General features: G+C 39.2%; 2 protein-coding genes across 6 annotated transcripts; one reads left to right on the forward strand and one right to left on the reverse strand.

The window, feature by feature from the left end:
- Positions 1–5103: 5103 nt before the first annotated feature.
- Positions 5104–239330, reverse strand: SBF2 (SET binding factor 2). 4 transcript variants are annotated; one of them, XM_041464626.1, is made up of 42 exons: positions 239197–239330; positions 192725–192810; positions 138372–138509; positions 125699–125812; positions 124017–124127; positions 121618–121723; positions 104188–104320; positions 103088–103196; positions 102247–102360; positions 101384–101461; positions 99582–99695; positions 98924–99052; positions 98088–98186; positions 95626–95830; positions 93302–93411; positions 91647–91796; positions 70172–70240; positions 54747–54917; positions 53614–53870; positions 52210–52382; positions 51878–51951; positions 51311–51506; positions 50510–50637; positions 48136–48311; positions 47084–47229; positions 43126–43324; positions 41354–41550; positions 37283–37420; positions 36253–36348; positions 32844–32915; positions 30227–30411; positions 28251–28427; positions 25278–25379; positions 23948–24133; positions 17342–17468; positions 16354–16481; positions 15601–15834; positions 11311–11415; positions 10075–10268; positions 9490–9577; positions 7962–8093; positions 5104–7692 (listed from the first exon to the last, which is right to left on the reverse strand). In XM_041464626.1, the coding sequence occupies exons 1-42, from the start codon at positions 239249–239251 to the stop codon at positions 7594–7596; spliced, it is 5700 nt and encodes a 1899-aa protein (XP_041320560.1). In that variant the 5' UTR covers positions 239252–239330; the 3' UTR covers positions 5104–7593. The 4 variants fall into 4 exon arrangements, with proteins under 4 accessions (XP_041320560.1, XP_041320559.1, XP_041320561.1 ...); XM_041464625.1 differs by having other exon boundaries at positions 192725–192813; positions 239197–239323; XM_041464627.1 differs by lacking the exon at positions 36253–36348 and having other exon boundaries at positions 192725–192813; positions 239197–239323.
- Positions 239331–245169: 5839 nt separating this feature from the next.
- On the forward strand, positions 245170–248099 carry ADM (adrenomedullin). Of its 2 annotated transcripts, none has more exons than XM_041464635.1 (4): positions 245170–245322; positions 245904–246017; positions 246297–246437; positions 246935–248099. In XM_041464635.1, exons 2-4 carry the CDS (start codon positions 245920–245922, stop codon positions 247236–247238), a joined length of 543 nt encoding a protein of 180 aa, XP_041320569.1. In that variant the 5' UTR covers positions 245170–245322; positions 245904–245919; the 3' UTR covers positions 247239–248099. The 2 variants fall into 2 exon arrangements, with proteins under 2 accessions (XP_041320569.1, XP_041320570.1); XM_041464636.1 differs by having other exon boundaries at positions 245201–245322; positions 245907–246017.
- The last annotated feature ends 29960 nt before the right edge of the window (positions 248100–278059 follow it).

Here is a 278059-nt window from a genome sequence, read left to right on the forward strand (position 1 = left end):
ATATTAACTGTCCTCTTTTTCAAGGGCTCTGTCACTGTTTCTTGTTGAAGTGCACAGTGCCACTGGGCTTTTGTCTTTAAAAAGAACAGCTTTACCTAAAGCAGCAGAAGATCAGATTTGTTTTAACCACATATTAGCAATCCAAAAATTAAGTGTTTGTGTTACCAAGTTCCTTTAAGAGCAGCAAAGGTAAGAGTCCTAAGTAGCATTTCTTTCCTCAAGTATTTATTAGCACTGATATTTGAGCCCACTTTTACTGCCATATCATATATTTTTCTTTTTCCCTATGCAGATGAAATGGAACAGGCATGTTTGCTATGTGGTTCCTGGTTGAAAAAGCATTCAGTGGATGTACCAAGGGAGACTTTGTTTTTGGAGTGGTGTTGGTGTTTCAAACTGCTAGGAATTCTGTCCTACAGAAAATAACAATATTGATTACATAATATCTCAAAATAACATTAGCAATAATTAGCAATGGGACACAGCAATATAGTAGCAATCTTCAGGCAGCTCAGCTACACTGCAGAAAGCCAAGAAAATTTATAAACAATTTGGTTTGGTTAAAGCAATAAACAGAAGGCAAAGGCAGCCATATTTTACTGTGTGGACAAAATCCTGTATTATAGGTTATTCCACATTTGAGAGTACCCACACAGCAGATAAGTGTGTTACATCATGGAAAGAATGGCCCAGATTTGGAAATTCAAGAACAGACCTGACAGTGTATCCTTTGTACCCTCTCCAGCAGCTGATAATAATTTGGCCCAGTGGGCTCTTGATAAACAAAGCTGTGATGTTCTCCTGGAAAGACACTGATAGCAACATTAGCAATGGTATTTCCAAAGACCAGAGTTCAGCATTCTTGATGCTGGCTTCGCGTTGACCTCTTTCCTCAGCGCTGTTAAATCTAATTGCAAAGAGTGATAATCACATGTCAGATGCTGAGGGCGTTTGAAATCCAGGCTCAGATCCAGTGTTATCCCTCATGGCAGCCCAGCAGAGCATACTCAGCTCCCCAAAATTCCAAAATACACATGAACAACTTGAACTAGCCACTGGTTTCAGAGCACTTAGAGAAACAAATACCTTTTCCCTTTTGGCTTGCAGCGTATCAGAGCACCTGCAAGTATTCAAGGCAACGAGCTAACATGGATCGTCTTTGCTTCTCCAAAATTTCTCAGCTAAATTTAGACCTGATCAGACAAGTAAAGGTCAAAAACAAACCAGAGAGTGAGACAAGTTTGGAGAGGGATTTTGGGGAACAGATAAAGCAGGAGCAAAGGAGATGGGAAGCCTTCCTGTGCTGTGAAGGTGTGGCTGGATGGGATCCACTTCCAGGGCTGCTCACCTGCAGCTCTTCCCATTTGCACTGGGAGCTTTCCCCCACCCACTGTGTCCCAGGCAGGGCCTTTTTCCTGTCCCTGCCCTGATCCTCTGTCTACCAGGACATGCACTGAGCTGCTCCCATCTGCTGTTTTCCTCTCTGCTGTACCCTGGCATCAGCTCCTTGCTTTGCCAGGCACCAGCAACCAGCCAGGGCTCGCTTTTCCTGCGCCCTTCTCCACTTCCTGACGTGCAGTTTTCATCATCTCAGCTCACCATGGCTCGGTGAGAAGAGTTTTATCTGAAATCCCAGCTTCTAATGTGAGAGCAGTAATACAGTCACTTGTAATCTGGAGTGTCACTGGAGGCCTCATCACACTCTCATGTAACTCAAACTGATAATGAAAACTAAAAGAAATTGCTGGGCTGCAATCCCAATGTAAACTGAAGGAATTCTGTCTGTCTGGGTTGCACATACATATTTTTCAAATAAAGTTATCAGTTTTCTTGAGATACTATCATGAAATAAGGAAAGCCCTCCTTATCTCAAGTATTGTATGAATTTAATTTAAAAGAATTAAATATGCATAATGTTTCACTGTGAAATGGGGAGCAGGTCTGAGGAAGGATAAAGTGGGGAAGTTGCACAGAACCCTGTTTCCAGGAAATACCTGAACACCAAAAGGCAACAGGCATGCAGTGACCTAGACCAGGGGAGAAGTATTTTTCAATGGAGGCCTTTCAGACAACAGCTAAAAGAATTTAGTGGCAGTCCATAGCAAGTTGCTGGGGTATGCATAACCTTAGTGACAGCAACATTTAGCTCTGATAGCAAAGACAGAAAATCTGCTTGCATGACAAAAACCTGTGTGCAGTAGTCTTTGAAGTAAAGCACATTCAGCACCACAGGAAATATCTAAGTGCTTGGGTTTTGTTGCTAGGCTGAGAAACTTGTCACACCTGCCACTGTGTGGTCAGCTGTGTGTCTTTAATGACTGAAATAATAACTGAAAAAACCAGCTTATCTGAAAAAATTATTTTGCTCTCCAGAAATTTGTGTCACTGAAGAAACAAAGTCTCAAAGGCCTATGCATGAGGAAGGGCATGCAAAATGTAGATTTCTGGTTAAAACCAGATGTCTGATTGCTGTAGCAACAGAATGACATTTTCTGAGAGTGTCAGAAGACCTAGAGCCTGCCCTGCCACTGCCACACACATCACACGCTCGGTGGTCAGTGACACCATCCCTCACACCAAAAGCAGCTCCCCAGCTTATTCCTGGCTCTGGCTCATTAGCACTTGATGGGATATTTTCCAGCTTTTCATACTCATACCAGAAAAAGACTTTCTGCAAGCTTTCATTTCAGTCAGGGGTCCAAAGTGGAAGAAATCAAGTTAATTTTGACTTAAATTTTGACTGGTTTCTGGTAGGAAAACAGTCTTAAAGATGAAGAAAACTAGTTGTTTTAAGTAGAAAAATAGGAGAGATTTTTGAACTTAATTTTGCTTTGAAGCAAATACATGATTTACCCTAATTCAGGAAGCACTGAAAATGAGAGCTCTTTGAAAATTAAAAAGAATAAAAAAAGAATCTTACCAGCATCCCAGAGTAACAGGCTGCTCAACTTTATCAAAAATCAATGGCTATTCCAGGACCAGCCCTTCAACAGTATTTTGTTTAAATTCCAAATCATTTGACCACATGACATACCACAAAGATTTAAATGCTTTATACTGAATAGTCAAAGTATTTTTGATTGAAAACTTAGTGTAAGCACTTGCTTCAACTACTGCATCAAAATATTTAATGAGAGGGATAATGTGAACACAGCAGAAGTAAAACTAAGTTTTAACTATTGTGATGGCTCAAAAGCAATGCAACACAAGCAAAGCCTGTGCATGCAATTAATTAAACTTGAGAGCGTTCTACTTGCACTATTGCTCATTATATTGAGCTTCTCTCATAATTACATGCAATTTTATGATATTATCAGTTTGAATTCACTGGAGGTCTTGACATGAACAGGGATGTTGCACCTTGTATAACTCTTGGACAGTTAACAGAATTCAGATGGACACTACGGAGTTTTGGAGCTCCTGTTTGGTGACAGGTTTGGGTTCCAAGAATTCTGAGTTGAACAGTGAGAGAAATTAATTAAACAACACAATATTCATTGATACTTGCTGAATATACACTGATAAACAAGGCATCCATAAATAAAATAAATAAAGACTATGCCTCATGTTTTTCTAGGTGAGCAAGGGGGCAAGAAGGAGCACTATTTAATACCTGAAAGAACTGCTACCTTTGTATCTCCTTACAGGACAGTACTTGTGGTGCTTTTAGCCTAATTATTAACATCCCCTGCTATTGCCTGTTTTACAGATAAAAGTATCAGCTCTCTGTGAGTCTCCCAAAAGAAAAACACATCCTCACCAAAGAACAGACAATGGAAAAACTGAAAACAGGCTAAAATTATCAACATTTCCTATTCTAAGTGGGCAGATTCTGACTTCTAAGCAAAATTTGAAGAGGGAGGAGGAATCTTGAAGTGTACGATGCAAGCTGAGACTGGACAAAATGTAATTTCCCACTGGAGGTTGACTGGTAAGTGAAGAGAGGAAACAATACTGAACTTGCAGCATCCATACTGACAGTCAATTAATGAAAAACTGGATGTGGAAAAACGCAAAGACGAAAATTTCCTAAACAAGAATGTGGATGCCACCACTGCCCTTGGCTTGCACAGTAGCCAAAATCGGGGAAGAAACGGATCAAATACAGACAAACCCCAAAAAGTAGGTGCAACAGTGATGCTCAGCATAACTGGGGAACGGGTGGATTAATTCCAGTTTTCTGACTCTCCAAAGCAACCACAGGATAATCATGAACAGACAAAATATTTGGATGATCACAAATATGAAAAATGAGAAATGTGGTACAGCCACTTCAATATTCTCCAAGAATATTACAGGATGAAAAGGCAAAATGACAGTATTTGGACAAGATCACTGCATTTTTGTTATGTCTGAAATTCACAAAGTATCAGATACAAATAATGTGTGTGGGATGTGACACAAAATTTTGAACATTTGTTCTTGGGTCTGTTAGCTGTTTGTGTACCATTACATAACCAGTGACCCACATGTGTGGCATGCTAAGTATTTTATTTTTTAGTGTAGTAATTCTAAGGCTCCATCAAAAGAAAGGGCTTTTATAGTAAACACTTGTTAGATAGGAAAGAGAAATCACTGATAAAAGACCCCAGTAACAACCCTTCAAAGCCTAAACTTGCCTCCTTCCTCCACCTACACCGTGGATGTTTTGTTACTGAACACGAGAAGGACAAACAATCCTCTCCCCTTCTGTACGACCTGTAATGTTGCAATTCTCTTTTCTACAGTAGGAATGTTGATACACAGAGGAGGAATAGTGATGTGACACAGCAGAGGGAGCACGTCTGCTCATCCCCAACTCCTGGGTGGATTTTTCTAGAAAATGTTCAAATATGAAGTTGAATCCCTTTGTACACAGCATTTTTCCCAAACAAATCCTCGGTTCCTAATTCTCTGCTGCTGCTGCTACAGCTCAAACACAGTGGCAAACCCCGTAGCTTAAGCTATGCTGACTTGTCCACATTTTCTCCAAGTCTCTGTTGGAATCTTCATTTTGCAGAGGAGAGGCCTCCAGGGACACGGCAAACTTTGTGTCCTCACACCGAGAGCCTTTTCTACCGTTCCCTTGTACATTCCTCACACAGACACCGCAAACACCACGTCTCGCATTTCAGCTTTTATTTGGGTATTTTTAAGTTAAGTTGCTCAAGTCCATTTTCCATCAATACAGACACTAAAAACCGAGATCAACATTTAAGGCAACATTAGCATCCGTGCCAAGCTCAATACGCAAACCACGTCCCCAAAGCACCGCAGCACCCCGGCCCTGCCACGGCTCCTCCCTGTCACACCTTCCCTTCCCACTTGGACTCTGCTGTCCCACGCCACACTCAGCAATTCCATTTACAAGCACAGTCTCAAGTAAGACCTTGCCTTTTTTTTTTTTATAGTTTCTTTTTTAGGAACTAGATCATTTTTGCATAAGGTGATATGAGTGAGACACATCTCAGGGTGAAATAATGCAGTTGACTTATGCTGGCGATACCATACAGAAAGTTTTTTTTAAAAAATATATTTAACATCAGTATTCAATGACTTTAGTATGAACATTACGTGTATTTAGCCTTCCTTTTGGTAAAGGCTATACATTGAGACTTGTTAGAATGATAATTTTGCTTTAAATTCTGATTTCTTTAGTGTTACTGTTGACAAGTGTTTGAGTTAGGGATGCCCAAGTGCAACTTTTAGGTAAGAATATTTACAAGTATACAAAAGACCACATAGCTTTGAATACACCCACTATTCTTAATACAGAGGAAATAAGGATTTGTCTTGTGCCCTTGTGGAATATTTCAACTGGTGGGTCTTGCTTTTTTTTCTCTCTCTTTTACAGTAAAAGGAAAGTTTTTACTTTTCCTTAAGGAGTGTATTTATTACAAGATGGTTAGCATACATATATCACATAACATACAAGCATTAAAATTGACCAGTTACAAAATAAGCAGTGGTATGTATATCCTCATGTAACCTAAGAACAGGATCAGTATTTTACAAAGTACATATAAAAGTACTTCATATACAAAGAAAAATACAAATGTGCAAACACCATTGTCACAGGTGGAAATTTGTCAATTGAAAAATGCTAGAAAAATCCTTCATATTTTTGTTTTGAAATTGCAATTGCATTAAAAACAGTTGCATTTCCTATTGTGTGTGGTGAGAAATCTGTGTTCCTTTCTGACAAAATACATTAGTTATAAAAAAACCCACAAAGTTTAATAACTGAAAAATCTTGTAAGTATAGTCAGTTTGGTTAGCCTGACATTAAATTACAAGCAGAATGTCTGGAAAAATGAGAAAATAGTGAATCATATTTACAGACCTTTTGTAATATTAGTGTGCTATTTAACATATTAACATTTCAAAGTAGAAACAATGGCTTAATTACCTACATATTCTACTCAAAGTCCTCATTATTTGTAGACTGTAAAATTTCAACTAATTTGGGGCTATTAAAAATGTTTTGCCAGGATTTTAAGCAGAACAAACACAAGTTCATCAAAAGTAAAAATCTATAAACAGTCTCCCAATTAATGTGCAAAAAAAGTTTAAAAAGTATCAAATCACGACACCTCAAACTTCATTATGTACATAGCTAATATCTGTAAATGCTGTTAACTAGCTAGTTTTGTTTTGTTCTGCTACAAATAACTTACCTCTGTCCTGCAAAATGTCTGCATTGTAAAGATTTCAGTGCAAGTGCTTGCTTCATTGTTTAGTGCATTATCATGTTCGTTATTTTTTATTTTACAGTGAGCAGAACAGCATATAAATTAACACATACAACTCACACACAAGAGATCCTTCATCTACTGAATTCCTAGCTTGTTGTTTTCCATTGCTCCAGGGTAGTGTCACCCAGTTTGCTTTCGTTTATCCCATTGGAACTGCAAACAGAATCTAAAATAAAAGTGCTATGATCTTCAGGTAATCCCTAGATTTTGAAATTCCATAACAACATTGCAGAAGCACTCAGCAGAGCATGAGATTAGAGAATGACCTGCACACTGAGAAGACACTTGAAAGTCTGGCATCAGGCAATTTTACTTTTTTGGTCTTTAAAAATATTGACTGTCTATAAACATTGGCAACCTGGTGTGTATGTCACTGGACTCACAAGCTTCACTTGTTTATCTGTTTTTAGGAATTGTAGACATGCTCCCTCTTATTTATGACTAGCTTGGAAATAAGACCATTCTGCTTAAAAATCTACATAAAGTGGAAATACGCTTCTTGTTGAAAGGGAAAATTTCTGTACTTTCCTTTGGACAGGTTTCCTAACAGAACAGCTCTGAAATGAGAAAACCGGGATCAGATGCTAGTGCAAATACAGCCCACTTTTCTAGCTAGGAATTGTACTGAAGAAAGAGGAAATTCAGGATAAATGGATTATTATTTTTTTCAAGTCCTCCCTGCAGAAAAAAAATAGCAGTTACAGTGGTTATAATTATTAAACAGAAAAGAACTTATTATGAACTTTAATGGCTGAAATGTAAGGAAGGCGAGTTGTGTGTCAGTAACGTTCCAGAACTCAGTTTCTTCCAGGATGAGGTGCTTTAAATGGGACTTTATCATGGAACATTTTTCTCCTTTCTATGCATCCGAAATGCAGCTCTGGATCCTGTCCATCCATTGTTGAGCACTCTGTGCATCTTGGGCACAGAAGTTATACACACGTTTGTTTGTCTTCAGCTGCAAAGGAAAAACAAGGACACAGATGTCAGCATATGGAAAAGAAAACCTGCAGACTTTAAAGTGCAATACTCAAGTGGGTGTGAATGTAACATTTTTGAACTATTGCTGCTGAGAGTGATGCCAGCTACGTAATTTTTTTTTATGTTGAGATGGCACAACAGCTCTTTCCTAGCTCACACCTTCCGGCAGGACTGGAAGCAGGAGCTTAAACACACCAAGGGAAGGAGGTTTCACATAAAGATCAAGTAAAAACCAGATATACTTACATCAAAAAATGCCTTTTCACTGGCATGTTTTGGAGCTCCAATGGTTGGAGAAGCAGGAATCACAGTTTCCACTTCTGCAAGGTCTATGTGTCCCTTACAGCTCGTATCCTCCCCAGAGTCGTAGTATCGCAGCTGGAACAGAGAGAAAAGAAAACCCAGACTTGCTTTTAGATGGACCTTTCAGATCAATTCCCTTTTCCTGGTACAGCCTGGGGGCATTGACTGCTAAGGGTGGGACCCACAAAGATTACTAGGAGCTGAGGAGGCGGGGGAAGAGTATTTTGTCCGCAGAGCTCCAGAGCAGAGAAGCAAATAGTCATGGATTGCTCTTGGCAGAGGGCACGTGAGGCAGGAAAGCAGAACCATTTCTTCACTGGTCATTACATAAAACCAACACAAAAAGTTTACTTCACTGAGGCATTGACAGAACCCTTATTCTCTGTATTTCAAGAATTTAAAGTGATCAGCATAAATTTAAGTGTAATTTTAGGTAATTATAAACCACACAGAAAGCTCACATTTTCCTATACTGCACATAGAGGCTGAGTGAAATCTGTGCTTTTTTTTTGTCCTTGCAAAGATACTTTGATATGGATATTAATCACTCTGTAAAGTGAGTTCCAACATGCAAACAAGTTCCAAACAAAGCCCCCACAACAAAACCCCAATGAATTCCCATAAGCCAATGCAAAATAGCAACAGAAACTTTCACAGCAAAAGTCAAACAACAGAATTCCAGCTAGGATTGACCTGTATTACTCCTGCATCTATCATACTCAGAAGGTTATTTGGTTATACAAAAAATGTAAAAATTTCCTTTTCTCCTGCAAAATGAACCTTTTCTCCTATATATAAGATATATAGGATACATTAGGAAGAATAATTATAAACAGCACATTTGTTGGTATTTACCACACTGATCTCAAAGTACTCAGTTAGCATTTCAAAAGATGCCTGTCTTTATCTATATTACATGTTTTTAAGTGTATGGACTACAATAAATTAAATTTTTTTTAAACAAAAGCATACATGAGTCTGAGAAGTTATAACCACCACTTTGTGGAAGATTGGGCTCAGAATATTTTACTGCAGAATTCCAGCATACATTGTACATTGGATAAAAAGTTTAGACCAACAGATGTCTATCTTTGGTGCTTCTTTTTGTACAATGATTAGGTAGACACTAATGAATAATTTTGCTCCTAAATTTACAGGACTCTGACTAATCTAAAATACTCCTATATATTTTTAAAATACAATAATACATTTTTATAAAATACTCCTATGTGTTTCTTTCTAAAAGATAAAAGGCATAATACCAAAATCCCTCTGTCCACTCAGAATTCTGTATCAGCTACAAGACACACAAGACAAACATTGATAGGTCATGAATGATGTAGGACACATCACATCTGAAAATCATCATTACTAATATTCTTTGTAAGGCCAATCTATACAAACCCAGTCAATAAAAAAAAAGGAGCAACATAATAATATAATAGAAATCCATTATCTAAAGAAGTTTTACCTGGTGTTTTGTCACATCCAGCACAAACCAGCGAGGTTTCCAACCTTTTAGCAAAGCTCCTCTTTTGTACAGCGTACCTTCAAAAGATCTGGGAGGGACAGAAAACACAGTGGCATGTGATCCCATGGTATGGATACTGCTGAAGAAATAAAAGCCCCAAAATGATACATATTAAACACTTACTACATATATATGAAACACTTATTTTCCTGCAGGAAAACTAGCAAGATTTAAACCAATAGTTTAGCTATTGGTAACTGTGACACACAGATTAAACACTCTTTTAGTACTTTGGATGCATCAAATGTACAACTACAATTTGCTTGTGCATCTAATGAAAGGGAAGGGTGAAGGATGCTGGTAGGAGATAGAGGCCCACATACTGAGACAACTAAATGTAACCAAATCCAAAAAGGATTAAGGTTGCCACAAAATGTTCTGTGCACTTGAAAGTTTGATTTCTTCCTAAGGCAGAGACTTTTACCAATCTAATAAAATATTACTAACTACTGTCTGATTATTCAATGATATTCAGATATACTATCTGATTATTTTCACTAACTACTGTCTGATTGTTCAGTTTACCTGTTTTCATCATTCTTTGATGTGAAATGATTGTACAGCGTGGTTGTTCTTCTGTCTATTCCATTGGAGGGAGAGATGCTTGAACTCTGCTCCTCACCCAGCCCACTGTCAGGTATTTCCAACAAAGACCTCTTCTGATAGGAATGCAGATTAGGTGACATCATCCCTGAGGAGCCAGAAGGATGTCTCCGGAGCTGAAACAGAGGGAAATGGAAGAAAAAAGGTAATGGAATGTGTCTTGCATTGTGAGATGGTCTCAGTGCTGTACTGATAATAAATACATGGTACAACATGTAAGTTGGGAACTACTGTGAGGCCAAAATAAAATCTTCCTAATGCAAGTCAGTGCTGCCTCAGAGAAGCCAGAGGGATGGCAATTCCCTGCATTTCTTGGGCAGAAGGGTTCACAAGGTGTGAGAAATCAGTATTTCAGAAAAGCTTCATATATTCCAGTGACATAATACTGAACAGTGTTTGCTTTGCTTTCTCAGAAGCATCTAAAACTGAACTGACATTTGGATACAATTTCCCTGATTTCAAAGGGAAGGAAGGGGGGAAAGGAAAAACTATGGTTTCCAAGAGCTACTTTATAGATCCATATCATTTCAGTAGAATCTCAACAACCTGGAACAAGAGGGATCCTGTATTTGGTCCTAGTCTAAATGACAACACTCTGCAAATACACTCTTGAACTGGTAACTCGGTGTGCTCCCAAAAAGCAGTATCTAGCTTTATTCCTGGTGCACACAGAGAGCAAAGGAGCAGCCTTTGACTTAGAAAGCATCTATACTGTCAGCTCTTCTTGTTACCACACTCAGGAATTGGAAACACAAGCATGAATATTCCTTATCTCTACTTAACTCCATTTAGCCATGGAAATGTCTTTACTCATCTCTGAGAATCCATGATATCCTTTTGGATACTTTCAGGAATTGAGCTTTTTTAGTACTTCAATAATCTTTAAATGTATAAATCATACATTTGTGCATTAATAAAATGCTCATTTTATCTGTATGCCCTGAACTACTTTAGAAAATCAACTAGATAAGCAGCACCAGTAAAAATACATTTTCCAACATGAAGAAATAAAAAGCCAATATCATGGGTTAGAACAACATATTCAGTTTTTCAAAAGCAGTATTTTACTCCAAGAAATACAGTGATTTTGTCAGTGCCTCAGGTAGCCTATATGGCAGGAATGGAATTTTTCCACTGGACAAGCTCTTTTCTACTTACATTGTCTTGTCTGGTGTCATCCTTGAGATTCATTTTGACCCTTTCCCACAAAAGCTGCCACCTCTCTGGGCTCTGATTTAATTTACTTTCCAACCTTTCGATTTCCTGAAAAGAGTAACAAGGGTTTCCTTAAGAATAAACATTTCCAACTGATCACTCCCTGGCCATCATTTTTATACAGCCATTCTCCAGTCAGTGTTTTCAGCCAGTGAAGTTCAAACCCCTCTGTCACACGAGCTGTAAACTGAGAGCCATCAGAATCAGGAGTCAAAGGCACCCAAGGACAGCATCAGCCACATTTTGTTCTTCCTGCATGTCCCAGGTAGGAGGAGCCACCAGGCTTTCAGTTCTCCCCCTGTTCCCCTGAACACACAAAATTCGACACCCACTGCCATAACAGAAACACAACACTGATAAGGACAGGCTGTATTTTATGAAAATATTTACAAAGAACAAATTCTGTGCTGCGACACCAACACTGTACACTGCCAATATTAACATTTACCCTGGTTTATAAAATGTGATACAAAGCTGTAATAAAAGAAGGAAATGAAACAGAAAGATTTATTCAATCTGGATGCCAAACTGTAACAACATGTTCTTGTTGTGGAACTTGGGAATATGACCTATGTTGATAACCTCCAGTTAGGGTTATTTCCTGTTAATAAGACAGTGCAAAGTTAAGTAAGAAGAGGCAATTTTATGGGTTTATGTTTACTTGTGAACACTCATTCATACATTCGTCAAGACTTTGAAGTGTGGTCCATATTCCTTGCCATGCTTCCTTTCTCCATTTTTACTTTCAACAGCTATATTGTTATGAATATTTTTTATTAATTAAATAAAATTAAAACCTCTATTTTGCAAATTCAATTAAGAATTAATGATGGAATAAAAATTTGCCATAGGATATAGGCTTCTCATGCTATATAGAAGCCAACTAAACACCTAACACATTTATTTTTGAAGTAGAGACAGTAAGTCTCTACTTACTTCTGCTATACTTAATAATTCAAGTAGATTTCATAATATTGTCCAATTCCTATTGATCTTTTGATTGAAATTTTTTTCAGTAAATTGCTATTATTTGAAAGACAGAAAATTATTATACTTTTAAAGTAAGAAAATACTTTGATAAGGAAATTAACTTCTGAACTAAATTTTGAACTCTTAGGTGAAAATAAAAAGCCAGCATTTGACAATGTAACAGGAACAAAATATTTCTACAAACTTTTCCTTGCTGAAGATAAATTAGAAAACCCCAAAGTGAAACTAAATATAAGAAATGTGGCTTAACAGCAAGAATCAAATGAGAAGCTTTAAATACTGAAGGTATTTAAATAATAAGTAAATACTGAAAGTCACATATGCTCTCCTTCTGCTAAGAAATAAAACCAGAATACTTTTGTTTGGAGTATCTTCAGGTATATAAAAAAATAAGGGATGATGAACACAAGCCAGACTGAAGCCTTCTCTAGATGACTTGTTTGTCTTTGAAAGAGCCGAATGGAAAACACTTCTGGAGGCATAAAACTGAATCAATTTACCAGACACTTTTTAAAGTAAAATCCTTTCCAAATTGCTGTAAAGGATATAAGCTCTTTATTGCCCTAAGTTAGGCAGTTTAATCTGATCATTCTCTTTCTGCCCTACTCTTGACTTCTGAGTACGAGTCCTTCTCTGTAGAATCTGGAAGTAACTGAAACTTGTTACTTAGCAACTGGGTCACATTCCTTCTTTTTTGGCTCCATAGTGAGTAGTGCTTCCAGAACTTAAAATGAAAAACTTTCACAAAAAACTTTCAACAATCTCCTGTATATAACTTGAAAAGTTAGGACTAAATTCTCCTTTAACAGACCACATGTAAAAAAACATATATGGCAATAAATCACTGAGATTTACTCTTGCCTCTTCAGTTTTAAATTTTATGGAAAGCAGCAGATTTTTTTTTTTCCTTTCCATGTGTGGAATGGATTCCGAGTAGATGCATTTCCTTGAAAGAAAAAAATATCTTAAAACTGATCTCTCTGGTTGATCTGCTGTTGTCCAGGCTTACAAGAGCAGAAATATATATATATAAAAAGAAAGGTTATAACAAATTAAATTATGAGATGATCCATTTCCTGCAATTAATAAGCAGCAATTAGCATTACTGTGCCTTCCAGAAGATCTGCTAAATAACCAGCTTTGGAATATTTGAATGGTAGAGAGAAGAGTTACATCTGCAGCAACTCCAGAACTGTGGATGCTGATCCTTTGCACCCACAGTATGTCTGTGAATGCACACAGGTTCATTTCTCACAATTCTGACAAATACCAGGATCTGATCCACTCTTAAAAGAAGAGCACCACATTCTACCCTGAAAATTCTGAATTAAGGCACTCAATGACTTCTCTGTTTCAGCTTTACATCCTGAAGTGCACTATCTAGTTTTCAATTGAAAAATATCTGTAGAACAAACAAATTTGGGCTTATCATTATAAACTAAGCAAGACTCAATCTTCCCCAGTAATTTACGATGCTAAATATGGTCTCAGTTGAAACATTTTTTGGATACCAACACATTCTCAGTGGATTTATGATTAAAGGAGGCCTTTCTCCTATATCAGCAATAGCCCTAAATTAACAACTTGTTTTAAAAGAACATTCACTTTGCTTTTTAAACTTAGAAGAATATTTTTGTAACCTTTATACAACCTCTCCAAAATTTTCCAAATGTTCTCTCCATTGCTATCTTTTATTACTATAATCTAATTCACAAATAGCATTTAAACTCTATAAAACCTGACCCACATTTCTTTAGCCTATAATGTGGCTAATTTCCCTGTTACATGGCAGTTTCTCACAGTTGTGGACATGGATAGTCTGGCACCTACCCCGGGAAGAAAAGCAGGAGAACATTGTTGTGTTCCTGATGTGCTCCTGGCCTCGGTTACCTGACACAAAACTCTCTGTGCTTTGCTGAACAACCCCCAAATGTTCCCTGCTGGCAGGCTGCTCTTCCTTTGCCTCTGGGAAGTTAGAAGCTCTGAGAAGCTCTGACTCTCTTATTCTGAGTCAAGGGGGGGTTTATGTCTCTTTCTTTGTTATTTTTTTTACCAGGCATTGTTCCTGAGTTCCATCAATCAGATTTGGAAGGAGCAGACCAAAAGGAATTCCAGGAATGTGCCAGAATAAAGCTAACTCTCTATCGAAATCTTCAAGGACTCACATCCATTCAGAAGCTTCCTGCTTTAAGACTTGCTAAAAATCATCTTTGAATCAGGAGCACTGGGGGCCTAGAGCATACCCTGATTTTCCAAGCATTGCAATAGTGGGATCCATAATCCCAGCTTTAATTTAAGGTAAAGTTTGCAAAGAGTTTTCAAAATAAAACACTGCACACAGGGATGTGTGTCTGGACACGCAAGTGGCTCAAAACAATGGAAGTGAAGAGTGCCCTTGTCATTTTCCTGCACTGTCAATTATGATGATAACCAAATGTTAGGCTGTTAATTAATTATAATCAACAAGCATCTTCATCTTTAAGAGAAGACAGATGTTAAATCACTCTAAATAACTACAACAATGATGATAATGGGATAATTTTTCATCTTCTAATGAAGGACAAAAACTGAGCAGCCTAAGTGAGCCCAAACAGGAAAAAGCCAAAATCAAGCATCTATTTCAAGTACCAAAATATTTTGAAGAAATCTAAATTTATCAGTTTGCTTCTAGTAAACACGAATAAACTAAGAGCAATCATGGCAAGCTTTTTTGAGAAATGTGGGCCAAGATGTTCAGTTTATGTTTGTGTATATGCTTCCCAATTGTTAAAATCAACAAGTGTCAGATTGTATTTTCTGATTTGTCCAAGAATCTGGGTCATTATTTTACCACACACCTACTTTAAAATGAGGAAAAAAGAGGTCAAGAAAGCAAGATTCACCATTTGCCCAAATGAAAATAGCTGCTCCTGCATTTCCTATGAAAGGCAACCTAAATTTTATTCATTCTTTGAAACAGACAGTGAAAAAATGAATCCAGGAGTAGCTGTTGGCTACAGTTAAAGAACACTCCCAGGGAAGGCTGCATTCAGAACAACATCAGCTTTGCAGGAAGTCTGGTTGATTCCCAGAACCTCCACCACATCTCCAGACCAACCAGTCAGTCTTACTAAAGACCTGTTTTGACATCTATCATGATCCTTCAAGAACAGTACATCTGTACGGCCATAACTTCAATAAAAAGTAAAAATTAATTTCATGAGCCTAAGAGAACTCACTGCTCTGTGCAACACAAGTACTCACATTTAAAAGGCTGGTGATGGCATCAGGCTGTATTTTTTTTACATCATCATAACATGGCCACACTATTTTCCTCTTAGTCTGAGAGACTGAACCATCTGCTTGGTCATTTTCTTCTGAAACACTGCATTTCGCAGGTACCATGCTCCAGTCATAGGAAGGACCTGTAGCCAAAATCTCTTCTACGTAATAATCCCACTTTTTGAGGCTGGACATATTTACATTTGGCTTCAGTGCCTATTTGAAACAAAGTGTTAGTATAATGACATAAAGGAAGCCTTTGAATTTAAGATTTACAACACAATACCTGTATTTTCCAGATTATTCTAAATTGAATTCTACAATGGTGAGTGTACTGTGAATTTTCTAGAATTATTCAAGCCCAGTCTAGGGGACAGGCATGGTCATGTAAGACAGAGATGAAGATAATATGATTCAATCAGATTGTTGTGAAATGTATCCCATTATGACTCCAAACTCAGTTCCCCTTTAAAGACAATTTTAATAATGATTCATATAATTTAATGACATCAAACAGGGAACCTCATTTAGTTCACCAGGATGCAAGAACACATATTCCAGAACTTGGCCCTTTAAATTACACTTCCATGCCTTTCAGATACTGCTCCAATCAATCAGGTAAGGTCAATTTTGTCCACCAAATACTTCATTCAGTTCTGAACAATTAAGATATCAGAATGCACTCAAGGAATCACTCAGAATAACAAACCACCTCTATTTTAAGAAAAATCATACCTCGTTTTCAGCAGGGGCATAGAGGTAATTGAAGAAAATAGGGCTCCTTTTGTGCATCTTTTCAATACATTCCCAAATACAAATTCCTTTCTTGGCATGTTTATCTCCTTTATCTTCAAACAATGTCCCTGGGGAAAAGAGGAGCAGCAAAAAGACAGCTTTGGGATAATGCTCAACAAATGCTAAAGCACAGTCTAAAGGAATTCCACAGATTGAAGGTATAGCACACTCTACTATCAAATGCCACTGCAAGAGGAAATAAATAAAGAAGTTAAATAATAGACTTTTTTTTTTTTTTAATAAAATGGTTGCTGAAGCCTAATCTGCCCCACAGCTACAACAGTTTTAAAGAAAGCATTACAATTGATCATATGCCATGAGAAGCAGCCCACAAAGCAGAGAAATTTGGAGCATGTTTGAGTGGACAAGTCCCAAGTACAGCCTCAGCTGGGGTTATGCATCCCAGTAAGATGGCTCTGAGGGCAGCTAAGGCCTTGGAACCAGTCAGGTTGCACGTGACAGATGGAGTAAAACAGAAAATATAAAAGGAGAAACACTGAGGATAATGCAAGAGGAAGAAGTGGGACGTAATCGATAGAAAGGCTTTTCTTTCTTGAAACTTTGTGCACGCTCTGATGGACTCACAGAGACTTTGTTTCTGTTAAAAGAAGGTATTTAGTAGGGAAAGTGGAACTATGTGGGAAAATTGCTAAAAACCCTGAGGTATGGCACTAATTTCTTCTACTTTCTCTTAGGGCCATCAGAGGCATGGCTCAGGAATCACTGATGCAGGAAATACTACATGTTCTTCACCTCCTTTTTCCTTTCTACACCTTAAATGTAATTCCATGACATGGAAATTCATTATGTGGTCACCACACAGCTACTGGACCATCTTAACCCAGGGAAATCTTTGTAGACCAAATATTGAGGAGAAAAATATCAACAACTACACAAGCAGTATGCAAGACACAAAGATCACACATACCATGTTCTAGTCTCTCATAATCTGAATCCAGAAGAAATGTTTTAAATCGATTTGATATGTGATGAAAAGCCAGAAACTTCAGATAATATTGATTGAACTCAAACTCTGTCGGGTATTGGTTATGAATCTAAAAAATAAAATTTAAAAAATAAAAGGAAAAAAGTGGATATTGAGGATAATACAAATAGATATGTAAGAAATAATAAAGTGAAATGACAGCAAAACAATTTCCCCATGAATGCTGAAAACAAATTGCAAGTGTCACAAAAATCCTTCTAACATTTTGTCCTAGAATGTTTTTTGGCTAAATAAATTCGTGTATTATCTATGCTGCAAGAACATTTCAGAGCAGATAGAGTGAACTGTGTAATAGCAGTATCATACTCTGCACAAGTGATTCCATGATTCTTCCAGGAAATCCAACTGGATATAAATCTTCTATGATAATTCTTGAGAGACCACATAACTTCACAGGTAAAGATGCTATTCCTGGATGTGGCTGGAATTCAAACTTTAACTGAAAGGTTTCACACTGGATTTCTGGCTATTGCTCAGAACCCCACAAAGCAGAAAAGTACAGAGACAATGCTGAAAATGATATTTATTCCACGTACCACTCATGAAACAGCCAATTACTCAAGTACTTACTAGTCTACATATATTTCCTCCTTTTCAAAATATGACCAAAAATATTAGAGTATGGAAAAAAACCCACACTGAGGAGGTGTCTTGCCATTATTCTTTTAAAACAGTAAAAACCATGTCATTCCTTAAATTGTTACTCTCATTAGGCTGTGGGTCTGTCTGATTCAGTGAATGACTCCAACATGAGTGAGGAGTATATTTATTTAAGAAAACTATATTAAATTATCAGAGTACAGCACTGTGAAATTGCTGGTTCTTCACAGCAGCTTCTCTTTAACATTATCATAAAGAGCCTGATGTAAGATTTTAAGCACAAAGTTTAACATGCAGGGCAAAATATTAGCATTAGTTACTGATATTTATACTTGATATCCATATAAAATGAAAGATTCTAAAAATCTTGATAAGATAGTGCTTGGAGAAATTAGATGTGTTAATTTAAAATTTACTCTTCAAGTAAGTTTATGACTCATGTTCTTTATTTTCAGAATAAACACAGCAGTTAATTGAAAATTCCTAATTGCAGTGGAAATAAGTACAGCATGCAACTGAAAAAGAAACTGCTGAGTGAATTTCACATTCAAAGTAAGTCCCACTGTTCTCTGTCTAGCTCCACATCAAACCTCTAACATACCTTTTGTTCTGCAAACTACCCCTGCCTTGTCTTTTGCATTCCCACCACTCATTCTTCTGTTCCATATTTTCTCTCAAATCTCTTATCAGTTTCTCTCAACCTGTCAATTACTCCATGGGGTTTTTTCAGAAATGATGGGAACTGTTACTAACATTACTTGAAGCTCCTTACATTTATATTTCCACATAGACCAGTTAGATAAAGGGGGAAATAAGTGTTTAGCAAGGAGAGGTTTTCTACTGAACATACAACAGTGACAGGAAAACCCCTTGAAAGGACCCACAAACACCACACAGCGTTTCAGCCACAGAATTTGCTGTTATTGTATCTCACTATTATCGTGGGGCTGGGCATTTTAAATGCTCAGATAGTTTAAGACATGTCAGTTCAATATACCCACTCTTATTTAATCCCCATTTTTCCCCTGATACAAATACTATATTCCTGCACTGATTTGTAAGAATAAAAGAAGTAAGAATAAGCAATTTTTTTTCTATGATAAATTCAGGACTTCAATTTTATAGGCAAATTAAATATTTAGCTCTATTTATAAAAAAGAGATCTTTTTCCATATCATGTTTAGTACATATTTTCTCCTTGTGTTCAGAGAAGGTTTTTTTAATATACTGTAAGAAGGAGAGGCAACATTCTGCTATTCGACATGAAATATATACAGGGTCTTAACTTCTACTTACGGTCCAACAATTATTTTAATACATGTAAGAGTTACAAGAACAAGCTGCTGATAAAATCCTGTCATGCCTTTAAATATTGTGGGCGACTCCATTTCTGAGATTTCTGGATGCAGAAATATTGTAATAACGGTAAGTTATTATAATTTCCTTTTAAAGAGAAAACATCTATAAAACATTTCTCTGATCGAGGTAAACAACGTAGTAATTGTTGTTGTCTAAATCTCCATAATACATGAACATTTAAAACCTGATTAAACCTGTACGTGTTTCTAATATCATGATTAGAGAAACTCAGCATTTTGGAGTTGTTTTTAAAATTACCATGTTCCCACTGAAGTAACTCCTAAATGAATTTAATAATCTTATAGACCTATCAGCTTTCCTTAGTTTTCTAATACATTTTTGGTTTTTTAAATCAAATTTTTACTTAGCATGAATGAGGAATACAGCACTCCAAAGGTCCTGTGCTGGTAAGGACTACGAGGTTTTCCTGCAAACCCTGGAATAACTGAGCACACCTCCCATGGGAGCAGCACTCACCTCCTCTCACACAGGGTGCTGTGACAGAGTTCTTCACTGGGCTTAAAAGAAGTCAGCTCTAGAAAATCATCCTGTTTTAATTATAGTTAATAAATTACCAAACAGATTCAGAAGAAAAATAAGAAAAGCTTCCTCACTGACATCACTTGCATAAACTGCGTCTCCTTAGAAGCAGGGAAAGTATCTGCCAGATGCTGCTATTGTGAAAGACTGATTTTGCATTAATAATTCAGCTGACACCTGGAGATATTGGCATAAACAATGACTTTTTATAAGATGATGCAGTTCTAATTTAGGAATCACTGCTTCATTTGTTTTCTCTGTATCTTTAGTTTAACCCCTGATATTTAATGCATGTACTGGCTCTGTGGTAATCTTACTGCACCCAGTATATGGACTTTCTAAAGATTAAAAGTACTTTGAAAGGACCAAATGTTTGCTTCCAGTGAATGGGTAATTTTAAAAAACTCACCATAATATATTACACTACAGGGTTAAGTTGCAATCTAATTGGATTCTGTAGTTGTGTAACAATTTGCACAGAAACCAATAAAAATTCACAAAAATTTTCAAGTACAGATATTGAGAAAACTTATTTTTTTATGGTAAATTCATATGAAATTTCAACCAATAATTTGACTTCAAAATCAATTTCCCTGGAAATTACAATCACACTGTTAGAATTTGGTAACTCAATAGCATGAGTTAGAAGAGTTATTGTGAGTTAGAAGGATAATCTAGTTCCAGAAAAGCTACTCAGAATTGCATTCTCCATGGGACTGTAGGTAATTTAGCTTACAGTCTGTATTATTATCGATATTAGACTGATTGTGCTTCCCATTCCCTGTCTTGGATGAAGATAACACTGGGTAAAATATTTATAACCCCTTCACAGCCTTATCCTTCCTCAGAAGAAGTCACTGTCTCCTTCAGACGGACAAGCTGAACTGCTTCTAATGATCTTTTCTACCAAATTTCCCCATTGTTTTGGCTGGAAAAGCAGGCAGGCTGCCAAGAAGCCCTGAGCTAAGGGACTGGAGGTGCTGTCTCCACCAGAGCAGCAGTGAGCAGCTCCTGGCAGGCAGCAGGAGGTACCAGTCCTGCTGGCACAGCTGCACCCTGGGCACACAGCTCAAACTCAAACAGAAAATGCTCTTCTCCCTGCAAAATTAATCTGCTAATAACCTGTGTATGTCATAAGACAGAGGCAGATACCTGCTGAGTGACTGTGATAATTCACTTGGGGGGAATTTTGGAAGGAATTCGAGAGCTCTGAGTTGTTTTTGATGATGCAGTTTATTTTTTTTATCTTCTACACAGGCAGGAAGGGTGAATTTGGCTCACATTGTTACAGCATGGTTCAGAAGGTCCCAAGACCCTCAGTTACAAGACCTTTTAAGGAGTTATTGACCAATAAAATACTGCCAGAAGGACATTCATGTTTTTGACCCAATCAATAAATATTTCATCTTACAGACCCATGCTACAGTGTAAGCTTTCTTAGCCAATCATAACACACAAACCTACAATGTGTTCATCTTATAAAACCTACTGCATTCTAAACTCCTTGTTTACCTCTGTAACTACTTTTATATTTTCTATATCTTAAACTCATGTATCTTTGTTTTAAACTATAAATCCACATTCTCACTTCTAGCAGCTAAGTTTAGAAGCCTTTTCCAAGGTCTCAGATCAAATCCTGTGTTTAATTCTAAGCTTTGGCTTCCAGGCTCAAAGTTCTGAGAGCTCCTTGCATTCTGGATTCCAACAAGTGGCAGGCACTGAAGCTGCTCCCTGAGGTGAATGACAAAGGTGATGTTCCTGTATCTCCTTGACATGTTCACATGTGTGCAGCTTGAGGCTAAACTGCACCTGACAGTTGTCAACAGCAGGGATTTGTCCCACTTTGCATTTCATTCTAACTTTTAAAGGTGGGATGACTATAATCCACTATTCCATGCCCTTAGAACTGCAGATTTCATTAAACATAACTTAAAGAAAAACCATGAAGAAAACATGGTCCATTCTATTTCACGACAATAACCCCAAATCCTTGAATTTAATTTTTAACTTTCTTCTTGATAACCCATTTGTTTCCAACACCTGTGTCATTTCTGAATCACTTGAGAAGGAAATACTGCACGGGCATGTGAGGATAATTTCCTTGTAATAACAACTTTCTAAGATTTATTACAGTAAAACTGAAGCAAAGTGTTTCCAGGGGCACAAACAGGATGCAGGCTATGTCTACATTAGCAAGAAATCAGAAGGAACCCAGAGGAGACAAACAGACCTCAGCAGCTGCTGCTGAGGTCCCTGCAGCCATACCACACATCTGTGGTTTTACCTGGACTGCATTTAGTCCAGCTGAGTGGATGATTCCACTTTACACTGATGACCCCAATGGCTAGGTGAAAAAATCACTGGTGCAAGTTCAAATTCTTCCCAAAAAAATTTAGTGCACATGCACCAGAACAGCATCAAAAAATGGCAAGGGGAGATGCTGGGAGGATTCCAACTCCAAATTTACACTACTGCTTAAAATCAGAGGTAGGGTTACTCCATTCTACTATGGATGGTGTTATCCAATCAGCCAATTTAAGCTTAGAGCAGACACCTGAAAGCAGAGAGAACACAGCACCATGACCAAGACAAATTATTAATTAACAGAACTGAATGAACCACCAGGCAGATGGGTTTCAGTATCAGAGCACATGGCAATTTTGTTCTGCTGTACTCATTGAAACCAAGAATATGTGTTTTTTATTACTGCAGAAAAGGACCAATAACCCTATTGTAAGAAAAAGTGTGACACTTGGGCAGATCCACTTATTTGAACAAAAAATGCAGTACTGATTCTCTTTAGAGAAATCTCCCAATTTCTATAAAAAAATAACCTTACGACTACAACCACTGGGAAATGGATGAAACAGATGACAAATATTTCTAAAGTTTTCATAAGGGGAATGCTGTAGGAATTAATGCACATTCCAATAATATGATTTATTAACTCCTGAGACAGCAATAATGATGGTTGTTTGTGTTTACCACTGGGACACAAACAAAGCTGGGGATATTTTCCATAACACATTTTTCACTCCTCTTCTTCTATGCTCATTCATTATCAATCTCACACAGATATATCTGAAGATTTCTTTCCATTGGTTTAGCAAATTATTTAATCAGTGGAGTTTTCTTCAGGTACCAGAGCAGGACCTACTCACAGACTCCTCTTTCATGCAAGTATTCACTATGAATGTGTGTTGCCAGTAAAAAGGCTGGTGCCTTAACAGTTAATTTTCTGTGATACACAGTCATCCATACATTTTAACACAGGTTAATAATGTCAAGGAAACTTTCAGCTTTTTCAGTGAGAAAAATCAGAGAAGTGGGAAAAGAAGGACATATGTACAAGAGAAACTATGCAAGAACCCCTCTTAAGTTTGCATACACAGAATCTCTGCAAAGAATTTACATTTAGTGCTTTGAGATGAAGACAAGGACAGACTTCAGAATTAACCCAAAATGAATATAATCTTCTTAACCTAATTTCCTCCTACACAACACAATTGTTGGTGTTCATCTTCTTCTGAACATGTACTAGACATAAAAATCAGAACATCTCAGAATGCCTGGTTTGTAGCTGTCATTGTTTCCAGAACTGGTGCAGTACAAGGCCTCTTCAAGGCTCATCATCAGGCACAAGGAATTAAAAACTGTCTAGTCAAGGTGCTAGAAATCAGTCCCTTCTTCCTTCTGAATAAAGGACTCTAAAAGCCACTCATAGCTTAAAAACCTTCTAATAGAAACCTCTACATAAACAACCTCAATAGAGAAGTACTCCCATCCCTCTGAGTGTCTGCTTTGGGTCAGTCTCCTCTATGTATGCCAAAAGAGAGTAACTCCAGTGCTATCTGCCCTCTAGACAACCATTCCAGCTCTTCCTGGGGTGAAATCCATCCACTTTATTAACACCTAGGGAATGATGTTACTAATCTTCTCCCAAACCTGTACCTATAACACTTGAAATACTGGAATACACACATTTCTTCATGAAACCTTCTTGTAAATGGCAGTTAGAGACTGGCTCACCTGATGCACACAGTCTAAGAACTGTAAGAAAACAGGAGCAAATCCACTGCCCTGGCAGTTGAGGGTGAGATTGCTGCGCTGGCTGAATTTATGGCCAAAGGAGAGCCACTCCTTCTCCACCAGCATTCGGAAGCCTTCCAGGGTCCTGTAGAAGGGGTCACTGAGTAACTGCACCAGAGACACCACCTGGATCACAGGACAGGATATTCTGTGTTACACAACTTAGGAGAAACCTTAATGTAAGCATTCAGTAATCTGTTCCCTGTTCAAGAAAACAAAAGCTTTCGTATAAACTTAATGACAAGTGTTTTATCACACACATTTTTATGAAACAAGCCAAATAATATTCCATATGAAAAAGCTCCAATTACATTGACACTTTATGGTATCTGTAGAAGTAGAACCTAAGCACCTACAGACTTGGGAGGTGATTATGATGCTTACTACATTTAAATTATGTTTAAAATAAAACCCCTTTTATAATAAACATTTAAAAGATAGTATCTACTACCTCAGCAGAAAAAGCATTAAAGAATTGGTCCTCAGGGTGACTTCAGAGATTTGTCCCAGCCAACTGCAGTCTGTTTTTATACACAGCATCTCAGGAGACTTTAAAATGCAGCACAGCCTTCTTGCACTTCCAGCTATGTATATCCCCTCTCTACTCTTCATCGTTTGTCAATGATTCCAGTAATTGTGGTCACACTCTTTTGTGTGCTTGTTTACCTGGTATTACGATGCTGGCTGCACATGAAGGTTTTATTTACTAGAATTATGGATATCTGTGTTTCTCTTCTGAATTATGAAGCAGCAGCATGGACACAATGCATCTATTAAATCAGGCAGCAGGTCTTGATTCACCTAATTTATAGTTTGGGATGATCTGCCCTTGCAGCAGGTGTTACAGGCACTCTGGCACAAATTCAGTTTTCTCCCTGTGTGGTCTCCTAACATTACTTATGGAAATTGAATGGAATATAAATTTCTCCTGTGTTTAAAATATAGTGTTTAAAATGATAAATGAACAGTTGTGGCAACTTCTAGCTTTCATTCTTACACATGGTTAGGTGCAGGAATGCAGATCTTACATCTAAGCCTTAGAACTGTTAAGACCATCAGGACCTTTGGAATTAATTCAATTTAAGGAACCATGTCATGAAATAAATTGCAAATGAATGCAGGGATTCATGCATTCTGGTTTCTTTTCTTCTGCCACAACACAAATTTATTAATGTCATACCAAATTATCTGTCATCTGTGTAAAAAAGTATTGCCTGGTGTTTTTTATTAATATTGAACGAACTATTTCAAGGTTTTTATAGCAGCTTACTTGAGCAGTTATATCCCAGCCATCTTCCAAACAAACCATAACAGAAGAACCATTTTCCAGGAGTTCAGAGATGATCACCCCCAGTTGCATTATCCTGTGAAGCTATAAAATATTATGAATGAGTAACACACTCTAGATACATCTTTAGACAATATAAATAAATAGAATATTTTCATATTTAAAAATACATTCCTGGATCCACATACAGCACAAAGAAATACATTGGTGCAACTGATTAGGCAACAATTAAATGTACCAGTCTAAGGATTTCCATCTGCACTACAATAAAACTAAGGGAAGTTTTGAAGATAGGAACTTAAAGTATTAAAGCCAATGAGTAGTGTAATAAACTAGCTGTCATAAAAAGGAGAATGGGAACAACACAGTTGACAGATTTACTGGAGAGAAATTCCATCCTGAGCTTAACACTAAAATAATTTCCTGTGAAATGCTAAGATTCCATAAAGTCACTAAGTACTTTGATGGGAGAATCCACGCAGGATATTTACAAGGTAATATTACTAATATTCAGTACCACAGAAGTTGGAAACTAACAAACTGAATAATAATAACAACAACAGAGGGACAGTTTAGATAGTTGGCAGACAGGCTAAAATATATGAAAAGAGGACACTTTAACGATTTGCACTTTAATACTCATTACACAATGATGCTAAAATAAGCAGGTTAAAGAAGTTCAGGTGAATCTGGGCAATTTTATCTTACTATGAGACTTCACATCATTATTACTAAAAAGAAAAATCTGTATGATGATTTTACCATTTTGTATACTATGACAGCACTCTTGGTAAACAACATAATAGGTAATATATAAACAATTCAGTTTTTTACAGCAGAGTGAAACTGTTCTTTGTGCAGCACTGAATACAATCCAACCAACAGAAGCAATGGGAAAGATGAAAGTCTGAAAGAAGGAAGAAAACAGTACAAGGAAACAAACAAAAGATGGTAAGAATCATCTAAGATCATTTATGCAAGGAAAGAAAGTAAGTTCAGAAAGTACACAAGGCACAGGAAAGTGAGAAAAAATTAAACTGAAAAATATAAGAGGAAGAAAGATCAACCAAACAACAGTTAAACCCTAGAAAATTCATCCTTATTCATGGCAGTCCGCTTTCTTCCTCTTAAAAATCTAATGAATATTGCTATGGAAATTGTGACAGAAAAACCTGGACTCCTCTGAGCATTCACATAGCCATTATTTAGAAAAAAACCCCAACCCAAACAGACTAATTTTCCTGCAATTTTTATAAGTAAAGACTGAAAAGAGAACCACTTTTAAAACCAAGCATGTTTATTCTTCTATGCTTTCTTAGGCAATTGAATAGAAGAAAGGCTGTTTCTTCCATCTTTAATGAGGAAACTGATATGCAATCTGGTTTTACAGATTCATTGTTAAAAATGCAAAGCACTGTTTTTTTAATTAGTGTTCAGAACACAGGGCAGTGTTCAATTTTCTTCTATGTATTCACGCTCTTATAAAGAGATAGTCCATACAGTGTTAAAATCTGTAATTTAATCAGTTAAACTTCTATTGCCCAGAAGAGGAAAGCATAATACAATGAAAACATTTCTGAGATGACAGATCTATGTTCTTTCATGGAAATAGTAGAAAATGTGCCAAATCAGTCATAAATTAACTTTATCAGTCATAAATTAGCTTTATCACATAAGTCAGATATGACATGATTTAAACCACAGAAATGTGGTTTAAATATAATAAAGCTAGTGTGTGACATGATGTCCTAGCCCTCAGCAGAGTGATGTACTCAAAGCAAGGAATGATCCTCTGAAATATGCCAAAAGAGAGAATTGCAGTGCTATCTGCCCTGCATCCCTGGGCTGCTGCAGGGGACAAGTTTATTTCATTAATTCAATGATGAAATGACATTAGATTCATTTATCTACACTTATGAACTTGCTCAAGCACTCTGTGATGGAAAATGTTCACATGATGAGAAAGTCAGGTGTTTTCCATGCTCTCCCAGCTTTTCCTCTTCCTGAAAACCTTCCTGTCCAGCCCCAGCCATGAGCAGCTCCTGCTCTCACCCCAGGGAAGAAGCTGAGCCCTCCTTGCAGCACATTTCCACCAGGAGTGCAGTTCCTGAGGTGTCATAACTGACAAGTTACTCACAAGTATTTCCTCCTTAAGAAATCAGCATAATTCTATTCTGCTTTCTGTGATTAATTGCACTTGAGAAAAGTATATTCTGCAGGGGTTTCCAAACATAACAAGCAGCTGTTAAAAACCATTCACTGTAATTAAAGTGGTTTTAGATTTACAAAGAGCTGGCTTTCCCACATCCTTCTTAATTTGAATCTTGCAAAGTTTGCTCCAGTCTTGCCTTTGTTTGGTTAAATAACAAATAAATAAATAAATAAATAATTTATGTAAAGGAATATGAGATAGGGAAATAAAGGTACAGATTCAGAGAGAAGAGAGTAACACACATAGAATCCTCTCTTCCCCACAAACACTTTCCCATATCCCACAACAGATATTTGCTTCTTCTTTAACTTGTGCCTATCAAAATCCAGGGTGGGCACACATAAGAAGAGTCAAATATTTGTTTTAAAATAAAAAAGCTCATTTATTGTCCCACACTTTCTTTTTCTGATTTTTAAAATATATAAAATAAGAAAAATAATTTAAAACCAAGACCATGAATTTATATAGACAGAAAACCCAGTCACCTCTCCTTGAGTGTGTGTTCCATGTCATAAAACATAAATTTTGTTATAAAAATGCCTCCCATATTTGTAAATATTATGATGGCATTAAAATAATAGTAATGCCTGTGGAATGCCAGAACAGAGAGCATGCAAAGTGCTTACAACGAGCAAAGAACAGCTGGTTAGAACACAATAGTCCTCTGTCACAAGAGCTTGGAATTTATTTTGTGTGAGCAGTACTGCATATAGATTATCAGAAGTACCTGTCAGATCAATTACCTGTGGGAACCACTCTGACTCCCCAAGAGCTTTGAGGAATGTTGCCTCAGAGTCAGTAGGAATAGTGCTGGGAACACAAGCTCTCATCAGCTTCTTAAAGCTCGCCTTTGTCTGCCGGATGTCACTGAATTCAACAGGAACAAATTCACAATTCAAAGCAAAATCTAGTTTGAACCCCTGTATGGAAAGGACAACAGCAGATGTAATTTAAAAGGGAAGCATATTTTTCACTGACAGTCTCCTTAAATCCCAAAGTCTTGCCTGCTTTATTGCTAAGTAATTAATTCCTCATGAAAAATTGGTGTAGTTAAACACCTGCCCAGGATAATAAAAAATATAATAAAATCCTTGCAAAATGTACCACAAGAAAGTACCCAACTATAACCATAACAGCAGAATGCACTGCACAGCAGCCATATTTTCAATAATAATTAGAATTATTCTAGCAGTAATAGTAATGAAAACCCAAAGCTGAGTGGCAATCTGCTCAGTTCCTTATACACAACATAGTGTACTTCCTTTAACATTTTTAAAGCTGAGCAACAATAAACAAATAAAAATGAAAATATCTGTATGGATGACATATGAAGAGTGCAGGACACATTTTGGGAGTTCAATAAAGCAGAAAAAAGTAACCCCCACACCCAAAAAGAAGCCCCATGAGTGCAAACCAGCTGAGTCATCTAAACCATCACTGGGCATTGAGGGGGTTGTTTGGCTGAAGTACCTTGTTCAGCACAGAGCAGCAGCTGGATGGTTTTCCTAGCAGAATTCCTCATGTTTTATTTAACTGACTGCATTTAGCAATAAGAGAGGAGGACTGAATTAAAAGAACAAGTTAGCTGACTGAAAAACCCCCACCAAAACCCAATGGATTATGATGAAAAGGATAATATGGAGAACATTATTAGGAAAAACAATTCTCATGTATGAAGCATCACTGAAGATGTTCATGCCAAACTTTTTGAGTTTTCTTCAGAAATTGGTTTAATTGAATTAAACTTGGCCTGCAAATAATCTTCATTAAGCTCCTTCACAGAATGCCAATTGAAAATGTAGGAAAGTGAAAGCCTGGTTTTAATTCTGTTTATGTTTTGCATGGTTCAAAAATAAATTCAATAACTCAACAATGGCAAGTTGTAATAACGCATGACAAAAGCAACTGAGGAAAGTAGCACCGTTTCTTTAAAATGCTGTATATTTCTGTTTGCCTCATCAATTTATGTGATGTGATATTTAACAGAATAAAGCAGTAGTTTCTGCTACACAGCTGTAGATGCATGAGTGAACTCTTAACTTATCATTCATTAAGAAATCAAACAAATAGAAACAGTTATTTTTAGTGGAATATAGTAATTTAATTCTATGTAATTGATGCATTAATCTGGTACAGCATGTTTCCTCCACCTCCTGATAGAACATAACTTCAGAAAAAAATGGATAGTGATGTGTTTTCCTACTACCAGTAATGGGTTTTGGACCTTTTGTATTTCAAAAAATACATTAATGTTTTATGTATGTTCACATTTCAAATAAGAAAATATGAAAAAAATGGTTTCTTAATCTTTGAATGCAGAGATTAAAAAAAAATTCTGAAAACATTTTCAGAAAACAAGTAAGACCACTAAGAATTAGAGGATACCTGTTTTTCAAACAACTGCATCTAAAATATTAAAATCTATGAAATAATATGTACAAAACTGTAGACATCATGGTCCTCTCCAGGTAATCAAATCAGGAGTTCTGGGCTGGCCTTATTCTCATCAATTTGGCTTTATGTGAGTTTAGTGCTGCCCACAGTCATGAAGGTTTCCTTCTCTGTTAATTGCTTTCCCAGCTAACAACATTTTTGTTTCCTTCATTACATATTTCCATCTTATCTTGAATACCATTTACTGTTTGTAACAACATGAGAATAATTAAACTCAACTAAATTAAAACTACATCACACATGAAAAAAATTAAACCGTCATTACCCGTAACTGAGATTTTTCTCCAAATATGTAGAGGGCTGCTTGTCTTCTCAGCAGCTGACTTTGCAGAAAGGAGCTGCTGCTGTAGGGAGGGGGGTTATCCTTCCCTGCAAGCCTTGCACCAACATCAACGAATGGAGTCTGGGTGTTGATAAATCGGTTGCTTGAACGAAGACTCGCCCATACACCTTCATAAGGATGAAGAATAGGTAAAAAACATTTTGTGTGAGGCACTGGAGATCATAATTACTGAGACATATGCTTAAACATGTCACATGCATCCCTCACAGGACATAATTAACAGCATGAACTGGAAAGAAAGAGATTTGTAACAAAAATTGTCAAAACCATCCTACTGCATTGTTTAACCTCAGACTCTCATCTGACTCTGCTTTCTACTGTAGAGAAAAGAGTTGCTGTGATATCAGTGACACAATTTGCAAACACCAATGTCTGTGTAAGTGCATGGAAATGAACTTCCTATAGGGACAGAAACCAGGAAAGTGCAGAAATCCCAAAGCTGGCAACAACATGAAGTGCAGTGGGATGTGGAAGCAGCGATCCTTGGATGGTGTGGCATCCACACTCTCTGAACAGAGAGACATAATTCTCTCTCTCAGGGCTTTTTCCTGGAGAAACACAGAGAGAAGAAAACTATTCTTATCCCTACTTGCTGCTCCTGTTGTTTCTGCACATGTAGAATGTGTTAAGAAGGTCGTTTACCTGAAGGGAGTTCTTAATTGGATTCTGGTGAAGGTTGTTTATATTAATTGGCCTATTGGGTCAAAGCTGTGTCCTGGCAGCCTCAAGCCAGTCACAGGTTTTTCTTTAGTATGTAATTCAGTATAGTGTAGTATGCATCTCTTTAATATAGCATAGTATAATGTAATCTAATATAGTTTTAATAAAGCAATTGTTCAGCATTCTGAAGCAGCAGAGTCAGAGCCAATCATTCCATGCTCGGGGGTCGCCTGTTTTACTGTAGAATGGCATCACAGCAACAGCCCAGCAGCACTGAGTCTGCAGTGTCCACAGCTCCACTGGCACTGCCAGGGAGAGGAATTCTGCAGCACACAGCCATGCTCTCATCTCATGCTTGATTTTAACATAAGGAAGTAGTGATTTTTAATCTGATTTTTAAAATCAGATTGCCAAGTGCTGTTTAGTGCTAGAAGAAAAGACAAGCAGTAAATATTTTTCTGTTTCTTGTACCTCAATTAATAACCAGGATATTGTGGGATTGTTTTTGTGTGTGCAATGTGAGGCATGTGAAAGGTATTGGATTCTCAGAGTATGAATAGCACTACTTGAAAATCAAATCCCTTAAAGTACACTAAATTTGGCGTCCAAATGGCAGTGTGAAATTCCTTATCCCAATATGCAGTAAATCAGATTATCAGAAGAGACTCTTGTCCATAAATCTGTGAAGCAAGATATCCAAAAGAGGCACCAGAAATACCTCACAGTACTAGAAATTTAGATACCATAGGACCAACACCCAGCCCTCTTCAGGAAAATCCAACAATGTGCATAGTTAACATTTCTTGCACAGAAGAAAAAAGATGCAGATAACAATAAATCCCACTGAGATAGCTCAACCAGCAAAATAATTTTACTCTTATTTTTTTAGAAGCAGAATTGTGTTTCTATTAAAAAATAATTCTGTACAGTAACTCTCAACAGGGACTTGTCTGTACAGCTTAGCTTGTCTGCCTGTCTGGCTGCTAGTCTGAGATGTGAGGAGATGAACTGCAGCAACTCGGAGTGGCTGGCAAGGAGTTCTGGGCAGTAACACCTCTCAAAAGCTCCCACTTCACAGCCAGCCACTTCTATAAACACCTCAAGCACTAAAGGAGTGTGTTTAGTACAAACTTTTATTCCATGTCTCAGCTACCACACATGAAATAATAGAGACTTTAGCAAGCAGAAATCACAGCAAATACTTAATAAGAGGAAGAAGTTCTCATTCATTTGGTATGAAAGATTTCCAACACAAACTGCTGTCCCCAAAGATGAAGAGTACAAAAATACACAGTGACGCTCTGGAGCATTTCACAAATGCATTCATCATCAGCACTTGTGGCACATCAAAAACAACAAAACTGGCTACAAATACATGCAGATGAACATGTTTGCCAGCATGGACAGCAGTGATTAAAAGGCACAATTGTGTTTCTACTGTACTTTTGCCTACTACTTTATTTTTGTTAGCAGTATCTTATGTATTACTGTATTATGACTTTCTGATTTGACAGTAATCCATTTCCCCCTGTTCATTAACATTAATAACTATGGAAAGAAATTCATTGACTAGATAAGTGTTTCTTAGCTATTTTCTGAAAGCAGTAGGAATACCAAACTCTTTTCCAGAACTGATTTTTAGCTGTTTAAAATTTTCACGCAGAAAATTTTCTACATATCACTCTGGGGTTACATCACAGTCACTGTGCATACATTCAATGGGCAAAAAACCTCCAAACACAAAAAATCCACAAGACTGAGCTAAAATTTTGTTAATGCAGGAACAAGGCTTTCTGTCAGTATCACTTTAGAATGAATTAAGACATAGTAGCAGAAGATGGTAGAAAGGAATGGGCTTTCAGGACACAGAATACAGTACCTTGGTGGACTCTTTCCTTAGTTGCTGGTTTGGAATTGGAATGAGTGAAACATTTATCCCTGTGCCCAAGCACTGGCAGATAACAGTTAAGACAGAAGGAGGAGGAATGGAATGCACATTGCAGCGAAACACATTGCAGGAGAGAAGAAAAGGGTTACTTATTAATTTCCAAAGATCTGGTATATATTGCATTTCTTTATAGTACATGATTTATCAGACAGCACGAATCTCAGGCATCACAAGACAAAACATCAATCAAGCCACAAAACCAATATAAAATGGGAAGGAGGCAGCCATTTATCAAACAGGAATAATTTCCATTGTCATTGCAATAGCTTCAGACATGTTGCAAAGCCACCATGTGTTTCCATAATTATAATACCAAAGGAAATGTAATTAAATCATTCTGTTGAATAATTTATTGAAAGTTTCTATCCAGCTGAAAGTCAGTTTAATTAAAAATCCCAACATTAATGCTTGTTATAAAAAGATGGTTTAGTCTAGAGACATTAAGTGTAGAATTCGATGGACCTCAAAATTAAAGCAGAAGGCAAGATATTAGTTCTGTCCACCCACAAACATCTTTAAAAGCCTGTGTACAAGTATAGAATTTAGAAAACGTAATATCTACCACAGAAAGAGATCTTCTCTCTCCTTGCAAAAATCATCTTTTTCTGTGGGAGCCTTATGTGTTTATCAGTGCATTTATCTTTGGCTCAAAACCCACATCAACATAACTGAGTCCTTTTAATACAAATATTCTATTAAATCATACTCAAAATGGTAATGTTTCCTGATTTGGAAGTAATTCTCTGAGCTGGGTCTGTATTTTTTAATTATAAATATCCTAGTATTTCTCCAATAGTGGCAAAACATACTGAGGAAACTTCTTATTCTGCTAAATTACACAGCAATGCCAGGTAAGAAGTCCTGCTCTGCAGAACCACATTATACTTACAAAGGAAGGAAGAGGAAAAGCTATGGCTTTTGAGTGAACTTACAATTCTCATGAAAAGTATCGACCAAGAAAAGGTCAAAGAATGAAAATATATTATGAAACATAAGTATTTGACCAAATATTTCAGATCAAAACCAACTTGACTGAGCTTTGGGCAGATGCTTCGTGACAATGTTCCAGATACAGTAAAAAATCATACTTGACACAGACACAAATATTCAGAACAACTGATGAGTGTTCAGAACAATAATGGTTTAAAAAAATTAGAAATACTGTTCATGCACTGGAACATTTATTCTAACTTATATTTTAAGATTATATGTATTACAAATACATTGTCTGGCACAAAAAAATAGAAAATGTAATTTTTTACTGGTGTATCATAGCTGAACCTGGTTTTTGAGCTTTGGTATGTGTGATAATAAACACAAGGAAAGGAAAGAGTGGTCCAGAATCCAAACCACAAAACCACTGCTATTGTATTTTGCACAGTGTATAATCCATAGCTGCTTGCTGCTTCACATGTGAAATGCATCTAGCTGAGACAAAGCAGTGAGGAACTTTGTGATAATGGATTTGAGAACAATTTTAGAGATTTTATATACTCTGTGTATTTTTAAATTTCTTCTAAAAGAATTGTATCTGCTAATCTAGTAAAACCCCTAGTGTTTACTTCTCTCCAGGGAGATATTCCCTTTCTCTGTTCCCTCTTCCCCTGTCAACTTCTCACCTTCCCTAGGGCTCCCACTGTACTTGTCAAACATTCTCATGTTTCAGCCAAGTCCTCCTGTGTCCTGCTGAGCTGTGAGCAGACACCTTTCAGATACACAGGGCAGGTGTGGCAGAGATCCAGCAAGACACAAGATAACTTCCCTGCCCTCCTCCTGATTACTGCTGAAATTCAGCCAAGGGACTCCAACGTCCAATAAAACAACATGTCTGTGACCTAACACTGCCTTCAGGCTCCTTTTTTCTTCTTTGAGTAGCAACAAACTCATCCCATCACACTTAGCACCAACTCTAATCCTAGAAACCAGCAGCAGTTATTTCAGTAACCCCTTTATCTTCAAAGGACAACTTCCACCCAGCAACCAGAGAGCTTTCCCTGACTTATCTGCCGCCCCTTCCCTGCCCTCAGCAGCACCGGGCTGTTGGTGTTTTTGTGCTGCAGGGCTCAGCCAGGCTGGGCACAGCCCCACTCACCCAACAGCCACAGCCTCCAGTCCCTGCTGCCCTCCTCACCCACATCACCAGCTGTGTCCAGCTACAGCACAGGAGCAGCACAGTGGGCACAGAACACAAACAAAACTCTCACATAAGAAGTATGCATTGACTATGATTCATGAAAATGCACACAATTCCTATGATTGATGAAAATTCCCCAGTCTTTGGTGATCCCCGTGTCCTCTCCTGCCCTTCCTCTCTTCCCTTCTGCCACAATTCTCTCAACACTTCCCTACACATCCCTGAACATTTTCCTTTCTCCCTCCCTCTCTGTTATTCCTTCCTTTATTTCCATAATCCCATCCCATCTCTTCTGAAAGTTTTTCTCTATAAAACATTTTTATCCTTCCTCATATGAACTGTAGGTTTTGCATCCCACAAGTAGATTTAGGTTGCAATGGACTTCAGCAGGTGAATGTAAACCTAATTAACTTCAGATGCTAAAAGTATCTAATGAGAAGAAAACCAGCATTTAGATGCTTAGAAATATCTGTCAAAGGAGCCCTCATGGCTGAAAGGTAATGCATCAAATATAAAATGCTCTCCTTTATGGAACAGATTAATCCCTATTTTAGTAAACCTATATTTAAGAAATTTGGTGCACTAATTTATGCACATGTTGCACATTAAAAAAAAAAATCACAACTTCATCAAACTAGAAGTGTAGAAGTAGATGGAATCCCTCTAACAGAAAGAAATGTTCTTGTAGAAATGGCACTGATGAGCCCCTGTATCTAGGAATAACTATTTCCAAAAAATGCACTGTATCTCCCTCCCTACTACACCTAGCCACATAACTCCCTACTACTTAGAGTAAAATTATTCACAGATTTCTTGTAACATTATGAAGCATCAGCAAAGCTTCAGACATATCTTGGAATGATTTGTAAGTGCAGATTCTAGAGTCTATAAAATTCTTATATAAAAATATGCATTTTCAGGCCATACATAGACAAAAATATGGATGAATCCCAAATTATTCAGAAACATAATCCCTATCTGAGTGCTTAATTTTTCACTAATTGCAACATGAAACCAACTTTATTTCAGTGGTAAGTAAAGGATTTGAACAGAAATTAGATAATGTTGTAGACTGAGGCCAATCTAATTTCTGTTTTGTTGTTTCACAGAGCAACAAATCAATAAAGAGTACAATTATTTTTATTTCACTAACAGTTTTCATCATTTATTACTTCAAATAATAGACTTTGAGCTAGTCTTACTAACCTCCTCGAGCAAAGCTATTGGATAGATTTACATCCAAATGTCCTGGCACTACCTGCTTAAACACAGTGGACATTCTTGAAGCCCTCGTTTCAGTGCCTAAAGTCAGCCAAAAAAAGAATAGAAGATTAAAAAAGCTACAGTGTTAACCAGACTAATACTTAATATGACTGATAAAATGCCCTTTTTCACCCAATACAGCTAATTCTTGCCAATTTTGTACTTTAGATTTAGTTTTTAACACAAATGTGTACATTGGCAACAGTATGGAGGTGTTAGATACAGCTAAGCAATCAACATATTTTACAATAAATGAAGCAAGGCACACACACTTGGATGGTGTTACTTTACAAGAAAAGCCACTGTTTGGCAGTATTAGGTCAATTACAACTGAGTAAGACAAGACAGACACAATTTCAAGTCACACAGTCCTTCCTGACATGTTGGGGTTACCCTCACCTAAACCTCACCATTTTTCATCATAAAATAACTGAAAAAAACCATGGATTAATTTCTTCATGGCTCCACCTAGGCATAACTCAAATAGGGTGTTTTGAAAGATTTTTCACTGCAAAAAAGAGCTCTATTTGGGAATTACATAAGTAGAAACCTACTATGAATAGGTAAAACTTAAAGAGGCCTCTATGCCTTCCATTGCTGCTGCAGCTAAACAATGTCATCTGTTCTGATCTTGCAACCTCACACTTCCTCATTATACAAAACAGCAGATTTTGTCTTATTATATAAAACAGAGCAAATTTTGCATCCTTTTAAATCTGGTAGTCTTTTATTCAAAATGCAGTTTATTAGTTATAAAAGACTTTACTGCCAGATTAATATTGAAAAGTATTTCAGGAAAGATTATAAACATCCTTTACACAGAAACATATTCATTGAAACTAAGAGTGAACAGGCTACCTGGAAAGCCTAACAATAAAGAAACAACAGAATTCATATGGAACACTGAACTATCACTAAATCAGAGAAAAGTCTCAGCTTAGCCAGAGAAAAGCACTGTACAAAGGAGTTTTACCTGGAGACAGAGCAATGGTTGGGCTGACAGTGAGGGTATTGCCGCCATTCCTTTTGCAGTGGACGGATATCACATTCAGCAAGGCTTGAAGGTATTTCTCCTGCTCTATACTGCTTGAAGATTCTAGAGAACTGGGGGCTAGAGTCACAACAAGAATGGAATGCATTAAGAAAGAAAAATACAATTTGTAAATACACAGAATAAAAGGCTTACTGTGTAAAGCAGAGCATTGAAAATGTCTTAGTTTGTCTGTCAAAGGTTCAAAAAGCCTCTCCTTTGATGACAAGCTGTTCATCACCTGGCTGCACAGCAGGATCCAGCAATGTCCTCTTGCATTCCACACAAAGCTGAACTTCTGAAACTTTCACCTCATGGTCACTACTTAAACCATTCATCACTAGCCATAACATCAGCACAAACTGAGTGAAGATCATGCAGCTTTCCCTTCAGTCTCCAAATGAAAAGTAACATTTCTAAGTTTGTGCTGCTTGTCAGCAAAATGTGCAGAGAACAGACAGAACTGTTTCTTTAACAAAAGTAAGTTAAAACCATACTCAATCAGCTCTTCCTGATTCCAGAAAAGGAAGGTTACTTACCTGTACTTGGAGGTTCCTTAGGATACAGTGCCCATTTAAAAAGTTCAGAAATCATTAACAAAACTCAGAACCAAGGGAAAAAACCCTCAAAAATAAGACAAACAAATAATCCAAATCACTGTGGGATCCCAACCATGAAGTCCACCCATTGTGTCCAGGTGCAAGGACCTAAGGAGAGGAGTCCTGGGCCATGATGACAAAATAGTGTTCAATATCAATGAATCAGTTTATATTTTTTCAAATGCCAAACAAAATTGTTGGAATTACAGTTTATTGCAGCCATCTTTGGACTTACTATAGGGCAAAAGTTTCATAGCTGCTTAAACCAGGATTTGGTATCTTTCTCACAAGAGCCAACATTTAGAAGAAGAGACAGAGTCAAGGAATTTGATTGAGCACATCGTGACAAAACACAACACTAATTTGTAAACGGTCTTCTCCAATGATGATCCAATCAGATTCTATGCTGGAGACTAATAGACAGTAAGCTAATTAGCTAGAGGTGGCAAAAGAAATTTCAAGATAGAAATAAGTATCTGAATTGAAAGTACAATTAGGAAGTAATGATGTTTCCTGCAGGATACATCATGCTGTTTCTTTCTGGCCAAGTGGAAAAAGCCTGAGCAGGAACATTATTTTCTCTTCTATTCCTAAGCAGGATTTACACATCTTGAAATCTACTGGAATGATCTCTGGGTCCCCTAGCCCTAGAAATAATATTATAAAAAGTCAATTTAGGTCTTAACAATTTAGTTAAACTAAAAGCTGTCTAAATGACAGGATAATGTCTATAACACTTGCACAGGTTTATTTTGTGAAGAGTATTGTGTGTGTTTTAGAAAAAAAGCTTGACTTACATCAAAGTCTGTCATTGGACCAAGCAGAAATCAGAATTCAAGACTGAGGGCAAAAATGCCCTTGTGATGGTTTAGAGATGGAAAATGTGCCCCTTCATCCTCACCACAGCTCATCCCATCACAGCAGCATACAGAGGTGACTCAAAGCATTGCCCCTACCAGCACAGGTGAACTGGGATTTCCATGAAATCACCACCTTTCATGTGCTGTATCCCATGTGAAGGTCACCACAGAAACATGGATTTAACAAAAAATGGGGGATGGGGATCCCAGTAGCAATTTTATCCCATTTAATTTTTTTTTGTCTCAGGAAAGAAATGCATTGCTTAGTCCTGCAATGCTAATGTGTGCTTCATATGCCTGGTCACAGGTTGCTCCATCTTTATCTTACAAGTCCTAATACAATGAGTAATTCAGCCTGAACCAAGATAACTGTTCTCTTGGATAGTGTTACTACATCCAAGAAACCTAAATGTCCTTTCCATAGGGTGGCTGACCAATAAATGCTAATTTAGGTGTAGAATGTCATATTTAGAACTACAGTGCTCTGCAACACAATTTCCAGAGAGGTCAAAGTAATTCAGAAACCAACTTGCAGGTTTCAAAGGAACATTTCAAAAGACCCATATACTCTCCATCTCCTATCTGAACATCTGTTAATAATCTTTTCTTTGGACAGACGTTAGAAAATACAACTCTGTTGCACATGCAGTTTGGTTCCACACAGAAATTAAGTACGGTGCATAATTTCTCTAAAAATATGTTCTGTTCTTCTTATATAACACACTGACCTCCAACTATGCTCTGAAAACTTGCGTAATACCCCACGTAACAGGAAGTCACAAAAATGTTCACTAAGTTCCAGCAGGCTCTCATTGTTTCTCTGTATCAACCCAGAACTGAGCAACAAAAACCTACTCCTATTTAGGAAAGAATGAATTTGTCAATTTGAATTTAACTTCAGATTCTCTTTGTCCGCTTAGGTTGCTTCACAATGCATTTTCCATTATAGACATTTCTTTACTGCACACAGCTCCTGCTGAGGCAGCCGTGTACAACCACCTTTGTTGGTCACTTCTGCTTCAACAAGCTTCAGCTCCATTAAAAGTAAGATAAACACCCTAGAAATAGTCTCCATTTTCCTTCCTGAGGGATGTCTCCATTTTCTTCACACTTTAAAAGAAGCAGTAACTCCAGAAGCAGGTATCTGTCAGACACAGTTATTGTCAATCCATTTATCTACTCCATAATATTCTGGTGGGCATATGGCAACAGCAATATAAAAGTCTATATATAGCCTTTTATATAAAATTAAGAAAAGGAACCATCAGAAAACTTCTACAGAAAACATCAAAGTGTTTGTCTTTACATAATTTTGAGATTAGTCCTGCAGATTTTTTTTCAATTTATTCTCTATTTGCACCAGGTTAAAATGCCTCATCTGTACTTCAGCCAAGACAATCAGTATTAAATCAGTTGAAGACTAATATTTGAATTGACATGCCTGGGATTCACACCATAAGGATGTGGAAAAACTGGTGCAGCCATTAGCTTTGGCAGCTGCTGTGTCAACTATTGGTAGTACTTCATTGATTCATTTCATTAATCCTTTCAACAAAAACACATTATATAAATTTCAGTTCATTGCCTTCACTGCTCATCACTCCAACTAAAAAAAGCTCCCACAAAACACTGCAGAGATACATTCAATAAATGTTGCAGCAATAAATATTCAGCAGATAATTAGTGATTCACAAATTAGCCTTAATAGTCAGTCCAGACACTAACTCTAATATCTTAGAAATAATGAGATTTTAACGGTGCATTTGATACACAAAAAAACCCCTCATTATGTCTGATAAAATTGCTCTTAAACATAAGAAAAACATGATTTTCATAAAGGTATTCTGTGAAGGAAAAATTATGGAGGGCTATGTAAAAAATATTTAAATAATGATCTTCAAATTACTTTTATGGCACTTGTACATAAGTGTACAGTATCCTTCTTATAGGTTTTGGAAAATTCTATAGAACACACTTGAATAGAGTCAAAACTTTTAGTTGCATTTTAGCCATTACTGGGGAGAAGTGCAAATATAAACAGGACATAAGAATCTCTTTGATACCTTAACAAGTTTCTGGTACTCCAATTCGACCTCACGTTTCCTTTTCCTCCAACAAGAAAAATTATGGCCTAATTCTGGAATAATTTCTAAACAACTATCAGTTTGATTAAAGAAAATACTGACTCATTCTTGGCATAAAGTTAACTCTGAAAAAGCTATTGGCATGAGATGGAAATCCAGGCAATCACAAGTATCCTAAACACTGCCTGTGAACGATGGAAGTCAATGAATGTTATTTCCAAAATTAATGTTACCCTAATTTTACACTCTTCTGAAAAACTAAGTATTCTGATAAATCTTGTGTTGGTCCAGTCTCTGCCCAAATGCTTCATTCACATTTTTTGACCTGCTTTCGTACCATTCAGGATTTTGACACACAGTAACTAATAACATGAGATAACCACTTATACCCTGAGACTTCTGATTCAACCCAATCACTGCTTTTCCTCTGGCAAAATTCCTTCTCCAGAGAGCCTGGTGGCACCAACTCACCCGTGGGATGTGTGTTCTGGGATTTGAAGAGGCCCACCACGCTTTTTCCATGGAAGCCCCCAGCCCTGAGGAGCAGAGTGCTGTTTTTGGTGTTCTTCCAGCACACCACGGGCAGGCGGTTGTGGCGGTAGCAGCGAGCCACTCTCTGCAGGCTGCTGTCCTGCACAGACTGAGGGACCACCAGCAGCCCAGGATAGCTGCATTGGCAGCAAAAGGGAAAAAAAAAAAAAGATTAAACTATTAAAATTGCTTTCAAAACGCTCAGCAATGCAAAAACAAATTCCTTCAATTACAAGCTGAAAACACTTCTTAATGAAATACACCTTAACTGATAGAATGACTTTTATTTTTAAAGTAATTTTTAGTCCAAGCCTAGCAGATATATTAATTTAAGCAAACTGAATTTTAAATATAAAGTGATTTATGAAAAAATTGTAATACTCTCATCACTAATCACTTTCCATTTAAGGTACGTGTTATTTGGTTGTATTTTTCTTCTTAGCACATCTCTTATCTATCTCTAGAATGAAGCCATATTTTTAAGCATGACAGAAAACAGATTTTTGAGGTACACAAATGATGCAGTAGTTCCATTTTGACAATTGTATATGAAATACGAGAATTGAAAGGAAAGAATGTTAGATTGCCTAAAGTATCACAATGAAAACAATAGTCTTTCGTTTATGGAAAAATATATTTAAATTTTACAGTTGGAGTCCTTGGAACAGAGTGCTTGACACTGCATTTTTGTGCTCTGTTAAAACATTGCAGTGCACTGAGAGATTAGAAAATTCACTGATATAGTACCTTTAAAGATGGAAAACACAGTAAGATGGCAGTTTTGTTCATGTTAGTGAAAGAAGGATTCAAGCAATATGAAATATGATTTTCTATCGCCTCCAAAAAATCAAAAATCAACTTAAGTGCCAATTTCATGTGTTATGAAGAAACTAAGATGAGGAACAAGAAACATCTGCTGCTTACTAAATAACTTATATTCCCTCTACAATATACACTATTTCTGCAAATTCAGTTCTTGGACATCTATTCAACTGCCCCCAGGCAAAATAAATGTACATGGTATTTACAGTCTACACAGCAACCACAGTAATACAGCAGTAGGTAAGTATTTATATCCTCAGATTTGTAATTCTTTCAGATACTAATTATATTTTCAAAAAAAGCCTAGAGAGTATTAAAACCTCATGGTTTTAGGGGAGAAAAGGGTTGTCTGCATAATGTTCAAAGCATAATGAAAATGGACAGATTTCAGACCTTCATCTGCATTGATTCTAACTAGACAAGTTAGAAAACAAGAAAGGATCTAGTATTTTCCTTCTGTGCCCTTCTTCCTGGCCATTCCATTGTCCATAATGAAAGCAATGACCAGCCTAAACTGGCTCTAGAGAATGCAAATGTCTTCTGATATGACTCATGCAGATAGGCTTTTGTATTAAAAGGAATTTTTGTGGGCAGCGTCAGCAAACTACATCAGCTTTCACAATAAAAAGAAAGGACTTAGTAACACTGATGTGCTAAAAAACAGCATGTGACTTTCAGCACATGACAAACTTTTAAAGCAAATACTTTCATGAAGTGAACTCTAACACATACTTTTTAATTTGAAGAAAATAGTCATTTATATTTATAATAGCTTCTGAAGCTTGCTTTTTTATTCAGGAACAGCAGAGATGCTAAATGCAAACACATTAATGCAGATATACATACATGTGTCTCTAGTTTCAGCTACTTCAGTGAACTGACAAACTCACCTCCTGCAAAGGGAGTACATCCTGTTCAGTGCAGTTATTCTCAAGTATTCTGTTTTGGAGCGAGAGGAGTTGGTGCTGATGGTGCCCAGCCCCAAGCGCTGGTAGTCCCTGAAGCAGGCTCTTTCCACTAATTGCTCCATGGTTGATTTTTCTGATGCTTTCAGGGTACCACTGGTGTGCAGCTCGCTGTCATCTGAAACTAAAGGCAATAATCTTGCTGGGGAGGCCAGCAGTTCCAGCAAACACTGCTACTTTCTTCCAAACAAGTTTGTGCTGCTCCCAGTGATGAATGGCAAGGTCCAGGACATGCAAACCACAGCTTACTGAATTTATAAACACTAAACCAGTATTTTAGTCAGCAAACCTGATTATAGCACCAAATTACCTATGCTTGTGACTGGCATGACTAACATCTCTCTAGCTAAAATCCTGGAAAAAGTTATCTCATATATTCATTTGAACTGGACTGAAGACAGATAATTTCTTTACCAATTTACAAATTCTTTACAGATTCATTACACATTCAAGATAAAAATGAACTACACAATTTTTTAAAAGCTATCTTCAGAAGAGGTAACAATCTTTTTAAGGCTTTAAATGTTTCAGTGTTGTAATTTCACAAGAGATGACTGTTGGGTTCTGAATGTCTCAGTTTCAGTGTCAGGCAGCAGCTTTCTTCAGCCGAGCATATCAGCTGCCCTCTCCAAAGCAGAAAAAACTTCAACCGTGAGAGATAAAAAACTATGTCACAAGTTCAAACTACTCTGAAATTCAAGTCAAGCAAGGTCTTTGTACACAACCTGCCACCTGCCTATTAGTGACACTTTCAACCATTTCCAAATACTTCTGAGAGCAGATTTACTGCTCACAGCATGTATCAGTTACTTGCTACCACCTCAAGCATTGAAATATGTGCATATGAGACCTATTTCTTCATGGATGAGGCACTGAAAAGTATATGAGGATTTAAACTTAAAACAGGACTTCATAAAACTGGAATTTAAACTTATTTAGAAAATAAAAATTATGCAATAATTAACATTTTACTGGCAGTAGACAACATTCAGTATTTACAGAAGTAGTACCTCTATGATTTTTTTTTCTGTGCATCTTTTGCATAAAAGCTAAATGAAAAATTTTCTTTGCCCTTTCAGCGAAAAAAAATTCTTTATTTGATCTAAATAATAAAGTTGAACACTCTGGATGTCTCCACTTTTTCCTCTTTTTTAATATTTTTCATGGTAAAAAGAAGTCACACAACAGCTGAAGTATGAAGTGCACTAATGAGAAACAAATTTAAATGAGCTTTAGAAATAATTCTTTTGGGTCATACAAAATCTTGGTATTTAACAGTTTTGAATGGAAAGCTATAACTGACTCAAGATCAGGGTGCATTTTGTGAAGTAGTTTTTCCTAAATGGATTTTTCTCCCATGAAGGCAGGTATATTGGTGATCAGACTTTGCAAAACAATCTCCTGTGCATAAAAAACTAAACATAAGAGCTCCTATTCATGTGCTTGAGCTGAAGAGGGAGATGAAGATATTTTGCTGCCTCAAGTTTAACATGATTTATTTGATTTTGAAAAACTAAGGAATAATCCCTCTGTTTTACTGTTCTTGAGATATGACTGTTTTCAAAAGAAGGTTTTATTGAACACACCCATATGACCAGTATAAGAAAAAGCATTTACTAATGATTGAGATATTCTAAACTCTGAAAACAAAGAGATGAGGAGGAATTTGAGGGAAATCAGATGTTCATTGGCAACAACTCATAACTACAGTACTGTGCCCAGTTTTCAAAGTCACAGTGCAAGTTATATGTGGAGTACCTAAAGAAGCCTGAGAAGAGAGCAGTGAAGAGGATCAGAAGTCCATCAAGACTAATAAACAAAGAACTGAAAGAACTGCATAGATTTAACATTGAGAAGACAACAGAAAAATACTACAATAGATCACAAATACATTATGTATTGCAATCAGAATGAGAGGAATCATCTCTTCTATCTGTATATAGTGGCAGAGTAAGAAATGAAGCGTTTAAATTGCAGCAAGAAGATGTTTAGTCCTGAATCTCAGAAAATTGCTTGTTTTCTCCAGCATAAAGGATGGTTTCAGTATTGGTAAGAGCTTCCTAGAGTTGTGGAACCTTCACCTTTGAAAGCTTTTAAGAAGAAGTCAGGCAAACACCTATGGGGAAGAGATGAAGTTGATCTTGCCTTGGGGCAGAGAGTTGGACTATTTGATCTCATGAAGTTCCTTCCAGCCCTATCTTTAACATTTCCAAGACAATGCATCACCTGCTGTAGACAGTTCATTGTTGGCAGAGCTGCATAGTTTCCTATACTTCAGTTTTTGAGACTTGCAAACAAGTCAAAAACAAAGCCAAAGCCACAGCAGTCAACAGAAAAGGAATTGCAGTGATTACTGCCTGTGCTCTCTGCACTCTGTCTGGAGCAGAGCCACTGCTGCTGACAGCTCCCTGTCCCTGATGTGCCAGTGCTGCATGGAGAGAACAGCAAACTCAGCCTTTGGTCACCTGAACACCTTCCCAGCCAAGACACCTGGAAAGCAGCAGGTCTAGAGACTCACAAGTTATAATTTTAGATGGTTTTTTTTAGGGAAGGAAAAAAGTGACTGTCACTAATCTTATACAGCACCTGTGTTCATGGAAGAGTATTGTTGTTTTGTGTATCAGCAATGCAAAAACTCTGCAAACTTCTTCTTCATCAAGAGATTGTGAATACACAGGTATGACTGTGCTTGGTGTCTCTGCGTGAATGACACAAAATCACCCCAAAATCACCCAGGTCCAGCCTGCAGAATTATTTCTGACCCAAAGAACATGTAACATCAGAGCACATGCTAACTCAGCACTTCAGGAAGATGCTGGAAATTCAATTAAGAATTCAAGAATGTAACTTTTCAGCACTCCAAAGACGCTCTGTGTTTTCCAAAGCTTTCTTTTTGTCTATTTCTCATCACTTTATCTGGAATAAAAGAAGAGAAACAGTATTTTTAAGCTTGCCTGGAATGGCCTTCTTCCATTTCAGAGAGAACAGAGGCTTCATTCCTGCTTTAGACAACTCATACATCTGTTCCTAAGTCACATGAGCTGCCTTGCTCAGTGACCAAATATTCAAAAGGAAAATTCGGCTTGTTTGATGTTTGGAAGAAATTATCAGTGTTTGAAGAACACTTCATTATCTGAGATGCCTATGTTTTTTTTTAAAGAAAGAATGCTTTGACAAAACAACACCTGTTTATGTACAGGAGAATCTGGTTCCCTCTAGTGGTTTATTATAAATTAGCAGTGGTCCAGATAAGGATATAGAGGCAGATAAGGATATACAGACAGCAGCATATGGGAGGAAAAGAGGCTTTTTTGGGGAAAGCCAAACTCCACACCATCAGACAAACTGCACAAAGTGCCCAAACCTCTTTCTACCTTCTACCCCAAAATAATTTCAACCAAAAATATGGGAAGTCGTATTTTCAGCAGTAATTAGCTCTACTGCTGTCAGAAATCATTTGTCAGTTCCACATCCACAAAAGTCTCCAATTTGCTCATTCTTGCACCTCACCAGTTACAGCTTCCTCATCACAGACTAGGTGCAGATGTCAGCTGTCGAGAGAGAAATGGAAGCTGCAGCATGCTTCTGTGCTGTTTCATCTCCATTAGCATGATGTAAAAATGATCTAAAAGATACCATATCTAAATAGTTTGATAATTAAAAAACAATCTAGTACTTTGCTGTACCACTGAATTAAGCCAACTTCCTCTTCTCATTGCAAAAGAGAACACTCACTAAATGCACAGATTTAAAACCCTTCTCTTTCCTGTCTAGGAAAACCCTTCCATTTCTTGTTGAAGGCATTTCTCATTCAGTACACCAGAATGGAAGCACAACAGGACAGATTTATTAACCAACATGGACAAAGAAGTCACACTCTCACCAGAGACATCATCCTCTTCATTCCAGCCAGGCCGGCTCCCTCTCTCCTCCACTATCGTTCCTGTTTTCTTCTTCAGTAAGTACTGGCGCCCAATTGTCATCTTCCCAGCACGTTTTGCTCCCTTCACAATGCTTTTGGAGAAGGTACTGTAAATCCAAAACAATAAAAGCATTTGGAAAGATTCATCTGATTCTGCCTGATAGCATTTACAGATTTCTAGAAGGAACGCAAATAAAATGGATTTAATAGTTTTTCACTTAATACAACAACTATAAACTTCAGAAAAATTGCTTCCTGTGTTAATTTTTAAACAGAAATTGTATTACTTAAAGATAAATTTGTGTCCTTTTTTTCTACTGGTAATAAATATCATCATTAAAGAGGTCATCTTTCTGTAGATTTTTTATTTTGCTAGTAATGTGATAAACCTAGAAAGTTGCCAAAGTAAAGGCAGGAAAGATAGAAATTACATTTGAGTTTTAGGATTTCATGACTAGCTTGGGATTCTATTTCCTGTGTCAACAATGCACTAAACAACAGAGAATCACAGGAGCTACCACTCTGGAATAGACTAATGATGCAGCTGCTCCAGTAAAAATTTATGTGTAACAAAATTCGGAAGAGGACCCAAAGCTCAAACTCTAAATTAAAAACCAGTAGGGCAAATGCACAGGGTAAAATTAATCTGAATTCACACCAGGCTTTAAGTGGCTAGGCTGCTAATTATAAAGTAATACACAATTAATCTTCTTTCCATGTTGAGGTTGCATAGCTCAAGATGCTACTTCTATTTTGTGTGTTTCAAAATGCAATAAGGTGCTCCTTCAAATCTACTGCAGCCAGAAGTGTAGATAAATAATATAATTCCTATCCCAAATAAACATCTGTATCCTACTAATCTAGCTCTTACTCAGGAAATACAAAGAGATGCAAAATAGCAATCACTTATTTTGACATGATCTCCACTTTTGCAGAGCTTTCAGGTTGTTCAGTGCATTTGGACAATACAAGACAAGAACATCAGTAAGAAAAGAAAAGAAGAAAGGTTGTACCGGAATGAAGTGTTCTTTTCTTTCTGTTTTGGGAGAATTATCTGCGGTGCTGTTTGCCCAGCTGCAAAGGCAAAAGTGCTGAAGATGGACTGAGGGTAACGGAACTTCATCAACTGCTTCTTAAATATTTCCACCACTTCAGGACTGACTTCTTCATCAAATGCTACTTTAATTAACTGTGTATTAAAGACATGACATGTTAGAAACTGGAAAACAATCTGAGAATTTCAGAAATTGAAAGATTCTAAAATACAGCAGCAAAATTCCCACACTTTCACGGTATTATGCCCTTCAGAAAATACAGATGTATGTACATATGCCTCATTTATTTTGAAGGCTTTCATATGTTTCAAGAATTTTTTATTTCCTATTTTAAATTTATGTCCTAATACTAAGGTATCTTCACTAGGCAGCATCTGGAATTCTCATAAGATCAAATACAAAATATTTTGGTAAATCCAAGTCATAGTGCTGGCACTAAGACATCTACAGCAGTTCAAATTCTGGTCACATGGGACAGCTTAGCTGGGAAATAGTCTGCCAGCTCTGCCCCTACACTGGGAACTGAGGTTGGTAATGCACTTCAAAGACTCAGCAATTTCAGCATTCGTATGTCACAACCATTATGTTTCTATTACTAAGATGTTCCGATTTTGGCCTCACCTCGCAAAGTATAGAAAACTGCTAGTAACAAAAAGGTGATAGTGCAATCTGCTCCTTAAAAAGGAAATAACCTTGTGCTATTCAATACTGATCCATTCACTTGACTAAAAATGTTTTTTTGAAAGGTTCTGGGGAAAAAAAAAACCTCCCATCCAATCATCCTCTGCTGAAAGCAAGTCAACAATTCGGGGAAAACAAATAAGAGACAGAAAATACGGAATCCATAAAAAGGCCCAGAAGAACTCTAAGAATGTGGAGAAAGCAAACAAAGAAATATCCTAGAGCTCTATTTCTGAGCACATACCTAGACACCTTTTAAATTCCTTTGCTTGCCATCTAGGAGGTGGATTTCATCCTTGCTTTTCCAATTTCACTTGTTTTGTAAATACTTTCCAAATGACTAATGGCTCTGTTGTTCTAGGACCTCCTTGAAAGGAGCTCTTCAGTCTTTTGGGGTTACACAGATCTGAAGTTTTAAAGATACCAAACAGCATAGCTGCACACAAACCCATCTGAAAATCATAATTAATAAACAAAGGGGAGGGGCTATTTCATCCTGTGTTGAACCCTGGCTGTTACATAGGGGACAGGGAATAAACTGTTTGTGGCTTGTTTTTGTTCTCAGAACCTAATACAAAACTATGCTAAACAAAAGCAAAGATGATGTTTGACCTGAATCCAGCTCTGAAAACACTGAGCTGTGTCTGTATTTATCACATCATTGAAGCATGCTAAGTATTCTGTTAAAAAGACTTCTGGAAAATAGAAGTCCTCTCAAAAGCCCACAAGAACAACTTTTTTTTGTTTGTTTTACTCATTTGCATTCCTAATTTTTTGTTTTTGAAGAGCATACTGAAGGATGATTAGCTAAATGATGTTCATTATCGTAAGGAATTAGTAAAATGCTGTTTTGTTGTGGTTTCAAACGTTGAAGTTATTGTTCTCAATGAAAATACGCTTCTGCAGTCAGTCAACCCAGAAAAATATTTCATATCTTAAGCACTGCAGTCTACTTTCAGTCCATGATACAGAATTCTTTGCTTGCAGCTTTTGATCTCTCAGGGTTTGACCACAGTTAAGATCCAAACCAAGAAGGAAGACTCAGGAAAGACTTCAGGATTCCTAATTTTTACCAGTCCATCTCTATCAATTGCCCTGCCATACATACATTTGTTGAACACACTGATGGGGATCCTACAGAAAATTCCAAGATCTGTGTGTCATACAGAAGCTCATTGGTTCTATCCTAAAGATTCCTGGAAGTGCAGCTTCCATGTGCAACATGCCATGACTTTCTGCCAGTCTTTCTGTCTGGATTTTAACAGAAAACTGGTGAAGTGACAAACCTTGAGAAGAAAGCAACACTCAGAGCTTTTCCATATTGATTCCATGTAGCTGGAGGAGAGAGGAAGCAGGTTCTCACTAGCATTCCCAGGCCTCTACTTACATGCAGGGATTCTGGACCAAAACCAGCCCTATTCTGGTTCCAAAATAGGTGAGGAAAGCAGTTAAAGAAATCCAATGTGAAAATAGCAACCCTCTGTAAATACCACGAGGGCCAAGAAATGCCAGGGTTTCTATGAGTTCTGCCTTGTCTATTGACCTTACAGGGCAGAGAACCAGACTCCTCACTAACACCAGGGCAAACTGCTGCTTGTAAATATTTTGAGCTGCCTGCAGCCACATAAATTTTCACAAAACTTCCTTTTACCTGAAATGTGGCTGAACTGATCTGCAGCCCTTCCTGCATGCTCTGCTGCAGCTGGTTCTGGATACTGATCTTCTTCTCCTTGGTCATGGAGGCGATAGGAAAGCTCCGGATCACGGTCTGCTCCCCAACTGAGGATACAACACACAGACACTTGTCAGATCACACAACCTCTGCACACACAACCTCTGCTCACACTGGAATAAACAAGGGTGAATAAGTACAAAGTAACATGAACATGATGGTACAGGATTAATTTCAGGCAAAATACCAGAAAAGTTAGCAAATTCCTAAAGCTGATTTTCTACTCTGAATTTCTACTCTATTTCAGCCGTGATGATTAGGAAAATATTCTCCTTCCTTCTGAGTCTACATAATGGAAATGCATCCCCAAAACCTATGTTGGTAGGGAACAAAGAAACAATTTCAAGTTTATTCATATTTCATAATGCAATATATAACTTATAAACAGAAATTATATACTTTGATATCTTTACATATGACCACGAACTTTCCCCAATACATTTATTCTTCTGAATGACAATCTGCTTAGAAATAGCACATGTTAAACTATGAAAAAATATCATTCAGAAGAGCTGAAATATTAAGAAAATACTGTTATTTCCAAGCAATAATTTTAGGTAGAACACCAACTCATGAATATTTTTCCTTTCACTTGCTTCCAGTGTCTGAAAAAAAACTGTTTAATGATGGTGATGCTTGAATAGGTGGACAGGCCAGCTCAAAACCCTGCCTATCTGAAGGACCACAATTACCTGTTGGTTACTGTTTGGATTTTCTTACCCAGTTGATCATGAGGAGTGCCTTTAAATATAATTCTGTAAGTGGTAAGGAACAAAGCTCCTTCAGCAGGGAGGATATGAGGACCTCCAAGCAGTCCTCCTGTGGCTTCCTCTCTGCCATCAGGATCCAGCAGCACACGGAGACCTTCACAAACAAATTCTTCTCCTGGCAGTAAAGTTGGCCGTAGAATTTTGGGCTGATGCAAATAAATGGAAGTGTAAATGAGTGTTATACTTCAGGCTAGTAATAATATTTGGTTTTAAAAGCTTAAAAACAAAATTATTATGACACTTAGTCCAAATAAGGGAGATAGAGCTTGGACTCAAGGAGGAGAAATGGGTCACAAAAAGCAGTGGGCATGCAACAGCTTGTTTATGATCAGAAGTCTGGCTCTACTGGTTTCATATTTCATGAGACCAAAGCCAAGCACTTTATTTATCACTGGTGGAAATTTTCTTTTAACGTTTTGATATTTCCTCATAACATTATGAGAGGAAAAAAAAAAGATGACTAGATTTAATGATTCTAATACTTGTGAAGAATACAAACATGTTTCATAACACTTGCCTTCTGTATTGGTGGAAGCCTCCTACTCTCACGATGGACAGCCTCCAGAGTCTCTATGTGCATTGCTACAATGCCTGAAAAGCAGGAACACCATAAATGAAGTCTCACACAATGGGAAAGAGAAAGCTGCCCTGAAAATAAAACTCTGATAATTCTGAAATTCTCAAATTTTGGCACCAAGGAAATAATTATCTGACATTCAACAGCAATTACAGTCTGGAAAAGAAATCTAACACTCTAACTTATCTGAAGGTAACTCAAATTAGAAAATGCATTTGTTTAATTAGGAAAAGAAAAAAGACTATAAAGCACCTCTTTGTAACAATTCCTACCTGGTATCATGCAGTGCAGACCCTTGATGTGATCCTGTGTGACCCCACTTTCTGTGCAAACCTTGTCAATAAACCTGGTGATGAAGCGCACGACTGCGTTTGCAACATCATTGTTCTCTGAGTCCTCAAACCCACTCTCAGTGTCATAACTCTCTGCAACACTGCCTGCAATGCTAAAGGCAGAAATAAAAGCAGTAACAAGCATGAACAATTCAGCTGGTGATGCACATGTGACACTGGAACAGACACTGACAAGCTGTGGGGGTTTTTCCTAGCTGCAATTTGCAAACTGTGCTAAAAGCATATGGTGGTACCACAATCACATTGAACTTTCATTGTCAAAACTTCATGAATGATGACATTGGACAATTTTCTCTCCATGAGTCCAGCGCAGATAGGCCCAGAAGAGAAAAAACAGCTTTTTGGAAGTGAGCTCTATGTCTTCCCTTCATAAAGTCAAGTAAAGTATTTGCAACCCATGGCAAGCAAATATCCAGTTATATACAGAAAATAATTAATTGTATATTTAGGTTGCAGAGCAAAGCAATCAAAAGCTAAAAAGATCATAAGGAAATTTTTTTGTGCATTAGATAAGCAAGAAGTCAGTGGGAGATGTACTTTGAATGCCTAAAAATGCCTCCCATAATAACATTAGGGGCCAAATTCATAGATTGCACAACACAAGCAGTCTACTGAGCACATCCTAATGCCTGAGATTAGAGGTGTGTAGTCAGCAGAAATTACTAACTCCATGGGGAGCTTCATCCTGATAGTCTTTTACTTGGTGCCAATGTACTCACATAGTGTTCTATAATTTTATCAAGTGAGAATTTGTACAGAGAGGTGATAATGAAGACAATAAACAAAGAGGGAGGAAGGCTTGTTATGAAATGTCCTGGATTTGCATGCTAGGGAATGAATGGAACTGGTGTTATACTCCTACTGCTTCCTTAGTAATTTAACCTTTGCCTTTGTGGTTTAGCCCTCTAGCTTTTTGTGACCTCACTGCCTTTCCTCCTTTGCAGCTGTTGCACAGAAATGATGATTTTATAGATGCTATACAAATGCTTTCTTGATTTTAGGTTCATACAGTGTTTTTTTCAAGTTATATAAAAACTAACAGAGCGGGTTTGGGGCTGCTGTTTTCTTTCTCACCAAACCTCATGTTTGTCTTCAACATCTGCATTACAAGATTAAAAATTCTTACTGGGACAATACAATGTTTCTTTAAATGGAATCACTCCAGACAAAATTCTGCTATTTGGGAGGAATCATGTTAGATTTCTACTCAACAACTGAACTTGAAAGGAAGTGAAGATGCTGAAACAATCTGGTATTTAGAGCACAGCCATTGTGCAAGCTGTGGCCCATCCTGCTGGATGAGCCCTGGCCTTGGGTACCCACCTGTTTGTGACAATGCTGTTGCTTCCACTCTCCCAGTCCCCAGTGGCTGATGTCCTCAGCAGCTTGTTCTTACTTGTATCCAGTGGTACCAGCAGGTAGACCATGAGGTTGGCAAAATGAATGGCCTGGCTGAAAACTGTGCTTTCCTCATTCTGGACCAGCTCCTGCTGTGTCTGTTTATTAAGGGTTGGCCATAACCTCAGCTGCTCAGCAGCCAGGTCCATTGCTGTCTTCTCCTGGTCTGCAGGAGGTTTGTCCTAGAAGACACAGAGAAAGAAATATAAAGACATAGAAGAAAAGAGAAAGCTACAACTGAAAAAAACAATGCTTGGCCAAAGCTTTATTTGTTAAATTGCTAATTAAATTTCTTCAGATATTTAAATTATATATTCATTTAAAAATAAAGAGCAAATAATTACCCTTAACAGGAGAGTTATGATTATGGGAACTGAGCTTTGAGAGCAGTTTACTGAAATGCACCAGCAGCACAACGTGGGCAGATCTAAATAACATCATTACTTTTAAGGTCTTTTTTATGCCATCCACTCTTCCATGTTTCTTTGGAGAGGTGATTTTAACTGATTTTAACACAGCTGTTCTCCTCAGCTTATCCATTTAGCTCAAATAAGAACAAGCATAAATCAGATTGAGAAATAACACGCAGCTCATGGCTCGATGCTGGCAATATCCTCCAAATTCCTAGGATGTTCAGGTGAGGGAAGCTTGTATATAAATAGCTTCCAGACCAGCTGAAACATTCATGTTTTTGTATGTTGGAGTCCAATTCTAGCATTAGCTTAAAGCAAACTAGGTAGATGGCACACAGTCAAAGTAGAATAAAGGAATCTGGCAGCTGATATTAGTGACCTAAATCCTGATGTTAAATTAATGAATGACTAGGCATCTTGCAAAAGCTTTTTCCACACTAAGTTGAGCTAACATTAAATTATAATGCTTTGCAGGTAAGTGTAAATTTCTATTATTTCTCATGTTATTGTATACTGTGTAATACAGGAGAAAATGAAAGAAAAACACATAAAATTGGAAAAGCCATAACTTAACTCTCTGTAACCCAGGAGACAATTAATATGTGAATAAAAATATTACTTTAATATTTTAATAGAGTCCTCTACCTTTTGTTTCAACTGCACTGCATGGCTGTCATCTTTGGCTGTAAGGTAGAGGGAGCGAACTTGATTTTGCACGTTGCTATAGAAGGTTGTTTCCCAAAACTGCTGGTTAGTCCAGATAGGATGATCTTGTACACAGGTGTAAGCAAACTGACTAACCCCAGGTGCTAATTTCTGAAAGCAAAAATATGCAAAGTTGACAAATCAGTCCTATTATTCAATTTCTTTTAAAGGCTATGACTTCAGAACTGACACACACATATGTGTATATATATGATTAGTAGTACAGACTGAAATATGAAATATATCAACTTTTGTACTGCAATATAGGCTAGAGAAATGATCTCCAGTTTTGTGCCATTCAAGAAATTAACACACAGGGAGGTTGTATACAAGTCTAATGCCAGTGCCAGGCATGGTCTTCTTGATTCAGAGTAGAAAAATGAGAATTGAGGTAAGAATTCTGTGATAACAGTACAGTACACATATGTAATATAAAACATCTTCCTTGCCAACAAACCACAGTATTTTCAATAACCTAGGTGTACAACATAGAAATCAGTATTCAAACAGATGAAAATTATTTCTCATTTTATTTAGAGCCGTAGTAATGAAAATTAAAGTAACAGTAAGTGTCAGCTGAGTCCTTCCAATAAATAGCATTTGTTGCAACAGCAGAAGATTAGATAAATCGTTATCTTCAGTGTTATTTACTGAACTGAATGACCACAATCCAGTTCCTGAAAGAGTGCTAATTTGGGTATGTTCTTTGAAGTCACAAGGGTCTGGATCACTGTAAAGTCTCAAACAAACCCAGAATTGTTACAGCATTAGTCATTATGAATGAACCATTTTTTTCAAGTACATCTATTTATTTAGGTTGCACTAGTCTCCCAGGGAATTGTTTAATATTCTTCATAACCACATACAAAGGAAGGAAATTTATTTCAATGACCCAAATAATGAAGAATTAAATCCTTCACCATATGTTCTTACTTTTGGAAAAAATAAAGCCACAAAGCAATGTTGTATACTGCATGTAGCAAAGAAGCAGGTAATCTAAATTTGTGCTTATTTCTGCAGCAGACCTGAAGAATGAAGTACATTACTGGGCGCCTCATCTAATCTCTATCACTCACAATACTACCCATCACCTGAAACACACAGTATCTGGAACTTAGATTTTACTGCAGTGGTTATGTTCTGAAGCACTTTCCTGGAGAGCATAAATACTACTCCATTTAATATTTGTAATTGTAGAATTGCACAGAACAGCCAGTACTTACAATATTTCCCCAGCTGGCACTTGGGCATTCAAGTGGAAGGGTAGGAAATTACAACCAAAAATGTTGCAGTCTGGTTTACAGATTTCCGGTTTTGCAATTCTTCAAACTGTGTTTTCCTCACTGGGCTCCTCCAAGTACAGCATGAACTGAAAGTCCTGATCATGTGCCATGTACTTATTCCCTATCAAAGGTTCTTGAAAATTCTATAGCTGAGGAAATTCTGTGTGATATGCTAAGAGAATTTACCCCACTGAAGTGCCTTCTCATGCTTAGCCATCTAAAAGTGAGCAGTATAATTCTGATTTTATCATGCAGAATTTCATTGGAATTTCTTGGTAACCTGTTAAGAAATCTATATCTACTCAAATAATGTTCAATGTGACTTTGTTTATTTAATGCAGACTGAGAGAGCAGATATCTGGTTTGCTTAACAGATGCCCAAGTTTCAATTGTGGTGCAGCTTATGGCAGATGACAGGAAATGATAACTGATCTCCCATGCCTGATCCAGCTGCTAAATCCCAGAAAAGGTCAGCACAGTGTCCTACTCATCTTTGTAGGAACTGCTCGACATTCCCTTGAAAAAACCTAATCATACACAAGACACACCACAGGGCCCACAGATTGATCTGGCCCAATCATTGACCTACCTCAAAATCCAGATGCACAAAACCTGTGTTACAGAGGAACAGGGATGATGGGTAAATCATGGAATAAAAATATGGACAACATAGCTTGAAAGCAAAGGTTAGTGCTAAAGCCATATAATGACTTTGAGTTATTATTTGTTTTTCCACTGGGCCTGAATTCCCAGTCACAAAAGGTCTGCAGAAAGGGAGTATGAATGTCAAGAAGAGGGGGAAAGAAAAAGGGGAAAGGACAGAAAAGAAAAGAAAAAGGGGAAGGAAAACCAAAGAGAAAGGAAAAAAAGTCTGTTCAAGCCTAGCTAGTTGGTAGGGTTAACTCATGTCAGTTTGTGCAGTAAATGCACAAAAAGGAGTGAGTTGGCTATCAGCATCTTCAGTTGCCTTTGACAACTCAACCCACACCAGGTAATTGGGTAAACTGGGTAGAAAAGGGGCGATCTTTGACACAAACTCAAAAGGAAGTTTAAGCTCCTAAAAGTGGGTCTAAAGAAATAAAAATGAGATAAATTATTTTCACATGGGGACAAACATGACAGGAAAGCTGAGGGGCTTTTAGATGCTCTTCCTATGCTCGTAATTTAAAATCATGAACAGCCGTGTACAAAACATAATTTTTAAACAATGGAGATTTATGTTCATATATAACAACATAAATCAACACTGACAATAACTCCTAGACCAAATAAAAAAGTTTGTTTACAAAAGCATGAAAGAAAACACATCAAAAAAAGCTCAGTGATCATAAATATTATACTTCTCATCACCCGCATGTGTTGAAACAAATGGCAAAACCTGATAGTGGCCAGAGCACAGCATCAAAATCAGGACTTGCAGTTCCTGGCTCTGCCAGTTATTGTGGGCAAAATCACTTTGGATTCTCTGCTTGTTTGGGTTACTTTGTTTGTAAAAAAAACAGTAACAATACCAACCTCAAGAAGCACACTGCTGTTCCTGTGCAGCCTCAACCCATGGACTAAAAATACTCTTGGGACAAACATAAGCATTCCATGAAGTTTGCAGTGTCTATATTCTCTATGCTGAGAGTGCTTAGTCAGCCCATTTCCCTACAATGGAAACTCACCTAACACATCAAAAGAGCCCCAGTGTTCACTGCTGCACTCAAAAGAATTTGCTCAGAATTTCTCCAGTTTAAGCAGAACAGTAGTTTGGTGTTTTCCATCATGAAATACTACATATATAAAACATATCTTCACCCAGGACAGCTAAACTACACTGATATTTGTGCTCTCTCTCTGTCCCAGTAACTCATTCCTGCCAGACAGAATTGAATGCAGGAGGCAGCAAAAGAATTTCCTACTTATAAGGGAGGATTTAGGGACTGACAGCTTAAAAGAGACCCCAGAAGAAAATAATAAAAATAGTTCTGAACGGATGAAGTCCTTATTCCAAAGCTGTCAGTATGACAGAAAGAGCATTGAGGTGTAAATTGTAACAACCAACAGAAAATCAGTTAACTTCTGCAAAGGACACTGAGTCCTTTAAACGGATTAATGAAACTTAAGAACACCCAAACGCTCCCTTCCCAAATTCTGTATGAAACAAACCTTACCCCTATCAAAATAATTAATTACATACTCAGTTTGTGAGAAAACAAGGTAGGTTTGGGACTTGCTATGTAAGACTATACAGGCAACTTCCTGAATTCAGGAATTATCTTGCCATTATTTCCACCTTACTGAGAGGTACTGGATAACACCTGCCTGGAATTTTTCCCTGTTTCCCTACACTGGAAACTCCTGATTGTGAAAATGATATTTGCAACTCAGTAAGAAATATGCACCAGTTCCAAGACTCCCAAACTTGCTGTGGGGTCCAGGCCCTCAAAGAATGTCTCTGTAACACTAAATTATCTAGACTGCTTGTTTCTGATAAAGAAAAGCATGTGTTGTGCTGGTCACACAGCAGTTACTACCCTTTACACCACAAAAGCTTAAAGAAGGAAGATTATTATAGCAAAGCAGAGGATCAACTATTGATTGTGAAGTTGAAAAGGGATTTTCAAACCAAAAAGAATAAAGTCCCAAGTACGAATACACCTAACTGCTCTTTCCTCACAGGATTTTGCTGCATGTCTCTCAGTTATGGAAATGAAGGGGTAAACTCAACAGTACACCTTTAGTGTTAGTTTTAGTGTTAGTTTTTTAGAGAAATCCAGTTTACTACAGAAATAAAGCGTATTTCTGTCTCCAACTGACAGCCTGAGTTATTGGTTAGGATATATTTGCTGAGAAAATGAAGCAGAACAAGTGAGAAGGAGGATGCTGCTGAAGGCAAGGAGCAGCCTCCTCCTCAGCTCCTCGAGGCATCACTGGCTGTGGGTCATCATCTGACCCCTCTGAGGAAGCTACTGCAGCACCTTTGCATGCCAAAGCTCCTCCTCTCCTCTGCTGGTTACAGTTATCCCTGGAATCTGTAGGCTTAGAGATCATCAGGACACAGTGGCACTGCTAACTTAAAGAGCTGCTCCCTGTCCCTGTCCCTGCTTAGACAAACATCCAGTCAGGCAGCACCTGCAGCACACCAGGAGCAGGTACCAGTTAGTGCAGCCACCCCTGCCCAAGTGATGCAAACCAAACTCTGCATGTACCAGCCATTCTACCAGCCAGCGCTGCAGGCACATCCATGCTGCGCCCACACAGATCCTGCTAAACCCAAAAAACTTCCAAAGCTGTCCCGTCCCCCAGGATCAACCTCACTGACTGACCTTGAAGATCATCCAGCTCCAACACCCCTGCCAAGAGAGGGACACTTCCACCATCCCAGGTGCCTCCGAGCCCCATCCAACCTGGCCCTGGACACTCCCAGGGATGGGGCATCCACAGCTTCTCTGGACAACCTTCCCTCACTTCTCATCACCCTTGCAATTAACAATTTATTCTTATGATTTATTCTAAATCTACCCTCTTTCACTTTAAAGCCATTACACACACATACTCCAACAGGGATAATTGTATATGAATATGTTTTCGAATCTGACTGTGTGCTGCACGGACAACATCGGTCAAAAAATTCAATTCAATGGATGGCTTTCCTATTTGGTCTAAAATATAAAACTATACCCACACATATTATGCACACAAATGTGAGGAAATGTCATAAAAGCATGAAGGAAGAACTGCAAAGCTTCTGTTGATTTCTATTTTACTGCTTTAGAAAAAAATGGTGAAATATTAAAATTATCTTCTTCTCCAACCTGAAAATCTTGGCAATAAAAAAGAAAACAATTTGTCCCCTTTCCTGCCACCAAGCCAGACTCAAGATTGACTTCTATTTTAAAATAAAATGAGCAGTAAAGTGGTCCATTACATTGTTTATCTACTATTATTTTACCATGAAAAATAAAAGGAAGGTAAATTTACTCATAATTCAGCGCTACCAAATCACAGCCAGGTACACTAAACCAGCAGAGGGCAATAGAATTCTAGAATTTTGCAAAAATGGGATGTAATTCTGGATGGAGGTTTATTTACTGTATACATTTTCTGGCAAAAGTCATTTAAACATCTAATTACTCATGATCTCTAATCCTAGATTCCTGAAGGTCATGTGCAATTTACTAGACATTACTTAAAGCCATGTACAATACCTCAGATTTCTACACAGATTTATCAAGATGGATAGATGCTAATACACAGTTCTCTGTAAAATTAAATAATACACATAATAACATACTTCTTCTCCAAAGAGATAAAAAGAGATTTAAATAGTTCTGTTATACAAAGAAAGAAAGGAAACTAAAATCAGCTAGAACGACGTATGTTCAGACCCCACAAAAAAGAGAGAAAGACATTTTCATACCAGAACTTCACAGTTCTAAAGAAGGTTAAACTCCACAAAGTAGATAAGAAAATAGTTTGATTTTTCTCTCTCTATACATCACAATGAAGTTTTGGTGGGTTAAATCCATTAGTTAAGATACAGATTTTACAAATTCTCAGTTGAAGTGTTGAATCCACCTGAAGAGTTTTTCAAGCTTTGACACAGTTATTTTGAAAATCTAAAACATCACTGAATCCCTTTGAATCAGGTGGTTCAGCCATGAGTGTGCACCTGTGAGTGCCCTGGAACGGTGGCATTGGCTCTACCCACAAAAATAACCCACAGCAACAAAGTCGTTATCCAGGTCTGTGCTCAGAAATAAATAAACCCTGTAAATCTCACAAGTTCACGGCTTTTATCTATATTCAAATAATGGCACTTAGAATTATTGGTGATCTGATAGGTAACTTAAAGCCTGGCTAAACAGAACATCTAAGTAATCCCCCAAGGGGGTAGTAAAATAACTACTTTAAGTTCTTCTGTCACTTCATTCTTTAATTACTATTTCCCTTCTTCTATGGGAGCTTTCTCTGTCTTCACTGGTCAAATTATTTCTGAATTTCTCTCAATATGCAGCATTTCCTTATCTGAAGAAACTATCAAAACAACAGTCCTCAAGAACAGGATGAGCAAATTTGAAAGATGTAATGGTACAATACAGAATATAAATTGCAAATTCGTAACATTTTAACACTAGTAGATCTCATCTTGGCAATACAAATTTTATACATATACTACATGGTTCAGGTGAAAGAAAGAGGATGGGCAAAAATCAGCAACCACAACATTATGAAGAATTCTGAAAGTAAGGAAAACTGAACTTGCACTCTGAGCTAAGCCATTTGAGAGATCAAACAAAATCCAGTTTGACCAACAAAGAAAATTATTGTGGAGGTGCTGAATGGAAGTGCCTTACAGAGCAGGATATTGTCAGAACAGTTCTGCCTAAGGTGAGTTTTGGCACTTGCAGTGCAGGAGGAAGAGGGAAGCCACACACCTGCCCTGTGAATTCTTACTGGCACCGTGTTATGAACTCATGACAATGAGCTGATGTGGTATTCACAAGTTCAGAGAGCTGTGATCAATCAGAGGAAGTCAAGAAGAGCATCCTAACAAGAATTCCAACTGTAGGTATTGTCATGAAGGTAGAGAAGCAGCAAATGGAAAAAAATGCAGGGATATGGATGAAAACAAGAATAGGAGATATGAACCCCAATTATGGGCTTAAATCACTTGGCTGGGTAAGGAAGAAAAGCGTTTGTGACATCTCAATTCTTTGGTCACACTCAGTTTAAATTGTTAATGAGCTATCTAGGATGGCAACTGAGACATTCACAAAGAAGCAGGCAATACTCACAAATGTATCAGCCATTTCCCTCCCTTACCATCTGTAAGCACTTGCTCTCTCATGGAAACATAAAATAACGCTGCTCAAATCAGATAATAATGCTACAATGAAACGGAACTCAATGAAGGAAATTGTGCTTTCATGCAGAAAGTTCCGTTCTACTGGGATAAGGACGTGGTGATGAGGAGGCAAAGCCGAACTTACACATATGGAAAACGCATGGGGGACTCTGTTACTTCATTTACATTCCTTCGCATTAAGCTCACAAGCTTTACTAGATTTTAATTAAGCCACCAGAAATTCTTTCATGGTGAAAATTCTAAGTGAATCAGAATTTCTGTAACACTGTAATCCCGCCCTAGAAGGAACAACGTAAAGAGATGGGCAACAGCGAAATTAAAATTCTTAAGCCAGAGTTATGTATCATTTCTAGAAAACAAGCTAAAGGGAAATCAGTTACAAATTATGTGATCCAATATAGAGGAAATGCAACAGAAATATTTTTCCGTATTCTATGCAATAGTGAGTCAGTTCCTCAGTAACACAAATTTACTACAAAATTTATCATTACGTCCATTTTAATTGGGGGAAATTTCCTGTTTTCTCTTCCCAACCAAATACTTCCTCCCACAAACCACTAAGGAAAGGAACTAGAGATTGCTAAACTATGTTTTCCATTATGTTACCATTCTCGGAAAGCCAGCTTCTTCAACAGAGTAAAGTTACCTCATTAATTGATTTCCTAAATTCCTTGTAAAGACACGTGTTAAAAACATTCTTCCCTTAGTCTCTCCATGCTAACCTGTTGTATTATACTTTCTTGTTTAATTTCTTTTTCCCCCACCTAAAAATAGTTTTGGAAGTGAGATATTCTGTACTGCAAAGACATAAAATGTATTCTACAGGCATGTATTATGTGCCCATTCAGAGGCAAAGTGCACAAGTTAAAATCTTAAGGATCAGAGATGACATTTGGGTGCCTGTGTTTGTAAGGAATACTGCAAAAGCACTCAATCATAACTAACAAGAATCCTCAGATTCCTGTCTTAACATGAGAAGTATGTTTGCTTTTACAAAAATAATTTACTGAACTATAATATTTATATGAAAATAACTTTTAATGGATGTCATAAAATCTTTTGACTGCAGGAGTGTTTGGAAATATTGACAGAACTTTGACCATTGCCTTAAAAATGCTCTTCCATGACCCCACTCATATTCATAAGCACCTGCCAAGTAACCACATTATTCTCTCTCAAAAGTCAATAAAACCCTGCTTTTAGGTCATGTCTATTAAAACTTCAGCCCTACCGGTGCACAGAATCACCAACAGTAATGATTACTATTATGAATAATGATGACTGTCATGAATCATAAGCAATAATGATGACTCCACAGCTTCCTTCCAATGCTTCAAACTGTCTGGTTTCAAGTATTATTACTTCTTTCAAATACATGCTGTAAGCTCTTGAGGGTATCTTAATTTTTCTGTTCTTTTGTACAAAAGCAACACAATTAAGGCTCCTGGATTTTCCAGGAATGCAAATAATGCTCATATAGACACTTGATGATGTTGTAAATGTTCCTTTGTGGTTCAGCTTCTTCTCTATTATCCATTACATGATACAGCCATGCTTTTTTTAAGCATGGCAACTTATATGTGTTTTTATATTAAAGGGATTAGCATTCTGAGAATGGATAAATAAAATAATTTTAGTACTAAAAATAATGTTACTTAATACTATTTCAGTCACAAAAACATTTCCATAGACTAAGATAGTATCAGAACTGGCAGGATAGAGATACAAAAAAGAAAATTAATGGAAGCAGACAAAACTCCTTGCCAAGACAATAAAGGAAGTCTTTCACGATGGGAGTTTCCTAAATTAAAGCCAGCAATTCAAGAGTGAAGAATTTTAAAGTAGAAGTGACTTTAATCCAAGCACACCAGAGTAGGACAGAAAGTTTTAGAAGGAAGTATAATAACTAGGTGCAAGAATGAAAATATTTTAGTGTAGAAAGCTAACACTTTACAGAAAGTCTTCCTAGCTTTCCAGGAGGCTAAAAGTATGTTGCTGATTATGAGAATTACTTGGGACAATCACAGTTGTGCAGAAATTAAAGTTAAAAATCAAAAGTCATGTTAAGTGTAAAAAACCCAACTAATTTTGCTTTTTTAAAATTAACTGCATCATCCAATAGCTTTATGCAATTCCCTGGTATTTACACAAATTCTAAAATAAACACTAATATAATATTGTCATTAAGTAACAGAGATAATGTTAGTACCAAATTATTCCACTGTTTTCCACAGTAGGTGGACCAATATTCCACTGATTCCAGCTGACACTAACTGTAAAATCTGCCTGACAAAGATATAAAAATGCAATCAACTCTTCACCCATCATCACTGATTTTCCACATCGCCCTTTCATGGGGTATCTTCACAGCTGCTGCTACACAACAAAGAGCACAATTCAAATTATGAAGCTTCTGTTACATAATTAACCTTGAATTGGGTCTTTCTTAGAAGGGGGAGTTCATGATAATGATTAGAATATTATAAACTATTCTGAATTTCACTAGTATTGCCTCCAATCTTCAGAGAAACCCTTCATCCATGAAACTGGGAATCCCTCCTACACCCAACAAGCTCTGGAGTTGAGCACTCATTTATTCAGGCATTTCAAGGAGTAAAGACTTTCTTCCACTGAGTATCTGCCATAACTGTTACTGAAACTTGGTAATCCATTTCAGCTAGGAAAGTACACACTCAAGGTGCTTTCATTTTACTGTTGTGCTATGCAAAACACCACATATAATTCACTATGGAAGACATTCAAATTATTTCTATCGGTGCATTAACATGAAATACTTCCAGTTTCACATTTTTTTATTCATTCAATTCTTTCTTAACTCACAATTTTGTATTGTCCTGGAAGATTATAAAAAAAGCCCTCGGACTAAAATCCTTTTCTTCGAAAAAATGCTGCCAGGATAATTCTTAAGATGACCTGAACAAATGTTCTGTATGATATTCAAAGATTTTAAGTTAAATTATTAACACCAAATGTTCTTTTAAAAACTCTGAAAAAAGTCTAATACTTTATGTAATTCTCTTTCATTCTCAACAAAGTACAGGAACATGGAGTACAAATGAAAATTGGGCAGCCATGCAGATGAACAACCCAATGATGCCATATCCTAAGGATTTCAGCCAGCCCCAATCTGCAAAGCTGCAGACTCATTTCTCTCATTCCATTTCAAGCTCTACAAAAAAATTCACATCAGTATCCAACAGAAATTTTATTTGAAATTTTGTGGCTTGGAAGCATTAAAAAAAAAATCAATTAAAAAAATCAGTTTTTCCCTCTCTCTCTCCCAAGAATTACATAATTTAGTCACATAAAAATTCAAAAGCAGTCTCCAGTGCATCTTGCTAAAAGACAAATGTCAATTTGAATGTAATACATCCGAACTGTAAGAAATTTTGTTGCATTTGGGTTATTTTTTGCCTAAACCACATCAGCACTCTCCAAGCATAGAGCACACCATTAAAAACAACTAAGAAATTTAAACTAATTTCTAATTTTCTAATTAGTGCGTGATTCTGAAAAAATAATACTGCTCTGAATACTGCTATTTAAAGAAATGCTTGTCTATAAATATGGAATCCCATTAATAATACCTACACAGAGAAAACTTTACTCTTAGACTAGTGTATTTTTATTATGACATTTCCTTTATTTAAACACTTTTGAATGCCAAACAACAGAAAATTTTCAAGTGTTACTGTGGACTGTGCAATGCGGCAGAAAGGTATGGGAACACAGATGATCATACCCAGTTTTTACACAACATTTTAGCTGTAAAATTTTGAAAAAGATCCCTGAGGGGTAGAAAATGTTACTATAATCTGCACAATCAGGTTGAGAGGGGAACCCAACATTCAGTGGGTGAGAGATGCAAGAGGGACTGAGCAGAGTGCCAGAGATCAGCTGAGCTGCCAGCGAGGGCAGACGGAGAGGTGGCCCCTGCCTGGGGCAGCACTGGGGACCTTGGGGTGGCAGCTCTGCTGCTGTGTCATTGTCACTGTCATTGTCCAGGACAGGCTGGAACTGGAGCCTGCCAGAAAGGCAGCGTGGGGCTCACCACATCCTGCCAGCCTGGCAGGGAGCCTGGGACAAACAGGGCACCCAAAGCCTGGGGATGGGACAATGCTGGTTGTGCAAGCACCAAACTGCTCCTCCATGAGTTAATGCAAGGAAAACATGATTAAAATAGATCCCTTTCCTCTCCTCCTCTCTTCCCCCACGTGGAACAAGACTTCTTTTCCACAGCACCAAGGAATACTACATTTCCACTTTATACACAGAAGAAGTGAGCAAATACCAAATAAGCATGGGTCATTGGTACCATGAAAACATGGAAAAATTCTTTTATCTTCACGTATAAATACATTTTATTTATATTGTTTCAATTTTAAACAGAATTCCAACGGTATTACTAATGGTAAACTAAAACCTTTTTCTAACCCAGAAGCAAAAATTTGTTTGTTTTTGTGACATTAAGAGTACACACCAAAGTCCACTGTCACTGATGAGTCACATTTTGCTAACAGCTTGTGTCCAATATTTAAAAATTTTAAAAAGCATTGGGACTATTTTTTCTAGAAAAATTCAATTATTACTCCAGGCCACAAATATGCAACCAGTGCTGACTTCCTGTCTATGACTTTAATCCCATCAGCTCTGACTTAGAGTGTGATCAAATCCTGCCTGATCAAGTTTCACAATAGATCACTCACCAGACTTCAGGGAGAATTCTGAAATTTCACCAGACATCCCAAGAGCTCCTAGCACGCTGTACACAGCGTGATGTTTCTTGTAATTTTAATTGGATCTGTGTAGAAATAACCTAGACTAGGTTTTAAATAAACAAAGGCATTAAGACAAGATGGGTTACATCATGCCAGCTTGCTCCCTTCTTGAAATTTTCTGCCGTTTTACCAAAAATATTTAAAAATCCCTGAAGGCTAATGCATGACACAACCCTTCCAGAATATTACCAACAACACCTCCAACTCTTAAGTTGTGTTACTGCTCAGTTTCTTGGCTTATTTGCTGGACTCAAACAAAACCACGTCCTTCTCATGATTTATACACCTCAAACACTTGGTGACTGCACTGTGTTCAGTAAAACACAGTGAAGTTATTTAGGAAGAACAGGTAATTGTTTCATTTGTGCTCTGCTTTGTCTTGGATAAACAAAATGAAACCTAACATTTCATGAACACAACAGTAGTTCCATAAAGGAACTGTGAAGTAGTGTAACTTCTTTATGCTGCTTCATTGGAAGCAATAGGAATGACACTAACAATGAAATGCTGCAACATGAAATCCCATCACAATTTCCCATCAAAATCCTACAGCAACCATAGGTGGTAAAATATCAGACTGGACTGAACTCTGAAGACTCGTAGAACTCTACCATCTTTTAGATTTACTAGTTTTGTCACTGATAACTTGATTTGGAGCACTGCCTGTGCAATGACATGGATGTGCAATGCACAAGGACAAATGGAACCCTCTGCCCCTGTCAGATGCACAATTCCTCCCTATTCCTGGCTACTAGGAACATTGTCCAGTCTCAAAAGGGGTGGGTGAAATGAGATTTAACAGGCTGCTGGCATTAAACATGGTATTCTGAGAACAGAAACACCAAGAAAACAACTGCACCCGGCCAAGCACCGCTTCATCCTTGGGAAACCTCAACACAATCATGTGGCACAGGCCATATAATAATGCGATTATAACTATAAATTATAATTAGAACTATAAATGATAATTCTTCATGTTGAAGCACAGGCTCAAGCCAGGTACAACATATTCACTCCAGTCTATGACACAATTTTGAAAACCTCTGTAGAAGCTGAAAGACCCTCTAAAAAGTATAAATTTTTACTCAAAAATAATCAGTTTACTAAAAAGTGTAAGTTTTACTCAAACTGAACCTTAAACTGTTAATCTGACTTTTAACTAATCACTGCAAAGTTCGTGTAATAATCTTATGTTCCGAACAGCGTGTCAGTTTGTGTTTAGTATGAACAGTTGTATGCCAAAATAAGTACTTTTGCCAAAGAATTGTATCTAATGGGACATACCAAAGGGGACCATCACTGAACCTGAGGATTAGATCTGGGAAAAACAAAATTCTTTTTCTATTATGCATTAACAGCTGGCTTTTGCAAGTTAATAGTCAGGTTATTTTAATTTTTAATTCAGGTCAAGCACATTAAAAAACTCATCATGCTTCTTCCATCAAGGGACTCACAGTTTCCTGAGAGTATTTTTAGAGTTAAATAGTCCAGGCTATTAAAAAAAGATTTCAGAGAACTTTCTGTGAGAGAAATGGTGTGAGATCTTGGTACCTCTACCAAAAAATACAAGTGTGTAGATGAAATTACTTAAATATATTTTACATTTTTGCTCTGCTTGATGGTGAAATCCAAACTTGTTTAAGCTTTTTTCAAAACTCCTGATACTACATTAAAAAGTATCTTTTTATTGTCTTTCTTCTTTTTTTTTTTTTTTTTTGCCTACTTGATCAAACTTTACCAAGGTAGGAATCTAACCAAACTGCACCAATACCCCAAAATACTCCCTGTACCTCTCAAGGAAAAGAGCTATGTGGACTCTCTTGGCTATGCTTATAAGCAAAACTAAAAACCAGAAAATAAAAGAAAGCAGAAGTTTCTTAAAAATGTAGAATTCATGCAGTAAATAAGTAAGAGTAAAATAGGGAAGAGGGAAATTTCTATAGCTCATTATCTCTTCCCTCAAATTAAGTATTTGTGGCAGCAGCAAATGTGAAACAATTCTGCTACTGAAGGACTCAAAACAGAGGGAACAGAGAAAGATAAACTTGGATCTAAAGATGGGAGAAAATCAATTTGCTGAGATTGAAAAATTTAACATCTCACACCATGCTACTTTACATAAGAGAATGAAAATGCTCTGTACACTCTTCCCTAAAAGCAGTTGTGGGGTATTATGTTCAGCTATAAACTAAAACACATTTAAAAAAATTTTTTTTTACAGTTCAAATAATTAGAAGAGGAAAAACCCTGCTACTTCATGCTCCATACACATTGTTAAATACTAGTTTAAACAAGAAATGTCAGGAAATCTTCTACACATTTAAGTTTGACAAAATGGCTCTTGCCTTCAACAGATGATTCTGGATTCTATGATTGCTAAAGTTTGAGATTTTTTTATTCTAAAAACAACACGACAGAATCTTTTTCTAGTTTAAAAAACCCAGAAATTTATTACAATATATAATTTAAACTAAAAACTACTGACTGAAGGTGGAAGGTTGCATTTTTCAACTGCTATATTATTAATGTGTAGATAAGCTGTCAAAGCAATTACTGTTTTGCAATATCACAGTGTACCAATTACCAATGACCAAGCATTTATTTCCCAAACTGGGTTATATAACAACATTCACATTAAACAAAGTTTATTTAATACTGTAAGCCAGTCCACATTCTGAACTTATCTCCTCAGGTATGTGTATCCTAAAAAGCAGGACTGGAGCTACCCAGAATTGGTGAAAACACTACTGTACTGGGACATTGAAAAAAGTACAGTCATACTACAAGACTTCTCCTTCTGAAATAATTACTTACAAAATGTGCATTGTTTACATTTTTGTATTTACTTTCAAACTGTATTTTGCCACGATCAATCATTACGTACTTTCCCCCAAAAAAGAAACCAAAACAAGAAATTGAAAACAAATACACAGTTAAAACAACCCAGTCACGATATCCCACAAAATTAACAACTACACAGACTGAAAACTTCACTTGTACTTTTGGCCAAGTACTTTATTGGCCAACTGTACTACAGTGACCATTGTATTATATTGGCCAGTGCATGTTTAACATGCCAAATTAAACACAGCAGTACTGCAATAAACAGTTTCTACAGAGTACCATCAGAAATTATCCTTTTCTATTATTTTAGTGACTAAATATAATTCAACGATAATTCTCTAACCCATCCTATAGCCTGCATTTAGTTCTGGGTGTATGTCTCATAATCTTAACGACCCAACATTAATAAGTGTCCTTCTGGAGTAATGTCCATACCAGTCTATTTGATGATTTCCATTGACATTAATAAATTTTAGAATTAATCTTCCTGCCTGTCACGTATCTCCTGTTATCTCTTTTTCCATTTTAACAATGTATGTGATGTAAAAAAAATACAAAATAGCAGTGGTTGCAATAGAAACTCACCCTATAGAAGGCAGTTGTCAGGGGCAGCAATGCTGCAGCAATGCTGTATTCTTCTGAAGATGAACAATCCTGCAAGAAAAAACAAAGAAGAAAGTAAGCAAAACCATTTTATGCACTGTAATTTCATTTCTGCCTTATTGAGTCCCTCTGGCATCCTTCTGACACACAAGGTAATCTTCAATAATTCAATATCATGTAAAAACAACACATATTTATGAGTATGTGAGTATAAAGATATACACTATATACAGATCTATCTCTATATCTATCTATCTTCTCATGATTTCTCCTACAGAAGTAATGCTGTGATTCTTCCCACTTTAGAAATTTATTAGCCAATTTCTCATTCATATGTCTGACATACAAATTCACTGACCTAGTTTATAAATAATAAGGAAAGTTTTCCTCATTTAGGAAACAATAAAAAGGTAGCTTGCTTCCATTTGGGTCAAGAGCAAACCTGACTAAAATGGAAGTGATGTGATGACCAAAGAATGCCCTTTCAAAACGTCTACGTGAAGGAAGTGACATTTATGCAATATGAAATAATCACCTCCACAGTCTCTACAAAAGTTTGGCACAAGGTTAACTTTAAAAGAAGATGAAAACCTATTCTCTTCAAGTCTCTGAATGCCTCATTTAACAGTCAAGTGTGTCATTCATGTCTCTCTAGGCAGAGAAGGGTATGCCAAAGTAAATCAACTAGTAATTGTGCTGATGAAAGTTGTGATTTTATTACGGAAGTCTTTTAAAAGAAAGCAGAATTGGAATGTAACTTGATATTTAAAAAACAAACTACTTGAATTTTTATTACCATTAAAAAAAAAAAAAGAACAAAAAATACCCAACAACAGTTAAAAATTATACTTTTTCAGGAGTTTTTTCAGCAGCTCTTTTTGCCACCACTAAAGAGCACAATAATGCACATAATTGTACTAGACAAATGCATCACCATTGTGCCCCTGGATGATCAATGGACAACCAACATTTCCAGCTGAACACTTCATTTTAAAATTTTTAATATCTTTGTTACATTGGGCACCCTGCAACTCAAACCACTCCTATTAACTGTAACAACTGACCAAATGCCAAAATTGAAATATCTCAAGTGTTCCCCTTTCCCCTGCCAGACTTTACATTTAAAGCTTCAACATATCAGAGTTATCTAAAACAGAGCAAGTAGCAAAAACTTGGCACCAGCCAATTGTGATAGCAGAAATATGAAATCTGCATTACAAAACCAACAATGTTATGGATTATTAGGATGTTATTTGTATCCATCTCATTTTTTGTTCTTAAATGGCTGCAGAGTGACTGTGGATTGCAGGTTTAAAACAACAGACCAAAAAAACTCATCACAAGACAATTTTGCTTCTCATCATTGTAAAGTCTATTTCAACCTTTGTGATTTCTCAATCATTTTTAACAAATCCTTCCTCTTCTATTACTTTAATCAAGCTCACCTAAATGGAACAGCAATGTCCATTATAGTTAAATTCAGCAGCATTTAGAAAATGCTTACACATAAATTCTGAAAAGGGACACAACAAGTTCACAGTTGTGAAGGTTTATTTCTGCACAGAGGGTTCCAATGTGTCTAACTCTGCACAAATGCAAGAATGCTAACTGTGCATGGACAACACGAGTTTGGCAAGTGCTCACACTTCATAACACACTTCCAACCTGGTAGAGGAAAACTAACAAAAATGGACACTGAAAAACTCAATAAATGTTTCAATGATGCCTCTCGGTATTGCAATATGTATACAGCAAACCCAAATTAGTTTGTAAGATCTCAGAGCACAAGGTTAAAGGACAGAGCCTCAGCTGCTTTCAATTTTCCATTTCTGCATTATTCCCTATTGTTATCCACATCCTTAATCCCCATTTGGAAGTTAGCATACATATTTTTAGTTCAATATATGATAAATATTCTTAGTACTTTTTCACTTAACAAGAACACTTCCCACTTAAAATTTGACTTTCCAATCTTTAGAAATGTGCAACAGCTTTCAAAGAAATACATATCTTATTTCTGTACATGATTATTTATAACCAGGTATAAAATAATCCATCCTCAATTTCAGGTTACCTACTTAATCCCTTAGCTCAAATTATTTGAAAGAGTTCGGGCTTTTATCCAAAATATACATAAAAATATCTTTATAAAAACTGAGCAATGTATTTTCACCTAGAGAGCATTCAATACTCCAAGAGCTAACATATGTCTCAAAGATATATATCATCACCGTATAAACAACACATTAGATTATTTTTTCCATTCCTTCCTTCAAGTATGAAATTCTCCACATATTCCATGTCAGCAGTACATGGACTTGTAGTGTGGTAGTATTATCTCTATATATGTTTTTTTTCTTCTTCTGTATATGACAAGGAATACAAAATTATCTGAATTAGGAATAAATTACAACACTGTTGTTTTAAGATGAGTGAAACTAATTAATTGTTTACTTGCATTGTAGCTGCAAGTAAATGCCATAGTTAAAAGAGATGTTGCATTGAAATCTCAGCTTCTGAATTTTACAGCCAAACCAAAGCACTGGAAATGTCATATGTGTGCTGTAGGCAATTAATTTAGACCCCTGAAACAATGCAATCCAGCTGCCTTATATATAATATCTTTACCAATTGTGAAAAATACTGCTGCTACAGAAGTAGACAAAAATCAAATACCATAAAATAATCAAAGCTTTTCCACCTAATTTGCACAAAATGAAGCTGAAACACATCTGGGGAACAAAAATTATTTTCAGCAAATTAATCATCAAAAAACCAATGTCATTTGACAGTGAAATACAGACTTCCACCATGACATATGCAGAGTACTGCTTTGAATGCATGCCTAATTGAGTGAAAACCTGGCACATTATTCTGGCCATACTGATCCTATATCCAGACAGTTGCTGAACTCTGTAGCAGATTGGATAGGTTACAGGAATTCATGTACACTTAAAATAGCTTTGCTACACTGAATTGACAAGTGAATAATAAAAGGAGAATGCTTTTCCTTACATCACTTACTTTGACATATGAATTACTTTTATACTCCAGTCAGTTTAAATATGCAGCAAAACTTTGGTGGTTCCATATTGCCATTAGATTGCAGAGCTGAGAGCCTGGAAGTTACAGATTTTGGCTGCCTGGCTGGACACGTGGGGCTGATATGGGGGAGCACTGATGGCTTTTGGAATCTGGTAGGTGGCTTAGGCTTCTGGTGCTGGAGGAGAGAGTCAACTCTGCTCCTCACTCTTGACTTCAGAACAGGTACTGCCTGGAACACTTGCTTGGAAAACAAGGTATTGTACATCACGAGGAATTGTACACCATCATGAACGGTACACCACCACGAATTGTACATCATCAGGAACTGTACATCATCAGGAATTGTACACCATCATGAACTGTGCACCATCATGAAGCTGAGATGCCCTCTGCAGTGTGGTCCTAGTGATGAACAGCTGGGAAAAGTCACCCCAGGAAAAGACCTTCCCTGATCTGCTCCTGGACATGCAGGCTCAAGAATGAGGAATTGTACACCATCATGAACTGTACACCACCACGAATTGGACATCATCGGGAACTGTACATCATCACGAACTGTATATGATCAGGAACTGTACATCATCAGGAATTGCACATCATTGTGAACTGTACATCATCAGGAACTGTACATCATCAGGAACTGTACACCATCATGAACTGTGCACCATCATGAAGCTGAGATGCCCTCTGCAGTGTGGTCCTAGTGATGAACAGCTGGGAAAAGTCACCCCAGGAAAAGACCTTCCCTGATCTGCTCCTGGACATGCAGGCTCAAGAAGGCTGTTAAGTCCCCTCTGATATCCCACAAGAGCAAGCCCAAGCCAGTGAAGCACCACGACAGTGCAGGAAAATGACATCTCTTCTTGCATTAAACAGCAACTTACACTTAGGGATTTCCGCTTTCTCTTAGTCACATGGTAAAAATTTAGAATATATGTACAGAACATCGAGTTATCATTTAAGATGGAATTTTCTTAAATTCATCTTGATAGTCTCTCTCATTAACTGCTACCTGATACAGTGTCTTCCTGCATTAAAACCCATTCTGCTTTAGGCACTAAGCTTTTCAAACAGACACCACATTTTTAATAATCTACAGAAATCTGAGTATGCCAAAAACTTGGGATCCAATTTTGCCTTACAATCAGGAACACCACAAATACATGGAATTCCCCACAGGCCTGACTATCACGTGAAATCACTGTAGCACGCAGTGAATGAAACTAAGAAGCTGAATATGGCAGCACTTGATCCACACCTTTTTGGCAGCACAGGAGGATGCGTGCATGCTCTGTTAAAAATGCTGCTCAACACTGCACTTTCCCTCTTGAGAATAACTGAAGTCAATTTTCAGGCATACGGAGAGCATTCATCACCCTGCAGGACTAAGCTCAAAATGAATCCAAAAAAAAAAAAAAAGCCAGAAACTTTAGGGTCAGATGTGTTTTTAAAGCACTAACCCAAGAACTGTTATATCAGCATACGTAACTATGTGCAGAACATCAGCTACAAATTACAGGTGAAACATTAGTTACAAATTCAACAGATCACTTCACTGGTGTCAAGTTTTAATCCCAATTCTTATAGATGTATTAGGTGGGCAGGGTTTTACTAAATCACAGAATTTTTATTATTGATGCAGTTTATATTTTGGAAACATGAACTATCAATCCTAATGCACAAGCTACTACTTTTGTCTAAAGCAGGAAGAGAATTCAACAGCCCAGCTTAGAAAAAATGTTTTGTTTGCTAAAAGGAATACAGATTCATCAGGTAGAACTGCAGTGTTAAGTCATAACTATACCTTAATATTAATGAGGTTATTTTTCATTTTTATTAGAAGAACTGCATAGATTTTACTCATTCATACACAAATACAATATTAATGCAATTGAACTATTACAATTGAGTTTTCATCAAAGAAAGCCTGTTTTATGTAAATTGATGTTACCATCAATGTCCTTTATATTCAATCTTTGCAGAATCAAAAATGCAAGTAAATAAACGGACAATTTAACAATATCTGATTATACCCAATATAATTATACGCCGTCTTGAAAAACCACAGTCCTACTTGGAATTTCCAAAACAACTTCAAAAAGTATTCAACTTACAAGTTTCAACTTCACAGATAAAGCCATACTTAAAATTACAATGTTTGTTGAAATAAATGCCAATATGACAATAATCACTTACATTACCTTTACTAGCATCACATAATTAACTTCACAAGAAAGTTTAAATCTTATTAGTAGAATCATAAGCAAAATTGCTTTTTTTCAGGGAAAATTCACGTGCATTTACTTTCTTGCTAATGTTCATATAGAGCTTTGTCTAGTGAAGTTACCACCAATGCCAGCTGCTGCTTTGCTTTACAGTGGGATCAAACTTTTCCTTTTTTTTTTTTTTTTTTGTTGACAAAGGTGAAATCAAACCTTATTGGACCAGCTACATTTTATTAAGTGTAACTCTTCTGGGACCTGAGAAACAGGATGAAAAGTAGACATACTGAGAAAGTCCACAGAGCTAACTACCTACTGCCTTATCTTTTGACAGCTATAAGAACAAACTCAAAACTTGGGAGATACTGCCTTACAAAATTCTCATTATTTTTAAAACTTCTTGTCTATATTCTTGATAAGAATATAAAGAGCTTTTCAAAAGTATTAATTTGCAAAAACCAACTCTGCCTTCATAAATGACCCTAATACGTTTTATGTGTCGCTCATTAACACAAGATTTTAATTTTGTTTTTTTTTTCTGCGTAAACACTGCTGCAGGGATTGACAGTTAATAAAACCAAGACAAGGACACTCTTATTGTCTGTGGTTTCCAGGTTTAAAATTGATCAGATCTCCGGGCTTTTAATGAGCAGCTTCTCATACTGCTGCCTGGGCTGACAGCAATAATTGAACACAAAGTCCAGAGCAAAGACTTGACCCGTGCTCTGAATTTTGCCACATGGAACAGTCTCTTCACCCTCTATGGCCAGCACAGAGTGATGCCAGTGCAGAAGACAAAGGAACAGCACCCAGCCCAGGAGAATCCTCACTGATTGGCTTTGACTTTGTGCTCTTTCTGCCTGACCAGGAGCCTTTGCAATGACCATTTAATTAAGGAACCTATCCTGTCAGCAACAGGATGTAAGATATTGTAGAGCTGCCATTCTAGGCAAGAGATCCAGTTTTATTTTAGAGGTATTTTACTTCCTGAGGAACTTCATGTTTGTCTTCACCTGGCCCTGAATCATCAGAAGTTTGCCTGCCTTTGAAGCATAGTGGTATAAGGAACAGGATTCAATCAAGGCAGCTCAGATGCAATTACACAAGCACACAGTGCTCAATGATTTTTAAGTTTCCTTTTGCTTTACTCCACATATTCACAAGCTAGCAAATGCAACAGATTTTCTCTGTGCAGCCCCATCCCACTCCTGATCTCACAGCAAGTGAAAACAAGAAACAACATTTCACTCAAAGAAGAGCTGTCGAGCCCCCCCAGCCCCCACGCTTTCTCAATAAACACATTTCCGTCTAGGCTTGAGGTTAGTCATTTCCTCCTCCTCTTTACAAATTACATCTAGGAGATCAGGAACCTCAATTTTTATGTGCATAAATTACACATTTGTCACTGTCATTTTCTGTACCCTAGAAGCCTAAAAACATGTAACTTTTTTTGCAAGATACTGATAAAAACAAGAATGCCATCCCTCGCGTCTCAGCACATCTGAGTTTCTTTAACAGAAATGCCATGCATGTTTCTGAATACTGTCATGAGGCCCATGGCAATAAAGTTCAACATACTCAGGCTGTAATCTTCTCCCAAGGAAATGGTTGGGATGCCAAGATGCCTTTTGACTTTTATTTCACAGCAGGGCTTCATTCACAGTGACTCTGTCCAAACCTTAAACTACACCAGCTGTGATACAAGGTCCTGCACAGCAATTTGTAAAAAGTTTTGACAAACAACACTCAAATGATAGAATATATTGCAATTCATGATAAAAAAGTGATCAATATCCATTAACTGCTCAGCTGGAGGGAGTGATTAATTGATAATATATCTAGGAACTGCAGCGTACTCCTGGAGCCTTGGTAGACCAAAACACTTCTGCAGCCACTGCAAAACATTAACATAGGATACTCTGCAAACTGCTGTACAGACAGCCTGTTTACTTGAGTTAGGGAACAACAGAGAAATGCTTAAGACATCAAAAGAACTATTAAAATAGATGCCATATTACAGTACAGTCCAGTTACATATTAACAAATCAGTTCACAAGTACACAGGACACATCCTTACTCCCAGCAGCATCTCCTCTCCTAAATTTTAAAGGAGACTTTCAAATACATATACTTTCATAAACTTTCAAATATGCACAAAAACATTCACCTTGCTTAACTTTTACTGTTCTTTTCTACGTTTCATGTGATTTTCCAATTTCACATACTTTTAATAAAAATGCATCACATCATTAGAGCACATTCTATACAATTTTTACAACTTAACAGGAATGAACTCCTAAAATAAAATTAATCAGATTTATAAGGGTATGTAAAGCGATTCACTGAAAAACCAGTTTTTCACTTTAGAAGAAAAACATTTGGATAGAAATGGAATTTTACATCCATCTTCTGTCATGTAATGAAACGACGCTCAGTTCAGAGCAGATACCAAAAGATTTTGGGTCTAGTTCACCACGGAGAAACTGAACAGTGTCTGATGAAATGTAACTTGGAAGTAGGGCTCACTGAAAATTTTCCACTGAATAGCACGTGATAGCAAAATAATTTTTTATTTATGCTAAGAACCCTCAATGACATCATCTTAGGAAAGAGAACTTCCAATCCTCAAGGCTCTCCCCTTGGGAGACTCAGTCTCTTGCCGACTGATTTTCTGGGGAACCAGAAATAAAACCTTTGACACGAATTCAAAGAAGGCAAGGAACAGGTTTGGGGGAGCTACAGGCTGGACAGTAGGGAGCAAGTCCTCATAGAGAGCATTTCCAGACACAGGAAGAACACAAAAGTGATTTAGAACGCAAAAAACCAACTGACTAAGGAAAACAGCATCACTGTCATCAATGAAATACCAACCTCTGTATCTGAGGAAAGAGCAGCTTGTCTTTTGCAGGCTCCTTTGGTACCCTTGGGGCACAAGCTGGGAGAGAAAGTCTGGAGGAAAGAGTGGGAAACTGACTGCACTGTCAGGCTCAAGCTTTAGCAGGCAGGTGGTTCTGAATCCTGTTTTCAGGGCCTGATACTGCGGTGAATGTTTTCATTAACAACACGGAAAATGGCGTGAAATGCATCCTCATCACATCTCTGACTGACATCAAATTTGGGAGAGGTAAATACGCTGGAGAGCAGGACTGCTGCTGACTGGCATCACAGCCTGGCAGACACAGACTGAAAGAGCCTCCTGAGCCTCCCAAAGAGAAAGTTCTGTACAAGGGACAGGGTAACTCCATGTGGAAACATGAACTACACACAGACAGCACCGGGAGCCATATGCTGTCCTAGACATGTCAAACCAAGTCTAAAATCCTATAGAGTTATAGCAGGGGAAAAATAACAAAACAATTAGAAAGTTTATGGATCTGAACCAAGAGAATATCAGGATAGAACACAACTGAAAGAATCCCAAAAAACCTAAATAAATACATAAAGAGAAAAGAGCGTGCTCAACCAGCACAGAAAGAAATTACTGGCAAGAAAGCTGATGCCAATTTTATGTATCTCTACCTATGTCCAATGCATCCACAGGGTTCTGGCAGGTGAACCCAAGCCCAAGTTTGCCAGGCTGTAGCACTGCCCCTGGCAGAGGCATTTTCCACCAACTGCCCAAAATGGGGTCTCTTCAATACCTATTTGACATCTTATTACAGGACAGCTTTGGGCTTTTTAAGCCAACCTTGATATTACTGAACAGCTTTCCTACACTTTTGGCAGGGGCACCAGATGGTCTGTGCACAGCTGCACCAAAGGACAACACGACCGACACTGACCAGCTGCTCCTAGAAGAAGTTTTCTTGGATCAGCTTTGTTGGTGCAGCCCCATTTCTGGATCCATGAAACAAGTGTCAGCTGCTGGAAGAGGATATTTCTGGGATGACCTGCAATGGCTGCAGAATTTCAAGTATGACAAGCGGTGTTTTGTGGGTTTTTCTGAGGAAATTGTGATTAAAAGGTTCTGAATCTCGAATTCAGCCAGCGAGGGCTTTTCCACGCTCAGGCACAGATGACGCACTGTGTTAGCTGTGCTGGTGAACTTGACAGAACCTAAAATCCCTCGCTGCCAACTCCACTGCCAGACCTCTCTGCTCCTTAATAGGCTGGAATGTAAATCTTCAGTTATGTTTCAAAGAGTAGTGCAGTTTTAACAGCATTAATGAAAGCCGTTGTAGAAGTCGCTTAATCCAAAAACCAACCTTGAAACAACAACCAGAATTAGGCACACTGCACATCATGAAAAAAATCATGTTACTAGAGCAGTCAGAAATATCCCATTTAGCTGGAGAAAAAAAATTCCAGTGATAAAGTAATTTCAAGGATAAGCAGTTCATAGAAAATAATACTTGAAGCAAATTTGGGAAACTGAAAGACATATGTTGTGCATGATTCAGTAGCATGTAGAGCAGTGCCCACCTTGATTAACACATCAAATCTGTGTGATCAAGGAAGAATGTTGCTACAAAGCCTGAAAAGCCCAAGAGATTCTGAGATTTCAAGCCTGCTTGATTTAGTAAAGTGCTTCCTCCAAGACAGCATCCATCAACAGAATATTCTAATACAAATATTTAAACTATGAAAAAGGAAAACACAGAAAATACAGTATTTTCATTTCACTTAATATTAAGTACTTTAAACTTTCTGATTGTACTTTTCAGTGCACTGACAGCAGCCACCTCTTTCATATAGATACAGATTTTGTTTGAAATCTTACACTTTTTAGTGGTTCAATGCACAGGAGATGTGGGAACTGTTTATTATGAAATATTTATTAAAAATTAATTTCTTGATAATTAATGAAATGTTTGCTTTTCTAAGAATCCAAGTGAAAATAAGCATGAAGCATTTTTAGTAAGAGATAAAGACAATGGAAGAAACAGTAAACCAATTTTAAATTTGTAGAACTCCCCTCAAAATCCTTCCGTCTTAAAGCTTGCTGAATCGATACTTTTCTCTAGGATTTTTAAATGGCTTCAGGAAATAAGAACTTTGGTTACAAAAGTGAAAAAGTAAACTCCCAAAACATGCTAGCTGGTCATCTAGCTGAAGAGGCATGTTTGGATGTCCTTAAAAAAATTCCTGTTCTCTGTAAGAACTGTTTGGCAGGGCAAACACAACCAGAGGAAAGAAGACATCCTTGAGCTTGCTGTGTGGACCAAAGAAGCAGAAGTGTACTAGCACTGCCTTCCAGCAAAATTCTTTCTTTGGTACAAATTCTAGGAAATCTTGGTATGATCCCTGTCTGTTCCACAGCCTTCTAAACCACAGCTAGTAGCAACATCCAGCTAACTAGCCACAGAGAAAGCCTTCTTTGCCAGATTTTGGATTGCCAGCTAATCCATTTTAAAACCCTGACAAATCTTCTCCTAGGCTATCTGATCTTCCTTCCAGAAGGTTTTGTTCCAAACACCTGTTTTGTTCTTATTTCACTGACATTTCAAGAAAAAAGTGCAGAAAGGGTAGTTCTGCCATGTAATCACAGAACATGGCAAGAAGTTTAATAAAACTTCTGTACCTTGGGGTACAATGAAATACTGGTGAAGTTCTAAGTCCCAGCTATAGTCATACTGCTTGAAATTCTTTCCTCACAATTCATATTTGGAGCTTTCAGAAGGATGTGCCAGATTGCAATGGCTGGATAAAAAAGAACGGGTAGTGAAAACAAAAACTGAGAAGTTCAAGTATTAGCAATGGCTTTGGCATCCTGAAACCAGCATGACTCCAGTTCCAGAGAACACACAAGCAAATCACCAAATGAGTGCAGAACACAATTCTGAAGATCAACAGATAATTTTTGGACAGCATGGCATTATTTAGTGCACATGCTCAATGAAACACACTGTATCAGCAAGAACTATCAGCCATGTACAATAAATGTGATGACTCAAATGATAAGTATTTCTTATCTGTGTCTCTTCCTAACAAGTAATATGAGTAGATGGCCTGATGCATTTGACCATCTTCTCATTCCTTTTATCTTATGTGCAGTTCTAAGTAGCAAAGAAATCCCCAAGCTTCCAGGAAGCTTCACTATCACAGCTGACATGAATCCCACAGTATCCCTTTCCTTTTCTTTCAGTACCACACTCGTGTTGATGGCAACTTTTTGTCCAAGTTCCTTACGCTGCTAAAGTTTTAGATCTTGTTCTTTCCTGTTTTTCAAGGATACTTAGGAGTGTAGCTTTTGGTTCAATCCTGTGAGACATCTTGCCAGGTGCTGCTAGTCAACAACTTATTAAAAATTTCAAATACTCTTACTTACCACCCTTCTCCTTCTTCAGATCTTCTCTTATGCACAGAAACTAAAATAATGCATTTTCTAAATGAATACACAGCGTGAGAGCTGGGTGCATCAGCATGATGCTGCTGGGTCATCTGCTGGAGCCCATTTGTGCAATGAGACGTGACTGTGATGATGCAGCCAAAATTCACCACCGCTTTAACAACAACAGAGGTGCTACATTCCTGATTTTGATGAAAATCTCTACAAAATACCTTATCATTAAACGGGTTGGAATAATTAATTATGATCTGCTGGACTGATTTTAAATTCATCAGTTCTGACGCCTACTGTTTTCATGCGCAGGTTGTACCTTGAATTTGGAAATGAGAATATTACAAACTGTATTATAATGCAGACAAGGAAAAACATGAAGTTTCTACAGAAGAAGTGCTGAAAATCATGGCACTCCCATAATCTGAGTTGATTTTAAGTACATTATTATTATTACTACAGTTAGAGTAATAAGATATTTCATTCCATATACCTGAGAGACATAGAGAATGTTAGATGCCAATTGTATGGAATTTCCTTACATATAACAAAGGATTTGTATTCTCTAAAGTGATGTTTAACCAATTAACATTCCAAGTAAAGATTTTACAAGGTGTTCAACTGACTAAAGGACTTAATTTAATCAAAAGAAGCTGGTTTTGTCCTCAAAAGTCAAATAATCTGTATAGAAAATCAAATCCATTTGTTTATTTACAAACATTGTAGGACTTTAGACTGCTAAACATGCACTTCCAATTCCAATTCTTAGCTCCCAAGTGGAGTTTTGGACTTCAGAGTTCAAGAATTAGGGGAGAGGTGGGGAAAGGGGGTTATGGGATTTGTTTGTTTAGCTACAGACATTAGGTAAAGTAATTTTTAAATACTTTGCTGGATCACTAGATACCAAAGCCTGCCCCCATGACTGAGTACAGGGAGGGAATTACTAAAAATAAGCCTCATTAAAGCATGTTTACATGGCATTTTCCATGAATGCTAAAAGCCAATTAATTTAAGTCATAATTCTGGGCTGTGATATTGAAAAAGAGTGTCAACAGCTGCAAGAATTTTTTACAACATATGCAGATTGTCAAATGTTCTTCTGTTTACACCTTTATTTTGTGTTCTTGTTCTAGAATGGCACATACTTTTAATGTAACAGCAGAGGAGGCAGATCTTATACTGTAAAGAAACTGATCCTTATGCTTTTTTCCTCAGAAATCATTCTAATGTCACACAGTTCACTACTGTTTGTTTGTCATATTAATGCATTTGTCAAAGTTTACACGAAATACTGACAAACCCCAGAACTGGCCTGTGTTTTATGGTATTTATCTCAGCACCACACTTCAGTTTTTGAATGCAAGCTGCTGAGATCTCTTTGGTTTAAACCAAAGGTTATGCAAACATGACAGCAGCCAAACGATTAGAAGGCTTTGGGTATTCCATTTTCTGTCTGCTTCAGAAATGACCGCGTGTGAAAAATAATGAGGCTCTTACAGCCACCCATTAGGAATTTTTATGCAAATTCCTGTAAAATCAAGCACTTAGAAGCTTCATAAAATTCCCTACAGAAACAACAAAGCAGTTGTCCATCTGGCATGTTTCTCCTGGTGGCCAAGGCAGCACACCTTGCAGAAACGTCTCACTGCAGCTTCTCTGCCTGGGCTTACCAGGTTCTTGAAGGGTGAAGTGCAGGGGAAGGAGGAGCAGACACCACAATACACAGGAATTCCTTTTCCTAAAAATAGACTGTGCACATGTGGTACAGTCACTGCATGGGTACAGCAAATCAATACCATGCAATATTCTGCCACTTACTGCACACACTGAATGGCACTCAGAGCAGATGAAGAGCATGTACACATAATTAACAGTGTTTTATACACATATCTATAGGGAATGATGGACCTGTACTGCAATACACTTTATAAACCTACCTAACATCTTAGCTAAAACAAAAACTTCATGTGCTACTTCCTTATTTTTATAAATATAAAACCTGTAAAAACAGAAGTTTTTACTGATTTCACATAGCTTGTTATATTAGCAAAGTGCCTATTCTTTCCAACATGAAAGACTTTTGGTTTTGGGTATGTTCTTTACCACCTTCCACCAGCTAACCTCTTTCCCAGCCAGGCTGGAGAACAACTCCACAGCAGCACAACACAATTCCTAAGCCAGACTTGTTTTATTTACAGCAGTGAGCAGCAGTACAAACACATGTCTGCTTTTCATCACGACGACCAAAAATATTCAGAACATGGAGTTATTAGGAACACTTGGCAACCACAAGGCCACAATTAACAGTAATGATCACTTCAGAGCAGTCAGAGCTTACCATGCCAACACTCCAAGGAGCTGCATGGTTTCAGTGAGGTACCCGGGTGTGAGCAAACACAGGCGAGCACATCCTGCACCAGCAGCAAATGTGACAGGGTTGAACAGAAGGCCAGCAACAAGGAGACATCCATGAAGAGTAAAGCTTGAGTAAAGCCTGCTCCAGCTGCCCAACAGCACAGAAACCCCTCTGGGATGGATGGGTTTGTACCACCCTCCTCACCTGTGCCAGGGAAATTCCCCTGTGAGCCCCAAAGCTGCATCCTGCCAGAGCAGCTGCAGGGGCCACTGCTCATGTGCAGTTCTGCTTGTTCTTGTATTAAACCCAACACCCCCCTATCATTTGATATTTTGATATAATATTAAGCAAAGACTCTGAAAACAAGGCTGGCCCTGCTCTGGTATGCCTGTGCACATGTGTGCACACATCGAGGGCAGGAGGAAGTGCGTGAACACGTGTTGTGGGCAGAAGCCTGGAGGGAAGGGAGGGAAGTTGAAGGCAGATGCAGGAGCGGACAGCACGCCATGGGACTCTCATTTCTGCTAATCCCTCTCTTTTCCTTTCCTTAAGTAACAGTCTTGTGCAATAGCTGTGCAGGGCAGGTCCATGCAGAAGTCAGGATTAACAGAAGCAGGGTCTCGGAAGTCTGCAGGAAACAGCAATTTAGGAATTTCCCTGCCACACACGAGCTCATTCCTGAACAGCACTGCTGGCACAGCCCCAGTGTGAAAAGCAGCCATGGTTTTCTGCTGCCTGGTCATCAAAAACCCATCCTTGCTAAAACCACAGAGGCAGTTTAACAGAGCTGGAGACAACATCCCTGGGGCATGGGCACACATGCAGAATCAGCCAGACCTCGCTGGGCACACCACTGCACTCATTAATGTCCCCAAGGATGCCACAAGGAATTACCTGGACACTGTCACACAGGGAGAGTCCTGGCCCAAGGAATGGTTGCTGCCATGCCAGAGGGGACACCTCCCTTGACACCTGCAGTGTAGGGAATGCTGACTGTCCCTCCAGCAGGGGTAGGGAAGCTGGCAGTGCCATGACAGCAGCACACACACCCCACTCCATGACACAGAAACAGGCAGCCCTGCAAAGAAAGCAACTCTGCTTTCTGGGTTTGACAAAGAGATACCCTCGACTGCAACCTCCCAGGACTCTGCAGCCATCCTGTGATGAGTATAACAAACAGTATGCTCCTCAGCAAAGGAAAAATGAAAACTGATCAACAACACAATCTTTTACAGAGTGCTTCCATTTTTCTTTTTTTTCTTCCTAGAGAAATTATGTAAGAACTATTGAGTTCAATGTCAGTGCAAAGATATTCTGGTACTGTGCAATCTCTTGGGAAAAAGACATTATCAGAAAGATTCAGGAATAGCAACTTCTTTTACTAAGTCCAGAATTTTATAGGTGGACCCCTTAAAAAGTCAGCAGGATGATAATGCTGTAATTTCTACTTTTTGGAAATCACGTATCAGAGAAACCATATGATGTGACCAAAAAATCCCTACCAAAATTAGGTTCACCACAACACAGAATTAAATCTGGAAGCTTGAAGCTCAAGCCTTAAACACTGGAATCTCCTTTTTCCCTCACTTAAATAATACCATTACTATGTCTAACATGATGAGAAAGTTCAAACAGAAAGTTCAAACTGGTAATAACTGATTAATTAGTAGAATTAAGTGTGAAACTGTTAAATTCTCATGATTTCTCTTCATGTCTGACCTTCTATGATTTAAAATACCTTTAAATATTTTTAAATAATGCTGTTTTTCAAACATGAATTCCAAGACTCTGCTTCCAGGAATGCAAGTCAAACTGAGAAACAAAAGACAGGTCACGAAATAAAAATCCAAAAGGAGAGAAATCTACTGTAATCCTCCAAAATAAAGATGTTTAGCAACATAGTTTTCAACATAAAATATGAGAAATGCTATCTCATGTAACCTTCACATTGCCAAGAATTTGAATCATATGACACACACACCGAGCTGATTTTCTCTCAGGAATAATAAAATCTTTCTTGTTATTGGACAGTATTTGCAAACCTCTGAATTCTGAGAACTGACTGATAGGTTTGCAAACTTTATCTGGTGGCAAAATACAATACAAAAGTTACTTGCCTTGGAAAAATAAATTTAATATTATTTATAGAATGCCACTGGTTTTAGTTTTGCTCATCAAAGTTTCTTTCACAACCGACTTCATAGCAAGTGCTACAAAGAGGCCCTTATTACACTTAAGTGATAGAGAAGAATCACAGGCAAAGTTCTAGAGGCGAAATAAATCAGTATTATCTTCCATCTGCTTCTGGCCAACGTTGGAGAACAGATGATGGCCCAGATGTGCCTTTGCTGTAACTTAATACAGGTTACATCTTTAATTTTTTTCTGGCTGCTACTAAGTTGTGTTTCATAATCTACACTACAAGTATACTTCTAGAATATTCAGTATAGTCCATTTGAAAGATAAACACCGGGTTGTTGCCACTATGGAAAGCTACAGTGATCCATCAGAAACGACCTAAAGCACTAAAACAATGACTAATTAGTTCACAATTAAAGATATTCTCCCGGTTACAGCGGTACAACACGTGTCTACTGACACAGATGTGACACTGGAGCAGGCCCTAAGCCAGCACTGGTGACTGTGCAACTGTCACATTAAATCACATCACAAGAAGACCTCACTCCTTCCCTGCAGCTTAAGACCAGAATTTTGAGTATTTACGTATTTATCAGTTTTATGCACAATTTTTCCACTCAAACCACATTTAGATTAAGAATCCAGATGTCTGGGGCAGATGTGTTTTCCAATTTGACTCACATTTGCCAAACAAAAGCATTAATATGCAGTTAGGCAATATTACTGACCAACATCTTAGAGAGGCAGTGTTGTACTGCAGCATCTTGGAGCTCTTCCTTTGAAACAAAATGTTTTATCTGTTCCAACAAAGGTGTCTCACAGTCCTGCATTAACTGAAAGGAAACTTTCCCCAGAAATAAATTTTCTTAGGAAGACTTATTGTTACTGTTAAATATTTTATGCAAATTGCTTTGAATGTCTTTTTAATATGAAAATTGTTTCAGGTTACCAAATACCATCCCCACAGTGTATTCAGGACTCTTCTTGCTTTTACTACCATTTAATTTATTTTAAATTAAGTGCAACTACATTTCAAAATACAGTGTTCACTTGTTGCTGCCAGAGGAAAGCTAGAGAGACAAATGAAATTCTGGACAAGTTATGACTGCAATAAATGAAGGGAGAAATATGCAAATTGAGCCTTGAGATGCTTTCTGCCACAAATTCTGAGCAAGTATTAAAAGTACAATGTGTTGTTGGAAACATAATTACATAGAAGTGTTTCCCTGCTAAAAAAAAGGCTTTTTAGTTGCAAAAAAAAGTTAAGTATTTATTCCTGAGATGTCAGCAAATGTTATTATAGAAAATTAAAACAGAAAGAAAAATGCTTGAAATAGCAATTTATGTGGAACTGCAAATTTTTCTGAGGTAACCACAGCAGAGGAAAACAAGTATGACTGAAATAGTGTTTAGAGCTATAATTTCACATTTTTGTCTGCAATAGTATCTGTTTGAATAAACTGAATTGTCAATCAATAATATATTAAACTTTCACAACACTGCAGGTGTTTTTTAACAGCTGTTTAGTCATGTAACATATGGAACAGAACAGAATGCTCCTGCTCCTCCATCAAAGGTATTCATCACTCTGGTATGACAGGCTGATTTAAACGTTTGCCACAGTAGATGATTTGTCAGGGGAAAAAGTCTTACTCAGGGCATGACAACAAAGTTTTCAGCAAGTGGTCAGTGACAGCTCCTAGCAGAGAGAAAATAAAGTAACTGGGGATTTAATTGGCCTCATCAGAAGATGTCTGCTTTAATCCATAACCATTACAATCTCTATGTAGTTTTGATTTTCCTTCTACTAAACTCTATCAGAAATACTTCTCTCATTTCTATTTTAGCAGCAGTAATTGTCAATACTTCTCAGACACAGAAGAGCACATTTAACACTTGAGTACTGACTTGCTGCATCATACCTCACTTTAACTTTATTTGAAAGGCTCTTACAGTCCACCATAGGTGCTAAAGAAAAAAAGGCATATGAACACAAAACTCTAAAGTAGTATTCCACAAATCATAAGCCTATTAAAATCTGCAGGTTCTACCTGTTATCAGCTGAAAGAACAACAGTTTAAAACAATGCTCCTGTTGGACTGAGAGAACTCAAGCTGACAACCACCAGAGATGTGGCAAATCCAAGTTTTGCCATCTCTAGAGAAATTGGTAAAATATCACCCTCACTTCCTCCCAGGTGCCAAATGGCTAGATCAGATCCTTGGGGAAATACAGCCTATGGAACTGCTCACTAAAATCAAACAGCCATTGACTTGAAGCAATAGTAGGAGTTTTTATTCCAGTTCCTTAATCTCTGAAGTCCTCTGGTAGCAGACATACATGAGACCAGGAAAAATACACATGGTGGGATTACCACAAGCACTTTGTTAACACACTTCTCTTCATGCACAGAACAAGTATACAAAAGCTCTGAAAAAGTATTTGACCTTTATTTTTGTGGACTCTAGTAAAAACCAGAAAATAGACTCTATTAAATTAAAAACCCTGCCACTAGACAATCAGAAAAATCTTGACTAGCAATGGAGGGCTCTGCATTAGACTTGCAGAGTGCAATCTTCCTGATTTTGTAACACCTGGCACTTCACAGCAAGACAAAGAATTCAGTCCAAAAGACTTCCCAGAAATTGCCAACCTGCATCTCTTGAAATTGTTCATTTTTCGTGTTTTTTTAACAGACGCTGCTTAAATCACTTGGTCCTACGACCTGCAGCTAACAGAATTCACGAGTCTACAGCAAAATGTTGACTTGCTGAGTTTGCAACAATTCCCCTTATCATCAACACAGGTTTGTTGGCTGGAGAGCATCAGATTGCCACCTGGATGAGCAGGTGAGACTGGAGTGTCCCAGGGCAAGCCATGGGACTGGAGCTGGCTGCACACAGGTCCCCACTCACCCAGTGTGCCCAGCAGGGAGCCAGGGCTCTGCCACCCTGCCAGGGCATTCCCTTCCCCTCCTCTCAGCTGGTGGATCACCCTCTCCATGCTCCAGCCTCAGCAGGATTTCAGTTTGCATCCTGCAGAAGCCAATGGGAATGTGCAACATCATTAACAGAAAATCCTGGCGGTAAGACTGAGGCAGTTTCTACAATTCCAGCAGTTCAGTGAGGTCTGAAAGCCCTACTGCAACCTAACTCTGCCCAAAAACCCCATCAATAATTAATGTGGTATTTCCCTAAAGCTTCACTACATCTCCAGTTAAGACCACGTTTCTTAAATTAGATTTTTGTGTCTTTTAACAGACACTGCTTAAATTACTTATGACCTGCAGCTAACAGAATTCATGTGTCTACAGCTAAATGCTGACTGTGTCCCACTGCAGCAAGGGCAAACTCATTTAAGCTCTTGATAATGTGCTTTTTTCTTGAATTGATACAGGGAAGCTCCAAAATGTCACAATTTACAAATTGTTTCAAATAACACACGAGCAAAGTGCACAGACAAATTATAAATCATGTTTTTATCTTAATAAATAACTTCTTATGTCATAAAAGTAGATGTGAAAAATACTTGCTTACAACTCACTGCCCAGTGTCAGGAGTTCAGATGTTTCCATGTTGGCCATGCTTACTTCTGAGAAACAAAAACTTTCATTTCATGTTTTCAAAGATATGAAAACACTGTTGGGGGGAGGCATAAAAACTGTTCCTCCTTATTTGATCACTTTCCCTTGTATGATTTGAATTATATTTGCTAGTTTTATTGGAGAAAAATAAGCCTAATTTTTATTGAAGAAAAACAAGCCTATTTAAATTTCAGTAACTCTTCAGACACATTCATTTCCTTGAACTTGAGCTCCTTCTTAGACCTTCAAATCACCGAGGTGGGAAAAAAGCTTTTCTTCCAGAGCAAAATTGGCTTTTACTATTTTATTAAAAGGGGATGTCAGTATTTTTTTCCTCAGAAAAGCAAATTTCATTTGATTCTGCTATCATTTTTCTGAGATACAGAAATTAAGAAGATTTGTATTTTGTTCCTATTGTTTAAAAACATCTGGATGTTTTTTTAATCAAGGAATGATCGAAAAAGTGCAAGCAAAACCTGTGACACATCTAGACAATTCTGCTTTCTGGTTTGAACGAAAATTTCTAATTCTGGAATACACAGCAGGTGCAATATTCCATTAGTCATGATTTTGGACAGAGAAATAGAGTTTCACAGATAAATTTAATTCTTCTTCCAACTCTAAGGCTAAATTTAGGGCTTGGAAAAGGTGAAGAACTGTGTCAAAAAGCAGATTCTATGTGCTGTGCAATTTTAACCAGTCAGCTTCAGTTTTCATCTGGTAACTGCAGGTAATTTTGCTTTTAAGACCACGGCTCAGACAAAGATGAACTTCTTTCACAACAGAAGAAAAATACCTTACTCTGAACAAACAAGAAATGTAACAGAAAGCAAAACTCGCATTTGAAGGTGACCTGAGGTAGCATTTGCTCAGTCAATGTTAATTTATTTCTACACTTCAGTGAAAGTGGCATTTAGCACTCACCTTTTAAAAAATGTGGGTCAACCTTTTATAAATTGTTGCAGAATAATTTCAGTGGGTTTTAGGTTAGAGGAGAGTGGGATTAAAATACTAAGGCCTCCATCAAGTCCTTAATTTGATACAATAACTTAGGGTCAACAAAAGAAAAATTACAATCAAATGTGATCACATTACAAATTAATAAAAATACTACTACATTCTCAGACAAGAAACATGTAAGAAAACATGTAAGTCTATAAAATATTTCAGATGATGAACTGAGAACAAGTGAAGGTAAAACAGACCAAATATTGAAATGAAAGTCAAAAGAAGTCACCCACATATTTTGCTTTCATAGGCAGCTGCCACTATATGTTGATGTTCATTCAGCACATAATAATTTGTCAGTAGAATTAACTTTGGAGATGAACTGCAAACACTTGCAGTGAGTTTCTGACAAACTGTGACAAGCAGAACTGCCACCATGAGCCACAGAAGCAGAAAGTATGCTTTCTTAAACTCTGTTTAAACAAGGAAGACAGACTTCTGTGATTTTTAAGTGAGCAGTGGTTGATACACATTTTAGGAACTCTGGGTTGAAAATGACCTGGAAAAGGCAAGACCCACTCATTTAAAAAACCACTTCAAGTTAAATCATTTCAGTATCTACCAAAACTAAATTGTATTATTAATAATGGGAACAGTTTTCTTTCTCCCTGTCATATCAGGCAGATCTGTACAGACCTGAGTGCTTTATTCTTTCAACAACAAAGTATCTTCAATCCACCATCAAGTAGTATCTGCTACTTCACCACAGGACACGGTCAAGTAATTTAATTATTTTGCTTCTCCACAACCCTCTAAGGAATTTTGCTTATCCTAATCCTAAACAAGAGAAAGACAATCAAGGCCAAAGCCCTGCCATACTGTACCTGCAAAGCACAGTTCATCATTCTCACAATGTAGTCAAACTGCTGGTGGTCCAGGATTGCTCGGTTTTCCTTGACGTGCTGGCCCAGCTCCTGGGTCAGGCAGTGCCGAGCTGCCTTGCCCTTCAGGGCTCTCAGGGCTGCAGGCAGGGTCTGCAGAGAACAACATCTCACTCTATGGAAATGGAATGCAATGGCACTACTCATACTGAATAGCATTCATTTTTTATTAAGAAACTGCACTAGAGAACAACTCTAGAAATGATCCATTAGCTTGACTATCAAACTTTCACATAATGGGTGATTCAGCCTGAGTTACCAAGTACTAAATTTTTCCCTTCTTTTTCCCAAATGCATTAAACAGCATTTCTCACCTACATCTGTAAATAGAAATCCTTTATTGTGGACAGGCTGGATGTGAAATCAGAAATGGATTATTGTAGATGAAAACTAGTGCTCTGCCCTGTACAGGCAGGCCAGGACTGGAGTTTGGCTATCAAGTCTGAGCAACATGCTTTGGGATAAGCAAGGAATGACAAATGGGTTTAGAAGTGGCATAGCTCTCATAGCAGTGAGGCCACTAGATTGTCATGCAGTTTATCCTACACTGCATGACACCAGAATATTTTTACCAAAGTTTTAAAGATGCAGCAAATGCAACAACAGTGATTACCAGCTGTGGCCCTTTAGGCTGGAGGTAACAGGTAAGAAAAGGCAGACTATTGGCTAAGGAAAAATTTAACATATAGAGGGACAAAAAACCCACTGCATTTCCCAAGTGCCTGGAAGTTGAATGAGGTTAAAAACTACTGTGCTCTGCTTGGATGAAAACTCTTTTTTTAAAGAGTTATACACTTGACTAGGACTTTTCCCATGTGCATTTTGACACCATAATTAATTCAAGCAAAGCTCATTTTCTATCTTGATCTGCACAGCGTCAGAGATGTACAGGTGATACTTTCCCTGAGAAATCAAAAAAAAACCTTAAAATAACTCTACAGTCATTTTCATATGTAGAATTAGATTTGATTGTAAGTTTGAGTGATTGTTCTACAATCAATAACAGAACACTCTATGGACAGAATCTACAAAACCTGGCAACTTCTTAATGAAGAGAAAATAAAAATGTCAAGGATAACAACTCACTAGCACATTTCAGTGAAGGCAGACATGCCAAATATTTATATTCATCTCTGAGTTCTATCAAATTACTGGTTTTTAAAACCAGCAAAAATTGACTGCACTGAAAATTTCCAAAGAGCATTGGCTGTTAAACACCAAAGCACAGATGTATGCCTTTTTTTTTTTTGCATTCCTTCTAATTAATGCTGCTAGACCAATATACACCACCTCTTTAAAAAAAAAAAACAAGTTATGTAGACAATGCTACTTATACCAGTAATAAATTTTGCAAAAAGGGTTTTCAACTCACCCACGTAGGATTAGAAACAGGTTTTCAAATGCATTAGCCTCATATTACACACAATATTGTATTTAGATGATGGTTTTTATTGCTCAGTTCATTCATTTAAATGGCCAAAATAATCCTTAGCATTTGTAACAAGACTTCAAAATGTACTTTGTGATTAGGCCAGTCTCCATTTGCTCATTAACAGAACAGAGAGTAATTTGGGAGAATTAAAATTTCATTTTATTACCTTTTCAGTCTCCAGAAATTTGTTTTCAAAAATGAACGAGATGCAGTTTCTAACAACTTCCAGCCTTTGAGCACTGTTGAAAACTGTGTTTCCTTTTTCCATTATGGAAACTAACAAAGAAAAAGAAGAATATACATCTGTGAAATGTCTGCAAGAACCACAAAGAATACCACAAATTTCTTTAAAAAATAATTACTGTGTCCTCCCTTTTATTCTGTTAAGTAAATGCCATTTGTAGGCAGATGGGAACACAAGATCCCAAATCTCTGGTTTTCCTATTCCATCTGAAAAGGAGAGTGCTCTAAATTGTAACTGGATTAGTTGATTCTTTTAACTGTTTGGTCTTGGTTTTCTCATTCAGGCACAAAGAGATTATAACCTCTAACATACTGATGAAATACATAAACAAACATAAATTAATAATAAATGTGTGTGTTCTGCAGTGAGTTACATAGCCTTGCATATTTTGTAGCAGTAGATAACTATTTTTAGATGGCCATGACAAGAATTCTGCAACATGGAATAAAACCTGACAAACCTGTTCTCTTATCTAGATTTCAAATTGTTGAGATCTTATTTTCTTAACGTGCTGTTTCGCCCTGATTTTTCAACAAAATTCAGAAAGCAAGAACTAACATTCTCTTTTTCTCTATAATATCAAATAAATAGTATCTAAATTCAGGATATGCCTTTCTAGTAGATAATAATGAGCTACTTATCTCCAAGGATTCTGAGATACAGTTTAGCAGGGAGTGTAAGTGTAAAAGCTGTTCTTCAGAAAAAAAAACAGCAAACCCCTTGCTTTGACACAGAAATTAACTTACTAAAAAAACCCTTCTCTAGCAACTAGCCTTTTGAAGAAACACAACAGGACACAACCACATATCCTTGAAATTTTCTCTAAGTACCAGATTCAATGATACAGTCAACAGCAAAGGCAGGTGAAGAGAGTTCATCATCTTCTTGCATAAACTCAAAGAGAAACAGGCCTGGGCAGGACCTCAAGGGGCCATCTAGTTCACCCTGCTGTCCCTAGACAGGATCAACTCTATTTATGTTATTTCTCATGTTTGTCTAATATGTTCCCAATGTTCTGTGATAAGAGAGACTCCATGGCTGCACAAGAAATCCACTCAACTGCCTCACCATCCTCATTTTACCATGTCTTGCTGACAAATAACTCTATTTTTGTGCTGCAATTAAACCCATTATTTCTTATCATTACAGATTATTCCCCTTCTTTTTCTCACTGTCTCTTGTATAATTGAAGCCTGCTATTATGTGTCCCCTCAGTCTCCTAGCTTTCAGTCTAAACAACTCCCCATCTTTCCTTGTAGGTCACATTCTCTGGACCACTGGTCATTCCTGTTGCTTTCTTATGGACTCCCTCCAACAGAACCAAAAATGGAGACAGTCTTCCAGTGTCCAAACATGGACAAACATCCAGCTGAGGTCTTACTGAGCACAATGAAAAGATTTCTCCATGGGGTTCACTGACTGCACTCCTGTTTATACATCCTACTAAGATGTTTGGCTTTTTTGCAGTAGCTTGATATAGTTGGGTCATGTTTGCCCTACAGTCATTAAAGTTCCCAAATTAATTTCTGAAGAGCTGCTGCCTAGTCAGGCGAGCCTGCCTATGCAATGCCATACCTTATTTGAAGAAAAGCAGTAGAGAAGGATTCAACGGAATCTTGTGGATAGATATCTAATTTTTAAAGATGGATTTGAATTCTTAGCCCATCCTTCAAAAGTTTTGCAAGCTCTTCATGGGGAAGTTTACTAACCATACTGGTTTATGCCACCATTCACATCGATGAGTATGACTACGAGTAATAAAACTTTCTGGCATTAAAATTAAAATGGCAGGTCTACAATGTCCACATCTGTTCTTTATGCTTAAATATAGGTATATTTCTTTTGAGACAGATGCTAGCTTTGCTCTTTGCCTTTTTCCAGTAATTTACATGTCTTTCACTGGGTATCAAAGGAGGAACTCAAAAAAGGTTCAAAGCTTGGTTCAGCCAGTGCTACAAGTGACCTATGGTGATATTTAGCAGACCTGGCTGAGTACAATATCTAGTTTAACTGTTCAACTCAATATCTAGTTTAATTGCTCCACTCAAAAATCTAATTCAGATCAAATCCACTTTTGTTGTTATCCTGACTTTCTGGACATCTGACTTCTTAGTAAAGGCAGATAAAAAAGGGCTTTCAAAACTGCAAAGGCAAACACTGGAGCCTACGCACCAGAGTTTGCTACAATCACTAAAAACACAGCATTAACACAAAATTGGGAGCAACACGTTGCAGAACGAACATACCCACAGGGGGACCTGCTGGAACCACGCACTTCTTGTCCCCACGGGTGGCAGGGGGGGCTCCCTGGCTCCTGGCCAGCCCCTCCTGGAGCAGCTGGTGCACGCGGCCCTCGTTGATGCGCGGGAAGGGCAGGACGTGCACGCGCAGGTGAGAGCCCTCCGTGGGCCGCGGCACCTTCTGGAACGCCATGTGGGGATTGGGGTTCTCCTGCAGGGCAAGAGCAAAAGGGCACACACCAAATCAATCAGGCAGTGTCACCATCTGCCTCGTGGAATTTTGCTGTTGTTTGGAGAATCTCCCATACCATGAAGTCAAAATATCTTAACCCGAAGGATTAAGTCAAATATTTAATGCAGATGATTAATAAAATGTTTCGTATTCATATCGCCCTTGACTCATTAACTTTAATATTTCCCACATTCTTAAAGGCTTTTATAAAATTATTTTTGTCAATGTGCAAAATTCAAAACAAGTGCAAAAGAAAATTCCTGCTTAACTTAGGCTGATTTGATGCAAACTAATTAATTAAGGACTTGAATATAAACTGGTGTGACAGTCAAGCTCTTCATTAGAGACACTATCTACCACCATGCACAGGATCACAGCTCACATTTCCAGGGCTGCAGTAATCAAACAAAATGGGTTATTTTCATCTCTTCATTCATTTATTCTGGGGTTACCATTAATCACATCTGAATTTGCTGCTGTCCAATTTGACTCTATGCTGTTACTCATTACTGGCTACATACCACTGCCAAAGAGTGCTATCCATCAATGAGGGCTCTCTTGTAAATGCACAATAAGTTTGGAAGAAAACTTGTAAACAGGAGCTTAATACTCTTGTTTACAGGAGCAAAAGGCAACAAGGAGATCAAGTGCATCAACTTGAGAAACAGCAGACAAAACAGAACAGCTACTTAGCCACATGCATTCTCTGCAAAGGAAAATTTTATGGAACAAGCCAAAAATTCAGGGGCATGAGAGCAGCAGATGCCAGGGGAAGCAAGGAAGACAAAGGGAACACAGAGTCATGAGGGGGTAACAGAAGGAAGAGGGCAGAACACTCCAGAAAAGGAGAGTAACTGCTCCAAAATCCATTCCAGTGAGAGGAGGAATTCAGAGGAAATACACAGGAAAAGATACTTTTATCTTGGACATCACAAATGTCATGTCAGATGTACATGCTATTGGGATATTAAAAGTCTTATCCTTGGATTGCCCGCCTGTGCCAGCAAGACTCGTGCAAACATTATCTCTCCCTAAGAGAGACCTTGTCTCTCCCTGGTATCTAAACTGTCACAGCTACAATATTGTGATCATTAAAACTGTGAAACTAGATGTCAAAATACATCAAGCAGTCTGTTTAAAATCAGGCAGCTCTAGGCACAGCTTAAGCAGTGTTACTCATCACCTTTATTTAACCAAAGACAGGTGCATGCACAGCTCCCACAAATCTGACTTCTCAATGCACAAAGTCATAGATTTAGTGAATATCATCAGTGTGTGCTCCTGTGAAGTCACTGACTTAGTGGTAGTGAAGGAGCAGGTCAGTCACAATGATATAAATAAATCTCATCATCAGAAAAGACACACAGGACAGAAAAGAAACCCCAGAGCTTAGCAGCATTTGGTAATTCTTGTGGGTTTTTTTCTCCAGAACTGTAGATGTAAACCACAGTTCCGGGGAAGTGGGATGTAGAAAAGAAAAGGTGACAAAGGTGTCAGCTGATGGTGTAACAGGTAATGCTCTGTGGAGTCTGAATAACCACAGAAGTGTGAGGGGGAGGGAGATCAGTCTATGCCAAAAAAGCCCACAAACCTCAAAGCAAACAAAAAAATCTAAAACCTACAAACAAAAAAACCCCATCCCAGAACCAGATAATGGAATGGTAAGAGACTTTATAAAAGCATTAGGTAAGATAAACATGATATGAAGGCAAAAATTAAACTGGAAATGGAATTGTACAAGAAACAGGCTGTAAAAAATGAAATAATGCCTGCTGAGCATGCAAACCAGGCTGACTGGGTCAGGAAAGAAATGCTGAAAGTACACATTATGCCACATTGTATGACATATTTGTATTATATATATTATATAATACACATTATAAATGTATAATTTTCATATGGAAAACTGTTAAGAGGCAAGAAAAGAGATGTATTTGGCATAGATGGGTTGTAGCAGGGAAAACAGCAGTTTATAGACCTTATGTGAATACACACTAAAAATAGATAAGTAGTTGTACCTATATTTAAATCAATATTAGCATTAATAAACCAATGGTATTATATTGAATTTCCTTTGCATGTACAAATTTAATGATCTTTGAATTTTGCCATAATGCAGATGATGACTTCCACAAGCAGTCACTTCCATTTTCTGGACACTGGATCCATGTGAGAAATCAGACTTGTCAATGTTACCCTCTCAACTCTCCAGATGCAGCAGGTACAGTCAACTTACATTTTTGAAGAGCTGTTCTGCAAGTTCTCTAACATGCTTTATCATTTTTGGTGGATTGCCCTCTTCAGCTTTAATTCTTTCAACTTCAAAGGCCACCAACTTTTTTTAAAAGAAGAAAGAATAAAAATGTTGGTAATTCAACAAAAAAATTATTTCCTATTTAAGTTATGAAATGTTAATCTGAAATTGAAACCAAAGAAAGAAAGCTGAACACTGAAGAATGTGTGAGGCCACGTTGCTCTGGAACATGAGACATTTTCAGTTCCATGTACAGCATTTGTTACCAGACAAAGTCCTACATACCTAAACCAATTCTTGCACATTTCTACACCTCAATCCAAATTTCTTATAGGTACTACTACTACAACACAGAATTAATATCACACTCTATTTTTACTCTAGATTCAACTCAAAACTAACACAGTAAAATGACAGCATTGCTTTTTAAAATAATTTTTTTTTTGTCTCAGTTTACATTGTTGGGTATTATTTAATGTAATATTTCTCTATGAGGTTGTTAACATTTCAGAGAATATAATTAAATTATTGAAAATAATTCTGTACTAGCACATGCAATGTATTATGAAGCTACAGATCTGACAACAGGAACAGCATTACCTAAGTTTATACAATTATTTAATTTCATACATATGAGGAGGCATAATTTTATGGAAGTTATGTAGAAATATCTCCTTAGCAGAAAATAAGAGTTGAGATGATTAGTATAAACTTGATATAATAAACATTGGGGATTCAGAAGCATTCCAGTAGTTTTTCCCATGCTGAAATATCACAGTAAATTGCAATTTACTTGGGAATACAGAAACAGTTTTCACCTCATCAAAAAGATCACAGGTTCTGAAGGGAGGACCCCTCTCTGACACAAAGCCAGCAAATGCCATTCCATTGAGGACTTTGGTCAGAAAGTCATTCTCAATTAAGCCTCGCTGGCCCAAGAAGGCTGCCTGCAACAAAGGCAGAAAAAAATTTCACCTTTTTTAATCAGCACCAAACTTGCAATTACAAGCAACTGTTACATATTAGTTAAACATTTTCACCAGCCTATCAGCTTATACTAGTAAGTGGTACTTTCTAATTAAATTTTTTACTATACACAGTATCTTTTTATACCCAAATTCAGAACTGGAAATTTGATGCACACATTTTTCAAATCTCACAGGTAATAAAAGAGAAAACTAGTACCTTCAAGCAATGTGTTGTTACATAAGGAGGTTTTCAAAATTCCACAGTAATTCCTCAAATGTTTATTTGTATTAAATTTCAATGTTAACTTTGTTGTACATTTCTGTCCTGTCCCTGCAATTAGTCCCACTAAAACACACTGATACTGTGCTATGCCAAAACGATGTGCTTATCACATGGAGATAATTTTATTTACATTTTTAAACTTCATCACTTGTTCAAAAGGCAGGCTTGTGGGAACAACATGGCACAAAGGAACGCCATAAACACACAGAACTGCTCCTCCTTTACCTTGTGGAAGTGAATGACAGGTTCAGCATGAATTCTGATCAGCTGAAGACACGACCTGTATCCTTGGAAGAGCTGTGCAAAGAGCCTGAGGAAGATTGCTCGCACTTCTTTGTCCTGCAAGCAGTAATTGAATATACTGTCAGAATGTCCTAGTATCCTGAATTTTTCCAAACTTTGTAGGAATCCATATGAGAAATGCCTACAGCTCCATGAGTGCAGCAGTGCAGCACATGAAGCAGAGATGTTTGTACAGGGGTAAGGTTGTCTCACAGCATGGCTGGGGCAGGCAGGGACCTTAAAGGCCACCAGGTTGCCCTGCCCTGTCCCCAGCTGGCCATGGCAGATGGTGTGCACAGCCACCCTTCAGCCCTGCTGGTCTCTGCTGTGCTGCAGCACAGGCTCTGGGCAAAGCCGGGGGGCTGAGGGATGGTCATGTCCTGAACCACACAAATGAGTTGCCATGAGAGAAACCTGATGTGAAATAAAGGAAAAAGGCTATTTTAGCCTGGCTTCATTCCCTAAAATAAGTGTGGCTTTGAAGCACTATGCAGGCAGTGTCTTCTGGGTGGGCAGGTGCAGCAGGGAAGAACAGGAGCCTGAGGTGGCACAGCTGCTGCTGCTGCTCCTGGAGGAGCCAGGCTTGGAGCATCCCACCCCAGCCTGCAGCTGTGCCAGGCTGCTCCAGGTCAGCCCAGCCACCTGTCTGGGACTCTTCCAACTCACATCTTCACCTGCCAACTTTCTGCCACCAAAACAAGCCAGAGTTACTTAAAAAAAGTTTAAAATAGTAGGGCTTTAAAGTCCTGGATTATTTATTTAAGAGAGTGCTTACACACACACCACCAGATTAATGGAAATGATGTGAACAACTGGGGCAGTGACATCTCTACCTGGCCCAGATGCCACTAAAGACTGACATCAAATCCTGGGCCACCCTATTATTTTATCCTAGCAGGCATCTCAAAAAATCTGATGTCCCAAAAATTCCTTTATTACCTCAGGTTTTATGGTGTTATGTTACAAACTCTAATTTTAAATATTACACACAATATTTACTATCAGATAACCAGCTGATCAGTTAAGTAACAGGCAAATTATGTAAATTACAGCCTGAATTTATTTTCAAAGAGAAAAGAAATATATAAGATTATATAAAGCTGGAATATATTATTGGAGTATTTTACTAGATGGCTGTTTATTCTGCACTGGAACATGATCCATGTTGCTCTATTTTTAACTTAAATTTTGTATGGCTCACTTTACTGACAGATATGCTCATTTTCTGCTGCCCTCTAGGATTTTAACAGGGTACATTTGTACCCTGACTTTTTTGACTACTTGAAACATGGTCATTTTTTTCAGATTTAACAAAATTCTTATTTTGATACAAAATTATATAAATTTGAAACTTCCCTAATCAAAGGGAGATCTTAGCTGAATTCTTCCACTAGTTTAGATAAAGTCTGGATGACATTCCCCATCTTCACCAATGAAAAATCTCAATCTTAAAGCCAGAAATAAGTACAACAAATATATTGTACCACCTAAGAATTTCACATTTTCAAGATTATCTACCCCAAAAGCCCCAGTGTGTGTTCTTAAATTGAACTGGCTTTTGGATTTTATAAAACTTCTGACCCATCAGAATGTTATCAGAGGAGAAAATGTATTTCTTAGCTCCACCAGTAATACTATAAATATGTGGAAAAGCAAACACAAATTCTTAAAAGAAAGCTAGTCTAAAATTGCAACAGTTTTCCACTTATGAAAGTCAGACACAGAAAATAACACAGAAATCTTACCAGCATTTTGGAGTGTGATAAAGCTGTTCGTGGGGGAGGGAATGCATAATCTGCTGTTTCCAAATCAGGATGCAAAACCTAGAGAATTTTGAAAACATAATCTTTTTTCCTTCATTTTGCTGAGAAAAAGATTTTTTTCTTTCCTTTCTCAAATTCACTGACATTGAGTACCTCAAGTAACAAATTGTATTAAATTGTCAAGACTGTATGGAAATAAAGATGGAATTAACTTCTCAGCTTCAGGTTTCTATATGGGAGTTAGTTATCAAAAACTCCTACCACAGTCCATGAAAATGATCAATACCATTACGGATTCTAGAGACAATTCAGCTGAAACAGATTAACAGACTAAAAATTTTTCTGTTGAAGACAAGATTTGCTCAGAAGCCTCCAAATAAGGTGATTTCTATTTTATTACAATGATAGCAAAAAGACAAACTGAAGTACTTTTTATGGCTAATACAGAATTCACCATTCCTAAATTCTGAAACAGGGGCATCACACAAATAAATTTTAAAGGGTGATTAATTTGCTAAATTTCAAGAAAACGTACAGTTGAAAGGAATTTATAAACACAGAAAGGCAGCAGAAATGAGTAGTAATAATGCTGCTCAAATACTCTTATTAAAAATCATTACAAAGGAAAAATGTCTACCTCTTGAACAATGAAAAGACATTTTAGATTTCCATTACTGATGGTATTAACTTGAACTAAAGAGAATTAACTCTTCTAAAAACAGGAATGATGCATGAAACATTCTATTAAATCTCATTTCCAGTGTGCTTGAAAGCTTAATATTGAAATTTTTCCTTCTTTACAAAAAGGTGAGAGGCTGAAAAGTGGGGATTTTATCTAAACCTACCAGAGAAAGTGCCATTTGAGTCTGGTGTAGCAGTGGTTCTGGCAGCTGGGACAGATGAATACATTCAGGAATTTTAATTGTGCCCCCATCCAGGTCTGCTATGATTACATCTAACTGTAATGGACAAATAGTAAAAGTACATACAGTGAGCATAGCTTAAAAAAACACAACAGTTCAAATTTCTGCACAGTGATCTGCACATAAGTTTAAAAAACCAAATTAAAACAGTACCAGCTTTAATGTATAGAATGTTTTTGATAGAGGAAATACTCCAAATACTTTCTATTACTTAATCGAGCCCTGAAAAATGAAATTAAACCAAAGAAAATGAAATTAGGCTAAACTTTCAAAAGTGACTTTTGTTTCTGGATGTTCCAGGTCTGTGTTCAGAGACACGAGATATCTAATAGGCTGTTTGCAAAGGAACACAGTGAGGGCAACTAGAACTAAAATTTCATGTTTCAAAGCACCTTTTGCAACACTGGTTCAGCTCCTCCAAACACATACTTTAAAAGGGTAAAATAAAACAATTGAGAATACTTGAAAATCCTAAGTGAATTGCTCAAACTCAGGACAAACAGATGACAAAGCCAGAAATGGATCCATTCCTTCTCCTCCTACACTGGAATCAAATAATTTCCCTCTAATTCACAGTCTTGATGTATTCACAAAAAAAAAGCTTTTTCTCTTTTTTCTTGCCCCGGACTGTCTTGTCCTGCTTTCTTACAGGAATATTTTGAAGATATGTGAATTATCCACACAAACAGCTGCCAAGCACCCAGGAGGGCTCTGAGCTGAGCAGCAGGGCAGGCTCTGGGCTGGGAGGGGCAGCGACACTCACCAGCTCGTGGATGTCATTGCGAAAGACGGAGTGCACCCCAATGATGAAAGGCGTCGGGGAGCTGAGAACCTCCAGCAGCTGGGCGGGAAGAATTGGGATATAGGGATAACTGTGAAAAGAATAAATTAAATAGAATAAAAGCTTCTGAGTATCCTTTCAAAAAAGCCAACTTTTTTCTTTAAAAAAAAAAATCTTCCTGTTAATCAGGGACACTAAAGTTATAAACAATACATTCATTTTAAAAACATGATTCGTTTGTGGCCATATACCTACACTTCAGCTTTTTGCAAAATATCATTTTATAAGAAGTCTCTAAAGGAAATATTTTGTTTTCATGTTGAAATGACAACTAAACAGCACTATTTCAGGCATTGTTTACTTGGTTTGACAATTTAAAGAACTCTGTGTTCATCAAAACAACATCAAGAGCTGGATCTAAATTGATCAATGAATTTCTACACCTAATAAAAGTTTACACTCATTATTAGTTAAACATTAAGAAACATATTCCCAAACTCAATTTCCAGTTCTTCCTTCTTATTGTATATTATAATGAAACCAATCTCTGAAATATTTTAAATAAAACAAGCTATTAAAATACAAGCATAGTTTGAAACAGATGAGTCAGAATTAGATGTATTCTTCCTAAAAAAATTGCCTGACATTAAGTTTTCCATTTCAAAATTCTGGATCCACCTGTGGCATTTTAGAGAGGATCAGTTTGTTGACTTAAATTCATTCTCTGGTGGACATTCGTCAGTGACTTAAAACTGATACACACTAATGTAGCTGCTACCTTTGAGCCACAGAATCTTCTGGGTTGTGAGTAGGGTTTCTACCCTACATTTGCAGGTGGAATTTCTCCCTTTATTGTTTTCACTGCCACAATGCAACCAGATTTTTATTAATGATGTGTACACACCAGGATTTGCATCAATAATAGGTTTGCTTATTTTACTAACTATAGCACAACTCCTTTTGTTTGGGACAAATGAAAAATAAAAGTAATTTGTTTTTGTAATAAATTGTATTTGTAATAAAAGTTACAGAATGAGTTATAAAATTATTTAATGAGTTCAAAGAATCCAAACTTAACTCACCTGTATTTGAGGGGAAACATCAAAGACTCCAGAGCCCTACAGGCATCACTGAGCCTTTGAAAACTTGCTGAGTGAAAGAGAACTTTATTTTCTGTAAGCACGGCACAGAATAAGCTGAGTACATTTTGGATTCCTGAAAAAAATAAAATAATAAGAAAGAACTGTAAAAACATCCCAAAAATTTCAAAATTACATTAAAATGTACCATTTTCTGGAGGGATTTTCAAAAAGCATATGACAAACATATAAATTGCCAAGCTCCAAGTTTTTCTACCTTTTATTTGACTAGTGCAGCTTCTGTTTTTCAGTTTGCTATAATACTATCTGAATGTATTTCTACATTTCAGATACACTGTACTACATCTCCCTTTCAACACCACTTGCAAGGATGTCCACATCTCAGCACAAATCCCAGCAATGCTTAATAATGGCTTCAAACAGTATTATGTGCATCTTCTTCATGGCCTTCTGTGTATCCAGCACTCAATTCTGGTCACTGATCCAGGCTTAACTTCTAAATCTCTTTGTAACTCCAAGTAGGGGGAAAAAAAATAAAATCATACTGCCAAGTTCCAAAGAAAATGAAAAGATTCCTAGTGAATACATTCATACCTTATCCATTCTAGGAGTCAAGAGGTTAAAAGAGGGCAGTAAGAGAGTATTCATCATTAGAAAGATACTTTCTAATGTAAGGAAGATCTGAATGTTTTAAGAAGTCCCACTAGATTTAGGGTAAGACTCATGAATCAGATGATGGGATGCTTTTGGAGTTTTTTTAAGACAGTGTAATTTACCTAAGAGACAAAGCCATGTGCTTTCAGGGAAAACCAAAAATATATTTCCTTTAGAAAAAAAGTTCCATCCTGAGAAGCAGACATGCTTGACACATGTGAGATATGCTGAAATTTATGAAATTTCCTGAAATATGCTGGAATGTATGATGTTTCCCTGAGGACATGGCTTGTGTTATCAGTAAGACAGCCTGTATTACCTTCCCAAAGCTACTGCTTATCTAGCAATAATGTCCCCAAAAAGAAGTGTGACTTTGGAGAGCCACTATATTCACATGACAATTAACACTTCGGTTTTTTACGTAATTTTTTTGTTACATGTTTTTACAAATTTTTTTCTTCCATAATGTATGCAGATTTTCTTGGCTGGAGTAAAACTCAGTTCATAAACACAGTGGGACAAAGATTTGGAGAGGGTTGTTTAGGAAAAGAAGAATTCATTCTTAGGACAAAAAAGTCAAACCACAAAATAACAGCTTGTGCTTCCAAACTCCATTCTCCAAGAGTCCTCCAGAACTCACACAACCAAAGGCAGAGGCTTGAGAGGACTGAGGATAGAGGGCTTTGCTACAAGGCTCGGTGAATTACTGCTGCAAATGTTTGGTATTATTGTCAGTGGCATAATTAATACTGTGCTGGGAGAAAACAAACTGCTTTGTAACACACAAGGTAAGGATGATGATGAAAAGTCCAATTTGTTCCCTCATGTGAATGAAACAGCAGTGAATGGTTAGAAGGGAACTGGAAATTGTCCTTTGAACACAAGGTTAGAAACTGCTGCCTGCTTGAAAAAAATCTCAGTAAAAAGTTAGAAAGTCAAACCACCCCTTTTATGCAAAACCACCATTGTTCCTTTCCCAGAAATTTTTTAAAAATATTTTGGAATATACTTTTTGTTTTAAACTAAGTTTTTGTTTTCAGCTGGACTTCTCACTCCCTTTCATTCCACACCAAACATCTTAAGACATGTAGGAATACTCTTTTTTTTTTAAACATCTGACAATTTTTTCCAACAATCAGAGAGAAAGATTCTCAAACAGTGCCCTAAAAACCTATAACGTTCTGCCAGGTATTACTGAGAAAAATAATACCAATTACCTCACAAATATTCAAAACATTTGGTACAATGAGATGCTCTAAAAGAGCCCTTCCTGTCATCAAAATACTTCCAATATAATTGAAAATTTTTGAAAGGTATGGTTTTCAGTCTGCACATCTTAAAACCCAAACCTGAGTTCTGAAAGGTGAGAGTTCTAAAATATTTTCTGGATGTCATTGACTTCAAACTTTGATTTGGAAAGAATTTGAACATTCATTTACTGATGTAGAAGACTCAATTGAAAAGCTGCAAAAAAAAAAATCCAGCCTTTTTAGCTGTATGATATTATTATGCTGTGAATTATGATGATTCAAGAGTCTAGAAGGAGTATTTTAATTCTAACACCTTTGAAAGTCATAAAACTTATCCAGTATCAGCATTTTCAATTTCAAATCTCTTCTGAATACAGGCTCCCTCATCAGACACCAAAACAATACTCAATTCTCCAGAGTACATAATAACTGAACACTTCTGCAAAAATTTTACTAACAAAAAGCATAAATGAAGGGGAAATCAGAATTTTTCTTATGTATAAAGAGGACACCTGCAAGTACTTCACAGTATTTGAACACAGTGGTTGTAGATCAGTGTCTTTCCTAGGGACTAGTAAAATGATACACTTTTGTATAAATAATAAAGGCAATCTTCATGTTCCTGCATAGTGTTAAAGTGTATATCTGTCTGATTATTATCTGCTTTTACCACTGCAAGAAATGGATTTTGTCAGCATCTTTTACAGAAGGTTCTGGATGTCAGTCAATGGAACACAAAGTTTATTTAAATTACTCAGCAGTGATGGTATGGTTTGTGAGGCTTTCAAAGTTTCACTAGGGAAATTAAGTCTGGTTTTGCTGCATTTTAGTGGCCACAGATAAAAGCTTCAGTTTGTACTCCACAAAGACATTTGTCAGTGCATCTTAATCAGCACCACTATAAGTTGATATTTAAATGACTGCTTTCAGCAACTATTCCCCACAGCTTAACTTGATGCCCCATAGCAGAACACAAACTGCAAACATGTTTTCACTGCATTCTGGGAGTTGGTCTCCCAGATGTTCACTACACTCTAACTGGCCATGGAAGGTGAATTTGCAATGTTTACTGTGATATGAATGCACCTGATGTAGCCCCAGCTGTGCTGAGCTAGAGAAAAACACTGCTTTACTTGCAGAACCTATGGAAGAGACCAAACTTGAGAGCATCTAACACACTTGGGTAATAAAGCCCAGGCTAACCGCTTCCACCGACTGAAAAGCTTGTAGAGCCCACACAGCTTCTTTGTACCAGTGTTTTCCTTCTCTTTCCCTCTTTCTTTCCTTCCTTCTTTCTCTAAATGCTCTGTATGCAATACAGAAGAACATAAAATACATTACATAAATAAAATTAAGTGCGCAATACAGACAGCTCATCTGGAACTTTCTTATTTTCAAGACGACAGCCACTAACTCAATACAAAATTATTGCTCCACATGTACTTTGAAATGCATCTTTTCAGGAATATCAGCAGTAAAATGACTGTGAGGAAAACTTGTGTCTGATAGAATCAAACAACTTATAAACAGTAGGACTTTTGATTACTTTCCTTTTCTAAACCATTGAAGCCATTGATTAAATCGTTTGAGGAAGCCACCAAGGTGTTGTTCCAAGCCTTCCCAGTTGTTTACTGAAAACAAACCATTCCAAAGCACAGCCTGAGCCCAGTTTCCTCGTGCTGCAGGACACAATCGAGGCTGGCTGTAACCTTGAACCCTCTGCTGCTCTGCAGACTCCGCACTACATCCGATGCTCATTTGTCAGGGCATAAATAGACAACATGAAAAACAACAAACAAGTTGATTTTTACAGATTACTCCTTTGCAGTCTACAGACAGACATCCTGTAAAATATTATACATACGCTGGAAAATTTTGAATGGAGGCTTCCTGACCTTCACTGTTTTCAAGTATTTAAAGAATCTGTAATTTGTACTAAATTATCTGACATCCTACATCAACAAATGTATCATTCTGCCTGCTTCCTGTTGTTCTAGAATTTAAGTACTTATTTAAGCATGATTAAAAAAAACCCACCAAACACAAAGTCTACTTGACAAGTTACTGTCTTCTCTATTGCATGAAATCCAAGTATTACCACTTACTTCTTCAGACTTTTGTAAAGAGTTATAAACATGGATTCAGAAACTCAACTAATTGAATACATTATTATGCCAATATGCCATTCTTGAATTACTGGACACAAGAAAAAGCTTAATAGACAAAATAATCCATAACTTAGCCAGACTAATCCAGGAAATGGGTCAACAAAGACTGAAAAGCCTTTCTGAAAGGCCACTGGAGACTGCATAGTACAAGTTCTGTGCCAGGCAGCGTCAAGCTCTAAAGATAACTAGGAAAAGAGTAGAGAAAAACAAAACTCTTTTCATATTTATTTTTAGATGTGGCTGCATAACTCTGCTAATGACCAAAATACAAGCTTAACTAGTAAATAAGAGGCAACAACTGTACTCAATACTCACATAGGTAATCCGTGCCAAATTGCATTGATTTGTCCACCCAAAAATCACACAGTATCTGCAATCAGCCACACAGAGCGCAACCCAAATGACTGCTGTGTCACCCGGCTCAGGATCAGCCTGCATCTCAGAAAGCATGCAGGTCTGCTGTCAGAGCAGGACTGTACACTCCATGGCTGAACCCCAGCCAAGCTGCCTCACAAGTGGGGAGCAATCTGGCTGTGCCAGCAGAGAGCTTTGGGAGGGTTAATTTATCCTGCTTTTGGCTGGGAAACAGAGGACATGAGTCAGATGAGAACCCCAAGAGATTCACTTATTTGGGCTTTGTCAGACTCAGGAGGAAGAGAAGCAATCCCTACAGCATGGAGCCTTCAGCTGAGACTCGCTCAAAGAATCAGCATTTCATGAATTCACCCCCAATTCTGAACCCACAGGAGGAAACATGGGTGAGACATGCACTACTGAAGCCAACCTCCATTTTTAGAGATGCATTTCTGATTTGGGAACTGAACTAAAGGCAATTCAGAATCTGAACCATGAATTCTGCATGTTCTTTGTAGGAAGGGTGCAATGAAGGCTTCCCTATAAACCAGAGTCTGGGGAGGGTGGGAAGAGGAAACGGGGACCGTACAGAGACATTCTGGTATAAACACCACAAAAGCCAACTGATCATTAAAAGCTATCAAAAAGACTGTGAAAATGAGGAGATATATATAAAAAAGATGTCTTCAGCTGGTGGATAAATATTCCTCCAGCTATCACTCCCCCAAAGTTCAACAGTACCCACTCTGTGCTGTCTACACTGAGCCAAGCAGATGGTTGTTCTCCAAACCCTACATCGCACAGGCACAAAGAAACAGGGATTAAGCACAGCATATGATCTGCCCAGAAAACAGTCAGTCTCTCTGTCATTTGCATGTTGATATCACTCCATTATTGCCAATTTCCTTAAATCCCTCTGCAGACCTACTTAAAGAAGCAGCAAAAGCCCTTTGGCTTTCTTGAGCCTCCAAATACAACTCTGCCAATACACTGAGTGAACATGATCACTAATTTTTTATTTTCCAGAGACAATGATGAAGCTAAATACAATTTTTAACAGAAGATTTAGATAATAAGGTTTTCATCCCTGAAAAAAGTGCATGGAATACCATTTCTTATATGTATTTTAAATCTTTACATACCCAAAGGGAGATTGATAAGCTCAAGATGAATATGACTGTGTTAAGTGAATTTTCTTGACAAAGCAGAAAAGACATAGGAAGGTAAACCAGACAAATAACCCTTTAATATACAGAAAGTATTCACATGGCAGGAAGGTAAATGCCAATTTCATGTGAAGGCAGTAAGCTGAATTACACAAATATACAAACATAACCTGCATTACCAGTTAGAAGTTTGCTACTGACTGTATGTCTGGCCCATATAAACAGGTTATGTTTGAGAGATAACAAAAAAATAGCTAGAAAAAATAAAAAAAATAGCTACAAAAAATAGACTTATTTAAGGGGAAGAATCTTCACAGAAATCAGATATAAGACTAACATTTCTTCTTGGAGGGAGGGTGGGAAGCACTATTTCTAAATATTGAATTGTTAACTGAATTGTTAAATATCAAATTAAACCAGAAGGTTTTGTTCTCTTACTGTGTCTCCATATGCATGCAAATGTTAAGATTTGAGTAATAGTCTATTCTGCTGAAATATGGTTTAATTTCTTGTCTGATTTCACATCTCATCTTCTGCTTACTTAGTTATCTAGGAAGGCAATTAAAATAGGATGTTATTTGTTTTGGATATTAATCCCATAAATATCAATTATTCCAAAATCATAAATAAAGGTAAACAGTAATCCTGTATAATTACTAGTAATCCGTGTACTAATTGTTAATTACCTGGATAATTACTAATATCAGGATACAGAATTTCTGTGTAACCCTCACAGGTCCACACTAACAGAAACTCAATGAAATTCTGTAAAAGAATTTTGAGTGGACTGGGATAATGAATACCCACTAATGAAAGGAAATGCTGCCCAATTTCCATGACTAGAGGTGGGAGAATGCTACCGAAAGATTCCCACATTTCCAGAAATTTTTACAGGGGAACTTCTTTCACTTCATTCTTTGGAACTGCCCTTTCAAGAATGATGATTTCATTGTTTGAACCAAATATTTTGTGAAACCTTTTTTCCCACATACATCAAAAGATGTGTCATAAAAATAAGCACATGCTATAAAAATTATTTACAGCAGTTTGATACAGCCAAAATTATCTCTTTGCATCCTGATAGCAAATCTAAAATTGAGATTTGAGAAATCATTTGCAACTGCTGCTGTATTTAAGTAATCAAAACCAGAGCAGTTTACCATCCCTCCAAATTGATTCATAGATGGTAGTAAATAAAGGAGGATTCTGTTCAGCCACCAACAGGCACTTTTAAAATTCAGAAGGAGCATTAGAACTTTTTGAGAAACCTGATTTGTTTCTAAGATTTTATAATTTCGTCTGGATTCACTTAAAGCAGAAGAAGTGTTCTTTAACAAATCAATTCAGAGTGAGGGTAATACCAGTAGGATCCTTAGAAAGTAAATATCTAAGAATGAGAAGAGTATTGTCTTTCTTGAACTGTACACAGGAAAAATGGTCAAGGATACACAAGGAACTGCAAACATACCTGTTTCCTGTCTAAGGACTACAAAGTCTTTCTCAAGGAACATTACTACAGAGGCATTATATGAACATAACCAAATAAATGCAAAGCCAACAAGAACAGATGTGGCTCATCAGGATATTCTGTAAGAGCAATCTTCTGTAAGAGCAACCAGGATATTCTGTAAGAGCAATCTTCTATTTGTCCTTTTATACCAGCATAAAAGGACAAATATTCAACTGAAGAAACTGTGAAACAGTGTAACCATTAAAATTTTTAAAAATAACTTTATTTTTTCTAAAGATCATGCTTGGATTATCTTCAAAACATTTCCAAAATTTTCAAAATTCTTTGTCAAATTCTCTGAGATTTCCCTGATCTCCTGACACAGTGATACTTCAGCCCAAAATGCAACTCAAGAGCAAAACTTTAAATGTGAATTTATAAGACTGAATATATGGAAGCAAATGTCTACAGAACTGTTTTTCTTTTCCTGTCACCACAAGTATTAACACCGAAGTTTGGAAATTGCAGTTTTGCAAGTTCTTATGATTTGACAGCTACCAAGCTTGCTTTGGAATAGTGAGAAAAGTTCTGCCTGCACTGAGACCAGCAAAAATAGAAAGAAAAGCCATCTGTTCCTAGGAGAATCCCTTTCAGTATTTTCTATAAGCAGAGACAAGCTTCTTTCGCATCTTTTTGAACTTTGTCTATTTATTGACATTTGCTTGCTGGAGCTTACATTTTGCTCATCTCTGAAAAACAGTAATTTGTTTACACTCTTCTGCAATGTGTTTTCTGAAACAAAAGTGAAGTCCTGCTGTGAACAGAAATGAACTCTCTTCTCAAATGTCTCAAAACAAATTTTCACCTAATAGTTTAAATAAATTTCATTGAATTGTTATACAGCAAACTGTAGTCTGTAATTTTTTTCTCTTATTTGAAATGTTTTCTTTTAAAAAAAGCTCATTAACTACAGCACTTTATCAAATACACAGCTTCAAGTTGATTTACTTATGCCAGATAACTTTTCTTACTCAGATTTATAATTTGCTTAAAATATACTACTGCACAGTCTGTCTCAGTAAAAGAGTAATACAAGTTCAGAGTGGATATAAGTGAGCATTTTATGTCGTGTGCTTTGCTGTGCTGAAAAACAAGGAACACTGCAAGAAATATTGATTATAAGAACTACAGTGCCTCCAACTCATTTCAGACTCCTGCCACCACAGCAGCAGCATCTCAGGGGGTGCTGACCAAGCTCCCAGGGCATCCCCACATGTCAAAGAGACAGAACCAGAGCAGGATGAACTGAAGGAATGGTTTGGCATTTCCTAGAATCTCTGGCTCTCCCTGGCAGGGATGCTGCTGCTGCTGCTTCCCTTGCACCTGCAGCAAAGCTCACAGGAGTGAGGGAGCTCACGCTGGCAGAGGGATGGGTCTGTTCCCACTGCAGCCCTTGGCCACCAGGATTTAACCACAGCATCCAACCACAACCTGAGACTGCTGACACAGAACAGATGGGACCCTCCCCCCTTCCACCTTCCAAATATTTTCTGTTAACTTGGTGAGCTGAAACTGCTCAGCACAGCTGAGTCAAGCACCGCTTTAGCAAAGGAGGTGGGGCAGCACTGTGCAACTGGAAGTGGAGGTTCCAGACAGGATCATCTGCTTGGCTGCTGGGGAAATGAAGCCTCAGACTGTCCACAAAGTGCCTTTACTGGAAACTACAGAAGAGTCCCTGTATAAAAGAGTCTGTATAAAAGTCTGTATAAGAGTCTGTATAAAATTCACTATGACAATGTCCCTTTATTTCCAACAGCATCTAAAAGAACACTTTCCTTTTGTTCTGCTCTTGCAGCAGTAAGGCCCCATTAGCAGTAAATGCCACATCAAATCCCTTCATAATCTATTTGTTCTTTGATGGACTACACAAATCTACTTGGAAAGCTTGAATGGTAAATTCTCTCTGGCTGGGTTATGGAGCTAATTGCAGCTCACCAGCCAGTGGGATTTAAACTGAAACTAGAACATGAGCCAACAGCATCCACTCATGTGATACCAGGTCCATAGGCTGGAGAGTATACAATTTATTAAGATCAAACACTGATTAGAAGTGTATACACTTAAATAAAGCAGTCCTCATTTAACATGCTTTAGTATGTTAAACATTTAATATGTTTTTAGCATTTTACACATGCTGATAAAGACTGACAAACGTTACATATGTTCCCATCACAGGATACATGATGTTTCATGGAAAGGAAAGAAATTGAATGAGTTGGGTGAGAAGTTTGTAAACAACCTGACAGTAAAAAAAGTTCTGGTTCATATCACTGAAATCTCATAAAGATAAGATGTGGAAAGGGCACCACATTGACCCTTAGTGCATTTCACTGTTATAGGTATTAATGTACTGAAAATGCCTGCATTTGGACTCTTCATATGCTCTGCAGATTACATCTCTCATTGCTTTGCTGCCCTACATAATGAAATATTAAAATATCCTTGCTGTGTGTCAAAGACACCAGGATTTTCTTAGTCAACAAGTATAAGCCAGCTCACGTGCTGACTGTGCAGTGACCCTTTCATAATGTCTCCCAGCCATACAAATACACATATATATTCATCAGGAATGTCTTTTCCCGTTTATACAGTAATTTGGTATTGTCATCTCTTGGCATAAAATACATTACATGAGAGGCTGAACATTTTATCTCCCCTAAACCAGAATTAAAATAATGAGAAGTTATTTCATTACAGAAAACATTACTCAAAGTGTCAACAAATGAAGCCAAAAGCAAAAATTCTGGGTATTTTAATATGTCCTGGATTTAGAATATATGGGACTGAAGGGTCTATAAACAGTGAAAGAGTCCAGCCTTTTCCCATCACGGCTATATCAGACAACCCCAAACTGATCAAGCTTCATCTTAAATACTGATAATGCTTTGTACTACTATTCCCAACAGGAGGTGTTTCAGGATGTTTCTTGTCCTACAGTTAGAAATTACCTTTTAACTTCCAACCTTAAATAACTCATGACCTTTTCGTATGAGCCTGTTCTTGGTGCCCACCTGTTTCTCTTAACTTGTGACTTCTCCCTGAACAATACTGACATAAAAATCAGCAAATGGTAAATACATATGGTCTATGATACAGAGTAAGCTAAAAAGAGTACAGCAGAAAACCCAAACACTGCTCAAAAAGCAGCTTCTAGAAGTCAGTATGAGCTATAACATGACCAACAATTTAAATACTCATTTCAGACTCTACCTTCTTTTGGGATTTATGTTTTCTAAAGGAAGCTACACTTTTTAAGCAGTAGGGCTACTTCTTTCATTCGAAATAAAAATGTAAAGCTAGCATGTCCTACAAATATTGTGAGCTTAAAAATTAGCTACCACAAAAATAAACTCATTTGAGGCACACCTAAATTCAGTTTTTCTCCTTTTGATTTGACAGGTTATTATCTAATTATCACAGTAAAGTTATACTGTCTGTGTTACTCTATAGGCTGGACACTTTCACATAGCCCCAGTAGCTCACATCATAATTTCTGAGACAGGGTGTTGGGAAGCAATAAAACATTGGAAAGATAATTAACAGATGAAGTCATTTTCAGTGCAGAATGCAGAAATTGATCAGTGTTCATATTTTAATGTCAAGAAAATAATACAATTTTAAAATCTTGTTCTCTTCCCCAGAACCAAATTGTACCAGGAAGTTGTGGTGCATGATTTCCTCTCTGGTAGGACTTATAAAGCTTGATTTTTAGCACCAAAGGGAACAAAACTTCCTGTGAAGAACTAACACCAAAGTGCCAGCTCAAGACTTTTCGAAGGTAAGCACTGAAAATTGAAGAACCACCAGGTGCCAGGGATCAGCATCTCCCTGAGAAGGCAAAGAGAAGGCAAAGCATGGAGCAAGGGGGAAGGGGCAGTGCCCTGACCAACATGTCCCCAGAGAGGTGAGTTGGGTGGGGCTGGTGACAGCCAGCCAGAAGCTCAGACAGCCAGACAGGGGCACAGAGATGAGGAGGCACAGTCAGGGAGCCAGGCTGGCATGGGTGAGGCCAGGGACAGTGGCCAGGTCAGGCTAAAGCCAGTGACAGTGGCCAGGTCAGTGTGGGGGCCAGGGACAGCGGCCAGGTCAGGATAAGGCCAGTGACAGTGGCCAGGTCAGTGTGGGGGCCAGGGACAGCGGCCAGGCCAGGGTGAGGACGGGCCAGGAGCAGGGCAGAAGGAGCAGCCCAGGGGACAGGATCCCCTCCGAGAGGGCACAACAATCATGGCTTGCCTGGGGACGTGGGCTGAGTTTAAGGACAACAGCCAAGCCAAGAGGCCAAGCAGCCCCTCCTTTTGCCATGTCTCACAGAGCTCTTCCCCCACAGCTGAGCCAAAGCTGTGCAGCTGTGCCCAGCTGTGCTGCCCCCAGCACAGCCCAGCCCTGCCAGGAGGGCCCTGGGGCTGCCCAGTGCCATGACATCAGCTCCAAAGGAAATGGGACTTGTAAGAACCAAGGACAGAGCCTGCTCAACTCCCAGCCTATGCACAGATTTCTTCTGAGAGCAGAACATCTGCGTTACGATACTGGCACAACTACAGAACCATCCTAAAAATGTGGTTTTCATGAGTTAGCCAAAGCTGTAAAGTGCAAGCTTGTCAGCTTAAAATCCCTTGGAACATACAAATATCTACTTCCAAACAGAGTTGGAGCAGCACATCTCAATTAAAAATAATTAAAATAATGCTGCTGCAATTAAGATCTTGTCCAAACAAATTTTTGAACATAACTACAGTATATTCATGATATTAAAAAAACAACCCAAATCTCCACCATTCTTCATTAATTTTTAGCAAATCTGAAAAATAGAAATTATATAATTTGTTTTACTTCTGCACACTTGAATACACAAGTCCAAAAAATTCTAAACAGGTATGACAAATAATATACAATCCAATCGTTAAGTGTTGACTGGATTTATCACCATGTAACAGTAAAAGGGTTTGGCTCCATGACTGTTTAAACCAACAAAACTCATCTCTGTCACTCCATGGACACATGGAAAATAATTCACTTCCTCCTGCTTGCTTCTTGTTGTTTAATTATTTAATTTTAAGCAGCTCTCTGTGGTATCAGAGAAATATCTGCTCTGATGCAAAAGAAGGGCAAGAACATGCAAGCAGGGCAAAAGGACAGAGAACACTCTGAACTCCTGAGTCCCAAGTCACAGTGTTGAAATTTGGAATTGAATAGTCACATTAAGAAAATACATCAATGCTGGAGCGGAGCATTTAAAGTGCTTGTACTGAAGTACTTCCCTGCTTAGCAACCTCCCCATCACCACAAACATCTGCCCTAGTATTTATATTTTGTGCAACTGTAACAATATTTAGAAGTTTAATCAATCAATCACTTTTGAGATCTGGAATTAAAGATATTTAATGACACTGCAGTTTTCAATTATACTATATTATTTTTGAGTACTGTTTTTTAGAGGCTCCATATACTTCTAATGGTTCACACACAATTTCTAGTTTAAAATCTTTTAAGACACATAAAAAGGCTGAAGGATAATGATGTTTAACACTTTCAGTTACATCATGGCTTCGACAAATCAAAGACAAGTTTGCCAAGCAAACTTCCACCCACCATGACCATTCATGTTTGTGTCATTCCACTTTTTTAATCTCTACTCTACACAGCCCTGGATTCCAAAGCATCCTTGCTTTGTGTCTTTGTCCAGAAGATTCAAAGCAGAATTTACTTCAAAGTATCATTTTCACCACTTAAAAAATTACTTTCTTTTGAAAACAAAGTCTGCATGATTTTACTGAAAATACTTGAGTGGTGAATTTAAGATAGGAGGAAAACAAGCACAGGCAAACAAAGCAGAACAGGCGAAATAAGGACATAGGAAAACAGACCTGATATGAGACTAAACAGGAAGGAAAGGAAGGAAAACTCTTTCGTCTCTGATTAAGTATTTGGAAAGGAGAAAAAATTTTCAGGAAAAAAAGTTTTCATAATTTCTGCTCAGCTTAGCAGTGTGATTCATGCTACCAGGCCTTGAAATGTACAAAAATGAAAAGTGATGGCTAAACCTTAGGTTTTTGTTTTGCTCCTTAGGTCACCAATTTTTTTGTCCTGACTTCTTCTGGAAAAAAAGCTGCCTCTTGGGGAGATGGAGGTGGGAGGTGTATGTCTCAGACTCAAAGGACTGAATGCATCCCTGCTGAATACCCACATGGAGAAGGCAAGTAGGGTTGGAGTCTGGAGAAAAGAGCTTAAGGCAGAAACTTAGGAATGTACAGTTAATGCAGTGAGACAGGAGAGAAATATAACCTAAATATAACTTAAATATAACCTAAATCTCCTTTGAGCCTGAAGAAAGCTACTACATTTTGAAGCTTCTATAGATACCATTGAAGCTTATATATATATACATACATATATATAAGCTATATATATATAGATCTGTAACAGACAACAAGAAATAGAAGAGCACTGAAAGTCTTCTTGCTACCACACATTATTTCCAAAAGTAACTTTATGATTGCTATTTTTCTACCTAATCCTTTATTGATTGAATAATTTCTAGTGATCCAGCTACAGGCCTGGTTTTTGTCACACTATTCCTATATATTAGGCTTTTTAAAACAAAAAAAGAAGGTATGATTTAAAATGTCAAAGACTGCTGTTCCTTATTACTAAGCTTAAAACCTTTGGGGATATTTTTCCCAACTGTAGTTTAACGCCTAAGCACAAATAAGGTCTGTTTCCAGATATGCTGTGCACTTGGTAATACAGGGAGGGTCATCTGCTGACATGCTGTTATCCTGCCAAGCAGAAAAAGCTTGATGAGGCTACTATTGCACAATATTTCTCAAAATAAATGTTGAAATTACTTTTGTATCTATTCATAGTGATACACGTTGTCTTGTTGCCCACCTTCCTCCAAGAAAGAGCTATTTTTAAAAAGGTGATTTATGCAGTGCACAAATATTTTTCTAGCTACTCTTCAATTTTCTATTAATAATTGAGATAGGATGAAGTGCCTTGTGCCAGCAGAGAAATAACTGAACGTGTCGTTATTGGACAAAGGCTCTGGTCAATATTTGTGTCCTGAGACTGGATGGGACAACAGCTGCCACTGAAGTACTGAAAATAAAAGTATTAGAAAGCTTTAGCCCAGGTTGTAGAGACAAATACACATTAAGCTCCTGTTCCAACCAGGCAAGAGAAACAAAGCAAGAGTGACTATTGTTCCAAGAAGCACAAAAACTTCTGACAAGTTCAGCTGTGATCTCCAGGAGAAAGAATTAGGCTTTATCTTAGGAAAATAAACTTTCTCAAAGGGATGAGCCAGTAGGTTCTACCACACTCTTCTGGATTCGCTGCCTTTAACTCTTCATAAGACTACATGAAAGGTGAGAATAAATGAGAATTTATTTAAAACAGTCTGTTGATATTTCCTGGTTCTCCTTTTGCAGTTAACAACCATTGCAAACAGGCACGTGTAGCTGTATTAACAACTCTTTAGTAAATCCAGACAGAAACTTGGAATTAACAAGCCTTGGCACTAAGAACATGATGACAGCCCACCACCTACATGGGAATGGAATTTTGTGCTGTTCTGGAAAGTGAGGTAGACTATGAAAACACAAACATTTTCTAATCTGTGTCCTTTGAGACACAAGACAATTCTACCATTGTGCTGCATCCCCAGATGCTTAGATACATCAGCTGGAAACTGAGGCACACATGGGAAAAAATCCCAAACAACCCCCCCCCAAAACACAAAGAAACAAAAAAAAAATCAGTGGTCAGAAATAGGAGGTGGGAAATGCAGCCCTTTATAAAGTGTTCAAGTACTTGCTTTAAAAAAATCTACCTGTCAACTTAATTGCACATTCCTTAACTAACACCAGGCCCCTTCCCAGGCAGCTGTACCACTCTTGCCACACCAAAAACTAGGGAGACACAACAAGAGGGCCCACACAAGGCCATTAGACCAACTATTCCTCATTGTTCTTATAGTCTTGTAATAGACAAAGTTCTGCTGCAACAGAAAAGAAGGGAGACAACTCTTCTTTTTGCCCATGAGCTTGCATGATCCCCTTCAGGGAAACAGGATGTAAGCCTATAAACTTCTCGTGACAAGATCTGCCAAGTTTTATAACCATGCACTTTCTTCAGTCTTTCCCTTCTTCAGGCCAGTTGAGGCATCACTAACTAGAAAACTGAGCACCGAGTTTTCCTTCCTTATCTCCCTTTCTCTCCCCCTCCTTCTGCAGATCTTCATATCCTTATGTGCCCTGGAAAGGACATCTGGTGAACACGGGCTTACTGACTCACACTTCTTACAAGGCACTGAAAAGCAAGAAATACAGAATCTCCAAACATTTACTGCAAGTCAGGAGGACAAAATAAGGCAGAAGAGCAGCAAAACCACAGAAACAGACAGGAAAAAGGCTAATGGACTGTGGGGAAAGGAGGATGAGATGGTAGAGGAAGAGTAAATTGGGGGTATAGCTATTGAAAAGTGTAAGGGAGCTAATAAGAAATGACAAAAATTCAAAATATAAAGGTAAAGGATTTTTGACTGCTAGCACAACAATCTAGTCCTGGTTAAACTCCAAACTCTTCAGTACTCTGCTACAGTAGATTTAGGAATTTACATGACATCCATCTGTATATATTAACCCTCCAATAACATGTGGTTAACAATATTAAATTAAACCGAATGTGTTGGAAAGAAATGCTAAATTCTCGTATGAAAGTTTTATTATTCCTTTCTATACACAACAAGAGGAATTTAAAAAACTTGCCCTGCAAAATATACTCTCAGTAAGACAAGAGAAAAAGACTGGCCTCAGTTTTCTCTTCCATATATTTACATTCCCATTCCATCTTCATGGCTTCCCTCTATAAATCTGATGCATGCAATGACTTTTCAGATTTGTCCTCATTGTTTTCCTCAGCCTGGTCCTGTGACAAAACACTCCAATCCCAATTTTCCACAGAAAAGCCAGGTGCCACAAGACAGGGTAACTACCTAAGAACTAACTGAAAGCCTCACTTTCTTTGACATTTCCTAAACTGTGCATTTATAGCAACCTTCACTAGAACGGATTAAAAAACTGCCTCAAATTAGTTATCACATACAGTGTACTTACAGAACAACACACCACAACACACCACATGGTGCAACCTGCTGCACTTATGGTACCTCACACCACATTTTATGTCTTCAGAAAAGGGGAAAAAATGTTAGGTCTGTCCACATTCAAAATAATGCCTGCAATCTGATCAGAGCAATCCTAATGAATCTTGACATAACAAGCCAAGTAAAACCTCAGGACTGTGATGAAGTTAAGTGGCACCTATATACCATGTTTGCCACAATTTTTCTTTTACTTGAACTACTATTTTAAAAAACTAATATCTTCCTTTTGGAATAATATTCTTTTTGGAAGAATACAATTAAATCATCCTAGTAGGAGGTGACATTGAGCTCATCAGATCTGATACTGCTTTCTGTGACATAAGCTTAGTGTTGCTCACTATTGTTTTTCTGGTTTTCCATCCATTTTTACTGCCTGTTTGAGAGAAGAATGGATGACAACACATATCCTGAGGCCATTTGGTTGCTCGAGAGTAAAACTGAGATTCACAGGTTCAGAAAAGATTATTAATTGTGCCATTATCCAGTGCTGCTACAAGTTTATGATTCAAAGTCACTTCACAAACCAATGGAATGAAGACTAGAAGTGTCAGGATTTAATGGCAGACAAGACCAGTACTGAGGTACCCAGGGAACAGAGATGCAACACTGTAATTGTAATGAGCAAGAAAACATTCGGTGAGGGTTGTGTTGGAGCATCTTCTTGAAAGATTGGGAGTAACAGATAACAACGGCATTATAGGAACTTTTTGGTCACACCAGCTTTATTACAAACCTCCCTGGTTTTCTCTGGAGTTTGTACAGTATCCTAGGGGAGTGGAGCAGGGAATCTTTTTACAGGAATGTTTTTGTGACTACATAGGGGCCACACTCACTTCTGCCCCCAGGAACTTACAGATACCACATGGTGGGATTGGACTAGATGAGCTTTAAAGGTTCCTTCCAACCCAAACAATTCCATGATTCTCTAATGCTGGAGATAACTTACCACAGTCAGGCTGCACAAAAAGGTGCTCTGAATGTCTGATTAGGGGGTAAAAGCACAGTCAGTCATTCTTTCATTTGAAAGAAATTAATATTTACCATGCAGTTTTCTTGGCACATGATTAGAATTGAATTAGAACAGAAAATACCTCATTTTATAATTTAGAAAAATAGATTTTTTTCAAAGCAGGTCTAGACATACCCAGTTGCTGAAAGAGAAGAGCCACACTGGTGCCTGTAACAGGAAGGCTATCATGTAGAGGAGTCTGTATCAGCTGTCGGTCTCCAGCTCCCAAAGAAAACAACTTCTGTAGAAAAAAATTTTTAAATTGTAATTTATATAGAATGAACAAGCTGTCATCATACAGGTAAGTGATTCGTACTGCAAAAATTATTTGTTTTGTACACAGAAATTTAAAGTCAAATAGAGATCTGAAATATAATTTGGGGACAGTGATATGTCTGCTTGAATGTACAGCATGATAGTGTCTCCCTTGCATTTACACTGACTTAGTGAAATAGTTGAGGCTTTGAAGGCAGTTAATAGAGCATTTCTATTAATACAATAAAAACATTTCTATTAATACAATAAAAAACCTCCCAGGAACAAAAAAGGTTTCAAATCCATTTAAATCAGAAAAATGTGCAGTATTACTAACTGAATTTCTTTGCTGTCTCCCATCCCCAGGCATGTATTAAGTATGAACATGCTCGTGACATGTGGGTACTGAAGAGGGCACTTCTGCCATTCCTGTGCCCCTGCTCTGCACAATAAAGTACAATTACAGCTTCAGTTACCTTTCCAGCACAAGAAGCCTCCCTGGAGGGAGGCAGGAAGTGGGAGTGAAAGGAGTGCACTTGAGTCTCACATCCCAAACAGCTCTGCAATTGCAAAACACCCTCACTTTGCTGTGAGCAAATCCACATGGCACTCAGGCAGTGAGTGATGCCAAGCAGCTCCCTCTAAGCAGACTCCCATGGGCTGGGGGGCATTTCTGTGTGCAAATCCTCACTCTGTATGGCAGCAAAGGTGGGGAATGCAGGAAGGCAGCAAGCTCTGGCTGCTGCACAGCAGGTATTTAAAAATCTCCCCAGTAAACCCAAACAAGTGCCTGAGCTGTAGCAGAGATGCTCTGCCCCAGCTCTGCAGCAGCAGCAGCGGGTGCAGGTCAGTGACCCATTTCACAGCTGACTGTTTCTGGAAAGAAATGCTGCAAGAGTGTTCCCACTCTAAGAGATATAATTCACTATAATTCACCTTCAGCCCTGCAAGCATAAGGCTTAAGAAAGAAAAGACAAACACTGAATTTCTGATTTAAATGACAGTTTGACAGTAGCAAACTTAAGTTGGAAATGAGTGAGCATTTTATTTGAAGAGAGAAAGCAGAAGGAAGAACAACCAGAGCAGCATGACTTTTCCTTCCTCTTCCAGCAGAGCAAACAGAGAAAAGCTGCATTTATGGACAGGGAGAAAAAAGAGAGGATTGAAGCACAGCCAGAAGCTCAAGTGGATCACCAAAACCAAATACAAGAGGCTCAAATACCACTGGAAAAGAGGGTTTCTGATGAGGAGATAAAATCTCATTACTCCCCTTCAAAACCAAAAACAAGGATAGAAAAACCAGAGACGTGGCAGCCTGGAGAGCAGCAAGGCAGAGCTTGACTGAGCTGACAGGACACCCTGACACTAAGGGAAGTCCCACAGCAGCCTGGGCTATGGCAAAACCAGAACAGAATTAGGAACTTGTAGCATTTCAAGAGGGTTAAAAATCTAGGTTGAGTGGGAAGCTGTGTGTGTAATTGACTTTAAAATGTTGCCACCTGCACATGTAGTTTTCTGGTACGTTTCATAGTAAGGACCATAATTTCCCATCAGTGCCACAGCATAAAGTAACAACCATACACAGGAGACTCAATTGGCTTACCAAGACCCCACAAATGTATAGGAATAATTTATAAAAAGTAAATCAAGAAACAAACCTGACTTTTCTGCTCACAGAAAGCACAAGTGAAAAGCAGAAAGAAGTCTGATTGCTAGAAAACTTTATTTTAATTTTTGAATGCATGGGCCATTTGCAATATTTAATTCCTCAGAGGAAACCCCCCATTTGAGTTACTTTTTACCATTTAAAAAACAAATTATGAAAACAGAAATTTAAATGAGTTATCAAAGAAATGACTAGTGGAATCCTGAACTCCATCAAAGAAAAAACATGCATAAATGAACTGATATGAAGCTTATGTTAGAAAATGGTAAAGAAAAAAAAGTCTTAAAAAATTTCTGTAACAAGCAAAAATATTCCTGAACACGTTATTATTTAAAAACTAAACTTATACAAACTGCTTAATTTGTTAATGTGCCCTGTAAAAGCCAACTCAGTGACAAAATTAACCCTTTGACCTTATCCTGGAATGGAATTTTTGCTGTCTTTAGAAGACAGGCCACAGGGAAAGCACTCACAGGCCACAGGGAAAGCACTCAGCTGAACTATGATCTTTTTTTCTTCAAAAATATCTCAAGAATTTATTTTTTGTTTTCTTCATAAATTAAATTAACTGGAAAAATACCCTTTCCCCCCCTAGCCCCCCCTCCCCATTTACCTGAGACCCTCCAGAAGCAGGGACAAGGCATGAGCAGAGATTTGCAATGAGAGTCTCCAGTGACACATTCAGGCTGTCCACATACACGGTGTAGATCAAGCCAAGGCAAGCCTAGAAAGGTTGACAAAATATATCAGACTGCAATACAGGTCAAATTATTCAAAGATCTACGTATATCATCTTTAAAAAAATAGTTATTAGTAGTTACTAGTGCAGTGAAGTACCCTCCAAGCAAAGTAATAAAAGAGGCAATAACTCATATTATAAAATTAGCTTGGCTACTTGCAAGGGATGTATGTTTTTTTTTTTTAAACAAAATTCTAGGTATAATGTTTTTGCTTTGTTTGTTATATAAGAAGTGCTTTATTATAAGCTACTGTTAGAAGTTATAAAAATCAACACAGTTTCATCTGTTCTTTGAACTCTAAAGGACTTGAACCTGACTGGTTTCCAGGGTAGAACACTGATTAATCAATGAGCTTCAGAGGCTCATTTTAAGAACAGTCTCAATCACTAACAATTCCATATGTTTTTTAACTTACATTCTTTATCTTGTTATATCAATGTAAATATATTTTATATTAATGGTATATTAATATGTCAGCATGTTTTATTAATGGATCAAATTTTGATTGAGAAATCACAGATACAGCTTTAGCGTTTTTACTAATAATTTAATCCAGATCAATGTAACATTCTAAGAAGCCTTTGGACAAAAGGAAATAACTCCTCCGCAGCATCTTTTGCCTTTTAACTGCTGTAACTTTGATAAATCAGCAAATATTTTAGTAGTTCTCTTCTTAGAAATAATTCCAACAGTAACTTTTCATATCACACATAGTTAAACAGTGAAACTTTGTGTTGTGGACTGTAAAATATGAATGTTAAGAAAGTGAACTAATTATAGAAAAATCCACAGAAACAACACCTCTGGTTCAGGATGTCATTTAACCATTACTCACATTGAATGAGGAAAGCATTTTGTAGAACTATTTCTACAGCCTGCCCTATTCTTACCCACTGTGCTTTGCACTTGCCATGGGCCACTATGAGAGACAAAATCCTGGGCTACAAGGACTTTAATCTCACATGGTGCAGTCATCCTCAATGTCTAAGGACAACTGCTGAGTGATTTCCTCCCCTCATCTGTAAACTGAACTTTATTTGTTTCTGTTAATATGTATTAGCTTAGGAGAAATTTAAGCTTTTCATTTATCTCAAATAAGTCATATTTCACCAGCTGAAAGTAATCCAAGGTCCTAAATCTTGGTCATGCATCTTAATTTGGTCTGGAAGAGGCTCAGACATTTTGCTTTATGTATGGAGGAGAACTAGATTTTCCCTTTTAATTTACCATTATATAGTTAGTCAAATATTGTCTGGTTTTGTCCTAATAACTTCTTTCATTAGAGAGTACACTGAGGCCAGAAAAATCTCTACCACTCCTTCTGTGTAGTTTTAAAACTGCTTGGAGGGTAAAAAGGCACTACTTGAACCTACAGGGGCTATTTACTGTCACAGATGTTGAATTTTATTAAGTTCAATCTAAAGCTACTTTTGCTTTTAAATTCCCAAATCAATCCTGAGTGAGATATTTTAGATCAAAAGAACAGTCATTGTTACTCATTTAAAATCAGATTTTTCTGCTGATACATTGTAAATAGCAATTGCAAGTTCTTTACCCTGAAAATTTCGGGATAATCTAGTCTGGACACCAGCACCAGACTTTTAGGAGCAAATACTTCTGCAGGCTGAATTAAACCAGACTCCTCTTCACCTTCAATTTCTTTCGTTCCCTTGAAAACAGAAACACTTCAATTAATAAGCAGGAAGAAAACTCAAACCAAAATGTTAGCATTTTTACCAAAAGTTAACATTTCTCAGAGCTTCAGAAAAGCACTGCATTGTTTGAAACTGGTAACAAAATCAAGTAACAGGAGCACACTCCAATGGCTGCCTCAACTCCCTCAAGGTTCTAGATGTAATTCAGTTCATTAAAACTCACCCTGGGAAGTCAAGCACCAAAGTACCTAAATAAAGTTCTCTTAAGACAGCAGTTTAACAGGACACTGTTCCACGTTAAATACTCCCTGTGGCACATTTTAGACAGTGAAGTGCATCACAGAACAGGATCCTTCCACATCACAGTGTTAGCTGATCTACAATCTCTCCAAATACAGAGATCACGCATTTCACAAAAGAATGGTTGTCCTCCTCATATTAATATAATTCAATTTCTTACAGAATTCCCACTATCATTACAGCTGAAATTATCTGTAATGTCATCTCCAGCCTGACCTAGTGTATTTGGAATTTAAAGAAATTTCTTCACCAGAAGACTGGTTCAGATATCTCAAAAAAATCCCTCACACTTAGGAACCACTAAGGTTATTTAAAAAAAAAAAAAAGAGAGAACAGCACAGTGCAGATAAACTTGCAGTTGCTCATGATATTGTGCAAGTGGCTATAACCTTCTTGCCAGAAATTATTCAATCACAAATAGTTTATTATTATTCATAGCCAAAACTGAAGATGTCACTAAATATTTTCATTTCTAAAATTCCATACATTCTTTGACAAATTAAGTTTTCAGATGACAGAATGCCCTTGCTTTCCAATTTCTGGATGTAATTCTCTCCAACCCCGTACCACCCACCAAATTTCTTTTATTTGTTCCTCTGACCAAGCATTCTTCCAAGCAAAAATCACTCTATTATATTAATTAGGAACACGAGAAAAATTATGTCCATTTTCTTATGATAACATGAAGTATCTGCCTTCTATTTCTGTCACATTACTACTCATCATTTCAGTTCCTTAAAAAAAAATTCCAACATTTCTCCTAAATGGACAAAATCTGATAAAAATGCTCTTAAATGCCAGGAATGCTGCAAGTTCATGAGCTTTATTTCACAACTTCAATTCAGAATGTAGTTTCTTTAGGAAAATGCTAACCCACGATTTAGAATTCAAGATAAAATTATATAAGAATTTGTACTTGGGTTTTAATGAGAATACCTTGGTTAATGCAGTATAACACTTTCATACCAAAATAAAACTGGTTGGTTCAACAGTACATATACACACAAGGGCAAACACTTGGCTTTGTACATTGAACTTTACTTAAATGGCAAGCAATGCATTTGCATTGTATGTGCTTAGCTGAGTCTGCACCTCATTTCTAAGATAAAATTGTGATTCACAAATTTCACAAATAGAGAAACACAATAACTCAACATCCCACACAGGTTCATTCATTTTCATCCATTTTAATGCTGACAGGGAGAGCTTTTACAGGAATTACAGTTCCCTCCCTCTGCCCCCCAAAATCCCCACATTTTTTAATTATCAGCAGAAGTTTACTGTATCAACCATTCCAAAGACCAAGTATGAGTTCTAGGCATAAAGACAACAGTTTCTGGATATCTGACAAATGGTGGGCTCTGACATTAGGAAATATGAAATTAAAACACATTCCACATTCCTAAAAGCAAGGGAACATGGAAGCTCCTCCATATTCACATGGTGCTAAGATAATGAAACCTCAGGGTACTCAGGCAGGGAGGAGCTTTCCACGCAAGACCTTTCTCATAAAATCCACACAACTTCAGACCAAGTCTTGAATTAATTAATAATTAGATTTAAAGCTTTCGGGGCACGACAGCAGCACAATACTGATTGATAAAGCATTTATACTCTCAAACCACTCTCCTACTCCATAAAAGATTTACAGAAAAATGCAATGTGACTGCTGTGTTTCTTCCCCAGCTCAACATTCTGACAGGCACACAGGCACATTATTAGGAGTCACTAGACTAAGTAGATAATCATTTCAAACACATGACTTTTAACCTACTTTTCAAGCAAAGTATTAACAGCATAAGTATTCTGTACCAAAAGTAATTACAGAGCACTAAAGCCACAAATGTGATTGTATTTACACTTCTGGTCACACACACACACATTTTATCTTTCTTTATCCCTTTTTCCATCTAAGAAAAAAAAATATTGTCTAATAAAAAATAACAAAATGAAAGAGTTTGTTATGTTGGGGGCTTTTTACAATAACTTTTTATTTTATATATGCAGCATTTAGTTTACAAGTTAACTAAGAATAAATGGATGGTATGGAAAACCTTGCTAAGGATACATAGATTGAAAGATTAATTTAAATTACAGAATCACAGAGCCACAGAATCATTTGGGTTGGAAAAGACCTCTGAGATCACTGAGTTCAGTCTCTGAGTGAACACCACCCTGCCAATTAGACCACAGCACTGAGTGCCATGTCCAGCTTCTTCTGGAGCACCTCCAGGGATAGGGACAGCACCACCTCCCTGGGCAGCCCATTCCAGCATCTGGTCATCCTTTCTCTGAAGAAATTCCTGCTGATGTCCAACCCGAACCTCCCCTTGAGTCCTCTCATCCTGTCACTCATTGCCTGAGAGAAGGGACTGGTCCCCACCTGGCTACAGCCCCCTGCCACGGAGTCATAGAGAGTGCTGAAGTCCCCTCTGAGCCTCCTTCTCCCCAGGCTAAACACCCCCAGCTCCCCCAGCAGCTCCTCATCACACCTGTGCTCCAGACCCTTCCCCAGCTCTGTTGCCCTTCCCTGAATTTGCCTTGGTTAATTAATACTGAAAAAGATTCCTTTTTTTTTTTTTTCCCATCCATTTTTCTCTTTTTATTTATTTGAAATAAGCAAACTTTGAGAACAGCTGAATTTAGAAAATTGTACCACTAGAGAGCAAACCAGTGTTCCAGATCCTTAACAACCCATTTAGTTTAACAGGTGATAAACATCTAAAATCTAATCCAGAAACACCTGTGCCTTGAGAAGGCAAATGAATAATTTTTCTTTTTTACCATCCAATTAATAAAGTCCTGAAAAAGACTTTTCCATAGGCTACAGAGTAGGTAACAGAGACTGATCTAACTGAATCACAGAACTGCATGAGCTGCAGTTATAGATGATTTCACCATGCTTAAAATATTCAGTCCTTTGTATTTAGACATGTCCAAAGCCCATCAGGGTCCTGTTCCCTGCCTGTCACACCCAGAATCCTCTTTTCTTCTGCACCCTGACTTGGTTTCTAAAGTTATAAGAAGAATATAATCTGTAAACTATGGCTCACTTATGTTGTTAGAGAAGTTTTCCCCAGAAATTTCCTGGGTGTTGCAAACCATCACAAAAACTTACATGCAACATGACACTATTGAATGTTAACATTTTTATCACATGAGATCAAAAAAATGTATAGGAAAAATTAAGAGAACCAATTTTAAAACCAAAAATAGTATTAAATCCTTGAAAAATTAAAATGCAATTATTTCTTGTATAGGTAGAACATGGTTGAAAATATATCATAAGTTTGAACAGAAAAATCTTACCTGGTTTTACAACAAAATGTTTGATTTATTTACTTGCTCTCTTTTTTCCGTCTCTCTTTTTCTGCATTAATAATATTTGCTAAACAAGCTTGGAAAATGGCGAAACTTCTTTTGAACGTCACAGGATGCAATTTCATTTTGCTTACCTTGGCTGCAATAGCTATAAAGTGGTCTCTTAAAAGACTGGCCAAAGTGTGTGTGTGTGTGTTCAGTACACTTAAAGCACACCAATACATATATTTAAACTCAAGTGTTTTCATCTATTCTAACAAATGTGCACGCACACATCTACACTAAAATATATGTGTGTGTGTGTGTATATATTTTTTAATATATATATATACACACACACACACAACTCCCAGAATGACACAATAATCAGTTTCACAGGATCTTACAAAAATGAGAGCACAGAACTAGAGAACGCACCTGTTGGCCTTTCTTCTTTTATAGGAAAAGCAGCCACTGAGCATTATGACCTCAAGTGATGGGGTAAATTAAAATACGCAATAACCAACCAGTTGAACTAACAGCATCACTCCATAGTTTATGAATAACAATAAAAGCAGCTGAATTAATAAATGCATCAAACCAGCTTTGAACCCTGACTGATGACCAACAGTTAGAAAAATTAACTGTAATCACCACTGTTCATCATCACTCTGCTATTTATTTGTTTCCTTGTTTTCTGAAAACAACTTGTTCCTTGGATTAGCCAAGGGATGTACATGGCATCAAGCCCAAATCAGACAAATTCAGCCTTATTATTTAAACATTTTTTAATGAGGAAGGTAACTGACAACTGCAGTGACCAGCAGATCAGGCATGATGTCCCAGATCCTAGAAAAAGGTTTAGTACCTTCTCAATCATTGTAGTTAAAATTGAACACTTGTGGGGTTTATACACATTAAGTAAGGTATTGCTTTGTTTAATCAGTGTCTTTTTGCTCTAAAAATCCCTCCACATCTATAAAAAAGTGTAAAGCTGAGCAGTGTAAAGTGAAAAAGTGTAAAGTTTGCAGCATTTTATCAAGTAATGAGATAAGAGTTTGAAAGCTTGGTATTAGGAAAAAAAGTATTAAACAAAAGGTAATTATGATAATAAAATATTGCATATTTCCCTCAAATAAATTGGAGTCAATCAAGAGCAAAATACTTGCTCTACAGTGAAATGTATATTAAATACATTAAATATAATAAATATTAAATAAATAACTCCATCATGCATGTAACAAGAAAATAGGTGCTCACAGCCATGAATTATTTTCATTTCATGTACATTTATGTCCAAGTTAGAATATTTGTGGGTTACCTGATGTCTGGTCAAGGCTGACCTTACACTCCAAGTTTTCTATCAAGTGGCAATGGACTGTGGAACATCTCTCTGCTTCCCACTCACTTCCATGAAATTCCACTTCCTGTAAGCCACATCTGGCTGACACTGGATGGGTTTCAATGTTGCATGGGGTAAATCAGGAAAAAAACAGATATTCTCATGCAAGTCTCAACTTCTGCTTAAAAAATTCTGTTAAAACTTCTAGAAGAAAAAGGAGACTGATTTTGTGCTACTTCAGTGAAAAACCGTAACTCATTTAAAGGCAACAGATGTGGCAGCCAAAAAAGAAAAAAAGCTTTAAAAAACAACTTTACTCATATTAACCTTATCTTCTTTTATTAAACAGAGATATTAACTGCCATGATCTAGCCTTCAAACTTTAAGGCTTCCTCTTGAACTTTTATAAACCTGATTTTGCCATAACAATCGCATTATTTTAAGATGTCAATTCTGCTTCTAAATATTGACATTTAACTTAAAGATAACCATCTAGCCAAAATCAACATTAGGAACCAAAGTCAATTATGAAAGATCAAAAGGACCTACCAATATGGTAAAAAAAAAATTTCCCTACTACAGAGTGCAGCATTATCATTTTCTCCATCAACATGCAACTGCATTACAGCACACATGAACCACAGTCACCCTTCTCCTATCTTTTCACCCTAGTCCCTCAGAATCTGGAATGCTGGCTCTGATTCATCTTAAGCAGAGAAAAATTAGCTTTATCCTCATGTCAGAGGGAGGAAAATCAATTTAAACAGAGGTACTAATAGAAAAGTTAGAAAACACGAGGCCTTAGATGTAGCTGTGCTGTTCTGAGGGTGGAAGCTGGCAGGCATTATTTGAAACTCAGAGGAAATCAAATGTGAGCAGAAACTGAAGTTAGAGTTGTGCTTTAACAATTTGTTCACCCTTAGAAAGAGAACGAATTTCTCTCATTCCAAAACTTGCACTCCAGTTCTTCATTATGTCAAAAACCAGTTTGCCCTATGCAAAATTTTGCATTGAAATGATGCCAAATTGACCAAGCCTGTTGTTTTTCTACTAACTGCCCAGCAAAGATTTAGAGACCGTGTTCAATTTCTTATTTTAGGAAAAAAAAATTATTTGGAGTTTACTTTAGTAATCTTATGCCAATTACTCATTTGGGACAGATCCCTTTCTCCTTATGTGACTTGGTCTCTGTTTGTCTTATTTGCAGCCAAATACACGCTTAGCTGCTTTATTAACAATCAAAGGCCAAAAAACATTCAGCATCAATTAATTTTATTTACTTGCCAGAGTATATAAATGCATGTATCCAATAAATTCTAACACATGTAGGAAAGTTAAAATAAACTAAGCTGCCTGCTGCCAGAAGTCAAATCTGCAGCCTGTCTGCAATCTGCAGTAGTGAGCTAAAACCACAGGTGAACAGATCTGCTTTGTGGCTTGCCTGTGTGCACAGAACCATACACTGCAGCTAAACCTATACTGGAAAAAATTAAACCAGCATAAAAGCCATTATCTTGATTTAATTATTTCAAAATGGGGATAATGCAATGTAGTAATGCACAGTAAGGAGCCTATCAACTAAACAAAGATAAGGATCAAAGACAGAAAATGAATGAAGATCATAAACTTATCAAATAGAGTAATCTCGAGGTTTTATGACAGGTCAGCTGGTTCCCTCCCTATGTACTACTGACACTTCAGAGTACAAATGTGATAGGAAAGAGTTTGCAATGCACCTTCCAGCATTACACACAACTGACACCACCAAAATCTGTTAGATGTTTACCATTTAATACCCTCACTTTGAAAACCTCCAGAAGGCGCTGATATGGATTGTCACATAAAAACATTGAAAGCACTTTGGAACCAAAGTAACCTCACATCCACACTTTGCACATTTCAGTGCAGCTTTCCAGCCAAAGTGTCTCTCAAATAGGATGTGCAAGCTCCAGAGGATCTGGGAAGTCCAAGATGATGCCACTGAGTTGCCCTGCTGGAATACCAGTAATCAATAGCATTAAGCAACTGCTTTTACTGTGTTAACTTTTCCCCTGAGGAATGGCAAAGAACTGCAATACCAGGTCCTTAGCAAGAACTATGCAGAAGCAAACATCATTTCAGAGCTTCAAGTTTACTAAACCTTTCTGAACTTTCCAAAAGGCAGCTAACCTGATCCATGAATTCACATAGCTCAAAACTAAGGTGAGAAAACTGCAGACACCTATGAAACACATGCAGAACAAAAGGCAAACCTCAAATCTAAGAATGCTGTCATTCATATCCTATTTTAATTCACTATAATGTTTTTGAAAAAGAATATAGAACAGCATATGTAGGCATACACCAAGGCAACATTTTACAGACACAGATTGTTTTGGTTAATTAAAACAGTTAATCCCTTTGAATTGCATATGGGGAAATGCATTGAAAAGACCTCCAGTGAATTGCTGAATTAGTATTATACTACTGTTTGAAAGTCAGCTGAATCTGATCTCTACTGACAAAGAAATGCCTCTGCTTAAAAGATAGCATCTCCTTGTCCTGTGAGCTGAACTTGGGGCCTCTGTTCAACAACACAGGAGTTAAGAGGACAAGGTGACCTTTACCCAACACAAGTTTTTGTACCCTGCAAAAGCATGAGTTCAGCTTGGGGATGTGTGTGCAAATGCACGAGGCAGGGGATGAACAGGGCAGGAGAAATTATTGCCAGAGTTATTAAGATGGAAATATGATTTCCTCTGTACAACTGTTCTCATCTTAACTTTAAATTCTGGTCTAAAGAGGACCTTAAATGTATAAAAGGACATTAAAATACAAATCTGTTTCTTATATAGACAATTATCTGCAATCTGGCCTTTACACCAGACTAGAAAGGAAATAAGGCATCACTTAAATCTCTATACAATGTCACAACAGCCATTTTTCAGTAGATTCAGAAAGATGATGATGCAACATACTAAACATTGCTTTTAAAATTGGGAGGTTTTTTTACACAAAATGTGCTTTGGGGCATTGACTATATGCAGAAACTTTCAGAATAAAATCAGCATTTGGGATACTAACAAAAAATGATTAAACTTCATTTTAGGAAGAACATGCTCATTTACTGTCCAAGGGAGGGGTCAGATTTCCCACACAAAGCAGGTACAACTGAACTGAGTGTTCTCAGCCTCTGGTAGAACCCAAACATCAGTGACTCATTGAGCAGCGTATGCCTGAGCACAGCAGGATCACCAACTCTTCAGTTGAAAAATCCTAACTTTTTGAAGCACAATCATTTTGTTGGCAGTTTTTCCCTTGACTCAGGAAATATCTGTGAATGTTGTGAATCTGCCATTTTATGGTTTGGGATTTTTACAAGTTCTTTTTCCTCCTTTTGCAGGGGAGGGCAGAGAGAGGAAGAGAATGTGAATGGCAGGAAACAGGAGAGCTGTGAATTATTACTTATGTCCATTTTCCAGAGCAATATATTTAATCCTACATTTCTGATTGCAATGTTTTAACACACACACTCTTGAGACAACACACAAGCATGAGACAATCTTGTAATAAGATTGTTATAAACAAATGTTTGGGGTGTTGTGCTGACCTCACTGAGCAGATTTTCTGTAATGCAAGAAATGCAGTTGCACAGGCTCAATTGCAGGCATAAATCATCCTCTAATTTGTTGATGGTGGGGTTGGGAAGAGAGGGCAAATTTCTTTCCAAGTGCAAAGCAATGTACAAATTGACCATTATGTTCCTAAATTATCTGAGTCAACATTTTTTAAGAAAGATTCTATCAGTGGTGCTCTTCCAAACATTGTTAATATAAATTCTAACTGTGTAACTGGTAAGAAGCACAACTGAGGTCACTAGAAGTATCTGCTGAGTCAAAAGTATTAAATCAAGTCCTTGTCTGCTAAGTGGTAACATGCAGAAATTGCTGTTAGAAATAAGAACCTCATTTTAGCAAACTGTGTACACCACACAGAACTAAACATGTTAATGCATGCATGTATATGTATACAAATATACATTTTTTTAATGATCAATAAAGTTACAAACATAGAGACATCGAGTTTTATGGGTGAATGTTAGTTATGATCCTTCTGAACACCCTTTGGCTGCTCAACAGCTTCTGGCTTCAGCTGCCAGAAAAATAAATTAAGTAGACTTTTTTTTTTTGGTTGATAGAACAAGGTTTTTCCAAATCATTGACATTTCAAATTTCAAACCTATGAGGTTTCAAGTCCACAGAAGCAATCAAAATACAGCAATGGGACATCACACACCTCCACATCCTCCCAGTCCCCCTAAAAAAACCAACCAACTTGGAAGGCACTTCGAGAGGAAGGGAAATAGGGATGTTTTGACTCATTCTCCTCCTCCTAATTGCTGCAGGCACATGGAAGTGAATGAGGCACCCAGCTCTGTTTGCTAGAGTATCTAAATAGCACCTTAAGCCAGACAGAAATGTGGATACAGCCAAGCACGTGCTGGAAACACAAGAAGCTGGAAGAACCAAGGACCAGAGCACTATCCCAGATTTGTTTACACTCATGTAGGAACTTGAGGTGGGAGAGAAACCTTGCACATAGATCTGCTCTGCAACATGTTCAGGATGCCTCTAAATGACAGCAGCTTTATCACTGTTAATTGAACTGCCTCTAGAAGTGTCTACCCACAATCCAATTTATTTTGCTCTTAAGGTCAAACTTTCTAATGCGTCATTTTAAACCCAGATGAAGAACATATCCTTATTTAGCTTTAGCAAATGTTACTGGCACAAATAAGTGAGACTAGCATCCTAAACCAGAACAACTCATGAAGGACTCCATGGCAAAGCTGTGTCACCGAAAATCACACAGCACCAAGCGAGTTCCATTCCCCTGTTTAATGGAGTGTGTTCTCTCACTTGTGCCTACAGATATGGAGTATTAATCGGCTAAAGTTAACAACAATCTTTTTTTATATTATCACCTTTTTCAGAGCTGATTGCTAATCAAATTGACCAGCACCCATGCAGGTAATGAATTCTGGGTCAGTCAGAACTGCAACAATGCAAAGGAAGATTCATAGATGCCACCAAAGAAAACAGCATTCTATTTTCTGTCCAGGAGTAAGAAGTTGAAAATAGGCCATCAGCTGATTGATTACTACAGCCTGCGCTTTCCTCTGGAAAACTTGTTATGGCATGCAACTGCCAAGAGACTACACTGAATCCAGGACTCTCAGGGATAGCAGGGAGGATACTTTTTTCCTGCAGACTGTGTAGTTTGCACAGCTGCTATATGAATCTTGCACCCTGGGTTATCGTGGTATCACTTATGTATTCCATGTGAGTACAAACTCCTTACACTTCTGGTAGCATTTATTTGCAAATTATCCTGTAACAAACAACTGAAGCAGGGATGGAGGGAAACAAAACAACAGAAGTCTTCTTGACTGGAGTCTGCCCTTGAGTCTTCTCAGACTCAACTGTGTCTAAAGGGTTTGCATTATTATGCAGAAGGTTCCAAAAAGGTTTGATGGTTCTCTTGGAGCATTCACAGGCTGAGAAATGAGTTTGTTTTCAATTCCCAGTTTAATTAACCACAGAAACTTCCAAGTGGTTGATTCCATTTTCTTTTTCTTTTTTGCGATGATTCTGCCAAGCCAAACATCTCATCTGCTGCTCTGGCTGAATTCTGACCAGCCTCATGTATCACCAAGGCTTACCTGGAGAAGGCTACTGGGAAAGAAGCGGTTTTGTGGGTTTTTTTGAAATTTAATCTTCCTTTTGCCTCAGTAAGTTATATCAGTCAGTTAAGGAAAAACTGAACTGTATTTATCTGTGCAAAGTACCGTCTAGATTTCATTTCAAGTCCTGGGCACAATGTTTCATAGATTATTTCATTAAGCATGCATCTGAATGGTTAAATCAATATTACTGTCATAGCCCAATGCTCTGAGCTTAGGTTTCATTACAGATTGTACACGTGCTGGATTCTTGTCTAATGACCATGAAACAGGGCACGTTCAATTATTCTCTTTGGGTTTCAGAAAGAAACAGGAAGTTTTGCTATAAACAATGCAGTCATAGAATAAATTTCACCACAGCAAGTTCATCTGAAAAATATGCATTCTTTACAACACAGCCAGGAATGGCATTATGAGAACCAACATCCTGCTGCACTCAGTTTTTTATTGTTTTTTACTTTGGGTTAATTTGTATTAATACTTAGGCAATATAAGAAAAAAAAAGTTTTAGTTAATACTGGATGTTTGGTGATGAGCATTACTTCAGAGATGTGGATAGGGAATCAAAAGCAGCTGCTAGAAACCACAGGATAAATAATAAGTTTGCTACATTTAGTTTATGTTATGAAATACATAGAGTGGAGGAAGAGTCAGCCATTGTAAATTTTTATCAGCTGGGAAAGAATTACTATAGAATATTTCACTCTCTACTTATAAAATAAGGGAAATATGACAGACATTACATTTTTAAGAGGAATGTGTCAGCTGATCTACACTAAAGCTTAAGCCTAAAACACATCTAATATTGGGGTACATTTCTGTTTTCAAATCCTTGTAGAAGTCCACAAAAACATTCAACTAAACTGTAGCACTAATGAGAATAATTATTATTCTCTGGCTTCCAACTGTGCCCAGAAAAAACACACCATTATTATTATTACTACAACACGTCTTTCAATTATTCTACAAACAGGGTAATCTTTCAACTCTGGTATTAAATGAACATAGTGCTCTAGGATTATTAAAAACATTTTCTTAAAATAATCAATAATGATACAGTCCTTCACTAAAAGAACAAGAAATTACTTTACTCAGCTATTTATTTAATCTTAGCTAATTCCATTATACCTAGTGCCAAGATTTCACTTATTTCTTTAATTTTCATGTAGGAAAGAAGATATTTCAAAACATAACAAAGGCAGTCTGCAATTACATATTGGATTAGATTTTCCCTAGGTTCTAGACTCCAAAGATTTCAAGTAATAAGTCACAGCAGATATTCTGTGAAGTACTTTACATCAAATGGGAAACAAAATGTCTATTTTTGAAAGATAGAGGTTGCCAAAAAATAATTAATTACATGTTTAAAAATAAACAGTGCCAAGTAGCTGACACCTCAAATCTGACCAAACTAAAAACTGAATAATTATTCCATCAGATTTTAAAATCTTGCCAATAAATGCCCTTACAGAAATATGGATGCACAGTCCAGCATCCTTGTGCACATCTGTTCTGATGGAGCAGGCCAGCAGAGGGAGCAGAAGTTAACAAACCTTTTCCTAGAACAAGGCTGAGACTCATCCATGCTATGTCAAACATGAAAGGAAATGAAAGGAACACGATACTGCTTATCCCATTTGAAAAGGAAAATGTGGGGGGGGGGGGGGGGGGAAATTCTGGCATGGTTTTGGCTGGGTTTTTTTCGTTTCAAAGCAGATGAAAACTCCAAACACACAAAAAAAGTGCCTCAAGCTCACCTTTCTCAAAAATACAAGGATTTCTGTAGGAAAGAAAAATGCACCCTTAGCAGGAACAGCAAAATATTTTCTCAAGTTGCTCTCGGTGACACTGATCCATTGTTCGTAGGCACTTCTTCCTGCATTTCTGTTTGCTGCTGTAAATCTCTTACCTGCAGGTTGATCTCTGCTTCATAGAAAGTCAGGCAGGAGCAGTAGTGCCTCTCTGAGTCGATGTCAGTCAAAACCACCACGAAGAACGTTGGCTGTTTCCTCTCCTTGGAGAGCTGCCATCCTCCAGGCTGGCAAAACTGAGGGAGCAAAGGAACAGACACAGGTAAGCAGTGACACCAGTTGTTTTCAGAAATATGAAAATATTTCAGCCTTATCAAGGATGGTTTTGTTTAAAGTGAACATATGCAGGGCTGCAAATTTTGAAGAAAATGGGGAAAACCCAATATGTCTTGGACTTGGTAAGACTGAGATAAATTTAGCTCTATAAACATCAAGGGAGAGAATAAACACTATAAAAAGAAAATGTATTCCTTTAAGTACAGTCAGCATTCAAGAGCATCTTTGCGGTGTTGAACAGGAAATAACGAGAATAAATTGACACATGAAGCAGATTTCATTTGGATTAAAGGTTAGAATCTGAAGTTAAAATTCTTGTGTCTTAAAACATCTCTACATTTTTAATTTCTTCACTTATTTCACCAATAATTTATCTAATCAAGCACAGATATATATTACTTGCATCAACTTGCAAAATTTTTCAATACTCACTCCTAAAAAGAATATTACAGAACAATATTTTTCACCTATTTATTGATTACTTCTGTATACTTCATTGTAGACATTTGAAATTTTACACGCGCAAGCAGTACAAACAGAGAACTGCAGCTCAACAGCAAAGTGGAAACTGTTAGGTTTTTTTCCCTTTTTAAATGAATACTCTCTAATGCAAGAGTGTGGTGAAATTCAGGGATCAGTTTGCTGAAGATACCTGAGATGGCCTTTATGGAATACTGTACCCCTCCTTTCTTTTACTGAAGGCTAAAGTCACATCCACTAAAAAATCACAAGTACGTTTCTAATAGCAAAATTATAAACCTAGAATCTAGACAAAAAAGCAATAACCCCTTATGTATTAGAGTAATAACAATAATAAAAACCCACAATAAATTCCTAGAATTGTTAAACAATGCAGATACCAAAGGAACCAAACAGATAGGTCAAAACCTCAAGTTTCCAGAATTGCTTCATTCCTCTAGACAGATGTTAAAGACTGAAAGAGCATGAAGAATAAGTTGTAAACAAACATTTTCTACAGATTCATCTTTAGAACCTCTACCATAAAACCTGGGTAGTCTTAGGTGAACCCCAGTTAAAACTCTGCCTCTGATATACAGTTTCTTTTATGATCCTGGGAAAATCTTCAAAACCAAAGTTTTCTCATGTTACATTCTTCAAATTCTAGATAGTCAGCTTAACACTTGTGAGTCTGTATCCTTAGAAGTGCTAAGCGCTCCCTTCTACATCTGAGAATAACTGCTCTGAACATCAAAAAGTACTCTGTGAAAAGACATCCTAGTCATTCCAAGTTAAGCATCTAGTATTAGTCCATGATTTTGATAACACTGGCCTAATCTCCTTTTGTTTTTCATCCCATGTCAGTTAAAAATAAGAAGATACTGCTATTAATCTTGCAGGACTGCTATAAAGATAACGTAATATGGCAAATATATACAGACATTATAACAAAAACACCATTAAAAAGTTTGACAATAAAAATCATTAAGAGTTCTCCATGAATTGCAGAGTTTGATGGGTGTCTGTGTAACACATGAAGGCTGGAATCCAAAGTTCAACAAGATAATGCCCAAAACTGTGAATTACTCTCTGCTCAACAAATATGAGCCAAAATGCAAAGAATGCAGCAAGAGCCTAATAATAAATTAAACCTTTCCATGATATGCCATTAAAACCAAATTATTCTTACAGGGTAGGTCAAATTAAGGCTGTTCATGCAGCTCAGGCTTCTTAAGGTCCAAAACACTCAAATTTACAACCTCAACACTCCTTCAGATCTGCCAAGTCTCCCAGTTATCACAGGAGCTCCTTGCTGGTGCCACTGCCTTTCAGCTTTACAGGTGATGCCCCACCTCACACCTGGAAACAACAATCTCAGATTTTTGAGAGTCTGGAATTCCTGGACAAAGCCCTACTCTGCGCATTCCAAACCCTACCTTACTAAAGGCACAGAAGTGCTTTGGTATTGTTTGAAAACAATTCTTTTTATTGGGAAAATGCATTATTAGCAGATCTGCTGCATAAAACCTATTCCAACATCTGCCCTGTAAACTGGTAAATGCAAAGGGAAACCCTACAGCTAAACTTTGAACTACCAGAGGAGACTTTGGATCTGGGCATGCTGCTGTCAATAGCAACCTCTCAATCTATTAATGTCTAAAACCTACTCATGTCACAGGTAAGAATTCTCCTCAATTTCCAAGTGATCTTGTGCACAAAATGATGCCTCAGGCTTTAGCTTTTATGTTTTTCAGGTTCTGTATACTTTGGTGTGTAGTTCCTATTAGGGGATGGTAATCTCTCTTCACAGAGCAGGGAGACGAAACAATTCCTTCTCTAGCTGGGGACCAAGGACAAATGATTCAAATTTCAGACCCAAGAGCATAAACAACAGTGGACTGAAGAGAGAAAAACAAGAAGGATGAGACTTCATGAGCAGAAGCTATAATTGGACAACTAACTCCAATATACAAATGGAGCAGAACTTACAAAAGTGACAGACCCCATGACAGTTTGTCCTTTTTCTGACTATTTTGGGTTTATCTTAGATGTAGCCCTGGCTGGGCTCTTGTGCTGCCCAAGGTGTGTCCATTGAGGCCTTCTAATAAATACCTACTTTATTCTTTAACTCCATCTAGCCTCTGTCCTAGGTCAGCCTTCGTCAGGCATCAAAACATGTTTTCTAGATTTAACTATTTCACTAGAAAACAACAATTAGTGATTGCTGAGGAAAACAGCTGAAGTAGAGTACATCCACTGGCTACACAGAGAGTCCGTGTTTTCGAATAAACTAGAAGGAATTTATAAATAAAGAGATTGAGGATAAAGACAACAGGCTCCCCCAAGAGATTAAACAATGACTGTTTCTCAGTTTCCTTAAAAGAAGGTAATAAATATTAGCGCAATATTTGAAATGCAAGCAACATTGAGAAGAACTTTCCAAACCAGTATAAATACAAGTTACCCTCCAGGATGATTACCAGCACTCTCTGGCTACTAAGAATAGGAAAATATTTCCTTACCAAACCAGATGCTTTACCAAAACAGACAAAAGCATCACTGTGAATATAAGTCAAAGGTCATGTGGCTCCTCCAGTAAACAAGAAAAACCCCAACAGTTTAAGAACCAACACGCTCCCATATTGTTTCACTTATTTGCCAGAATTCTTGGAAGCAGACTACAACTTCTATCAAAGGCAGTGAAAATAAGAATGAAGCAGAATGTCCACCTTACAATTTATACGAATGAGCCCCTAATGCTGGGTGAGTGCTTCCAACACACTCCATGTTAGAACTGATTGCCTTCTAAAATTTGCTGCAGATATGCAGAAATTGCACTGAAGAATATGCAACACATCTTATACTGCAGGTGCTGAAATTACACTTTAGGCATTGTCTAAAACTGCAGGTGCCCACTGAAGCAAAGAACTTTCTCTTAATAATTCCCACAAATGTTTTCAGACTAAACAAGAAACCAGACAGATTTAAAAATGACGCATGGTGTTTCAAACCAGTGTAACTGGGTTTGTTACCTTCAAAAAATTTTTATGTCATCACCACAAGCCTTCTTGCTGAAGTCTAGACATGATTAATCAGTTTAAAAGTGACATCTCTTTATTCTGATTTTTATAAGCTAAACATATCATCCTTGCTTGATTCATAGATTTGTTCCCTCGCTCTAACCTAGAGCCACAGCTGTACTGCTACTGCCTGCCTTGTCCCTCTCTATTAATATAAATAATTTGCATAAATCAGCATATCCCCTACAGCTTTGGTGTCCAGAATCCTAGGACATCCTGAATGGAAAGGGACAGGTCATGGAGCAGATCCTCCTGAGTGCCCTAACTTGAAAAAGGACATTGAGATGCTGGACTTTATCCAAAGATGGGCTTGAACACCCAGTGGTTCGAGGTCATGACAACTTCCCCAAGGAGCACTTAAAAGTCTGTTGAAAAATTGAAGAAAAAAATGTTGAAATTGTCACAATTTCTATTAAAGCACTGGAGGAATTAGAATTCCTAGGAAGAAGACTTGTTGGTTACTGTGAATATGAAGATTAAATATCATGATAATGAACAGTAATGATAAAGTGCTCAAGTTTCACTGAAGAAAAATTTCAGTCCTTGGAATCCTTACCATGGCAAAACTATAATATCCATATCTCAGAAATCAGATCAGAAATGACCCAGCTGCTGAACTGCACATTAGAAATTCATCATTTTCTTCTGGCCTTGCAGCCCGAGCACAACCAAGTCCACAACAAAAACTCAAACCAATATTCTAGCTGGGTCTGTGCAGCCACAGACTGCTCCCTCTGCACTTTACATTGTTTGCTGTATCAGTGAGCTGGTCAGCTTTCCATCAGAAATCCACCACCTCCGATAGCATGATTGAGGGAGAAAGGGAAAAAAGCTTGCTCAGAAAGTTTTACAACATGAAACATCCTTTGCAAGTCATCCTTTGAAAGCACTTTGTGAATGGTTTACACAGAACAGTAGACAAGCTCTGTGACAGAATCCTGCACTTGAATAATTATATTTAAGATATTTTCTCTGCTCTATTTTTTTCTTCAAAATATCTTTGTGCACTTTTTCCTCATCAAATAAAATCCAAAGCTATCTAGGATGCATATAAAATGGAAAACACTTGAACTCCATTGACAAAACTTGAATTAAAAGATCCCAAAATGATTTTAAAATTTAAAACATCTGACAGCGATATCCACTCTCCTTTCTAATTCAACTCTTTCACCAAACATTGAATTCTCCCTTGAATCACTCTGGGCACAAAGATTAATTTTATTAAGCCTGCTTCTGTAGGCTCTTACTATTCAAGTAACTGTGCTTTGTTTTTAACATGTATCATCATCATCTTTCCTGCAAACCTCCCTAAAAATAAAGAACCATGTTCTGGACATTATGTGAAGGAAGTTTGTTCCATCTGGACTTGCATGACCTAGCACCAGCTGCTGAGTATTTCACCATTTCTTCGTTCACTTATGTACGGAATTTTGGCAAAGGGAATTTTCTCTCTCAGATGCATACCTCTACTTAAAACAAAACAATTACAATGCTCACTGGCATGATAAAAAAAGCAATGTTATGAAGCTGTAAATATGAAGAAACGCCTGGAGCTTTTGGATAACTCTGGATGTAAACAGAACACAAAATATAGACTGAATTTTGTAACAGCTTCCTGCCTTTCAATATCTTGTATCCAAGAAACCATGTATTTATCCTTATCCTGGTCTAAAATAAAACCAGGGCACTTAAAACACAGTCCAAATTATTTCCAGGTAAAAGCCCATTTGCAGTGTTGCAGAATATTCTGGTGATCAACCGTAAACAATTAAACTCACTCACAAACAAAACAATAGTTTTTAATCCTAAAGCTCTAAAGGAATAGAAAATAAAGGCCTTTTTAAAATTTCTACCTTGGAATGAACTGAAATGCAGCATTCTGCAAGAGGAACCTTTACATAACCACCTTGAGGCACCTGTGACCTGTGCTGCCTGTGAATTATATATATTACAGGTGAGTAATCCTTCCCCCTCTGCCCAGGTGCTGGGGACATTTCCACCTCAGCTCCTCACTCAAACCCTTAAAGCCACGTAAAAACAGACACTAAGAAACATTTCCCTTCAGAGGGAAGATCCACAACCACATTATTGAGCTTCCCAAGGCTGAAAGATCTCTCAGTGGCACTAATCCTAGACAAGGGACAGACCAGGAATTCTCCCATTGGAGCTGCACATTAAAGCGATCCTCAATAAGCAGCTGCTCAAGCTTGTCACTTGCAGCAAAGTTCCACAAGGCCAGAAAACTTAAAATATGCAGGAACATCTCAATTAGAACCAATCAATTCATCCTCCTAAGTCAAAGACAGAGCAGTCTTTTTCTGAAATTCATCAAGGTTAACCTCCCCCATACACCAGCAAATAAATAATTCTGGGTGCACATCTACACATGCACTTGGGAAAAAACATCAGTTTCAAGTTCATTGCTTTGCCTTTTTAAAACCTTGTAACATTGTGTAATTTTAAACACCTTTCCTGAATGAGCTGCTATAATGAAAACTCAAATGTGTAAAAATCATTTGTGCAGCAACTGTACTCCTGTTTTATCTTCTGAAAAAATAAAACAAACTGAACTGGCTTTTAGAAAGAAAACTACACCCACTGGGAAAACAGTTCCTTCTTGTGTTTTCAGAACACTTAGTATTGCCATGCCAGTGGCTTATTTAAAACAACAACAACAAAAAGCTGTCAAATACTCTTCTGACCATTTCTGAACAAAACCAGGCTAGTCTACAGAAATGGTGATTTGTGAGTAAGTACTGCAAGCTAAAGCCTTTATTTCAGAAATAGTACAGGACTAATAATGGCATTGAATGGGTTTTCTTCACAAAACAAACTTCCAACATCTCCATTCTATTGACGTTTAGTAAGAATGTGGAATTGGCAGGCTTGTGCAAATATTTTTTTATTTTTTTAACCTATTTAAACAGTGGTCCATCCTGTTGTTTTCAGCCAAGTGTTATCACAATAATCTTATGGAAATTAAAAAATTCTGAGAACCTTGGACCCAGAATCTTTTCTTACCACACCCACCCAGAGTAAAACCCAACACTGCTTTGAGCTATCTCAGGTGAAGTGAGCAAGACAGCTGTGGACAACAACCAGGAATTCTCAGACGCACATCAGCATGGCAACCCAAATATCCATACATTTGGTGTTTAAAGCACATACTTTACACCAGAGAATTTCAGGTACTTTTTTTTTTTAGAAAAACCATACATTTTAAACTTCATCAAACAGTTAAGAAGTCATAAATTTAAACTTGGGTCTTGCACCTGAAATTCAGGAACACAGGGTCTGCTTTCAGAATTCTTTTTACAAAGCTATCCTGGCTGGTCAGCAGTAACTGCTGCCCATGGTACCACAGGTCAAAGGAATAAGAGAAGTATGGAAATTAATTGTTCAACATGAAAGCAGAAAAGACAATTACAACACAAAAATAAATCTGAGTAAGACATGACTTTAGCAATTGATACTTCAGTCACAGGTTAGTGAATACAGAACAATACAGTTCTAGTGTGCAATGTGTTTGTCATAGACAAAAAGACAGTGTGGAAGGAGGATTTCTGATATTTAGAATACTTAAAGGACGACTATAAAAGGATAACACTATCAAAGAAACTGATTCCTTGTATTCAATGCTTGTGTTTTAATTTTCATCACAAAGTAGATAAAGAAGCATCTGTGTCCCTCTTAACCTTTTCAACAACTGTTTCTCAGAAGTGGTTTTGAAAATGCATTGTGACATTATACTAATAGTTAATTCATTCGGGAAGGGTTTTTTGCTTGCTTTTTTGTTTTGGGGCTTGGTTTTATTCCTATTTTTAATGACCCCTGACATTTTATAAGATCAGTAGTCATCTGAGATAGACAAGCCTAGAAATACAGTTTTTATTTACAAACATAATTGAGCATTTTATGCACAATTATCAGTGAAGCACGAAATATTAACCTTGCCTACTGCACTCTTTTTGCTCCTTTCTCTCTCTCCTTCCTTCTTTCTTGTTCTCTTTTGGCAGTAGTAGCACAGTGTTACAACAGCAGCCATAAACATTCCCCAGTCTTCAGTGATTCCCAACTCATTTACTAGATAAAGAGTAACCTAGCTTTAAAATACATACAGCATGTGCAATTATTGCATTGGTTGAATGTCCAAAAAATAAATATATAGCAAGGTAATGAACATATATCACTCAACAATTACAACTGGCACCCAGTAAGCAATTTACACGGACATAAATTTTGCTTTATGTTAATGATTAATACTACTCCAGGTCAATGTTCTATAAAATACTACCATAATACACAAAGTCCTCATTATCTCATTTTTATCACTCACACCTGCACAATCAGACATTAAACCACCCTGATAATACCATGCTACAGTCTGGAGATAGTCTGTTGCTCTCTAGCAATCATAAAAAAGCACAAGCAGCTTTGTGCTAATATATGATAAGATTTTTGTATCCATCATCTTAAAACTCCTTAGAACAATATGCCAGAGATGGATTCAAGTTTCAACACTCAGAAAAAGCACGTGGGAGTTGGGGGCAGTGTGTGTAAGCACACGGCGCTGCTGTGTACACTGGAAAGAACACGGATGCGACCTGAGAGAGACCCAACCACCGAAAGGCGTGGGACTGCTGCAGCAAAATGGACTTAGGAGATTTAAAAGAGAGGCCAACAGCCTCAAGATGACAGAATACAGAACAGGAAGTCTTGAAACAGGCAAATTAATTCAATGTCAGAATTTGCTCTGAAAACAGCAGAAATTCAACTGGAACAAATACTTGTGGAGGAAACCACAAAAAGGGTAATACATACCTAAAACTCCCTAAAAAAAAGTGCTCAGCACAAAGTGATAACCAATTTCTTTTTGAAATATATCCCTTCATGACACAACTGGGGAAGTTTAAAAGGTTTGGCACTGGCCTAGGCCAGCAGGAGCCCTGTAGCCATGTCAGGGGTGGAAGGTCTGAAGGGAGGACACTCCTAAAACCTCCACCTTGTCACATGCAGCCATTCCCAGCAGCACCACACCTGACACTGTTCCATCAACCTCAGATCCACAGAGATGCAAAGGACACACAGAACTACAGCAGCTCCCTGCACCAAAAGCTTGACTCAGCCAGGAGAAGTTAAATTAAAAATAAACAAAGGAAACTATAGAAAGGGCAGTACATTGCTGGTCTGTTAATTTTGGGAATTTAACAATACTTCTTACATGAGTCATATTATTGTTTCCCACTTAAGGTCACAATTGATTTCCCCTTTTGCAGGTGTGAGATTCTACAAGGAAACAGAAGAGTACATACATAAACACAGAAAAATTAAATGTGACTCAAAATCTCACAAAGAAACATCTTATATAAGTGAAAGACCAGGCTGGGAGCTAAAATTAAAAAATACCAAACAACTGGATTGCAATATGAACATATTCCACCAATGCAGTTCTGTACACTGGTTGCTACTACTGAATTCTGCATTTCCACAGTGCTAATGAAGAAGAATATGGAATGTATTTCCTGTCAGCATTCTCACCAGGAACACAGTAAAATATGTAGCATGAAAAGACCGCTGAAAAGTTTGGTGCTTTCCACTGAGTTTCAGTTTCCTGTGCAGAGAACTGGGATCAACAACATGAGACATACTCATCCTCTCTTCCCACAACACTGGGGTCTCTATTATTATTGTCCCATAAGCAGTGGGCATTAGTGCTGGCCTGCACTACAGGATATCTCTCAGGGCTGTGGTAGGAGAGCGTGCCTGCCAAAAACCCCAGTGTAAACAAAAAGCCTTTGTGCCACTGCAGATGCTTCCATGTGCACAGCTGGCATGCCAGGAAACAGCTACTTGGAGCAAGAGACTATTTCCTCCAGGTAGGCTTGCTGAATTTAGCAGTTTCTGCACTCTGAGATTCCAAAACTCATCAGAATGAAGCTTGAGAGAGGTTTGGCACTGAGGAAGTTTGTGCTTCTAAGTCCCTATCTATTCATGGCAGCCACTTTTCCTCCCTTCTGGCAGCTCTCCAGAGCACTCCACGTTTGGACAACATGCTAAACTGGAGCTTTGCACAATCACCACAAAACTGCAGCTTGCATGTGCTCTGATCTCCACTATATGGCAATTAAAACTGAGCATCACAAGTTTTTATGGGGGAACAGATTTCTGTCGCAAGAAGTTACTGGAACAGCAACAACAAAAAATTAGTAGAGAGAATGTGAGCACCTCTGATAAAAGCCAGTATTTTCAAGCAAGGCTCAAGCAACTTGCATGCAGCAGAAAAGGACTGAGGAGTTCTTCACCACTAAACTCAGTATTCCAAAAGGAGGAATTTCCAGAGGCCCAGACACCAAAGGCATAATTTTTACGCTTTAAGAGGGTAAAAAGGAATGTCCATAGGAAATTACTGACTAGTACAGCACAACAGTCAATTCACGCAAATTAGCAGAAGTAATTTAAAGCTGCATCAGAGCCAAAATCAAGACACAAACAGAATGATGACTGATATGTTTCTGTAAAAAACAAGGCATTAAAATGGTTTTTCAGGGTAGGGTAATAGCAATACAATACAGCTACTAAATACAATCATAATCACATAAGTATACCTGGATTTCTTTCTTTCTTAAAAATTATTTGATGCTTTGTAGCAATTATGTTTTAAAAATACATTCCATAGATTAAAGACAAGCCTGCTGAGGGACTGGAAAAGATAACCCATCTTTGTTACCAGAGACACACATCAGTGAAGACACCTCTACTGAAGAGGCATTATCTAATACCCAGCCCTGCTCCCAGCTAAAAAGCCTCATCCTGTCCCATGTGTCCTAACTGGGCAGGCACAGACCTGCCAAAAAAATCACTTTGGAACATGGTGTAGAGAATACAAAGAAAGTTTTCCAAGTAAGACAAAAAAAAAAGCCCCAACACTTGTGCTGGAAAACAAGTGTCATACCATGAGTTTAAAAGAGCCCAGCTTTTGGAGTTCACTGCAGAGAGTTGAGAAACACATTCTGCAGTGGTTATTTGTAGATAAGGTGTTTGCTAGTAAGAGGATTTCAGATAAGGGTTCAGAATTCATTATCATAAAAATTCAAATCTCAAAATAAGATCTCATACTCTAGTCAGTGAAGGGTATGGAAAATAGAGTCAGGTTATCAGGGTAATCATTATGCTCTCCTCAGCTGGAGTTGGAGTCCTTCAAGTAAAATTGAACAGCTTTTGGAAGAAAATATTTTGTCCATGTGTGTCAGCACAAGTCAGTTCAGACCCGTGAGGGACTTGGGAATCTGTACATGAAACCTCTTGTTCTGAAACCTTCAGGGGCTGAACGTGCTCGTAACACTTGAAGCTTTCCATCATTATACAGCTATAATCAGATCTCATACTTCAGAGCTTCAACCACTCAAGCATGGAGATTTAGACAGCATTTCCACCTGGATACCTAATTGGACATCCGAGTTTTTGCAAGAGAGCCAGTGGCAGCCATCCAGCACTTCATGGGGCTGGCAGGTACTTGCAGAGAAGTCTGGCTGGCCTGTCTTGCTTATGTGACTATAAACTGCATGCCAAATCAAGGGCTGAGATGGAATTTTCTACCAAATCAAGCTGAGAGGGATTCAGGGATTTATTTTACTTGTTTGTTTTCCTTTGCAGCATATGGCACGTTAGCATCATCAGTGTAATCAATTCCCTTAAGCTCAGGAGATGCTCTGGTTTCATCCTAATCTCAAGAACACTATCAAATTGGACAGGACTGAAACTAGCTGGAATAACTAGAATTCCTGGACATTGTATCACAAATCAGTGGTGCTAATTAATAGACTCTGGTCAGACTAAATAAGCTGATGTATCACATATGGTCTTCTCCATGAAGCCAAAAAAAGGGGAGGGGGGGGGGGGGGGGAAGTTTTTAAAAATAAACTGAAATGTTTTAAAAAGAAAGCAAACTTCACTGCTTGTGTGCAACATATCCAAAACATTATATCATTTCGTATCATACAATTTAGTTCTTGGAAAGATTCGAGTAGGATTGTATATGAAGGAATAAATATTTTTCAAATGAATTGGTAGGGATTAGATAATTCTATCTTGTCCTCATAATTTAATGCAAAATAATTGGTCAAATTATACTTGCAAATTATACTTGCAAAAGGGTTTACTGCTTATAAACACCACTTATTGGTAATTAATTAAAACAATGCCATGTTAAGAGAATTGAAAAATATAAGCAGGTAACTTCGCTGTTTAGAAAAACCATGCATTTCCCCCTTTGTCCCAAGTGGGTCAACAAGTGCAGACAAAATATAAGAACTGCACTTCAGCTGCATCAAAGTGCCCTCTGCAGGAACAAGATGCCCAAAAAGGGCCTTCTCTTTACTTCTTTACTGGTGGGAGAATTCCAGTCCCTTATATCCAAAGGAACCTGGGCTGCCCTTACTGTTCTTTGAAACTAAACATTACTGAACATCAACAATTACAGATCCTCTCATAAAATACAGGGAGCAGAAATAGAAACCACATCTTTATCATCTAAATTGCACAAGAGGTGGGGAAAATACATTATTGTTGTTATTATTATGCATGTCAAATTATTACCAAATAATTACTACACAATAGAAGACGCTATTGAATAGTAGGAATTAATACATGGAAAATTACATTGTAAATATCACAATCTCATTGAAAAAAATTAAATAACTAACATGTTTCCTTCCCCAAATTAATCAAATGTTAGTGGTACTCTTATATATAAAAATAGAAACACCAGTCAACCATGGGGGGTTCCCTTCTATTGTCCCACAAGCATACAGAGGAAATAGAAATATTTCAAGGCATCTGTAATGTCTTACATACTTTGAATAAAATAAAGAGCCAAAACACTTAACAGTACTGAAATTTATTCCAAATTATACCCAAGAGGAAGCCATCTGCAGGAAAAAGAAAAAGTAAAACAAGAAAAAAACCCCACTCTTTTGCCTCAGACATCACTTGTGCAATACAGCTATCCAAAAGGACAGCATGTTCTTTTAAAAGAATGACTACTTATTCCTTCATGATACAGGCAACACAAAAATCACCTGAAAACGTTTGGGATTTTTCTTAACTACTAAAAATAAATTCTACACTGGTTCAGTGAAACACTGAGTTACTTTTGGCTCTTTTATTGTTCTCCTCATCTAAAATAAAATATTAATATATTGGCAAAAGCCATCTTTAAAAGACTCTAAAACTGTCAGAAGTTACCCAGAGCCAGGCAGACCACTGAAAGTGGGGTCTGGCTTGAAAGGAGACTGAAACCCGAGGTCTAAAATGCATTAGGAGTTCAACATGGACACCTACAAGGCCACAAGAAGTTTGAAGCCTTTGCTTTACGCAACAGAAAATGGCTGGTAACATTTCAGTAGAGAAACAATAACATACAGCTTAGCAATGCACTCAGAGTAACACTAAAATTCAAGCTAGTAAAACAAAAATTTGGTTTATGAGGAAGGCTGGAAGTCTGAGACACAGGCGGTAGGATGGCGAGCACGGCGTGAGCGCCGACGATGACAACATCGCAGACATGATGGTCTTGTCTGAGCAGCAAGGGCTGCAGGGCTGCCTACAAATATTAGCACAGTCATTCATTTGTCTCAGGAGAAATGATACAAGATGAGCAGAAATACCCTAGTGCAGGCAGCACTTCCTGGTGCATCAATGTTTCCTACATTCCTGAGTCTCCCAAATATGAAACAGATCATACGAAAGAAAAATAATACGAAAAGTATTCGCTGTAAACTCCAAACAAATTAAGTGAAAATTTGAAAATAACTATGTAGTACTGGACAAACATTAAAAGAATAATAGATGAGCTTTGACAATGTGTGTATGGGTTACATTAGAAAAAAAAAATAACCAAAAAACAAGAAAACACCCCCCCCTTTTCAACAGTTGCATACCAGGAAACATGTGTTGACCTACGACACTTGAACAGCAAACAACAGTGTCCTACGCACAACCTCCAGCAGCACAGAAAAGAAGGAATCTTTCAGAGTAATTAGGGATTCAAGGACCCTGTAAAACATTACAAAAATTTCCTGCTATTTCTATTCTTCCTAGTCAACACCATGCGACCTAAGAAACTCGTTCATTTTCTTACAAGAAGGTGCAGCAGGCAGTAGATACTTTATCAAACGGTTTTGGCCCACACAGATGAACTCAGAGTAGATTGCCAGCATGGTTTTTTGATTATGCACAGATTTGCACCAAAATAGAAACCAACAGGCTGTTTCTTCACAAAAGAGTATTTCCTACGCCCCAGGTATTTAGGATACTATGTCCTTGAAAATCTCAGCTGCTACAGCTTGAAAACACTGGTGTAGAGCTCGAGTCATAAACACCGGCCTACACATTTCTGCAGTGGTCAGAAAGTCACTGCACTTCATTCTGCAAACTACAGCTCACCCAGAACAAACAGAATTCTGTTCGTTCCTTATGTAAAGCCAGAACTACGTGTTAATTTCTTTTTAATTGAGCTCAATTCTTGAATATGTCACAGAATCACAGAATATGCTGAGCTGGAAGGGACGCGCAGGGACCATCGAGTCCAGCTCGTGGCCCTGCACAGGCCATCCCCAGGAGTCCCACCATGTGCCTGAGGGCATCCTTCAACACTCCTGAGCTCTGCCAGGCCAGAGCTGCGCCCACTGCCCTGGGGAGCTGTCCCAGTGCCCAAACCCCCTCTGGGGGAAGAAACTTTTCCTAAACCTCTCTTGAATCAACTTCAGGGCATTCCCTCAGGTCCTGTCACTGGTCACCAGAGAGCAGAGGTCAGTGCCTGTCCTTCCTCTTTCCCTAAGGAGGAATTTGTAACTGCAGTGAGGTCTCCCCTCAGTCTCCTCCAGGATGAACAGCCCAAACGACCTCAAGCACTCCTCATGCAGCTTCCCCTTCAGTCCCTTCACCACCCTCCCTGGTCCATCATCCTGGTTGAAGCCACAGGCTAAGAATGCATTAAACACTTCAGCCTTGCCCATGGCCCTGTTTGCAGTGATCATCCTCATCCTGTAATGGGTCAGTTATTTTGCCTATTGCTGTTAATGCATTTTTAAAAACTCTTCTTATTCTCCCCCACAGCTCTGGCCAGCTTCAACTCCAGCTGAGCTTTGGCCACAAGAATTTTCTCCCTACAGTGGCAAGCAGCACCATTGTATTCTTCCCAGGTCACCTGACCTTGCTTCCACTCTGCACACATCTCCCTTTTTCCGCCTTATTTCCAAGAGAAGATTCTGCTCAGCCAAGCCAGTTTTCTGCCTCATCAGCTTGACTTGTGACATTTGGGAATTGCTGCTCCATTGCCCTTTAGGAGGTGATGTTTAAAAAGTGACCAGAATCAATTCACATATAAAGAAGTTCTCATCAGCTTCAACAAAGGAAATGCAGAATCCTTCGCCTGGGGAAGGATTTTTCAATAGAAAACCACACAAGTACATTGACTTTCTTGTTGCTGTGCAGTGATTTTTAAAGACCTAGTTTTACTTTGTGTTCCCTGCAGATATGGAAAGGAATCCATTACAGCAAACAAAGATTGACTGACACGTGAGCCTACTCAAAATCCTTGTAGCCTTCCCTAAGAAGTTACTGCAATCTACTACATTATCAAAGTTCTGAACTCTCATCACTTCTCATAATGAAACGAGAAAATATTCCATTGGTATTACCATGGAACAACTGACACATTTTAAAAACATTCCTCCATATATCCGTTTTTCTAAAAAAAATTAAAATTACCAGTGAAGCACAAGAAAAGTGACTTAAGCGGATGAGCACCGGATACAGGAAAGAAAAACATACCACAATACCAGAACAAAATGAGGCAGAGGGAACAGAGAGGTCAGTTCTACCAGGATCTAGACAACATTTTCTGGAACTGCAGGTTATGGGAGATCTCACAGGCTGGTGTTCTTCATTTGTAAATCACACCTAAGCAGCACCTCTGAGTCACAGAATTTGCCATCAAGTGTCACATGGAACAGCAAGGCAGTGACACAGCCCCCTCCACTCTGCCAGGCACAGAACTGACATTCCCTGCTCTCCATGCACCAATGGATTCAGACAACTTACCCTTCAAAACCAGTGAGATAAAAAGCAACACTAAGGGAAAAGGGAAAGGTCAAAGTCATGTCATCTATTTCATTACCTTTAATCATAAAAAGCCAACAACCCAAAAGCAATGTACAAAGATCTATCAACACTTTGGAGTGAGAGCTGGATATGTAAACATGTGTACAGACTGAGTGGCAGACCAAACCTTGAGTCACCATCCACAGTCTTTCAGTTGGTATTCTCACCCTCATCCAAGAAAATGGTAATTTTCTGCCATAGCTGACCACCTACTCTTCCTGTCACCACTGACTCACATCTTTTTGACCCATTCTTCACTTACCTCTGACACTAAAATTTCTTTATCTTGTACCATTTCCTTTATAACCTCTAATAAATGTCTTTCTTTTATATTCTATTTATAATTACATAAGTTCTTCACTAGGCTGAGAAACTAAAGCACTATCATTTGAACTGATTCTCTTAAAAATCCCGCTCAGCAACTTTCTTTGCTTCAATTACATCAGCTCCTTTGCAGACCTCTTTCTTGTATTATCTTTTGGCCAGCCATGCTAAGACTTTAAAATAAGATCAAGAATTTACTTACCCCTTTCACAAACCCTTACACTTAAGAATAACCCATTTTTTGATGCAGGTATTAATGTTCTTAATTTTCTTCTTTTGTAACTATCTGGAAAGCTCAAGAACTCTCTTCACAACCTTCTCCAATTCAATTCAGCTTGAGTTTCAACAGTGCTCACTTTGATCAGAGACTTTGGTGGCATCCCATTTATGAGGAGCAACTAATATGCCCTTGTTGAAATCTTTTCCTCAATTCAGGAATTTCAAAACTGTTTTAAAGCTGGACACAACACACTTCACAGGAAAGCTGCTGGAAAAACGTAGGCAGAACGTCATTACTCGAGAAAGAAATACAAGGAAAAAAATTGGATAACACCCCTAGTTTTGCATGGACAGGTCTTGAGTGCCTAAAATGGGCATATCTCAATTTTTTGTCTCAATGAAAGCTGCCATTCCAAAAATATTCCCCCAAAAGCACAAAGAGACAGCAATGCTGTAGCTATAACTCAGTCCTGAGGGAATTGTCATCTTTTCCCTCTGCTATTGTAAATTTTATTTTATGTTTCTTTGCATATATTGAGTACCCTACCTCAAAGAGTCTCAGAGATGAACAATTCCTTAATAGAATTCTCATCTTGTAAAGGCGAAATTGGTATGCTGTAGAAAGAAAACCAGAAAATCTAAACACAAACTCTTAACAATAAGCCACGAACGCCGTCACATTTTGTACTTCTTTAGCTGTAGAACACAAGACACAGATCTTCCAACACACATTAATAACAAAATTATGCTCAATTTAAACTGCCTGATGCTGGACACATCTGCAAACCCATCTTCTCCATCAAACTGGCACAGCACAGTGTGACTCGTGACCTTGTGCCTGAAGCACCGACCGCACCCTGTAACCGGAACAACAATGATTCCAACTTCTGGAATGACAGGAGGGGATTTGAACAATCCGGGTGTCCTTCCCTGCCCTGGTGACTCTGCTCTCAGTGAGGTGCATTTGTGCTCAGCTAAATGCTTCAAGGCTTTTCTATTTTAGGAACACTTGCTTAATATTCTTGGGTGAAATAAGTCAGATCTTCACTAGCATCTTTAATTTCCATTGTTAAAGGCTTTTCCTTAATTATTTGATTTCCTTGGTTGTAGAAACATAGCAAAGAGAATGTGGCATATTCTATAGTGTATTCACAGCTACCAGTGCAATGGCAGCAGCTCGTGTCTTAAAACACACCAAAAAAACCAGATAGGTCTTGTTCTCTAAACTAAAATGAATCTATTTCTACATGATTTAATTAAAATCCCCAGACACAGTGATGTTTAAAGCATGACAGCCAATAAATGTGGTTACAATTAAAACTAGAGTTGCTCTTCCAATCTCAATATTCTTCAAGTCCACTTTTTCCTCAAAACTACCACTCTACTTCCCTTTTTCTCCTTTTGCTTCCAGCTGCTCAGCACCAGCCACCAAGACAGCTTACACAGCAAATCAAGCTGTGCTTGAAGGGTAAAGTAAAAAGTACAGCAGAAAACAAAGATCAAGAACAACATCTTGTTTATAATAGAGTAGAAAAGGAGAAAATTGCAAAAGTAGATACTTTGGTTTACAAAGCATTTAAATTAGGAAAGAAACAAAAAAATTTGGAATCTTTACGCTGACTGGTACTCTTCCAAGTTTCTAACAGTTTACATTCTGTCCACAGTGAAGTAGAAATTTAATAGCTGAGGGAGTAAATGATGTATAAAATTATAGATCTGAGTTACGTACGGACCTTAAAAAAGTGTCCAGTATTAATGACAGCTTGCAACTCAACATTTCACAAAACAAGTTACTAGAAGGAAAAAAAAAGCTAAACAGAAAGCCTGGATCATATCCTTATTTCTGTAAACCCCATGACTTGCTAACAGCTGTGTAATTACCAGACACATTTCATGAGTGAAATGCAGATTTAATGATGCACTTTGTGATTTGATGCCAATATTCTTAGGATTAAAAAGCTATGAATCTTCAAGTAATATTAAATATATCTTCAGTATACATTTAAAAGTTGCACTGTAATACTTCCCCTTTACTTAACATTTTCAATAATCAACTTTGCATGCAAAGTGTCATCAACCTCCTGCACTACTTAAATGCAACAATAACTGTTTTCAATTGCTCTAACGCCTTGCACTACTCTAAAACCATTACAGAATTATAAAACGTCTTCCCCCCCCTTTTCTTTTTTCTTTTGTTTTTTTTATTAAATATTTTACAACTACAGTTCAAAACAAGTTTAAGGAGACAAGATGTTGTTCAGCTACATACTTTGCATCTTTCAGCATATCAGAAAGCCATACAAAACCAGGGAACTATTTCAAATCCAGTATTTCCACAGACTGATTTGGAAACTTTTCCAAACTCCAGAAAGTAGGGTATGAGCTGATACTACTACTACTTCCCGGTAATAGAAAGCTGGGAGTGGAAAATTACTCAACTCCCTGAACAAATGACTACAACCACTTGCTAATGATTTTACTAGAAACATTTTATAGAAAATAGGGAATTCAGATGGAATATAAAGATGACAAAAGTCAGACTTTTAAACTGCAGTTAAGTCTTCAGATTTCAGGCGTACAGATGTTTTGCCACAAGATGTTGACAATATTCAAGTTCCTGTTGAAACCAAAGACAACATAGTCTGAAAAAAAGCCAGAAAGTTGTCAGGGCTCTTTAGGAAATGAACTTCCAATCAAAGGTGTGTCCTCTTTAATAGGACAAGAGGCAATGGGCAGAAACTGATCCACAAGGAAGTTCCACCTGAAGATGAGGAAGAACTTCTTCACTGTGCAGTGACCAAGCATTTAACGGGGCTGCCCAGAGGGGTTGTGGAGTCTCCCTCCTGGAAATATTCCAGAACCATCTGGATGCAATCCTGTGCCATGTGCTCTGGAATGACCCTGCTTGAGCGGGGAGGTTGCACCAGATGACCCCTGTGGTCCTTTCCATCCTGCCCCATCCTGTGATTCTGTGATTCTTTAGCCAAAATAAACAACATGTCTTCAATCAACCAATTATAATCTCAAATGAGACCACATAATCATTTTACGTGGCTGCCATTTGCACCACAATTATTAAAATGAGTAATTAGGTACATTAGTAATACCTGCATTCCACTCTTGTATATCCTTAACACACAAGTACTTTGTTTTAGAAAGATATTTATGATTTTTATCAGTCTGATGGCTCAAATGGTTGTGTTTTGAAATGAAATCATGTAGCCTAACCGGTCTGCCTGCATAAAACAGCAGCAAGGGTCAAACACAATTTTTGGCTACAGTATAAGCAGAAAGATGCATGGACCAGACAACAACTTCTACATAGTCTTATACTTTAAAACAACAAATATCTAAAACACAAAGCACAAGAATCTAAGTGAGGTGATACTTTGAAATAATTGTAGTCAAGGAAAAATTTCAGTTTTCAGAGAAGATCAAGAAGACTTTACCAGGAGATTCCAGCATCTGAGCTTCTTGGAAAACAGTACAATTATAGGAAATAAATATGAATAAAGATGTAGAGATATGCCAGAAACTACTCAATAACATCCACCCAAAACTACAAAAAAACTCTGAAGTTTTGCAATGCTAGACATTTAAAATTCCAGAGGAATTTGCACAAAAAACCCCCCAAACCTATATAAATTACAATTTATGCATTTAAAATGCAAAAGAGGGGATTGATAAAGCTTGAGAGAAAAGACATTTTTAGCTGCCAAGTACTTTTCACAGGCTAACCAATTTTTCTTTATCTTACTCACGAGACCTCTTTGAGATACATTTGTTAACCATTATTATGAAGAAAATAAGGCAACAGTACGAGAGCGTGTTTGTACTCTTTTAAAGCAAATCTTGCATATTAACACACTCATCAATTTTTATTATTTGCAAATTCCACTCTCATTAACAAGCAGCTTATTTTCGATAAATATGTTGATTCCAACTAACTTGGCAACAATTTTTAGATGAGGAACTTTTTGTCATGAGGAACTTCAATGAATTTGTGCGCATTTTTGCAAAAAGAGCAAGCACATTATGAAATCCCAAGACACAACACGAAGCATAAAACAATTTTTAGAATTAGAAAATAGACAAAGAAATGCCAAAATTAGAACATGAACAAATACCTATGAGAAAACTGATTTGTCCACTGCTTGAAAACACAATACTTCAAATTCCATTCAAAATCCTGAAAACCCATAAACGCTTACTCTAATCTTCACAATGAATTTGGAGTTTTTCCACGAAGAAAATCAGCCAACCAGATGTGAATTCAATCGACTACGTTCCTTTCTAAGCCCAGAAACAAAAGAGAAAAAAACAAACCAACAAAACAACAACCTTCCTTCAGCTTCACTCAGAGACTCAAGTTTTCTGGTTTTCACCCTGTTAGGTTACAAACTGATGACAAAATTTCTTACAGATCAATAAACCTCATAACACCATTGCCATTTGGGGAGAACTTTCACATTGTCCCCAGGGTGGGACTTACTCATTTCACTCAAGAGCAACCCCAATTCTAGACAGCTTGACTGAGTCTGAACATTGGGAAGTGAATTTTGTGGGAGTAGTCTCCCAGGGATTGAGCTCATATCTGAACGTAGCAACCCCAGAGAGGCCGCAGCTGACAATGCAGAAACCGCTGCAATCATTTCCAGGCTGCACGTGCCACTGCTCCGGATTTAGAAACACAACACAGACTTCCCAAGAGATTCGAGGCAGAATCAGCCCCAGGGCAGCATCACTTCCCCTTTCCACAGGCAGAAAGGGCTGGGACTGCTTCCTAAAGCAGGCAAACATTGAAGTGACCACTTCAGAGGAACTGCAAGGGCACAGGTAATGAGTAACTCGATGCTCAAGGCCTGGACAGCTCTGTGTAGGGATATGACTGTCCAGTGTCAGAGCACCTGTGCAGCCCAGGAAAGCATTTTCACTCTGCTTTCCTTGGAAGCACATCCAAGATCCTGCCATAATAAGAAACTGGTATGCAAAGAGAGAGGTACATATCTTTTTGATAAATCTGAGGTAGCATTGTCAAGTTTCCTTGAATATAAATCTGCTTTTAACAGCTGTATTTTTAATTACTGACTTCCCTTCTGAAAAAAGCTTATCATATGGAACCTTCCACATTATTTGCACTGAATCCTTTTGCACTTGTCCTAAATTGCTTTTCTCTGGCAAATGCAACAATTCTGTTCCTTCAGAAAATGTACCACCAATCACCAAAGCTCTGCAAAGCAGTACAGCTGTGGTATAAAACTCTAAGAAATAAAACATGGATATAAGAACACAAAGAAAAAGAATTGCAGCTTCTCAGCAAGGTAGTTTAACTTCACTCACAGTACAGGAATTAGAATCTCTTCTGTTGTGAATAAAATGTAAACAGGACAAGATCTCTGCAGATGCAAATCAGGCCACTTTACCAGAATCTTTTCCATTTTTATGGAATGCAGAATAAAATTGTCATGCCTTATTTTTCAGGTCCCCAGCACAGTTGAAATCTACCATTTCACTACCTGCCTCCTGTTGATTATTCAAATTGCAATTTTGGAAAGCCATCTATCTTTGGCAATGCAAACAGCCCCGTGCAGCACCAAAGCTGACAACAGGGTTCCTGGTGGCCCAGCAGGCACACAGGTAACTCTCCAAGCTCACACACCAGCGGGAAGAGCAGGAATACCCTAATATCTGAGTCCTGAACAGAAGTGACCTCAGGAACAAACACTCTCCCTGTCACAACCCCAATCTCTGTTGGACAACAGAGGACAGCAAGCCAGTCTGAAAGAAGAACCATTCCAACACAGTCCAATTTGCCAAAATCATTCAGCTCTGCCACCTCTCATCCTCCCAAGTGATCCTAGACAGCAAAGTCCTCTAGGCACAAGTCCTGAAAATAACAGCCTTTCCCAAGAATATGCTTCTCTTTTCAAACTGAGAAAATGCCTGTAGAAAAATAATCTCCTGAACCACACATTGAAGTTTAGAGTCTGCCAGAGAGGCTAAAGCTATCTTCCCTGGTAAAAATCCTAAGGTGCTCTACAAGGGGCAGCCCACAGATGAATCCTGGAAAACTGGCAGCAATGGGGAAGTTTCCTGTGAAAATTTAGAAAAGTCCAAACAGCCAGAAGAGCTGAAGAGCTCCTGGAACAGAAGCCCTATAAGGAACAGCTGAGGGAGCTGGGGTTGTTTAGCCTGGAGAAAAGGAGACTCAGGGGTGACCTTATCACTCTCTACAGCTCCCTGAACGGTGGCTGTGCTCAGGTGGGGTTGGGCTCTTTCTCCAGCCAGCACTGACAGAACCAGAGGTCACAGTCTCAAGCTGCACCAAGGGAAATACAGGCTGGATATTAGGAAAAAGTTTCTCATGGAAAGAGTGATAAAATTCTGGAATGGCCTGCCTGGGGAGGTGGTGGAGTCACCATCCCTGGATGTGTTTAGAAAGACTGGATGTGGCCCTCAGTGCCATGGTTTAGTTGAGGTGTTGGGGCTGAGTTGGACTCGATGATCTCTTCCAACCTAGTCATAATATGAAGAGACAACAGAGACATTTCCAGTTTGCTCTGGAAATTTCCCGTGAGCTGGAAGAACGTGCATTCTTACAACTGGCTCTGCACTCAGTGGGAGCTGGGCTTGCAGGTCTCTGAAACGCACACCTACCCTGTGAGGAGTGCTGAAGAAGGTTATTTTTATTGAGCCCAGTACCAGCAAACAACGAGACAAGCAGTGAAAAGGACAGCAATCTTTCCACATAAAGAGCTATTTTTTTCCCAAGCACTTATCTTGATCAGCTAAATCTGAAACATTATTCATCTAAATAAACCTCGAGATGGAGTATGCTTGCTAAGATTATAAAAATTGTTTGGATAAGTGTAATGAAAATTCACTCTGGATGGTTGTCAATGTGCTGCTGAAGGTTTAGCAGACTTTACTAAAGCATAAAACCATCATGGTGCATATTTATCCTGACTAAGAATGTCATAATCTTGCTGTAATCTTTACTACATTCCGCAACTTTCAAGGTCAGTATATCTAGATGAAAAATTAACTTCCTTTTTTTAGTATCAACAGAAATGCATTATAAATTCAAAAATTACACCGTGACTATAAATTCTGCACATCAGACAGTCAGTCAAACCAAAAGTCCTTCTGTTTAACGGGAACCATCCACAGCTGCAGAAATCTCTACATATTAGCATCAACAGTGCCTTCTGTCAGTGATGAAGCATGCAACACCAGGCATGCTGCTCACTGGGCCTCCAGCTGCTGAAGGGACAGAATAAACTCAGACCCAAGAGAGGAAAAGGTGAAACTGGGTCTCTATGAAGAATTACACAGGGACACTGCACACCTATCAGCCAACAGTTTATAAAATTTCATAGGAAAATAGAATAGTTTTGGTTGGAAGGGACCCTGAAGATCATCTAGGTTGAAATCCCTGCCATGGGTAGGAACACCTTCCTCTAGACCAGGTGGCTCAGAGCCCCATCCAGTCTGGCTTTGTACAGTCCCAGAAAAGCCTAAGGGTTTGGCACCTTCAGCTGTTTGCCCACGCTGTGGGAGCTGCTGATCAGTGAAGTGGGGTTGTTCTGAAAAAGGACAGCAACTCGGCAGGACACTTTTACAGGTTTCTATACCCCAAAATAAAGAAACCAAGATGAGCTGCCCCAAAAACTTTATCATGGAATTGGTAACTGAACCAGGTGTCAGAGCGTAACACTGAGAGGTTTTGGACATGAAGGGTGGCTTCCTTTAGCTCTATAAATTTACAGAGATGACCCATACAAAAATGTTTGCTGAATTTCCTGGGGTTCCTGTCAGTACATTCCTTCAGCCTGTCCAGGTTGATCTGAATGACATCTCTGCATTCAACAGCACCCCTCAGTTTTGCATCATCTAAAAATCTGATTGTGCTGCAGTCTGCCTTCCCCAGACATTGCTTTTCACAGTTTTTGATGATGGACATAACATATATCTTTTTCTAGGCAACAGGGACAAGTTTCAGTATGAAAAACAGAGACATATGGGATAATTCAGTAAATTACAATTTATTAGTAGGTTCTGCCATGTACATTAATGTAGAGTACATTAAAAGCATAGTTCTGATTTTTGTATATGTATCTTTAGTTTCTCCTCTTTCAAAAGGACAAATAATTGGGTTAGACTTATAAAACAAATAAATTGAAAACAAAAGTTGAAATTAACCACCATACATTCCTCTGACTAAAAAAGCCCAATGCATAAGCAGTTGCATAAGCAGTACAGAGACAAACAGGCAATGTGATACTAGAGACTACATTCCAAACCTTGAAGTTTATTTGTTTGTTTTATGAAGAGCTTCATGATATAAGGAACACTTAATCCTCCAAGCAATGTAGGTGTTTAAAATATACCACTAGCATGAAAATGTTGGTATGACCACCTCAGTGCAAATCACCAGTCTGTACAAGATAAAGCAATGTAAGCATTAAAACAGAGAAGTTATTTTTAATTAGCAGAGCACTTTTAGTAGCAGTCACTCTTGCCTGAAACTAATGTAAGACAGAAAGGAGGATTGGGTTTTTAAAAATGCAATTATAATATTTTAAAAATATTGTCATTAATAAAGGTTGATAACAGTGTGCATTAGAGAGACAGGCATATGTGAAATTACACATACAGATGTATTCTCATATCCTAAATTTGTCAATGGAGTCAAAGTTAGAATGTGATACTCTTATCTGAACATGATTCACAAATAAATGTTCTAGATGGCAGAACTGAAATTCAGACATTCACAAAAGCATAAAGACATTTTTCAGCTCTGCAGAGGAAAGTATTTAGTCTTCTAGAAAAGACTGAAAAGTTTTGCTATGTAGTTAAATACAGTGTATACAAGAATTTAAGAAAATGCCTAAATGTAAGCAGGCAGTATTCTTACAACAGAACACGCATCTCCTGCCTGCATTTTTGCCAAAGAAAATGAGGCCTGAAATATGTGCCTTCAGACAACCTTAGATTTCCTCTAACTCAAAACAGGTGGCAAGTCACAAAGGCTGATCATTTCTGCAAGACTTAAACACACACAAGCATATATAGATTGAATTCAGCTTTATAAGCCAAAGAATTTCTTTATCACACAAACAAACACAGCTCCCTGTGCACTCCTAGCCAAATGCATTTAACCAACACCAAAATCCTGAGCTAACCTGCCACCCGTTGCTTACCAACGCTTTTGTGCTGCCCAACTGAGATGTTAAATATTCCACACGTACCTGTGCATATGAGTTCCTGTTCTGGCACACACACTGCATGCACACCCTTAAGTTCTCCTACTGATGCCATGCCTAATGAGGCTTGGGAAAGCCTTGAGGATTTTTAAGGGTTTTCTGGCTGCTGCCGGTAGGCTTTCCTGGTTTGTTGCATTTTTAACTTGTAGCCTCTGAGACAGTAACATGCTGACATAACTTCCTCCCTTCCTGCAGAAAAACTTCCCTTACTACAGTTATTACCAACGTTAAAAGGGATTGGTGTTTAGGGACATCCAGCTTTAGGCACAGAGGCAGAGCCAGTACCTTCTTCAGGAAACTGCTGACAACCTAAGCAGGGGGAGCTCTCCAATGAGGAGCACAGGAGGCTGCTCAGAGCAGTTGCTTCCTTGGGACAGAAGTGTCAGAGCTCTGCTGCAGACTGAAGAGCTGAGTGATGGGGCACTCACAGAGCTCTCAGTCCCCAGCCCCTGCAGAGGGAAGGTGACACCCTGCACCTGCTGAGCAAACCACTGGGAGCATTATTAATAACTGCAAATCTCTGCACTTGCTACTGCTTTTGTGGTTTTTATCCAGGATAAGCAGGCTTTGCTTTTCTCAAAAACATGTTCCAGACATGTCAGTATTCCATATGTTAAATCCATGCTGTGAAATGCAGAAAAGACACTCTGAAAAGTAACCTGACTTTGGGGATATCAAAAGCACCCAATAGAGGGATTCATTGAGCTTGAGAACTCAAAGAGTTTTATTCATTACCCCCTGGATGGCCAGGGTATCAGACCCAGCCAGCACAGGTTTTGGAAGGGTAGGTCATGTTGGACCAGCCTGGTCTCCTTTTACGAGCAGGTGAGCTGGCTGGTGGATGCAGGAAAGGCTGTGGATGTGTACCTGGACTTCAGCAAGGCCTTTGACGCTGTCTCCCACAGCACACTCCTGGAAAGGCTGCAGCCCACAGCTTGGACAGGAGCACTCTGTGCTGGGTCAGGAACTGGCTGGATGGCCCAGAGGGTGATGGTGAACAGTGCTGCATTCAGCTGGGGCCAGGCACCAGGGGTGTCCCTCAGGGCTCTACACTGGGGCCAGCTCTGTTCAATATCTTTATTGATGACATGGATAAGGGGATTTAGCCTTTCATCAGTAAATTTGCAGATGACACTGAGCTAGGAGCTTGCGTCCATCTGTTGGAAGGCAGGAGGGCTCTGCAGACAGACCTGGAAAGGTTGGATGGGGGGGCAGAGTCCAATAGCATGAAGTTTAATGAGTCCAAGTGCCCAGTCCTGCATTTTGGCCACAATAACCCCCTGCAGTGTTATAGGCTGGGGACAGTGTGGCTGGACAGTGCCCAGGCAGAAAGGGACCTGGGGGTGCTGCTCAACAGCCAGCTGAACATGAGCCAGCAGTGTGCCCTGGGGGCCAAGAAGGCCATCCTGGCCTGGATCAGGAACAGTGTGGCCAGCAGGAGCAGGGAGGTCATTCTGCCCCTATACTTGGCACTGGTGAGAGGCTGCACATTGAGTGCTGTGTCCAGTTCTGGCCCCTCAGTTTGGGAAGGACGTTGAGATGCTGGAGCGGGACCAGAGGAGGCAACGAGGCTGGAGAGGGGCTGGGAACACAAATCCTATGAGGAATGGCTGAGGGTGCACAGCCTGGAGCAAAGGAGACTCAGGGGTGACCTTATCACTCTCTACAGCTCCCTGAAAGGTGGCTGTGCTCAGGTGGGGTTGGGCTCTTTCTCCAGCCAGCACTGACAGAACCAGAGGTCACAGCCTTAAGCTGCATCAAGGGAAATACGGGTTGGATATTAGGGAAAAAGTTTTTCATGGAAAGAGTGATAAAATTCTGGAATGGCCTGCCTGGGGAGGTCATGCAGTCACCACCCCTGGATGTGTTTAACAAAAGACTGGATGTGGCCCTCGGTGCCATGGTTTAGTTGAGGTGTTGGGGCACAGATTGGACTTGATGATCTTGGTCTCTTCCAACCTGGTCATTCTGTGAACTGCATCCTGGGTTTTTTAGGGTAATTTGAGGATAATGGAACTGAAGGAACAACCAGTGGTCAGAACCACACAGATACCATCTCTCTTCTTTCCCAGCCACAATATCTTGTACAACAGTATCTTGCAATCACCAGTTCCCTTCACTTGCCAAACACAGAGCAATAGTATCCTGTAATTATCAGAATCATCTGATGATTGACTTACTGTTCCCTGATGTGTTCCTCCTTGTTCCTTTCCACAATTTCAGAACAGAAAGGTCTACAACACCTCGGTCTGTGTTTTAGGATGATATTTTCATTCCATCCAGTTTTATGTGAAATGGTTTTTTTGTCTATCACACCCTGCTAGGTTAATTGCTGGTAAAACTGAAGCAGTCTCTCTCTCCTTACAAATCTACTCATTATTACAAAAGGATTTGAGTAGTGAAGGTCATCCTTAAAGCTAGGTGTGCAAGAGCTACACTCCCAGCAATTCCCAGAACGAAAGGTTTTGAGTTCCTACAGCTTCTTTAGAAGAGATACACATAAAAGAACTACTGTCATCATTAAAATTGAAATTAACTAGCAAAGGTAGACACACTAGATGGAAAAAAAAAATATTAAGAAACAAAGGTTGGCAGACATTATGTTAACCTTGGGCCAAAATCAAGCAGCAATGGCTTTTCCAAACTTTTAATTTACTAGTTATACCTTTGTGTAAAAATGTCACCAAGATACACACCAAAAATGAACTTTCCATTTAGGATACCAATTTTTAGAAATCCAAATGATGAAATCCTGTATCCACTAGAAACATACAACTAACATTTATTTTTAATAATGAAAAATTATTCTGAAAAACTCAGTCACTAGTACTTATCTAATGTATCACAGGGTCACACTAATCCCAAAGTAATTTCCTACAGACACGGCTGTAAATCCCTTTTCTGCTCCAAACCAGAAAACTTCTAAGAAACAAATCAATGCTTAATTCATCTATGCCATAGAAATGCATACAACAGAGTCATCAGTAAGAGATATCTGCATCTCAGAATTACCTCAAGACAGTATCATGTGCATCTTCACAATGCTTTGCTTTTTTGGCATTGATGCCAAGTGAGACTCTTGAATCAGATGGACAAGCAATAGCCATGGCACTCAGTGTATTTTTTAATAACAACCATTCTCAGCATTGAGAAGGCAACCAGAAAACACCTGTTGGCAGAAATTCACTTGAGCCAGAAAGCCTTTTAAACTAATTCTTCTGCTGCTCAGAAATGAATTTAATGTATTTGCTGCATCTTGCTGTTTCCTAAAATTCACTGTGAATCCCAAATTTAATTGCATGCATCTACCAAGATTGATTTGTATTAGAAAGGATTTACATACAGGCATGATTTAAATCAAAAGCACCCCATTCATTGATTAGCAGTGTAATTTAGTAAAAGGATTTCTGCTTTAGTTTTTCCAAGCAGGAAAAACATTTATTAATGTTTGTATGAGATGCTCAGATACAATTCCTCTAATAAACTGCAACTTATAAATTAAGAGGCCACCACCAGTCTAAAGCACAAGGATGAGCACTAAATAAGAGATTGAGGAGTCAGTGTATGAACACAAAGTTCAGCTCCAGCCTGAGTGACAAACAGGTGCCTCACTGCAAATACATATTCTCACAAAAGTACAGCATATACCAAAAAAAAAGTCATTCCCCTACATGTGGAATTTCTCCAAAAACAAATTTATCAGAGTTAAAGGATTTGGAAAAATTTACTACTGCTGAACTAAAAAGGTTTTGTTCATTAACCTGCAAATCCTTAAACTACTGTGAATGCTTTGTATATGAAAATGGAAATGCAAGAATCTGTTGGTGAAAAGAAGGAACTTATTCTTCTCCTACAAACATCTTGTCCAAAAAAAGTTTCTCTGAGCATTTAACATTGCTTCCAATTTTTGTTTTCTGATTTTTGTGTTCTACAAGAGAGAAAAATATACCAGGTTCCACAAGATGAAGAAAGACACATCCAACATATTTATTATACATCTCCACAAGCTTTTCATCTACCTTGTCATTCCAGTAATCATTCCCAAATTTCTTGTTTGTGCAGTTCCAGACAAGAGGGGAACTATTTGTTTATGCATTTTATTTCCACAATTCTACATTTAACAAATCTTAGCTTTTGCTTTTTTTCATGAACTGCTGCTTACTGAGCCAGAGATCTCCAGCTCTGCTGTCCAAAACATTGCTCAGATGTATTCTAAATTTGTCAAATTAATTCCTAACACAGCAAACATTATGCACAGTTCATATTACTTTCTTTACTATGCATGGGTTTGCATTCATCAGCACTGAATTTCATCTGCCATCTTGCTACTCATCCAACTAATCTGCACTCACAAAATTGTCCCAAGGGTTTCCTCTGATCCCAACTGGATAAATAGTTCTAATACCTGCAATTTTGTTAATCCTGTAACTGATATTTATTGCATATAAACATTCTCATCTCTGGCAAGGAACACTTCTGCTGTGATGAACACTTTGGTTTTGCACCTTTTGATTTCTTTCAGCTCTCCTGGTCACCACCTGATTCCTGACTGGCCCTTGCCTTGTCATTTCCTTGACCTATTTTGAAGGGGGTTGGCAAAGGACGTGGAATCTTCAAATAAACTATGTCAGTGATTCAGCTGTATCCACTGTTTGCTTATGCACTCAGAGAATATTAATAGATTAGCAAGGCATAGTTTTGCTTCGTGAAACCAAGAGAATTTTGTTCAGTACAGTTTTCTAAAACTGCATATTTTAATTGGCAGGCTGATTGCAAAACTTCTGAGACTGGAACTGAAGTTCCCCTTCAAATTCCCAAATACTGCAGTCCCGTCCCCCCCCCCCCTTTTGATTTTATTTCACAGGATTATTAAAAACTCAATATCCCCTGTGTGTGTCACTCAAAGTGAGGAGAACGTCAGTTCCTGGAAGAGGAAGAACATGTCAGCAGGATGCATCCTCCTTTATGCCTACGTTGTTTTTGGGCTTTCCCTAAATAACATCAAACCGACAAAAAGGAAAAAAAAAAAAAAAGTGGAACAACTTCTGCGACTGGAACTGAAGTTCCCCTTCAAATTCCCAAATACTGCAGTCCCGTCCCCCCCCCCCCTTTTGATTTTATTTCACAGGATTATTAAAAACTCAATATCCCCTGTGTGTGTCACTCAAAGTGAGGAGAACGTCAGTTCCTGGAAGAGGAAGAACATGTCAGCAGGATGCATCCTCCTTTATGCCTACGTTGTTTTTGGGCTTTCCCTAAATAACATCAAACCGACAAAAAGGAAAAAAAAAAAAAAAGTGCTTTGGATGAGGTGCTGGATATGGAAGGATTTACTGAAATGGAATGCAGGACAGAGGAATGAATCCCTTATCCTGTGTGTCACACTCCAGGTCACAAGATAAAGGGATCAGCTGCACGGACTGAGCAGCCTCTCCATCCACAGTGCAGCTGGATCCAGTTCTGAATGTGCACTCAAACAGGAACAGATTCACAGGGAGTTTTCCTTTCTGAAACAATTAACTTCTTCTTTGATATCTTCTTTATCTTTATTAAAAAAAAAAATAATCTGCTGTTTGATCAGTTTCATTAGTTGTTCTGGTTAAGTTCTACCATCTTTTCAGTGCGCACACTTCAAAGATTTGAAGCTTTTTATTAACACAAAAGGAATGCACTAAATGGTCTCTGAGGAAAAGTGCCCATTTCAGTCTCCATCCAGAGCTCTAATCACCTGTGCAATTAAGGCCTGACATGTACAGTACTTATTAAATCACTCCATGTATTTTATGTAGTAATGATGTCCTTCCTTCATGATTGTGTTCTTAATTACTAGAAATATGTAAGCAGTAAGTGTATTACTAGAAAAAAGTAAGCAGTTAGTACGCATAGCCATAAATTCTTTTGTGTCATGAAAGCATTACTACTCACATAAATAAAAGACTTAATTCACCATCTGCAAGATACATCTATCAAGTAAAATGAATTCCAACTCTAATGAATCATCAGTAAAAACAGCACCAAAATAACCCCTTTCAAGGTGCAAAGAAAAATAAAAGGTACCATTTTTCACGTGAAAGATGCTAAAGTAGTGGAATAATCAAAACTTTCACAGGTTTACTACAATGTGACCAAATATTACAACTATAAGTAGTACATAGTGCAGTAACTAAAACAACATGTAAAATACTGAATTTTACAACAGTACATAAACAAACCAGCTCTTCTGATTAGAACCATCACACCAGCTTCTTACACTAAGATGTAAAACCACAGTTTCAGAAATGCTGGGCTGTCGTGTTCTAAGATGAGCTTTCTAAGCAGTAACACGATGCTTCTGGTCTAAAGTTTTTTCTGGAATGTGTTGTAAATGAGAGGAATCTTGGCAGGTCAGTGTCTCACTAGAACGTGCGATTCTGCATGTCATTGCCGCGTGCTTATTCACTGCAACAACAGATTTCATTACCAAACAAGAAAGAGAAACAAACACAGCCTCCCGCAGTTCCTGCTCCAGGAGCTGCTTCACCTTTCCTTTCCTTTATCACCACAGCCATTGCCAAGACCACAGGAAACCGAAAAAGAACTGAGGAATTGCTAAGCTGAGCTCAGCTGCCCTTAGTCACCAGTGATGATGCTCCCTCCCATTGAGGCTGTGCTGGAGCAGAGTTCCAGCACTTCCCGGAAGCTCCTGCTGCATTCCACATTACAGCTGGGACTGAGCTGGAACAATGAGGAGAGTTTAAAAAGTCAAGCAGTCTCTGTCAGATAAATACCTCCACTCAGAACTATCTGCTGAACCCCCAGCCAGGTTTGCCCTGCAAACCTCACATGGAATAAAACAGAGACGCAGCGGATTTAAAAAAAAATATTTCCATGAACTGCAGATTACCCATAACGTTGCCTTTATCTAAATCACAGTCTCGTCTGAGGCAAGGGGGTGCAAGTCTGAGTTTCATTTTAATTTCCCTCACGGAACTTTTAATTCACTGAAATTCCTGAAACACAAATTAAGCCTGGAATAGTCTTGCCTGAAGCTGAGCACTTCCTTTCTGTGGTAAAAGAAATCTTTTAGTACTAACAAATGGAATATTGAGATATTTTCATTGAAGTACTTTCACTTTTAATTACACTTTTTCAGGATAGCATATTAAAAAACTACTACTTTTCAACTAGAAGAAAACATGAGTTTAATTAGATTTCCACTCTAGGACGTAAGAACACATTTTCACAATTTACATCTCTAAGGTATCTAGATATCTTTCAAAGCAATTCCCACAGAACTTTACACAGGCATTTAGTGAAGGCCAAACATACTGTTATGAAGGATGAACACAGCAATCGTTTAATATTTTTATAGAGAAAAAAACTGTCAAAGAAGGGGTAAAGAAAATGAGCCAACTGACACGCTGACAATGAAACAAATTTCTGCTTAGGATTTCTTTTCCTGAAAAATAAAATGATTGTGTGATAAAGCAGACAAATTTATTTCTCCATTCATTGCAGCTGCTGTTTCTCACATTCCAAGTGCTAAAAGCAATACACATGTGATGCACAGAAAGGCCACGCTGTACACGACCACCTCCCTCACCCCTTCCATGGAAAACATGCACTCCTTCTAGAGCAAAATGTGGAAACCTATTCAGACCAATTGTTCATTAACTTTGCCATGTTCACCTTTGCCTTTTCAGTAGACAACCATGCTCACCCAACAAACACCATCTACCAGCTAATCAGAATGATTTATCAGAAGAACAGCTACATTGAGTTAATGAAGCATATATACTGTTTCCAGATAGAGCTGATAGCTGATCTACTGGGAAGAACTTCCAGGCCTTTAATAACTTTTGATCAAGAGATCTGACAAGTCAGAAGTGGCTTTTCTGCTTCTACAGGTTTCTAGGAACTTGCACATTGCTATAAAACAGATGCTGTTGACGAATACCACAGAATCAAGGCACTAAATTACAATGAAAACATCTTGCATATCTGGCTCTACACATAAGAAAGTGACAGAAACCAAGTGACTGGATGGAGTAATGAAAACCATACCACAGCCCATCAATAATTTAAATATCAAGATGAAAAAAACATATTTTAAAATTAGTCACTTTCTTCTCCATCTTTTTTTCAAATGTTAAGAGCTGTCAGTTAAGCCACCAGTTAGATCAAAACACTGGAGACCTTGCAATAAACAGGTCTATCTCCTACATTTTTAAAAAGTAATTATTTCCAACAAAGTCTTTTAAGAGGTGGAATGCACACTTTAGTTTTTTTATCAGCGAATGCAGCAGCTGAAGAACATCTCCTGCTACCAGGGGCCAGACAACAACATCCAGAACTACTTCCCAGATTAAGCAGCCTTAGGATGTTGGGCAGAGAGGTGGAAAACCACTCTTCAGTTAGCTGTAAGAAATCAACTACAAAGCTGTTTGTGTTTGTACAACAAAGTTGTGCAGGATGTGTGTGACGTGGCTCACTGCATGTGAGCTGCGTGCTGGGATGCAGCTCCGCCCCTCTTGCCCGGCAGCAGAAGCTGCTTGAACTGAGATGTGATCTCACTGCAGATCTTCCTTCTCCTCGTCAACCTCTGCACACTGTGATATGTAAGGTTGCTGACAGCTGGAGGTCCTAGGGATGGCACTTCAGAAGCTGTACAGTCCAACCTCTTGCTCTAAGTATGATAAAAACAAAATTCAGACCAGATTGCTCAGGGATTCATAAAATCAGTCTTGAAAACCTCCGAGGATGGAGACCATGAAGTCTCTTGGACAGCTTAACCCAATGCTTGACTCTCCTTATGATGCAAGCTTTTCCCTTGCTTGGCTTACAATCCCTCTTACTTTATAATTTTAATTTATACCCATTCCCTCTTGTTCTACCATCACATGGCACTGAGCAGAACCTCAACAGCCTCCATGTAGGCATTGGAAAACTGTTGTTCAGTCATCCTAAAGATGTCTCTCCTCCAGTTTGCAGACTCTCCCAGCTCCTGCAGCCTCTCCTCATGGGACAAGTCTTCTGGCCTTGACCTCTTGTCTGCCCTCCTGCAGAACAGCTCCATTTCATGGACATCCTTCTTGTACTGGGGAGCCAAAACCAGATGCAGCCTTTTGGATGGGATCTGTGAAGTGCTGAGTAAAGGACTTCAGCTCCCTCAGGCTCCTGGCTGTGGTGCTCTGAATGCCATTTGGGATGCTGCTGGAGATCTCTGCTGCCAGGGCACATTCTGGCTCATGTCTAGCTTGCTGTCTAGCAGGACCTCGAGGTCATTTTCAGCAGAGAGCCTTCCCAGCCAGCCAGTCTCCAACATGAAACACGACACGTGGTTCTTCCCTCCCAAACACGGGCTTTGCATTTTTCCCTGATTCATTTCATAATGCTTTCCCTGGCTCACTCCTCCAGCCTGTACAAGCTCTCTGTACGGGATCCCTGCCCCTGAGGGTATCGACTCAAACATCCTCTAGCACCAGATTCCAGTATCTGCTGGAAGCCAGAGCCTTGTGGTTTCTTCCTGTAACCAGTGCTAACCAACTTCTGCTGGCTCCTGCAGCAGGGACCTTCTTAAATGTCAATTCCCTTCAACCAAGACATGGCTTGGAGCACCAACCGGTCGGATATTTGAAATGAGACAGTGAAAACAATAAAACTTAGATGGTAAATACCTGACTAAATGCATGCCTTTAATGCCAACACCAGAAACAGAAAAAGCACAAGAGAAAATTTTACAGTCACGAATGCACTACACGCTACAAAAAAATGTGCCCCCGGGACTCATGACTGACTCTCATAGTACCTGTTAACCTATTTGCAAAACTGATGCTAATAATGATGTTTTAAAGAGCAAATTATAATATCAAGTGTAATGAGTAAACTTGCCTTTCAAAACACATAAGCAGTAAATTATCAAGTGTTCATAGTTGAGAAAAAATTGAAGTGCTCATATTTATCTATAATTCTAAAGCCTCATCTGAAATAATTGCTTCCAGAGCCAGCAGGTTTCTGCGTTTGTAATAGAAACAGTATCCTCAGTAAAGAAAAATCTTTAAAAAAAATGTTAGAAGGAAATACTGCCAACTGAAAGGAAAAAAAACCTAAGAAAAATACTCTGCCTGATCATTTGCAATGAATCCACATGAAAGTGTTCACAAAGCCTTGTGGAAATGTACATCAACATTTACATCAAATGTACATCAACCTTTAACAAGCTTCTCCCCCCTGCTCCATAGTGTTACACAAACTTGTCTTAAACAGAGTTTAAGACCAAGATTGATTTGCTACAAAATAAAATCAAATTAAATATAAAATATTGGCTACTGTTCTGAAGAGTGAATTAATTACTGTATTCATTGAATACAACATATTGAGACAGGATATGTAAGACAAAAATAGCAAAGAGCACTCTGTGCATTGACGTTGCTTCCATGTAAAGCATGCAATTACTTATTTATATGCAATTTAAAAGCCACGGTAAAACACAATAAAACTTTCAAAGTCACTGCCTCTTTCACAACCCAGAAATTCTAAAAAGTAAGGGATAAAAACTGTCAGATTTTTATTTTACATCTATTCATACACATATTCATTCAGTCACACTGACTAAAGTCAACTCTAACTGCGACCCTTGGCGTTCCAAGGATTAGGTTCATGACCTCAGAGCATTTTAATTCTTTCCTAGATGAGGTTATTAATAATGTTTACTGTAGTTGAAAACATTGCACATAAATTGCAGTCTTGTGCAAAATTTATGGCATGTGGCAGTGAAACTAGAGCCTGCAATCTTAAAAGAAGAAACAAACCTTCCTAAAGCCCCAAAGTCCCCAAAACCAGTACTTTTGTGCCCAATACTGCCACAGCTTTTAAGTAAGATCTCTTTGTTTTCCCACCATAAGTGTGGCACAGCTGCATCCCAAAGAGGATGTATGAAAAAGTTCAGACAAGCACTCAAATTTAACAGCACCATGTACAGTCTTCCACTCTGCTATGAAAATATCTGTGATGTTCCTTTACTAAAATACCTGAAATACCTACCAGAGCAAAAAAAAAATTAACATCCTTTTCATCACCTCAGGTATTTTCAGGAAAGGTACATTATCTTCAAGTAACACCTGAACCAAATGTAACACAGTACAAATATACAATATGCAGTGAAAACATCCACAAACTAATTTCAAAGAGGAAGGATAACCACGGGAGGTTTAGTATGGGAATTTCAATACTGTTCCTACTTACGAATATTCAGGCAGTGACAAGCAGCCCAAGCTCCAGAGTTCTGTTCCAAATGAACACAAGTGAGCTGGCCACAGGCTTTTAAAGCACTCTTGCCAGCTTGACTGAAAAGTTTAGAGACAAAATCCCTGCTTGGAAAACTTCATTAAAACGCTTTTGTTTTTTTCAACCTTTCCACACTTTTTAATTACATGTTCCTGTATCAGACAGAAATTAAAAAGCCAAGAAGAAAATTGACAGCAAGTACATAAAAACTGAAAGATCAGCATCCACAATAACCATTCCCTCCTCCTCCTGCCACATCCCAGTGGTGGCCCACATAGTTCCCTTGGGGAGCTGTGCCCAGGCTCTGCTCCTTGGAATGTGCTGCTGCTGCTCCTCTGCCAGGAGAGCAGCAGGTCACACCGTGCTGGGCCAGCCAGGCCACTCAACACTAACCCGCTCCAAGCCCTGGCTCTTTCTCAGTACAGAAAAGTCTCACATGAAGACAGCATTATTCCAAGATAGAACCCTACCAGTAGCTTTGACCCTCTTTCCACAGAGGACACTCTCACAGTAGGAATGAACCAGCTTGGAAGGAAAAGCAAGTTCCAAAGGCAGGGCAGTAGGACTATGGCTGATACCAGCAAGAACCTGTAGCAATTGGTTTGCTGGAAGTCAGTGTGATAAACCTCACGCAGACTTGACTGCTTCTGGTCTAGGAAGTGGTGATGAATCTGAAGCCTGTTGGTGTCAGAATGCACCACTCAGCAGTCATAATTCTTTTGAAAACAATCAATTAACTGTCAGAGGGAGAAATGTCCCGTCCAAGACAAGGAAAATGGAAGCACACAAAAACTCCAGCAAGTTACGTATAAAACTACATTTGAAAATGACTGAGAAACATGGCAGAGAAATCTGCTAAGGAATGAAGATTAGAATCATCAAATCATAGCACATTCTGAGTTGGAAGGGACCCATCAGGATCATCAAAATCCAACTCCTGGCCCTGCACAGGACATCCCCAGGAGCCCCACCATGTGCCTGAGGGCATTGTCCAAACACTCTTGAGCTCTGCCAGGCTGGTGCAGTGACGCTGCCCTGGGGAGCTGTTCCAGTGCCCAGCCACTCACTGGGGGAAGAAACTTTTCCTGATACCCAACATAAACCTCCCTGACACAACTTCAGGCCAGGACCTTGAGTTCTGTCACTGTCACCACAGAGACGAGACCAGTGCCTGCCCCTCCTCTTACCCTCGTGAGGAAGATTTAACTGCAGTGAGGTCTCTCCTCAGACCCTTTTCTCCAGGCTGAACAGCCCAAGTGACCTCAAACAGCCTCCCCTCCCACCTCCCAGCCCCTCATCTTCATACCCTCCTTTGGTCACTCTCTAATAGCTTTATATTTCTTCTATATTGTGGATCTCAAAAGTGCACACAGGACTCGAGGTGAGGCCACCCCAGTGCAGAGCAGAACAGGACAATCCCCTCAATTACTACTGAGATATGTTTCATCACGCATCAGGAGAAAGCTTCTAAAAACTGATGATGACAACAGGTAAAATAAGAGCAAGAGTCCCTCAAAGAGGACTGAAAAAAACCCCTCTAAAAAGTCTTTCTATGTTATAGTTTCTCAGAGGGGTTCCTGGGGAAGTTCCCAAAATAAAACTGTATTTTGGAGGGGAAGATAGAAAAGATTTTGGAAAATGAAAGCATCAGAGAACATGATTCCAAGTGTTCTGTATAATCAAAATATAAAATTAGATAACTCTAAATTGTGAGTTTCTGAAGACAAGACAAGTTAGGGCTTTTGGAAGTACGAAAATGTTTAATCTGTTTATAAAAGCATTACCCAGAATCCAAATCTATCTTGCAAGTAGCAAATGTGCAGAAGACAAATTAAAGAACTAGTAGCCCTACAGAAAAGCAAATTACACTGGAAAATAATCAGAAAGGCTTCTCTACAGCTAGATCATAAATCATCCATCTATTAACAGCTCTTCAACAAAAGTAAATGGATATACTCAACAAAACAGAGTCACTTAGTAAAAAGTCTTTTAGAAGGAACATTCAAAAAAACACTCAATCAAATTAAATTGTCATGGCATAGGAGAACAGTTCTCTTTTGAAGCAATAAGCTATTTTTAAAAGTAAGACTAAATGGTTGGTTTTCCCCAAGAGATGCAAATTAGATCTCTGCTAGGCTCTGTGCATGTGCCATAGGCGGCTGATTGACTTAGGGGGTTTTTTGTTTGTTTTCTACAGATAATTTCTGAACAGATCACAAACATCCAACAGTAAATTCATCGAGTATGAATCTAGTAAAAGAATCTGGAATAGTCAATACTAAAGTATTCTGTAATTGTACATGAGAGGGTCTTACAATATCAAGCAATTGGGTAAGCACTCAGTTCCCTAACTGAGAAGAGGAAACTAAAGCACATGAAAAAAGAATCCTGAAGATGCACATGCAATACCAGACTTCTTGTTAGCACTCAGGAAAGGGAACCTGTAACACGGTTCACTTTAACCACATTAGCTCAATTATCAACAGTGTAATATCTCTTAAAGATCTTCTAAATCTAACTCCCTGCACAGAAACAGGGGCACCTTCCACTATCCCGGGTTACTCAGAGCCACATCCAGCCTTGCCTTAAACACTACCAGGGATGCAGCATCCACAGCTGCTCTGGGCAACCTGGGAGTGCCTCACCACTCCCACAGTGCATCTTCCTATCACCTCATCTAAACCCACTATCCTTCAGTTTGAAGCCATTCCCCCTTGTCCTGTCACTACCTGTCCTTGTAAAAAGTCCCTCTGCAGCTCTCTTGCAGCACCACTTCAGCACAAGGCTGCCAGAAGGAGGTTTCCCTCAGCCTTCTCTTCTCCAGGCTGCACACCCCCAGCTCTCTCAGCCTTCCTCACAGGAGAGGTGCTGCAACCCTGTGATCATCTTGGTGGTCTCTGGACTCCCTCCAACAGCTCCATGTCCTTCCTGTGCTAGGGAAGCAGAGCTGGATGCAGTGTTCCAGGTGGGATCTCGGCAGAGCAGAGGGGCAGAATCCCCTCCCTCCCTCCCCTGCTGCCCACGCTGCTTTTTGCAGTCCCAGCAGAAAGCACACACCTCCCGTGTCTTACTGGGCTCTGAAACATGTAGGGGCACTTGGCAAATCTCATTTACACGTTTCTAGATGGCATCTCAAAGTAGCTAACTGGCTCTCTCCTCTCCCTCCGGACCAGGGCTGGTCAGAGAACTGCAGCCTCTCCAAGAGGGAAACCCAAAGAAGGGGTACCCCAAAGAAGGGGTACCTCAAAGGAAAAGGAAATGACAGACAACTCCTGAGCACCCCCTTCTTGCCTCATTCACTGCAGCACAGCTCATATTGTGAAACTGAAACAGCACATTCTTTTCTGCCACACTTAAAGCCAGTCATTTGAAGAGACAGGAGTCATTACATTTCCTTCTTTGAACTTCAGAAACCACCACTAAATTCAATCCTTCATTTAAATACTGCTTCCCCTGTAGTGAGGCTCTTGCAACAGACACGTAAAGTATTACCCATAATAGGTGAAATAGTGCACATAAAAATGCTGTTACCTAACTCACCGTAGTAAATTCATACTTTAAAAGGAAAGCTTATAAGCACTATCATATTTAAGCAATAAGACATAAGAGGGTGTGCATATGCTGTAATAATGACACACCTTAATAATATAAGAAGTATGTCAACTATTATCCCTTACTACACACCCTAAAATGCTTCAGCATAGATTCCATCTATGTATTTAACAAAAGAAATTAGGATACTTAGAAAATATGTTTATTTAGTGGCTGATAAGCTCAAAATGTTTCATTAAAAAAACCCAGCCAATACATAAAACATGCCACCAAATAGTCCTTTTCAGGTAACTCTTTCCAACCATTTCTTTTCATTATCAAACTACAAATACGGACTGTTAAAGAATACTTGCATCATTAAATGTATTCAGAACTTGCAAGAAGTAGTTAAAAAAGGAAGGACAGCCAATGAAAACCTCATTTTCTGTAATTCTGAAGTGTTCTTGAAATCTTAATGATGAATTTTGAAAGAAAGTTAAGTTGTTTTTTTTGTTTTGTTTTTTTTTGTTAAACTGCTTCTGTCTTTCCATTTCAACAACTAAAGAAATAATTCAATTAAAACATCCCCCCACTTAGGTTATCTCTGTTAATTCTCAGTCTGAACTCAGGGGCTGGAGTTAGGTGGCTTTAGCTGAACTCTACACACAATACTTCTTACAGTCTAAAGCCAAAGTCAGCACAAAATCTGACATTTGATTACATTTTCCTTAATTATATCATTGTTCACCTTGGATCAAACTGAAACCTTTTGGAAAATGTATTACTGAACACTTCACTATCTACTTAGCCTTTGCCACACAAAATACAAATATAATTATGTTTGTAGCAGCCAAAATAAACTAAATTTAATACTGGTGTGCTTTCATTTTAAATCAAGCTAAAATATATTTAATTATTTATTAACTGCATATGATTCGACAGAAGTTATTACTGCAAAATGTTTTTCTCAGGCATAGCAACACAAATAGTTACCTTCTCCAGCTAAGGCACATTAGTACAAAAAACTGATATCAACAATCTTTCAAGCCTGATCAAACTCCACAAAGTTATTGCTATTTAATTCATTTCCATTCACTTCATCACTCTTTGGTTATATAAGTTTCTCAAATCATGTGAATTTTTCATAATTGTATTACCCAAACCCACAGAAAATTGCAGATATATATTCATTCCAATAGTCACAGTTTCCCAGCTACACAGCTGGAAATGCTGCTAATCTTTTGGATGAAAGACATTCAGACATGAAATGACCAAAACACATCCTTTTAAGTAACAATATTGATGAAAGTGTAACAAGAATCAAATCTTGAATTTCAAACTTCAGCCACGCTTATATAAATTAATTCAGCCATAACCCAAAGCAGCAAGTGACATTTCAGAGTAATTTTTGTTCCTCAGTGCCAATCCAGTAACTCTCTGTGGATGCTGAAAAGCTGCTCATGCAGAAGTGGCTGCTGTGAACACACACTGGTCATGGGAGCAAAATATTTAAATTGGGGGGAGGGGGAGAATGTACTCTCCACCCACTTTTTGAGAGGTCTTGCCAGTTCCTCTGCTTTTTGGGAGAAGCAGCTCAAATCCAATATACGAGACATGAACCAGATATGAAAATGGTCCAACAACAAATCTTCAAAATTGCAAATGCCAACAAGTCTCTACAAGTATATTACCAGGCCAGAATGCAGGAAAATCCTTGTGAAATAAGGTTTTCTGGTATGCAGTTATAGCAAATAATCATGAGGTGATGCAGAGAACTGGACAAATCTGGTATTCCAGGAATGTTAAAAACATCGAGGTCACGAATGCACACTGTAACTTTAGTACTCACTTCTTATCCCACTATTTTGACATTAAATCTAATTCATTCTTCATTCTAAGCTTATAAGCCGTGATTTTAATGAACATCTCTCTTGTCCACTGCTAGAACACATGTCAAAAAGGAAACAATATAGTTAAAAAATGAAGTGAGGTTGATTCTGCATATGCCATGTACATAACAGGAGTACTGCTTGTTTTTAAAATACTACATCATACCACAGATTTGTCAGTAAACTAAAAAACAGAGCTTCTCTCTCAGATCAAAATTTTGAATTTACATTTTTTTAGAATAATGCTCCCTGCACTCCTAGCTCACAGGTAAGCATAAGAAAAAGCACCAAAATCATAACTGCACTGGGCATTTTATTACTAAAAGAATATTTTGGTTGCTTATAATCCAGTGTAATATACTGCACGAATCCACACAAAGTGGTTACATAATCCAGCCTTGTCCTACCGGTCTGTTTCACACACACTGGAATGCATTTGTGTTGAACTGCCTTTATTTAGATAGACAGCTGAAACTAAGCTCTGAAACACAGATCAGGGGAGAAGGAGGAGAGGGACATGAGCAGAAAGTCAAAGTCATTTCTTATATTAAATTCCCCACAATTTATGGCAGACTGACTACAGAAATACTAGCACCTCAGTAAAACAGCAGATCATTTTATTGACAGGTGTGACCACATATTATAGATGATATTAAAATTGCTTTAGTCCTAATTTTATCTATGTATTAGTTGCTTTTGTCCAAGTAACTTGGCAGAGATTCAAATCAGAAATATACTTTCAAAAAAAAAGCAAAAAGACATTTTTGACTTGAGGATAACCAATACTGGTCAGTAACAGGGCATGATCTGCTTTTCTGATCTCCTTTTGTTGACATAAATAAAAGATCATTTCACATCCAAGTGAAGGAACCAGCCAGTAGAAAGGAAAGGTGAGCAAGCAGTTTGGGGATACTTTATCACAAAATCTGGACATCAAAGGTTCTTCAAAAGCATCAGTAGTACCTTAGAGCATCAGTAACCTTTATGTTAGAAACATAAATCCAAGAAGGGCAGGAGGGGGAGCAGGGGTTATTTGCTTTTTTCTCAGGAAACATGCTGAGAGCAGGTGATATTTTAAAGGATACAAACCTGCAAGTCTTGTGATATCCAGTCAGGGAAGCTCAAGTTCCAAACACCATCCAAGAGAAGATTTGGGTGTCAGAGTTCCCCCTCTTTGCCCAGGTTCACTCCACAGCTCAGGTTTAATTAATTGCAGGCTGAGCAATAGCTACAAACTCTGCAAGGATCACCATACAAGCAGCATTAGCCACAAGTAAAGCCTGAAGTGCCTCCTGTCCAAATCTGCAAGCTGGAGCTTCATTGATCCACATTAGCAGCCAGTTGAAATGCCTCATTTATTACTCTATTTTTGATTTTTTTTTCCCCTTTTTAGTTTATGCTGGTATCCATGACAGCTAAATAAAAGCACCTGTTCAAGAGATGCTTTGACAGTGTGTCCTTGAAAAACACAGCCACTGCAACCCAAGAGAGCCCACAGAGGTCTCTCTTAGCAACATCTAATAAAGTTCTAACACTCCATGGATCAGCTGCACCATGAACACTCATCTGAAAAATCCGCCACTTCTGAGGGTTTTGGCCTGCACTGGTTTAATTCTGACACACACAGAGCAATGAGGACGGAAAAAAAGGAAAGGTTTGGCTAGGAGCAGTCCAGGTAAACTGCTGGCCAAACTACTGGTTCCACACTTGGAACTCATTACAAGAAGCCATGCCTGTGGCAGATCCCCACTCAGGAGAAGTTCAAAGCAAAAATTCTTCTTGGTGACTAGCCCTAAAATCAGCACTTACAAATAACATCTGACTATAGTTATATTTTTCTTCTTCCTCTTAATACAAACTGTGTTTTGCATATAAAAGTACATTATTTCTTTACTCTTTTACCTTATTATGACCAAACCCAAACTCCTGTTATAACAAATATGTAGAAAATAATTACTTATTGACTTCTACTTAACATTAGATTTCTTCAGTGAAATTCTCATAGTCATTTACCAAATCCATACTGAAATTAGGATCAGAACCATACCAGAAAGTATAATACCATTTTATTACTAAAGAATAATACAGGAGGAAGAATGCCATCTAAAGAACCTAGCCAACTTTTGTATCTTCTAACCTTGAAGTTCATTCATAAACTTCTTTTTCCACCCACAAATGCCAGGTTTTGTATAAAAGAAAACAATTTGTTACATGTTGGTGGGATACAGACAAGAGTCCAAAAAGGTTGTACAACAAAACTTGCAAATTTCAAAGTGGTTCTGCCAATTCCATGCAGTCACCCAAAACTCAGCATCACCATGCTGTATTGAAACAATATTTAGTGTTTGCTTTATAAACAAACAAAACATCATCTCAGCCTCAGGGTTCATAAACTAAGCTCTGTTTGACACTTCAGTTAGTAGTGGTGCTGGAGGCCAACAGGCTACTTTTGGGGGGAGAAATAAAATAAATTGGTAAAGAGCCTCCAAGTCCTTTCCCAGGAATTTCGCACGGCACGGCCCCAGTCAGGACTGAAGCACTGCAATCAGCTGCTTTCTGCACAGGTGCTGGGTCAGGTGCATGCCTGGAGCCACTCTGACCTTCATGGAATCTGGAAATCAGAAATTGCACCAGCTGGGAACTGCAGAAAGCCTCTGCACGGATCCTTCTGCTTGGCTTCAAAGTGGGTAATGCAACAACAAAATGAGCTGTGGCCCACAGAATGCACAGAATTGTGAATATTATCACAAGATTTGTTAATGTTCTTTTCTGTTCTTTGGTGAACACAACTAGGACACACCTTTTATAATTCATTATGAACAAAGCACTTACACTGTATAAAGGCTTCAAAAAAGTTTTCAAGTTTAAGAAGCCAAGCTTTAAAACCACTAAGATGATTTAAGCCAGCAGAAGAAACCTGCATCAAAACACAACAAAATTTATGTAGAGTACAATCTAAAAGGTCGGTCAAATTGGGTAGTTGGGGGAACATAATGATTTACAAGTACTACTGATTAGAAATTCTTAGCATGGAAAGTATCAGCTTTAACAAACCACTAACAAATTTGTTCAGAAAAAAGTAAAATACAGTTTATTTTCCATTAATCTGTTTTCTTGAACTATTAGAAAACATTCCAAAGTGATTTACAGTCATAGGAATCAACTTCACAGATAAATTATTTCTGGATTCCCAGAACACATTCGACGACCCAGTTCAAGTTTCACAATCTTGTCTCCAGCCCAATAGGCTGTGTTTGATTAGCTGCACATCATCTGCCTTTCTGCACAACCCCAGAGAGCATCTCTTTGTGACAACTGGATATAGGGTTATAAATCCAACACACAACACTCTTGCTGGCTGGCCTTCTCCAAAACCACACCAATTCTCAGCTCCCTGCACAAACACACAGAAAAACCAAACCAACCAAACAAAAAATCCCAGAAACGTCAGTCCAAAAATTGTCTCAATTATAGGGCTTCAAGAGTAAAAGAAGTTCCAGCTTCTTACAGAAAGCTGGCAGATAATCTGTAATAAGGAGCTGAAACAAAACACAGGATTTTAAACAACAAACTGGAAAGTGGTTCTGAGGTAATTCAATGGTTTTCAGGATTGTTACATTTGTCCAATTCTCTCTCTTCCTGTCTGGCAGTTACAGGAAGATGGTCCAGCGGTGACAAAGTTTGCTGTACTTAACAGTGAGGGCAAACACCTGACAATCCCCCCCAGGGACCAGGTCTCATCTCCCACGGTAACCCACAATATTTCTTCATTCATCTCCATTCTGATGTCCCAGCCTGCTCCCTTGGCATGGCTCTTTCTGCAGAGAAGCAAATGAGAAGGCACACACGAGAGCCAGGGTCTTTGCTTTTCAGATTAACAGATTTAAGAACAACTCCAGGAGATTATCCAAAGAATTCCCCTTTCCATGTCATACTGCTAGCCTCACACATGTCATTCTCCATCAGAAACAAATGAGACTGCTCAAAATTTTCATACTAAATAGCACAACATCTATTTAAACATCTACTCCTGTTTACACCAGATCTCCTTTGCTAGAGGATCCATTTGCTCACCATATTCTCAAAGGGCAAGGAGAACAGTTTATCCTCTTCATTTTATTTATCTGAAGTTGTCTCAAGTCTAACCTCTGGCCATTTTAGAATAGTGCTTACCTTTATTCAAAAGTTAAACTTCTTTGATTCATGCTGAGCACAACTTTGTAATTTGTGGAGACAACAGATGGAGAAATGTGGACACTGTACACAACTAACTTAGAGAGGTACAGTCATCTGTACATGGCATGAGGAAAAACTGCAAACAGGACTTTTGTACAGCAACAGAACTTCCATGGATTTCTGTTCATAGAGAATTAGTCTGAAATAATCAGTGATGATTAGTCCAAAGTGGAATAGGTCACTTAGGCTAAAGATCCTCCTCTGATGCTAAGGACATGCTCAGCTTTTCAAGAACATGTGTCACTCCACAGTCACGTGCTGCATTCATCCAAGTTAACTTTCAAGTATAAACTAGCACTTTTTAAAAACACAAAGCACATCGGTAACCAGGCTAATCATAAAGTTGAAAATAATTTAAACCATCATTTTTCCTCATAATTTTCACTCTCACATACAAAACAATAGGATTTCTGCTCTTCAGTTTTGGTTTCTGGAGATACAGCCCATTTTCATATCATGTGTTTGAGATGTATTTTTAGCCAAGAGTTTTTCAAGAGCTTAAAGAAAACCCAAAGAACAACAAAATTTAGATATTATATTTCTATTATAATAATAATATAATTATATAAATAGAATTATAATATATTCATATAATAAATTATATTATTAAATACTTGTATATAAATATTTAATATTTAAAATTCAGAAGCTTCAGGAAAAGCAGGGTCTCTCAGGAGACTTACTGTAAGTTATAAGGTGGGAATACCAAGACCCTCTGAGAACTGCTGAACTGGGGGTCTCAGAATCTCCTCCGCAGACTTACACAAAAACCCCAAAGCAGAGGCTCAGAGAGAAGTCCACATTGCAATCTTTCCTCTAATTTTTAAACAAGATGAGAAAAACTTATGGAGAGGTAAGAAAGATCCTGAATCACACACAAAGCTTGGGTGGACAAGACCATCTCATGCAATCAAGGATAATCTGTGGAGATTACAAATGAACAACAAAGAAAACAAACACAAATCATTCTGTGAGTCTAAAAAGATCTGCACTTCTTAAGCAAGCTTGTAAAAATGGCTTTCTCCTCCAGAAGATCTGAATTTAACTTAAAATGGAAGTGTGTGGATCTTAAAACACTGATAGATGCAAAAAAGGTTACACTTCAATATACTCCATTGAAAGATGAGAGAGTTGAAAAAGGGCTGAAATTCCAAACAGGTGTCCCTTCAATATTTTACCATTTCTACCAAAGCTGTTGACTGTAGAGTGCTCTGATGTGGTTATTTTTCCAACTCAAAACTAAGAGTGGATAAAGCATATTAATTGAACCCTTTGACAGCACCTAGTCAAGTGAGACAAAGTTATGGCACACAAGAACTACTTGCAAGACTTTAGGTACAAATATCAAATTATTTTATCGCATTAGTCTACAAAATCCAGAAGCTAACATTCATTCAGTAAGACCAGATTCTAAAAGCAGAATGTAGCTATTTTACAGCACAGCAGAAATGTAACTATAAAACACACCACATTAAGGGCACTCTGAGTTGTCTAGTGGAGGCCAATATGTCCAAAGAATATAAGCTGAGTCCACAAACACTGACAAAAATTAAAAAAAAAATACTAACAAAACTCTACTTTTGCTATCATCTGTTTCCTACTAGGTGCTGAAAGCGCCTGCTCTGTAATATGAGAATAAAAACAACACAACGCATTTCGGAGTGCTACGCTGAGCTCTGCTGTGCAGTTGTTCACTGAAGAACTACACATGTAATGATTCTTGAAAGGTAAAAAATGTTTGAGGGGAAAGAGGAGCAAAAAATCCCCCACCAAACAAAAATCTCTGCAGCTGAGCAGGTGCACCGAAGGTTACATGGATGTTGTAGACAACTCCTTATTCAGGTCCTTAAAAGCATTAATGTTTGAGAAAAATTGGCTTACAGATCAGCTAGCTAAGACTGAAGCATTTAAAGATTAACTCCTTTAAAACTTTAATCACTTCAGGCCTTAACTGTCTAATCTGCAACCCTAGTTGTCTTATGTCTTATTTAAAATAAGTAGTGAAATGTTCAAGCATCAGATTTTTTTTCCAGAAAAGATGCCTTATACCAAGGTGGCAAAACAAAACTAATACTGAGAGATCAGCACTTGAATTTTATAAGTATTGCTTTTGACTGAATGTGTAATGATTTCCAGAGACTCTGCAGTGGAAATTTTCAGAAGTTTAGGAGTTCTGAAAAACTTTTCCACTTTAAAATCTGGCCTTCTTTTAAATGTCTTCAGTAGAGTGCAACTTTGAAGACAAATGAGCTGGGTTTTGGTGGGTTTTTTTTTTTTTTTTTTGGATAATTTTTTTCTCCCTATTCCAACTGTAAAACTCCAACAGAAGTAAATACCATTTAAGATCTCAGAGGTAGAGCTGTAACTCATAAATTATGTATGTAAAAATGAAGTGGAAATTTGTACAAGACCAACTAGCTCAGTCAGAATACAAATATACTTTGAAAATACCATTTCTTCCTCTCATTTTACAAAACTCATGGGTTTTTTTGTATCTCAGGTTAGTTGGAATTTCAAAGTTGAATCCAGTTTTTCATAAAAGACATATTCCACATCCATGTGAGTTCATGTCTGAAGCAAAACAAGGGTGCAGAAATGCTGAGCTCCACAGCAAGGGCTGTACACTAAGGAGGAATAAACTGATTCCAACAACTCCAACTCCTCCTTTTGAAGGAAGCAGGGAAACCCCCAGATCCCAAAGGGAAACCTGCAGCCCTTCTTTCTCTTAGTCTCATAACTTGTGTAAGTGGTCTCCAAATGGTTGTATCAAACAGCACTTTTTACCAATTAAAAAATAAATCTTACAATTTAAGTTATTATTTGGATAGGTGATTATCTTGTCTAGAAACACATGTTAATTTCTATACTTGAACACACTTGAAATTCAAATTACTGAATCATGACACTACTGCTAACACCAGCACCAGTTACAATGGGAAATTTCCTTCCCTGCCACTCACAAACTGCAGAAACACATCATATCCAGTTCAAACTCAAGACAATGTAACTGTTCCTAGGTATGACCTCCCCTGGCCTCATTAAGAGCAGCCTCCCAACACTGAGTAATGCAGATAAATTAGTTTAGCTAATTTAGCCCTGGGACAAAAATGACTTTACAGTGTAACATTACATAGCAAAGCTTCCTCTGATGTGTAACTAATTATGATGTCTAGAAAGTTACACAGTGAAATTAAAACTGCATTAGAAATAAGAAAAATATGCAGAAATGTACAGCTAACTCATTCAACCAACACAGCTCTCCAGCATTCTTTCTACAAGCAAAATCAAGAAGTTTGATTGCCCTAACCTTACACTGCTCTGTATGTCTCACCTGACTTTACAGGGTTACTTTTATACTTAAGCTGCATCTGAAAAAACTTCTCAGAAACAGACAGACTCTGGAGAAGGATACCGAAAAACTATCATTTAAAATACCATGGGGGGCAGCTATCAGATGAGGATGTTCTAACTGCATTCTTTCAAAAACCAATGACTGAAATGCTTTTCTGTGTTGCCATTTTGTTGCAAAGGTTTCATACCTTCTTGGTGATTTCTCATGGGCAGCTCCTCACAGCACTGACTCCTTCTCCTCCTCCTCCTCTGCACAGCCAACAAACTCCATCTTACCTCTCGACCAGCCAACCTGCTCTTTTACACTGCCCCTCCTAATTGGATCCAGCTGTGGCCTATTAAGGGTTCTTAATTCTTGTAATTAGCACAGCTGTAACTCCTTAGGGGTGAGATTGCCTTCACCACTATCTCTATTCTCCTACATTCTACCTATCCACATTTCTGAGCCAAGTATTTTATTAACTTTAAGAATGAGCAAAAATCTCTCTTTACCCCTCAAAGACAGCTTACTTCCATGGAACTGGAAGAAACTCACTCTGACTTGCACTTGTCAATAAATTGCATATAGGCTGCTATTTGTCAGTAAAATGAAGACGCTCAGATTCTGAACTGAAATTGTTCCTTAAATTTCTCTTGAATAGCCCACAAAAGGTTCTAACAAATGGGAGAAGTGCATTTTATTGCTTCTGAAGTAACACTCAATATATATGATATATAACATATAAGAAATATCATATCTTATTCACGGTTACATTGCACAATTTAACAAATGATAAAAAAGTCTTCAGGCCCTTAGCAGCTACTGTAATTATCAATAACCCATTGCAAAAGACTTCAGGTGTGTTTCACAGCAATTTGCAGGTGGCTTGTCAAAGTTTCTGCATTCAGCTACAAACAGAACAAAGTTTAGAGCTGTGAAGTCTTTAGTGAAATAGCAAATGCAAAAAGATTAAGAAAAATCTCTTTAGGTAATTTCAGGGGATGCAGACAAGTAAGAGGAGTAAGAAAACCCTGACAACACCTCCTGCCAGCATCATTCCCTCAGCAGAGACTCATGGCTTTCCTCAACACTGACAGCCAGAACACACACAATTCATTAAACAAGACAAATTAAAGTACTTGACTTGAATAGCATTGAATAGAGTATGTTTCTGTTGAATTCTGGACAATGTGTTTACTCCCAGCTCATGTATTTGTTTATGCCCAGAAGACAGCTATGATGCTGCTCACATAAAAACAGACACAGTTTGAGTAACACACCAAATACAACACCCTTCAGTGATGTTCAGACTGCAATTATGCTTTATAATGACCCAATTCTTTGTATTTGTGTCAAACTACCAAAATTACAAAATACAGTCAAAGTGAAAGGTGAAATTGGGTCATCATTCCTAGGGAAGATGTTCTCAAAATGATCCCTTTTGACTCAGTCAAGGGCAGGTCCAGTAGGCCCAGTTTGTCCCATGGGTGCCTGTTTATCAAAACTGGGCTCAAAAAAAACTGTTAAATATAATTTGATGTGATTTTCTTATTTAACTTTTAAATCACCCACACATCTCCACTCTTTACATTGTCTTAATTATGTATTATGTCTCAGAAATCTGATCACATTTATTCAAGCCCACAAGGATGTGGGGCATGGAGGGCTGGCAAAGAGGAGAGCCCTCTAAAAAACTCTCAGAGGATTTTCATCTATCAGTTTTTGGCTAAAGCTTGGACTAATGGCATCTCTACAAGCTGCAGAGAGCACAAGGGTTCCCAGAAGACATTTTCCATCTTAAAGCTTGAGGGGTAGGGGTGTGCATAGCTCTTTTCCACTGTTTCCCCCTTTTCTTGTTTCATGAAATGCCATTAACAACATGAATAGGACATAACTAATAGATCATTTAGGGACAGTGGAGTTCCCACTGCTGGAGGTTTTTTGAGGTGAGACTGGACAGGGTGGAAGGTGGTAGGATAATCTCAGCTATGTCTCCTTTCCCATGAAAGGCTGGACCAAAGAACTTTTCCAAGTCCTTTCCAATCTGGACTGTTCTGTGATCTGTGGATGTATCACCCACTACACGTCAATACAAATACCCCATTCAACCTATCTTATTGGAAAAAAAAAAAAAACCTTTGAAAAATGTCACAAATGTCTAAATTCTCAGGCAAAGAATTCATAAAAGAGCTGAGAGGGATGGGGAGAAGTCAGTGGCACACTGAGATCATCACCAATAATCAGCTGAAGGTTTTCACAGCAGGAGAACCACCTTTGACAGAAGATAAGATTCGAACAGCAAATCTCCCTTCAATCCTATCATTAAGCATGAAAAGCCTTGGCCTTTTTCTTTCATGAGAACACAGTGAAGAGAGCTTGACACATTTTTCAGATACAAACCATGGCTTTTTTTCCATTTAACAGAAACCATACAATTTCATACAGATCTTTCAAAGAAGAGGAAGTACATTTAAGAAGATATTAACTCAAACTTATCACAGAACTAAGTGCTATTAATAAATGCCTCTCTTCAGTCTCATATACATTTGTCAACTATTCTGTTCTTACCTTTTTCCCCATCTCTTTTTCCTTAAGGTTTGCCTAAGGAAATACATATTTAATATCATTTGCCCTTACTGATATTACATCTGCCCTTAAGGTGACAAACAGAACATGGTAACACAGCTTTTCTTCTTTTCTTTCCATGAATTAATGCTGATTTTTGTTAGACTCATCCAAAACCTTGAAAAAACTTCCTGCCAACATCTGACTTTCATAAGTGATTTACTTGAGTACTTGATCTTTGCAGTATCTCTAACTCCTCAATCTTCATTAACTAAAATTTTATTTACCACACTTGGAAAGCAGATCAAAACTTGACTGATTTTGCCAACTGGCTGAATCAATGTCCTTAAGTTGTCAGATTTTGTTTTATTTGGAAAGTTTAATATCTTAATGGCTTTGCCTAATGAGTCATTTGAGAATTGATACAAGAAATAGTTTTGTCCCATTTAAAAAAAAAAATCTTCCTTTAGAAAGGTGTTTCTTGTAGTGCTAAAATCCTACAATTGAACTTAAATAGGGGATAGCACCTGGGCACAGATTAAGAGTCACTGCTTCAAGAGAAAGTGTGCCTATTTCTTTTATTTATTTTTCACATCTTCAAGGGTAGTCACACCCATTGCTTTTCCTGAACGAGGTCAGGAAGATCTAGAGGACAGAGCAGATCTCACCATGACTCAGCCTCTGGGGCTGTTTGAGGCAAGAGGAACCCTCCTGGCTGAACCTTGGAGCTTCCCCATTTCAGCAGAGCTCGGCATTGCCAAACCTGGAGTTATGCAAGTGCCCCGAGAGGCTGCAATTCCCCATCGAGGGGGGAGAAACCCTGCTCACCCCAAAGACCAGGGCATGGCAAGCCCTGAAAGCCCAGGCTGGAGCTCTCTGTGAAGAAATGAAAGCCCAGAGGAGGAGAAAACGAGCGCGTACGCCAGCCCAGGGAGCGAACGCACCTCTCGGGAGGGAGCAGCCAGCCCCAGTCCCCTTCCCTGTCCTTCCACAGCACGTGGCAGTAGCACTGCAAGGAGCTGAACACTGCCTGAAAGGTGTTAGATTGGGAAAAGCCTGCTCTGTTGGCTGTATCTGTGCAATAAACTCAGCGAAGAGTCGCGGTCTTTGTCCTCCGCAGCTGATTGTGCCCCACAGCAAGGACTCCTATTGCAACATCTCCTAGAGCCCATCTCCTCCTGTAGCTCATCCTGTCCCAGAGGCTGCTCAGTTCACAGCAGTAAAAGTTTCACTCTGACTTCTCAGAAACCTCATTTCAGAATATGACCACAGTCCTTTGTTTCTCTTCAGGATTTTTAGAGACAAGATGTTGAATCCCTGATCCAGAGCGGAGAGAGACATCTTTTCATTGCATCCCACAAGCAGAGACCAAGGAAGGGAAAGAAGCAGCACCTTTGGAATTCTCTATTTAAAACAGGTTCCTGCACACCAGCCTTGCTGACCATTTTAATAAATCCAGTTTATTGGAATATTAATTTGTTTTAAATCTACATTATACAAATATGCATTTGTAATTATTTGAACATGACAATGAGAAGTCATCAGCCAGCTGAAGGCTGCTCAAAAAAACACAGGAGCACAAACAAATTTTAAACACACTGTTTATAAATTTGCAGCAGACTATTTTCTATATTCTAGGAATATTTACTTCACTGTGCATACCAGAACAAATTATCTTCTGTTACCAAAATTATTATTCTTAAACCTATTATCTATCCCCTGTGCTCACTAATTTCTACCCATGGGGAAATTGGGTTAAATAATACAGATCATCTCATGAAGGCAGATGTATCTTCCATCTGCACGTGAAAGAATTGCTAAAAATTGCAAAATGTCATGCAAACTTACCAACTCTATTCCCTGTGGAAAAGGAGTGTCTTCCCAGTCCTTCTGGGGGAATCTTTGTATTATTTTCCCCAAACCTTCTGTTGGTCCTGCTGAAAGATAAAATTCAATTACTTAAAGGCAAACTGGTGGAAGTGAAATCACCGTACATTTGAGAATATTTTCAAAATATACCCAATATTAGCAAGTTTTTCACTACAAGAGGCAGAACACACTCCTCAAACGTGTCTTGCAAGTCATATAATAAATACAATCTTAACATTTTCCAGCAGTAACACCAGGAATCACTACATGAAATGAAGCTAGGAGCTGCACCCAGCCTCTGCCTCTCATGCACGTTTTCAAAGTGACAGATGATTATTGATAATTTTGGTGTCTCTACAAAGAGAGACCTCTCTCTATAAAGCATTGAGTTTAATATAATGGATAATGTGATATTTAAAAAAGAAAGCAATAGTTTCTCAAGAAGCAGTCCTCCAAAAGAAGCCTATAGATTGAAATAAATCTGCAGATTAGAACTCCACATGATTAATCCAGGACACAGTAGCTCTTTGCCAGTATTTCTCACTGATTTCCTTGGACAAGTCAGCAGTGGTTTTCCACACAGAAAGATGTGAAGAAAAGCTGGTAATTTCTGGTAACTTTTCTGATGCAACTGTCCTCTTTTTTAACATGTTCCTTTTTTTGGAAGCAACAACGCTATAGATAAATTTTGGAAACACCACAAATACCCCACAATTGTAGCACTGCGTCATCCTGAATGGAACAGGAATGCAAATACAAACAGGAATTTTGTTCTCCACCTTCTGAAATCCTGGAAAAAACCTTTCCCTGATATCCAACCTAACCTCCCCAACTCAGCTTGAGGCCATTCCATCAGGTCCTGGTCACCAAAGAGATCAGTGCCTGCCCCTCCTCCTCTCCTCATGAAGAAGCTGAAATTCAGTGGTCCCAGGTCCCTTTCATAAGGCTGCCCTCCAGGGTCTCATTCTTCAGTCTGTCCACAGATCAATAGCAAAGTTGAAATTTGCAACCATTTAAAATAGCTTTTAATAGCTGACCCATCGTATATAATTGAATCATCTTTTCTCTAAAGTTGCATCCAAAAAATTTGAGATTAAGCATTAGAATTGTTTAACATTTTCTTGTCAAAGAAAATATTCTCAAAGATCTTCTTCTCAAAGCTGCACTCTGATAATACGAAGCAGTCCAATTGATGCATTAGTAGTAGCAGTCCATATGGGTTGCCTCCTCTGCAGACACCCAGGCAGCAGCAATGAATACATTACTGTCCTGGCTTTACCATAAAAAACTATTTTCAGTCTGACACAACTCACGTCTGCTAGCATAAATCTGTGTTACAGTGAATAAAATAGGCTTCCTCATAGCTTCCTGCTAATTTACAGTTTGAGTTTGCTGCTGTCTTAAAACCCACAAAACAGCTTACAAGACATTTGGGCAGAACCAATCTGATGAGTTAGTAGGAAGAATTTTCTCCAGTTTGTGCATATTTACACTTAACGTTCTGTGACTGTCTCTTGGGAATAATCTCAGAACAGATGTTCTTGGTACAATGGCCATACAAACTCCCAAAAGCCATCTCACCCCCAAGGTAGCACAGAGTGTGACTGCCAAGGGCAGCCTGCTGACACACTGCAATCACACTGGGTTAGCTGGGAGCTCTGTGCATCAGGTCAGCAAGTAAAAGCCAAAGGAAATATCACATTATAGAAGAGTGCAGAGATGGTCAAAGGCAGAGCCAGGATGTGCCAGAAGCCAAGGAACAAATACAGACATGGCTCCAGCTGCAGTTCCTGTAAGGGAAAGGAGCTCTCTGTTAGACTGAATAACTCAACAGGGTCACCAGGCTCTGATCCACTGTTAAGTGTTCCCCTCATGTACTCCATCAAAGCACTTCCACTCCTTTAAGCAGAGCACTGGTGACTGTGGAGAAGGTGACTGCACAAAGGGGCTGTCCCTTCATTGACTCAGTGTCAGAACTTCCCCATATTGAGTTCAAGTCTCAAATTACCACATTATCTGCTTATCCTAAGTCGTATCTCTGCCAAATCTCTTCCTCCTCCAGTTGTTCTAGGGCTGGCAGGTGGCACAAAAAAGAGACATCAAACAAATGCACCCAAGGCAGGGGTGAGCACAAACACCCTCCAGGCAGAGCTCAGCCTGCAAGAAAGGGCAGAAGGACCGAGCTGAACAGAGGTATCCAGACTTCTGGAAAGGGAAGATCAAAGAGTTACAGCAGCACACAGTCCCTGCTATGTGTATGCTCCCTAAATTTCCTTGTGGGAACACAGGTGACTTTTTTAAACTCTGAATTCAGTTTACAAAAGACTGAGACCTCTGACACTACCAACTGCAATTATAAATAACGACATCCAGGAAAATAGCTCAAAATTTCTTCTATTTCATCATGTTCTGAAGCTATCAATCCTTCCAGTTCTCTTTTTACTTGACTGCCACAAAGACTCTCCCTACATTACAGTATAGGAAGCTCTTCATTCAGAATTGAGAGGTGTTCACTTTCTTTTAAAAGTTTTTAGTATTCTCTCCTTTATGTCAAAAGCTTACCAAGTTTTTAGGTTGCTTTCCTTAGTAGGCCACTAATGCTGGCCACCAGTGTTAGAGTTAACTGCATCTAATTCCATTTTGCTTTCAAGAAGGATTCTAAACCTCCACAGGAACTTCCCTGAAGAAAATTATGTTCTGCTGAGCATTTTCTGAAAGCCACACAAACTTCTTATGCTGCCTGAACTTGCATTTCAGGTCACCTGTGGGATCAGAGAGAAACCACTCCCCACATCCCACGATGTGCTCCAAGAGGTGCAGCACCACATCCCTCCTTGTGTCCCCAGACCCAGCCTGTCTCCACTGGTGGAAAAATACCTGGAAACCAAAAATGCTTTCTGTCTACCTCTAGTTCAGCCCCAACTGATTTGGTATCCCAGCCCTCAAAAAATTGAGAAAAGGATCCTGTTCAGAACAGCTCACAAACATTCCAGGTGTTAAACAGTCAAACTCAAGGCCAACAGCAGCAAAGCTGAATCTTCAGGAAATCATCTACTTAAACACAGAAAAAGACTAAAATTTTCCAAAAGTTCATGGAACAGTACATGAAGGATCTATCACAGAAATGCAACATTTTACAGGGGAAAAAAAGGGAAGTGAATAGTTCTGTGTTCAAGATATGAGCATTAGAAAAGTATTCACACCCATCAGATAAGAGTAAAAAAATAAAAGCAAAACACCAAGAGAAAGAGCACTGTTAATCCTTCAACAGAAAAGTCCTGTGATACAGATTTACAAATCTACTTATAATGCATAAAATCTAACTATTTCACATGATTTCTTAAGTTAAATACAATACAGATAGGTAGGAAACACTCTTTCCATCCCACTAAAATTTGGTTTGGCTTGCGGGGGGGATTGTTGGGTTCACTTTTTTAAATGAATCTACACTCCTTCAAAATTAGGGCAATTCTTCATGATCTCAGAGTTTTCTATGTTTGCAACCACAAGGCAGAATTCATTGTAATTTGATAAATTTTGAAAATAAATACAATTATTCCTTTCAATTACAAAAGTTACTGAACTGCAAGTTGCCTTCTTTGGGAAAAGTTTAGACCCAGAGCACTTGCAAGAATCTCCTGTGCAAGAGAAGACCCAGCAGTTGCACTTCCTTCAATAACAAACCCAATCCAGTACCATATGCTCACCACATTTTCCCAATACTTTATACTGCAATTACTGCTGATTCTCTGTTGACATTTTTCAATCCAACCAGCAAAATAACAGCAGAATTACAGTAAGTCCCTAAATCCCATGGTTTGGGGTGAGGGGGTGTGGACACTATCTGCCTTCAGCTGACTTTTATTAAATCATCCAACTTTCAGCAGAGCAGTTGTGTCTGAAGATAACAGATTATTCAAGAGGTGGCTGCAACTCAACACCCAAGTGAATTTGCATTCTTGACTGCTTTAGCACAACAGGAAGAAACAGAAAAATATCAGGTCATGGGATTTCAACAACTATCATTTGTTTCAGTATATGCTACTGATAACTACTGACAACTCTGCAAAAATATTGAAGCCACTTGAGGAAAAAAAATTATAAAGGTGATTCAGATTTTCCCATTAATAGCTTCACATTTTGACCACATTCCCTTCACTCTGTATCTAGTCTTCCACAAGCCCCTTTTATTAATTCTTAACACTCAAAGGACATCCCCTCAGTATCCTGATGAAATTCCTGTTAACTGAAGATAATTAAACAAATGTGAAACCACATTAAAAACATGCACACAGTGAACACCAGCAGCAGCCTCCTCAGTTTGTGCCTGATAGTATATGCTCTACAGACCTACCAAGGTTTCAGAAGTTTTAAGAACATCGGAAGAATTTCTTCATGGAAGGGGTGGTTAGATACTGGAATGGGCTGCCCAGGGAGGTGGTGGGGCCACCATTCCTGGAGGAGCTCAGGGAATGACTGGATGTGGCCCTCAGTGCCATGGTCTGCTTGGCACCATGGTGTTGGGTCAATCATCTCAAAGGTCTTTTCCAACCTGTGATTCTGTGAACTGATTAACTCATTAACACTCATTAACACTGACACCTTGTTTTTTCAACTGGAAAACGACTTCATTGCAGTGTCAATGGCTTCAGAGAACTACAGCCACCAGGAAGAGCCTCTGTATCAGCAATGAAATAATGTCTGTCTTTTGGTGTCCTTTCAAATAATGTGCAAGCTGCCCAAAACCATGGGTGGAAAAACCACTATCACCAAAACCATCATCAGCACATGGCCAGCACTGCTCACTGAATTCAGACTGGTCAGACAGAAGCTTTTGGAGGTTTTTTTAAACCACTTCAACTCAGATACACTCCAGACATCACTCCGACAATCTACTTAATGCAGTATTTGTGTGTGTGAGCAGAGCACAACTGCACATTAACAACGTGGTCCATGCAAAACAGGAATTGCTCTCATCATTAATTATATATACAAAACATGCCTGGCAGTAACAAGAGACATATTTCCACAAAACCACTGCCATTATTATTATTATTGTTATTAAACACTCACATTGTTATCTTAATAGTCATTCCTACAAAAACAAAACTATTCCTGTATTTCAACTGAATTGCAATTTTTTTCGTTCATTTTGTTGTAAAGTTTTGTTACATAAAGTGAAGCACAAAAGTGAAAACATTGCAGCCATTTTTCAAAACTGTAATTTGGCACCTACAGCAATGAATTGCATTTTCATTTTCACTAAAGGGGCCAAGTTAAAATAATCACTATCATCCTTATCCAAGACTTATGCTACCTTTAACAAGGCTTAACTCCTTAATCCATTAAGAATCACAACTGGCCAAATAAACCACAAAATAAATTAGGCTTCAAATTTTAAGACGTTACATTCTTGCCCATGTATAGCACATACACCAAGTGAATTGCCAAGACCAAAGCCCAAATTTCAGCCTGTAAGAGTCCTGAACAAACAGCCTATACCTTAAGCTACTAAGGAACAAGCAACTTTTCTTCCCAGCTAATTTCTTCTGATCTGCCCTCTTTCTCCTTTTCCCATCTCTTTCTTTAAACAATACAAACATGCAACACATTAAAATTCTGGCACAATTTGCTGGTTCCTGAACCCTAGTCCCCTAAACTCCCTTCTTATATAAATCTTTCCCCATGAAAGGTCACATGCCATCTCTTGCTCGCCCTTGAAATTCCAGAAGCAAGCTGTTCATGTAACTTACATTCCAAATTAATGAGGACTGTGATACACTCTGTCTTTTCACTCACAAACCCCTGATAAAAATGCATCTGAGCACTAAGCATTGTTAACATGCAAAGCTTTGAATGGAAGCACTTTGGTGATCTGTTAAAAAGGTGTAATTTTCAGGCCTGAAGAAGAAACACACAAAAGATCACAAAGAACATCAGTGGTTATGCCATGGAAAATAGTTCAAAATGATCACTGTAGATGTAAAGGTGAAGCAAAGGTAATTTAAAGGTGAGAAATAATTTCAAGTATTCAGAAGTACAGCTTTACATGTTCAGAGTTAGGAACACACTGTCAGTGTGAACGATGCACAGGCAGGTGGCAGAGCACAGAACCTCTGATCCTCTTCAAAACAGAACCTAGTACTAAAGACATCACTAAGATCTGCTCTGAAATAAAATTCTTTTTATAGCAAGGTTCTTAACTTGAACTTTGCAGGAGTTTTAAACTATTCAGGATTCTTGTCACCATTAGGTGTTTTGGAAATGCTTTTCATGGAAGCATGAAGACAACTCATGTTCTGTCTTGGGAACAGAAATGGACCTGAAGCCTCCCTGTACCTTTATAAACATCACTACAGAAATCTGGATGCCAGAAGACAGAAAATACTACAGAAGATATCCCCATTTTAACTCAGTCCCTGTACAGAAGTCAGTGCTGAAACAAAAGGGAACAAGAAGCCAAAGGAGAGAATGTTAAACACCTAGAAAGAAAAATGTTTCTTTGATAGGACTAAAATACATTAAATTCTGAAAACATCTGTCCAACCCCCACCAGCACATCACAGGCCATGTGCATCTTAAAGTCAGAAGTAGCCTGGACATGGAAGTTTACATAAAGAGCATTTAATTCTGGTTTATTCAAGAGAGTAAAGACTTTATTGCAGCCTATGGCCACAACAGGTCAGACAAAATGCTGGCACGTTTAGGAATGAAGACAGGCTTCCCACCAAGACCAAGGACACTCTTTGTACAACTGGCACAGCTCAGTCAGTTCATCTGAACTAGGTCAAAGAGATGCACACAACAACCCAAAAATCCTGGGAATCTCAACAACAGCCATTCTGGAGGCTGGCAGTATCATCAAGGATACAGCCAATAATGGGATAAGGCAACCCTCAGGCCCTTTTCGTTGTAAACAGGACAAATTTGTTGAACTTAACAGGGAAAAAAAAAAGTAGCACTTCAGTCTTCCCCCAAACGTACTGGCATTGCAGTCGGGACTACCTGAAATACTTGGGATGGTCCAAAATCCTGAATTGTCTTTGTATTTATTTGATTTTTGCACTTCTGTAATTTGCAGAGCACAAACAAAGGGATGTACAAGAAATAGGGTCAATCATTAACACCCAAATCATGGATTGGCACCTTATTTGCAGGATCATCCTCCTCACTATTGCAATAGATATTCTTCTAGGCAGGCCAACATTTGCCTTGCTCCTGGCTATCAGAAATCACTTCTATGCTTTGTAAATAAAGGAGGGAATATATTCTAGCTTGTATTTTAATTAAGGTAAAGTGGGAATATGGCAAAACATGCCATATCTCACTCCACTAAATCAGCTGGTGTTTCTGCTGAAGGGAGGTTAGGCACTGGTACTCTAAACTAGATCTTCTAGGGGAAATTCACATTTCGGGATGAACTCCGTCCACTGAAGTTGTATCAGTGCCAACTGAAATGAAAACAGATAAACATCATAAAAAGCAGAAGAGGAAGGAAATGGAGAAAAGGGAAGCAGAATGAGGAGGAAGAAGAGGGAATGAATAGGGATGTTACCAACATCAGCACAGGTTGGAGGCCTATTGAGCTGCAGCAGTGTCCCTGTAATGCTGCTCAGCTGACCGAGCCCAGCAGCCCTGCCTGGGGCTGCACCAGGGCTTTGGTCAGCCAAGCCTCCCCCAGCAGCCAGCCCTTCTGATGAAATGTGCCAAACCCAGAACTGTCCTTGGAAAACTGTCCTGCAAAGTGCTTCCCCATGCTGAAAGTCACTTCTGAGAACAAACCTCAGTGACCAGTGGCAATGAACTCACTGGCACTTTGCAGAGTTCTGTAAAAAGTAACTGGACTTTGCTGCCGTTGCATCTCTCATCTTCAAGAGCCTCAGTGGGAACTTCTGCACAGGCACCAGCTGTCCTTTAAAAAGCTTTGCTGGCCTTCACCTATGGAAGTGCCAGCTGCTCCTGAAGAACCATTCTCACACCATCATCCCCCACCTTTCAGCAGGACTCCAACTCCCACAGTACTATGATACAATGAATGCTTGGCTGGAACAGCTGCACCTCAGGACCCTTCCTTCCAGCCACAAGTTTGGGATGTAACACACTCCTGGACAAACACTGGATTTTTGCGAGGTGGATAGTAAAGTGCTTTTGCAAAAGCCTTAAAAAAATAACAGATAAGAAAACAACAATGAATGTTAAATAATTTTCAAATAACTCCCTACTCAACAGTTGGCACAATATTCAAGAAATTGGAAAAAAGCTTGGGCAGGTGGCAGGGAGAAAGTTTCCTGCCCATCAACAACTCCCCTTCTTGTCTGCAAACAAATCACTTTTGCCAGCTTCTGCATAGGAAGAGAAGATCAGACTTCAAATAAACACTCTATATTAAACAAACAGTCTTTTGAACACACCAAATTGAAAAAGACTTCCCAACTGTCTTGGAGAAAATATTTGTTATTTATTTTCAAGGAAGGTAGAAAAATCAGGATAGCAAAACCATACTCAGCTTTGTACTCTGAATCAATGTCTTAAATGTTTAAAAAAAATTCAGGCAGCTTCTCAGCTCTAACAAATTACATTTATTTGCACAGCTTTAAAAATAACCCTGTCCTATTTACTAAATATGATTACTGTTTTCAATAAGTTATCTTCCGTCTACAACCATGTTTTGGTATTATTTTAACTGATAAACCAAATGATTAAAAAAAAAGCTCCACTTTGAAATTTCCTGAACATAACAGTAAGATTCTAATTTTACCAAAACAATTTTACACTTTCAATATTGTTATTTCAACATTTTAATCAGCACCCATTTCAGCATAGAAAAATTTGAATACATCAGAAAAAAACAGCCTGTGCAAATACTTTTTATACTTTTTTTTACTTTTTGTATGGTTGGTTTTTTTTAACCAAACATAGATGGCAAGGTTAAAATCAGATTTCAGATATTTACACTCCAGAGATGTAAGTAGCTGTTACTGTAATCTGATTTTGTGGAGTATAAAAGAAAGTTATTCATACTCTAAAATTCAGCAAACAACTTCAGGAAAAGGCTTTCTACATTTTATCTTAAAGAAGTCTGTTCATGTGCTAAAACTTATTTTTCTAAATCACATTATAGGACTATAATAGGTAAAGAAAACTATGTGCAACAGTTCTTCTGTATCAGTATTTATTTACAGGATTCCTGAATGTGAAGATTCAGGTCTAAATGCAACACTTAAAACATACACTAAAGATGTTGAAACACTTGGTTTACTATTTAAGTACAGTCATGTTTTATCTTCTACTACGGTTTGGGTTTTTTTCCTATTAAGTAATTTTTTCTCCAAGGAGCAGAGCATACAGAGATAATCTGGGGCCATGGGGTGGGAATCCCACATTTATCATTTTACTGACTGTACACTATGTGTTCAGATACACAAAATAACTTCTGGAAGTGTCTAATCATGTTTGGTGCTAGCCAGAAAAAGTCATAATTAGATCTATGCAAGGCACAATACAGATTACAATACTAAACAAAATTCTGGCACATTCCACTGAATATGGAAATATGCTACTGTGCTCTATTGAAAATGTTAATAATATGGTTTAAGGGTTTTTTGAAATCCTCCTCACCCACACTTGTGTGAACACTGATAAACAAGAGATCCTTCTTATGACATCCTGGGGGAAAATGAGAGTCACATGACAAAGTAAAAAATTAAATTATGCTCAAAGTAATTTCATTTGAAGTGCCATCTACAGTGCCATAACAAATTACTCATTTGGAAAACCCATATATCTGATCAGGAAATTAAAATGTAAATAAGCCCTTTCGGGGTCTACAAAATATAGGAAAGTTGCAGACTAAATCCTCCACAAAAAGCCTGAAGAAGCTTCCTAATATTGTGCTTCCATTTGCATTTTAAAAGTGCTCAATAAGAAGTTAAAGGGGGGGGGTGGTGTAAAAAAGTCAAAAATCATAGTACTAAAAACTAGGGGGAAAAAAAAAAAAAAACAAAAACCTGGATGAAGGGAGGAAGAAAAAGTCACACCGTGAGCACCAAGCTACTGATGCCCAAATTCCTAAAGGTCTTGATCCCTCCCAAAACCTCGGTCTGGGACTCTGATCAATTTTTCCTGTCCTTGTAGCACCTGCTCCGCAGCAGCCTGGTGTGCAGCTCCAGTGTTACTGCTCTGTAGGCTTTGAGTACTTGCACAGTTCTGCTGCTGGGTCTACCTCCTTCCCAAAAACTCATCTCCTGACCCTGAGCTCGTCTGCTCCAACAGGATCCCTTCACCCTCCCTCAGCTGTTTTCCTAAGGAAATGAGGTTTCTGTAGCGCACACTGGGTCAGTCCACAGCTCCTCCCCATCCCTTCAGCTCTCAGCCACTAACACACCTACAATAAAGCAGGAATACAAACCATGAAGTACATCACTCAGTTGCTGTTCAGTTCAACCCATCATCACACTTCCTTTTCTACTGCTTATTCTAAGATTAGAGTAAGGAAAAATTATTTTACAGAGACAGGGTCTTGAGTTCAACAAGTTCTTCCAAAACTGATGCATATGCTAACAGAAAAATATTATATTTGGTCTCTTTGGGAGAGGAAATTAGTAGTAGTTGGGAGTACAGAGTGGAATAAGCATACACCAAGTTTGGGATTGGATCTCGTGTTGTAAAAGATGTGTAAACTCTTGGACAAAGATGGTTTTCTAGAGGCAAACAATGAGACTTCCCCCTGAAGCTCACATTTGTATCCAGCAGTCTGAACAAGTGGTTGCATTTGAGGGAGAGGGTCACAGAGTTCAAATTCAATCAAAAAGTAAAGAGCTCTGAAATGAAATGTCTCATAAAAAAGGATTGGAAAGATCATTCTGAAAGGAAAGACGAGGTCTTCATGCCTATTGTAGCTCAAAATAAAAAGTGGAAGGAATGACAAGCAAATGGGTTCTCAAAAAGCTATGTGAAATTACACACTTTCCCTGTTAACAAGCACGAAGTAGAACACAAATATTTTTGCTTGAAAAATTATAAGTTTGTATAACATCATTTAGACCCTTTCAGAAGAACTTCAAGTAAATACTGAGATTGCAAGAAGAACCTTATCCTTACCACATTTTACCTCCAAAAAAAGACAAAATTAGACTACCAGTGTGAACTATCACCTGAAAATTCTGCTGATGAGAAAAACTGTCACTGCACAAGACCAAATGTGTCTTCTCAAGCGTTGACTTGTTTCAAAGGCACCAGAGAGTCGGATCTATCTAATTAACAGGGAATGCAATGTTGCAAAAGAGTAAGCAAAGCACTTCCCAGAGCTGGCTGATATCTGCATTTCAACCTAGGGCTCACCAACAGACCCATGAGAAGTGAGCAGAGAGGACAGTTTTGAGAGACAAAAGGATGATTCTGCAAAGATTTTTCCATCCCATGAGGAAAAGCAAGCACAGCACCAGAAGACAGCTCTAGCTATGCCAAGTTCACATATTTGCAACAGAAGCTCTGGACTCAAAATATTTTTGAAGACTAATCTTTGCTACACAGCAGACAACTTTTTTCCTGTTTTAAACTGAACACATACAATTCCAAGCACAAACACCAAGGAGAGAACGGACTGAGAGCAGCCCTGAGGAGAAAGGACTTGGGAGTGCTGGTTGGTGGGAAGCTCAGCATGACCCAGCAATGGGCACTTGCAGCACAGAGAGCCAAAGCGTCCTGGGCTGCATTAAAAGGAGAGTGGACAGCAGGTGACAGGGGGTCCTCTGCTCCTCTCTTCTGCTCTCCTCAGATCCCAGATGGAACACAGCATCCAGCCCTGGGGCTCTCAGCATAAGGACATGGACCTGTTGGGGTGACTCCAGTGGCCACAAAGGTGCTCCAAGGGCTGGAACACCTCTCCTATGGAGACGGAGCTGGGGCTGGTCAGCTTGGAGAAAAGAAGGCTCCAGGGAGACCTTACAGCACCCTCCAGTACCCCAGGGCGCTACAAGAGAGCTGGAGAGGGACCTTTCACAAGGGCATGTAGCAACAGGACAACGGGGAATGGCCTTAAGCTGAAAGAGAGCAGGTTCAGATTAGATATCAGGAAGAAATTTTTTCCTGTGAGGATGGTGAAAATAGGTTACCTAGGGAAGTTGTGGAGGCTCATTCCTGGAAGTGTTCAAGGCCAGGTTGGATGGGACTTTGAGAAATCTGCTCTAGTGGAAGGTGTCCCTGTCTATGGTAGCGCTATGGGAAATAGACAACCTTTATGGTCTCTTCCTGTTCAAACCATTCCAGGATTCTATGATTCTTAAGGAGAGTCACAGGGAAAGAATGCAAGAAGGCACCGTTTTAAATCTAGAAAGTAACAGAAGCAAAAATGTAAGGTTCAGATTTAATATGCAGTGCTTCGGCACTCATAAGTAGGAAGGAACTATAAGACAACATCCCTCAGCTTTCATTTTCCCCAGATTAGCATGACCTTACAAACTATAATAGGTGGGATCCTTTTAGTTAAACCGCACCAACACATGCACAAACAGATCCAACAGTAGTTTATGAATTTGTTTTATGAATCATATCAGCTTCAGGTCCAAAACATTTTATTCTGGTAACTTTATATAAAGGATCAGCATCTGTATGATCTACTACAGTTCCTATAAAACAAAGCTTTATGTCCCGATCTCACAATGACAGCTGCCATGTTGATTGGGGTGCTTCACTAGTGTGATGTAAAGTACCTATCCCACACCAACTGCAGATGCAGCCTTGAACCTCTGGGCAGAAAACTGGGTATGATCCAGCAGTGGCCACATCATGAGGTGTAAGAAAGTGTCCATAATAATAATAACAATAGGCTCCTCTGTCATAGGTGACTCACAGAGACAGAAGCTAATAGCTAATCACTCCCACTTTTTTTTTTTTTTTTTTTGCCTACTAAATACATCATTGTCTTGGACCATCACACTTAAAGAGACACTTTAATTTTCAAGTTTTTGACTACTAGTTTTTCTTCAACCTGACAGCTGCTCTCAAATGACATTTTCCTTGTGCCAGATGTCAGAACACAAAATTAATGTTTGAACTTATAAAATACTTTCCATCATAGTATCACAAAACTTCTAGCCAAAGACAGATGACCTGTCAAAATAGCGACATCCCCATTTTATTCTCAGTGAAAGATTAACTATTGAACACCAAAAGTGACAGCACTACAGCTACTTACATCCAACTGCAATATCTCCACTAAGGGTGTAAGTCTGAGTGCCCACGCAGACAAACTCTTACAAAAGCCATTTTTATTAATTAGTACTATACAGAAAACCATTCTTGCCATAACCTGCTCTCAACTGTGGCCTATAACAGAGCTTCTTTAACACATAATTCTTTTTAGTTTTGTGGTTTTCTTATGTAGGCCACATACAGAAGATGCAGAAGAACTCAGTGTTACAACAGGCACTACATGGTGATTCTCCAATAACATTCCTGGTTATACAGTAGCTTTGAAGAAAATATCAGCCAGGAACACTCTTACATGCCTCTGAATTCCTACCAGGATGTAAATTAAATTAATCCTAATATGAATCATAGAAAGCTTCACAATTCAGTTACCTGACACAGAATAAGGCAAACTACTGGGACTGAAACAGTCTTCTACACTCCACACATAACATCAGGAAACAGAGATGGAATAACTCTACAGGAAGTTCACTGATCAAGAACCAGAACCCAAGCAGTGTCCATACAGTGCTGAATGTCACCTGAGTCTGAGAACATTCTAAGATACAGTAAGAAATACATTCACCCAGTCTTGAAAAATAAGGCACATAAATACACATGAAAGACCACAAAGGTATGCAAGGCCTTGAATTTTCTCTACTCTTTCACACTAAAAAATAGCAGAAGGCCTAAATATCAACATTTTCTCACCTATGCAAAAAGAAATGGATAACCAGTGCCATACACAGTCTTTCCTTGGGCTAGAAGGATTTTCAACAGTGGAACCAGAACATAAATATGGCCAGACACCCTGATGTAATTGGGAGCATATCCAAGAACATTTGCCTGCAAACTCATTAAGGAGCAGAAGAGTCTCCAGTTGCTGTAGGAAGAAAAACAGATTGATACCTCACTTTCTACATTTTAATTAGAATCTGCTGCTCTTGATTTAGGAACCAGACATCTCAAATTTAAACATGAGAGTTTGAAGCTTCACTTGGGTGCATTGCTGGCAAGTGAATTTCCATGTACCTATCCCAAACCCCAGTTTTCTTATTAAAAGAAAAATGATTGCATAATGTTACCTGTCAATCTGGAATTAGGCAGTGAGTTTGCCCACCCATTTCCAAGAGTGCACAGCCCCACAGCATCGATGCAAAATGTCTCTTCCAACCACGACCACAGACCTTGCACAACATCACTGAAAATGGGCTTCCAACTGTCACGAACATATCTGATGTCACTTTTCTGGAGGATTCAGGGAAGTTCAAGTGCTGAACAGTATTACTACAACAAATCTGAACAATGTTGACCCACTCACCAAAGGAATGTTTGCCAGAAGGACTCAGAATGATTCCAGATACTTCAAGTCATCTGGGGTAACATTTGGCGCAATGAGTCACGTAGGATAAATAGGTCATCTATTTTAGAAGGAGGACGTTCTGATTTACCATAGTGGCTAGCTGAGTATGCAATCATAGAACCAAACTTACAGACTGCTATCAGTTTTACAGGAAATAGACCTCTCCTCACTCAGGAATCAAGAATACATCCAGTTACTCCACAACTTGCACTGGTACAGTGTTCAAGCTTTTGCACAACAGCAAACTTCACAGAGCAGTATCATCTAGCTCTCTTAACAACTCCTGAAGAAATGCCCTGGAGACAACTTGGAAGAAGCAGTAATTCTGTCTGGTTTCTGTGGGCAGGAAGTCAAAGAGGAACAGCTTGGTCACTTCAAGAAAGCAGTCTGAAATAATCTGACAGCCCAACTGCAATGAGGCAAAGGAACAAATGCCTTCGCTGAAATCAGCCTCGTGCTGCAAATGCTTCTGAACCTGGGGGGTTTAGCTGAGAAGAAGGATTAAAGCAAGTGTCCACTTCCTTAAAAAACAGGTATTCCCCACTTACTCCATGAGCAGTGAAGTAACAAAATCTGGAGACTTTCAGGAACAGAAGGTCCAGGGTATAGTTGCAGAGAAGTGAATTTCCCCCCAAGCAGCCTGAATGGTGCTGTCTTTCAGACAGGTGACTGCAGCAGTGCTGACAATAAACCAAACTTTGAGCTGCTTGCACAGCATCAAGGCCTTCTTTGTTTCTCACAAAGCTTTTCCTCACTTCTGTCCTTTTGAGTCTCTCCCCAGTACTGCTGTAGAGGAGCGAGCCAGTGGCCAGGGTCAACCCACCGCAGAAGATTCAGGAGGTTTATTCAGATTTCCTTTGCAGACAACGACGCCCAGGCTGCAGGCAGATAACAGAACTTGACCACAAAGCATGGCTCCACTTCCACACTGAGGGACTCCTCCTCAGTAGGATCCGCTGCTCATTTAAGCAAGTTTCATCACTGCAGAACACCTTTCTCCAATATAAAATAATGGTTCTGACAGACACTGACCACTGGAAAGGTTCTGAGGTACTAATTCCATGAAAGTGGGGAGTTCTCATTGCAAAAGTAAAGATAAACCTGCTTCAAGTAAATTTTTACTATTTTTCTCTGTGAAAGTGTATTGTACAAATGTGCACTGGCTGAATGCCTGGTCTGTAGCCACAGAAAAGGAACACAAGTCTTGTGGAGGCATATCTAGAACTCACAGTGAATGAGGACAACTGCTACTGTCACAATTCTGGCTTCTTAGTTCCATGTCCGTGCCACAAGCAGCCACATCCTCCAAGACATGAGAACAGAGCACTGTGAGCGTACATTAACTTTGTTTTTCTGGATTTTACTGAATAACCCAATGCTGAACAGTTGTTAAATTCATCATGTAGATAGAGAGGGAATATCCTCAAAAACGGAGTTGGTAGGATAGCAGCACCCAAGGAGCTGGCTGACAAAAACCTGCCTGCCTCTAAAGACACTGCTAAAGGCTCTGACTTAGGTGATGTCAACTTGAGACATCCATAGGTCCTTCAATGCCCCTTCAAGGAGAAAATCTTCCAAGGTAAAGATCGTACCACTTTTGTTTTGATGAAAGATGAATGGTGGAGTACCTTGACCTTTCCATCTCTGTGGTAAGAGGGATCCAACACATGTGGAGTACAAGACGGAGTCAGTTCTAAAGTCGCAAAAGAAGAATTTGGGAAGCCAGAACATCTTGGAAAAAGAACAAATATGGAACAACTTTCTGCCACTCTGAAAAGAAAACAACTCACAGCTATGGAACACTCCATCTCCCCAAGGAAGAGCCGTGCCAGATGCATTCCAGCTAATGTGTCCATGTGTTTTCTCGTTCTCCATGCATGGAGCATGAATGTTCCATCTACAGAGCCTGCACAGGGAAAATATTCTCCTCTCTCAAGTTTGCAAGCGTAAGCGGCATGTTCGAATTCATGTGAGCCACATTCAAATACAGAACTACAAATTCTGTGGAACTTAAAATGAAAAACGCATTATTAAAAAAAATATTATTACTCAAAGTCTGAGGAAGCCCTCCTTCTAAACTAACTCTATAAAAAAATTTTATCAACTCTGCCCAAAAGGATTTTTACCCCTCTGGAACAAAGGACAAAGAGTTACAACCAGGGACAACTGTTCTGTACTGGTGTTCTCTGTTACCTTTTGTTCTTATTTTTGAACCCTACAAGAATTTCAATACTGAAACAGAACCAGATGTATCAGAGTAAGTCCTTTCCTTCTGGCACGCTCCAGCAATATCTGCCTTACATGACTAAACATGACTAAAGTTTAAATATTTAATTTGGGAGAGCTACCTATCTATCAGTGACAAGCCACAGTCACTAGAGAGAACACTTTAGACAAATTAAAAAAAAGGGGGGGATGAAAAAAGCTAGTCTAGGAAAGAAACCAAAGCCAAGACTCCACTCTTATGTCCCTAAATGAAAATTGCAACTGTTTCAAAGGAAAATCACTGGACAGGAGTTCAACTGTGGAAAAACTTAATATAAAACTCTTCCAGAAACAGGAATCACCTGTATATAAAGAGCATTGACTTAGGCTAGAATCATCTTAAACTCTAAGCTGTTAATCCAAACATGCTGAAAAAAACCACAAGAGTGCTATAAATGATTAATGACTAGGAAAAGCAAGGATTGCTTCACTTTTGTATCTAACCCATATGCACATATTGCAAAATGGTGAAGAACTGTGGCACACCAGATTTGTTACTATTAAAATTATGCTATCTGCAAACAAAAAAGAAAAAAAAAATAGCATTCATGTCTGCAGACAAACTACCACATCCAATCCCACTACTGGCTGTGGCTCCAGCACACCTTCTAGCTCATCTTTAGGCCACTGCTGAGTGTCTATGTGTACAAGTCAACAATAATTGCAATTAACTGCATACAGCACATACAACAACCATAACACTCCACAGAAATGTTAAATCATTTCCCAGAACCACATACTTTCGAGGGTATTCAACTGCTTTTATTCAGAGTTCTATCACAAAACTGAAACTCCACTAGAAATCCTCAGTCAGAAGTAGCTCTTCTGTTTTTAGAACACTACAATCAAAATCAGAGCAAACCAGCATGGCGCTGTTTCACAGATTCCTGCTTTAGAAGGTTATCACTGAAGACCTGCAGGGGCTACAGGCACCACTGCTTTTAATATGTAACCTCCAAAGTCAAGTACTGTGCTATTATCCAGCCCTGCCATCACATGCAAAAGGATACTGAAGTACAAAAGCCCTACAAACTTTGAAATCCAGTGGGATTTGCATGTGTAGTACAGTCTGAGCACAAAGTTGCTAAATTACTTCCAACTGCTCTTGAGTGTATCCTTCCAGATCAATGTGGCACTTGCAGCATGCACTGGAATTCTTGCCTCTTTACAGTTGTGTTGAACTGTTCCAAGATATCCTTCCTCACACATTATGACCTTACTTCAGTGGGGATTTTTTTCAGTTTTAGAGTTGTCCTAAACCTACCAAATGCTGTCAAAGAATCACAGGATGGGGCAGGCTGGAAGGGACCACAGCTGATCACCTGGTCTAACCTCCCTGCTTGAGCAGGGACATCCCAGAGCATGTGGCACAGGACTGAGTCCAGATGGTTCTGGAACATCTCCAATGAGGGAAAGTCCAAAACCTCTCTGGGCAATCTGTCCCAGTGCCTTGTCACTGCACAGTGAAGTTCTTCCTCATGTTCACATGGACCAACCTGTGGATAGATAGAACGTAAGAGAATAGAGATAGTGGTGAAGGCAATCTCACCCCTAAGGAGTTACAGCTGTGCTAATTATCAAGAATTAGGAACAGGCCTGCCCTTAATAGGCCACAGCTGGATCCAATTAGGATGGGTATTGTAAAAGAGCAGGTTGGCTGGTCAAGAAGGTTGGATGGAGTTTGTTGTTTGTGCTGAGAAGGAGTCAGTGCTGTGAGGAGCTGCCCATGAGAAATCACCAAGAAGGTATGAAACCTTTGCAACAAGACGGCAACACCAACCTGTGCATCGGTTTCTGCCCTTGCCTCATGTCCCATTGCCCAGAACCACCAAGCAGAGCCTGCTCCATGCTCTGGCCCTCCCTGCAGACACTGACAGACTTTGATGGGTGCCCTCTCAGTGTCTCCTCTCCAGGCTGAACAGACCCAGCTCCCTCAGCCTCTCCTCACTGGAGAGATGCTCCAGCCCCTTAGTAAGCTTTGTCACCCTTCCCTTTTCCTGCTCCAGGAGCTCTGTGTCTCTTGTCCCGAGGAGCCCAGAACTGGACACAGCACACCGAGCAACAGGCACTGTCAAACTGTTCAGCAAAGCACCTTGAGTCAAACATGACTTTACCCAGCTTTACTTTTAAAACATCAAAACTCTTTTCTTCTAGGATGAGTTTTCACCCAAATCAGACTCAGAAAATTATTGTCAATCAGTATGCACCCAACTAATGACTCAACACCTACTGTAGAATGTTCAGATTTCCCAAATCCCTTGGAGGAGTCCTCATCACCCGCAGCACAGAGGAAAACAAACTTGTCTGGCTGTGGGAAGAACATGATCCTGTGATCTCAGTCAAGCACCTGCCAACAGCCACTGATAACATCATAAATGCACCTACAATGTTCCCCAGAGGAGAGATAACAACTTACAAGGTATTTTTATTTTCAGGATTGTCAGACCAATTTCCACATAGGACACATGCTTTCTGAATTAGCAAAGTGTGCTGCAGCCTCTTGTACCAGAACTTGAAAGCCAAAAGTATGCTGGAAAAATAAAACATTTTGTAATATAGCTGGCTAAGACAAATGCATAAAAAGGACCAAACACATACTCACCATCTCAGATTCAGATATTCAGAAAGATTTCACTACACAGTTCAATTCCAGTAATACCTTCACATAAGGAGACTTATATAACAGCAATTTACACCAGTTAAACTTTATTTATCAAACTGGCAGCCCATGCTTTCTGAAGTAAACACTACTTCCACCACAGAGCTCTGTACTTTAAGTACTCTTTGTCCTGTGCAATGTCATCCAAGTCCCAGTTGTTTTTAGTCCATATATTATTATATACAATGCTCAGTTAAATGACTTTTCAAGCACTCTCTCCAAACTGTGTTTCTGTTATCCAAAACAGGAGCCCTTAAAATACTGTCAAACCATTTAATGGCATACATACAAAATCCCACATGGCTCTTATTCCATGACACTTTTAATCCCTTCCTTAGTGCTCCCACCAACTATCCTCAAAGAAATGAATTTCTAGAGAAGGAATTACCAGAGAGGTTTTCATCTCTTATATATTTTTACATAGAATTTTCATTTTCAAACCTTTCAATAAATAAATTTTTCCTTATTCCCTTATTGGTGCATATCCAGATATGCAAACATGAAACGACAGATTATGGCTTTTTTAAAAGGAAAGTGAACTGCTAATCTAGCCTGCATCTGGTCAAACATTGCCTTGATCACCCAAATTACAAACTTATATACTCAGTATCTTTTTCTCTTGTACCACTAATATATTTAAGGCAGCTTTTTAATACCTGTGACCCATGGGCACAAAGAAATATTACCAGTCCCTGAACATGCAAGATTAGTCTACTTTAAGTGTCAGAAACTACATCACTATGACAACTACCTTGAAAATTTCACATGGTTTTTATTTACCTTCATGGTAATTTAAGTAATGTGTTTGAGGACTTTCTCCCCAGCCCATAATTAACACTGAGGAGGAGACTGGAGAACTGTATTGAGCTGTAAATATTTCTGTTTCATAGAAGAGCATCAGGGTGCAGGGAACTCTCTACCCTATCAACTTCCAAAGCTGAAAGCCCACTTTGTCCTGGCTCCATCCTGAGAGACACTGGCTGCTCCAAGCACACAGGCCAGAAAGCACAGCAGGAGAGGGCAGCAGAGGCTGCTGCTGTGCTCCTCAACACTGCCTAGCAGGAGCAAACTCAAACCTCACACCTACTCAGAAACAGCTCTACATCTCCAGGGCTGCATCCTGTACATCCTGACAAGTGCATGGAGAAACAAAATGAGGGTATGAACATGGGAAAAACACATTGTTCAGCTCACAGGTTTTCAGGGAAAAAAACTCCTGTTCAGACACAAACTCAAATACTGCCACACAGTAAATCAAAACTGAATGCCTATCAGTATAATAGATATACACTTGGTTTTTAGTTCACCCATAAATTCTATATTGTGCTGAGTCTCTTCTGTTATTTTGATTTTTAAAGTTTTTCCTCTTCTGAAAAGGAAAAACCACCAAATAATCGCACAAAATCTAGAATAAACTGAACAAAATACCAAAGCAAATAAAGATTGTGCAGTTCTTCTGAATGTGTCCTTAGCACTAAATCCCCACTACTCCACCAAGAACATCCTCCAGCCAACTACCCAGGGCATTATGAACCACACTACATGAAGCAGGACAAATGAGGAACTCAGCACGTTATGAACTTCCAGGTCATGCCCCACAATCACTACTCCACTTGGCCAGTGTTCTTCATTCAAGAATCAAGTGCATTCAGAAACAGCCAGAGAAGCTGAACCGACTGGACAGACGTATTTTGGGGTTTACTGAGTGGACCAACATGTCCAGAATGTTATCTTCTCACAGATGTGATGTGCTGCTAGTGCCACCCACAGCGCTGCTACAACAGGGACACTACTGCAAGTCTGGAGAACAGAACAAAGCTCGTGAAGATAACACAGAATTTACTGAAAGTCAAAACACACCTGTAACTCAACTCTGACACACATGAAAACTGACCTATGATACAAATAAACCCCAAAAAGACAGTATTAGAAACCACTCTGAATAATAACTGAACTTGAATAATATACTTCCACAAACTACACAGAAGTGTAGACTGCTTCCAGGCACTAGCACCTCATATTTTCTTTAATGCGATTCAGAAAATTGTATCTACATTCTTGGCTAATTTCATGCTGTAAAATTCTGCATTTTATACACTTCTGAACATCCACCCAGGTAATTTCAGTGTAATCATTCCTACCTCTTACCTTACTTACAAGAAATACTGTTCGTAAATGATGCACTTCATAGCCAAGACAGAGTCTTATCTACAGAAGTGATGGGCTGGCAAATTATCACATCAAACCAATAGAAAAGAAAATCAAACAGCTATCAAAGGCAGTAAGTTTGAATTTCAGCTGTCCTTTCAGAGAATGAGATAAAATGAAGCAGGGTGGGGGGAAAGGAGCAGCAGGGAAAAACACGATCAGGAAGTCAGTGAACCCAAATGAAATAAATGCTGCAGCAATTGTGATGCAAATTTGATAATAATACACTCCTCAATAAGTTTCATTCAAACCTGCTTTGTGATTCACTGTCGAACAAATAATTCTAGTGATTCATTAATGAAAGAATGAATGATCTAATGCTGCTTTGAAGTAGACAATGCACACTGTAGAGGAAGGTTGCCATAGGTTTAAAAGCAAACATTACCTTAAGAAATGAAACTTTCCATTTCTTTTCAGTTCACAAAAAAAGGAATGGACTTAACTCCTAAAAATTTTAAGCTTTGATTTTTATTTTTTTTTTTTTTAATTCTCACCTATATCACTCTTTGTTTTAGAGGTGATGCAATTACTCCTTATTAGGTTTTTTTTTTTTTAGCAACTTTGTGGATTCTGATAAACTTGATGGACTACCTCAAGGATTTCTCTACTGGCTCAACTCCAGTTTGCACAGTAACTGCAACAGACTCAACTTCAGCAGCCCTTCTGGAGTTCTTCTGCATGAGTAAAAGCATCAGAATATTTAACACCACACAGCATTTCACAAAAGCAAGAAAATAAACCCATAAAAGCTGGGTTATTACATAAATATGCTATACATTTAAACCAATGCATACCAACACGGAGTTTTATTGTCTTCGGTAACAGTAAAAAAACCTTCAAACCTAAGTCAGGTCTGAGGAGAAAAACACAGAAATATCTGTAAATATCTCCATACATACCAACAAGTCTCATGATTAAAGCTCAGGCATTTGACCTAGACATATTAAAAAGAATAGCCTGGGGCTATTTATCCTATTTGGCTTGAATTGTTATAATGTTTTATTTCTGGCTGAACGGTAGATGTTTTCTTTCCCTTAGTAGCAATAATTCCAATCATTTAATTACATTCTGGAGAACAGCTAATTCTGTACCTAAGCATGCCAGAGACACGACACACTTAAAAACTGGCTTCAAAGGACACAAATTAATACCATGAATAAAGGCAAAATTAGGTCCTGATACACTGAAAATAAAACTCCACTGGTAACCATCTCAGTCCTGCACATGAGAGGTACAGAACAACGAAAATTACACAACCCAAGTTAACTACAAATCATCCTAAAATATTATTTTATTCTTCAGTCAAGCTTAAAACATTTAAACAGAGAAGGTAAACACTCTCTCTGAGCACAAAAGAATTTACTTTGAGAAATACCTTTCACATTCTTTAGAATGCACAATGCCTTTGGGATTGGACAAGGCAGCTACTACTTTCTAGTGAGGGTAAAAGGCAAGATTTCAACTCCTGATGAATGAAGAGTCTGTCACACCAGACTAACGTGTCTGGAAGTACTTGGATGATTTTTTTTTAAGACTACTGAGGTGTAAACTGGCCATTATTACAAAATACTGACACAGTTAAACAAGTCTGTAACATAACTTTGTTTCTAAGCTACATATTAAATGCAGCCTCCTCCACAATCTGTACAAATTGTTGCAAATTGCAGACTGCATATATTCCCTATCTTCAATGATGTGGTTTACTAGCACGTCTTCCACATTATGTATGCTTGGCCCAGAGCCCCAGAGCAGCAGCACAGGACCAGAGGGCAAGTGGAAGTTGGTTATGAGCCACCTTTCCACTTCCTTTACCCTTTGCCTGGTAGGAATAAGACCAAGCCTCGGTGCTGTGCTCAAAAAGCCCAAGGGCAGCTCCTAGACTCGCCCTTCACGTGGCTCACAGAGCTGAGAGCTGCCAGGACAGCACTGCAGCACAAGAGCTTCTTTCAGCAGTGATCCATCAGCTATAAAATTACTGTGCATCAACACAATTCCAGCCCTCTGCCTTCCTTAACCTGACAAATTAAGTACAAAACTCTTCCAGCGCTGAACTACAACCAAACACATCAGCAAGAGCAGCCAGTGTGAAATCTCTCCTTTTTGAGTTAATGAATCCACTGACAACCAGGGTATTCCATGCCACATTTACTTCTGATGTAATGCGAAAGCTTCCAGCTTTATAATTCCATAGTCATCATCATCAAGCCAGAATTTCTTTTCATTGGACCTGCAAGATCTTGTTTAACTGCTTTATTCATTAAGGAAATTATTTTTACAATGTCAGGAAAATGCCCTACACTTTCAGGTTTATCCTTTCCTTCTCTACATAACCAGTGGCCACTGGAAAGATTGGGGGAGGAGAAAAAAATCCCTTCACAACACAGATAAACTGCACAAACTACATCTCTTTTACTGGAATACCTGATACAGGCACCATGAAAGGAAAGAAAAAAATTACTACAATCCATTAGTTTGTTCAGGATAACAGCATTTTCAGGTGTTACTCAAAAATACATCCATACACAGCATATATTTTAGAAATATGTATTTTTAGTTTTATTTTTGAAATAAATTATTGTAAACTTATGACTCAGAATTCAGGAAATACATTGAAAATTGTTTCTGCTGGCCCTTGTATAAAAGGCATTTTAGCACATAAGCCTGGGCCACAACAACAAAGAATTAACAGGTAATGTACGTGATCAATATTGTCAGCAAAACAAAAATTTCTATCTTGCAAACAATCTCTTTGCCAAAGTAAAAAGTTTTATCATTCCCTTGCTAGCCAAAGTACCAGCACTTGGAAATTTCCTTCTCTGATTTTCTGGTTACTATGCCAAATAATTGAAATACGTATGAAAGCTACTCTCTGAATTTATAAACGGCAAGGTTTTTTACTAATCCAACCAGCATTTGGCATTAGTCAGAAGCCTGATACCAAAAAATGAGCGTGGCAGAAAAGCACTGTCTGAGACAAGCAGCCTTCTCCTCCCCAGCACGGCTTGTCTTACGTACAGGGCTGCACTCGAGCCATCACACACTTGAATGCTTGGGATTAGTTTAGAGAACGCAGAAGTTATGGATGACAAGACAACGCTGTGTGTACATAACCTCTCCTAACTTCAACTCCAAAAGTCTCCATGGAGACTTGAGGGGAAAACAGAACCTCTCTGTCAGAATGAAAGAGGAGCCTGAAGAGCATCAATACTAACAAAACAGAAGGAGCTACCTGAAAGTACAAAATGCACTTAATTTCAGTTGTTATTAAGGTAGCAGCACAGCTTCTACCTACCCTGCTCCCCCAGGCACACACTACCTGCACATCTCTATTTTCCACTTCTCTCGGCTTCCCACTTAACCCCAGTGTCAACTTTACCCAAGGAAATCTTCCCCAACCCATCCCATTACTCATCTTCTTACCTTCGTGCAGTCCCCACGGCAGAGTAACTATTATTGCCCTGCCACAGCAAAGTCTGAGTTACAATTTCAGACCTGGTTTTCAGTTCTTAATCTCTAACTGGTATGGCACCAAATAAAATTAATTAGTTTTATTAATTCCTGATTCATAAATTAATCAGGAAAAAACTCTCTAGGTTAGTTTCATCATTTGTTACTTTCCTATAAACTGTGAAAGAATGTAAGAAAAAGTCCACCAATGACTTGGAATTTTTTCTTTAAATCCTAGAAGCGCTGTGGATAGCAAGTAAGGTGGCCCTTGACAGACTTACTTGGTCACACCAAATCTATTACTATGACAAAACCATAATTAATATGGCAGCACAAATATTCAAAGGTGCACCTTACAAAGCAATCATTTGTCTTTAAACTGAAGTAATTTTCCATTTACTCCAGCCAGGTTTTGGGCTGTGCCCTACTTACGCACAATACAATCATACAACACATTAACTTGAAATTAACAGAAGTGAGAGAGATTTCAATTCAGAGATACAATGAAATTAAACAGGAAAATATCCAAAACATTCCCTAAAAGGCAGCTCATATGCACACACACCAAAAAAAAAAAACAAAAAACAAACAAACAAACATCTATATATAAATATATAATCTCTACTGCTTTTCTCCTTCCCCCATCCTGGAAACTCAGAACTATTTCAATTTGCACACAGAGTTCAGATCACCAAGTGAGGCACAAACTTTCATTATGCAGCTTGCAGAAGAGCAGTTCAACACGAGACAATGCACATCGCTGCCCAAACACTGAACAGTGTTTAACAAACAATTCTTCCTGGCAGAGGTAAAAACCCTCCTGTGTGGCAGAAGCAGGTGTTACCTTTTCATCCTCATGCTTTCCATGCATTACCCCCTCAAGTGGCTCAACACAAACACTATCAAACCTATTTGTACCCATCACTTCAGCAAATGAAGTGACAGAACCCACTTGTGGGTCTGACAGCCCCAAACTTCTATAGAAAACATGCAGGAAATGAAAGAAGTTATTCCCTGGGGTTTTGGGAGCTTTTGTTTGGGGAGTTTTCTTGGTTTTGTTTTAACCAGTTTTTTGTGGTGGTGGTGGTTTGTTGTTTGGTTGATTTTCTGAGGTGGTATTTGTGTACTTGTTTGCCTTCAAGGTCTCTCTTGGTTTTGTTCAGCTCAGCAGGGCTGGCTTTTGGGGTTGACTTATGTTCAAATGGCAGCATAGGAAAGTTACTTGTGTAAGTAAAGTGTACTTGACTTACACAAGAATAAAAGTATTTTGACAATTATTGAGAACACCTGAAGATCGTTCAGTAGCAGGTCTGTATCTTCTCTTTCATAATTTGTTGCCATGCTCTTGTTTTAGTCATACAGAAATCATTTATTAGCAGCTGGTAAAAAGCTGCTTTTCAGAAGTCTCAAATGATAATACACTGAAAACTCAGCAATTATGAAACTGTATCCCTGGCTTTACAGTACATTTGTGCCCTATTATACAGTAAATGATGTTACTTTTTAATACAACTTCCTATATTCTTTGGCATCACTGTGACTTTGAAGTGCTAAATACACATTTCATACAGAGGAGGTCTCTGAGGACTTGTATTACTTAATAACTACTTATTTTAATAGAAGTGTGAAAAAAAGAGGCACAGGGTTTGCACACAACATCCTGTTACCCTTATCCTGGATTTGTACCTGTCTTTTTTTATTTAGCCTCAGCCTCATGGACCTTCTTGTTAAGTTGATTGTCAATAGAAAAGCAGAGGAGAAAAGAACTTGCTGAAGACTGAGTACTCAAACTTCAGTACTTTCAAAGTTTAAAACTGACATTCAAAGTCTGAAAAAAAAAAGCCATAATGTTTGCACTAAGAGAAACTTTAGAATGTTTAGCCATTGCTTTGGAACTAAAATGGCAAACTCCCAATTTTTATTATACAGGTACCTGAAGTAGGATAAGCACTCTCAATATAAAAGAAGGAAAAATAGAACTTGTGCTAAATGCCTGGATCCTGATTTATTTTTAAGAGCATCTTTCTCCTCCAGGGGGAAAAAAAAAATATTCCCATTTCTGGATATATCTCCAAAAAGAATTTTTCTTGTCTTACTAATCCTACCAGACCCCAACTCTATTGTGTCCATCAGAATAAATAAAAAAGGCAACTCAGCAACTCCTTCATGACTCAAACCAGAACATAACCAAACAGAACAGCTATTGAAAAAGTTTAATTATGAGCTTTAGTTTAAAGTGAAATAGCCAAAGCCACTCCTCTGATGCTCCTCACTAGGACAAAACATCAGTTCAGTGCTGCAAGACCTAACAAGGCAGCCCTACAGAAATAAAAGGCCTAGAATGTATTCTGTAATTCAGCAGCCTGAATGCCCAAAGTTGAACCCACGTTGCTTACAGGATGAGATGAGATGTAGAGCAAATCTACCAGAGCAATTCTCAACAGTCAGAGCAACCTCCCCCTGCAGCAGAGTACCCTCACCTACAGCAACACACAACGCGCTCCTGGGACTCTCTTGGGCACTGCCCAGGAATTCCAATACATCTGCTGCCTCAGCTACATCTTTATAGGCAGAGAGGAACTGATCAGGGTTTTACACCAGATGTTCCAGGTATTTCTGCAGAGCTTTCCACAAGCAAACTGTATCCCCCCATGGCAACATCCACAGTGGAGACCTTCTGCAGGCATATCCTGCAGGACACATTCCTTCAGCTGTCCCTCTGTACCAGCCCACTGACAGGGCCGGATTTGCCCTGGACTGTGCTCACAAGCTCTACAGACCCCTCCACAGCAGAATGACAAGCTCTGATGTGACAGTGTCACAACAGCACACAGCATAAGTCACAGCTGAGAGAGCCACAATACACAAAGCATCATCAAACCATTCCAGAAAGCACCAGCCCACCCAGAGCATCACCACACCACATCAGAAGGCTTCATGTGCCTGCCCATACAGAGTGACACCATCTCACCTCAGAAGGCTGCAAGCTCTGCCCTTCTTGTCCTCCAGCCCAGCCTTTCACACCCCTCATGCTCATGCACGGCACCTGTGTGCCCTCTGCTCCCTTTGGTGGTTGGTCAGTAACACCTCAGCACCCCATGGCTCATTGCCTTCAACACCGCTCACCTGCTCTGCACAGCTGCACCCACTGGGGATGAGGCTCAGCCCCACTCCCAATCCCCACACACTGTGTGCCTACAACAGAGGATTTGGGTTTCATGTCTGCTTAATGACTGAAAAGGAAAAGGATTTTTTCTGGTTTTTAATCAATTTTATCCATGAGATAATTTGGACTATTTTGTGATGTTTCTTTAGAAGTTCTTTATGCCTCATTACCAAATAATACAAAGTGTAATCATAAACACTGGAGTAAAGTAAAACACGGAGCATTAGGACAGTGTTTACATCAAATAAAAAGTGCTTTGCATCTTCTTACACATAGTAATCACATATTTCATGTTCAGAAAGACTGTCTTTGCACACAGCAGCTGAAAATGCAGAATGTTTATTCCCAAGCTCAACTCTGACATGTTTGGAACTCAGCTGTTTCATTACACTAATTTTTCAGAGTTCAAAGTGATGCTTGGGTACACATCCAAATACTTTGTAAAGAAGGATCTGTTACTTCTTTGTCATCAAAAGAGAACATGAAGGATTAGAGTAAAATTAAGCAAAACACACATCTGTGTAAAAGATACAGAAGCAGAAAAGCAGCTCCTCCTTGAAGCCAAGAAAGCAGAAAACAAAGTAAGCGTGCATTACAGCACGCATCTTGCTCTCAAATACGTGCAAAAATCCTTTGTAAATAACATTCTTTATACAGAAGGCAATGAACTTTCTGAAATTTTCAAGGTGAAGGTTTCCAAAGCTCTCAGTCTACTGTAAGATTAGACATGGTGTGGGTTGATGTTTTCAATACCAGAAAGATGCTCCACATAAACAGCAGAGTGTAACTCCTTAAAGTTGGTGTAACACACTTTGAAGCAAAACAATCATCACTTCTAAAACCATTTCAAGATTGGGTAGTTGATCAATAAAAATAACATTTCCACAATATTAAAAAAAAAAAAAACCTCATTGATTTTTAGTAAAAAGCACTTGCTTGGAATCAAAGAAATACACACTTGACCCAGATCTTATGCGAGAGATCCACGTTTCCTGCTAAATTGCAACATAAGTGTAACTTAATGCTGTTTTACACTGGACACACTGTCACTCTAGAGCGAGGGAATTATCACGACCTCCAAAAATTTAAAATTACTCTTGGATACTATTTGCCAACTGTGTTGAAAGTTGACATCTCGGTAAGTTCAAGATATTCTTGCAATATATGACTAAGCCATCTGAAATTTTCAACTGAGGGCTGTGAACAACACAACTCGGGCAGCAGAGACAGATAAATCCCCTCTGTCTTCACTTCTTTCTTTCGAAAGCTGTATATTCACACACATCTCTCTTTCATCTGCCTCAGATCCAGAAAGCACCAGCCCACCCAGTGCATCACCACACCACATCAGAAGGCTTCAGGTGCCTGCCCATACAGAGTGACACCATCTCACCTCAGAAGGCTGCAAGCTCTGCCCTTCTTGTCCTCCAGCCCAGCCTTTCACACCCCTCACGCTCATGCACGGCACCTGTGTGCCCTCTGCTCCCTTTGGTGGTTGGTCAGTAACACCTCAGCACCCCATGGCTCATTGCCTTCAACACCGCTCACCTGCTCTGCACAGCTGCACCCACTGGGGATGAGGCTCAGCCCCACTCCCAATCCCCACACACTGTGTGCCTACAACAGAGGATTTGGGTTTCATGTCTGCTTAATGACTGAAAAGGAAAAGGATTTTTTCTGGTTTTTAATCAATTTTATCCATGAGATAATTTGGACTATTTTGTGATGTTTCTTTAGAAGTTCTTTATGCCTCATTACCAAATAATACAAAGTGTAATCATAAACACTGGAGTAAAGTAAAACACGGAGCATTAGGACAGTGTTTACATCAAATAAAAAGTGCTTTGCATCTTCTTACACATAGTAATCACATATTTCATGTTCAGAAAGACTGTCTTTGCACACAGCAGCTGAAAATGCAGAATGTTTATTCCCAAGCTCAACTCTGACATGTTTGGAACTCAGCTGTTTCATTACACTAATTTTTCAGAGTTCAAAGTGATGCTTGGGTACACATCCAAATACTTTGTAAAGAAGGATCTGTTACTTCTTTGTCATCAAAAGAGAACATGAAGGATTAGAGTAAAATTAAGCAAAACACACATCTGTGTAAAAGATACAGAAGCAGAAAAGCAGCTCCTCCTTGAAGCCAAGAAAGCAGAAAACAAAGTAAGCGTGCATTACAGCACGCATCTTGCTCTCAAATACGTGCAAAAATCCTTTGTAAATAACATTCTTTATACAGAAGGCAATGAACTTTCTGAAATTTTCAAGGTGAAGGTTTCCAAAGCTCTCAGTCTACTGTAAGATTAGACATGGTGTGGGTTGATGTTTTCAATACCAGAAAGATGCTCCACATAAACAGCAGAGTGTAACTCCTTAAAGTTGGTGTAACACACTTTGAAGCAAAACAATCATCACTTCTAAAACCATTTCAAGACTGGGTAGTTGATCAATAAAAATAACATTTCCACAATATTAAAAAAAAAAAAAAACTCATTGATTTTTAGTAAAAAGCACTTGCTTGTAATCAAAGAAATACACACTTGACCCAGATCTTATGCGAGAGATCCACGTTTCCTGCTAAATTGCAACATAAGTGTAACTTAATGCTGTTTTACACTGGACACACTGTCACTCTAGAGCGAGGGAATTATCACGACCTCCAAAAATTTAAAATTACTCTTGGATACTATTTGCCAACTGTGTTGAAAGTTGACATCTCGGTAAGTTCAAGATATTCTTGCAATATATGATTAAGCCAGCTCATTAGAAATTTTCAGCCAAGGGCTGTGAACAACACAACTCGGGCAGCAGAGACAGATAAATCCCCTCTGTCTTCACTTCTTTCTTTCGAAAGCTGTATATTCACACACATCTCTCTTTCATATGCCTCAGATCAAAACAATCCTCCTCAAATCTGAAATGTGTGAAGAAGGAATCCTCCTCATAAGAGCCCTTCTGATAGCCCACGCAGCGACAGCGCTGCAGAGATAACACACAACTCATTTCTCCACCTCCCTCACTTCAGCCTTAAATGCAGTCTGTATTTGTAGTCCCAAATCACACATCACTGCAAATTCCTGTCCCAGAGCTTGCACAAGCTACCCACATCTCAACCCAACCTGTAAATATTACTTAGCAAATCTCAACATGCAAGATGTTAGCTCTACAACTCACTTCCTCCTGATCTACTTTCCAATCCTCTGCAATAAGAATCTGCCTCAACTTCCAAGTCCCTGTTCCCTCTCCACCACCTTCACAGGATTCTTCCTCTGTACACTGCACTCTTGATCTCTAATAGACAATGTCATCTCACAGTTCCTCTTCCACTGCCCTTTTCTATTCCTTCTTGTTATTTAAAATACCATATATGTGTGTGTGTGTATATATATATATATATATATATATATACACTGTTTTTCCATAATGCTTCCTGCCTCTAAGCATTTGCAGAGCCACAGTCCTTTAATGAGAGGAACTGGAACATGGATCCATACATGCCCACACCCAGCAGGTATCATTCACATATATCACATGTCAGCAAACTTCCTTGCATCACACAAAATTTGTTCAAACAGAATTTTGTGACTGGAAGGCCATTTCAACTGTCTACTACAACATTATTTTTCACTCAACTTCACAGCAGCTGCCACAGATCTTTGGGTACTGAGATGCTCACTGGAAGTCCAAGCAGAATTTTAGACAGTACCCTCCTCACATGCATTAGTTTCTTTCAAAACCTGGCTTAGTTTAATTTAAAACAAGACTAAAAGGACAAAAAAAATCAACACAAGTCGATTTCAACCTGTCCACTCAATCCTTAACAACAGATTTGTACTGTATATATATTTTTGCATTGATTAAGTAAGTTTCAAAGCTTTTCTTCTACTCAACACATAAGTAATCATAAAGGATGAGGAAGCAAGTTTTCTCTTTTTTTCCCAGAACTAACCAGCTGCTAAAATTTGTTTATTTAAGTCTGCGTGCCACTGCTCACCTACAGATGATGGAGAGTGACAAGTCATCTGGGAGTTTCCCACCCTGTATATTTCCTGTGATTCCAATAGGCTAAAACAATTAAATAATATTTTGATCTCAACAAAGCAAGATTTTTATACAACAGCTGTAAAAACGCACGTTGACAATAAAAATTTCTGAGTGTATTCAATGTTTTCCTCATACAAAACACTTTCAGAACACAGATGATAAATGATGCTTTTCAAAGAAGAATGATTCACATATCCTGGTAGGCCAAATATTTTGTCTGGACTGACTATAGACTAAAAACAGAGCAAAAAAACAAAGAGCTTCCAGTAAGCTGAGCCTATCTTACAGCCCATATGTATTTAGTAAAAAGCAGCTCCTTACCCACCTGCCTGAATGGCACCAATGCCAGCACTGGGGCTGCTCGCCCCAGGGACCAGCTAACCCCACACTGTGCAAGCCACGACTCTAAAGCACTATTCTCCCTCAAGAGAATTTGGCTCTGAGGGTTTAGGCACATTTTGCTCCAGATTCTTCAGCACTCCATAAGCTGGGGATGTGAGCAAGGCTCCAGAGTTATTGGCCTCCTGTCATGCCTGAATTGCCAAAATCTGGTGTGTCACCACCGCAACACCCTGAGCTCTTACCTGGGGAACACACTGCAACAGAGCCGAGTGCCCCCAGGCCAAAATAACAGCAGCCCCTACTAACAAGGGTCCCATAAATCCCCACAGAACACAATTCCAGCCCTGCCTGCCTGCCTGACCCCAAGTGAAAGGAATCCATGCCAGGGATCACGCTTCCACAGGGGCAAACAGCAGCCACCATCATCTCCTGATGTCATCTTGCTCAGCTCCTGCATGACAAACTTTGTTCTTCACAGCTGTAGACAAGTTCCAAACAACATGTTTTGCTTCCGAACCGAGAACAAAAAGCAAGGGGCTACTTCAAACAGGCAATGAAAATTAACACCATTGTCTGGAACACCCTCAGCCGTCCCCAAGTTAAACACTGTTTGTTTGTGCTCTGGCTCGCAGAGGTTAATAGGATTTCATTCCCTCCTTGCCCACAGAACACAGCTGCCAGAGCAACTTAAACTAAGTGGGAACCAACACAAAGAATGCAAATTCTTAAAAATAATGCCGTATGCAAACTTCTTTGAAATCCACAGACATAAACTTTGAAACATTACAAGTGTGACTGTGTATTTGTATTACTTCTAACTCCAGCAGTCTTCCCTAAAGCTGAACTGTGCATATCGTGAATTGCATTTTGCTCGTGCAGCACGTAATATCTCACCTGATCACCACACACAGCTAAACAAGCACTGCAAATTCTGGTAAATACCCACCTGACTGGAAAAACCCCCCAAAAAAATAATCAAACAGGAAGACACAAAATAAATATAAATGTGTACATTTGAATAATTACTATGGTATTTCAGGGGTTTTGAGAGTTCTCTTAAAACCATCACGTAAGAATAAAGTATGGTTCTGTGCTTGTGCTAAATCACCTATTTCCTTACTGCCATCTCCTGCCCCATAAATAAGCTATGCTGCCAAGATTTTGCATATCCAAATGCACTTCCAGGGCATGCACCATTAGCAGTAAAAATAGTATTTTTTTAACTCCTCAATGTATATTTTGCAATTGCAAGAAACCGAAGGAACTGGTGGTTTGAAATGAGAGCACAAACAAAGAGAACAGAGACAAATCCACGTCCTAGCAAACAATTAAATGCCAGTTGACTATGGGCCCGTAATTAATTAATAGAACATAACCTCTCCCTTCTGAGGCTGTGGCAGGCCCAGAATCTTAACTGGAGCATATTATAATGTGTCTGCCACAAAGGCAGGCAAACATTCTCCTAAGTGACAGTAAATGGTACTCTCACAAGTAAAGCTGCTCCTTGCAGAGAGGTTTCCTACAGAAATGACGTCTGTGTGACCAATGGCCTTTAACCCAAATAAATAAATACACAGTGACTCTGATCTGAAGAAAAGTTAGTATTCAAGACACCCTGTTCCTTGTCTGTAGCAGCACTACCAGGGCCACTCCAGACAAAAGACCAAAATGTGCAGAAATACGTCACTAGTTCTGTTGTTTAGGAAATAATTGGCCAATTTGGTTCTCAAAGTCCCTGACTCTTAAAATATCACCCCACTGAAATGAACCCCAAACAACCCAAAATTTAGTATGCCTAGGGACATCAACTGAATGTGCTTTCTGCAAATTTATTCACTACACACACTCAATCATATTTACAGCAGCGTTAATTCTATCTGCCAGACATGACATGTGAGCCATTGTGGGGTCCAATGCTTGGTTTTTGGTTTGCAGTGGGTTTTGGTTTGGTTTTGATTGAAGTTGCTGCAGGCTGAAACACAGAACATAACTGCACCTGTTCTTTTAATATATAAACATATATATATACAAAAATACTTTATATATATATATATATGTGTATATATATACACACATATACACAGAAATTATTTATTTTCTGAAAATGAAGATAATAAACACAGTTGAGGACAAGATAAGAATTCAAAGTGATCCTGAAAGACCAGGAAAAAAGTTATCAAAAAATGTTACGAGTGTGACTAAGGAGAACTGCAAAGCTGCAGAGTTAGGTCAGATCACCTGACTGCACATACTGGGGATGGCCAAAATGTGGTTTAGGTGAAAGGGATGGAGAGGTTAATGCAGACCATAAAGTAGCCCTCAGTGTTGTGATGTTGAGAGCTAAAAAAAACAAATAAAAAGCTCAGAGTGATGTCATGTCCAGTCTTTAGGGTTCTGGATCACAGAGACATAGACCACAGGGCTGAGCAGGACCTCTGGGATTCACCTAACCCATTCCTGGCCCCTAAGCTGCAAATCCCAACACCACAGTGGTTTTGGGCGGGTTTTTTTTTCACAATTCCACACTGTTTATTTCTGAGTTTACTGATGTCATACCAGACTTTAGGCTGAAGTTTTACAGAGAACTGTCCCAACAAATTCCAAGAACTTTTCCACTAAGTGACAATAGCTAAATTAGAGACCATTGCTATGAATTCTTTCTCGCCACTAAATGTACTTTGGCTTGTATTTATCAAAACTGCATTTAATCCAAAATTTGAACATTCTAGTCACTCAGTATCATGAGCTCTGTCTGGAGCCCTGCACCACAAGTTTAGATTCAGCTATTCGGAATTACTTTAATTACTTTCTTTTAATCATCTGCAAGTCTCAAGCATTAAGTATTCCACTTCCTTTTTATACTTGATATTTACAGGTTGAACAAAAAAGGGTCTGCAAAATTAATTCTGGGAGTCCACGCTACCAATTTTGCCCAAGAACAGTGACCACCTGGACCCATCCTTTACCAGCAGGTCAAGAGAGGTGATTCTCTCCCCCTGCTCTGCTCTCCTGAGACTCCACCTGGAGCGCTCCACCACCTCTGGGGGCCCCAGCAGAGGAAGGACAACCCAATCCAGTGGAAGGTGCCCCTGCCCATGGAACCAGAGGATCTTTAAGGTCCCTTCCAACCAGAACCATTCTATGATCCTTTGATCTATACATAACTCTTGAGACTCTTACCATTAAATCAGGAACAGCTTAGATTCAGACATGAAAATTTGCTGCTAACTAAGTTTGGCAAGACCATGTTGACAAAAACCTTGGTCCATCTGCTGTGAAAACTGTAGAAAGCATATGGTGCTTTATACAACTACATTAAGATCACTGAACTCCAAAGCTTCTCTTAGTAACCATCAAATGCAAAAGAACAAAAAAAACCCCAGAGTTTTCATAAAACCATAAATCAAAGCTAATAAAACAGACAATTTATGTTTTGGTCTCTGCAAATCTATTTTCAAAGCTTTAAGAGAACAGTTAAGACTAGGTAGGGAGTACATACCAGACTTAGACAGTAAGTAATGAGGGTTTTCTACTGCTCATTTCTAGACTTTTTATGGGGATTTTTAAACAGAACTATATTCTGAGTCTTCTGCTTCAGTATTTATTAGTAGCCATGACTCTTCTTGTTTTCATATGAAACCTAAAACAAGAAGAATTACTGATTTTTGGGGTAGTCAGGGAGGAGAAGGAGAAAAGAAATTAGGGATAGGAAACAACCCACTGACTTTATTTTAACTTTAAGCACACTGGCTGAGAATAAGCAGAACACACAACTCAGTTACAAAGGAAGATAGGAGATCCATAGGTTTTACTTTCCAGCATCCTATCCTTAACCATCTCAAATTTGGGAAATTAAACATCTCTAAGGTTTTTTCCACAAGACAGAAACAATGAGTTGCAGAGCAGTTAAGGCCTTTCCTTAAAAAAAATTATTATTGTTATTATTACTTTTGTCTGAATCTTACCTCTGGGTTTTCTAACTTCAAATAATGGTAGGCATATTCTCAAGAAAACAACAGATTATGAAAACAACAGTCTTCTGAGTTAGGCCTCTCAAATCCTACCTCACTGTAAAGAGCAACAATCCTCATTTTTATTAGAACTAAGTATGGATGTAAACTGCTACCTTGTGCCTTCTACTAGGCTGTCAGCAAGAGAGCAGCTCTGATTATCAATAACTATGTCTAGAGACAAGTCTAGAGAACCCACATGTTCTTGACCTGCAGTTTTCCAAAAAAAGGTTATTTACTAAAACACTGGCCACATTTTTGTAAATTAAAAACAAAAATATAAAGAAACCCATAAACAAGCACGTAAATAATTTTGTAGGAATGCAAAAATCTTACAAGGTCAGAAAGGCAGAAAGTATGTTTTCTGAGTCCTTTTCAAGACCACTCTCTCACAAAAAATGAGTGACAGTCTTGGCTCTTCCAAAAAGATGCCATGTGGCAAAAAAGAACAAAATTATAAAAAACAGCCTCCACAAGATTATTTTGCTAAACATGTATGATCTCATCTCTTTTAATAATAAACACTATAAACAAAATATTTGGCAAACACGGTGCTGAAACAACAACCTAACAGAAGAGTCACGACTTGACCGGACGCTGTTGACTCAGTGGCAAACCTGGTATCGTTATTTATGCATGTTAATCAAACAGGAAAGAGAATCTTTTGAAAGAAGAGTTTTCAATTCCAAATCACAAACATGTGGCTCTCTGTGGCTTTGTTTTCTTTTCAGTTGCCTGTAGCTGAAACAACACAGCCACTTGCTTTGGCTGTCCTGCTGAAGGGCAGTGCCATCACAGCTGCAGGCTGAGGACAACCTGCTGAGGGGTTTTGGGATGTTCCAGCTCTCTCTGCTGCTTCCCTGCTGGAAAGAACCAAGCCCTGAGAGCTGGAAAAGGGAGCACACGGTGTCACTCCAAAGCCAGGTGCCTCAGCTTCAAGCATGCATACAGGTAGCTTGAGTCAAAACCTCAGCCCGTGAGTGGGAGTAGCACAGAACTGGCACCAGGGTCTAAAATCACTGCCTGCAGCTAAAGGGCAACTCTGAGATCTTCACAGGTGTTCTCTGAACTCACGCCAGCAAAGTGGACCAGAATTTATCACTGAAAATAAGCATTTCAGTTTTAGTCACTATAAATTACCCAGGGAAGAAACAATACTCTACAATGCTTTGAACACTTGCATGGATTTCTGAACACAAACTGAATATTTATTATGACAGAAAACATCCTTTTATTCTGTGTGTATGCCTCGTTATCTTATTTGTTTTGGAAATACCACTAAAAGCATCCATTCCAAACCTTGGGCCTTCTACCATTGCTGAAACTTACTGATCATGAGAAACACAGGCTAATTAGTTTCCAATTTTGCAAAAGCAAGCAGCTCCTGAAATGCATAAAATAAGAATAATTCAATAATTGCACTTCTAAGAAATGTAGGGTGAATCCCAAGGCAGCAGCTCTTCCCTCCCTTTACAGGAAATTCCAACTTGTTCCTCAGCTGCAGCTGGGCACAACCTATGGCTCAGGCAGAGACCCCAGGCTAAGACACTTGACAAAAAGCAAATCCTGTCTGGCAGCCCACTCAACAAAATACACCAAAGGAAAAAACTCAGAGACTGAAGATCCTAAGAACTTGCAGCCTAAAAGAGGAAGATTCTAAATATATTAAATTACCCAAAAAAAAATATGGGGGGAAATATGGATTTAAATCCATGCTTTAGGAAGGCTTTTAAAATTGGTTTTATCACAAATTTTTCTTTGAAAACTTCTTTAAAAAATTCTATATTCTTTAAAAATATCAAACCTACTACTTCTCTTTTCATGAACAATAAAACAAGAAGAAAGAAAATGGAAATCCTCTTGTAAGTTCTACTGGAATGTTTTGTATTAAACCTAGTTTAAAAATAGCATATACCAACAATATAGACCAGTAACAGCCCAGTCATCACACAAACTTCATAAAACTAATATGTGTTTTTCTGGGAAAATAGATTAATTATGAAGAAACAGCTCTGCAGGAACAAAGCATGTGGCTTTCTTCTATTTTTATGCAATTGCAATTTGCATGTTTATGAAAAGCAGTCTGTGTAATAGAATTAAAAAACACAGCTTTCCTAATTTTTTTTTAAAAGTACAGTACGCCCATTCAACAATATTTCAAGAATTAAAATTCCATTATAGCTGAATTTATGACAAGGTCACAACTTTTGTCTTTCGAGTCTTGAGCATTTTGTTAGTCACACATACAGCTTATTCTTACTGCCATTCAGGAATTAGATTTACAGTCCAGAGAACAATAGTCACAAAAAGGACAAGCGTCCGCATTTCTTCGTCCAAACCAAAAACACACATGTTAAATGTACAAATTTAAACTGTGGAAGACTTCAACACAGTGGTCAAGCTAAAAGGTTTACTGGGCTTTAACTGGTGCAGTTATAACAAACTAAGAAACAAGAGTGTGATGTTTTTTAGATACACAAATAACAGCTACAGGCATCACTAATGGTGCTCTATCTTCTTCTTTAACTATTTTCAATTATTTTTTACTTAAACTAAATGCGCCATATAAAGTCTCAATGGTTGACATCTGTTTCCAGCTCAATTATTTCAGCAAAATTTCACACCAAATACTTTTTCTGCTTCCAAGAAATAAGACTGGGGAGAAAAGGATTTTTTTTTTGGCCTAAACTAAAATTCTACCAACCATGCTTTTAGGGCCAAAATTTACAGAAGGGACAAAACCTGGCCCTGGTGCTTGTGTGATGAATTGGAATGTGTTTATTTAAAGATGAAAACCATAAAAAATCAGACTGAGTGGCCAAGAGGACTTCATCTCAGAAAACCACAGAGTAGATAAAGAGAGTTAAATGGATACTGACAGTGAGAGAAGGAAGGAGAAAGTGAGAAAGACGATAAGGCAGAGATTCTTCTGCAGTAAACCTAGAAGACAGAAAGCATTCTAAAAGAGCAGAATGTGTCAAAGAGTAAGCAGGAGGAGTGGCCAATGTCTTGTGTTCCTAAGCCACGAGGAAGGGCAGTCCACTACAGAGTCTGACAACACTCCGTACTCCTGGCATCACTGTCCACAGCAGCTGGCAAAAGGAGCTCAACAAAACCCACAACCGAAGTCAAGGTTCCAGAAAGAAGAGCTGTCATCCCTTTTCACCCACAAGCATCTGAGAACTCCTCTGCCAGAATGTCTCATCTTCCTTCCAGCTGCTATTCCAGAGACCCAACCCGACACTCTAACATTTAAAAAAGACATTTTCCGTCCTGCTGAAGATCAATCCAAGTGCCAGATAATGGATTTTCTGGGGTTTTAAATCCTAGAAAACAACACATGAACCACGGTAAAAGGACATGATAAGGACATTTTTCCTACCTTCTATTTTTCCCCCTTGAATTTCTTTCTGAGTGATTGATTTTGTAAGCCCAGTAACATTGCTTTGTCTCTTTTTATCCGCTGAGGTCTCCCATGGTCCAATGGGGTTTTTCATGCAACTATCCTGAATTTGTATCCAGAATTACGATGAGTTTGTTTTTTCTGTCTCTCAGCTTTCCTCCACAACAGCTACACACAGCCCCAGACCGTACTGTCGTCAAGTGCTGGTTCTGGCTGCGGCAGTGACAGCCAGTCACCCACGTCCAGCTCAGTGGAAATTTTGTGGCTACTTTGACACCTACAACACAACACTACCAGAAAGGAAACAAAGAATTCAAGCTCTGTTCAACGACTGCATTTTTTCACAGTATTCAATCTGTAGAAGATTGAAAACTGAGAAGTGTAAATATTAGAGACATGAAATCAGGATCTATCTAGTCACTAGCAGATAAGCAATAACCAGCATGTTCTTGGCTCAGTGAGCAGGGATTTAGCTGCCAAATCCCAATCAACACTAATTGGATTGTCCTTGACTTCAGAACATACCACTGACACCACAGGAGTAATTTATTTCAACACATATAAATGGAACACAATTCCCAAAACGCCAAGCAGAAGAAAATTAATTTCATCAATACTGATAATGCTATTGTTAGAAATCACTTTTTTCACTAGAGAAGAAAGGAGCCTGAAAGTCTCATGCTACTGCAAAGAGGAGTAAGAGGAGAGATGAACCAAAGGAAAAGCTCCTACTCACCAGTAGATATTTTCAGGATACAACTTTCACTGACAGTTATCAAGGCTGGACTGTGAATCTGCTGTTACACATTTTACAAATGATGCCACAGTGACTGTGGTTCTCCTTTGTGAGCACCAGTAACTGGGGAGGTAGTTGGTACTTTAAATTGATGTCAGAGAACTACCACAGCAGTGTAATTCTCTGCCTCGCTGTTACAAGACAAGACTGTTACGTTTCGGGCATTGGAGAAGTTAAATGTCAGTCTCATTGTCCCTCCACTGAAAAATATGACTGTGGTTATAGAAGGCCAGGGCTTACACAGTACTCAGGCTTGCATAACTGTTTGCCATGAACAGGCTGCAGGAAAAGTGTCTTTTTGTCAGATAATCCACAAAGTTAATCCAGGACAGAATAGGGAAGAGAGAGTTCCTTGAAACTTCCCTCAACATAATCTGTGTGCTCGTATTTCAGAACAAATGAAGACAGCCTACAGAGAAAAAAAATCAGCCACCAGGAATATTTTAGTTTAAAATGAAAGGCTGAGAAAGAGGTATTTTTATTGTTGTTGCGATTATAATGCAAGACAGTGAGTAAAGAGTCGGAAATCCAAGTTCTTTAGAAATATTCATTACAGACATGTGAGGGAAAGATCTCCATGATCTCTGTTGATTGTATGATTTCTCCAAAATGATAAATCCATAAACCAAAATGAAAATAATTTTTTTAAGTCAACATTATGTACTAGAAGATACTGCTTGAATATCTTTTAGGAATACATGCTACCAAAAATACTGGGGGTCCTCCAAGCAGACTTTCAAGACAGCTTTATCTCACCAAAAAAAACCAATCAAACAAACAAACACCACCACAATCAAAACAAACAAAATCACATGTTATGGAAATATTTTTTCCTCACTCTGTTTCAGCACAGTATTGTGGAATCTGTTGTATTTGAAAAGTAAAGCACAAGGTTTGAAGGAAGAGATCATTTCATTGACTGAAGCAATTAATTTGTCTAGAAGTATTTGGGCTGCCATGCCCTGCCCAGCCATGCCAACTGCAGCCACCTCCTAGCAGCACACAGGCACTCCTGCATTCTGCTCCACTTCAGCACTGCACTTGATGCTCCATTCCACTACAGCTACAAGAATTCCCCTGCCACAAGAAGGATTTTGTTTTTGTTATGTTTTTAATCCCTTTGAGATTTTCCTGGATTGCATTTGAATCAAATTAAGCTGCAGCACAGATAAGAAAGCCACTGAAGTACCAGCTTTATTCCCTTATTTTTCTGCATTTTGTTTAACAGAGATTGGATGCTATGGCATCAAGCAATCATCCACTCCTTATACACACACTAGCTCAGTGAAATGCCCAATTATGAATATACAGCAAATACACCAGAAAATCCTCATTATATTATATTCTTCACAGGCAAAATCTGCTCACAGGAAAAACAAAAAAGAATCAGACAACTCCATTTAGAAATTTCTCCCACTCCATCAACAATCACTTGTCTTGTTCAAAATCCTCTGAGATACAAAGCTATGTTACACAATAAAGGCTTCCCTGAAGAGGAGTTGATAAAAATCAGAACAGAAACAACCACAACAGAGCCTACACATGTTATACCACCATTTATCAGTTGTGACAACAGCCAAATAAAACTGCTATACTGTTGGAAGCCTTCTGTCCTACACATTGCAACTGCACACAGAATCAAGAACAAATCATTCCTCTGTCCTCCCAGAGCAACCAAACCCCACAGAAAACATCTTGCTCCACCTCACAGGTTTTCTCCTTTAACTTCTGGGTACAAAACAGCATCCTACAGGAAAGCTACTATAGATGTATGAGAAATTATCAAATCCAGTCTTTGGATCCTCTCTTCTTTATCCTTACCTTTCAGCTGCTGAGCTAGGGAAGACACAGAATGCTCTCTCTTTTACCTTTTCCAAGGAGCACTGCATGTAGATTCTATGGATAGATTTATGATTAGGACTTATACCAGCAAAACCAAAACCAAACAAAACAAAAAATGCATTTTCTCATGCTCTTCTGTGATCTTTGCACACATCTGTGTTCTTCCTAAATCCCATCCACATTCCATTATCCAGACATATTAAATGAGCATTTTTTGCTGAAGCACATCAAACATACTTCAAAATCCATGAAAAAATAAAATGCATGAACAGTAAGACCTCCTGGGATTTCTGCTAGCTGTTAGCCCAGAATGCCTACATTTGGTAGCACCTTTGCTCCTTTCAGAGACTTCTGTAAGTGCCTTTTGTAGCCAGTTATGTAACAGCCTTATATTGTGCTGATATGCTGGGGGAAAAGGTGGTTATCTGCCTCAGCCAAGGTTCAGCTGAAGGCAAAATACACCAAGGTTGACTGCTTTACTCTGTGTATCACTGAAATCCCTCATGCTTTCACTGTTAGAACAAAAAAAAGGGGGTTAGTAAAGCTGGGGGATTTAAAAATCTGGCTTCTCGAAATCTGTCAGGACACTTAACATGCACTTCTGACAGCAGCTACTGCTGCTGCAGTTCTGAGCAGTGGCTCAGAATTAGTTCTTAAAACACACAACTGCCATTAGAACTATGATCCACTGAAGCTTAGTTTTATGGTGAGAGACACAGACTGAGCAACCTAAGTGGGAATACAGACCAGCGTACCTGAAAGACAGAAAAAGCTGGGTGAATCAGGTCATCCTCAACAACACAAACTCCTCAACTCCTAAGTGCCTGCAACTCTTCTGACACTTGTCAACAGCAAAGCTCATTCTCCACTCAGGCCGAGCCTCTGTGCAACTTTCCAAGCATGAATGAGCTGCCTGTTAGGCAAATTACCCAAGGGCTCCCATTAGTTTCCCTGGAGCATGCAGGACACTAAGGCACCTCACTAACTTCTTTGTGCCCAAGGCTCTAGGACCATTTAGGCTGATCTAAATTCAGGGTGCATTGATGTGTCTTTCAGCATGCTCCTGACCCTCCTTCATGCCAATACTGGCATTCATCTGACATCCTGGTGAGCCAACACTGTTAGAAAAATGAGCAGAAAAGTAATCCAGGGACAGCAACACAGGTAACACAGCCAGCAAGAAAGGTCTTTTGGACAGGTCAGCATCCTAAAGTGAGCTGGATCCAAAGGAAGATTTAACACAATGGAATGGCAGCACTAGGACTGCTGTAACATCAATTTACACAGGCCTAAACCAGAACAGGAACGGACTTTCACATGCTTGATTCCCAAAGGACACTCTCTGGTTTATTTGAGGACAATAATCACTTCCCCTGCAGACTATGCTGGATAAAAACTTGTAGCATCAGTAACAAAATTGTTACAAAACAAGAAAAATCTACAGATCTGCTCCTAAACTGCATAAACACTGCATTTTAGATATTTACAATGAATGCTTTTTGAGTAAAGCCAGAAAATCAGCACCTTAACCACATTTTCAGGGATAAGATATTGGCACATGTAAATAAGTCCATATAAGCAGTGAGGGGGGAGCCAGCAGACCCAGTGGGGCTTTCCTGGGAGAGCAGTCACCACTGTAAACACCCTTCCCTATAAACCACAAGTGTTTGTCATCCAAATGCTGCTGACACACAGGTTGGGGGGAAGGGTACAGCATCTTTGTTTGCTTGTTTACACAAAGCTATTCCACAGATTATGCCTGGGAAAAAAAAGAAAAATAACCACTACAAAATGTAATTACACTCAGCATTAAAATCAAGCACATGAAAACCAAGCCAGAAGGTAGCTGGAGATGAAAAAAAAAAATAGGAAAGAAAAAAAAGGAACATACTTAAAAATATAAAAGCTTTAAGGGTAGCTAGTCTATAATCCTAGAAATGTTTGTCCCTGCTTTTCATATAGAAGGAAGCATAATAAACACATCAAAAAACTACAGTTTTATAAGAAAAATAAAGGTCAGTACTCCATGTATTATGGGATTGCATGTGGGGGTAAAGGAATTTGGAAAACAATGCATGCCTAGTCTTCAACAGAATGTTGTTCCTTCAAGCATTTTTCTTATGAAGCATTAAAGTAGCAACAAGTAATTTAAATAATAAAGTCTAAACACGGGCACGACCTTTTCAAATTAAGGTTCAGGAGTTATTTCTGAATCTGCTCAATTTCTGAATCTGCTCAATTTCACCCATGCAAGCAATTCTACCAAACTTCATGAAACAATTTATGTATGGGAAGTTAAACACATACTTAAATGCTACAGATGAAGACATTTTACAGACATAAAGCTTTCTAATGCAATCTGTAATTTCACTTCACATACTCTGTCAGATTCATGATAGCCATGAAGCAAGCAGCCTACTTGCTTTGTCTTCTTAAAAGCACATCTGGGTTTTTTGGTTGCTTTTTTGTTTTGATTTGGGTTCTCTCTAATTTTGTCAGGGAAAATGTTCCAAACAGGAGAGAGGTTTCAAAAGGAAAGGTCTTTATTTTTCAAATAAAATACTTCCCATTTCACATGGCTTGATTTTGACAGTACAATTACAACAAACCTATTATCAAATGGGGTGGGAGGGGAAACCAGGATGTAATTAAGAGAATAATAATTGCAGAACAGCAAAATCCAAGACATCCTTAGCAGAACTTTGCAAGACACTGCACCTTTAAACACACAAATATAATTATTTCTCTAAAAATTATGTTTCTTTTTTAAAAACCCCGTAGTCCGAGTTTATTAGCTGCACTTTTTGAATGAACAGATATAGACTACACGCAACTGCTACTTCAAAGAATTACTCTGAGTAACAAACTTGAGTGTTGTTTGGTTTATGCATAGTCAAATAAATTAGGGAACATTCGACTGTTTAAAATATTGTTTATTAACAACATACATTCAAAGGAGCGCTCTGAAATACGCAGCACAAACACATTCCAGTTGACAATCACTTCGTTTTCCAGTCAATTTAAACACTGATTTGAGATCTCTGCAGCAACAAAGCTGGTACCGTAACGGAGAGTTATGTAACACAAACCACTCTCTCTTTGCCCACAAAACGACAGCGGATAACACCACTTCCCTTTCCCCCAGCAGGCAGAACGCATCCCGAGGCTTTAGGAAGAGCACCCATTCCTCCCCCACTCGGTGCTGGGGCGCTGCCCGGGGATACGCGGCACCGCTCAGCAGGGATGGATGAGCGGCCAGGCGGGCAAACCCCGCTGCTGGCCCAACGCAGCCTTTGTTCTCCCGGGAGGCGCGGCTGTCGCGCCCCAGCCGGCGGGACACAGGTGGGGACCCGGCGGCCCCGGCCCTGCCCCGCGGCTCCGGCCGCCGGCCCGGCACGGCCGCGGGCCCCGTTTGAACCTGCCCGCGCTCCGGGGAAGGAACCGCAGCCGCTGCCGGCGGGCGGGGCGGGCCGGGGCTGCCCCGGCCGGGCGGTGCAGGAGCCCCTCCGCTTCCCCCCTCGGGAAAGGGGGATTAACCCTTGGCTCGCCCCGCTGCCCTCACCCCCTCCTCCCCCGGCCGGACGCGCGCCCCGTGTGCGCCGCAGTCTCCTCCTCCCGCGGCCCGGCCGGAGGCGGGCGGGGGCCGGGGCCGGGCAGGAGCGCGGGGAGCGGCCAGGCACGGCGGGGCAGCGCTGCGCGCAGCCACACCTACCTGTCTTCTCGTGGTCATAGCCCACCACGATGAAGTAGTCGGCCAGCCTGGCCATGGCTGCGCGGGGCGCGCCTCGGCCTCACCACCCCAGCGGCTGCGGCGGCGTCTCGGGGCAGGCTCAGCATCCTCCGCTCCGCGCCCGCCGCAGGAGGAACGGCACCACCTCAGCCATGTTGGAGGCGCGGGCACGCCGTGCGCCTGCGCGCCGCCCGGACCGCTCGCCGTGACCCCGGGGCTGGGCGGGGGCTGGGGCGGCCCGGCCCGGCTGTCCCGCAGTGCCGCTGCCCCGGGCCGAGCGCCGTGCCGGGACGCCGCTGCCAGCGCCGCGGCCTCCCTTCGCAGCCCCCCCGGGCGGGGAGGGCCCGGCGGGGGAGGTCCGCGCCCCGCCCGAGCGGGGCTTTGTCTCCCGGCAGCCTCCCCCTGTGCGGTGGCCGACCGGGGGGCAGCGGGTCCGGAGCTCGTTCCCCTCACAAAAGTCACTCGCGGCGGGTCGGAGCGCTCTCCGTGCCGGGGAGAGCCAAGCGTTTGAGCGGGGCTGCACCTCGCCGCTCCCGCGAGGAGCTGCCGGGGCCGGGCATCGCCCTCACCGGAGCTCCGCGGAAATGGAAGCCGGCGGCGAGTAACGGCGGCCGCGGCAGCCCGGCCCGGGAATCGGGGATTGCGCTTCCAGCATATATCCCGGTCACGTTTTGTCCGGGGTGTGCGGGACGTGCCGCCGCGGGGGGAGCCGTGCCGCGGCCCCGCTGGGCTCTGTGGCGGTGCCGAGGGTCGGCGCGGGAGTCTCGGCCCCGGCCCCCTCACAGCAGCACCCGCGGCCCGGAGCGGGCTATGCTGCCCGGCCCGGCCCGGCCCGGCCCGGCCCTGCTGCGCCCCGCGACTGGCGGCGCCGGGGCCGAGCCTGGCGGGGCACTGGCCAGCGGTGACTCGCGTGGCCTCGGACGTGCTGGCCCGGGCACGGGCGGTGGCCGCTGGGGCGCTGCCGTGGTGCTATTTATAACGTGCAGATGAGGCAGGCACCTTTTGGACCGTGGCCCTCGAAAGCACGGTGGACTTTGCCAGCAGTCACGGAGATGCTGAGGATAAACGAGCGGACAGTACAGCGCTTGGGTAGCTGGAGAGACTGCAGAAATCACTCTGATAAGCTTCTGTGTTTGACAGCGCAGAGAGAAGAAGCAGCGCGGAGAACATGGGTTGCATTGCAGCGAGGAGCAGTCGTGGGTATCGAGCTGGGTGTGGAAATGCAGCAAACTGGATTCGCTCCTGACGATCCATCCTGACGAGGGACCCAGCAGACAGTCATTAGCGGTCTCAGAGATATTTCTGCTTCTAACAAGCCGTTCTTACACCTCTTTCCTGGGACATAGTGATGCAGTGTCGTGCTGATAAGCCAGATGCAAACTGGTCAGGAAGCTTCAAGCAGTGTTCCGCTTGTGCCTTCTCAGTGGAGGGCAGAGGTTGACATCTCCTCGGAATCATCAGCTTCGTGATTTAGCTGTTTTGGAGCAAATGACATGTGTAAGGATCCAATCCTAATACATTTCCTTGTTTAGGAGTAAAGAAAAATGTGTAATATATACATCAAAAAGATTGACCGTACTTTCTGAGAAAGAGATGCACTTTGTGGGGTCAGTCACTTTAAGAGTTAGGTAGGGATATCTTTGATCAGACGTTTTGGTTGCAGGACATAACAACAGTTCACAATAGCAAAGGATCATGTTCTGTACAGCTAAACCTGAAGGGAGAATTTAAAGACACTAAGAAATTATCTAATTTGGATCTGAAATGGGACCTTAGAGTTATCATATCTGCACTCATAAAAAGAGTCAATATGCAATAACAATTCTCAATAGTAAAACCTCACTGCTCTTCTAACACAGCTCCTCTAGCACGAGAGAATCACTCACACCTTTCCCAGAGCACTTATAATGCTGGTTCAAGAGCAAGGTGTTTATTTAGTGATTTCCCAATAATGCTAGTGCTCACTTTACAGCCTTGCTCCTTTTGCCATCTAGATCAGTACAGCCAAAGTTTATAAAGTTTATAAGTGGCACATCTTAAAGAAGAAATAGGGAGTTCAGTTGAGCTTATTTATTTCACAGAATCACAGAATGGTTTGAGTCAGGAGGGATCTTAAAGATCATCCTGTTCCAACCCCCCTGCTACAGGCAGGGACACATGCCACTAGACCAGGTTGCTCAGACCCATCCAACCACACCACAAACACTTCCAGGGATGTGGCATCCACAACTTCTCTGGGCAACTTCCCTTAAGTATAGCACAGTCTTACGTTCTTATAAGACAAATGAAGAAGTGGAGCAGACACAGTGTTTGTTCACCTAAATTCTAATGAAGAGTGAAACTGAATGCTCATCCAGACCACCCATCCTTAATTCCCTCACTTCCAGCAGGGTAGCCTAGCTCCTCACAGGAGGAGCAGGGGCTCACAGAGGACACCAAGGCACAGGTCTCCACAAGCACCTAGTCATGTGCTTTCTCCAGGGGAAGAATTGCACGGCTACAGCCTCACCAAGAGCCTGAAAGCACTCAGGGGACAATGTTGCCACACTCACATGGTGCACTTGCCAACAACAAGGTGCGAACGTCCACAATACCTTCTACAGTTCACTCCTCCTTCAGGAAACAGGGAATTCACACTCTCCCTGCAGTCTCTATCCAGTGCCACCCCAACCCATGCCAGAACAGGGGGCAGCCATGACCCTGACCAGATTTCCCCTACTAATAGTCATCCCCTACTCACTTCGGAGGCTTTGTTTGGTGTACTCAAACCTGTCAGACAAAAGGCACACCAAAGCACCTCCAGCAGGACTACCGAAATGGAATTAGCCCTTTGTCACTGTGCTCTTGGCACAGAGAGAACTGGCTGAGTGCAGGCACTGGCAGTGAGGTTTTTCTGTGTGGAGCTTGACTGAGGTTTTAGATCCTTCAGGGGGTGCCATTCTTCTATTAGTATTATCTTTCTGCTGATTTCACGCAGCCTGAAATACAATCAAGTCTATTCATACTCATGGCATATGAATTCAGAACAATTTGTTTAAACAAAGTGAAACATGCAAAGGCACTTCCACTGGCTTCAAACAACAGTTTTCTTCCATAATCAGCACCGAATATTTGACTCACACTGATTCCCCATTGCTACCCACAGATTTTAGACCTTTTCTTTTCAAATAAATCTCAGCCTGAATAAAATGCTCTATAAACAGCAACTCATCTTCACCATGGCATGCCAGAGCAGATACTTGTTGTAGGGTCTTTGGTATGAGAGCACCAAGAGGCTGAATGGTACACTCAGGATAAGCAGTAAAAAGGAGCTGGCTGCTCCTCCAGGCCAGCTTCCCACCATGGATGAGGCAGCATCCAGGACACCCTGCACTTCACATCACACACTGGTCTTGCTGAACTGCTTGGCATTGCCTCAGACTCAGCTTGTGAATGATATTGCTATGGAACATTCTGTGGAACTGGGTTTTTTTGTTGTTGTTGTTGTTTCTTTGGGGTTTTTTGTGTTTTTTTTTAAAGGAAATAACAATTTCCTTTTTAAAGGAAATAATAATTTTTTTTTAAAATTGGTCACTGTTACATCACAGTACCAATTCAGTGACTATTGCTCATTCCCAAACTGCCTGAGAATGCAAGTTCATAGAAAGAACAAAATGAGCATCTGAACAAAGAACATGATGTTTTGTGGTAGATTTGAACCAGCTTTACCTGCTGACGCCCTTTCAGAAATCACATCAGCAACAAACTGATCATTTATGTGTCAGAGTTTGCCACCTCATAAATTTGCATGAAGTAATTTTGTATCACTGAGATGATAGTTACAGTCAGTATGGAAGAAACATGAGTTGTGTTACTACTCTTATTGCTATTCCTAAATCAACATAGCATTTTTTTCTGCATTGTTTGACTTAGAGTGTATAAAACACACTTCCCGTTTAAGCCAAAGATTTTAATAAGGGATTTTCCAGCATTTGAGGAAATGTGTGACTTTTTTTTTTTTTTTTTTTTTTTTTTTACTGGAATGGGAGACTTAATTTGAGTCAAAGCAATGCTTATCACATAAAATCCTGCCTTCTCATTCGGAAAAAGTTAGATTCAGTTTCAACTTCTGCTAATCAAGGAAATGCTTGAACTCGCACGAGCTGGAGCTGCCTCATGAGGTCTCTAAAATCCAGCCATCGCGGGCTGATGCAGCCGTGCAGCTCCGGTCATGATACGGTCCCGTTCTAGACCACTTATTTTCCTATCTCTTCCTCCCTGTGTTTCCCCCGCCCCAAGCCTCTCGCTTTTCCCGTTTGTGCTCCGGAGCAGCGGGGCTGCGGCTCGGCGGAGCTGCGGGCGGGAGGGACGGGGCTGAGCCCGGGGCAGCCCCGCTGGCTGCCGGCGCTCCGGGGCCGCCGCCGCCTCCCGCCCCGCGCTCGGCCGGGCAGGTGCGGCGGGCAGCGGCTCCGGGCCGGGGGAACGGCCTCGCCCCGCGGAGCCGCGTACGGGGCTCGGGGCAGAGGAGCGGCCGGCTGATGCGATGGGGAGCAGCGACAGGCAGCGCTGGCCCTCCCCGCCGGCCGGGGGGTGGCAGCTCCCGGGCCAGCCTGTCCCGCACAGGTAGATGCCGGAGACAGAAGGCTCCAGATGTCTGGACGCTGCTGGAGAGCGGGGGGAGGGAGGGAGGGAGAGAGCACCTTAGACCGAGTGAGCCGCGCACAGGAAAGTTTCCGTCATCCCCCTGCACATACCACTCCGGGGTGTTGTTACACACCGCGGTTATCTAGAAAGGCACAGAGTCACGAGCACACACTCACTCACCTGACTTTTGAAACACTTTGCTTGGGGCAAGATGCGAGAGAAACATCTCACCAGCTCATTCCTTCCTGCCGAGTGTCTCTCGCTGGCCCGGGGACCCTGGCGCCCCAGGGCGCAGATCTCCTGGGGCATTTCCCTCGGTGCCGCCGAATTTGCACTGCGACAAGTTAGCGGAGACACGGTGCATCCGCTGCTGGCTTCCAGCACCCCCTGCGAAGCCGGACCTCTGCGTTTCTGAAGCGCCACGGAGCAAAGACGTTAAAGACTGTAAAAAACCTAACAACAAGGTGGTCAGACTAAGGTTTTGCTGCTGGCCAGCCGAGAAAATGCTGTTAGAGATCCCGATCCTGCACTGGTTCAGCTTTCTGACCGGGAAGTAACTGCACTCACACCCGTGAGGTTTGCGGATTGGGAACAGCACAAGGCACGGCGGATCTTCCCGGCGCTTGTAACCCCAGGCGTTCCAGTGACTCCGTGTTTGCCCCAAAGCAATGCCACTTGCTCTGTACCGAGGCAGAGAACTGGGCTCTGACCTTCACTTGCCAAAACCATTTGAATCGTGATCTACTTGAATCGATCAAGTAAATCAAATTCATTTTGTTAGATAAAAAATGCACCCAAGTTAGGTTATAAATATTCATGATGCCCGATTTGCCACCTCATTACTTTTGTAAAGAAGGCTGTCATTCCAGTTACTCATTATAAATTCACATTGTCCAAATATGGGTTTATTTTTGAACTTTGATATTTGATGGGTTTTCATGGATTTTGGAATGGATTGAATCTGGTTTCCACTCGCCTGCTTTCACCCACCTGAAGCTAATATGTCTAGAAGGAGAAATTATTCTACAGACAACATAAATATAATTGTATTCCGGCGGTTAAAACGTCTGTCCCCAGTAAAACAGGCTGAGGGGCTCATCGGATTTTGAAAGTTGTGCCATGACTCAGAATCCCAAAAGCTGCCGTTATAATTAACAAAATACCAAGGGAGTTGTTTAAGATAATTTTCAATAACCCTCTTATTGCCCCCCCCCCCCAATGTTGCCCCCAATCCAGGTCAGAATGCTTAAGGAGTGCTTGAAATGTGGGGGTGGGGGGGTGCCAAAGGAGAGATCGCCCAGCCACGCCAAGGTCCACCCACTTCTCAGCGCTGCTCTATAAAAGCGAGCAGTGGAGCGCAGAGCTCGGCAGTGATTACTTCACACACACACACACAAAGGAGGAGTTCTCGCTCCTCAGGAAACCCTGCAAGCTCGGATCGCTACTACAAAAACATTTGTCTCAGTGGATTATCCTCACTGTCAGGTAAGAACTATTTTTTTTCTTTCCGTCCTTGGCAGCAACAAAAGATTCAGGGGAGGTGGAACGCAAGTAAAACTCTACTAAATTTGGACTGTCTTGAAGAGTTTGGAGTTATGCTGTGGAGTCTTGCACTGGCTCTTGGCATCAGCTGCAGTTTACAACATAAGATCCAGAACTAGCTGGTTCTGCGTGTGAAGTGGGAAGAGGAGCTATCAGGGAATAAACTTCCCGGCAGCAAAACACTTGCTGGAGTTTGGAAACGATGCGTCCGATAGCCAGCTCCCTCTGATCTTATGGGTTTGCTAAATCCTAGTGCAAGCCGCTGGGGGTATTCTGGAAATCCTGCTGGTTTTCAGCCGCCTCTGCAACTAAACTCTCGACAAACGTAAACTTTGGAGGCTCTGTTATTTACTCTGTGATAAGTTGTTGAGCAAATATTAGCTTCTGGTTCATATCAGACACAAAGTCCCCGGTAGCCTGGGGGCTCTGCGAGGGAAGGAGCTCTCTGGAATCACCAGGAATAAAGGACAGTCCTTACTTGACTTTTATTAGCAAGCATGCTTATAGTTCTCTTTTCCTTCCAGCAGGAGCCCAGCCAGAATGAAACTAGTTCACGTAGCCCTGCTCTATCTCGGCTCTGTGGCCTTCTTCGGGGTGGATGCTGCAAGAGTGGACGTAGCGACAGAGTTCAAAAGAAAGTAAGTATCGGAGCGCGCCCTTCTGCCAGCGCCCCGCGCCGCGCGTGGAGCTGCCGAGCCCCCGCGCCTGGCTCCGGCAGCGGTCAGAGGCACTGGATTCCCTGCAGGAATTACTCAGCTCCTTAAAGGCCTCGTGCCCTTTCAGGAAACACTGGGGGGAGGAGAAAAAAAAAAAAAAACGGCGCTGGCAAAGATTTTCGCCCCTCGAATCTATTTGGTTTGGCTCCCGCCCTGCAGACTTGCGATAACAGGCTCTCTTCTTCCCTTGTGCTCTTTCAGATGGACGAAATGGGCACTAAGCCGAGCCAAGCGGGACGTGAAGCCTGCGGGCTTGCTCCGAGGGCTGGGGGCAGCCGCCGACGTGCTGCCTCTCATACGCACCCAGGACGTGAAGGAGGATTCCCGAGTCTCGCCTCCCAGGTAAATTCCAGCCCTTCCTGGGCTCGGGCACTTGTTCGGGGCAGTGGAAAGTTTCGGGGTCCCCTGGTTTCCGGGTGTTCAGGGTTATTCTCGCTGTCGATCCTCCCCGCCCCAGAGGCAGGTCCTGCCCGGGCTGCCCATCGCGCTGAAAGCAGCCTCCCGCCTTCCTTTCCCCGCGCTCTTCAGCTGGCGGGAGATAGTAGCGCCTTTGCTGCGAAAGTCAGATATAAATAGTAACTTGAGCCCTGGAAGCATAGGAAAAAGTAACAGCCGTAAACCGGCGGGGCCTCTCCTCGCATGGGCAGCAGGCTCTGCTCCGCGCTGCCGCGGAGGGCACAGCCGGGACTGCTGGGGGGCAGCTGGGCACCGTCGGGACGCGCCCCTCTCCAGCCTGGGGGCCCCCTGCCCTGCAGACCCTCCCGTTCCCTCGCCCACCAGGTCCCCCCCTCCGGGCCCCCCCTGCGCTCTTCTCATGCCCGCTCTCTCTCTTCCTGCAGCAACCGGGAGGATGCTCACATCCGCGTCAAGCGCTACCGCCAGAGCATTAACAGATTCCCCCACTTCCAAACAAAGGCGTGCCGCTTCGGGACGTGCACGGTGCATTGGCTGGTCGACGAGCTCCACAGGGCGGCCGTCAACGATAGGAACGATGCCGCCCCCCCAAACAAGATCAGCCCCCAGGGCTACGGCCGCCGGCGGCGTTCCCTGCCCGAGCGCCGCAGCCCGGTGCGCTCCCCCAGCTCCGGGCGGCGCCCACGGGCGCGCCGGGCGCAGCCCCTGGCCGCCTTCCTCGGAGTCTGAAGCGCCGCAAGACCCGGCCGAGGCCGCCTCGACGGATGGACTGAGGCACGGGCTGAGATCCGCCAGGATTCGCGGAGAGCGCCTGCCCGGGCGGGACCCCGGCGCGCCCTCCGGGGGAGCTGAGAAGGACAGCGGACGCTGCGCCCCCCGCCCGCCACGGACTCTGGCCCTCCCCGGGCCGGGCACCGCCGGCTCCCGCAGCCGCCGCCGCCCGCGACGCGAAGGCGCCGCCGCTGCTCCCGGGGGGCCGGGCGGCCCTGGCCGCCCTCCCGCGCCCCGCAGCCCCGAGGAGGGGATGCTCAGGGGGGGACCCGCCGGTGGGCGACGGGCCCCGGCCTCGCCCTCTGCCCCCGAGGGTTGGAGGGTGCGCGTCAGCCGTGGGCAAGGACAGGCCGCCCACTTCTGCTCTACCCTCTGCGTTATGTGCACCCGGCAGGGAATCGGACACTCTTCAGTCCCTGCGGGGACTGCGATATACTTGAACGTCACAGAGAGGAAAAGTGCAATTGTACGTGGTTTTTGTTAATTATAAGTGCGGTGTGTGTGGATCACGAGATATGCATTGGTATTTAAGATTGTTCTGTGCCATGTCTTTTTTTTTTTTTTTTCTTTGAAAAAATATATTTTATTTTTATACGGTTTATATATATATATATATATATGTATATATATATATATATTGCATAAGGGCATTTTAAAACATTGTATCCCCTCTATTTTTCATATCGTGAATGTCAAATGTTAAACTCTTTTTCCATACCTTTTTTTATCTTGCATTCCAGACTGGTGAAAGATATAGAGAATGTATCAGCTGTTCTCCATGGGTAATATGTGAAATAAAATAAACACAATTATATAAAACACTTCAGTTATGTTGTCTTTAGTGGGGGCAGTGGTCAAGATGAATCATTTCTCACTGTGTTCAGCCCTACTCATGTTAAGCTAGAATGGCAGTCCTGGGACACACCAAAACTCTTCCCTTGCAAACTTTGTTAGCAGCCACCTTATCTCATCAAATGGAGTAAACTCCGAGCCAGAAACGTATCCTAAAATTCCAGGGCAGGTCTGTGGAGAAGGCTCTAAGGCTCTTTTCTGCCCACGTTCAAGCCAGGGCTGAAACGTGTCACAGCTTGGATTGATCGTGCAAGTTTATTTTTTGCCCTAATTAATCAGAGAAACAACTGCACACTTCAACATTGCACAACAAAGTAACAGATTTATTGAGGCAGCACATTCCAAAAATGGTCATGGCAGCTTCCAAGGTTATTTATGTTGAAGGATTTCCTGGGCCACAGTTCAGGTTAAAGTTAAACGGTGACCGGTTCAGTGTGGGGAGAACATTTTGGATAAAAGCTTAGCATGAGGGATTTTGTTGTTTTGTTCTTTTTTGTTGTTTTGTTTTGTTCTCTCTCTCTCTCTCTCTCTCTTTTTTTTTTTTTTAACAAATTCCAGATACAGACCAGAAAACAAATGTGAAACTGAACCTTATTAATGCACCACCAGCACCATCTACTGGTGTCTACTCCTTGCACTCCAAGAAAACAAACCTAAAACCTAAACAAGTGTATTTGAATAACTTGAGTGAAATGAAGCATTTCCTCTATTTCACCATATCTCATGGTTAACATATAGAGGAGAGGACTGGGGAACAGCAGAACTCAATGCCTTTATAATAAATGAAGTGGGGATTTAATTTTTTAAAATCTAATATTAAATTCCTCAAGAACATATATTTACAAGAAAAATTGAAAAGAACTGGCAACGACACCTTTCCAGGAAACCGCGGCAAAAATCTTGGGTAGGGATCTTTTGATGAGATACTTGGCATGTAATCACGATTTTTCTTTCCAAACTTTAAGTTCTGCTCAGAATTGCCTGTTTTTAGTTACTTTCTAAACACTTTAAACTAAGATTTTTGAAATCCTGAGAGGTGGGTTTTCCACTTGAAACATTATTTAAAAAAGAAAGAAAATAAAAGATAATGACACTTTGCCAGTTTTAATTACCTGTTTGTTAAGAGCTGGAAGAAAACAGCTGTCTCCTGCCCTTGGCCTTCTGATCCAGATTTTGCAAGATGTAAGGGATGGCAAAATGCATGGACAAGGTATAGCTGCCAGCTGAGAAACAAGCAAGTGGAACCTGGAAATTAGAATTGTTGCTGTTACAAGTTCTGTGGTGCTTGCACTGAGAAATTACAACATGTAGGCGAAAGTGTGATCCTACTCAATGTACACAGCACAAGAAGACAATGGCAACAGAACCATCCCATTTAATAGCTACAACGTTTTCCCTGTAAGTTCCACAATTAGTACTTTTACCATCTAAATTTGGGACAGAAGGCTGGATTGGGCTACAGTGTGGTTAAGTATGTACTTGCCAACTAGTTCATTTGTTTGCATCGATCTTTTCTTCATTTCCTGCCAAAACCCCACGTAGAGTACCTTTTCTTCCCTCCTTTCTTTTTCACTGATGGAAAACACTTCACTCAAAGCTCAAAGACCCTGCCCAGAACCAGACAGGCCTCAAACCAGCCAGCTGGTGCAGGATGGCACAATTCTGACCTGACTGGAGTTTAGGAAGTGCAACTTGTGTTTGGAAGGACCAAGAGCACCACCTGCAGCACCTCTAAGGAGAAGCAAAACTCTCTGCAATAAACAGCAACCAAAGAAAAGAAAGATTGGGGTTTTTTTAGTTCCCTCCATTCTTTGAACCCAAACTTTGAAACCATGTGTTTTAAAGCACAGACACTGCTGAAGGAGAGATGTCCGAAAGTAGTGAGCAGCCCAAAGATGGCACACTCTTTGAGTGTAAAGAGCAGCCAAGGAAACCCTGGAAACATGATGTCAGTGGATTTTGGCTAACCTAGGCTAGATAAGCTAGAGGAGAATGGCAGAGCAGGAGGAGAATGGCAGGCAGGGACTCTTTCCCATACCCCAGCCTCAGTTCTAGGTTTCAGGGAATGGGTTTATAAGGGGTAGAATACATCAAGACAGCATCCTCTCCTATCCATTTCTGCACCAGCCCCAGGTGTAAGCTGCCCAGGTGAAAGCTCTTCCTCCTGCCCAAGCAGGAGACGATACTGACAAACCCTGGGGACGCATCTTTTCACTTCATCCCATAAAGCAAAATGTTGGGCATGAATGCTTAAATAGTGGCTGAAGTTCATCCATGATTTAGATTAAAATCTCTGACAAGTGTAAGGATTTGGGGTTTCAGGAAGAACAAGACTGTGAAACAGCACATGAAAGAGAGCATCCTCCTATTATAGTAGAAGTTCAAGAAGAACTCTGTACTTAGGTCAAAGCCAGCTTATGCTGCAATGTGTCAGATGAGAAGTGGAAGATGTCATCAAATGCCTCCAAAATCAGGAGTATCTGTTTACACACCACCTTAGTTAAAATATTAGTTTCTAAGAACAGTCTGGAGTCCCACAGGACAGTATTTCAAAGGCTGCTAAAAACATGACTTGAAGTTCAAACAAGGTTCTAAATTAAAATTAAGTTTTGCAATGGTAAATATGTATTGGAGCAGGAATTCATCCTTGTCCACCAGTCTGTTCAAGAGCAGATGCCAAAGGAGTGGTCACCACTCTTAGCACAGCCTCTACAGCAAAGTGTCAGAACAGTTTGCGGAGTATTCTTTAGGAGTGATTACTCTGTTTTGTACCTACCCTAGGGATACCCTATGGCAGCCAAAAAAAATCTATTCTATTTAATTCTATTCTATTCTATTAATCTATTCTATTCTATCCAAAATTCTTCACTACAGACAATTTTTCATTACCAAAATGGATTCCAAAGGCTATTTTTATTTCAGAAAGTTTTTTGGACTTCATTATTAGTTCTACATGGAATGATGGCAAGGTGCCTAAAATGCTGATATATACAAGGACTTCCCCATGAAGCTCTCATGCAGGTCCCCCAACCTGGAAGAGAAAAACAAGGAACTATTTTTCATTCTCCAGTTGGTACCACAACATTTTCTTTAAGCAGCCATGTCACGTGAACAACCACAAAAATTGTTTGTTCTCCAGTTACATCAGAAAGTGGTGTGAGTTCTTCCACTGTTACCTAGGAACAACTTCTGCTGCATCCAAAAAGTGGAGACACTGGTGTACTTTCAGATGATTATCAAAATCTGCAAAGCATCTCAGTCCATGCTAAGAGGAACTGCAGTCAGGTGCCAGATATAAAGTCTTTCTGCAAGCACAATGACAGAAAGGGGAATACTAATGAATACTTTGGCACATATGAAGCCTTTTCTGGCTCATTGAGTACCCCAAGGACAGCAAGTCATAATTAAAGCCAATAATGGCAACTCCAGACAGCCGTCCAAATAGTTTCCTTGTGCCGTCAATTCACCGTTTCATATTATCTCACATCATACTTAAGTAGTGTGGAGCACACAGGCATCAGGAGAAAGAATTCCAGCATGACTGAGTACAACCAATAAGTAAATCCAATTATGCCTAATTAAAATCTATTTATTACATTCACAAGGGTTTGCTTTTATTATCCAAATATTTTTTAAGGAACAGGGTTTTTTCCCCCAAATAATTTGTGTCAGCTTTGAAATTGTTTTAGTCTTTAAATACTTAATTCTTTGGAGTGAGGCCACGTATCCTTCATGAGAAGAAGGAGCATAATTTGTTCATGAGGTAAAAAACTTTGCTATGTAAAAGCCTTTTTACTACAAACTATGTACACTAGTCAAAATGCTTGGTAATGTCTCCAAATGAAAAACAAATGGTCCCATTAAAACTAGAATCAATGTTAATGATTTGATAAGACTGGAGTGTTTTGCATGCAACATTCCCCGCAAACACAACAGCAATGAGGATGCCAAATGAATTTTTAAACTTTTTTTGATTCTGTGATAACTTTTACAAAACATTTAACTAGACCTCCTTGAGTCTCTCATCCACTTACAAAATCCTGGGGTTTTCCAAATTCAAGAAAGATCTTTTGTACCCACTGAAGGCACATATTTTGTAATAAATTCTGACTCTGAGAATAGGTTTGCAAAATAAGTATTCTTCCAATACTTTCTGTAAGTTGTCACTTTGAAAATTACATGCAACTTTTCCATCAGTTATAAAAAGGTTTTCATTTTCTTCATACTTTTCTAACATGGTGTAAAAAACAAACAAACAGATGTCTGGGTCTTAATCTCTGATGTCCAGCAGTATGGGCAGAAATGGGAGAACAAACAAACCGGATCTTATCTGTTAGTTCAGGAGCACACTGAGCAGTTCATCAAACAAACATGCTTATTGTCCTTTTAAGAGGTGCTTACTGGGACAGGAGTTCCATGACGCTGAATCACTCCAAGGCTGAAAGGCAGCGTGTAATTCATCCCCCTGCTGTTACAGCCCAGCACAGGAGGGTGTGTGCGCTCCTCGCTTCCCCCGATGTGACCCAGCTCTGGTGTCTCTCTGCTGGAAAGCACCAAATTCTCAGAGGCCACCACACTTCCCTGCCTGCCCATGAGGGCTCAGGAGCAGCTCTGACTGCACGCTGGAAGAGGACAGCTGCACCTTGTAAAATATCATAAATAAAAATATGTCTGTTCTCTTTAGAGACAAGGAAAAAGTGAGGGATTTTAAGTCCCTTTTCCTAAGTAATTTTTTTCCCGAGGCTGTGCAGCCCTGCATCTCATTCTGCATAAGGAACACATTCATAGTCTGGCCTTTATTGATAAACAACATGAAAAATATGCAACTGGCATATATCAATAGTCCCCTTGCTGCCTACAGACATCAGACATGCTGGTGTGATGAACCGGTGAACCAGATAGGAATCTTAGCAACAAATCCCAGACCTGAGACTGATCCCATCTAATTGAAACAAAACTTCTACTGACTTCAGCAAGAAGAAAATCTAAGCCCCAGCTTTCTTTCAAAAACATGTCTATTTTTGTACCAAAAGACTGTACTGTAAATTTTGATTTATACTTCATTTATTCCCAATTTCTTGTTTTGAACACTGAAGAAACTACTAAAAGATACAAGTAAGGAATGGGATCCCTGTCAAAAAGAAGCAACACAAATCCAGACTCTCCATTTAACCTGAAATGAGTTCAGCAATGTATGTTTATTGCTGCTGCTCTGAGTGGATGTGGTGCTGCTGGCAGTGACAACTTCAGCAAACATACATGTGTCAAGCGCGTCACTAAATGTGTTCATGAGCAGGGATGGAATCCCAGAAATTTCCAGTGCCCTTGTCCAAAACCCAGGCTTCAATTTTTATTTTATGCACTAGGACTTTGGAGTGTTTTAAACAGTAAAACTTTATACAGTAGCATTTCCTTCCTCCTCTTTCTTCTCTTTATGTTTTAAAAAAAAATCTTGCTACCTATTTTGAAGTGCTGGAAAAGGATGTATCTGGACAGCTCAAGTGAGAGAGGAATTCCATAGCTCACAGCAGAGACTGGCAGTCAATCAAAGTGCACACACCAGCACTTTGTTATAATATTTGCACAAGGCCATCAATATCTGTTTAATGAAGGATATAAAGAGATTTGCACAAAGAAGTGAGTCCTACAGAGATGAAGATGATTTACTGAGAAATAGTTCATGTCCTCTTACCCCAACCTGATTTAATTAACTCCTGGTAATGGGGGAAAAACAACCCCTTATGTTACAAGTGCATGAGGGCCAATAAACCTGATTTATTGTCTTAACCACACTGCAAGACAGACAGAAACAAATGATACGTTTTTTCCATGGAATGTTGTCAGAGTGTGTGCACAAAGATATTTTCCTTCTCCTGGTGCATCTGTACAACTTTGCTGCCATCTGCTGCCTCCTGAAGACAAACAAATCACTCTAAAATGAGAGCTGGATGCCAGTGGCACGGAGCTGCTGCCAGTGGGGAGGGAGGCCTGGCTTTAAAAGTGTTTTATAGCTGCCCTGGGCTGGTTACTCAATATGCTGAGTAAGGCAGAGACTCAGATTTTTCATTCCTCCTGAGCTTTGCTCAGAAAAAACAGGAACAGCACAATACCTTTACATATTCTGAGGAGATGGAGAAAGGAACTATCCTGATACCACTTTTGCCACTCAGGGCTACCAAGAGAACAGTAGCAGCATTTTTTGAGAAAATACTGCTTTCAAGGTGTGGCATGAAGAGATAAAAGGAGAACACTGTCTCCTGTGCTGTAGGAAGGACCTATTTATTGAAGAGTAAAGAAAGCTGAAGTTAGAAAAGACCAGTAGTTCCTTTTCAGAAGAACTCATGGTAGGAGAGATGTGCACATGCTCTTCATTTCTACACACAGAGCTCTTTCAAAGGCAGGAGTCAGGACAGTGTGCTGAGTCAGACTGACCTGTTTCTCTGCCTCAGGCATAAACAACACCACCTCAGCAGTAGTCAGGTATGAGCTGTCAGCTTCCACAATCAAAGAACATCTAACTGTTATAAACAGAAGGGATTATTTTCAGAAAAAAAAACTACGCTGGATTGAAATCACAGTTGTACTTACTCTACACAATATGTAACTTATACACACTTAATATAATACAAGTACCATTATTTTAATGAATGGCATGTTGCAAAATGTTTTCATTGTAACATATAATCCAAAAACACACAAGGAAGTATCATATCTGTATGAAAGGCTGCTTCAAATTCTACCTGAGGAAGCCAGAGACAGCAGAAATGGCTTTTAAAAGATTGTAAAGATCTCTTGGCTCATATGAGGATTTTTAAATTTTATTTTTAATCCTGCCTAGAAACTCAACCAGGCATTGAAAAATGGACCTTCCATCAACATAGTTTTTTTCATCTCTATGACTGTAGAGTTTCTTCAAAAATTATCTTTTGTATGATGCTGATATAGAAGATGCAACACTTTTTTCATAATGGATCTAAAATAAGTAACTGAAATGCTTTGGAATCAGTGCTGGTTACCTTTTCTCTCTCCTGGACACACAGGGATTCACTAGTTAGGGCACACCATGGGCCTTCAGCCAGGACATTACTTCATGGACTTCACATGGAAGCACAGAAACACAGACAAGTAAACACACCTGCCCAGGCTTGAGAAACAGGACTGCTGTCACCTCCAGTAATAACCACGCAACCCACACATATGTCAGACCTCTTCCATCAAAGCCTGGAGGTCACTGGAGGAGGCCCCCACGTGAGAACCCAAAGCCCACTGAGAACCTAAAGAGCAGCACTCAGGAGCCAGGGGCACCCTTCCTTCAGTCCTGAAACAAAGGCCTGTGCAAAACCCAGTCTAAACAGTCCTTCTACTGCAAAACCAGTTGCTAGGGGACTCCAGATTTCAGTCAAATTAGTATTTTGAAATAGTAGCTTTTATATAAAAGTATGGCCAGAAAGGGTTTCAAAATGCTATTTCAAATTCTGTTCTAGGTCTTGTTTTGTTTTCCAGTTAGGATTCCATTTTATTTTCTGACTAAAACCACAGAACTTTAAAGCCACCAGTTGCTAAATTAGACTGGATTTTAACTCTGACAGTTCTCATGTATTCAAGGTAAATGGGGTGGAGAGAAAAAAAAATCTATGATGGAGAAGGGGACCAGAGTTGTGTGCTAGGTCATATCAGAGATGCTGAGGGAGAGAAGTGACCTTCCAGTTCAGTGTCCAGCAGCAGCAGCAGCAAGGAGTCAGTATGTTGGACATCATCAGAAAAGGTACTGAAAATCATTAAGATGGTAGATGAGGTGAATGAAAGTGAAGTGTCACTCATCCAATCCTGCAATATTACAGTGGGGCTGGGGAGGTGGGGAAGGCACTGACACTGGCAGGGGAATGGTACCACAGATAACAGTATCAAAGCAAGTGCTACAGGCAATAGGCAGAGGTGTTCCTCCTAATACAGTGATGCTGGGAGAGTGTGAGAACAGACCACAGGAAGGGGCCAGGTTCTCACAGTGTCCCTGAACTGTACCTCCTTTCAGTGCAGGAGGCTGGCCCACACATGGCCCCAGCCAGGCTGCTGTTCTAACCCAGTCAGAAGTGTCTAACAACACTTCTGTGTTGTTGTGAATAAAGCCCCTGTGTTGAGCATCCCCTCCATGCAGGAAAAGCCACTCTGCTGTGCTGTACTGAGAGAGCGAATGCTGGCTGGGCTGTAGCAGATGACTGGAAACTGGCTAATGAGGGTGTGTGGGATTAGAAACACACACCATAACAGATACCAACAGGGCTGCTCAAGCTGTGTGCTCCAACAGCAGCCTGAAACTCTCTAGGACTGAAAGGTTAGAAGAAAGTTACCTGTTCTCAGTGAGGCCTTGCAGTGCAGATAAAAAAAGAGAACTCAAAATCTCTGGAGGCAGAACAACTGGCATTGAAGAGTCAGTAATTGTTACTACTGTCACAAGTATTTGGGAGGATTATAGAAACAACGGTTTAACTACTTCAAAAGTGCTGCAGAGTGGAATAAAACATATGAATAGGAACTATTCTAGCCATGTTCTGCTATCTCTTAATTGCTGCTTGTTTATGAACAGTGTGTCAGTGCTTCTTGTCAACCACTGTAGCAAGAGAGAAACCACTTCTTTTGGCTTCAGTTGAGAACAGAAGAGGTCTGTGACATGACCTATAGCTTAGCTGAATGATTCAATAAAAGAAAAAAAATGCACAGGTAAGAAGCTTCTTCTTTGCTTTCATGTGTCTTGCATATTTTTGAAGGCACAAGATTTTGTTGATGAAGGGTTTTAATTTTACCCTGCTTTCTTACCAGCCTCTCTGCTGATGAAGGATGAATAGGGAAAGTGTTGACCTTTCTCTCTATGTTCCAGTTAATAAATACAAATAACACTTTCTTGTATCTGTGCCCAGTTTGGATAAAACACAGTCTGATAGATACTGTATCCCAGATGTTACGTCTGATAATTAGGCAGCTTTAAAATGTAACATAGCTGAATGTTATTAAAACCACTAAAATAAAATTAAACCTTCATCCCTGTCATATATTTTTTCTCTGCAGGAAAACCCAGGTTTTGCCTTGAAAAGGTCTGAGCAAAGAAGCAGCATGGTGATGTAGAAGAAGTAACTTTTAATTCTAGCTTGTCTGTATTAAATACTTTGCAATAAACTGCTCACTAGTTGCCTATCATAGGCAAAACAGCCAGCTGGTGAGCTCTGTTGCTTTTGTGCATTCTAACACACTTCTAGCATGATCCAGAAAATCCAGGCAAGGGGTAATATATGTGATTACATGACTTGTTATCTTAAATGGTTTCATATGTGGTATTTGCTCCAGTTATTTGACATGACTCAAGTTGACCTCATTGTTTGTATGCTTGAAAGGGAACAATTATGCAACTGCTAAATGGTATGGAAGACAGCAGTGCCACATGAGACAGGAAAGAAAATAGGAATGCAATGTCTACTAAGCTGTCAAAATGTCTGACACCAACATAATAAGTTTATTTTCTTTGTATGGTCCTCTACTAAGAGTAATGAAAAGCTAACATTCATGCTGTAAATCTGGATTAATCATGACAACTTGTAGCTTTTATTGTCATTTGGAACCTACAATTTTTGTGGTTCTTTGTATATTTTCTGACAAGTTTCGCATTTGCCAGAATAACAAAAAATAAAATTACTAAGGGAGACAACAGTGGCTCTAAAAATAGCATTTTATGACAATGCTGTCAAATGATAACATACATAAATTGATGCACATGTATCTTTAGTTACAAAATCTTTGTATATACTTAATGTGAGTTTGGCAACATCTTATGGAGGATGTTGAAGCAAGTACATCTTTAGTTTTATCAGTGGTTTACAAAAAACACTGATGAAATAACATAGCATTAGCTAAAACTGGACAAAATGCAAACACTATAACTTTCTTGTTAGTGCTGACCTACTTGCAATGCATTTGTATTAACAAGTTAGAAAAAGAAGGATGGAAGAGTCCTGGAAAATTCACTGGTATCTATTTAATCTGGTTTTCAAGTCCTTTATTTCAGTTTTCCTGGCAGCTATTTCACATTTTTGCAAGGGAAAGCATGTAACATCTTATGAAACTGCAAGGCATCCTCTGAAAACTATTTTGCTTGATTTCAAACCACCTTGAAGCCTTTACAGAGCTTGTAGAACAAGGACATGCTATTGCTGGGCAGCCTCTGACTCCAGTCTCCTCTCAGCCAGCAGGAGTGGCCAGTGAGTGACCGGCTGGCCAGCACCAGCTGAACCAGCACAGCCGCATGCTGCGCTCCGAGGTGAGCACGTCCTGCTGACTCCATAGCAAACCAGCTTAACTAGGATTGCCACAGACTGCTGAAGGTACCTCAAGGCAGTGCTAAACCATGCCATAATTAGAGTTTATTGGGCATTTCGTACTGATCCCAGTGTCCTGACTAAAGCCCACACCTGAGGAATTGCACACTGTATTCCCTAGTTCTTCCTCCTCTCTCTGTGTTTTCTATTCCCTCTTCTACAAGTCTCTGGGGATGGTCAAGAAATGCTCCAGTGAAGAATTGGAGAAAGGAAACTTCAGAAAAAATAGTGAACATCTTTGGCTTTCACACAGTCCTGGCCATCAATATGTGCTGGTTTGCTACACAGCATAATAAGCTTTCCTGCTCCTAGCGGAGGAATCACTGATGCACATGGAGAGGACAAGAGCCTAGAGAAGATGTGTGCTGCTTTGGGGCTGAGGTAGTTCTCTGCACAGTGGCTGGAAGAGAGCTGTGCTTTGGATGTGCTGAACACAAAGTTGGTAATATAGAGATGTTTTTGTTACTGCTGAGCAGGGCTTGCCCAGAGCCAAGGCTTTTTCTGCTTCCCGTAGGCCTTGCCTACGGTGAAGGTGAGGGAGCTGCAGGTGCACAAGAAGCTGGCGGGGGACACAGCCCAGGACTTGTGACCACAAGTGACCCAAGGATGTTCCATGTTGTACGGCATCACGCTCAGTATATAAAGTGGGGGAAGAGGAAGGAAGTGGGGGGACATTTGGAGGGATGGCCTCTGCCCCCCCAAGTCACTGGTGCCGTGAGGGGGCCCTGCTCTCCTGGGGATGGCTGAACACCTGCCTGCCCCCAGGAAGGAGGGGATTCATTCCTTGTTTCGCTTTGCTTGTGTTTTATACAGCTTTTGCTTTTCCATTCAACTGTCTTTATTTCAACCCCATGAGTTTTGCAGCCTTTCCCCTTCTGATTCTCTCCCTGACCCCATGGGACAGTGAGCGAGCGGCTGCCTGGAGCTTGGTGGCTGGCTGGGGTGAAACCACAGCACCATGACAAAGCGTTCTTTGGGAACAGGAAGGCCACTGCTGCCAGCTCAGAGGGAGGCAGACACTGGTGCCTGAGGATTTATTAACATTTTCCTCAGATGATGTTGCCTCCAGATACTGGTTTCTTTCAATATGTAAGTAGGAAGATCAGTTTTAATTAGCATGACTTTAAAGATGACCGAAGCAAATACCAATTACTGTCAGTCAACAGGGTGATTACAGCTACCTCAGACACATTGCAACAGAGGAGTGGTTGCTTTATTTATGTGTTAGAAGTGGATGGCAAAGGAAAGCAAATATCCTGATTTAGCTCACAGCCTTGGAATCAAGAGGAGGAGAAAAATATTTTTGCTTGCCATGACACATTTAGTGTTTTGTTCTGGATTTCCTGGGACTTCTCTCAAATATTTAGTGCCACAGAAACAAGAGAAAAAAAGTAAATATATCAGAAACCCTCAGAGCAGAGGGCTTTTGTCTCTCTCACTGATTAGCCCAGATGTTCCTTCCTAAGTTCACTGCTATGGCATTCCTTGTTGGAGGTTTCAGAATGATTATCCCAAGCAGAATGCCTTGGGAAGGTAATGGTTTCTCTGCATGTGTCCAGGTCATTCTGACCTAACCCCTTCCTAACATTACCAGACAATTGGCTCACTGCCAGAGTGCTCAACAAATTTAACATGCCATTAGAAGGATTATGGTCTGTGTCCAGTACAGATTTTCTGCAACTCCAACTGTTGTGAAAATGCCTGGAATATTCAAATATTGCTTGTCCTGGACAGAGATAGAGCAGGATTTTTTGTTTTGTTGACTCTTGTCTGAAAAGCTTCTCCAATCTTTGAGTTATTTTTATCCATGTCTAACTTGGAAGAGTTTTGAAACAGCATTCAGCTAAAAAGGGAAGCTGACATAAAAGTGAGTGCCAACTTCTCAAATGCTAAATTACAATTACTTTCCTGCCTCACTGCTACCTATGAAGAATGTGGTTACACAGATAACCTAGGAATTGAGGTACCAATCTTCAGCACAGCTACATTTGATGAAAATTTCACAAACTACAGAATCAGACAGATGAGCTGGTATGGGGCCCCTGTCTGTGGGCTTGTGGGGACATCTCTGTCCCTGAATTAAGTTACTTCTTTTACCAAAACCTTAATCTTACTGGGGTCAGTGACATTGTTTCCTTTTTCTTGTACTCCTGTGCTGTGTACACTTCACAGAACAACAATACAGGTTCCTTGTGCAATAAAAGTTGTCAGAAAAAGTGCATGTAACAGCACACACTATGGACAACAATGCCTAATCTAGAAGATCTGAGTAGTTGGGAAATGACACATCTGACTAAGGACACCTTTTATTGATAACAAAAATTAAATAAATGTATCTAAGAAGTGATAAAATATATAGAATCCCAGAACACCACAATATTTAGTATCAGATATATTTAGGTGTGGACTTCTTTGTAAGTTTGTGGAATGTTCAGCTAGAGGCATAGAAGTCCATCTTCATTTGTGTACTACCTAAGAATAGTATCTGTGCCCCTAAAGGGATTTCTGAAGTACATAGTTGCCCTGCGCTGACCTTTGAAAATTCCAAATGAAATCTACATGTGTATGGCAGTGTCAAGATGTTTCTCTTTTACTTTGGAAAAAAGCTGGTTGGAAATGTAAGAAAATGGGAAATGCATACATTTTGAATCTATTGTGTTAAGTTTTCAGGACTATCCGTTTTTATTATTTTGGTTAGTTCCCCTCTACATACAATTATTTAAAAAGTTGCATATATGCATGGTTAAATAGGTTAGGTAGTGCACGTGGACATGCTCTTGCTTGGGCTGAAGACTTTAAAATTCAAAATGTCTTGAAACACAAAGTGGTAAGAGAGTTCATAAAGACTATTTTATATCACAATAGAGAGTATTATATTTTAAAGTTACAGGCTTGTGGTTTATGTTGCTGAACTCAACACAAATAACAAAATCAAGGTCAGTTTATCTCCCCCACTCCCCAGTTTTTCTCCAGAAAAGTCTTCTTCCGCCCCACACTTCTTTTTCTCTCTACAATATGCCACTGGATGGGTTTCTTACCTGTCTTTTTGGTTACTACAAGGCACTGAAAAGAACACAGACAATAAAGAGAAAGACTTCCTGGTCTCACACCAATATCAAGGCACACTTCAGCCTGGATCAGCTGTGTCAAGGAAGATGCAGACACTTTACCTTGAGAGCTGTAATTTCTGCTGCCCTTGTCACTGACCACAGAACAAAGCCTTGGCTGGTACTCCTTCCTCTGGTGGCACCACAGCTTGTCTCATTGCAGTTTGCCAGGATGGACATTTTTACTGAAGCAGTAAAGAGAAATGTCCATTGCCTGCAAGCACCTTTCAGTGACATGTTTTCAAACACTTGGGCCAAAAAGCATCAGGGAAGATGTGGGCTTTCAGGGGCTGCCTGGCAGGACAAACCACACGCTTCCTGCGGCTCTGGTGACACACTTATATTCTGCTTCTGAAAGCTCTGCAGGAAACCAGGAGACAGAAATCAGTTTCTCCTGGCAGAGAGCAGTTAACCTTTGGAATTCTGACTTGGACAGTACAGCAGAGGCTTTGGCTAATATAGCACTTTGAGGGAATCTCTGTGCACAGAGACACAGTGCAATTGGCTATCTGTCTTTAACACCAACACTGGCTGTTCTTGGCCTTGTCCTGGATGTCCCCTCTGGGCTCCTGAAGCAGCAGCTGAGCTCTCTCTGACCTTACCCTAGGGTTCCAGATACATAGCTTTCCCCATGCTGGTGTTTCTGGAAAGGAAATTGTTACTCTTGCAACAGTGGAAATGGGAAAACCTGTATTTCTCCAAAATCTGTACACCCAGGAGTCAGAAGGATTCTTCTAACAGGCTGCCAGCTGGATGAAGAATAATGAAGTTCCAAGGCTTAAACAGTGGTCTGGCTATTCTTGATGTAAAAAGATACTTTTACTCTCCTCCCCTCCAGTTCAGTCCTCCCACTCTGTAATTTTTTGGTTCCCTTTCTTGGACTCCTGCAGATTAAAATCAGAAAACAAACAGCATCCCTTCCCCCACTTCAGAAGAACACTTTTTCCTGCTTTTCTTGGCTGATTGCTCCTTTCATACTCCGTGGGTATCCTTGGGATATCTCCCAAGGCAGGCTCTGCAGAATGGCCCAGCACCAAGCAGTGTGGCTGTCTAGTGCCCACCAACACTGACATGACCTGAGTGGCTTCATTTTGTAATGGCTGTCTCTTGGATAGCATGGGAACTCAAACCAATCTCCAGGTCTCATCACCACATCACAGTCTCCTGCAAGGAGGAGACACCACCACTGCCTCAGTCCCCTTTCTGAAGGTTCCAATGTACACAGCCCCTGTTCTTTGTCTTCTATTCATGCAGTTACAGGAAATCCCAGAGACCAGAACAAGAGGTTTCATTGTTTCACAAAACTTGTAACACCTTGATAGCTAACTTGGTTTAGGGCAAAAATAACATAAGAAACCCCCAAAGAAACACCCTCTTCACCCATTTCACCACTGTGCTAGAGATCTGTGACCTCTGTTCTCAAATCCTTTCTAGGAGTCTCAAATCAGAGACCACTTGCCACAAACATCTTTCTGAGTAACATCAATGAGGGGCCTCAGTGTTCTAAGGTAGTTGATCTCCTTCTGTAACTGATTAGATTCACAATTAGTTAATTTCTGGATTATATCAGAGATTTAGAGACCTTAGCACTATTTCAAACCCTGGCAACAAGATGCTTGAAATCATATTTTTCATAAATATTAGAGGAGCATGTTCTAGTAGCTCCTCCAACTTTTGACCAACAACTGAATAGTTTGGCAAATGTCATTCAGCCCTTCAAACACAGAGGATAAACACAGAATTTGGACAAGAATGCAATTCCATTTCTTGGCCTTATCACAATCTTTACAGGTATAAAAAAGGCATCCAACCAAAATAAAATCCATCACAACATTTCCAAAAAATCTATCAGATAGTGCAGGAGTTTGATCTTGTCTGGCAGCCAGGTGCCCACCAAGTTGCTCTATTACTGATCTCGTCATCAGAACAGAGAAGGAGAATATAAAGACAGGACAGAACTTGTGGATCAAGGTAAAGGCAACTTAATAAAGAAAAACCAAAGGCTGTGTGCAAAGGAAAATGAAAAGATTAATTCTCTACTTCCCAACAGCAGGCCATGCCCAGCCGCTTCACGGAAAGCAGGGATTCAGTACACGCAGCAGTTGGCAAAATTAACTGATGGTGGCCTTCAGCTGCCTGTCTCTAAGATTGTCCTTTGCTTTTTCCCACAACAGGGAAATGGAATAATCCGTCCCACAACAGGGAAATAAAATAATCCATCCATCCCTGCAAGCATTCAAGGCCAGGCTAGGTGGAGCTCTGAGCAACCTGATCTAGTGAAAAGTGTCCCTGCTTATGGGGAGGGGCTGGAACCAGATGATCTTTAAGGTACCTTTTCAACTTAAATCATTCTATGATTCTATGGTTTCTAAGCTGCTCCACTCTAAAAGCACTGATTCTGTGTTATAGAATGTGGTGGTTTGGGACCAGTTTTTAATGCAGTTCAACTGTCCCTACAGCAGAGGTGAAAATCTTTGGAAGAAGTGAGCCATAGGCATTGGGAAGGCCTCTCCTTGCAGCTGAATCCCACTGTCAATTGGGTGTTCACAGCTGTCTTAATTTCCATGCAAGAAGTTAACAACTTATTGTTCATGAATCCGAACAGAGAACTTAATTCCTCCAAGGACTCGGGACATGAATAATACCTCTCTGTGACAGACCAATGATGACAATTATTCTTAAGCTATTTACACCATGCATTGGCATTTAAAAAGCAGTGGAAAATGAACTTTACTGTTCAATTGCTAATTAAAAGTGAAATACATTACCAGATCATTCTTATCTAAAACAGAAGAGATATACAACTGGACTATTGCTTGATTCAGCTTGCATCAGAAGGGCCATGATAGTAGACCATAAAGGACAGCTAATTAACTGACAGACAAACAATCAAGACATCAAATAAATGTTGGTTCTTAACAGCTTTTTCAGGAGTAATAGTCAGATTGTAAGTCAGAATCCACATCTCCCATTGCCCATCCTCAAGTCCTAAGCAAAAGAGTTATCTTACTGTTCATTTACATAATAAACAAGGTTCTGACTCAAATGTTATTCTAAATTTTGAATCATATTGCTTATTTGGAAATATGAAGAGAACTGAGGGTCTGATTGGTCCTACATGCATATTGAAAAGAAGCTAACACATTGTATAATTAGAGAATTCTGAATAATTTAAATTTAAAATTTAATTTAAATTGCAAAACTCATAGAATATTGAGACCAGGGTAAAGGAATGTTGGAAGGAAGACCTTCCCTTTCTCAAGGAGGATTGGGTTACAGAACATCTAGGTAAACTTGACATCCACAAATCCATGGGCCCTGACAGGATGCATCCACAAGTGCTGAGAGCTGGCAGACCTCATAGTGAGGCTGCCCATGATCATCTTTGAAAGGTGCCAGTGATCAAGACAGGTGTCTGAGGGCTGGAAGAAATGTCACCCCTGTCTTCAAAAAGGTCAAGAAGGAGGACCCAGGAAACTACCAGCCAGTCATCCTCACCTCAATCCCTGGGAAGACGACAGAGCCTCATTCTGGAGGCCATCTCTGTCCACAGGAAAGCCAAGAAGGTGGAATCAGGTGGATTCACTATGGGTTACTCATGCTTGGCCAACCTGTTTGCCTTTGATGATGAAACAACTGCCTGGAGGGGTGAGGGGGGAGCAGTGGATTTTGTCTGCCTTCATTTCAGAAAGGCTTTGGACACTGTCTCTCACAACATCCTCAAAGGCAAACTCAGGAAGTGGGGACTGGAGGAGTGAACAGGGACGTGGACTGAGAACTGTCTGAGGAGAGTCTGAGGACTCTCCACAAGTTATGGAAGAACAATTTTAAAGTACTTCATGAAATAAATTATTTACCAGTAAAGAAACTGGGACAATTCTAAATACTTTCATAAGATAAACAGCTAAAATATTTTATCACAGGAACCACATAACTTATATGTAATATTCAGAAATTCATCATTATTTCCTCAGTAAAACATGTAATTCCTAATGATTCTGTATTAATTAAATGTATTGTTAATTTTCATAGAAATAAAGTACATACTTGGAAGTAAATTGTAATTACATTGTGTTCTCCAGCATTTTGTTGAAGGTGGACTAATTTACAAGCTTTCATTTTTCATAGGTTATTTTAACTCATTTTTCCTGACAACTATAAATTATAGGCACACCTATAAATTACTGTCAATGTTTGTAGCAGCAGATAAGCACCAGTAAACTCAATTTAGAGCCCTATCTCCAGCCTATAGATTTTTTTGGTGCACCCACGTCTCTGAATTCCTGTCAGCATCAACTTAGGAATGCCTCCCTTTAAGTGATACATTCTGGGTGATCTTTGCTGCTCTCCTGGCAGCCATGTCATTTCCTGCAGCTCATTCCCTTTCCCTCTCTTCCAGAATCACTATCCAGGTCAACTCTTTTCTTGCTGAATGGAGCTTGCAAGCTCCCTGCACCACACTGTGACAACTAAATCCACTTAGGATTTAGTCGTGAGCCAGATCCATCCCAGCACGCAGCTCCATTATTGCTTCATGCATCAGACATGTCCCTCTCCAACTGCAAGAGCAGGAGAATTAATTGAGTCAATTTTAACTTGGAATTTTCTCTCTAATCTAATTTCAAAAGGTTGTATCAAAAAAAGATATGACTGGTGTTATGTAATGCTCTAAGTTTGTTTCCCCCCCTAAATAGTCTTTTAATTTCATTGGAATTAGTTGCATACAGCAAACTGCCCCTCATGTTGTTTCTGTGGATTTTTAGCTTTAGATTAGACATGCTGTGATTTTTTTTTTTTTTTTTGTAATGTGTTCTCTTCTACAAATGGAAACATAACTGGATTTAGACCTACAGTCAGCATTCATGGACCTTATTCCCTTGATATTTTCGATTGAGATCAATATTCTGATGTGACTTGTGGAGCTACAGGGCTATGAAAGCAGTTTGAGAGAGGTGTCTCACAGAAGCTGAAGGCAGGAAAAAGCCCAAATCTCATAAAAACCCCACGAGAGCTAAGCCTCAGCCTTTGGTCCTGCTGTTCTTCATTTTTTGGATTTTATTCCTTCTGAAAGGAATTTGTGGCCCCTTGGTGAATGGGAAGCAGACGGATTCAGAGATGACCTCTGCCTCAGAAAGTGATGATTACTGGAATTTGGGAAGATATGCAGAGAAAGGGGGACTCAACACCCGCCTTCTCCTTGTTCACTTTATGTAAACACCCATTAGTTTTGCTTTAATCACTGTGACTTTATAATAACGTTGTTCAATGCTTATGAGATCTGTTCACCTGTTTTTATGCTAAAACACTTTGATATTAATCTAAACCCAGAGCATAAATCCACAAACAAAGTAAAATTCACAATCACTTTCACTTGTAGAGATATTCACCAGAGAACAGAAACCAAGGCAGCACCTTGGCAAATGAAATCCTTAGGCAGCACCCTTGAAACCCTTAGGCAGCACCTTCCCAAAGAGACTTTGCAGGACAAAGGCAGAAAAAACCCAAACCCAAGCACACAGAACAGTTAAAACCTTGCAAACACAACACACAGACCTACACAGACCTTGGGAAAATATTTTTTGTGCAGAATCCCTGTACCTTTGCACAGCACAGGGCCCTGTGACCTGATTTTTAGAAGCCTGTATCTGAGGCATGTGATTTGCTCAGCAAATAATAACTGAGCTGCTATTTTAAAAGAAGATTTTCCCTATCCTGAGGATGCCTCAGGAGAATCTCAGCACTGGGCTCATCAGCATTTTTGCAGGGCTGGTGGAGGCTGCACTGCTCTCCTGCACAACTGAAGTGATTAGTGAAAGGAATCACTGCTTCTGTTGGGCAAAAGAGACACCAGATATCTAAGTCTTGCGTTCTGCCCTCTTTGAGACCATCTTTTTCCTGCACCGTTCCTTCCAAATCATTATTTTTCTCTTCAAGGACTGAATCATGGCGCCCTGCCTGTGTCCTTGTTAAGATCTCAGCTAGAAAAATGCTTTTGCTTAAGAAAATAACATCATGGGAAAGGCCATGGCAACACAAACACTTGTTTTGCCAGAACACATTTATACTGGATGGGTGGATAGTTCAGATGGCCATGAACACTTAATAAAGATCATTTTTCTAGTAATTCCCCAAGGCACTTCCTTCAAAAAAAAAAAAAAAACTATTATAGAGAGAGAGGCATTTCAGTGGAAACTGCCAGACTTAAAACAAATATGATTATCTTCTTTTCATAATTTTTCCTGTCACCTTAGCTATCTAGGGAGGGCAATTTCTAGTCGAAATAAATTGGATTGTATCAAGCTTTTTCAAATCTTCAGTCTTTTCTAAGTTTTATTTTTGCATCCAAAATCCTAATAACAGCCTGCAACACATTTACATTCCTGCATTCTTGCATTCTTGCCTCTGTTTTGTTGGGTACACAGTATTCCTTTTCTTTTTTTTCCCCTCCTCTCTCTCCCTTTGGTAATATGACCATTTTGCATTTTTCCAGATTTGGAAAAACAGGAATGTTTTCAGCCTTCAAATTAGTGTTTAAGGAACAAGAACAAAAAAGGCACCTCTGGCCTTCAGGCACAAATTTAGAACATTAAACTACATGCAGAAAGAAGCAATATGAAATCTCGGGTGAGGAAGTCAAAACTGTCTAAGAAATTTGACAGATTGAGAGAATTTAAGGGCAGGATGAAACGACAGCTCTCTGAGTTTGACTCCTGTTTGTGAAGGCATTAATTCCATTTTACCCATTCATTACTGTGCTGAGATCCACAGCTCTGCTCAGCTGGAGCACTGCTTCCAGAAAGGTACACTGCTTTGGAGTGGGAACATCAAGAGGTGGAAAATCAGCACCTTCCTCAACACCTATTAAACACACACACTGTTAAGCAGCACACAAGCCTCTCATTTGAATTTTCTGCTTTCCCCCTGCTGCCCTTGGCTCTCATTTTTATCTTTTTCCACAATATTAAAGAGTGCTTACATTGTGATAACTTCACACGAAGGAATTCTTTGTGGAGCAATCTCCTCACCCTTGGTGCACAGACCTGTCCAAGCTGCACCAAGGTGCGTCCCCCAAACTGCTGTGCTGGATTTCATGTCACTTGTAGCACTTTATGGCTGGCTCTTCATGTGGATAAACCAAGAAATACAGTGTGTATTTTCCTGACACCTCCTAAGTCACTTGTTACAACTAGATACATTTAGCATTCCACACTGTCTGGAGTTATCTAGAACCTGGCTCTGAAAGCTCCAGGCAGAATCTCTCCTGTCCAGTCCACTTGCTCAGGTGGAGCTTCCTGCAGCTAATTCAGACTTCCTGTCCCATGTTTCCAGTTCTTTTAAGTTTTGTTCCCCTGAAGAAACAGAGTAAAACATTCATCTAACTTCCTTGTATAACTTGGTCAAACTAAGATTTAAAACGAAGGACTCCCTTTCATTCCTAATCTCAGAAAGAAAGGCTTTCCTAGCAGATGTGGATGCGCATTCACGCACAGGTATTAAAAACACACCTGAACATTAGAAACAGGGAGAAAACTTTCCATTACATAGATAACATTCCCTCAAACATCACAAATACGATTATATTTTTTGATCAGGGTAACCTTTTATCTGCTCCAGAATGATGAAAATAAAAGAAGCCACACTTCTGTAAAATCACTTTAGCTCCTGATCCTTCAAGGATTTAAAATCCTGTCCATGGACTGTGTGGGAAACTGAGAGACTCATGCACACCAGCTCAGACAGTCTCTCAGGGCAGGTCTGAGAGAGGAGGCTCTGCTGCCCTGTTCTGTCCTTGTTGGCTCCTGTTGCACAGCTTGGGTCCTTGTCATTTGCCCTGCCACACATCTGGAAATATCACACTTTTCCTTTAATCTGTCACAGTATTTAAGTCTGCTTAGAGGACGGAAGTGTTTGCCACAGGGAGGGGAACAACCAGCAAGTTGCTCTGCCCTGTTCAAAGCAGATCCAAAACCCCAGATCTTTTAAAAGATCCTCAGAGTGAAATGTCAGACTTGGGCTCTGACATACTGGGAATAAGTGAAGCAAGCAGTGAAAAGGCTGGCAGAACAAACATGGCCACGATGTGGGGAAAATATTGCCTTGGCTTTGGGGATATGAAAAGTCGTTCTGCAGAGGAGGCCAGATTCCATGTTTAATGACTGCTTACCTGAATTTAGGAGTCTGTGATGCCCTTAAGCCAGTGAGTGCACGCTGATATCAGTGGGGAACAGGCATTAAGATCTAGAGGATATCCTATCCTTTTGTGCTGCTGTGGCTCACTCAGGCTTACAACCACCATAATTTCTCAGCTGAGGAAACATTCTCATTTTGACTGTTAATTCTGGCTTTGATTTTCCCCTTTACAGTTTTCTGTTTGATGCTATTCATTCCCTTTCCTTTGGAGCTTTCCTCCCTCTGATAATTCAGCTTTCTTCTCATTCTTAATTCTAATTGCCTCCAATCAAAGTTGTGCTAAGCATTCCAAGGCATGTAATTGGATTTTAGAGTTAACTGTTCAAAGATAACTAATGTCATTCAGAATGTTATTTCAAGTTGCCTATTTGTAGAGTCCTGAAGAAAATGCTGCAAAAGTATACAATGAGTTCATGTTTAGAATATTGTAATGGATTTTCTTTTCTCCAGGGAAGGTGATGGGTGTAACCACTGTAGAATAAGCTATTCCACAATAGTTGCTCTTAAATAACTAGTTACAGCTTTTAGAAAATCTCAGTTTATGCCATGAGAGCTCTATCAGTTGATTTCCTTGTGTAGACAGAAGCTTTGTAAACAGGACAGCTTGGCACAGGACTGCTTTAATGTAAACTGAAAGTCTGGAGAAACTGGATAATCATGGGTTTGTGCACTACATCAGCTGGGGAAAATGGAAACACTCCACTGACTCAGGTCTTTTCTGGTCTCCTTTCTATAAACCACACTGTTGGCTCTCCTCTGTCCTAAATTGTGATATTACAAACTTTCTGGCCTCCAGCTCTTTGTTCTAATGATTAAACAAGACTAACATTTTTTTGAGGTCACAGTGATTATATGATAGTCCCTTTGAAGGGATTCAGTAAATACAATACAGCAGTAGTGCACTGTGGTATTATCAGGGCCTTAATTTTGACTTTTGGCAAAATTATCAGTGAAGAAACTCTGGTTTTAAAATCTTAAAAATGTACAGGGGGCAGAAGAACCACCATTAATAACTAAAACAGGTTTATTATGCACAAGGCTCAGTTTCCTTTCCTGACCACACTGGGCAACTACTAAAAGGAATCCATCTGTTGAGTGATTCTTAGAATCATGCCTCTCCTGCCTAAGATGGCCATCCAGAAGTAGCTTCCAAAGGAGCTACGATAACTCTGACTCACTCTGAGATTCCTGGTAAGCAGCTGATTTTCAGTAGTTACTGCTGGCCATGTGGGATTGGCTCCAGCATTCTTAGGCACCTATGTGGAGATCTGAATAAACCCTTTTGTTGTTTCCTCTTACGGACTATAAAGAATCTTAGAACACCAGCTTAAATTTAGCCACTGTCTTTCAAACATTCAAAGCTAGATCAGGTCAGCTCCCACGGCCAAAGTTTGCCCTACCTTTGAATTATACATATTTAAGATTACTATATGGACATTAGAATTTAAATTAATCACTTAATTATGTCTGCCAAATCTGTATTATTAGACTAGACTTGGACAGGGGGAAAAAAAAAGGAAAAAAGAAAAAGAAAGAAAAAAAAGAAAATTATGATGGGACACTGACTTCTGTCATGGACCCAGGAAGAGATGGTTTGTCCCAGAAACACCAGTGGCTCTTCCTGGTGTGACACCTCCTGCCCTCTGTCCTACATCTGCCACACCAGCAGAAGCTGATAGGTTGGCTCAGTCTCTGCTTTGGCCCCATTTTTTTCTCCATAGGGCAGCAAAATTCTCGTTTGTCTTTTTGTTGACTAGTTGATCTGCAATCACCTTCCTAGGTTACATTAGGAGAATAAAGCCAGCCCAATTATTTAAACATACAAAAATGGTGTTTCTTTGTCTCTAGAAGTTATCCACAAATGCAGAAAATGACCATGTGAACATGCAATGGGGGAAAGGACTGTGGATGACAAATCTTGAGCAATTATATCTGAGTTCAGCACAAGAAATTATGAGGAAAAGCATCAATGTAAATTGTGAGCTGTGTGAATGTGTCTTGTGTGCATGCCCTGAAACAGCAGGCAAGGGAGCAGCACAGGTATTGGAAGTCTCTAAATGCCAAGCAGAAATGAAAATATGTAACTGAAAATGATGATATATGAAAGTGGTTGAGCACAAATATAAGAAAACCTTTTTGTCTAGACTTGGGTGTCTCTAGTGAAGTAATGGAAATCACCACATGCAATTTAACAGTGACAATTCTGGAACCCATAACTACATTTTGTAAGAATCAAGGGCTGTCAGGGATTAATACAAAACTCTATGAGTTGTTTTCCCTCTCTGACCATGAGTATTGTACTTGTTGTCTGGCACATCAAGTCCAAACACCATGGAACTCCAATTTTTAAACGCTAGATGGCTCCATTGGCTTTTTAAATGCAGCATTTCCCAAGCTTGCACAGAGTTTTGAAAAGTAAATACCATTCAGAGTGTGTTCCACTGACAGTCATAGATACTACTTAAAAAAAGAAGAAAAAAAGGAAAAAATAATTGTCTTCATCCTTTGAGCAATGTGGAACTGATAGCTCATGCAAGGGGCAAAAAGCCTTTCAGTTTTTCCACTGTATTATACTGAATTTTCACAGTTATTTTATCCACAGGATGCCTGCAGGTGCCTAAGGATGGAAAACAAAGGGTTCTGGCCCCTTGCATGGAGAAAGTTGGCAAAAGTGGTTTTAAGCTGTTGATATGCTCTTCCAACCTTTTGCAGCTGTCTGTGTCACACTGGCACAAGGAAAAGTCATGGCAGCACTCATTCCTTCCTGCTGACTGCAAAATGCTGAAAAGTTATCTTAAGGGATGGTGAAGTTTACTCTTGCTCTTTTAGGAAATATCCAGTTTCAGTACCAGATTACTGAATGAATGCTTGTATACAGCAAATTTACCTTTCCCCATTGTTTTGGGGTAGCACATAGAAGTTTAAAATTTATACTTCATTCATATGAGTTTTGAAGAAAAACAAATTACTCTGAAAAAACAAAGTTGAAGAAATGCTAATATGATGGTTTATTTTTTAATTATGTACTCATTTAAGTTCCAAATTCCTCTGATATTTCTGCTTTTTAAACAAAAGGTTGTTGAAACTCAGAAATTAAATATTAGGGAAGGCAGGCATTGAGTTCAACACCTTTTCTTCCACTTCAGTCTAGATTTGAGAAGCCTGTCTGTTTCCCTACCATCAGCTAATTATACAGGAGATGAAAGGAACACGCCACTCAAACACTGACTAATCCAGCAGGTCACGTTCCATTCCACACCTTCTGCCATCTGCTCCAGCCTCTATTGCTACCTGACACTCCCAAGAGATTTGTCAATTTTGGAGCTGCTCCCTGTGGAAATCCCTTCTTTTCCACTACATGATCCATCAAAGAGTTTATTACATGCAGAGACCTTCCCCACAGATCCTGGGCTTTAGGAACAAATGAAAAAGGAAAGGGGTATGAAGGTATATGGTTAAAAATGTCCAAGTAGAGAACCTGAACAAAGCCCTGAGCAGAGCACTCCTTTACACCAATCCTTCAAGGTGTCCATGGAATTCAAGGCCTTTCCATAGAGAAACAAGGGCAAGGAAAAGGGGGAAAAACCCTGAAACCAACATAAAACCAATCAACCAAAAAAAACCCTGAGCAAACTACCCACCCCAACTTATCACGGTCACTAAATCTGAAAGGAGAGGCATGTAAAGTTGCAGGATCAGAAATCAGTATAGAGGGAGCTAAGTAAGGCATCAAGCACAGAAGCCCTGACAGCATCTACTGCTCCATGAAAGCATCCCAAGGGATGATCCCACCTGATGATGCTCTGCCTGCACACGAGGGGACAAGCAAACAGCAACAGGCCTCACCATCTCTGCAATCTTCCCTAATATCAGCTAAAGACAGAGTTCTGACCTATGGGGCTCTTTTTTCTAGCCCTGTTGGCACTGAAGTGACTTGGAAATCTGTCTTTGCACACAGGCATTGGAATCAGGTCCTTCAATTGTGGCAGCAGCTGAAACATAGAGCTGGAAGCACGCAGAACTTTGTAACTTGCCTTTGTCCACACTGCGTTAACTTCATTCCATGCAATAACTGGGAATTAATGAAGTCTTTCCTAGACTCAGAAAAGGGCACAAATACGACTTAGGCATGTGTGCTCATTGTCTTAATGGAAGGAACTGTCCTGCAGGTTAAGGAAGAGGCGGGACTTTCACAAAACGCGAGTGGGAAGAGCCACGCAGCTAAGAGCTCAGTGTGGATGGAGCCAGAGATGCTCCCACCCCGCCAGCACCGCTTTTCCCTCCGTTAATGTATAGGCAGCGCTGGCACGGACAGGGAAGGCTCCGACAGGGGCGGGCGGTTACGTAAGGGAAAATCTGCATTCCTTGCGTAACTAGGCTCTTTACATAACCCCGGCCCCGGCCCCCGAGCGGGGAGAGCGGCAGCGGCCGCACCGGCGGAGCGGAGCGGAGAGGAGCGGAGCGGCCGGCACTGCCCGCCCCGCCGCAAAGGAAAAGCGCTGTTTCTGCCTAAAGGAAAAGAAATAAAGATGGGAGATGTCACAGACTGCAGATTCCCATAGCTGATAGTTTAGGTGGGGTTTATGGGAAGAGGACAGGCGGTTTTGAAGTCGTTTTTCATATAGAATCATGGAAGCATCAAGTTTGGAAGAAACCTTGAGGATCATCCGGTCCTCCATGACAGCGCTGCCCTGTAACCCCTAATCCACATCACCCAGACCCAGACACACCTGGAACACCTCCAGGTGATTCCACCACCTCCCCGGACAGCCCATTCCAACATCTGACCATCCAAACAATGAAAATATAAATACAAGACAGGCCTGGCCACAGCGATTTTACACAGGCAGATTGGATAAAAATAATCAAACAATTCCCACTCCAAGTGAAAGTTTAAGTTTCTACAGGAAAATAAGAAAATTCTCTGTTGGACTTCTTGCCAACTCTGCTTGCTTAGCACTAGGCAAGGAACACAGAAAAAGTTGATTTGGGCTGTAAATGGTCACTAGGAGTCCTCGTGTACAAACGAACTCCCGGAGGTTGCAGAGTTTCATTGACAATTGTGAAAGGAGAGACTTGGAAAACACACTTGTAAAACAAAGAGAAGATGGGGGATAATTTGGGGGCAGGAAAGCTGCAGTTCAGCAACACCTAGCCAGGAGTTTATTTAAGGCTAAAAGTTCAACAACACCTAGGCCAGGGTTTATTTAAGAATATGTGACCTTTGTGTAAAGTCATGTTTAAACCCTTTCTTGCATTTCCCAGTTCCTGGGCAGTTATGTGCTCCATCTGCACCCCATAGATACCCGATCTTTGGGAAGGAAACTTCCGATGTGAGGGCCAAAGAGCCCAGATGTAAACCCTTATCACAAATGACTACAGAAAACTTAATGGCCAATAATAATACAAATGCAGAACTGAGTAGCACTCAGTTTTTGCATTTGTATTACTGTACAATTTGCATTGTATATTTGCATTTCCCTACAAACATAATATGTAAACTAATTCTAAACATGCAGGTTGGATTTCTGTACTGATTTTTGCAGAAATCACCTAATTTAGAATATTTTTTTCTCCTCTGTGAGCTGTACTTACACTGTTTTATTATTTATCATGTACTGGCAGTATCTAATTTATTAGATTGCTGCTTGCTGAATATTTTATCTTATGTTCATTCTGAGCAAATAAAATTCCTCTTAAAACAAAGTTGAGTAAAAGGGCATTGTACATTAGAGTTGTGCTTAAAAACTATTTCTACTACATTGCACATAACAGATTTGAAATGTAACCTTCAGAAATTCTGTTTTATAAATCAGATTTAAGGTCACTCAGCTACACATACAGGTTTCTCTGATGCATTCAGATCTCTCCTTCTTTGAACAGTTCCAGAATTTCAGATAAATTATGTATAAAGTCAGAGAAAGGCAGTCTTCTATCTGGGGTAACTACTTGCAAAGTCCAAGCTAAGCAGGTTTGAGACAAACTGGTTTTAAACCAGCATTTCACATGGCTGTTGTGCCAAAGGCAGTTAGCAGATGCCAGCAAAGAATTTGCCAAGTGGCTGGAAAGAAATCTTTCCAAACATCCACATGATGACTTACAATTCCATACACGCCAGAGTCCCATCTTGCTTGTAAACCTCTCTTGTGCAACAAAGAATTACAGTGTATTCTATTTATAAACTGACAGAAAACTTCTTTTATGCTGCTTCAGACTCTAATTATTAGAACTGTACGGGTACTTTCCCAGTTTATTTTTAAAGCAGAGGCTGAACAGTCACATCCTTTTGCAATGTCCATGGTTCTCACTTCCATTTCTGGTTTTAAACAAACTGGTTTGCATATTCCATGTGTTTTATCTTATAATAATATCCTACAGGACAGTTATGCTCACAGGTGTCCTTTCAGAAGGGAGGATGTCACTTGGCTCAAAGCCTCCCAGGAAGTGGATTCCACACCTATAAATCTCAGTTCTAATGTCAATACAAATAATTTAAAATACATTTTGCATTTTATATACGCCTAGCAGTATCTTGTATGTACATATTCCAGCTGCTGAAGATGGAGTATATGGAAAAGCTTGGTCTAATCAAAATTTCTCCTCTTAGTTCTCATCTCACATCCCACTTTCTGGAATGGCCTTGAACAATCTCCAAAACACAGAAAATTTGTTGTTTTTATTTAAAGTAGGAGCCAAACTTCTAGATTTACAAATTCCTCCTTAACTCAATACTGAGAAAGACCAAATCATCTGTACCAAGAGTTCTTAGCTGCTCTAATTCAATTACAGGACTGAATACTCATATGCCAAATTAATTTCAGCAGGATTTTTGAAAAGCTATGGATAAGAAATATGATGCTTTTTGATTTATTGACTTCATGAAACTGACAGATATGATTGGCTTTGTATCATTCAATCATTCAGTGGAGCAATTTTCTCAGTTTATGAAATATTACAATTTTCTATATTATTTGGCTTAAAAAAGGAATCATTCTTCCTTTACAGTGAAGAGTATTTGATAACACGATTCAACTGCATTTCACATTTGGCAAAGACCTCCCCTCTAGCTTTTGGAGATAACTTCATTTAACTGTGAGGGATTTTTTTTTCTGTTGGAATATTAGTAAGTCTTCAGTAAGTAAATGCATGTGTGCCAAGCATATCATTAACTGAACTGATTGAAGATCAGGAAAGCAAGTACTAGATCTAATATCACTTGGGTGCCACTAATGGGTACATTATAGATTGAAATAATTTATTTGATCCATTAGTTGTTTTGTTGTTATCAATACCACAGGCAGTTGTATGAATCTATTTACAAAATTAATTCAAACTGCTTCAGCTTTTAAGGCACTGCTCAAATGAAAGCAGTCTCTTACAACAGCTGAAACAATTACAAGTGAAAATGAGAGACTATTTTGATGAATATGCATTCCAGCAGTAATCATCTCCCAGACAAGATTTGTCTGTTTCTAAAAATAAATGTTAATAATACAGATGTAAATTTAGGGGAGGTTTATTATTTTGTTCCATTCCTCTGTAAATGTTGACATTTAAAACTTTTACTGCATTTCCTCTTGTTAAAATAGACAGACTGCAGAAGAGAAAATACCATGTGCACTGAAATAATCATGAGTGTATTACTGTCACCAAAATAGTCTCTAAAGTAAGACTAAAACTAAGTTGAATACTTAATGGAAATACATATTAAAAAATAATATAAATAAATGTGATCAGCTGTAACCTGGTAAAAAGAAGTGTATAACTTTTCCTTGTATAGCAAGATTAAAAAGATTAAAACAAATTCATTTTTACAGAGTGCAAAATTTACCTGAGAGAACCAGCGCTGGCTGCACAACAGACACCTAGGTGTCTTCAGAAAGTACGGACATTTTACAGTGGAAATCCCAACATTTAAAATAACTCTGGAGACACTTGCACTACTTTCAGCATGTGGTGTGTGAAAGTACAACCTACCTACAAACAGGGCTGGCAGACAGGCTCCTCATGGGGCAGACAAGGTGCTGACTGGCATCACTGAAGTGTTCTAAGGTTTAGTGGTTTATGTTTTGTAGGTGCCAATGGAAGAGTACAACGACATCTGTGAAAAGAAAATTTCAGAACTGAAAATAGTCTATTTCACTGTCAGCTCAGTGTTAATGCCATTCCCCAAGGATGCATGTGAACTGTTCATTAGGAGAGCAGAGACAGGACAGGAAACTAGACCCACCAGTCAAATGTATGCTCTTAGGTAACTGACCATAGT

This window comes from Pyrgilauda ruficollis, unplaced genomic scaffold (genome assembly GCF_017590135.1).
Source record: "Pyrgilauda ruficollis isolate IOZ18807 unplaced genomic scaffold, ASM1759013v1 scaffold182, whole genome shotgun sequence".
Classification (NCBI taxonomy): Eukaryota; Metazoa; Chordata; class Aves; order Passeriformes; family Passeridae; genus Pyrgilauda; species Pyrgilauda ruficollis.

What these genes read in the sequence shown, in the direction of transcription:
- ADM (XM_041464635.1), top strand. Translation starts at nt 245,920, where the DNA reads ATGAAACTAGTTCACGTAGCCCTGCTCTATCTCGGCTCTGTGGCCTTC. An exon ending in GCGACAGAGTTCAAAAGAAA is followed by an intron (nt 246,018 to 246,296) that starts GTAAGTATCGGA and finishes GTGCTCTTTCAG; the next exon opens with ATGGACGAAATGGGCACTAA. An exon ending in TCCCGAGTCTCGCCTCCCAG is followed by an intron (nt 246,438 to 246,934) that starts GTAAATTCCAGC and finishes CTCTTCCTGCAG; the next exon opens with CAACCGGGAGGATGCTCACA.
- SBF2 (XM_041464625.1), bottom strand. Translation starts at nt 239,251, where the DNA reads ATGGCCAGGCTGGCCGACTACTTCATCGTGGTGGGCTATGACCACGAG. An exon ending in GCAATGACATCCACGAGCTG is followed by an intron (nt 102,361 to 103,087) that starts GTGAGTGTCGCT and finishes TGTCCATTACAG; the next exon opens with TTAGATGTAATCATAGCAGA. An exon ending in CCTGTGATCTTTTTGATGAG is followed by an intron (nt 98,187 to 98,923) that starts GTGAAAACTGTT and finishes TTTTAAAAAAAG; the next exon opens with TTGGTGGCCTTTGAAGTTGA.